Genomic DNA, 276245 nt, shown 5'->3' with positions numbered 1-276245 from the left:
AACGCAAAAGTTCGTACAAGGGTTGTGGAAATATACACATGTGATCTGTGCAGTAGTGAGTTGGCATGCGCAAAAGTAAAAGTGCACCCGGAGGGGTTGTGGTGGACAGAATTTACTGGATTGAAGCTTAAGGCACAGAAAATGTGTAGACTTTGTGTATTTCACATGTCGACGCTGTTTGTTTCAGTGCTCTATTATCTTAACATGAATTTTTTGAAATATATTTCATAATAAAGTGTTGTTATATTTTTGCTTTTTAAAAAATATAAAAGTTTATAAATCTTTGTTTATTATTTAACGAGTAATTATTTAATTTAAGTCAATAACAAACAATATTGAAAATGATTCATTTGTATTGCAGTGTATGAAATTAATTTGAGTGGTTGAACCATTGATACAAATATTATTTTACATTACTTAATTAATTTTGAATATCGAAAAATTTCTCATATATCATTGAAATAAATTTATTACAAAAACTGTTCATTTTATCAAGCAAAAATAATGAATGTAATTAATTAAATTAATAACTTAATTGCTAAAGTGCTTTCGATTATTAAATACATGATGATCGATTATAATGTCATTAAAATAATGAATATCGAAATGATGTGATTATAGTAACCATTAAAAAATTTGATAGACATCACGAGCGGCAATGTAATCTATTTACAAGGTTTGATTTACTTGTGATGCACAGTGGAATAATTGATAGATCTATGGTGAGTATAAATTACACTATTTTTTTAAATTCACAATGAATAAATTAAAACATGTTTATATACATGGTTGAATACAAAAATGTAATAACAAAAAGATATGTCACTGATCCCAATTAGATTGTAAAATTGATTAAATTTGCATTGGAAAGTAAACTTTAAAAGTACTTTTTAAAATGTATTATCAGATGATGAGTATATATTTTTTATGTTGTAATTATTAGTCATATACGATAAGATGCATATCAGATAATTTATACAAATGTAAATACATAGGTATAGAAGAATAAAATATGTGGACAAGTGAAACAGTGCAATACACCCTCAAGTAGGGAATAGCAAAATTCATGCGACAGCAATTTGTTAGAAGTCTAGGTATGTAAACGCAACACGGCGTAATCTAATTTAACCACAACAGAATTTGCACAATTGCGAAGCCCACGCGAGAAGCACGTATGTGTTTTACATTCTCATTTAGGCTGTTGTTCACAGTGGCTTCGTTCAGGAAACAAACTAAATTCTGGCCACTATAATTCGTATACGGCAATGTTCGAATGTTGGATATGTTTATGTCTACATATTTGTCAGGCATGAATGTTATACGCTGCTATACATTGAGTAGATGTAGTGTCCTAAAGATAACCTCTAGCTGGTCTTTTCCGTTCTTTTAGAAGTTGTTTGCCAGCTCGTGTATTTTATCACCAACCAACTTCTCGTGGTTTATTGAATAATTTTGAATTTTATACACTTATGCAAAATAGATTATAGCGCTTGCGCGCATGAATAAGTTGTTAAAGCACTGTGTGTAACTTATCAATTTGCGTAAATTCGAGTGATTTTTATCACCCACGTGGAAGAATAGTATGGTATATAGCTTATACAACGAAGCTCAATTTATCACGCTGCCGGGAGACATTCTCACAAAATTTACTAATTCTTCCCATTCCTATCACTCTAAAATACACACAGTGTGAGAGAGAAAATCCATATGCTCACTTCCGTACCATAAATATTGGATTACACTTAACCACGCCCTCTCTATTATACTGGAGAAAGTGTGCAACTATCTGGAATTAATATAAATAATATACGACCTGAAAACCCGAAGAGATAAATAATTAAAAAAGTTAGGGAACAATCTATGAATACATATATCACTATTAATTATTTTATATCCTTACCATTTTTCATCAACTGCAACATTTTATATTTCATCTTCGTTTTTTTTTTTTTTGGTTAAGTATACAGTACTCAATATATCTTGTGTAATGAAACCTTTTTTAAGATCCATTTTAAATTTATAATGACTTTTCTATTTTCATATCTAAAATCTATGTGTACATATGTAGACCACTGTTGCAGACGAACAAATTTGACGAGATAAAATTATTCAAGAAAAAAAAGCTAAAAAAAAAAATATCAAAAATCCTGATGGAACAAGAAGATATCATATTACTAATGCAAATATGATGCTTAAACTGATACTACGAAAGTACATGGCACATTGAAAATCGATACAAGTACAAGATAACGTTCAGAAAACTCGAAAACTCATGAGAATCATGACTTGGGGGCTTTACTTGGGAATTGTCTTTAGTTTGGCGTCTTACGCTTATTCTCAAATGACTTGGACGCCAATCTTTGTGAGCAGTGAGAGTAAGTATGATAACTTTTATATATATTTCCATTTAATACGACAAATAGTCATGTAGATATACTTGTAAGAAGACTTTTAAATTCAATGTTATATCTATACAATCCACAAAGTGTAATCTTAATGTAATCTTTTATTTAGGGGATTTTTTTTAGGGGAAAACGATTATAAAAGTTTCTTTCATCCTCGCAAATTCTTCGCTAAAGCTGGAATTCGCACAAATAAATGTGGGTAAAGCTCGGAACTCGTATCATCTCTCGAAAACCATTCGATTCACGCTGCTCGAATCGGAAAGTAATTCTTCTTTGGTTGAGCTATATATTTAGTAGTATCCTGATGCGCGCGTTCACTAGTCCTTAGGAGAGTTACTACAGGATAGGGATCGGAGATTCGCGTCGGCGCTCTCTAAAATAAGACACGAGGCTTTGTAATGAGAAATCAATTCTAAACGTGCACCGGGTGCACTGAGTAACTCAATTCCCAACCATCAAGTATATCTTTCAAGCAACTTTTCTCCTTCAATGCCTTGTATAGCAAACAAACCATTACTTAGACTCAATGGTATGTGTATGCTTGCTAACATATACCTACTTATATTTACATTATTACATAATTCATGATTCAACAGCTTTTTGGCTTTTATAATTACCTAACTGTTTTTTATACTTTATGTACAAACAATTATTATTCGGTTATATTTCAGAATTAATTTCAAATCAATGCTCAATACAATATCTATTTATCAGAATATTAAACTTGAAAAAAAATTAGTTATAACAATGGAAAAAACTTTGAATAATTCACAAATCGATATAGTTTGATTGACTTTTAATTTGATTGAATTCTTTTCATAAAGTCCAACTATTTACAGAATTTTTGTCATTAGTTTCAAGCGAGTACTCACTAAAAATGAACTAGTGAATATTCACTGTTTTACATTTACTTACTTACTTAAAAAAAAAAAAAATTAGCAAGTAATCAAACATGATTTAATTTTGATAGAATACTTCACGTATCCATCAAAGGTTAATTTTATTATTTCTCTGTTGTTTTTTTTCTATATTTTATGATGTAGACAAATGGTCTGATAATTAGTTTAGCTCCAGTTATTAAGTTCTTGATAATAAATAAATTGGATGAAATAAAAAAAGTTTAATAGTATCAAGAAAAAGAGACTAAAAAATTATGACTCTGATTGATTTCAATAAATAGAATTGGTAATATTAAAAAGGAAATTATACTTGTAATAATAATCTGTATAAAAAGGTAACAAAAGATCGCGTTTAATCATACCACTTCATTACAATATCAAACATAAAAAGTTTATAAATAATTATACTTCTTCATGCATATTTGAATGATTAAAAAATTTCTGAAGTTATTCAAAAGAATAAAGTAATTACATGACTATTTTTCTGTCTAATTAGTAGATAAAAACTCGTATATTACTGAAACGAAATTTATGTATTAAATTACAAAAAATTTATTTTTGTTATCACATTACATTCAACAGAAGTGCTAATTTTATATATGAACAGTATCGGTCTTTCGACGTATTGAATTACGACGTAGTAATTAGCTTAACCCCATTATCTGTTGACGCTGATATGCATATAATGAATACGGAAATTTCATTTACGAACGTTTATATATTCCAACATCTAACAGGTAGACACATATGAATAAGTATTTTGTCGAATTACCTTTTTTTTACTATGATGATTAATAATAATTAAAAAAAACGATATTTTAAAGAATAGAAAAAAAAATATAACGTACAAGTATTATTATATAAAAGAAATTTGGAAATAACAAGCACGAGTTAATTTTGTTACTTATCGTATAGCAATTATCGTGCAATTAAGTCTTTTCATGTAGAATATTTAACTGAATGCGTTTTTAGCGGAGAATATACGAAACGAATAAAAAGTAAGTAAGGAAGAGAACAAGCTTGGTAGTTTTCACAAAGTTCAAATCGTTTTCCAATATTATCTGCAACTCATGCTGATAATTGGAAATTTTCTCAATTAGAACATTCAATCAATTTATTTATCAGTTATTTTTGTGGAAATATTGTACTTGCAGAATTGCAAATCAAAAAATCCTGACTTTGAATTTTTTTCCATTACATGACTGCACTAATTATGATTTTTTAATTACACATCAAAGAAAGAATATTCAACATTATTATTATAACTTTTTTTCTATAAATATTGAAGTTAATCTTCAACAGTTTTGAATTGATTAGTATATTCATCATCAGCTCTTTCACTAATCCAAGCTTTCAATGATTGTAGTTATGATGTGATATATAATTTTTTCTGATCAATCAAATGTCGACAATTGACAATAATTGTCTTTTAATTAAAAGTTTTAGTTATTAAAGAACTGATAAAATATTAATCTTATTATTATGATGGTTATGATTAATATTATTATTATGATATGTCAAAAGCTATTATTGTTATTAATATAATAGAAAGCATTATAGCATTGGTTTGAATAGAAATCCCGTCATTTTCTTCATTGTCTGAACGACGTCGAGGATTTCCACTTAAGCCAATTATCTCGCCGCTACGGAAACTGTAGGAGATTTGAGAGAACGCGTTAATTTATGCGAATTGAAAATATGGCAATTAGAACGATGGAATGTCTATCTCCTTTGTAATCCAAATATTCGGTGAATTCTATCAGAATTATTGATTGATAGACAGACAACCAATTTCAATGATTCAACCACTAAATTTACTCCTTTTTAATATACCCATTCATCTGGCTTATAACTTTGAGTTGCATCTGGCTATAACTCACTGCAAAAAAAAAAAAAAAATTACCCAAACGTTTTCAATTCCATGTCAGTTTTAATCTCATAGCTTTTTTATAATTTTTTTTTTTCTACTAATCACTTATTTCAAATAAACCTTCTAATCCATCATTATTCATTATCAAAGCTTTTTGTTCTGTTGAAATGGTTGTGAACAAAACATTTGTTTCGGATTTAAAAGTAAAACTATATTGTGGTAAACATCATCTGTCAAATGTTCAATTCATTATGTATAATTTTATTGAAGTTGTACAACAATTAAATAATATAACAATGAATAACTGTGAAATAGAATTCAATAATGATAAAGTTTTATGAAAATGAGCACTGTCATAGACATCAACTACCTATACAGAGTTTACTTCTTGTAGTTTCAACTTCTAACCTGTCACTTTCCATTCTCTGCACTTCAGTTATTTCTAACCTTTAATTTCTTGAAATTTACAAAACGTGAAGTTGCGAAGTAGTAGACAAGAACTTTAGAAATATACTGGAAAATAATAACTCAGTGAATAATTTATTTTACATGTTGAAGAAAAATTCAATAACAATAATGATGTTGAGAAAATAACTAAAACAGAAATGAAATAATAATAACAATATAGTATAAGAAAAGTTTCAAAATAATAGTAAGAGATTAACATTAAAAGAGAGAATGACAAAGAGATTAATAGGAGTCAAAGTGTATACGAAGCCAATTAAAGTGTAAATGTATGGAGATGTTATCAGCATATCAAGTAGCACTGTTGCTAGAAAATCATATAGCATAAAATTAAAAATGCTACATCCATCAATAACATTTGTTGAATTATAATGTCAATGCATAAATTTAATCTGATAACCATTGTTGTTATATAGAGTATAGAAGTTATATTGGTAGTTTAGAAGTCTAAATTCTCCATTTGTTTTGAGTGATATGAAATTCATGACAAGACTTTACATAGTTAACTCAAATTGAATAAAAAACATTTTTGATTGTCTATTCGTTAACTAATCTATAATGCAACAGTTTTTTTTAATGAAAAACATTGTTGAAGATAATTGTCATTGGAATTTTAATAATATTTAATTGTTTAATAAACAAAAAAATTTATTTATTCAAAACGTATATTGTAACCAGAAAAAAACTACACAGCAGAATGATTTGAATCTTGAAAATCTGGTTGATATTTTAAAAATTATTGAACAATAAAAAAAACTTGAAAAAACACTGAACCATTTTTCCCACAGAAAGTCAAGTGGATTTTTGGACGCAGACTGAAACTGGCTGTGCTTGCAGCTTTAACTCATCCAGTAAAAATTGCGCGTGTTGTGTATTATCTGGTGGCTGTAGTTGTGGTATCGCTATGCCCAAAAGATGTGCTCAATGCGGTTTAGAAAAATATTGTACAAACAGTGAGTAAAAAATAGTTATTACACTTTTGATTTTATTATTGTTGAGATTAATATTAATTTATTTATATTTTTTTATTTCATTGTAGTGTGCAATATAACGTTAGATAGTAAAGAGCTTTTGAGAAAGTCAAATCGGGCTTTTGGTCAAATAAAATCCCCATCTGTAGAAGGACCGACTGAGTGTACTTATAGGTTTATCCCAGATGTAGGTCAAAGGGTTGAATTACAGATCTATCGTTTAATCTCCATTGGACGTCACAATGGAAAGTCGTAAGTCTTTATTTTACTTGAGTACATATATGTATACCTAAAAGCGATTACTAATCTTTTGTCATATGTTACTTTTAACTATTTACCTTAAACACATTAAATAGTATCATGATTAATCAAGTTTTATTATTCAATTTTTTTTCTTGATAAAAATTCTTTGTACAATTTTAGATTTTAATTTAGTTCTTTTTTTTTTGTAAATGAAATTTTCATATTATTTTTAGATGCGAAGGTGGTTGGCTTGAATTGGAAGGTGGTGCTCGAATTTGTGGCTCTAATGTGCGCTCCGACCCACCTGTCGTTCTTTTTTCAGACAAGTCACCAGCAACACTCTGGATGAAGTGAGTTATTGATATTTTTTTCCATCATTTTACTATCACAGACATAAATTTACTCGTTGGCATTTTTCACAATAACTGATATAAATTTTCATACCTCTATCAGTGCACATATTTTTCGATCAATTTAAGATATTAAATTGTCACAAATCAAGTTACTACAAAATTTAATTTGACATTTTTATTTTGTTTCTTTGTTTGTCGAATTGTTATTATTAAATAACGTTAAATTATATAATGATAAAAAAAAATCCAACTATACCAATTTATTTAAAAAAAAATTTTGATGTTATAATTTTTCTCTTTTTAAAAAAATTAAAATTACAATAAATTAACTAAATATTGATGGAAAAAATAACCAAATAGATGTCAAAAGAAGAAAAAAACAATTGAATAATACAAAGTATATTAATGTAGCAAGTTCAATGCACTTGTAGTGAACAGACCGATGTTTAAGCTCAAAAGCTGTTGAATCACAAGTGTCTCGACCGACAAAGCGGTGAGAGAGGAAGATCATTTATTGATTGTGCCGGGGGCACGTAACTGGGAAGTGAAACCCGGCAGGGTGCCAGACAGGAAGAAAGGGGGCTTATCGACACGCTACGCGATAGAAATGCCCGAGCCATGGAAAATGGAAAAGCTCTTTCAACCGACAAGAGCAAACATGAAAGGAATTTTCATCGCCGAAGAATCGCCGATGAATTGCCGATGCTGTTGCCAGAACCACTCACAGGAGCAGTCATGATAACTTGAACCTCTATAGTTTTTTGTAAAATCATTTTTTTTTTTTTTTTACTTTTTTCTTTATCGCCAGTCTTTCAATATTACTAGTATCTTAAATTTTTTATTTTTAACTTTAACTAATAGCAAATTGATTTTATTTATGTTTTAGAATAAATGAAAATACAACGAGATCTCAATTTTTAGCGTACTTTAGTTTTGCATCAAGAACAAGCACGTCGGTTGGATGGCCGATGAAGGGTGGGAAAGCAGTGAATAGTACAGGTGAGCCCATTGAAAATTTTCGCAATTTTCCATATTTTAAATTGAGTGGTTTACTCGTGAGAGGTTACTTTCCACTTAAAATTTAAATTAAAAACTAATTTTTTTATTCTGATAAAACGATGATGACAGGAAAAAAAATTTTTTTGAAGATTAAAATTCACTTTGAGTAAAAAAGAAAAACACATATCGAATAACATTTCAGTTACATTTTGGCTTTCTAATAGATTTCGATATACTTTTATTCTACTTTATATACCGTACAGAAAGCTAATTTTCTATACCAACGTACGAATTTCCTAGAACAAACAGAATGACGTAATTTCACCTTAGTTATGGGAAGAAAATTATGCAAGGTTAAGTGTAGGATAGAACTGGTCTAGCTAAGCTTAACTAAATAAGGGTAACGCAGAACACTCAGTTGTCTGAGACCATTTAACTGTCCTATACGGAACACTAACAATGTAAACACGAATAGTAATGCTTTTCGAAAATTGTCCCTCACCGTTTCCCATCATTCCTTGCCCTTTAACAATAAATAATCGGATTTAAATAAATTGAAATTCCCGATAACTCTATCTGAAACGCGACTCGAATCACTGATTTAGCATTGAATATTCATCAGTTGAACTTTCTTTTTTCAACCACATAACTTGAATATTACGAACGGCAAAAGTTAATAAAAAGTACAAAAATAAAAGCTATAATTTCAGTAACTCTATTCATAGACTTTCAATGATTATATTTGACAGCTAAATCTGTTATCCATTACAATCAAATTTTATTGATGATCATTTTTTTTTACAACACAAGAATATCGTTACAAATAACATTCATTTCTTTTACAGAATGTGATTGGATCTTCGACGATTGTTTAAATACAGATTGCATACTGGCAAGTCCTTCCTATCCAGGTCTTTATCCTCCAAACATCCACTGTCACTACCTCATCAAATCAGATGTCAATGTATCAATTGTTATAACTTTCAACTCTCTACTGTTAGCATATAAGTAAGTAAAACTCATTATTTAATATATATATATATATATATCAAAGAAATACCAATTATTAACTCATGAGTGGAGCAAGTTGTTCCTGCAAGAGTCGTTGATATTAAAAATGAAAGCTTTATGATATCTTTATGTATTGAGTAAAGGTAAATATCCATTGATAATTCGATTTAAATCTTTCAATAAATTTCTTTAAGTATTCGAATTTATATAAAAAATTTCTAGCAAATCTTACTGTATTGTGATCTCGATTGTACTTGGATACAGCTCGTTTTATAAGTTTTATTTCATCTATTAAATTATTATTTATTTTAAATAAATATTAGATATCCATTTTGAATTGTGATACTTTGAATGATGAAAATTTAGCAAAATATTATGTTACTCATATTGATTAATATTCATGATAAATTTTTGCTGAAATAACAAAAAAAATGATAAAAATTTCTGGCTACCAATTAAAGTAGATAGTTAAAAAAATTTTAATCTGTCAGTTCAATTTTTCATTACAGATAGATTTATATTAAGAATTAAAAACTCCTCATAATTTTTATTTCATAAAATTTTCAACTAAAGTGAGAAAAACTGTTTAATTTTGTAATTTAAAATATTTAAAACACAAAGTTATTAATAAAATTGTGAATTTTCAAGAGAAGTTGCAATTTTTTTCCACTAATTATTCTGCAACTAATTATCTATAAAATAAATCGGAAATTTTATTTTTTAAAAATTGTGGTTTAGTGAACATAAAATTTACTGTGAACGAAAATTCAAGTAAAAAGAACAAATTATCGTGATCAGTATCTCAATATTATAACTAGTTTGCTAAGTAATCATGTTCAATCAATCTCTGTAAAAGTCCCTTATTATTTTGAATAAGTTATGCAATCGTGATACATTTTTAAATTAAAAAAAAAATAATAATAAAGGTAATTTCTTACCAATCACTTAACATTAAAAAGTAAACAACTTCTCAGTAAATAGAACTAGAATGTAATATCTGTTAATGCAGAAACAATTATGTTGATTGAATCATCATCCTTTTGTATTAATAAAATAATAATTGTCTAAAAAAGTATAAAACTTTTAAGTTAAGTTGATAAAAGTGCTATTGTGGTTACGTGTGAAAATTTTTATTTTTTACTTTTATTTTTAATTGAATTCCGAAAATTTAATTAAAGAGTTGCAGTATAGTTATTAGATAATATGAATTAGTCGAGAAACACTTTGCTGACTACTACATACATATACCACAAATATATTTACTAAAGTACTTAATGGAAGTTAGACATGATTCATACATGTGTCTGATTATTCGTATACATCTACTACTGTGTCTACTAGTGTTATGTCATAAATATACATTTAGATATTATAATAATTATAATATGGCATTAGAACTTCGAACAAAAACCTTTTTAAATAACATAATTCTCTTCTCATCTCTACCCTACTTATAGAAAGTTGAATCAAACTAACCAAGCCAGTATTATATTGATTCTTCTTTCTTCAGACATTTCAATTCAATGACTCACTTCTGAAATATATGAAAAATGTGCTCACTTCATTGCTCGCATTTCATTTCAGGATGTTTTGATTTAAGATATGTCAAAAGAATGAAATAATTTCAATAATTTGGTAAAAATGAAATAAATAAAATATTTAAATTAAAATTTATAACTAAAGGAAAAAAAATTCATTAAAAGTTGTAATAAAAGAATGAGTTGTTGTAAAATTAAATAAACATCAAAGTAATTTGACTGATGAAAAATGTTAAAATAAAATATACTTGTTTTCGAAGCAAATTAGAAAAATTTATTATTTCATAATTGAAAGTAATAATAATAATTAATTGACTATTACGTACATATTCATAATTATTAAAATGTTTTTATTAAAATTCCATTCTACTGGAGAAAAAAAAATGTTCTCTTTATTGTAGTAGCAATTATTGATACTCATATTCTCTCAAGAATTTCTTTTAAATTTTTTCATAGATTTTTTTTCGTCTTAATTAACTCGAGAATTCTATTAAATGATCTTTCATTTATTAATTGAATAATACTTATTTACGTTCTATTCATCTTTCTGTTTATTGTACCTCAGTTCATTACTACAAAGTTATCTTTTAATTAATACTATACAGATCATTTCAAGTGGATTTTATTATCAAAAATGAGTTAATAAAAATATCCTATAACAAAACAGATTATGTTGATATAATAAATTGGAAAATTAAAAGGAAAAGTTTTATTACATTTTCATTTATTAAAATCTTAAGAGTCATTTATGAATATTTTCAAGCAATTCTATCTGTGTACATAGAAGAACAAATTTGTCTGAAACGATAACTCACGAAAGATAAATGACATTACATTCATTAGGTTGTCAATTGAGGCATATTGACAATGTAACACTAGTTTTTCTTTTTTTTTTAGTATGATTTAATATAGTTGTTTCTTTGTTAAATAAATAAATTTCAAACATAACATTTTAAATGAAACTTATAATGCAATTTCCATTAAATTGACCAAAAACAACTTGTTTTATTCCAAAATATGTTTATTGAAAATATAAAATTAATCTGTTTACTCATTTTCTGATTAATTGAAAAGCTGAAAAGTGAAAACAGCTTTTCAAACATTCATATGTGAATATATTGTATAGGATTTCATTTTAAATTTTAAATACAACATAAAGTATTACTGTTGATATGATTAATTAATGTTGTACATTTTTTAATATTTTAATATTAATTACATATTTTAATAACAATGTTGAATAATCTCTAGTTATCAGTAAAAGTAATGATCACGACTTCTAATGGTTTATTTTATTCAATATGAATTTTTTAGGATTTCAAAAATATTATTCTACAATAAACGAATTAAAAAATCATTGAAAAAAAACATACTGAATAAACAGAAAGCTGATGTTCATACAACAAAAAAAAAAATATTTTTTTATTCACTTCAATACTCTCATTGGTTACACAATACAATTTGTACTGAATAACATGCGTTCAGTAGCGTAGAAAAATATTTTCTATGTAACTTTCAATAAAAATTTCAAATAATGAAAAAAAACATTAAAAAGTATTGATCAAGTAATAATATAATTTTTTATACACTTAGCAAAGCTTTGAAAAAAAAAAAAAATATATATTCAAAAATAAAACTTTTATAAAATTTTTTGGAACAATGATAAATATTGCCCGAAGGAAGTTTTTTAGTTACATTTACTTGTTTATTTAACTAAAATTCAGCTATTGTATATTGTTTGTGCTATTAGAAAAGTTTATTTGATAAAAAATTTTTTCTTTTTATCTTATTTCAGAGACTTTAATCATTGCACTAATGATTACGTTGCTGTGTATGCGGGTTCTACTACTTCAAGTACAATGTTAAAGAAGCTTTGTAACAATGAAAAGATCACCGTAGTTCATTTTGGTTCAGAAGTTCTCATAGAATTTAAGTGAGTATTTTTTTATTTTATTTTATCTCAAATTTATCGGTGAATCAATAATTTCAGCGCAGCTGGATTTTGTACTTGATGTCAACATTCGGCTTTTAGTAGAATCTAAAATATATAAAATAGCTCCCACTAAATTTTCTCTTGTAAATTTACATACTTTTAATCCTATGAAAAATACCACTAAAACTCTATTTTATAATATTTTTTATTAACTATAAATAAAAAATAGTTAATAATTAATTAAAAATATAACAAATTTATATTTAAAATCATTAATAGAATATTTACAATTATAAAACCATATTTAAGTCGATTAAATATCAGTAAAAAAGGAATAGAAACTCAACGAAAAGTTCATTTTATATTATCTTACTGTTTCCAATATAAACTGGATCAATAATATAATATAAATGGAATGAAATTTTGATTAACATATTGATTCACAGGTCAGGTCCAGAAATACCTCCTTTTAATTACAATGGATTTTTTGCTCAAGTTACTCTCATCCAAATGACGACTGTGCCACCAACTACCACTTCTATTTCTAATACAAGTAATATGAATATAAAATATTTATTGTAAAATATTTTTTTCTATACGAATACTTTTAAAAATTTTTTATTTAATTTCATAATAAAAATATAATTTATTAAACAAATAATTATTTGCAGTTAAAACAGTTGAAGATACGTATGATAAATCCAATCATCACATCAAATATAATCGTAATTTCAACGAAATATATATAAGCAATACAACTTCAGGCTGCAATTTAGAGATCGATGGAACTATATTACGATCCGGCCACTATGATACTAGAGGAAAACACAAATTAACTAATTGCCGTTTTATTTTTCGAGGTCGCCCTTTTGACACTGTTCACATCCTTCTAACTGGTTACAATCTTAGGTATTATTATATCCAATACTAGGTCTATTAAAAAACTGTCTAGTCAAGCTGTTTAATTGATTTGAGGATATTTTTAAATTATAAAGTCTTGTAATAAACATTATTGACTATAAGAGACAATAAAAATATTTGACGATATTTTTAATCAAAAAGAAAATGAATAAAATTTTGATTTAACAAGCTCGTTTTATTCTGTTGACGTGTTTCAGTTCGCCAGACTGTAAATCAATGATTGAAATATGGGACGGAAATTTAGCTGACGGAAAGAATGAAAATACCATCAAATCTTCAAAGAGAATTTGTAGTCCGGCACAAAATATCAGACAACCACGACAATTTCAAAATTCTGAAAGGTAATTTAAGTTTTTCTTTTTCTAGTCTTTTAAGCTGTTAGTTGGTTAAGAAAATTTTAGTGTAAAATTTTTATAAAATATTAATCATGACAATTATTATCTAAAGAATCAATTATTTAGTTATCTACAAAAAAAAATACATTAATTTTTAATTTTTTTACAATATTAAGTATTCATAACTACTATATAAATAAATTTACGGTTAGTTATGAGCACACTACATCATAAAATATGTGTGAATCTGTTGCTCATAAGTTTTATGCCCATTAATATAATAAAAAATTGATGTGCAGTCTGAAATATAAATAATCTTATTTGCTTTGCCATGTTTTAATCAAATTATTTTTGTAACGAGAAAATATTAAGGTTTTTTAGACGGAAAAAATCAAAATTTTATGTAAAACAAAAAATATTAAAGCATTATTTTACACAGGTACACGGAATCAGAACATTATTCATCAACTGGTAAAGAAATGACGATTGTTTTTAAACGTCTTGATAATAAATCTGATGATGAACAGTTTATGGACTTTTCTTATTATTTTCATGACGGTAAGAGCAAAAATAATATTAAAAGAATAATTTAAGTTTTATTTAAAATGGATTTTTTTTGATAAGAAAGTTTATTAATTTTGTTTTCATTATTGTGATATTGCAGAAGGCGAAGGAGGTACATTACGACCCTCGAGTACTTGTGATGTTGAATATTACGGTTTAACTTCACCGAAGCAAGGAAAACTAACCAATCCTATTCTCAAATTTTTTCCTGTTTATGATTCTATAGGATGTAAACAACATTTTATTCCCGCTTCAAATCAATCATTAATTTTAATTGTAAGTAAATTAACGATTTATTATGCTTCATTTAATAGTATATTTGTATTTTATTTTATCTACGTTACATATTTATTTGTTAGATCATCAACAGTTAAAGATTTTTTATAATGTTGATAAAAACTTTTCTATTTAAAAAATTTTATGAAAAATTTCAAACTTCTATTGTTTTCGTAAATTAAGTGAAAAATTCTATCAACTTTTATTATAGAAAAGAAGAAAATTATCGACTAATTCCATTAAGAGTATCTAAAAGTATTTTTTCGTTTGAGTAACTTTTCAATCATCATTATGAGATTTTTTTAATAGCATTAAAAATTTTACTATTAATCATATTTTTATTCTGTCAATCAGTAATGAAAATTCTTCACATACTTTATTCAAGAAGTTAAAATTGAAATTGAAAGCATTATAAAAAAAATTATTTTTGTTATTTTTAATTAACAATAACATTTAATGATCAATATATATTATTATTGAACATTTGAATTTTTTTTTCATGAAAACATTATCATAAAATACTTATTACTGTGAAATAATAATGATAAGAAAATTAATTATTGAATCATTTTTATTATTTCATGAAAAGATCGATAATGCCTTCACGATTAACTCTAATAATCAGCAATGTGAAACATTGTGTGGTGACAGTGGTTGTCGTTGTGTCAGCGATAAACTTCTTAATGATATAAATCATCTGAAAATAATATCTGAACCTAATCATGTAATCATATGCTTATGCGGAAATTATCAGGTAGTTATAGTACTAATAATCTCTGTATACTCTCAATGCAAGACTTAGATAATATTTGAAATTGGTATATTGGTTTACACAGAACTGGCTACCGCTCAGAGTTCGAAGTTGGAGTCCACTTTACATTGAGTGGTTCCACTCATCAGGATCAAACCTGAACTTGACAGCGAATTATAAGTTTATAGAAGATACTTACTGTGGTGACCACTCAACTTCTCAACTTCAAGGGTTTGTGAGAGCAGGAGACTTGACAAATAACGCGATTACAAATCAGTATTATCAACAAAAATGTACTTGGTTATTGGAATCGAAGATTGACCGTCAATTGATTATTGAGATGGAGTCATTACAAGATAGTAAGACATTTTTTAATTTTATTATACTGTCATCAATTATATCTCTTGTTAAATAATAAATTATAACAGGACCGTGTACTGCATGGAATTTAACGATACATGAATATATAATAAGTGAAAATCCTATTGGACAAAGACTTTACACATTTTGCTCAAGAGATAGACGAAAAAATTTTACTCTTCCATGGAGAATGAATACAGCTATTATTCGGTACGTGATGATTCAATATTTTACGTAAAGCTCATTTTTAATTTTTCAGTTAAAGCAGCATATAATACTAAATTACTGAAATGATAATATTTTTATTGTATAGACTTCAAGCTTTAAGTAGAACGGCACCGCAATATATTATTAAATGGCAAAGTATTACAGTAGCAAGTAGCACACGAAAAAATGAACCATCACCTGCACCTGATTTCGTATTGAATTCTTCAGTTTCTCGGTTCAAATTTTATCATCAAACATTGATAACATCGAAAATTTGGACAAGTATACACATGATTTTTATAATGTCATTGTTTAATTAAATAATAGTAATATGATAATTAAATTATTATCACAAAATTACTAAGAAGATTAACCAGATCACTGAAAAATTCTTTTCAGAAAATTAGATACTCTATAAAATTGTAGATCAGGCAATAAAGAATTATGGAGAATCATATATAAATAAGTAAATACATACATAAATATATATTTGTAAATATTATAAATAGAAAAAAAAAGAATAGTATTTATAGAATTTGTACAAAAAAGCGAAATTTGAAAAGCCTAAAAAATAAATATATTAATTATAAATAGATAGTAATTCTAAATTAAATTTAGAGTCAACACTTAACAAAGATAAAAGGAATAAAATTCCTTACATGTAATAGGTAAAAAAGTCAACTGTGTGAGATTTCTTAATTACTGGTATTTTGATAAATAATTTTTAGATGTGAATTGCAGTTTTAAATAGAAATGAATTGTTTGACTACGAAAAAAAAAATTCTAATCTATACCTTCGACATAAATAATACTAACAGACATACAACTACGTCTATTACTAAAATACAGTATCAGTATAATAAAAAAAAAAATCTTTTAACAGAATAATATATATACATATACATAGTGATATGTTTAATTTACAATTTTAAATAAAATAGAGATGATAAAATATATATCTACATACGAGGCCGAAACTACTATAAAAATCGATAATAGAAAAAAATTATTATAAACAATCATTTTTCACTTTTTATATTCTCTTTTATATTTTAAATATGTGTAAAGCGTTAACATGATTCAATAACATAATAGTTGGATTATTAACCGAAATGTAACTTTTAAATTTTATTGTACGAACAATAGTTTTATATAGGCAATTTAACATATCAACATGTGTGTAATCTGAGAATGTAAAAGATGTTTGATTTAACTTGTTTACGTTTATTTCATAATGAGAAACATTTTCACTTTAATATTCTCACTTCAAAGGGAATAATTTAATGTTAAAATTCAAGTTAATACTCCTAAATTTCATACAAATATTAAATTACCAACTATTTACATTATTAATCGTATCATAAATCATACTTTATGAAGAAATCATCTCATTTTTAAGCCGTCCAAAGTAAGGAGCACAGTTCAATTAGTACGATTAATACGTGTGTGTCTCGACCTCGTCATAACAATATTGAAAGTCTACAGATTATTATAAAAAGTAATAAAATTTTGTTGTTGAATATCAACGAAGATTTTAAAATACTTTTAAAAATCATCAATGTATTCAATTAATTTTGCTCATTTATTTGCATCATAATTTTTATTGTAAAAAATCTGTGGAAAAAATATATTTATGTATTATTGGAGTCTCGATGAATTGGAAAAACTTTGTCAGTAAAATAAAAAGTATTGACAAAATTTTTTTATATGCTCAATAATAACATTTTAATTGAATCGAATCGTTTTTAATTATGACGAACTTAAAATTTTTTTATAAAATCCATTGAACACGAACCTTATTAATATTAAAAAACTGATATTTAGATACTATATAACGATGAACTATTATGTATAAGTTACTAGTCAAATAAGTTAAATTAACATAATACGTCCGAGTAAAAATTGATGAATTATATTATTTACAATGATAATTATCATTACTATTATTACTATACAAATTTTAACAGCAAGTAAATGATAAAAGTATGATTATGTTACACACACTTATGTATATATGTATTGATTTATACCAATCAACAGATTATAATAAATATTCCATTGTTTCAGATTTTGGTTGTTAATGAATTGATTACAGAAACAATATAATATAATAAACTTTTTTAATTTATTTATCAACAAAAAAAAATTACATTTTAAATACTTAATTCATTCAACCGTAAATTTAATAAAAAACAAAATAACTAAGTATAAAAATATACATGTATTATTGACTCAAGTACTAGACATTATTTTTAAAATTTATTAAAAAATGAAACATTTGGCACGAGATTCGCAATTTAGTATTGGTAAAATAAAAATCATTGTTAATAATCGCACTTATTACAGTTGAATCAACATAAATTGAACAAAAAAAATATTTTTTATGACTACAACCATGACACTTTTATATAACAAGATGGAATAGATTCTCACAGCCTTACTTACGACACACGTATTCTGAATAATTGCATTTTTCACTCCACGCTAGTGATGTTTTTAACACTACAGTTTCGTTATTGTGCACTACTACATTTTAAAATACATTTATGTGTGATACATTTATATTTATATAAACGATCAAATATAATAAATTTTGATTTTTTTTTATATAATTTATAAAACAAAACAATATTTTATTAAACTTTTCTAAAAAAAATCCAATTAAATTGGCATAACTATTTTATGATCTTTTTTTTTTCTTTTAATAACTATTCTGTATAAACAAAGTGCATATATTATTTTGATTGGCAAATAAGTATTATTATCTAACTTTCAAAAATTTTTGTATAATTGAGTTATCTATAATCTTTAAAAAATTATATATTATAAAAATAATATCTAAAATATTTTTGTTATTAATAAAGAAAATAACAATGTAAATAAATACTCTTCAGATCAATAAATTTTTTAAAAGTATTATTACGTAATGAATTGTTGAAAGGATAACGAAATTTTAAAGAAATGCAATATTCACTTTAGTTGAAATAAATTTCAAAAATATTCACATAAGTATAAGTTCAAAAACTCATTTGCCATAAAAATATTTCAAGTTATAAGTAATCAATATTTATAGTCTTTTTATATCATAAACGTGAATATAAATGTACATACAAGATAGTATTATTTCAACAATTCTATGGTATAAATATTGTAAAATTGAAAGACATCTATTATTTCTTAATGATATACCGGCGGTATCATTAATGAACAAAATAATAAATTCTATTATTAAAAAAAAATATATCGAAATACATTACCGGTTTTTATAAAAAATATCTTCATGACACATTTTAACATTGATAATATTTATACACGTAAGACTAATAACATGATACTTGAACGAAGTAAAACTTGACGACGAGAAGTTTATGATGGAGCATTATGGATATAAGCTGATGCAGAATTTAAGAGACCTAACCGCTGCTTTTGCTTGCGTTGCTCAGTCATCTAATATGAAAAAGTTTTATAAATAAATAAAGATATATATTTTTTTCAACCACTGCAGTTGGATATAATAAATAACTAATTTACAATCATGACCTAATAAATTTTTAATAGATACTTTACCTGGTCACGTAATTCAGTAAGTTGTTGAGACAAACATTTGACCAATTGCTGAGTAGATTCCAGTTGCGATTGCAAGCTACGAAGTTCCACCTGCTCACCTTCACCTTCATCTGCTGCTAGAGACTTCGCTCTTAATCTTGGAAACCAGTCAAGATTACGATCCTATAAAACACAAAATTTTTCTAGAATATATTCTCTAAATAAATCATGACATATAAAGTGGATGTCAAGTAAATATTGTTGCAAGTGTAGTATGACGTCTGTCTAGTTTTATTAATTTCAAAAAAATCATCATGGATTATTTCTTAATAAAAAAAAAAACTCTCTCAAAATAATTATTCCTTTATTTTAATACTTGTAATGTCCTTAATAGCTTCATAGCTACGTTAATTTTAATTTAACACTTTGCTCTATTTAAAATAATGAACCACGTAGAAAATTAAAATAAATAGTAAATAAATATCGCAATGCATTTAAATTACAATTAGGAAATTTAGAGTTTCTAAATATTTTAGTAGAAGCGATTAAGAATGTAATTAAGCGCTGGTGACGTCGGAGAATATTGATAAACCTTAGTGCGTAAGGTAATTACGAACTTATGTGTCATCAAACTATTATGGAACAAATAGTATGGCCCAAAAGTATTGGTCAAATCAGTACAATTAATGATGAGCCATAGGACCTTTTTTTTATAAAATTAATTGTAAAGTTTAATTAAGAAATACTATTCCAATCTTGTGATCGCGAGTTAAGTGCCTAATTTTTGGAATGCCTGATCTTTTGAATTCGTTGCTGTTAATGAATATTCAACTTGTAATTATGTCTTCTAAAGCAAGGTATTATTTAATATTTTACGATCAGACATAACCGAAGGATTATGAATTATTTTACATGTAAGCAATTGAATTTAAGGAAAAATTACTTATATGGAAATGTGAAAATTAACATTAAATACATACCTTAACCATAGCATATACATAAGATTCTGGTCCAGTGAATTCAGTAGGATCTTTGACCTTAACAAGAACAATAAAGTATAGATAATGCCACATATTATGTTCATGTTTAATATGTTCTTCGAATGAAACTGTTTTATTATCAAAAGCAGATCGATTTAATCCGCATATAAAACATGTATTCTTCAATATTAATTCCTTTTGTTGTTTCTCCGATCGCAAATCCGCAAATGTATCAATAATAACACCAAAAATGAGATTAAGTACAATAATAATAACAATGAAGAAGAATAGAAGATCATACACTACTCTAGCAACAAATAATGGTTCTGTACTTGATGGAGCTCGTAATACATCCCCAATTCCACCTCCATTTCTTAGTCCTTGATTCATTGTTGTAACAATACACATTACTAACGAATCACAAGCTCGTTCCTTCATTTCACCACCTGAATTTATTATTTCTGCAGTATTTTTATCATTCATTGTTTTAGCGTACTCTGATAATGTTTCAGTTTTTTGACATTCTTCAAATTCTTTAGATTCACAAGTTTCTGGGGCTTTTGTATCAGCTATTGAATAAACATCATCATCAACAGTAACAAGAAAGTCATCTTTGAAAAACATATAACCAATAATAGAAAACATGTAGACGAGAATCAAAGCGAGTACTGCAGTTAAGATGATAGATCTTCCATTTCGTGTTACAGATCTTATAACGTTTAGTAGTGTTTCTTCACGATAAACTACATCAAAAAGTAAAACAGAATAGAAAAATGGGTGCATACAAATTCCAAGTATACAGAAAATAAGATAAAAAGCATGATACCAAAGTTCAGCATCAGTGATTATTTGGTCAGGAGTTTTAGTTAATGTTCCTTGATTACCAATGATACTTATCATGTGAATTATTTTTAATATAAGAGTTGATATTCCGAGTAACCATAAAGTAGGTTCTGGGCCAATTGAAAAAATTAATCTGAGTATTGTTGAAGCGACTAAAGTTCTTATTCCGGATTCTCGTGGCAAAGTAATAACAATTGTTCCAGATATCAACATTACTGCCCATATTAAACTAGATAAATGTGGAATAATTAACTTAGGCACAGCATCGACAAATGGATAAAAAAATGCCACAATAAGATTAATAAGTACGGCACAGTTGAAAAGAATATTACTCCATAATGACATATAACTACTCATCCAGAAAAGCATTGGCTGACCACGAAGTTTCTTTTGCCACTTCATTTCATTAAACATATCTTCAGTTCTTTCAAAGAAATCTGATACTTTGGAGCCTTGATCATCTCGCTCGGCAGTATGAAGAACTTTAATTTTCGTATCCATGGTAATTAACTCACAAATTTCAGGAATAGGGAAGACTATTTGTTCCAAAGTTCGATCATGCCTTACAATTTCAATTTGTGCGGTGTGAGTTGCGTAATACTGAAGAGCTTTATTAATTTTCTCATCAGTATTATTAGATTCTGATGGCTTAAGCATTGCAGATAATTCTTTATTGTGTTGAGCCAGTTGATGACATAAAATATAAATATTATGACCTACTTCTTTTGGCGATACTCCATCATCACCATTGTTAGAAGTGTCATCATTATCGTTGTCATCGTCTAAAGAATCTTGATGGAATGCTCTGCATGCAACATCAACCAATTGTCTAGGATTCATGTTATATAAAATTCTCTCTGCATTTTCACTATCTCCTCGACTTTCCATTATAGCAAGTAATAATTTGCTTGCATTATTTTTTAGTTCTAAAATTAAATCCATGCGTGTTTTTCCTAATGGATTAATGTCATTAAGAATCAATGCTGTTATTATATCAAGTCCATTAGATTCATGAGTTGCTATACAATTTTGATTATCATGACAAGGACCTTGGCAATATTCAGTTAAAGTTTCGAGTGTTTGATTAATAAGTGCAACGTTATGCTCGTTAATATAAAGTCCAAGTAATCCAAGTCCACCAGTTGTAGAGCCACAAATACAATCCAAAAACATTAAAGTTTCTGATACAAGATTATAATTTGTTTTATTATTTTGATTGCGTAAAAAGTTTTGTAAATCTCGGTTGTGGTTTTCACAAAGCAATTGCAGAAATCGTAAAATTGGTTGCATTACTAAAACTTTGGCACTGAGAATACCTTCATCTCGTTCATTATTGACATTTATTCCAGTTCTGTGTCTCTCTAATTTTTCAGCTAACATATCTTCCAGCGCATATCCAAGAGCTACCGTATTAGATACATCTTCTCCAGAAGCTAAAGTACGTACATTTGCATAAGCTTGAGCTGTACTTACAGCTGCATTATTTAATTCCTCTCGTAATTCATCCGTAATAACAATTCCATTTGATTTACTAGACATTCTCTTCTTCGATATTTTCTCCAAGTCTCTATTCTGCTCTTTATCTTCATGAGCTTTTACGACAATGTCAGATGTATTAACAGTTACAGTCGATTTTATTTCTTGTTGAGAATCTTTCATTTTATCATGGAAAACTTTGAAAAATGATTGACTTAAATCTCCTCCCATTAGTTTATTAAATACACTTTTTTGAATAATAGGATTTCCTCCCTCTAAAAGAGCTATTCCTAATTCTACAGCTTCAACAAAAATACTTGGTGAATGAACACTTTTTATAACTAACTCAACAACAAGATCTGAAGCCCCTTCACGATCTAAATGACTTTGAACTTCATGTAAAGTACGACCAGCGCGACTTAAAATTTTTGCTCCTGGTCCATGAGTTACTGACGCTGAGCCTGGTGAATTTGATTCTACGTTGTCCATCTTTTGTAAAAATGTCTTGCCAAAGTATCGAATCAGTAAATTGTTTCTCAATGCATCGCCCTGTGAATAAATAATAAAATATTCTATATTTGTATGTGATAATATGAATATTAAATAAGATATTATTTCTAATAAAAATTAATAATTATTAAATTTGATTATAAGAGTTATAATAAAAATTTTAATATTCATTCTTATTAGATATAATAAAAAAATGCTTATTTGTTTTTTTTTGGTTTTATCTTCTGTTTGGACAAAAAAATAAACATAATGATAGGTTGATTAAATTACTATTACTTTTAGCAGGTATCATAAAACTTTCATAGGAAAATTCATACCATTTTTCTATTAAAATAATCAACCAAATGTTGTGCAGTAATTTTATAATTAAATTTGATGCTAAGCTTAAAATACATTGGACAACTATTGTAAAAAATTATAAATAAATCAAAATGGATAATAAGATAATAAATTATTCAATGATGAGTAAATAATCATACACACTTGTTATTATTTAGTTGTCCAATGCCTTTAAGGTAAATAAAAATGTATCATCAACTAGTGCGGATGAGAAAGCATGAGATATACATATAATCATGCATAATTATTCATTATAAAAATCGAACGTCTTAAACAATTGACGTAATAGTAATATAGTAGGTAAATTTACTCGACATATTTGGTTTAAAATTTATTTGGAATATTTATCTAAGCATTTTTTTACCCGTTGCTGTTGCGTCATTTGTTGTGAATGTAATTGTTGATTTGAATCAGTTTCTATTGGCAACTCGTTACCCTGCTTGACATCGGGCATTTGTTCAGGCTCATCTTCTAATTCCTTTGCAGCATGAAAACACTTTTACCTACAATTCTATTCTATCGTACTTACTTGGTCGTATTAATTTTCCTTTTTTTCTCATATTTTCATAAATTCATTTTTGTATATCGTGATTTTTTTTTCTATTCATATTTTTTTAATTACCATAAAATTAAAAACTCTTAACGTTAAACTAATATACAGTTATGACTGTTGCTCATGAAAATAGCAAGTTAAATAAAGTATTGAATAAATTTAGTGTTATTTTAAATGTTTCAGTATTTAATAATTCATTTTGAAAATATTATTTATCTAAACGGCTTTCTATAGCATCAATTATATTTATCAAGCCTAAGCGGCAAACCGTGCAAAATAAACATTTATAAAATATAATAAAATTCCGTACCTTTTCTCCATATTCAGGATCCATTGCCATCATTTCTCTAAGAGTTCGTAAAACTTTTACACACAATTTTTCTTCTTTCTCTTCTAATAATTTTTCAGTATGTTTTATTAATCTAAATGTAAAACAGGTAGAAATAGTTTTATAGTATTACCATTTTTCGAATACATAATTTAAAATAAATGAAAAAGTCAATGTTCATAAATAAATAAAAAAAATACCTTCTTATAAATCCACCACTTTCACATCTTTTCCGTGCCTCTGTACCCATGGGGAAAAGTAATTCTGGTCGATAAAGTATATCAACCAATAACGATAATTCAGATTGAACTAAAGGTTTCAATTGCTCTTCCAATAATAACACGATATCTTGAAGACCTTCGATGATACTGCGATCCAGTCGCATCAACTTTAAAAAATATTATCATTTATTAATTCACTATATCAATAGAATTGGGTTATTTCATTTTTACAACAATATAATTGATGAATTATTTTACCTGACTCTGACTACGTTCTACTTTTGGTTGCTTTACAGCTTGCAACCACTTAGTTGTTTGCCTGCTTAGCATAGCAGCTTTATTGAACATATTTGCTACTTGGCTTTCTAAATCAGTGGGAATTGCAATTCCACGACCTTTCGCTAAAAATGATATTAGTAATGATTAATATATATTTTTATATTATTAGTAAAATTTAATATTATTAAACTATTATATACGTACCAACTTCTGATAATGTTCTGATACAATTTTCTACATTAAACCTTTGCCCAGCATTTAACCATGTACATTGAGAAACTTTGAATGCTGCGTGTAATAATTGAACAAATATGGGCTGTCTAGTCTGTTATTAAATAAAAATTATCATTTAAATATATTTTTATGAATACATATACTATAAATTGTATAAATAATTTTAACTTGTTATAATTATTATGTTTAATATGTATATAATTTATAGTATACTTTTAAATAATACGATTATAATAAAGGAAATAATAGTTAAAATTTAGAGGTATAGTAATGTGTTTAAAGTAATATATCTTAGAAACATCAATGTAATAAAAAAAAAAAATGAAAAAAGGTATGCTCTAATTAATACAAAAAAAGTGTTGGTGTAAAAAATAAAATACTTTATTGAATAAAAAAAGCATGCTGTTATAGAAAATTGGACTCTTTATTTACTTACAGAGTCCGATGTATTAATGTCGTTATTCTGATCATTTTCCTTCAGATTCCAAAAGAGTCTTGCCTCGTGCAGATGTTTCTATTAGTAAATCAACCCAACACCATACAGACCCCACGAATTAAACCCGACCAGTCATCAGTGTTGAACAGATTTGAAAATACCCAATTGACACATGCCAAAACACATAAAAACATGCTGCAATCTTCACTATTATTAAGCACATATCAAATTATTTTTCATTATCCTACACTTGTTTATAACACATATTAATATAGTTTTTCCCATTGATATGTGCCTTGTTAGTAATTTAACAAATTGTTAAATTATTTAATATTTATCAATGAAAAGAATATATTTATTTTATTTATTATTTTTAATAAGTGAAAATTTCGTTTCAATTTCAGGTGATTATTATTATTATTATTATTATTTGACATGCAAAGCAAAAACAACAATGTGAATAATAAACAAAAAATATGAATTTTGTGTGAGTGTATGAAAAGTGAAAAAAGAATTTTTAATATAATTTAAAAGAAAAGGAACAATCAATCATTAATAATATCATATTTTGATGAATGCAAATTAAAAACTTAGTTAAATTTTATCATGAAAATAATAATTAATCACAAATTATCGAAATAAATTGAGTAGAAAAAAATGCGTAAATTAATGTAAATATAATAATACAAGTATGTGAAATTAGTTATAGTACCTGTACAGTAGTGCTTTGATCTGAAAAAGGACTACTAAAAAATGTCGTAATAATGTTCATCAGACAATTGGTCACGTAATTTTCGAATGCAGTATCTGCATGATATCTATCATGTGTTGAAGTTCCAATAAGTCCCATATCAACGATAAAAGATTTTTCGAATAAAGACCACATATGATTTGATGTATAAATTTCTTTCATTTCTACTTCTGTGTCTATATAACAATGATTGAGAAAATTAATATATGCCTCTTTTACCTAAACAAAAAACAAATTTTTCTTTCAATAATTGATAATAATACAAAAAATATACTTTTTCAAAGATGTATTATTATTTACTTCTGGAAGACAATCAGGATGCGAAACCATAGCAACTATATCGTCTAGTGGTAGAAGACTGTGACATTTAATTTCAGTATTGACATTCTTTCCCATCGTACAGCAAGCTAAAAGTTTTACTAATTCTACATGATATTTAAGAGGACTGCTCTCATCTATTCGGTATCTCTCAGATTTCATCATTTCAATAAAATAATTGAACGATGATCTATCGTTGTAAAATATCAATACATCTTCTCCAGCTTGAACAAGTTCCTGCATTACCATTTCTTGACATTTTCTAATGAATTGATTTTCAGCTTTTACAATAGTTTGAAGGAATTTCAAATATTGCACATGACGACCATGAGTTTCAATGCAGTGAACAAAATGTTGTATAACTTTTGGATTGACTTCATTACACAGTGTGGAATTATCTTGAAAAATGCTGCAAACTGTTTGGGCTTCTCGTATTCCTGGATTTAAAAATAAATCAAGATGTTTGTGAAGAAGTACTTGGTTTTGTTGATTACCCAGACAAAAGTTTTGAAGAAATTCATGAGCCAACCGCATCAATTCATTCATTCTTGTGTCTTCTTTACAATCAAATGGAACTTGAAGAAGATCTAAAACAATGGTATGTACTCCGACATTTCTCAAAAGTCTTTGCTCATGTTTGCGTGGTTTAACGACACCACCAGGAAAGGTTTGAATACAAAGTTTGTTCATTCTTATCAAAATTTGCTGAATTTTTCTATATTCTTCAGCTTGATCAGCATGAAGTGGAGGACCAACATCTAAATCAATAGCTGATCCTCTTTTATCTATTTCAGCAAGTTTTGGAGGCATTTTCCTCGATGTTGTACCCTCTTCTTCATCTTCTTTATTACTCTTTTTCTTCTTAGTAGTTCCATGATCTTCAATAGACTTTGATTTGTAAACCCATAATTCTGATTTTTCAACTGATTGTCGAAGAACATCTAAATCTGCTTTAATTTGTTTATAAGATTCTACATCACTATCAGAAACTAAAAGTTGAACTTGTTTAAATGCTTGTAAAACTTCTTGGCGTTGACTAAAGTGTCTAAATAATAAATGAAGTGATCCAGATACTAATGGAGGATAATCGTGCATAGCTAAATGAAGTAAAACTCTTAGGAATGTTCGACCGCCTTGGCCATCCAAATCTAAAGCTAAACACTCATCACTACTTCCAAATATTCCTTCTGCTTGTTGACCTATTGCCTCTAAATCAATTCCTTTCTGTTCGAGATTCATATCTCCAGAGGATTTTTCGTTTTCATCAAATTCTTTTTTGAAAATACTCAAAAGACATGAGATTCTATAGTCAAGTCTTACATCCAAGATAAATTGCAAAATTTCTATTATTTTTAATTTAGTATCCATAACTAATGGATATTCTTTTTTTGTTCCTGGATTAGGTCGTGGAGAAGATGTTCCGGATATCACTTGTCCAGCCGGACCAAGTGTTAAACTTGTCATGACTGCTCCCATATCTCCAATACATCTTAAAACTCCACCCTCGGCTGTTTAAATTAAAATCATAATCAATTAGATTTTACGAATTTGTTTCATAATTGTTTATAAATAAATTATTCTCATTCATAACTTCTATTATAATAGCCCACCTTCATTTTCAGTTTCCCTTATGTCAGCTAAATTTAATAAATTAACATGAAAATTAACGAATAGTGATTATAATAGAATGTTAACTTACAATCGATTTCAGATGTAGATGATATTTTTCCATCGATGAAATCTTTATCAGATACGCAATCAAGTATACCGAGCAATGTCTTTGTTAATCTTAATAAATCACTAAAACTGTAGAATCCGAAATAAATAAGATCACGTGCTAATTTAACAACCTAAACAATAGAAAAAAATGATATCAATGATTGAAAAAAATGCAGCAAATAAATAGAAAAAAGAAGCTTACTTCAAATGTAAGTTTATTCTGTTCATGGTCAGCAAAAGACCATACATTTGAAACGACATTACACAGATAATCTTCAACAAATAGAATTGTAGAACTAAATCGTGCTCGAACAGCTTCTTTATTTTCATCAGGCATTCTATTAGTATCATAATCATTTATACTTATTTTTGAAGAGATTTCAGACCAAAGACGAGCATATTTGACAGGTGTAACGGGTTCTTGAGGATCACGATCAACGTGAAGATGTAACATAAGCCGACAAAAAGAAGCTCGTAATTCGTTAGGTACTGTTTCATCTTCCATACATTTTAAAATTAAATCAATATCTAAGTGTGGTGATAAATTATTTAAAGCCAAATATTGTCGATTTAAACACATGTTACTAAATAAATTAAGTTGATGCCGGTAATAATCTAAAATGGCAATATTTTCAATATTGCCCATTTTAGCTTCTCTTGATAATTCACTTAATGACATTGTTCGTTTTCCATTATTCCATGACAAAACTATTTCATGATCTTCTAAAATTGTTATTTCTGTCATTTCACTATCATCTTGTCTTTCAACAATATTTTCTTCAACTTCCACGTGTGTTTTAATCATTTTCGTATCTATTAAAATATCTTTATTCTTTTCGCTGAGAACACTTTTACAAATCAATTCCTGTGTTACTGCAATAGCTTTTTTATTTGATATACATAAATCTGATAAATAATCCAAAAATCGTGACTCCCAATTTTTCATATTTTTTCTAACGAGTCCCACGAATGTTTCTATTTCTGCAGCAGTTATGTGTTTCTCTAAAAGTTTTCGATTATTGTGAAGAAGTGCAGTAATTGTATCTTCAGCTAAAATATCATATCCAATTTGTTTTTGCATAAAAGCAAAATATTTAGCAATATACTCTTGATTCTTTCGATAATCTTGTTGTGATAATCTTAAGATTCTATAACATAATCGAAAAATGTATTTATATGGTGCATGTCTTGGATCATTTAATTCTTCTATTCTCAAGAAAGGCCCTTCACCCTCATTAGACTCTAAAAATGGAGCTTGAAGTATTTTAAATAATTGCCCAAGAATGTATTGTTCCCTCAATAATTTTTGCCGATCTCTAACAGCATTAGTAACTATCAAATCAAGTGCTTCTGACTTATTCTGTTCATTTTCCATTCCCGCAATAAAATAAACAATATCTTGAAGTAAACTGGTGACAGCTCTTCTTTCATTGTGTGAAATTGTACCCTTTTCTAATTTAACACTTATTACTGCTAAAACTTTGCACGCATCATTAGCAAAATCAAGATCACGAACTTCCACTGGTGAAACAGATCTTAAAGCAAATGCTTCTTTATCTTCTTTATTAATGGCACATCCAACTTTTGACATTACTGGTTTTTCATCATCTTTATCAATAGGAACACTTGTTGAATGAACCCATGTATTTGTACAAATATGGTGTAGTCTTACAAATGAAGATTGAGGAACTAAACTATCAGCTCTCGTTAAAGTAGTCGGATCTAATTCAAACAGAGAACTTATTTCATTACTGTGTGGCACTGATACAAGCCGATAGACTGCTCCAGCAGTATCACGTTTAGATTTGTTTACTTCATGTGGTTCATCAACATCAATCTCTGCAGCTAAATATTGGCCCGTGGCAAGATGTTTGAATCGAAACAGAGAATTCCAATGACCTGCTCCACCTCGACAAGGATCATGCTGGACAACTTCAACTTCCCAAAGAGCTTTACTGCTAGTTGCAGCTGTTGCACTAGTTCTTCCAGTTGTTCTTAGAAAAACATGTTGTTTTTTTTTATATTCATCCATTGTTAAAAACTTTTCTTGTTCAGCATGAAAAAGTCTTACAACATCTCCACCTTTTAAAATTTCTTCTTGATTTTCTCTGTGCTCCATAAATAACGTTACTTTCCATGATGTTGATGCATTGACAACATTAACTTCTTTACATCCAGGATTATCATTCAATTCATAATTTGCAGCAACATGTAGTCCTTGCCTCCCTGAATTTACTGGCTCCAAAATGACCTTATCACCGACTACAACACTATCTCCATCACTTCTTAATTTGTAAAATGGCATTATATAAAACCATGATCCTTCATTACCATTTGCATCTAAATATACTCGCATTGCATTTTTTTCTAATAAAGCTGGTAACCTTTTATTTACTGTCAAATATTTGTTTGATTTAAGATGAAGTAACTGTAAATTTATTCAATATTTTAATTAATACTAAAGCTTTTAAGCAAAGTAAATTTTAAATTCTGTGTTTAAGTTCAAAGACTATCAAAGTTTTAATTAAAAATATAATAAATATATTTACTTGCACGACATTTCCGTAGGATACCACTGAACCTAATAATTTTTTATTCTCAGTATCATTTTGTTTCTTTTCAATCTCAGCTGCATGATGAAGTCTTTTTATTAAAACAGCATCCGTAGTAGAGCTGCCACTTTGTTTGGCTGCTTTCCAAAACTGCTTTTGAGCAGAATATCGGTTCATAGGACATATTTTGAACAGGCAATCTAATAACCAAAGTAAATGTTTTATTAATATTTGTAACAAGATTCAAATGCTAGATTTTTTTTATTCTAGAAGTTTATTAATACTGATAACGTAAGAAATAATTACCTCGAAACTTTTTTGGAGGATTTATTAAATCGCCTGCCTCCGGACAAACAACACATCGATCGTCAACCAACCTAGAATAAGAATATAATAAATATCAATTTTTTTGAATATCATTATTATTCAATATCATAATTCGATTTTTAAAAATATCCTTCCAAGGTTAAACAACAATAATAGAGTATGGAAAAAACACATACTGACAACGTAAAGAATAACTTTGTTTTAAATAATCAGTTTAGTACACTAATTGAACGTAAATTGTAGTAAATATTCTATAAAAAGATGTTCACTGTGAGTTATCCTTTTTTTCAATCGTTTAACTCACTCTAGCTTCTTATTAACTTTAACTATGTACCTAACCATGCACATACGTGTATTGCATCACTTGATTAATTCAATGTTCATTGAAACGTACATGCCCTACGAGCTACTTAATTTTTATTCCATAAACGACAGCGTTTAAAAATAAATAATAACACCCTAGTTTTCATTAATTGATTTTCTATAATTTCTATTCATGTGAACGATGTATTAATATGAAGCTGACACCTATGATATATAAATACATGCTTGAAAATTTAACATAGATTATTTTAATTTAGATTAAGATTGTCCTAAATAATCATATAATAAAATAAATTGGTATTTGTATATATAATTACCCAAGTGTGGATAAAAAACCAGAAACTGCGCCTTCTGCATAAAGGCTGACAATATCTCCAAGATGCAAAAAACTTGCCGATCCAACTATCTCTCCCATCGTCATTAGTATGTTATATTCTGATGTAAAGATTCATGAAATACTTGATTTTTTTTTATCTAATCATTGTTAATACCAAAACTGTAAGTAAAATATCTATAATTAATAATTATATTACCATTACTGATGATAATTTAACGTCATTAATACGTATCTAATTGATAACTTACTCATACAATATTCATACACTTTTTCTGTTCTAATAATTTGCTCACTAATAATTCTAAAAAATATTAAAAAATCGTTATATCGATGACCATGATCATTGTAGATGAAAAACTACTCAATATATCTATCTAATCACATGAAAAAAATTTATACAAATTTATAAGATATTTACTTATTAATTTCGTAAACTTGACATAAATACGTACTTTTGACTAAATAAATTTAACAAATGCTACTGTTACACTTAAAAACTTAGAAAAAAAAGATAAATGACGTCAAAATGTAGTACTTGCAGTGAAAAAATGTAAAATATACGAAATTAAGAATCACATTGATACTTTATTCCGCGAATACCAGTGAATGACTGCGAATTACTGAGCATGATGAGGTTACATAGATACAACGGTCGATAGTATGTGGTGAAATGTATATATAGTTAGTGTTCTGCTTTTAATTGACGTAACACTAGCGAGAAGACTTCTTCTCTCTCTTCTGATAATAACACACACACTTTTAGCTCGACACATATATGTATACATGGGGATCGGAAATATTTCAATAAGTAATTAAACGAATGACCACTTTATTTAATCGGTTAGACCCTGTTTCATTTTATCAATCTATTTTGTAATAGAAGATAAATAAATAAATTAAAGAAAATAAATTGTATGTACAAAAATCAATTACCGCTACTTATATTTTTGGCGCGCTTTTTAAATAGTTTTTATTAATATCGGAGTGGAAGGAAGATAATAAGAATGATAAGCAGAAAAAAAATATATAATAGTAATTGAAAGAAGATAATAATGCATTATGAATACTAATTTTTATGTTATGTACATTTTAATATAGATAATAATAAAATAATAATAAATACACAGAATTTTTTTGTATTTTTCTAATTTTATTGTACCAAAAAATTTCCAATAATTTTCTTTTTTCAATAGTCTATCGAGTTAACACGTTTATTTTAATATTTATTCATATATTCATTATTTATTTTTAAGTAATTGTTGTAAAAAATAATTTTAATATGCACATATATGTATTTCTCTAAGATGAGAATAATAATTATTTACTTTATCAACGGTAAAATAGTTATTTATTTCCGTATAATTTTTATTTTTTTTAATAAATATAATTGTACTCATTAGTCATAAAAATACAAACGAAATTTCTAACATAACAATAACTAAATAATAAATTCATATATTTATTTTTTTTTTCTTTTTCGTAAAGTAATAATTTTTCTTTTGAGATCTACTGTTTTTAAAACAGCTGAAAATTTAAATTTTTAATTTCAATGACAATTTTTTTCCAAGACAAGTTAGAATTTTCTGTTTTTTTTCTGTTTTTTTCTTTTAATTATTACGTGTTTGTTTTGATTGAATAACAATAAATTAAAAAATAGATTTGTCAAGATATTTTTGGTTTTTGTATTGACTTTAAAACTTGTACCAAAAAATAAGTAGTTTTGTTTTCTTTAATTCATTTATAATTGCCAAAAAAATTGTTTGATATTAATGAATAACACGTAACTGTAATAATTGTAAATATCGTTTAACGTAATACGACATTATTAAAAATATAATCACGAAATACTTACAAATCTATGAAAAGTCTACTTAACTCAATGTTCGATATATTTTGTGATAATTATTAATCATGCATATATAGTGGAAATTTTGTTAGCTTTATATAAAAAAAAATTTTTTTATTGATTTAATCATTTTTGAAGAATATTTATAACGCTTTTATATTTTGTATATTGTCTAAGCAATTACATCTAGTACTTTGACCTTAAGAAATTTGAAATACCACATACATTAATTTTACCAATCAAACACTATTATTCAATTAAAAGCGAAATAATATTATTAAAGTAATTTTATAAGAAAAATTGATCTTTAAAAAATAAAATGAATTATTGCCAATTGTTTATAAAATGTTGAACATTGTGTATTGAAATTATAAGATTATATATAATAATTCAGTTGATTGATAAATGAATCATGAGGCATTTACTGATCATCATAGTGATTATCAAGAATAATAGAGTGACAATGTTAATTTAATTAATCATTGCGAATTCTTAAATAGCACCAGACCACGAGATACAGTCGTAGACGTGAATGCAATTGGTATCTACTTTACATATTGTGTGCTCATTTAAATGACCAAATTACCCAGATTTCACAAGATATTGTATCGGAAGAATGATAAATGATCAATGTTTGGTTACAACTCCATATCTTGTGCCTCATCTTCACTGTAATCACTCATGGACGACTCACTTTCCGATGACACTGTATTGCCATTACCACCGTTTTCTTGATCTTTTAGGGCTTCTTCTGTTGCATATTTCCTTACATAATCTGTACATGATTCATTTTGTACGGATTATTAATTAAATTTTTGACAAATTAACCTTTTAATGTGTAAAATATACATATAAAAATTTCATTAAATCATAAATTTCTAAAGTAGAAACTTTATGAGAATTTAACAAAATTTTTTTCTTGTGCTATCGATCTACTTGATTGATAATTAAATACCTGCTACTTTTTTCTTATATTCTTCTGGCTTATGAAGATACATTGCTGCAGCATCTCCATTTAATGGATCAATTGGATTAGGATATGTTAATAATTGTGGTAAGAAAGACTCAAAAATATTAGATAAGTCTGAGAAAAAAGTAGATATTAGAAATTTAATAATACATAAATTATATAATTTAATAATTATTAAAATAATTGTACCGTAAAGAGCTGTCCATGCTTGATTTATCACATCAAGACATACAGTTCCCGATACTTCATCAATGTTTGGATGATAAACTTTGTTCATAAATCCAATTGATGGTGACTTAAATGGATAATGTTCAGGTAAATGAACTCGCACTTTCCAGATACCTCCTTCATAAGGAGCTAAATAAATAGAAAAGATAAGTACAATTAAATTAATAGAATAATTATTTTAATGATATTTTTAAAAATATTATAAATACTTACTTCCTCGAGGTCCATAAAATTTAACAGAGAATTCATTGAGTCCTCCCAAGATTGTTACTTCATGTTTACTTTCAATTCTTTATTAATATTCAATAACTTTTATTAAGGTAAATAGTTCTATAAATTTTTTTTAATTGTACAATTACATAATGACAGTATCATTCATTTTTATTTGTTGAAGAATCATTTGTTTTAATAATAGTAAAAATTAACTATAGTCATAGTGAAGGAAACAAAGAAAAAGAAATTGTAAATATTATTTAAAGGGAGACAAAGAGAGAGAAAGAGAGACAAAGAAAATGAAAGGACAAAAGGTATGTGGAAGAAAAAGATAGAGCAATCAGCTGGTTAGAAACAGCTGTTACCCGTCAGTGACGCATTGAGAAATAAAATGTTTTGTTTATTGAATAAAAATTACTTTTTTTTTAATACTCCTTGATATGAATAATTATATATGTACCCAAAGGCATGCATGGTTTTATCAGTTAAATTTTTAGAACATACATTGATTTAAAAAAGGATACAATTTAATAACATCAGTATCCATGCGTCGTTTGCCTGCACTTGGAGACGACATGTTTATTGTTGAATTAAGATGTATCGATGTATCGAAAAGTTGAATTATATCTTTGGATGACCAAAATCAATGTAGAGTAGAATAATGGAAATTTCTCACCTTCTTGAAGTCGACAGTTGTCAAAAAGTATTTTTTATTGATCACTATTTAATTATTCCTTACACGTACTTATTAAGGCTTTATAAATATACATAGGTATACCAAGTATTCTAGTGTATATTTTTAAATGGGCTGTCTTCTTAGTTTAAAGCATTAAATTAGCGTAATCCATGATCATTCGTTTTGATACGAAACGTGGTAAAGACGAATAAAAATACATTAACAAAAGTATGAGCCACGATCTTGAATTTAATTTAATTAACTGAATATCAATTAAAAGAAAAACATTAGCTGTTGAGATGATGGTAAAGCAGATACGTAAAGTGATATGAATATAACAAATAATAATAAGACGTATACATAAGTGCAAAAAAAAGACCTTCACCTATTCTTTATACTAATATGATGATTAAATTCTAGGAAAACGTTTTAGAATTCATTATTTAGGACTCATCACCAATCGTCCACATTCACTAGTATTTTTTTTATCTAATAAACAAGCCCCCCTTTGCACTCGTAGATTTAAGACTTCTATTATCTTCACCGTTAGATGCGTGTCATTCTTTCCCAGGCACTTAAGATACAATGTTTTTTTAATAACATTTCCATCAAACTTTCACAGTAATAAAATTAAGGTTGTATTAATTTGGTTATAATTTCAAGTCGTTTACACGTGACAAAACAAAAAAAAACACAACTCATCTGTCAATTTGACGTAGTTTTCCTCTCCTTTTTTCACTCTAATCTCATTGCTTTGTCCAATAACTTGCACTTATAATGTCACTGCTTATAATAGGTTTACATTCAGTAAAATTAAGTCAAATCGTGATATCCAATCATCGATTATTTATAGAAGAATTCAGAGTACTCAATTGGACGATTCTATTTTAATTTTGCTTTCATGGAAAGTTCGTCGTAATAAACCACGCATGCGTCAATTCACATGGATGTGCATGGATAGAGAAGTACATATTTATGTGTGTAGCTATTTTCATGCTATGTATAGCCACATAATAAATGTACATATGTATTTGTGTACGTCCATGGATGTGTTACGTATACATATCTTCCTTCTCAAATTTGACCGGAAATGATTTTCATCTCTCTATCGGAAATATATCAAACGCCCTCCAGGTGATGAGCGGTGATTTTCAAAAATTACATTATTGTTTTAAAAATTTACAAACGTATTTTATAAATAAATCAAAATTATATAATATTAACGTCATTATTTATTTAAAATATTACTGATATTTTTTCGAATATATTTATGATAATATTAGAATGATTTTTGTGATGTGTAACTATATTTGACTCATTTGCCCTTTTACCCTTGTCCAATTGCCTTTGTTCTGTTGCCGGGCCAACTTAACCTAAAATATTTTTTGTAGCTGTATGAGGCTACATACATTTTATAATGTTTTTTTTGTATATTCTGATTTAAATGAAAAAACATAAAAAATATTGTTAGTTAAATAAAAATTTTTGTATAATCGTAGCAATAGCGTTTAAATTAATTTATCGGATTTTGTAGTATCTATGAAAAAAAACGTGTGAGAAGAAATATTCATTCTGTAAAAGCACTAAGATAAGCTAGTCAACATGGCTTCGTTCACAAGGTAAATCAATATTATTTATTTGTACTTTTTTAAATACCAAATATAATTTATTCAATCTTTTGAGTTCATATTAGAAAACAATTAGCTAATAAATTATTTATTTTATACATGAAAATAAAGCATACACACATTTTCTGTTTCATTTTATAATTTACTGATGTTATCAGATAATGACGTGTCACTAATACAAAATTTAATAATATTTATTCTATGCATTTTAGGTCATTAATACAACTCTCATGTATTTTTATTGTTGTATACGCCGTTGATCGCAATAATTTTAAAACATGTGAACAATCAAGTTTTTGCAGGTAATAATTAAAATATTACATACAACAATTTTTTAATAATTAAATTTTTAAATGATGATAGTAGTTTTAAAATATCGTAAAAAATAATTTTTCAATCAAATTTTAGACGATGTCGAAAAATGGAAGCCGGTAATACACCTTATCAGCTTTTGTCGAATACGCAGTTACAGAATAATTCCATTTTATACGGAGAATTATTTAACAAGCAAACTGGAATATTTTACGTCTTGAAATTGTCAGCTTTAGAGGCTAATACATTTAGACTTTATATAAACGAAAAAAATCCATTGAAACCTCGTTACGAAGTTGATTATGCCTTACAAAATGCACCTCGACTTACGGAGCTAAATGTTGTTGAGAATACTACTGATCATATAACAGTTAAATCTTCTACAAACAAGGCAATATTATATTATAATCCATTTAAAGTTGATTTATATTCCAATGAAAAGCTTGTAATATCAACGAACGCCCGAGGTTTAATGCGATTTGAGCATTTACGAACCAAAACTCCCAAAAATCCTGATGGTGAAAATCCAGATATCGTTGAAATACCACCTGAATATCCTGGAGATGGTGCAGAAAATGATCCAGGTGCATGGGAAGAGAATTTTAAGAGTCATCAAGACTCCAAACCTCTTGGACCAGAAGCAGTAGCTATGGATTTCAGTTTTCCCGATGCTGAACACGCTTATGGAATTCCACAACATGCTGATCTTTTTGCTTTAAAATCAACTAAAAGTACTGATCCATATAGATTGTATAATTTAGATGTTTTCGAATACGAAGTTTCTAATCCTATGGCGCTGTATGGATCAGTCCCTGTTCTATATGCTCATAGCAAAGATCGTACATCTGGAGTTTTCTGGCATAATGCAGCTGAGACCTGGGTTGATATTCAATCAAGTGCAGATACGAATGTTTTTGACAGTATCGTCAATTTAGTACCTGGAAACACTAAAAAAGCCTCTGTAGACACTCATTTCATGTCTGAGTCTGGAGTAATAGATGTATTCTTTTTACTGGGACCAAATCCACTTGATGCATTCAGTCAATATACCAAATTAACTGGAACTGCACCTTTACCTCAAATGTTCAGTTTGGCATATCATCAATCACGTTGGAATTATAACGATCAAGAAGACGTTGCTCAAATAACTGAACAATTTGATGTTCATGATATTCCTATGGATGTTATGTGGTTAGACATTGAGTATACAGACAGTAAAAAATACTTTACCTGGGATCCAATTAAATTCCCTAAGCCTTTAGAGATGATTGAAAATCTTACTAATAAATCAAGGAAATTGGTTGTAATTATTGATCCACATATTAAACGTGATCCTGGTTATTATATTCACAATGATGCAACAAATAATGGATTTTACGTTAAACATGCTGATGGAAAAGATTATGAAGGTTGGTGTTGGCCAGGATCATCTTCCTATCTCGATTTTCTCAATCCAGCTGTAAGAGAATACTTCAAAAATCAGTATGATCTTGATAAATTTAAGGATACAACTAATAATGTTTACATCTGGAATGATATGAATGAGCCAAGTGTATTCAATGGTCCCGAAGTCACTATGCCAAAAGATCTCATTCATTATGGAGGATGGGAACATCGTGATATACATAATATTTATGGACTTTCATTTATTTCGGTTACATATGATGCTTTATATAAACGTTCTGGTGGTACTTTGAGACCTTTTGTATTGTCAAGATCACACTTTGCCGGAGCTCAACGATTTGCAGCAATTTGGACTGGAGATAATACTGGTGATTGGAAACATTTACGTATTAGCTACCCAATGTGTTTATCTTCAGCTGTAGCAGGAATATCATTTTGTGGAGCTGATGTTGGAGGTTTCTTTAAGAATCCAGATTCTGAACTTTTCACCAGATGGAATCAAGCAGGAGCTTGGTTACCATTCTTCCGTCAACATTCTCATATTGAAACTAAACGACGGGAACCTTGGACATTTAATAATGAAACTACTAAAATCGTACGAGATGCTATCAGAGTAAGATATTCATATCTTCCATTGTGGTATACCTTGTTTAGAGAGCATGAAATAACCGGTTATCCAGTTATAAGACCTCTTTGGGCACATTATCCAACAGAATCGAAACTTTATACAATAGATGATCATTTACTGGTTGGAAATTCCATTCTTGTTAGACCGGTATTTGAGCCTTCAGTTTCAGAGGTAACTATTTATTTCCCTGGAGAAGGCAAAGATTCATGGTATGATGTAGAAACTATGGAAGAATACAAAGATTTTGGAGAAGTACGTATTCCAGTAACTTTGTATAAAATTCCTGTTTTTCAACGCAGTGGTACTATTGTACCTCGTAAAATGAGACTTCGTCGTAGTACAGTTGCTATGAAAAATGATCCCTATACGTTAATTGTTATTACTAATAAGGAAGGAATAGCATCAGGAACTTTATATATTGATGATGAGTCTAGTTTCGAATATCGTCATGGAAAATATATTTATCTTCAATTAAGATTTAATGGACAAGTATTGTCATCTAAATATATTGATAAACTAGCTAACTTCCAAACAACAAGCTGGTTAGAACGAGTGGATATTGCTAATCCTCCTCAAGGAGTGAAACATGCTAATCTCATTTCTGAAAGTAAGTAGCACACAATAATGATCTTTTGAAATAAAATCAACAATTGACGTTTATAATTAATGATTTTTATAATTTTCAGGTTTGGGAAATGTAAGTCTAGAATTGAATTATAACTCAAATAATAATGTTTTAACTTTGCGTAAACCTGGTGTAAATATGGGTGAAGAATGGTCGATTGAATTGAAACAATGAAGTATGGTAAGTAAATTCAACCTTAGGATTTCAGACATAGATTGATTAAAAGAAAATTTTAAATTTAATTATTCATATTACTACAAATGATATTGTTTCTTATTATTACATTTTTTCAATGTATTGACTATTTTATGAAATGAAAATTTGGCAAATAGTTATAAATTTTTTTTGTATTACATAAAAATATAAAAATTAAGAATTCAAGAAAACTCATGATCAAATTTTATAGACTTGTGAATTAATAATAAATTTTAGGATTTGAAAACCTTTCTCAATCATACTGAAAGATTTAATGAGACATTTTTTATTGTTTAATTAACTAGTTATTAATTTAAAATAAAATTTTACAGCGTATCAATAAAATAAACATTTTTATGACCTCTACAATAGTTTTGTAAACGATAATTATTTGAATATTTTTACATTTATTGTAATTATTTTTAAGTTTAGTATAAAATTCATATATCAAAAATGTATAGACTGTTTATAATCGTTCACTAGGCGCTTGTTTATGTGCTAAATATAAAAATACTATTGATGATAAGGCAGAGACCAAAAATATAACATCAAACCAGCGATGATAAAAACTAAATTGAAGATCTCCCAACACTTGTGTGACAATTATTCGATATTCTGCTGGCATATTCATTCGCATTAAAAGTACTGATGAAACGAAATACATACCCTGAAATAATTTAAATACAATAGATATATCGATGTCATAATTTACATTCCATATATATTGATTAAATTTCCTTTTATAATTACCATTATTTGGGCAAGAATGAGCACAATAACATTTGAAGACTTACTACTAGAAATAGCGTAAAAGAACTGGAAAAGCAAGAAATAGTGTTTACGATTAAGAATATATATTGTCTTACAATAAATAATACCAAATAAAGATGTAAAGTCATTGAGAACAAGAACTAAATTTATATTTACCTTAGTTAATGTAAGTAATAAACCTCGTATTGATGTAACAACAATACAGCCGACTAAAAAAAATGATATATGTTGTGACCAGAAAGTCACATTAATATTAAAACCAATCCAATGAACTGCAATTTCTATTCCTCGTGTAACAGGATCTTTTTTACCAACACGATCAAACACAATATTTATGGTAGACTGTGCAAACCGATAAAAATATAAGTAATAATTGAAAATATAAATAAAAGTAATTATTTTAATTGATTTACTTACAATAAATATTTTCCATAAGCAATAAATTGAGAAGAAATAACCAAGAAAATTGAAATATTTCCCTTGCCAAGTTGCAGCCCATTCTAATCGTTCCCTGGCATTTTGAATATCATGAGCTTCTAGAAATAATTGACGAGATAATTCTTCCAGCCCTGCAACCTCTTGCTGAAGTTTCTTAACATCTTGAATAATATAAAATTAATTATAATCACTTATTGTTTTAATAAAAATAAAATTATTATTACATACTTTCTCGATGTTCTGTCATACTCGTCAAAGGCGATAACATTCCCCAAAGACGAGATCTCGTCTCTGCTTTGGACATTACATCACTTTTTTTGGCTAATGCTATTCTTTTTTTTTTAGCTACGATCATATCCATAGTTTGTAAGAGCCTTTTTTCAATTACTTGTACATCACTGCATGAAACCGGCCTCATGAAGCAAGCCATTGATGAATACGGATAATTAACAGCACCAAATCCAGATAAAAGAGCCATCACAGTTACTCCAATTACTCCTATTCTACTGACTCCTTGTTCTATTGAAAGAAGGCCTTTCTTTGGATTTAAAATTGGAAATGGATCTCCAATTTTCCAAAAAAGATATAAATAGAATAGATATACAAATAAAGTTAAAGGTGTTCTTAAATTCAGTCTTACTGTAACAATATAAATATTTTGATTATTTAAAAAGCTAATAAAGTTAAAGAGAAACGATTAGGTATTCTAATAATTATTTTATTATTGCTCATTGGAATGTTTTAATATAAATATCATATGTATACTCACCAAATCTTATATTTCTTATAATGAAAAGTGCTATGTAAAAGGGTATTAGTACAATGACCATAAAAAGTAACATATAAAGTCCAACATACCAATGAAAATACCTAGAACTAATACAAATTTTTTTAAGTATCATATAAAATTATAAATATATAAAACATATAATTGTTAAATAGTATTTATTAATACCTAGAATCAAGTATTCCTTTGATTTCAAAAATAATTAATTCAAACATAGTGCAGGACAACGAAAATGTTATTGAAAAAATTAATTGGACTAGCCGGTGATGAACTTCATAATCTCTGAATAATTTTTTAACAAAGAAAACCCATCCTCCGAAAAAAAATAAAATCTGTAACAAAAAGTTGAAAGTATTGATAATTATACCTGAATATTTAATAAAAGAAAAAAACATAATCAAATTGGAGTAGGATAATTAAAAAAAAAACTTCAAACCTGTGTTACAAGTACCACACACGTATCCTCTAAAAGTCCCATCTTTAATTTTCTTTTTTTTTACATGTTAATTGGAATTTTTGAACTTCAATTACAAATGTTAACCAATATTATTTCATTGTTATTATTGTACAAATTATTACATAGTGATAAGTTATATTGTGCAACGTGTAAATGATATACTGTTTAATCGTCCATAGTATACAAATACACAATATATTTCGTATAACCAATAAATACGTATATATGTTTACAAAGGTTTCTGTTCATCAACTGTCAATCGTGTAATTCAACTTTATCAACAAATTTTTATGACTCCACCATAAATAATTGAATACCTTGAACAAAAAATTATATCTTAAGTATGATTAAAATTATTATCAATTTATGTTTTATTAAAATTAAATTATTTCTAATAAATCTATTGCATGAAGACTTTAAGTTCGATTAGGTTAAGCATTGAATATTCAAAATATTTACGTTTGTGATTTGAACGTATAAATTATAAATTTTTATTAATGATGATTAATGAAATAATATTTTAATTTCAGATGAATTGAAATGTCTCTTTTTCCTGCATACGCAAAGGAATTAGTTGAGAAAGTTTCAGAAACTCCACAAGTAGAAAATGCAATTAACGATCAGCCAAGTACCAGTTGGCTTTCCAATTCTAGTTTTCCAGAATTTGTTCATCCACCCACCATAAATATCTCTTCAGATTCATCGGATTCTGATGAAATAGAGTTTATAACTAGAATAAATAAGGAAGACTCTGATGATATCATAGAAGTATCTAGCTCAATTGTAAATGAAACTGACAATAGGAAAGAACATTTTAAGAAACGCAAAAAGTTAAAAAAATCAAAAAAACATGAAAAGCATAAAATTACAAAAAACTATGAGTTAGTTGTTAAAGATGTATATTATGATGATACATTTAGAGATAAAGGAAACTTTAAAGTAGACACTTTATGTTCGAGAGTTAGACCTATATATAATTTAAAACAAACTGCTCTTGGTTTGATTGTAAATATGTACAATAAAAAAGAAATATTTAATCGATATTACGTTAAAATAACAGATAAGAAAAAATCGAAAAAGCTAAATACAATTATCCAAAAAACCAAAATTATTCATAATACAGATCATGATGAATTTAATCAAAAAATTTCAGAAGCAGCAGAAGAAAAAATAAAATCAAAAATTAAAGAATATAATGAAAAACTTGCTGAAGACCCACACGATATTGATCTTTGGTTGGAATATATTCATTTTAATGATCGTGATAATGACTTTGAAACATCTCACGACAAGAATACTGAAACAATAAAATATCAACGAAAATTAGCTATAGTAGAAAAAGCATTAGAAAAAAATGCACAATCTAACGAATTAATAAAAGAAAAATTAAAGTATATGAATAATCTACTACCAGCTGACCAGTATTCAAATGAAATTGAAGCAATGATTGAAAAGGATCCAGGAAATATTTTATTATGGCAAGAACTAATCAGTGCAACCAGGTCTTCCGTTGCTATGTGTACAGTACCAAAAGTGATAAATTTATATTCAAAATGCTTCGCTTCTCTTCATTTATGGTCCAGAACTGATCTCCAAGCTTATGACGATCGTTTACTGAATACTCTTTATCATAGTTTGATATTTTTACGACAAGCAGGACTCTGGGAACAAATGTGGGAAATAATACGTCTTAATTTAAATTTAAATCTCAGCATAAATAAAAATAATCATTACTTTAAAAATTCTATTGATGAAAAAAAACTAATTGATATGGAAGAAGTAATTTTAACATCGAAATTACCATTAAATCAATTATGGCTTCGTGTGGAATTGCTAAGAGAGAACTGTCATTGGATGAGTGTGACTCAAGAGGAGCTTGAACTTATTGGAGATTCACATAGATTTATTTCTCCAGAGGACGTGACAGACTTTATCCATCCTTTGTTAAGTAGAAAATCAAATTTCAAAATGGTTATTTATTTTCTAATGGCTTTAAAAATTCCATTGTTACCAACTCGCCATCAAACTTTACAAGATTTAGATATGAAGGCAATTAATTGGAGTTTTGATTCTCTTGAATTTTTAATTCCATTCATATATCCGTGTGCTGGTGAAATGGCTGGTTATGATAAAAGAATTGCACTTTCAATAGGATTACTTGAAGGAAGTATCACATCAGGACCTCAATACATTCGATATCATCCAGCACAGGAATCTTATATAGACTTTATTCGAAATGTTTTTAGTACTGTTGCAGAAAGTCTATCATCAGAGAATAGATCGAGTATATATATTTGGTGGTTACGATTTGAAAGAATGATTCTATCACTGATAAAAAATAGTACGGTTCGAATTGATAAAGGTTCTAAAAAACTGAAAGGAATTTTGAAAGATTTTTTACAGAAACAAGAAAATCGAAACAACTTATATTATTACCGAGAATATGCATTAATAAAACGAGAAATGAAAAATTTCGATAATTGTGTAAATATTTTAGAAACTGCTATTAAAACAAAAGGAAATATAGTGAAAAATGTTGTAGATAAAATGGAACAAGTTGCTCTTTTAAGTTTGTATAGAACTCTTTTAGAAGTTTTACTGGACACACAGTTTTGGACAGAATTAAATAGGACGCGAATATTAGAAATTTTCTCTCAAATGTCAGATGGAAAAGATCAAAATGAATGTATAATAAATACTGAAAAATATCTTTCTAAATTTTATAAAGAGTTATTAGAAAGTCCTGATCTATCACTCTTAGAGGAATCGTTAGAAACACTTTTCTTTCCTAATTTTTATTGTGACATAGTGGTATGTTATGTATATTTTATTTTTATCAACAGTCAAGACTTGGAAAAAATTTTTGAAATTTATGATAAATCTTTAACAAAACTTTCAAATTATCCACATGTTCAAGAGCAAGTGTATGAAAACCAAATAGCATTTTTACACTTTATTTATGAAAAATCATTGATAAATTTGAGTCTATTAAGAGAGTACTTAAATAAAGCTATGGAATGTTATCCCAATAATTTCTACATTCTCTCTGTTTTTGCAGGAATTGAGGTATAATGAATTTAGATTTATAATTATTGTAACAATAATACAATTTATTAATTTACGATTAAATTTCTTGCAGAGTGAATTACCACATTGGAGTATTTGTACTCGTCCTACAAATGATCGACTTTGGATGAATATTGCTCTATGTTTAGCAGGTCGAGCACGTCTACAAACATCAGTTTGTATAAATGATCCTATTGCTATGTCTGCTGCGACTAATAAATTGCTCCATTTTCACAAAAGACTTTCAAAGTATGTTTGAGTTATTTGTATTGATGACATTCATCATAAAATATATCTGTAATATTTCTAAAGAATGATTTTACAACAGAATGAAATACTTTTTTATTACAGTAACGATGAATTACGCTGTTGTCCAATCATCTGGAGATTATATATGTTGCTCCTTCGAGAAAAAAACTTATGTGAAAAAAAAGGGGAAGAAATTTATCATGAAAGTGTTGCCTACTGCCCATGGTCTAGATGTATTTATATTGATGCTGCTGAAATTGCTCCACAATTGTTAACACAAATTCAGGATATAATTCGTGAAAAAAATTTAAGAATGCACGTGACTCCAGAAGAACTTGACATTTTAAGAGGATAATTATGGAATATTATTAATTGTTGCATTGATATTATGAGTTCAAATAGGAATTATGATAAAAAAATTCAAGTAAATTATTTGAAATGTTGGAGTTATTACATATTCTTATTAATTTATGTATATACTCATATACACACATAATGTATATAGATATACACACAAACACATTCGATTTCAATCATTGACTAATGTAATGTACAACATAACCTCAAGTTCTAGCAACAGAACTTGACGTTTCTTGTCAAAAGAGTACTATTATTTATGTTTATGTTGATAATCTAATAGAATATAGTTATCTAATTTATAACAATGAATACAAAAGCAATTGTTATCCCTGGAGAAGCCCCAGAATCTGACGAAGAAACTCGAGAAATCCCAATTGTATGTAAATAAATTATTTATATTATTCGTAAAAATGTTTTTTATTAAATTCAAATATTTTCTTAGGGTTTTACATTTAAATATATGAAAAATAATGCGGGAAAAATAATTTCTGGAGAAGCAACCGAATCAGATGATGGTAAAAATATAAGTTTTTGTTAACTTAAAAGAATAATATCTTATTGATTAATTCCATAAATTAGATTACAACTATACAGAATAAATTAGATTATTTGATAAATTTTTTTTTGCATAGATGGTGCAAGCTGGAGTAGTGCAAGTGCAGCATTTGAAGTAACAACTTGTCCTCCTTACATGGATACAAGATTACCAAGTTCAAAAAGAAATGTTATTAAATATAATAGTCTACTTCATAAAAAACTATGTAAGTCTTGAAAAAAAACTGTCAACAAGTATTTTCATTTTTATATTTTTTTATTATATTACATTAATTATCTAGTGTATAAGTTAATTATAATAGCAATAAATTTCAATATGCAGATAATGTCAATTAAAATGCTTATGATAAGATATCTTCTACCATTACATCATAATTATATTATCTTTTTTTTTACAAAATATTAGATTCTCAAATATTAATTAATTTCATTTAGCCCTTAATTAGAATTCACATGAGTTGACAATAATGAATTTGATTTTTATTTATATAAATAATATAAAATAAATACAAAAAACTATTGAACTAATATATTTCCATATTCAATAAACAACAGTATCTTTTGTCTCTTCTTATAAATTAGCACATATAAAATTTCTATGCTTATACTAATTAAGGGCCAATAAAGAAATATAGTCAATAAAAATAATCAACAAGTAGATAATGACATTAAAAAGAACTTATTATTATAATTTTATTTAATAGATGAGTGCAATGAATCACTAAGAACCAATGTAATTAGTGTAGCTGAAGATACCATAACGAACGGTGTCCAAGAGCTTATGGGAATTAATAAGCAGTTGGTAAAAAGTGAACTCACTGTCCAAGAAGCTGCTTGTCAACTAAGAAATGCATCAGCTCGATGGAATGAAGCATCCAGTAGTCTTTTCCAACTTATAGATACTAATTTTCTTAATACCATTAGAACGTAAATGCTCAATGATATGTAAGATAACAAAACATCACAAGTATAACAATTCTTGATAATTTTATACTACTTCTAAAGTTATTATTATTACAAAGTTAACTAATTTTTAATTTTATGTTTACTATATATAATTAGCTGTCAGCCAGCGATGCGAGACATTAAATTTAATTAAATGTTAAACATTTCAGCAGTTATTATTGAGCATCAATTGGATTGGTATTTATTTCAATTAATTGGTGGCAGTACACTTTGCTAGATCTGTTTACTAACAACCCATAATTATGACTTAGTTACCGTTAAATGTATGAATCTTTTGTAAATTGATTTTATCTTACGCATCATAATAAATTTATGGATAATTTGTTATCGTATATATTCTAATTTTTGTGTAAGATAACATTTTCTTTTTTTATTAAGTGATCGTTGCATTTATTTTATTCTATTAATTCTAAATATAACATTTTATCACCAAATGGTTTGTTTTTAATATTTATATTTACATTCACACATCAGATTAATTTCTAACATATTATTGTTGTTCATTATATTAAAATTTATTAAATATTATAAAACATCGCAATAAATTAATGAAACGATTTTGCGGTAATTCTATTTGTACAATTTTCATAAAATTAAAAGTATATTATAGTAAATAAGTAATTGACAAAGAATCTAAATGATAATGATTTTATTAAGCAATTATATATGTAGGAAAGGGGCAGGGTATTAGCACACAGTCTTTATCAGAAGCTTCTAAATATTATTTAAGTTTTTTTTTTAAATATTTGTTCGATCACTTTCATTCATGGTTTGTCATACTTTTATTTATCAAATGCATATTTTTATTTGGTATCAAAGAACTGACATCACGGACGATTAATTATAATGGAATCATACATCACTATTTTATATGAATAATAATGACTTGATGATCTAATGGTGATATTTTCTACAAATTCAGTCTTAAATTATTTACTTGCTCTTGATTGAAATAAAATGGGTATTAATGTTAGTTGATTGATCATTCAAGTATAAAGCTTCACTGTGATGACAATGGTTGGCTATAATTTATGTAATATGAGTTTTTAAGGATACAAATTCACTCAATTCAACGATTGTGCACATGAATAATTTTTCATTAGGGATGTACGTATTTATTTTGTTTATGAAATGTTATTGAGTCTTTGTAATATCTACATTCATTAATTGTTCTTATATTTATTCAAGTAGCAATATTTTTATATAAAAAAATTCAATACTTTAACTCACTTTAAAATTGAAAAGTGATTTGTCCTTGTATCAAATTTTTATGTGAGTATAAAGATGAGAAATTTTACCTAAAAATATTGCTGTTACAATATTTCTATTCTAAATTAACCTACGTGACTATTACATAATTAATAATTACTTAATTATGACAATATACAGAGAAACATATCACTGACATTACTCATGAATACTTATTGAAACAATAAAAACGATTATTGATTTTAAATAATCGTTTTTAAATAGTATTTTTTTTACTGAGCATCGATTTACAATTCCGTGAGGTGCATCCTGTGACTCATGTAGTCATAGCAATCATTCAAATAATCCAGAAGAATTTCTGCTTTCTAGAAATGACCAAAATTTACTCTCTATCTACAATAATTTATATTTCATTAATCTGTATATTATTATCTATCCATAACACTCGACATATAATCGAACATCTAAATCACTATTACATTCGTGTCTTAAATTTCACAGTAATTCCTTGCGAATTCTGAATGATGTTTATAAGTATTTATGTTAAGACACACAGTCAATACTTTAACAATTTTTCAATTCATTAATTTAATTCAATAGGTTGGGCTTCAATTCCAAAAGAGAATCATGGTCTGTTGAAACTGTCGACCTTTATAAAAGATTCGACGTCTCACCCGATACATGTTGGCCAATGTGAGGGCGCCCACCCCCCACATGGCCTACGCCCTCTCCATCTCACCACTGCTTGCGTACATCTGGAGAAGTGCCATTGACTCTTGGGCTTGACGTTTTTCTGCCAAAAATCGGCCTGATGCTTGCTTTAATTGTTCTAAAAACAATCTATCAGGCACGATGTCAGCTAAACTATCTGGATCCATGTCACTAAGTAACTCCAGGTCGTTACCACCAAGTAGAGAAATATGAGAAGGATCTCCGTGGAGCGTTGACACAAGTGGTTCAATAGGACTTCGATAGCGTCGAGTACTCTCATCTGATGGGTGATCAGTATTGTCTATATTGTCAACCACTACGTACCGTGATGGAGTCTTCGCGCTACCAGGTGCAGCCCATTTTTCGTTACCTTGAAGTATCATTAAACTTGTGTTCTTTTCAAGTGTTGCAAAGTATTCTTCATCATCGACTTCGGTTCCTAAAAATCAAAAGGACATTCTCACTTAGTACTTTTCTAAGTAATGATGAATAAAATATACTAGGATATTTCTTAATTTACCATCTTGTTCTAAAACAATTGTTAAATCAGCATCAACAGGAAGGGATAGTCTATTTCTTGCTACATTGGTCAGTTCTTCTAAAGAAGAGGCAGTTATTCCTTTTCTTCGTTCTCGAGAGCAGTCAACGATCTTATAAGGATTTCCAGATACTGCGATGATGGCTGTATTCTCTGACATCTTGACTTTAAAAGTCAATATGATTTATTATACACAATCACACACTTTATTTAAAAATGCATTATTTTGTACTAAACTTAGCAGGGTTTAATTATTTATATAGGCACCAACGTATTTCATACGTTAAACAAAAACCACTAATTTGTGCTTTATTAATCTTTTAATTTTATACACTATATAAAAAGTCGTTGACTTATTATTGGTGTTATCTTATTAGTAATAATTTAGAATCACTTAGTATTTTTTTTTCGGCTATCAACGGATGTCAAACTATGAGGAATATTAATTTTGAAGAACAGGTCAAATGTGGGCAGTGTCTCGAGGATTGTAATTGAGCTTTTAAATTATTTTAATAACTATATATTTTTGTTGAATTAATGTTTAGTATCAACACCTTAGATGTTTTTCATTTTCACTTAATTAAATCTTCGAAAATGAAGGAAATAAAAAATGAACAACTTTCTTGACGTCAACACAGGACGATTTGTTTATCCAGTGAAGAATCAAAAATACTAGGACTTGGGTGTGAAAGTTGAGGCGATCGTACTGAAGCTACCAACCACCCACCCAACCGTGTGATAATCCAACTAGCACTGGGTCAATGGTGCAACCACCCTGCCTATTTATACTCCTCGCAGACTACCATTGTATATATAGTACCATGACAATCCCAATCCCCACTCTAGAATGGCAACCACCACGATGAAATCAATAACCTTGCCCCTCCTTCAACTACTTTTTTACCCTGACCGAAGCGCAATGTTTCTCTTGAAATACACATGCATTTTCGACCTAGGTGCATTCTCATGACATTGATAAATAATTCCAAACTTTTTTAAATTATTAGCTCATTAACCTTCACTACATCTCACCGTTTCAATTATTCAACATGATATTCTTTTGGGAATCTAAAATTTTCATAACGACCGAATAATGATCTTTTTTTTAGACATTAATTTGAGACTAAATGATACCACAAATTGAAGCTACAGCTCTGAGATTATTTATAGTACTTACTACAAAATGAGACACTAACTCCAGTTTAAAGTTAGCTCAGGCCTAGCTAAGACAAGTTATAATTTCGATCTGTAAAATCGAATGATTTTAACGAATTCGAACAAGTATAGTTGTAATAAAATAAGGATAATTTTTTGCCAAAATCGAAATGGCTCCAGCAAAAGTTACTGAAGAGCCTGATGATAGTCAGACATGGGAACTTGTAGAAAGATGTTTATTACCTGTCGCATTTTCTCATGCGATTTCAGTGATTCTAGCTGCTATTCTAAACACATTAGGAATTTCACAAACATCCAGTTTTGTATTATTTCTACTATTTCTATCATTGTCGGTGGGTTTCACTCTTTTCTACCATAATCTGAAGGTAAACTTTTTTAATTTTCTATTCAAACTCATTTGGAATTAATCATGAATATTCTTGAATTCAAATAATATAGATAATTTTAAAGTCAATCTGATTTAATTAATACTTCAGTTTTTAATTGAAATTAATATTAATTAAGCTATTTGGTAGATTACTGCAGCTGGTAAAGCTGTCCTTGTTACTGGATGTGACTCAAGAATTGGCTATGCTGTAGCAAGAAAATTTGATGAATTAGTAAGTTGTTGTCAAGTATTCAAACTACTATTTAATTTTTCATAAAATAATATAAAAATATGTGTTCAGGGTTTCACGGTTTTTGCTGGTTTTCAAGACAAGTTAGAGAACGAAGATAAAGTGGAAAAACTAAAAAAAGAAGCTTCAGGAAGGTTACATATTTTACAATTAGATATCACAAGTGAAAGAGATATTCACTCAACATTTTTGTATGTTAACGAAAATTTGCCGGATGGTGCACCAGGTTTTTTTTCATTTTCTTATCATTTATCATTATTATATTATTTTAAATATTTCATGTGTTAACATTTTTTTAGGTCTATGGGCATTAATTCATGCTAATGCTTGGGTTACTTTAGGTGAATGTGAATGGGTTCCTCTCTCAGTTTTAAGGAAAAGTGTTGATGTTAATTTTATTAGCATCGCACGAATGACTCAAGTAGGTAAAGAAATAAAAATAAAATTTTAATTAAAAGTAACATGTTTTTTTAATAATATTACTAGGTATTTCTACCATTAATACGACGCTGTAAGGGACGAATTATTTTGGTATCAAGTATTTTGGCTAGAATTCCAAGTCCTGTACGAGGCATTCAATGTGCTAATGTAGTAAGTTATTTTATCATTCAGTTAAATACTTAATCGTATTACATTGGGTATTATTTTATGCAGCTCATAAACTATTTATATTTTTAGGCGGCATTAGGAGCTTGGGGATCTTGCCTTAGATTGGAAATGCGTCGATGGGGAGTAGATGTTGTTATTGTTGAAACTGGTGAATATGTTTCTGGAAATGCATGGTTAAAAGACAATGTTGCTCTCTTAAATCAAGCACGAGATATGTGGATTCAATTAGATCCTCAAACACGAAAAGAGTATGGAGAGCAATTATTCCAAAAAGAAATGTTAGCATTGGAAAAATATACAAAAGGTCCTGAAGCTGATTTAACTCGAGTTCTTCGAGCATTAGTTGATGGAACAGTTAAGACATTTCCATTAAAAAGATACACACCTGTTACTCGAAAAGAGAGATTACAAGCATTTGTTAGTGATCATTTCCCAAAATCTGTTTATGATATCCTTTATGTAGATTAATTTCTTATCAAAACTATAACAAGAATCTAATTTAGTCTCTAAATAATTGATTATTTAAATTTATCTAAGTAATAAAATAAAATCAGATAAGAGTTATTATCTACAACAACAAAAATAGACAATTATTGAGTACTTTTTCGTAAAATGACATTTGTTACCTTGATAATTTATCATCCAAATAATAAAATCATTATTATTTAAAAATTTTTTTTGATAATTTTCACAAAATCTGTGATAACCTCAAAAAATGTTGGTATCTATGTATCTTCTATTTCAATGTGGTCTATTTTCGTGACAAGTTGACACTTTACGGTCTACTTTCGTTAAATGTTATTTGTGTTATCAAAGAAAATGTTTTCTAATAACAAAAAATACCAAGTTGATAGAAGCACAAATAGAATTTCAAGTTTTCACAACATAAAGTCTATCTAGTATGTCAGCAAACGATGATTTATGTAAAGTAGTATTTTTCTTTGTGTTGAAGAAGAACAATATTTTTCTGATTTAAATATTGGCGCGTTAGTGGCGCTTATATCGATCAAATTTCCGGTTGGATATGAACGGATTTTTCTTAACCAATCAAATGTCGACAACACTAAGAGAATTCACACCCGGTGGCAACTTCGACAGGGGCCACGTCGAGGCAGTGGGATTCGCTATTTCAGTTTTAAACGTGTCGTAGAAAATAAAAGAAGAGTAATATAAATCTTGCTTAGCTCTACAAAAATTCATTATCCACATTGCATATACATTAGTATTGTTTTAAATTTATGAGTTACAAGATTTATAACAATTTAATTATGCTAGCAAAGTTTTTTTTATTGTGTTTACTGGCTTTTGGAGTCCACGCCGGTGAAGAAGACGTTTTGGAGCTTACTGATGCAGATTTTACCATTGAATTAGATCGCCATGACAACACACTTGTTATGTTTTATGCACCTTGGTAAGTATATAACCAAAAACTTCTTCATAATTATTTCAAAATGTGTATTAAATGTTAATTAGTAATATTTATTACTCTATCAATGATAATTATTTTTCAATTTCTTTGTCAGGTGTGGTCACTGTAAACGACTTAAGCCAGAATATGCTGAAGCCGCTGGAACGTTGAAAGGCAATGTACCACCAATTACTTTGGCTAAAGTTGATTGTACTGAAGCTGGAAAAGATACTTGCTCAAAATATGGAGTAAGTGGATATCCAACATTGAAAATCTTCTCTAAGAGTGAAGTTGTTGCTGATTATAATGGACCACGTGAAGCTAAAGGAATTGTTAAATATATGAAGGTCAGTATTTTTAATTTTTTAATCATATTTGAAAAGAATAAAAAAATCAATAGATAAAGAGAAAATGTATATTACTGTCATAAAATCATTTCAATAATTTCTTTTGGATTATAGGCTCAAGTTGGACCTGCTTCCAAAGAACTCAAAACAGCAGAAGACTTAAAAACATTCCTCAGCGGTGATGAAGTCAGCATTGTTGGTTTCTTTGAAAAAGAAAAATCACCTCTTGCCGACTCATTCCATTCAGTTGCTAAGAAACTCCGTGAGAAAGCCAATTTTGCTCATACTACAGTGAAATCGATCTTAGAAAAGGAAAAGATGAAAAATAATATTGTTTTATACCGACCAAAACTTCTCCAAAATAAGTTTGAACCTCATATGCTTAAATATGAAGGTGGAGATTCTGTAAGTGATATTAACGAGTTTATTACGAAGAACTACTTTGGTTTATGTGGCATTCGCACACGTGATAACGCTATGTCATTTAACAACCCTCTCGTTGTTGCTTATTATGCAGTTGATTATGTTAAGAATCCTAAAGGCACTAATTACTGGCGTAACAGAGTTATGAAAGTAGCTAAAGATTTCCCAACTTTCAACTTTGCTATTTCAAATAAAGATGACTTCCAACATGAATTAAATGATTTTGGAGTAGAATTTAGCAAGAGTGAAAAACCTGTTGTTCTTGCTAAAGATGACAAAGGCCAGAAATTCATTCTTAAAGATGAATTCAGTGTTGAAAATCTAGAAAAATTCATGAAAGACTTGGAAGCTGGTAATTTAGAGCCATTTATTAAATCAGAACCAATTCCAGAAGATAACTCAGGTAATGTGAAGGTAGTCGTCGCTAAGAACTTTGATGAAGTTGTTACCAAAGCTGATTCTGATGTATTGATTGAGTTTTATGCACCATGGTGTGGACATTGTAAGAAACTTGCTCCAGTTTTTGATGAGTTGGGAGATAAAATGGCTAAAGAGGATGTTGTGATTGCTAAAATGGATGCTACTGCCAATGATGTACCACCACATTTCACAGTTCAAGGATTCCCTACTCTTTACTGGGTACCGAAAAATTCTAAAGATTCACCAGTTAAATATGAAGGTGGCCGTGAACTTGATGACTTTGTTAAGTACATCGCTCAACATTCGACTGATAAACTTAAAGGCTTCGATAGAAAAGGAAATGCTGTTAAAGCTCCTAGTGATGAGTTGTAAAAATTTTCTATTGTAAACTTTATTTTTACTATCTATTTTTCTCTGTGTAATGTTAGATGACATATTTTATATCTAATTGTATGTAAGCTTAATAATATTAAGCTTGATATACATTAAGCTGTGTTTCCATGTCAAATTAATGAAAATTTTTATGGTAAGGAAAAAAATAATTTAATGGTACAGTTTGTAATATTTTTAAGGAAATATTGTACCATGTATCCTTGTCAATGAAGTGATCTTATTCCATCTTATTTTTAAACTAAAATAGATGTAAAATATGAGTACATTAACATTCTGTTTATACAATAAGAAATTAATAAATTCAACATAATAATTTTTTTTAATTAATTTTGCTGTCGTTCTTTTATTTGAAATTTCTTCTCATTAATATGCACAATTTTATTATTTAAATTACGGAAATCGTATAAAACAATATGGCTCCACACGATTCTGAAGCCTCTAGAGGATTTTTTATGAACTAGTTATTGTTTACTATTTAATAAAAAAACTGACAGAAAAATTGAGCTGTTTATTATAAAGTTGATTGAATTAATAATAAGAATATTTATAATAAAATGCATATTTTTTAAAAAATATATTAAAAATTTATGCAATCATATAATTATGATTCAATATCTCAGATATATTAATAAAAATAATAGTTCTAACTACACATCAGGTTATGCGTAAGCGTCATAAGAATATACAATTTAAACGTTAATTTATAAATTATTTAAATAAAAAGTTTGTGCATAATTATTCAAAATGATAAGTGATTATGAGTTATTCAATCAATTGTGTACAAAATTTGGAGTATGTCCACCAATAGAAATCTCAAATGCCATGAAAATTGCCAGGTAAACAATGAACAAATTTCTACTCATAATATAAATTATTATAACATTGTATTATATAATTTTTTTTTGTTTGTAGTTCTACCGGAGAATTACGACTACCTTGTTTATCAATTGTTGTGCCAGTTTGTGAAGTTATTGGTCGAGTTCTTGCATCAAGCTGCAAAATAAAATTAGTCGATCTTAGTGATTGTATGCTTGTTTCTAAAGGCCTATCTAAAATTTTTGATGCTCTTCAACAAGGCACAAATATAACTTACCTGAATTTAAGAGGAAATAATATAACTGGTCCTATAGTATCTCAATTAGGATATATTTTTCACCATAATAATACTTTAAAATGTCTTTATTTAGAGTGGAACAATTTAGGGACAAATATTGAAGATTTTGAAAATTTTTGTAAAGGCCTTTGTGTAAATTATAATATTGAAGAATTAGATTTAAGATATAACCAAATTACTCCACGTTGTGCTGAATTTTTAAGTGATGTCTTGAAAAAAAATAAATCGATAAAAATACTTAATTTAGCATGGAATACCTTAGGTGTTCAAGGAGGACAATTATTGTTGAATGGTATGAAAGAAAATAATAGCATTATAAAAATGAGCTTACGTGGTAATTGTATACCTAACGAAGTTATCGAAACTATTGACAATTACACTTACAAAAATCGGAGCAGAAAAATTGTTTCTCAAATAAATATGATGAAAGACATAGAAGAAGCTAGTGAAGCAATATTTAAAGAAAACCATGAAAAATTGAGGAATAATAGTAATGTATTTGTTGAATCAGAAGTATCCAATGTAAATAAACGATCAAAAGAAAAACATCAAATGGAAAATCATATACGTCAATCTCCTAAATATGACAATACAAATTTAAATTCAACTTCCATTGTAGCTTTAAATATTTTCGAAAAGAAAAACGAAAAGAATGAATCAGCTAATTTCCATTCAAACACTGATATAGCTGTAGAAGAAGATAATTCAAAAGATTCAGATTTAAATAGGAAAATTTCTGCATTAAATAAAATTCTTCACGATCGTACATCATTTGTAGATCTTTTAACAGATGAAATTTCTGTCAAAAATACGGAAATTGATTCAGCAAAATCTTTAATAAATCAACTACATCAAAAAATGAATGAATTAAAGGATAAGCATGAAAATTATGTTTTAGAAAAAACAAAAGAGATTTCTAATTTAATAGAAACTCAAAAAATTAATGAAGAAAATTGGAAAAAAATGTATAAAGAACTAGAGGAAACTCACAAGACTGTTGTATTAAAAAATAAGGAATGGGAGACCAAAGTTAATCGATACGAACGTGAAATTCACGATAATTCAGTAGAAATTATTTCTTTGAGAGAAAAATTAATAAATGAATCACAATATTATAAAAATATTATTGCGCAAAGTCGTATAAAAATTCATAAAGTAAAAAAAGAATTTGAAGAAAAAGAAAATAAACATAAATTAGATCTGAATGTTTTAAAAAATACTTTAAAAGAGACAACACAAGCGTTAGAAGAATGTCAAGCACAATTACAAAAGACTCGTACAGAGTTACGTGACACATTAACCAATTTATCTGATGTTAAATCAAAATTAAATGATCTTGAGCAGATTAATATAAAGTATAATAAATTAGAAGATTGTTTGCAAAAATTAAAAAATGAAAAAACATTACTTGAAGACAAGTTTACTGATTCTCAAAGATCCATAGCTAGTTTAAAGAGACAAGTTAATGCTCTACAAGGTGAATTAATAGAACCACAAAGACGTTATGATTTATTGAAAGAAGAATTGAATGAAGAAAAAAATAAAACTGCAAGACTGAAACAAGAGTTGACTGAAGAACGATCAAGACTTAAAGAGCAAGATGTTCAAATACAAAAAATGAATCAACAAATTACCATATTGAATAGTCAAATCAATGAGATTCAATTAAGTCATGCTGATGATATTAGAGCCAGAGAAAGAGAACATAAACACTTAAAAGAAATTATAGCTAATAGAGAACAGGATTTAAATGATTTAAAGTGAGTATTCTTTACACTATGTTTTTCTTTCTTTAAAAATAATTGATACTAATTTTTAATTATCGTAATTATGATTATTTTAATCTAGAGCTAGAGAAGCACAACGAGCTGGTCAGTTATATGCAGCATTTAGCAAGTACCTGAATCCAATGGATGCAACATTAATTACATGACATTTTCCTTTTATAATTAAAATAATTCATGAACAATTTAGTAAATTTTTCATTATTAATTTATATTTTACACTTTTGTATTAAAATGATCTATTATTAATATTTATTTAGAAATATAAGATTATTCGTACTGAATGTTTATTTATTACTTTGCCGTATTACTAGTACTTTATTTTACCAGTATTTATTTATGAATTAACTGTTCTATCATTATTAAAAAGTTTTTAATAATGATTTTACCCAACTATTCTATTACTTGATTAAATTGTTCAGCAAGTGAAATCATCAAAATTCTTTCAAGTATATTGACCGTACATACTTTTATGTAAAATGATATACTGACAATTCATTTTTTTTCTGTTATCTGAATAAAAGAAATATTCAGTCAATGTATTTTAATTATAATGTATTGCAATTGTTCATTAATAGAATTGCAAAATTTGTAATGATTTAGGTAATTAGAAAATAAATTTAATCAATTTGATGATAATAAATAATTTTTTTTAATAATTTAACTTGTTTTTCTATACATCAAAGTTATGATATAAAATATAATAATTTTCTTATTTATTCTGTTACAACCACATATTAATTACTTAACACAAAGTAAGATATGAGTGTATTGGGAAAAAAAAATACAGATTCGTAGGATAAAGTTAATTAATCAATTAGTTTAATAATAATATTATTATTTCTACTCATAAGAATAATAATCAAATAATTAATAGTAATAGTGAAAATAATAACAGCAAAAGATAAATAATATCTACAAAATCATTTCACTTTTTTGGATTAATTTGTTCCAAAAAATTCGTTTACATAAATAATATTTGTCACAATTGACTATAATAAATTACGTAAAAAAAACCTTATCATTTTATTAAAATGGCAGTAATAAAAGCTTGGTATGGCTCAATTCTTAATAAGCCAATAGGGAAAAATGAATACTCTTAAAATATTTTTAAGAGTCATAGAATATGTATACTGAGCTGCTGCAATATTTTTTTTTGAGAAAAAATTATTATTATTTCACAATTTTTAATAATATTCATCACAAATTTTCTACGATAAAAAGTATACATACATACACACAATTCATTAAATAAACATTGCAAGATGTTTGCAACAAATTCATGTTACACATAACATCAATGTCATCACTTCTCTAATGTAGAGATACTTGATATCATAAATTATGATCTTGACGCTCATAACAATAAAATGTAAATCGAGGCATTAAGTATATCATACACTCATAGAAGACAAAAATATATATGTATATTCATATATATATATATATTTTAGAGATTTATTTTACTAATTGTTTCGTATACAATCCTCGTTGTCGTTGAAATTGAACATATAAGTGACCACGCCTTTACTCTCAAGCACATGATTACTTATCTTTCAACGGCATAACATTTTAATATCTGTAATACGACAGTGCACGATCTAGATATTCCAATCTCAGGCACGTGCTTGACTTATGTATGTAATAACTTCTTAGCTAATGTACATTTTGACTCATTCTTGTACAGCTGTCTTTTTATTTTATTTTAGAGTTATGACAAATCCATCAAGGCACAAAGTCTAAATTATTAATATTATTATTTTTAATATTATATATATATATATATATTAAATACTTGATTTATATAATTGACTAATTAAGACAAAAATTTACTTGATAAATTTAACATAGAAATACCACTTAAATCAAGTTGAATTTGTCTAACAATTAGTAAGTCATTTCAGGGTATGTATAAGGTACCCAAATAAATTTTATTATATTTTTTTTGAAGCGTCGATCAATAATTAAATACCATTGATAATTTTCATCATATTAGTTGTTATTTTTATTTTAAATTGAGGCTCGATTTTATGAATGTTTTTTTTTTCTTTTTCCAGTTCATTTACTATCTTAGATTGCAAATATTATGCTGTTTTGACTACAAAAAGTTAAATTCATTTATCAACATACACACAGATAAATAAATAAAACAAAATATCTTTAATTGAATATCATTACTAAGTCGAGGATTTTTAGCACATTTTATAATGATTTTTTTTCTGATTACTTATCCACATTTGTTTATCACTTTCATTTTAATAATTTTCTTTGGTCATAAAATCATGACTGTTATTTTTTAAATTACAATTGCAATGGAACAAAAAAAAAACTTTTTAAAATTTATTACACATTTGTTTAATGAAAATTTTTTATTTTTAAGATAATTGAGTTTATTATTTTTATTGACAACCCTAGACTTAAGATAGATGTTTTCACAAATGATTATCAATATAGAAATAAATAATTTTAAAACATTTGGAAGATGCAAATTATTTTTTTTTAATGATTATTTATTAATTTATCTACTTAATTTTATTTAGTTTTTTTATAAACTTTTTAAAATGAATAAGGATATTCAGCAAGATAATTTTTGATTGGTAAAGGAAGGTGGTCAGTGTTAAGTTTATTTTTATTAACAACAAGTCTAGCGAGATGTGATAAAGATCTAACTTGTTTAATAAGTGGCTTAGTTAAATAAATTTGACTGTAAAGTTGTCCACTGTAATCTACCCAAACTTCTCGTCTATTCTCTTCTATTCTCGAGTATTCGACATAATGTTCAAGCATTTTTATCGGACAATCAAATAAAGGCATGGCAAGAACAAGTCTTGGTTCAGCATCAAGTCGAAATTGTCCAAAAAAATAATGAACTCGAACAGAAGTAGGACCACGATTAGTTTGAACTGAGATTGCAAAGGTATATCGACTATCAGAACTGTCTCGCATTAACCATCGTCCAATAGGAACATTTTTAAGAAGATTTTCACTCTGTTGCCAGCTAAGTCCTTCGTGGTACCACCCACTAGTGTGTAATAGTCTCTTGATCTCTGCCAACTTAACCAAATCTTTATCTTGAGGATAGGTGTCAAATCCCCATGGGAATGGCATTAACCAAGAGACTGGAGTTGTTGGGGCGTCTTCTCTTCTCTCGTTTTCTCCAAGAACTGTCGGATTATTATCCATTTGCACTAAACCTCCACCGTTAAAATTATTTTTGCTCCTAACAGCTCCATTGACTCCTCCATCTGCAATATTTGGACTCGTCATGGCTGTAATATTTACGGTACATTGTCCAACGTTCGGTGGTAATTGAATGGTTGCATTCACTTGGATTTGGACGGCTCCTGGATCATCAGTGCTTGAAGATTTACGGGCTTCCACGCCATTTACAACGGATGTTGATGTTTGACATGGGTTAGTTGGTAAATTACCATGACAAGAATTTAATTTTGAACTGCAACAACATCCAGAAGAAAGTTTATGATGGTTAGAGTTCGCAGTTGAATTTTTATCTTGAGGAGCAGACGATAAATCATTAACTGGTGACTTGGTACTTGAATTACGTCGGATTCCAGGTAATTCTTGACAACCACTCGGTGGTAATATCAAATCTTCCAATTTATCTTCCGTAAATGAACTATCTTCAAAATATTTAATGTCAGATAAAGTGTCTACACATCCATTATCAGTAAAAATAACTTGACTTGGAGAATCTTCGGTAGACAGCCTTTTTTGTACTAAACAACCACCTCCTGATAACTTAGGCCTGATTTCAATTCTTGGACTTTGAAGGAAAGTTTCAGAATCTGTACTTTGAATTAAACAACCTCCTGATTGAATTTTAGGTGTTGTAATTGTCATAGTACTACCAGCAAGATCACAAGTCTTATTAATTTGACATTCTGGACTTGATCGTAAACCAGATAAATTGATGATATTTTTCTCTTGATTTTTCATTAACTGATCAGTACTAAAAATACCTGATGGTGCTTCTATTTTGTTTGTACCATTTTGACCATTTGATTGAATAATTGCAGGCCCATGAATAATTGTTGGAGCGTTGATAATGCATCCTCCACCACTATGGTAGCCACGGGGTACTAACAGACCACCACAGCTATAATAATTTCCACTACTATCTAGTGATTGCATAGTTGAATCTTCAATTTTTGAACTAGGATTACAACAACCATGTGCAGGAAATCGGAGTCGGCAGTTTGGACACATGACTGTCAGCATCTTGAATTATTGAAATTTGTCGACATAATCAGCAAGACTCCTGAAAACATTTAAATAAATTATTAATTTTTTGAAGCACATTTTAGCTACTTGTATTTATCAATTAAGATATCATTTAATTATAATAACTCTTTTAAAATATTGATGATATCATTTTGCTTAAGAAATAGTAACACTATATTAAATGGTGTGTTGAATATCTAGTACAGATCCCAGATAGAAAGAGGAGAATCAATGTAACTGAAGACATAAATATCCCTATATAATATGATAACATCTTCTATCCCAAGTTGGGACACTCGATAAAAAGTTTATCAATAATTTTAATTGTGAATTAGAGACACACTTTAATTTTTTCGTAGAAATGTTGACTTCATTCAATCATTTTTATCAATGATGATTTTTTTTATCAAAAAAAAAAAAGAAGAAAAAAAAGATCCTCTTAGCATTTCAACACAAATATTAAAACAGATTATATATGAAAAATATATCATGAAGATTACAATAACAAGAATTTAATCAATTAATAAAGTTATTCTTGTTAATCGAAGTTTTACGAAGAATAATGAAAATATAAGAATTAAACAAGAGATTGATAAAGTAATCAATCAGCGTGTGGAGAAGATGATTTACCAACACACTTTTATCGTAATACTTGAAGAATACCGACACAGAAATGAAAAAAAATAATGAAATAATATGAAAACATACACATCATGGGCAGCTACCGAAGGCGGAAACACTCGATTCTTCGAATTCGTCACGAAAGAGCAAGCTACGCTTGACAGTACATCATATCTAAACTTTGCCGGCAAGATTCTTAGAATGACCTATTGATGAGGCGCGACGAAGGACCGCTAAAGATCTTTTGCACGCAACCAAGCCGCTTCATTTTGTTTGCTCCGCTCTTTCCAAGTCTTTATGCTTTATTCGTAACTAACTCTAGATGCTACTGTCTATCTTCTGGGAATTCAATAATAATCATTTATACTTAATCTAACGCTGCTATAACAGAGAAGTCATCAAGTCGACACAACGTGCAATCAAAAACATATTTTCCCAACGGAAATGGAAATACATCTAATCAACGAGTTACACACTGTTGGTAACATAATCTCTATAAATTCTTGGAAAATAATCATCAGTTTCGTATTTATTCATTTGAGAAAAAATTAAGGTTAAGTATTTTTAATTATGCTTCAAATAAATATTTGCAATTCTATGTTATTATTTATTTTTTTAAAAAAATTCATAATGAGTATTATTATTATTATTATTATGATTGATTATAGTAATTGTTAGAATTTTTTTTTTATTTGTGATGTTATAAGGTTGTTATACGTTCAGGGCAATCAACTATGTCGACACGTGTGTCAAAGTATATACTGATAGTATTTGTGGAGTTACGCGAAAGCGAACTTCCGCGAAATTGAATCGCTTATTTGCTCGCCATACATCGTGAGTTCGCGACTTCAAGAGTCGTATGTCGCAATGCCAGAAGGCCAAGCCCCCATTTAGAAGTTTGTCGTGATCATAGTGGCTTGTACATATATGTAAGCACCACAATTACGCATAATTTAAATGTCCAAGAATCTATACTTTATCTTTAATCACAAAAAAACAATACTTATTATCATTAACTGATTTCTCATTTAAATCGTAAAATGTCTAAATAATAAAAATTTAATTTTATATAACAATGTCGAAATTTTAAATGGTCTGTTTCACTTTATTATATTATCATATGTTCGTTTGTTTGTTTATTAACAAAGGATTTAAACATTTATAATGAATTTTTAAAATCAAAGATTTGTTTTTTGAATATGTAATAAGAATAATTATGTAAAGGAATGCAGATAAAAATTCTTGCCCAATATTATTCAGTTTATAAAATTAATTAGTGGAAGTCATTTACAATAGTATTCGTAGAAATATATTTCTTGTTTTATTGGAATATTGAATAATATTTTTATTTTATTCAGTAAATGATGATGATGTTAAAGAAGAAAAATCTTACTATCTTGTACACATGTTTTTTTCAAAAGAACAAAAAAAAAGAAACATTAAAAAAAGTAATTAATTTTTTATCTTAATAATATAATGAAAATATTAAACATTAAGAAGAATTTTAGTTGCACTTAAACGGAAAATAAAAAAAAAATAAAATAAATAAATGTAAAAGATTTTGACATGATGTAATTTTATGATAATTTGTTTATGACATTCATAATCCTGTAATAGATTTTTTTTTCCATCATTCTATGAAAAAATATCCCATGAATATTAATATATTTATTTTCATTTTATCAATGCTCTAAATCCTCATAAATACTTCTCAGAGTAGAATCACGATTTTGGGGTCAAATTCTTATGAAAAAAAATATCATTCAAAAGCATAATATATAAAATATTTTCTCTTTTCCGGTTTTCTTATTTTTTACTTTTTCAATTAAGTCGAATTTCTAAGTATGACATGAACTCATTTCTATTCAACGTATATAACGGTGTTTAGTTGGATTTCATGTTACTTAAATAATATATATTTAAGTAATAACAATTTAAAAAAGTCAGAAACTAGAACTGTAAATATTAACAAGTCATAAAACTCGAATAAAAAAAAAAAGAGAGAAACAATTGATAATAAATGTAATAATTAATTTTTAAAATTCTATTTAATAAAACTTAATTTATTGTGTTAAAGAATATTGCTGATTTTATGAAGAATTTTTTAAATAATGACCACTTGAAAAAATGAATACTTAAACAATAAAAAAAATGTAAGATATATTTTTATTTATAATGAAATAAAATTACACATGCAATTTGGCATGTAATAGTGTAATAATATATAACGTATAAAAGTAGAAATGACTGCTGTGCAAAACGTCTTGAATTCTCAGAATAACCAGGCGAGTGATTATCGATAGGGAAATTGAATAACAAATTCTTGTAGCAATATACAATTGCAAGAAAATTGGAATAAAATTAGAGTGAATTTATAGATTTCAGGGACGTAATACTTAACACTCACTATTTAATCAATCTAGTTTTTTAGGAATAAAAGCTAAAAAAAAATTGATTAGCAGAACCAGGAAGTTTTGCCAAGAGATATTTAAGTACATAAGATAAATACGGAACATGTTTATGAAAGCACATTGTAATATTGAGTGATTGCTTGGAAATGGTGCATAAAAATGAAAGAAAAAAAAAATAAATAAAATCAGATGCCTGACGATGTTTTCCATGAAATGAGTTTTAAGTATATACCTGAATCCTATTTATCCTTCCTGAAGCTGAGTGTTTCTAAAGAAAATAGTCTTTTCTCGCGTTAACTCACATTACCATAACTAACCTTGGCCAATCTCGTAGTCTTGGACGTTTACAAGGCTTAAAACACCGTAAAAGCAGCCAAGGACTGTACTCGATATGCCGGATATGAGAGAATATTTACTGGCCAAGTTTAGTTCAGCCTTCAAGTGCATTATATGGAGAGAAGAGAGTAGAGTAGAGGGACTTAACTCTAGACTCAGTACACTGTGTGTTAAGTATGTAACGGATTGCAGAACACAAACATTGCTTGCATTAGCGTGGAATGCAGTAATCAAAGTATCTCCTGCGGTATTTTTACCTTTATTCTTACCACAAGAAAAGGAAAATTTTCAAGTACTGACCACGAAGCTATCACATTAGTTTGAATAAAGTATTCAAAAAAATATTTGATTATTCTCTAATGAATAACATATTGTTTTAAAATATTTCTAAATGATATTGGTCCATTATAAAACTTATTCTTTCAAGAGTATGTTGAATAGATGAAGATCATAAATACATATGATATTATCATGAGAAACTTTTTCTTTTATGATTGTCAATTCTGCATTCACAGAAAAGAAAGTTCTTTCAATTCTGTATATAATAGATATCTGGTATATTTTTCTTGACATTTCATCTAATAGATGCATTTTGCCAACATAAATAACAAACAATGAATTGCAGATTTATACAACTAAAGGTGAAATAAAAGCTGAAAGCTGAAAAAAGGCAGCTGCAGCTAGATTTTTGCCCCTGGCCAGCTGTTACTTTTGGTATGAAAACCGTTTTCAGAGTAACACCGAGTCCAAAGGGAGTAGAGAAAGAAGCACTAAAGAAGAGAAAAAGAAAAAAAAAAGGTAGAAAGAGCAAAATGTAAGAGAGAAGATATTTTTCTTGTTTCTTTGGTACATACATACTTCTCGTCTTGCAAAAGATTGAAAGTGCAGGTTTGTAAGGTTTATGGGTAAATCTACAGCACTCTCTTTCTCTTACCATTCTTCTGGAACTCTGAAAAAGGGCCGTCGGCTGCATCCGACTTCTTGGCAACAATTATCAGAGCAAACGTTGTGTAAAGGGACGATTGCACACGTATCCTTCTCTCTTTTTCATTTGTTTATTTCTGTATATTCTTTCTCTTTCTCTACTCTACTCCGAATCACGTTTTCTCCAAACCCAAGTACAACTTGACTTGATAGAAATAATCCTATCTCTCTTACACCAATGTCTTTTATTCGATGCAGGAATGCGGAGAGAGCCTCCACTCAACAACCACATCGACCTAAAGTATAAGAGAGAGTAAGTAAGACGATAGAAATATAGATGAAAGATAAAGACAACAATCGAAGAAAACATGGTGGGGGAATTCAAGAAATTTAACATCGTTGTTTCATTTTCCAGGAGAGAGAAAGTTCATTCTTGGGATCCTCATGATTTCAAATGCTCACCATTCTCATCTGTCAAGCCTTATTATTTTAATTATTATCTTTTTTTATCAGTGTATATCAATCAACATGGATTTATATTCTAATGAAAAATTTCACTATTTAAATTGAATCAAATTTGAAATTATAACTCATTAATTAAAACCACAAACTAAAAGAAATATATATATATTGTGCTTTGTATAACATTCAATAAACTGACTGTTCATAACCTCATCATAAATAATAAAAAATCATCTCTCATGTTTATATAGTTTATTTAATCAATATCACCATTATCATGATATGAGTTATAATTCAAAATAAAAGTAATTCTAGTGAAACATTTTCAACATTGTCTCTAAAAACTTTGATGACTTTAATCTTTTTTAAACTCCTCACCTAAGATTTTTTTGCAAACGTTGCAAATTATGATTATTAATCCTTTTATAATTGTCTCACAATTTATTCCACGACACAAATTGCACTGTATACTAGAATAATTATTACTCAATAAACTTCACTTAACTTTTTATCATACCTAATATATTGATATCATTTAGTTAAATAAATAATATAAAACACTTAGTTAACTGATTTTAAGTATTTTACACAGTAATAAGTGACTTTAAAGTTTATTTTTATTTCAACATAATCATCTTTAAATAAAGTTAAAATACTTTGGCGTGATAGTTAGTATAAAAGTCAATGAATAACTTAATACCACGACACAACTGTACTGAATGAATTTGTAATGTCTCATCTCAACAGACTAGACATTGACGGCTAGAGTGGAGGGAGTAACCAGGTGGAGGGAGAAATATATAAGTGGAAGGGGAACTGAGATAACAAGAGAGAGGGGGAAGTTGTAGAAATTACATCTATAGATATACTCATATGTGTACTTATACGTCATATCTCATACATATGAAAAAATTCAATGTATACGTGCAGTGTAACAATTATAGATGATTATTAAGAAATCGTAGGTGGAAAAGAGAAAAGAAAAAATAATAACATAGACATAAAGATGAATTTATAATTTCAATAATATTATTGCTTATCAAAGCATACTTATAATTGTAATGAGTCTATTTTTATTGATCAATCTATAAGTGATAATTATATTATCTATTTATCTAATGACTGATTATTGTGTAAAATATATTTTTAAATAGTATTATTCATATCATTTGAATGGAGCTGTGATGTTATAAAAAAAAATTCACACGATAGTGTTTTAATATATTATAAAATACCGTGGGTGATAAATATATGTACGCCTACTATAGAGAGAAAAATTTTCTATCAATAACAACATAATAGATGAAATATATAAAAAAGAAAAATGTTGAAAAGAATGCAATCAAGTTTTATTTCTCATGTGACTAACCTCCACATATCATTCTTATTTAGTTCTAAATATAGATTTACTCATGATTGGTATTTGTAAGAATCCTACAGATATGAGGAAAGAGATACTTTGATATATTATATAGATACATAGTACTATAGTAGGTTTTTACATCATGATTGTCATCACATGGAAAAATTCTCTGTTTACACGTGTCAAGTGTATCCATGTGTAATTTTATGAATGTAAGTTGAGTAATATATTAAGAAGACATGTTGAGAAATTTTCTAATAATTTTTGAAATACATATTTAAAAAAAAAAAAAAAAATTTCAATCACGTACTGTAGATAAGAGATATTTACTGAATAAAAAAAAATATATAAATATTTGTATGTTATTATAATTATTAGATAATTAAAATTTTAATATTATTAGTAATAAATTGATAATATTATTTATATTTATCATTGAATTATAATGTGACGATAATTTATTTCACAAGCTAGATAATTATGAACTACAAAAAAAAAAAAAATTTTTTTTTTCCATCTGGCAGTTCATATTCATTTCTAAGTAACTCATTATTTAGTACTCAAGGAAAATCACGTGACCTACATTTCCGTTAGTTGCCAAGGTTAACAAGCATTTCCGTGTCCACTGATAATTCAACGAGATATTGTGATTTTTAGTCTAATTGTTAAAGTTTCTTAGAAATAATTGCAAACTTTAATACTACTTAAGTGTTATTAAATGACTTGCAAACGAAATAAGAAATTAATATTGTTTATGATATTTCTAGAAAGTGCTTTCAATCATTTATATTTCCAATAATTTTTAATTCTTTCCATGAAAATTATTTCATTAAGAGTTAATGTGGATGCCATTTCATAACTATTTGCATGCATTCATTAATTTTTTTTCTCAGAAAGTCATTTTCATAAATTACATATTCAATTTCTTTCATTCTAACATACTACGAATATCATAAATTATTTCCTGTAGTTTATCAAAAAAAAAAAAAAAATGAAAAAAATGTTTAACTGTCAAAAGTAAAATGTACTCAATTGCTTTGGTAAAAGGTATGTTGCTCCATAACAGGGACAATAGAATGTTACCCAAACTTAGGTATTTATAAGAAAAATGAAATTAAAAAAAAATTGATTTAATTAAATTTCTATTGTTAAAAATAGATTATTATTAATAAATATGTTTAAATATAAATTAAAAATAAACTATTACGTAATAATGAATTAATTATATTTTTATAATAAAACTGAAACAATTTTTTAATTAAAGAAAAAATGAAAACAAATGTTGACTGTCTGTATATATTGAAGAAATAAAACACGTGGACTGTTGGACAGATGATCTTAATTAGCGAATAAAGATCCATCTACAGCAGAAGTTTTTGAAGATGCAACAAAAACTTGACACCTGTCGGTTCAGTTATCTTTTCAATATTATTCAATCAACATTGAACATCAATCAAAAAACATAACAATAACTTTTGAAATCTGATAAATAATATTTCAATTTTATTTTCACATTATTTACCTAAATAATCAACTTAAGTTTATTTCTCAAATAAAATTGAAATTTATTTAAAAAAAAAAATATTTATATACACAATAATTGTATTATTTATTTTTTATTTGAATGGTTAATTTAAAATGTCAATTCGTATGATGGTAAATGGTCAAAGTAATTTTTTATCATCATCAAAGAAAGACATAATTGAATGAAATAAACTAAATTAACAAGTTAAGTGAATGAAAATGTAACTATAACTAACTGAATAAGAAAAATTTCAGTATATTATTGTGAATACTAAATATCCAACGATACTGATAATATTGACTTAGTGCAAATACCTAAAAATTCCTCGATCTTTTAATATTATTAATCCAATAATTCTTTAATGAGAAATTCTCAGTGGGATATGGTTCCTGGAGAAGTAAATCGGATTACACCGTTGAGTGGGGGAGTTGATTCTCTCATGAATCAAAATAGAGACAGATGAGTTTTAAGCGCTCCAGGAGAGCTCTAAGGTTTATATGTAGTAATTGATGATGAAAAAGAGATGATGCGTTTTAGGGGGGGTAGCAACAGGGTGGGCGGCAACGTCTTCTAAGAATTGCATAGCCTTAGGTCGATCGATCGAATAAGAGCGGGATCGTCGTCCGAAAGGGTGCGCGCACAAGCGCATCGCAAATTCTTGGTGTAGGGCATCAAGCAACAATATATACATATATGATATATCCGTGTGCGCGCATCGCACGAGTGCACGAGTTCCAGGAACTACACCACGACAACTCCTCTTGGTCGGATTGTGGCGGCTGCATAGGCGTGGCAAAGCCTGCTCTTCTAAGGGCTACAATTCTACCAAGAGAGATCCAATCTTCACCAAGTCTATCTCACTGTCTTTTTTCCTTCTTTGTACATAAGACCCCTTAGAGACCCGCCTCCTCAGGTTTCCTCCATATGTTTCCCCTCATTTCTTGATCCTCTCTTTTCTCGAAAAAATTCTCGCGCCGTCTATTCGGACATCTAAACGAATACCTTACGGCTAGCCAACGATAACCCGGCCGTTTACATTGGCTACTACATTTTTTTAGACTGCCTGAAGACCCAAAAAGAATATCTCAAATCACATTAGAGTCACGAAAAAAAATTATTAAACTATTTCTTTAAACGAGTTTTATTTTATGTCTTTTTTACTACTGGCTTTTTAATTATATCTACTAGATTTTAGATATACCTGTACCTAAAAGTTAAATTTACTCTTTAAAAGTGAAATTAATTTTTTATTCATTTTGGAGTATAGATTATTATTTCCTTTTTCTTTTCTAATTTTGTTTTGATTTTATTTTTATGTCTACTGATGAACATTTATACTTTAACGGAAAAGAGAGAGAAGGAAAAGATTGAAGGCAGCTTTAAGAGTTTGTAAGCGCAGCTGATTCTTGGAAGGTTTCACATGCCCCGTAATCTTTCGCGAATAGACATTTCGTTTTATTCCTTACTATATACCTTAAAAATTTATTCTTTTTCTTTTTGCATTGTTTTCAATTTTCTTTGTTTCATTTTGTTAAACCATATTTTATATCGAGAAATATGATCTCTTATCCTTCTGACTGCATTTAATTTGATTGAAATTTTATCCTAATTTTTCTTGAGTCCTGAAGAAACTATTTTTAATATTTAATCATTTATTTTATTTCATTTTTCCAACATAAATTAAACATGATTTTAATTATATAAACAATAAATAATTTAATCAATAATAGTATCTAATTTATAAATGTAAGAAATTAAATAAATCTTATAAATAATTTTCAATTTTTAATTTATAAAATTTACCAAATTTCGTATTTAAATAATATATATATTTTTTATAGCAAAATTAGAAAAACCCTTAATTAAATTTATCAACACACACTAGTAGTTAAATCAACGACTACGTCATTTCTTATCTGAATAAAACCATTTGTTTGATCTTTATTATTTCAGTCGAAATGAAACTTGAAAAATAATTACATACTCTAAATAACAAAATTAATAATTGTTATCTTTTAATTGTATTTTATTCATTAATAAATAAAACATGGATTAAAATTGACAATTCTTCTTCCTATATACCAATAATGTACGACAGATGAGCAGAATATTTAAATTGTGTAGGTTTTGTGTGGTTCATTGACCTTTATACCTATATCCGCATACACATCTAAGTAAAGTCTATCTACAACATAGAAATGGTGTAGTGTGGGTGTCGTTCAGTTATTCTCTCTATCACTACACTACATCCCTTTTTCTTTTCTCGTATTATAGATGTATTTTTATCATCATATGAGTTCCATAGAATTTTATTAGCTCACATCTTGATAATAAATCATTTCATTTACTCCATTCATTTTTTTCTACATTATTTTTATACTTCTTATTGGAAAGCCAAGTTCGTTAGAAATTTACGTTATGTTATTTCATTCATCATATAGAATAAAAAAAAAAATTAAAAATTAAATAAATGAATGAATTATTTTATTAACCTTCTCCAAGAAGCTAAATTACAATTAACATTGTTGAGTTTAAATTGAATTTAATGAAGAAAAAAAAATCTGTTCTTGTGATATTTGGAAATTAAATTTTATAATGATAATTATAATGATAATGATGAAAAGAATCAATTAATTATGAAATATTAATCAGGAAAGAACATCAATCAAAAGTTTGATGAAACATTGACATACTTAGAAAAATGTTCTAGGCCATTGACTGTCTAATTATTTGTAATAAACCATACTTGCAATGACACGGAACGAAGAACGCAATGTGCTTGTTAAGTCACAAACATTTATCTAGATTTCATGGAAACCACAAGTATCGATTGATAGTCGTTTTTATTTTGAATATAAAGAACCAAGGTTAGATATCTTGTGAAAAATTCAAGAAGGTATGAACTACTTTTTTTGTTTTCTGTAACAGAGAATTGAAAGAAAGGCAAGCTTTTAAAAGTATCTGACAAGAATTTGTTTCTTTAGGCTAAATATTTATATACTGAATAGTTGTAATAGTTTGTTATAGGTTGATTGTGTAATCTACAATATAAAATTACTATTACATACATTAATTAGTTGTCAGAAGTCAGTTACGATTATATGATATCTTTCAATGAATGCAATTATCATTATTGTTATTGATTCTTCAAAGTGATTATATTTATAATTGGAGTTCTAAAAACCATCATCAATACCATCAATAAATTGATTACAAATACACTAACAGATTTATCAGAAAACTTTAGATAAAAATGATGATAATTGGATCTTAAATTCAAATATTCATATAAAAATGTATTTACCTCATAAATAGTTATCATATTCTTGAAATACTTTTATTATTTGACAATTAGTCATCTCATTTTTTGGCATTTTCACACTCACAAATACTTTGCATCCATTAGTTTCCATTTATCGATGGAAGAATACCATGTAAACCATAATTAAAAATGTGTACAAAATGGATACACTATCGTAATAATAACATTTGTAGATAAACGAAATAATAATATGTTAACTAATTACAACTTTTTTTATAAAAAAAAGGAGAGAAATTGATTGAAAACCGTGCATTTACTTCAACGCGACTGAGCTTCTCTACACACATGATGTTTCTATAAATAACCACTAGTGGCGCTGCTTCATAAGTTATTCGCGGGAATATTTTAAAAACTCTCACTCACAATTCTAAACAATAAAACAATAAAAATAAGTAATGAGTCATTTTTAATATAAAATAAATTAATCATTAAATTAATAAGTTTATCTGAGAAAAATATAATTGAAAAAATTTTTAAAAATAAATATTGAATAAAATGACTTCATATTTTTTTTTTTGGAGTAATTAGTATTCATTTACATATTATTAAACATCAGTTTACCAAGAACATCTCCGAGTTGATTAATAAATACCAATTGCTATGATTAAATAATATTTTGATATACAATTGGCAGAGTGCTGTTGTATTTGATATAGTATTGATTAATTTTTAAATAGCACACACATTGATCAAGTTCTTATCATGATTTTCATATGCCAGCTGTCGCTCACTATCGATCGAATAATCAACTCATACCTTTTACTGTTTATATACACGTCATACATCGTTTCATCGTTAATCATACCAACTATCAAATGTAAGAACCAACGAATAGTATAAATCGGATAGGAATGTCATGTAGGCCAACATGATACACAACCTCACTTGTGCAATCTTGATAAAATAAAATAAAATACATACAAGATAATGTCTACATGAACGATAGGATAATACGTAGGCACGAGTACTAAGAAACACAAACGGCTGTTGTTAGTTCGTTTCGGAAAAGTTTCAATAGCCAGTCACGCTATAAAATTAAATGGCTTACACGAATTCGAATTTACTCTTTACTCATTACTCCACCTACTCTCCATTTCAACGATTAATATAATAGATACCGTTAAAATAGTCTGCAATTAAATAATAAATTTATTAAACTACACTTTTAATTTACTAACAGATCTTTATGATTATTATTTATTCAAAATAAATCAATAACGTTATAATATAATGTGAATTACGTATTCTGTCATGCATGCATGTACTGTAAATTATTACTGTAAAAAATTAATATTGAAAAATTCATGGAGTTATTAAAAACAATTACCACCTTTTCCATGAGTACTATCATGAATATTTAAATATTATTATCAATTCAATTTTATAAGATCAAGTAATTTATTTTTTTTCAAAGAAATTTCCTTTTTTTTTGTTTTTTCAATAACTCAGATTTTTTAGCATTATATTTGCAAATAAATATATTGATTAGCTTATCATTTGATGCAAATAATGATTTCAGTGAAACAAAACTGATTAAAGTTTATTTTGCAGAATTAATGTAACAAGCTAGTATCAGCTATAAAATATATTAAATAATTTGGAATTATTTTATGTAAATAATGATTAAATAAAGAATCTTATTTACGTTTAAATGGAGTCATATGTTTAGAGTAAATATACTATTATTGGGTGATTATGTGGCAACTTATTAGTGCTCAACACTGTCTCCAGTTGAATACTCAACTTCATTATAAAATCCATACGCACTCCGGACACATTAAACATCATGTATGTGGTGTTCAATGTGTCCGGAAGACACATGGAAAAACCTTATAAGCTTTTTCAAAAGATATCCGGGGGTAAGAGTATGGAAGAGTTCGTGTGGCTTTTGCGTGATCACCTGTGTGTTAACGAGTGTACAACTTCCGTTCTTCTTTTCTTCTCCGAAACAATTTGTCTCAGTGACAGGCCATCTCATTATACCATTATATTTAATATATAAATAAATATAAATTTCATTGCTTGTTGCACAGGCTAAAAACATCAAAATATATTCGTTATATATTTAATTTAGATGAAGAAAAAAATGATTATATACGGAAGAGAAGAATTCATGTCTTGTCAACTAGAAATTACATAATTATATAAACATCAAGATTGTCATTATTGTGGGAAAAATGATGTAACAATTTTCTACTGAATTTACAAACAATAGAAGTTTTCATTAATCCACGTATTATATAGAATAATTATCAGATTTCCGTTCTATTTATAATTATTATGTTTTTCATTTCATTGCAATTTATTTTCATCAATTATTTTATTTTTTATTTTTTATATTTATTATTTAATCTTTTTTGTTATCCTGTTTTTAATCTCAGGTAATAAAATAGTATATAAAATGTGGATACTTGAGTGTCACATGATTACCTTAGAAAAATGACTAATGTCTATTATAAAATATGTAAAAAAATCAAAGTCATTATAACATTAATAATCAGTATTTGAAATCTAAGAAATTCGTTTTTTTTTTTTTAAGAAATTTATTCAACTCTACATATCTTCAGTCATATCATCACGCATTCTAAGAAGCTGGATAAACAAAAGAAAGGTAATTTAGCATGTGAATAGATAAAAAAATGCGTGGAGTTAGTCCATCAGAAACGTCTCGATAGAGTGAAGGAAAAATAAGAGAAGAAAAGGAGAAGAAACCACTTTTGAGAGGAGCATTGTAAGGCCCCTACCAACGCATCTGTCGAGACATACATTGAGAGATTTCTAGGAAGTTGAAAACCGGAGGGAAGACTTTATTCAAATCAGGCCCACATCTGCTCCACTGTGGAGAAGAAGGATAGTTATTTCTCGTACACTTTTATATAACTCTAACATACATGCAAACACTAAGACATCTTTATATGGCCTACGCATATTGGTAATAAATAACTGCTTAAATTAAACAACAAAAAGACTGTCAAATAAATCACACTCTAACGAGAAACAAGAGAAAAAAATGAATTGTGGCCAAAAATAAATATGATTAATATATAGGTGGAATTCTCGAAAATGCCGGAGGGCTCGACAGGTTAGAGCATACACAGAAAAGGATGTGATAAAATGTCTGATGGCAAACCAGACTAATTACTCAGAGCAAGTAATCAGCCCGTATACGTTGAGTGCATCAAAAACTAATTTCAACTAACCATCTGCCATTTTTTTCATTATTTCTTCTCTCCCCCTCCCTTGTACACTATTTCTTTTTTTCTTCATTTACACCGTGATGTTAACAGTGGTGGTACACAGCTGGCTACATTTAATTCGACATTTCTCTTAAATTAAACTCCCTTGAGCATCATATACCTGGAAAACTTCATTCCCAGAATTGGACATCTGCACCCGCTAGATTAAGACGTCCAGTATAGTATTTAATTTAGCTATTATTGTAGAGAACTCTTATAAAATTATTACATTTCATACGTGAAAAATAAGTTCATTATAAATCGCTTTATCTACATAGATAATTTCATTCAAATATTTGCCAATTTTTATTGACATTAATTTTTTTTTTCTTTATTACTTGAAATCACTGATAATAAATTATACTAGTACTTATAGATATACTGACATTTTTTATATATTAATTTTAAAAGAATTTTAGTTTTAATTTAAAAAAAAATGCTACTGATCAAATAAAATTCTATTTACTTTTAATGAACATTAAATAATTATAATTAATTTTATTTTCGAAAAAATTATAAAATGACTTGACTAAAATTTTATATTTATTACTCAAACAATCAGAAAGTTTCACATTATGTTTAAAGAAATATTTATTTTGAGATAATTATTTATGACAACTAAGTTATTTCCAAAAGCTGAACTTCCTAAAAAATCATTTTTAATAAGAAAAAATAAAACTTCTGTGTAATCTGTATTCAAACAAATAATTGGTAATACTGACTCATATCTGTTCATGTACACTCAACCAATTATTGTTTTTTCTCCAATATAATCATTATGTCTATTGATTATATTTATTTAGAAAACAAAAAATAATTGAACAAAAGATAATATAATGACAAGATCATTGTACATGAAGTGATGTAACCTTGTAAAATTATCAGATCAGTAGAAATACATGATCATTATCACTATATTATGTAGAGTTGAATAAATTCTAAGTAATGACTACTCGATAATAATCTCTAATTATAACAATCATTTAAAATAATCTAGAAATAATAATTACAAAGAAGTTTAACTTCATTACATCACATTTGCTATAATAGTTTTTGCGTGAATATATTTTTTTAAACTTTCCATTAATACGTGATAATATTACTCCATTAATATTCTACCTGATGATTTTATTATGTTGTGTATTCGGAAGATGATATTTATTTAGAAAATTATTGTACCTGTAATCATGATGAAATTAGGATTCTGAATGTCTCCAATTCAAGAAGAAACTTAATCGGTAAGAATAAAACGTGCTCCTGCAATCGCGAGAACTTGAGAGACCGATGTGATCGTTTACAAGGAAATTGTAGGCGGTCTTCGGCTTTTCTGCGATTCCAATTGATGGCACATCCTGTTTTATGACCATTGTACGAAAACCACAAAATAAAGTCAACCATATTATCTATCTATACTCACCAAATATATAATTAATTCTTCATTTCCTGTTCTACATATGAGTGGTTGTATCATGATACCTGAAAAATATGAAATTTAAATGAGAATTTTTATTTTTAATTCATACTTGAAATGGTGATTAAAAAAAAAAATAAAATAAAGCATTCATTTAAAATAGAATAAATAAATAAAAGTAAAAATAGAAAAGCTGGATGATGTTGATAACTCAATACTCATTATCTCTCATAATATAAGAGATGAATAAAATTAGATAATTGATATGATGTAAGAATCGTAAATAAATTACATCTGCATCTAATGTAATGGACTTACTCACATCTGCAATGTAATTCCGTATTGCTGTCATCTAAAATGTTAAAGAGCAAAGAAAAGAGAGTACCATGAATTTCTAAGAACATCATCCATAAATAGCTACGTGAAGATTCAGCGGGTGTGTTACCTGGAATCAGGGGTCTTAGGTTCCCTAGACGAGTCGATTGAGTCATGCAAGCAAGTGGGAATAAGAGATGATGAGAGAAGTAGAAAGGGATCGCACAGACAAAAAGGGATTGGCGATCTCTCGATGACGATCTAACATCAACGTGCGCGTGTTGGAATTTAAGACATGCTCATGCTTGTATCGGTAGGTCATCCGGATTCAAATAAAAGTCTATACCAAATTCGTCGAAGTACATTGGTCGAATTACCACCTCCAAGATGAAGGTATATATGGACGAATTATCATATAGATGAAAATTGAATCGTATTTCTGATAATACAATATCACACATATAAATACATTGAATAATGACAATACCTTTTTTATTTTCTTCTTCTGAATCCTGATATCTCTTTTCAACAAGATATAGTTCACTAAAACTTGTTAAAGTTGCTATCAGTAACGACTTTCTGGAACCCAACACAAAGTGGTCTGACAGTGTATACAACGTGGTATATATCCATGACTCAGTGCCTCGTTTTTCCTGTTTACGGTGCCCGAAGAACGGGTTGTTGTTGAATACCGATATCGTCCATTCCGACGAAACGTTTCACGAAACAACCACGCCTTCTTTGACCGGATTTCGCCATCAGTGCGTCTCATTCCTGTTCTTTATTATTTACCAGATTATACCCATATTGTCCATAAACAAATGTGCCTGTAAATATAATAATATACATTAATAACAAAATTATGAATGTCATAACGTGCCTAGAATATTATTCAAATACTCCAATCTCTGATTGCTGTAAATATATTCGCATTTCAAAACTTGACAAGTCGTGTATTGATCATATGTACGGAAGTTGTGGTTAGGTTAATTTGATTCTTTCTTCTTTTTACTTCCTTTGAATTTTGTTTGCTCTTGGTAGCAATTATATTGATTCCTAGTAAAACTTAAGAAAGATTGGGAGAATGCTTTCAAAAACCCGTCATTTTTATAATTCAATATCGATTAGAAAAATAAAATTACAAAAATTGCGATTGTCAGTTATAATAGAGATTTTAAAAATCATCAAATCTCTTTTTACTTAATTTATCATTTTGGAGTAAAATAATAAAGATAATTAAATCTTGTATTTTTTTTTCTCAACTTCCTCGAACTGTTGCAATTACTTTTTTGTTCACTGCAGGAGATTTTAATTAGACGAAGGACCACCAACTGAAATACGCAGTTTGTTATTGAATTCAGTAATGTTGGTATTATATTTTCTAGGAACGCGTGATTCTTACCGACGTCAAATTCGATTACGTTCCATCAATTGATTGACTAATCAATTTATATATGTAACAATGTAAAAATAATTATTTCCTCTGTACGTCATTTAATATTTTTTAATTAATTTAATTATGAATGATCTGTTGAATCATCATTGAGATAGAATAACAATAAATATGACGTCAATATGATATGATTGTTTTTATATTATTATAATGTTTACATTATAAATAACTGCAATATTTTAATTTTATCAAATTTCTATTTTAATATTTCCATGTATTTGATTGCGTCCACGACCGCGTTTTTGGCGCGTGATTTTGCTTGAGCTACTTGGCAATTTAATTTTGACATAATGAAATAATTCATGTCTGCATTTAATTAATATCCAACAACACTTCAGCAACTTGTATCTATAAAATTTGAATCATTTTATCATCATTTTTTTTCTATGTCAATTAATTATTTAAAAAAGTTTGTTTCATGTTAAGGTGTATAAATCATATATTTATAATATGTTGGAGATTATTATATATTCAATGTCTTTGCGTGGTCGTTTAATTTTTCAGTAGAAACCTTCACAGGGTCACAAGGTTAGTATTTCAATTTCAACATCACTACTACTATACGTGATATACAAATACAAAATAATATAATTTAGATTATAAATACCACTTTATGTCGGGAATAATATCGCGTGAGCATATTTATAAGCAAAATGTAGTAAAAAAAAAAATCTTAGCAAAGAGTGAGGGAACAAAAAATTAGAAGGACAGAGTGAAAATATTTAAGAGAGATTGCACAGTCATCAGCCTCATAGACGTGATTTTCTACGAATTGTTGACAGTGAGGACTCTGACTATTTCGAAGCGATCTCTGTAACTTCTAAGAAGTGCTTACCGACACGCAGGTTAATTCAGTCTCAGAAGACAACAGTCTCTGAGTATAAATGCTTCTGTATGAGAGCGCGTGGCGTCATTTCTTTCCTTATCTATGACTTTCGTAGATACATACATACGTAAACAACCAATACAATTAAATCCTTGCGTAAAAGATCATTAATCTGGAGTGCATAAACGATGCAATAAATATATATCATTGTGAGATCTATTTAATTATCTTCTGAAATAACAATTAAATTTACTCCAATCATATTTATTTATAAATCAATTAAAATACATATATAAATGGATTTTTTTATTTTTTGTTATTAGAAGTCTCTTAAAATTTTTATTTTCAGTCAGTGATGAAAAACAACTCCACATTTTTCCACATCACTGTCCATCAATTAAAAATATTTTTACTTTTTCTTGGAGTTCGAAAGAGGGAGCTGGGGTGGAGTAGTACACTGGAAATGATAAATATTTATTCTATTAATAATAAATGTTGATATCCATCAATCAAACTTCATGACAAGTAATATTTCACGGAAGTTTCTACTATATAATAAATGTTAATATAAGAAATGATATTGCCAGTAATATGAAATGCATATAGTTTTTCATTATCGACGAATCTTTCAATCAAAGTTTGTATGTATATATAATTCTAGGGATTTAACCCTCGATTGCCCTCTAGCACGATGAGCAACTCTAATCGATATAAAACTTTTCCACGAGTCCCATTGTCAACATATCAGTTGTACTATCCATATTCCTCGAACTCAGATGACGTAAATAATTCAATAACATATTCTATAGAAAATAGCATCGATTGCCCCTGGGGACTGGAAAAGATAATCTGTTTCTTTGATCTTCACTTCATCGAAGCTGAATGTGATAAAATAAAAATGAAATATCTTTGTTTTATCTTAGCTGTATGTTATTATCTATTATACTCCTAGAACTAGTTGATCAATGAGCTATCTATAATGTAGGTTAACGAGTTCACAAGAGTGTCCTTCATGTGTGTGTGTTTTAAAGTGATTTTATGAAGAAAAAGAATCGACTAAAAAAAACGAACGCGTGACATTGATGGATCTTTTTAGATTCATTTAAAATCTTTCAGTAAGGATCTTCTGAGAATTTGTGTCAAGTTATTTTTAATTTGTCTACTTACTTTATTACATTGAAAATAATTGTGATAATCATTTATTACGCAAACTTTTACTACTACATACACATTTAAAGACGCAAATTACCTTGTGATCAATTATTAGAAAATAAAATTTAGTAAATGCTTGGATTAAATGAATTATAGTAGACAACACTTTCTCAGAATTAATAAAGTACCTATATAATACGGATAGACTTTGATAAAACTTGCCAGAATGCCATTGTTGATCGAGTTTATAACGAGAGGCGCCAGTTTATTTTTAAAACTAAAGAATCTCAATAAAGTGTTTAATAAAAATAGATAATTATTGTTTTATTACATATTTTTTATTCTAGCTTTTATTTGGTATTAAATGAAGATTATTGAGAGGTTAATTTACCGAAAATGTGTAAAAATCAAATGATTAAATTAATCATCATCATCAAAATATTCACAACGTCAATTGGTCTGATAAATAGAGCTTTGACGTCGTGACGAATTTTCACTTCGACCTACGTAAAATATTTAAAAATACATTAAGTATACTCTTTTCCAAGAAATGTATTTTTTTTATCTTTATGGTTCTTTGTGTTTTTTATTATCTCATGCTAGATGCTTTTCAGGTTATAAGTTTAGTGCAGCATTTTTTGGAAGTATTTAAAAATAAGTGTTAAACTATTTTTGCGTATTGGAGCTTAAATTGATTATTGATTATTTCATTTAAATGTCTACTGATAAGAATTTGTTGAATCACTCTTTGTCAGTACGTATAGTTATGTAATTTTATGTGTAATAAATAAATTAGTATAAATGAATAAGATAATTGAATAAAGACTCTGTTAACATGAGTTTGTAGAAAAAGGTCATAATTAAGGAGACATAAAAAAAGGTAAAAAATGACATACCATTAATAACTTTCTAATTATGATTTTAAGATGAATTGTCGTAAGGATTTATTGTGTATTTTTGTATGTCAGAGTGAAGTTAAAGACAAAATTTACTTTGACTTTCTATGAATTTTGCAGGAATCTCGTAGTATAGTAATAAAGAACACAGCTTCGGTTTGTGTGCATGGAAACCCTTCGTCAACTAAAAAGAACAGATGAGATTTACACGGCAAGCTATGCCCATCCCTTTTGAGTTTGCCTTGAGTCTTCGGGGAATTGAATTCATATCCCGGTATGGGACAGACCGCATTTCAAAGAATTATTACGAGATAGCCGTATATATTTTACTCAAGCTTATGTTCACCGTAAATTTATTTTTAAATCATTTAAAATATATATTTATCTTAATTATAATCAATACATAAAAATTAACAATAATTAATCATTAAAATTAAATCATAACACCGAAATAAAACAATTTTTATTTCAAAAATTAGATTTACGATCATTTTAATTCACTAGAATTATTATATTAATTAATTATTGTTAATTAGATGTCTTTAAATGAAGCAATTTATTTTATTAAGAAGATTTTTTGTTTACCGACATGCGATTAAATATTTTTATTAATGATGGTAAAGTAGTATTCTTTACCACATAGGACATATCTGCGTATGATAAATGCAGAAATTGTTTATATCAACTGTTAAATAAAAAAACAAATTTTTTAAAAACAAAAAAAGGGGTAAACCGAATAATACTATTTTCCATGAAGATATTTGAAAAAAAAATTTAAATAGTGTTAATTTGAAAAATGATTTATAGTTCTGGCATAATTTTTACCTAATAATCACAAAAGATGATTAATATTGATATAAATCTATATTTTTTTATAAATAATTAAAACATTTGAAAACAAAATGATAATAACATATTACATAGATTTCATGAGATACGTTTTGATAAAATCATCCTTTACCGAATTTTAATGCTATGAATTAATCATCATTACAACACGAATAAATATGTACAAAGAAATCTGATCCACAAGATGAATATCATTTTTTTTTTTCATTCATTCATTACATACATGAAGTAAACGATCTTTTTGTACAATATTCACTGGTTTCCTGAACTAATCTAAAGTAATTTTCTATTCTATATATAATTAAAACAGAATAAAAACAATACTGGTGTAGGTGAATAAATTATTTTTTATTAATAAATATGTTCAAAATGTCTATTGTCTTGTAATTAAGATAATTCCGAAATCAAACATACTGAACAAATGTGTAGTATCTGAATGTTATTATAACTTTGTTAATTACTTTGCTATTGCTTTATAAAACAGAGCGTGCAATATAGTATATTTATGACTGAGTAGAATTTAAATGTATCCACTTAATGTAAAACCGCAACGAGTAGTGTAATCTTACTATACTACTCAACATATTCTCATAAAAATAATACGCCTTGTACCTACTTTGTTTGCGGTTAAAAGTTTTACATTATCGAAGATTATTATAGAAATATATTATCAATAATGAAAAAATTTCAAACCCCAAATGGAAGATACTTATGAATAATGATTATGTGAATTAGTTTTTTTTTTATTTTCAAATTTATTTGACACTTATCTTTTAAGAGCCGAGTATATAAAAAGTCATTTAATGAGTGTTAAATTGTTTCAGATACTTCTTATACGCGTTGATGATCATGAAATTCGTCACACGTGAATTCCATCTGTGGATAGATTATTGGGAGACGCCCAGAGGGTGCTAACTATAAATAAGAAACAAGCTATTAATCAATATTATAACGCCTTCTTCTGGTACTTTTTATGTTGTTACTTTTTTTCATTACAAGACTAGCAATGTCCTTGATTATAACCAACAGAAAAATGGGACGGAGTTTTAGGTATGTAAGTAATATACTCTAGTGTTATTTCTTGTGTATAGATTCTCATTTACGTTGTAAGGGTTAATTAGCTCGATTTCTTTTACGTTAAATGCCTCTCCTCATCATCCTTGTGAATGATCAGATGATGACTTGGCTTTTATTTATTCTACATGCGAATTATTATTTGTAGATACTTTTAATAACTTATTAATTATTAGTGCAGAAAATAAGATGAGTTGAGTTAAATCTTTCACTAATAAAATCATTAAGATCGTAACAAATGATTATTTTTATATTAAAGATACACGAGAAAAAAAAAATGTGTATTGTGTTATGGCAAATAAATTGAAGATTTGATTTAGCAACAGTTTTTATTCTTATGGTGGCCATAAAACAATTTGCAAATTAAACCAGTTTTGAGTTTATAACTAAAATAAAAAAAAAATGTATTTTATGAGAAATGTTTCTTTAGAATAAATATTAGTAATTTTATTTACAAAAAATTAAGATCATTGATCTTAATTAATTAATCATTAAACAGTTTATTGATTAAATTCAAATAGCAATAACTTCAGCTAAGTAAATTTATTTTCAACTTGTGAAAGAGTTTTCATTATTGACAGACTGAATATTGTTCTTAAATTGCTATTCTTTTTTGAGTTCAAGGTTTTTCTGAATTTTTTTTTTTCATTTCTTTACTCACGATTTTTTAAAGCAGATTCTTTGAGTTTGCAAATATTAGCTGATCAAATATTGTTGTGTAATATTGTAACGAGAGTCTTGAACCATTGAAGGACATTGAAACACTATTTTTATAGTTACTCAACAGATCTAGTGTATAGTTTCCTTTTTGAGCATTGATTGTGATGAAATAATTGGATGTTCATCTTTTTTATTCCTTCATGACCCCATTAAATATCGATATTTATAACGTGTGACTGGTATTCCCTTTTTTTTTATCATTTCATTATTCATGTTCATGTTCATTTAATAATTTGAAATAATGATAATTATTTACACTGGTTTTATAACCAAAATTTGCAGTTCAATAGATATTAATAATTAATCTCTGCAATGGGCATGAAGATTAAAATGATCAGACAAGTGAAATGATCAATTTTTCAATCAGTCATGCTTCAAAAGTAAAAGCAGGTCGATGACAAGCAGTTGTATATAACAATATCGGTATTCAGGTATTGATTATTGAATTTTAGTTAGCGGTAATGCTTAGATACACATTGAAAGCTCGCATTGTCATTGCTCACTGATTGATCATCAACTCTTAAGATTATCAAACACATATCTCTACATGTTTGTTTTTTTTTTGTTTCAGATACACTAATAATTAACTAAGAGAAATTTTTTTTTCTCTCTCTCTACTTATCTAAGAATTTGTAATTAGAATTTGATCAACTAGAGATAATGAAATCATCTTTCCCACGTTGATAACCGTCTACTACAAATTAGATTGCTCGAAATGTAATGGCTTTACAGTTACATTGTCCAAGTCTTGGAGATTTTGAGATTGCAAATGAGCACACGTGATATGTTTTTCAATACTTTTACTAGAACGTTTTTTTTCTTCTATTTAAATAAAGAAAACAAATAAATTTACTGAAAATGAGTTCAATTCGATTCAACGTCACTAGTTAATTATTAACTAGAAAACGGAATATTTATTGAAGAATAGGTAGATAAATATACCTAATTGGATAGAAGAAAGTACATTTTGATGAAGTGTAACTATTATTATAATAGCTGAGCTATCATGGGTTCTAAAATACTTGACCTTTTGATGTTTGACTATCACAATATGGAAAACGTTGGTGATCTCTAATTGTCAATACCTAGATTTATCTTTATAAATATAAAAGAATTTTCATTAATAATAGTTAGGAAACCACTTCTTGATACAAGTAATGAACATTATTGTCAGTAGGAACATAATAAAAAAAAATATTTTAAGAAAAATTTTTTAAATAACTTTAAGCAAAAAGTAAATAATAATTGTATTTTCAATTTCTACAAAAAAGTAATAAATTTTTATTGACGATATAATTAGCATTATTAAAAATGAATAATTATAAATGGTAATGTAAACAAAAGAAAAAGTAAATGAATGAATAGTATAACAATTGGAATAATTATTCCACACATGTTGCACTTTTACAGTTAATTCAACAGTATATTGATCATAGTGATAAGGCATAAAAATATGAAGAAAAAAAAATGTATTTTTTATTGATTCTAATGAATTTATAGTTAATGTTATCTCCATGAGGACATTAAAACAATTTAAAAGATTTCTAATCGATACAAAGTACATTATTGATACTATTTGTGCTGACAAGTCAAGTTGGACTGAGAAACGTTAATTGCCTAGTGTTCTATTAAAGGAAATCTGGAAGTCAGTAACGGGTTTTTGGGTAAAGAGCGAAAGGCAATGAGAAAAAAATAGTATTTATATTTATGTTACTCTTTAAAAGCTTCAAGTCTATAATAACTGTCACTTAACGTGCGTACCGCCGAGACCATACCTAACGTTATTTTTCTAGATAATTATACATTAGAACATCATATCAGAGTGGAAATTAGGAAGTAATCATAACTTTTGGATTTCCTTTTAGAATAAATTGAATGTAATGTTCGTGGTATAAACTCATTGACGAGAGCAAAATGGTTCGATCAACTAGGTTAGAAAAATTTTATTCGAATCATTAAATAAATTAAAAATTTTACTAATTAACATTATTACATTATTAATTAATAAAGTAAAAACTTGTTTTTAAAATTATCTCACTCTTTATTCATGAGAAACTACAGCAGTTAATAGAGATATCAAGAAAATGCTTTTTTTTCTAAAATATTTTAAATTCTTATTCTTCTAAAATATCTCTCTTAAAAATATCTTTTTTTTAATCAATTTTGATTATGTATAATTAACATCAAACAATGCTAATTCTTTTTTTTTTAATGTCTCAGTAAAATATTTTATTTATTAATTCTAAGAATAATCAACACACTGTTAAACCTTTTTTTTTTGGTACAAAAAATTTAATTTAATTAGAAGAGTGTTTTAAAATATAAATTTGCCAAAGTTTAACTAACTGTTTATTTGTACCGCATGCATTAAATTACAACATAGAGTTAATTTATTTGACCCATACTATGTTAATGATTTTTAATTGAAATTCATGACACGTACTCGTCTAACATGACAATTCTTCGTTGACGAGAGAACAAGATGGTTTCACAGGTGAAACTATGGAATTTGTGAATATCATTAAATACCAACTTCATCATGACATTTTCACCTGATATAAATCCAATTGCTAATTGACCACAGGAGAAATTTCTCAATGGCAAAGAAAAGAAAATCGATAAAAAGTAACCAGTGAAGGTGATACCATCAAGATTCAATTGAACGTTCTTTTAGTTCTGAAGAACCAAGATTCCGCGCCACACTGTAACACGGTAGTGGGGAACTTACCATAAGTACGAGACATCCTTAAGAAAAGCCTTCATTCTGATAGCAACTTGTGATCTATCTGATAGTTTTTTTTTTTGTATCTCATGGAGTTGACGAACCAAAGTCAAATATTACAGTACAATTGTTTAGTGATTTTTCAAATATTTCACAACTCATTAGGACTTTTTCCAGTGATTCAACCAATTGAATAAATGAAGAAATAAAAGTGAAGTGCTATCCTAAAACAATAATTTTAACAATAAATTTAATAATATTTTGCCAAGTAAAAAGTTGAATAAAGTCAATTAATAAATAAATGAGTGATAATAAAATAATAATAATAATTACCATAAAATAGAGAAGAGGAAGGAAGGAAGGAAGGAAGAACAATAGATGAATTAAAATAATAGCGAAATTTTGTAATAAAACCTTGGAACAAAATTCCTGTCCTTGTACTACTTAAGAAGAAGCCATCAAGAACAACAAACGGACTACAGGAAGGTGCGTGGTTCTAGAAACTATCTAGTAATGATAGGATACTCGCTGATGCCGGTTTTTCATATGTAGATGTAGTATAATGATCCGGGATTCACGTAAATATCGCGACTGATCACTCCAGACGTATGTAGACGTTCGATCAACTTCTTACCGTTCATTGACATTAATTTAATCATATAAGCAATAATATTTCCTACTCAATTAGTCAAGCATATTTTTGTTTTATCTACTACATCTAAGCTAAATTAATTTAATAATTATGTCTAATTAATGTACATTTAAAAAATACGATTACTATTCACACGTGCTGTTCATAAAACCACAACAAGTTTTTTTAACCTTTTTACAGTCCAGTTTAAATTGTCAATAAACTGGTTTACTTTATTATTTTTTACCGTGATACAAAATATGAATAATGTCGAATTTATGAAGATTTTTATTTCTATAAAATTTTATTTTTAAATTTTTATTCAGAAATTTTATTCTTATTTAATTATGGAAATAAAAAAAAAATAAAAAATTTCTATTAAAGTTTGATGATAGATAAAAAAGTAAATGATTTGAAATAAATAATGCCAATAATAATGATAAATATAAATGAACAAATGAGCAACAAGAAAAGCTCTGATGTTTGAAATACTTGACCATGAAGGATACATCTTTAAGTGACAGAGTAACTTAAACACGACACTGATGATGAGGTGACGGTCATTAAAGAGTAAGTCTGTCAATGAAATGATTAAATGAAACAGTAAAACACACATTCAATGTGAATAACTTAGTACACTTGAGTTATCAAACATATTGAATAAAAAAGCAAAAATAAATAAAACCCCCAGAGAAATTCCAAAGATAGTTATAATAGAAAATAGATTTGCTGAGAATTCCTCATTCTTAAGTAATTATTATTCTAAAAGAAATGCAAGCATGACAGAAAATACTAAATGACGGCAATGGAGCCCTCAACCACTTGTTAATAATCACAAGAACCGTAGCATAGAGCGATTTAGCCTTCTCATTCATTACATCTCACCTGAACCTGATCTTTTATAGCTACTAGTCTGTGAAGAATCATGAGGCGTTGGAACTATCGTGTGTTTCATACACTCCAGAATACAGCTTCGAAATACAGTAACCAAGTTGATAGGAAATCGGCTTTATATTGCTGAGGTCCAACTCGATTATTTATTGGTTAATTTAAATGTACCAGGAGTTACGAGAATCCATCTTGCTTAACTGGTGGAATGCCAAGTGAAGTTAACAAACGACTATTGATACCATTTCCTCAACGTGTGATCCATGATCTGAACTCTTCCTTTAACACGCATATCTTGCTTACATTTCACTCCACATAACAATCTAGGAATTCACTTATTTTTAATACCTGAAATTAAAGATTTTTCAATAAGAAATCATTTATCAACAATTTCACATAATATTATACTTACTTGAAATAATTTGAATAAAATTTTTTTTATAAAGCAACCTCTCATATTAAAACAGATTTTTTTTATAATGTAAAATAAATTTGAACACATACTTACTTGATTATATGAATATTCACATAATTCATAAAAGTTTTTTTGATGACTTTAAAAACTTCCGCCCATTTTTTTGTTCTCGAATAAATTTGCATTTAACTCCCGCGTAATTAAAAGCTCATTGAGGCCATTTCTTATCCTTTCAATTTGATGTTCTTTCTACTGATAATATTATAAATTTTATTCGAAAGTACATAAACCGAAAGTATGCAATTCGTTCCTGTCAGATCAAAGTTGTAGAATATTGAGATTATGACTGGAATTTCCACCTGTACAACTTTACAAACGAGATGCCAGCTGAATGGTGGAGCAAATAAAAAAAAAAGAAAGAAGCGAGAAATGAAATAAAAAAATGATTTGATCGCATATTCTATATTGATGATTATCTTGCTAGAAAGCATGTCAATTTTTTTATTATTCCTTTCTTCGCACTTCGTTCCTATATAGATCATACCACGCAATACTTTTTACACCAGTTTTATCCTCATTCTTGACGCAGTCATTACACAACAATACCTAAAGATATCCAGATAGATACCGTAAAGAATCCGAGAAATTGAGATGAAGCCAATTTCCTCTCATCCTTCATTTTTTTTTTCACCATAGTATCATTAATTCAGAATTAAAAAAATGAATTAAAAATAATTCGACAATTTTAAGTTCATAATCCATCTTCAGAGTTCTATATCAACATGATATTTGATTAATGAACTTATCATCAATCAATAATCAATAAAAATTTATATATTTATTTATTGATTAAATTTAATTGTAGGTTAAATATTTAAATCTACTCATATGATACTAATTATTATTACTATGAGTAAATTGATAAAAAAAAAATTGTGGGTCCATTATTTTATGAATAATGAAAATTTAGTAGCTTATAGAAGTGATAAAAATCGACTTTATAAAAGCATTGTCGATATGTATATTATAAATAAAAAATGTATGAGATAAACACTATTCTATTATAATATCCAAGTTCTATGCGAGTGTATGCATTCTTGAAGACTAATGAAGGCGCTACTGCCTCGCTTCGTTGCATAACCTGAGAAAAATTTTGAATCTTTATACGGTCTAAAAGATCTTGTCCTTTGATTCGATAATATTTCCGCAATTATAATTAATTGTATTATTACGTAATTATAAAATTATTCATCAGCTAACGTCACTTCCCGTTTCAAAATAATCATTGTAATTTATAAGTATTGAAAATGTTTTAGGTGATAAAGTTTTTTTTAGTAAATCACTTGAGAGATAATTTTTTAAATTTATCTCAAAGGAATGTTAAATATGCTGGAAGAAAGATAATAGTTGCATACAATACTTTACTTTAAAATCGTTAATTAATCGATGTATTTATCGCGATGTGGCGCGTGGATTATCAACAAACACAGCCAATTAATAGCATAAAGATCGTGTTGCGTCTTAGGATTGTGAGGTGCGAAGATGAGAGAATCTCTCTTCTATCATGATACATACAATCAGCTACCTAGCAACTTCCCGCGCAATATGCTGCATTATTTTCGCACGCCTCTACTTTAACAACGGCTTTAGATGGTTAGAATTTCACTTCCTTATAATGTCGTATACAAATAGAAGTCTTGCACTGAGTAAATGCACTAGGGTTTAAATAATTCCCTTGAAATTTATCGAAAAGAATCAGTAACGAATAATAGAGAATGAAAGTTGTTAGACACACTCATCAATAACAAATGAAACACAATTGATTTGTTTCATATTTTTGCCAGCACTCTTAGAAAGCTTCCTATCAAAAAAAAAATCACAACTTACAAATCTAGAAGAAGAATTGTACAATTTGGAATTACACTTACCGGTTAGAATAAATATCCCTTTTGCTTGATCCATGAATATCACCAATTCATGCAGATCGTTTACGAATTAAAAGATTTAAATTAAAATAAAAACTGTAAAATTTAGTTTTCCATTATAATCAGCCTTTTCGTGGGAAGAACGTAATGGAATCTGATCGGAGAACATTAACACTATTGTTTTGAAAGATAATTACTATAAAATTCCTGGTTATGCTTGAACAATTGTTTAGTTAATCGAACACTATTATATTATGCTTATTCATTAATGGTTTCTTGTTTCAACCCGATTAATGTTTGTTTATTCATGATTCAATATTATAACCTTACACCACTAATTTTAAGTACAGTTGTATTATATTCTTTCTTTATTTCATGAGAATGTATTTTATTAATTAACTTATATTTATTTAATCATGACATTCATAAATTATCTATTTTACTTTCAATCAACAGATTTATTGTCTACTTTACTTTCGATGAATGGAATGAATTATTCATGTTCAACAACCGGCATTCACTGTCAGCCATCTTGTCGTTGTTCTCTGTAGTTAAAACAGATTACTAGAAGTCTTTTATCATCAATTAACGATTGTAGTGATTCATTTTATCAACAGTCGTACACAAAGAGTGATGTAAGTATTGAAAGAAATTTATCATCTTATTTATGTGTAATTGAAAAAAGTCATCCTTGCTAAACGAACAATTAAAAAATTCGCTAAAGTAGTTTTAACATTTATTTTTTCCACTGCAATCAGATAATTATTTTGATTTTCCCATATATATGGAAATAATACTGAAAATATGAACTGATAAAAATAAAAGCATTCTTTTTTTTAATTTAATATTATTTGGACTTGTTCGAAGACGAAAGTTCATATTAAATAAAATTGTGAATAGAATCGTTGATAAATGTATTGTGAATTCATAAATTTTTTACATAGACTTCTTGTGGTAGATGGAGAAAAATTGAATGATCAAATATATCCGCTCCAATGCATATTGTGAAAATTGCAACTCAATTGACACAAGATTTATTATCATAAATCTAAACTTTCTTTTTTTACATGACAATTCAATTTTATTTTCATAAGTTCTATCAAATAACGTTGGATTATCTGACGATCTTTTCTTACCTTAATGATATCAATAAAAATTTATGATATAATATATGATTGAATTGAATCAAAGTACAGTATCAAGAAGCATGTATTCAATGTAATAGTTGAACATTCTCAATCCATCCGAACTATTTTAATGAAGATCCTCTAAATTAATAAATAGAGGATAATCTAACGTTAATGTACTGATAATTAAAGGTGAATTAGATGCAATAATCAGTACTGCTGAAGAGTAAATTTTGAAGGTTAAAATACAAATTGGAGTAAACCTCAAAGTGTCATATTTCTGAAAAAATTTCAAATTCAGAAATTAGAATACAAAACCCTGAACAGTAATCAAATCATAAACAAGTAAAACTTGTTACCATCGTGCTGACTATTTTCAAAGTTCAAAGACAGGATATCGACAAGAACTTACTTGTGAAATAATTATAAAGCTCCAGAGAGGACTTCTAATGGCTGTGAGCTCACCTCTAAAGACCCATGTTTTTAGCAAACAAAAAATTACATTAATTAATATCACAGGAATAAATTCTGTTCAAAAGAAATAATTACAAAAACTGACGTGGTTATCAATGTTGCTGTTCTTGTCCTATTAACGTATTATTAAACAATTACTTCAAACAGGAAAAAATTTTACTCAAGCTGGTATTTTATGTCAGTTGAATGAGCTTTTTAAAGGTTTAAAATAATGTATTCACCATTTATCATGAAAGGACATTTATCGTTGAAAAAGAATGACAATAAGTATGTGATTTTATAGAAAATGACTGTAAAATAAAATATTAGTAACTACTCAATCAGTAGTCTGAAATGCTTTCTCATGGTAGATGGAAATAAAAAAATAAGATGCACCATGAAATCGGCTCGACAAGAACATTAGTCATATGTATAAGAAAACATAGTAAATAAAATCTCTTCACAACACACGGATATAGAATGTCATTCCTATTTAGTAATCCTAGTCAACAAGAACTGGTTGAAAGATAAAAAACTAGAATCTCATTATTGGATTAAAATGAATAAAAGGTAAAATGACGATTAAATAAAAATGAAACGCACTTATTTGAAGCGTTAACAGTAATCGTGTCAATAATAATAATGATCGATCAATTTCTTGAAAACGATCCATCAATAATGCTAGTTATTAAGCTACATGAGGCTCTTTATCTTTACGTTTAACATCTTTTCTTATTTTAGTCAGCAATTTTTATCACCGGTGTAATATGTAAGGATCATTAAGTCTATTCATTCATATATTTTCACGTCCTTCACAATTATTTTTTTATTACAAAATATATTATTTATACTTTATTAGTTTATGTTTTGCTTAAAATACTTCAAAGTACTCATTTGACCATTTTTTTTTATGTTTCAGAATTCCCAATATGAATTTACTGGTTTTAATCCCACTCTTTCTTGTATCCATCAAAGCTGCTCCATACTCCGACAATTCAGTAATTGCCAGATACTCACCAGACAGCTTTTCTAATGATATTAATCATGTAGAAGAGTCTGAAAAAGTAGATAACACCAAAGATGATAAGAATCAAGAGAATACAACATCAAAATCCTCAGACATGCAGATTCAAAATACATCTAAAGTGAACAAAAATCGATGGCATAAAAGTTTCTCTTGGAATAAATCTTATATTCCTTCAACTAACAAATATCCTTCAGTATCACGTAATGAAAATTACATGAATTTTATAGGAGAAAAACGTCCAGGAAATCGCAAAAATCATCAAGATAGCAAAATTTTTTATGTTCGTTTACCACCAGCACCATACTTTTATGTACCAGGTCTGGGTTATATTTCTAATCCTCCCAAGTTTTCAACATCGAGTTTGAAACCTTATCAACCTCATTCACACCATACAAATTCTATCATTAGATTACCAATTGATTTTGTAAGTAATGGCAAACCTACTTCAGTATACCAATGGAATAAAAATAAAAATCATAAACCGGCCAAGAAGCCAATCAATTCAATAAGTAAACTAAAAAAAGGACCGTATATATTCAATGGGAAACCCACCAGTCTTTACTTACTTAGTCCTAATGGACAAACAAGTCTACATCAGCCTATCAAATATGCTGATATTCAAGAAAATAATATCTATTGATAGACCTATTTTAAGTCAACATCAAATATCTAAGTGAAAAAATTAATTATTATTCAAGACTAAGTGATGATATTTTTTTATTTTGATTATCAGTTTTCTTCAGGAATGACTTTTTTATACATATTAATCTAAACAAGTTACTTTTTAAAAACCTTAGTGAAATTATCGCTGAAAGTTTAATGAATATGCGTGACCATGACCGTGTGGTGGTCTTTTTCAGTGAAAATATATGGTGTGATTCCTGACGACCTTGAGATGTAAAACACACACACACATATGCAAGTCATGTATTTTCATATTCAGGTGCTTTATTTTATTGATAACGCGATATAATATTATTATATAGTCTATTTATATAGTGCCTTATATTCTATGCTCACTATCATTATTATAATAAGTAATGATGATGATGATGATGATGATGAATTTATTTTTCTAATTATATATAAGTTATAGTGATTGACTAGAGAAATGTCAAAAAGTCAATTATTGTGAGAAATAACTTAGAGAATACTTTTTTTACAATTTTTCATGTAATGATAATAATAAAGTAATTAATAATTATTGAAGAACCAAATAAGAACAATGAGAATTTATATAGGAATTTCATTTGACCGCTATTATCAATAATTAAATGTAAATATTGAATGAAATTCTAATGTAAGTTCTAAAGAAATACTTAAAGGTAAATTATTTGCAAGAATACTTGAGTATTAAATGACAATGGGTGCTTGGATTGACTGAGCTTACATTGAGTAAGAATAATCCAAGTGAATGAAGTTTGATAAAGAACACACATCAAGTCGGTGATTCTAATTATAATGTTGAAAACATGCAATAACAGTCATTATCGTAATTCATTCAACACCTTAATGATGAGTAATTATATAATAAACACTGCTCTGTCTACGAGTGCAATTAATAATATTGAAGATGATATTTTATTTAATCATTTTACCTTGTTTATCAATTAAAAATTCTTTTTCTAATTTGAAATAATCACTAATTAATATTTATTTTATATTTAAAATGTATAATTTCTGTATATATTTACTTGTATAATTAATTAATTAGCAATTACTTTCATTTGTCATTTTGGATTATTTATTAAAAGTATATTATAAAATGAAGCATCCGAATTTTAATTAAAATTTTTCAGTACTCTAGTTATTTATATTTAGCAACTTTTTCACTGTTAGGCCAGTTTTTATCATGAATTTTTGAAGAATTTAAAGAAAGTTGACTTGTCAAAAAATTTGAAAGATTATTAATCAAATATATCTATAGATTGTTAATATAACTTTATCACGCAATCAAATAATTAGAGAGCAGAGATCAATGTGTGTATGCACACACCATGCATTATCAAGAATAAAATAAGTTATGTAAGAATTATAAATAACTTTATTCATGATACATTTACAAAGTAAAAATTTTTTATATTATGCGTTATATATAAAGGTAAAAAATGTATGTTTTAATCACATTATATTATTTAAAAAAAATAATATAAATCTTGTTTAAAAAGTACAGTCTAGTATCTTTTAGCTTACATATTGACTTTAATGGATAAAAGTCATAAAATAATAAGATACTGATATAATTGTATTTAATTACTTCACTGATATAATATTAGATTATACGGTAAGAAAATAAAATCTTAATGTCCATTTCACTATTGAGATACTTGAATTAATATTTCTTATTTAATTTACATAATAAGAAAAATTGTGATCATCAGTTATAATGAACTGATTGATAGATAATTCAATAAGTTATGTAAAAAATGATAAATATAGCAACTATATAAATAAAATTGCATATTGAAGTTTATGGAAGATTTTAATTTTTATCTCACTAATTATAGGTTGAGCTTCATGATTTAACTATTAAATTGCACGTATTAGCAAACGCGTTTTAGTAAAAATTTCATGAAATAATAATTGTTGATTATGTTTACTGCAATTTTTATATAAAAAAGAGTGTAAGTCTCTTTCCTCTCAGTCCTAGTAAAAGTACATAATTGTCAAAAACATTTCTGTTTTTTTTTTATCTTAAATAACTTTGTCAGTTATACATTTTTGAATTTATCTTGTTCAAACCAACATCTCAATTATTACGGAAGAAGAGGATGATAGTAAGCAGGCTTACGACTCTTTTCCATAACATAAAAAGCCTTTGGCTTCCCGTTCCCATGGAAGTTCTTATGGATGTTATTTGATCCGGTCTTAGTATTAATAGGTGCATAGTAGGACATTGCTGCTTTTTTCTTGTGTTTTTTGGCTTTTTCCATGTTATTATTATTATTACGATTCAAATCAGTAAATAACGTCCAACTTGGCATATGATTATTTGGACGAGATTCTATTTTATAAAGTGGTGAATCTAATCGATACATCTTTCGAGAATCATTCACTTTCTTCAAATTATCTGGAATAAAATTGATTCTTCGAAAATCCTCACGACTTTCTGGATAATTTAGTAACTTATCATTATTTCTAACATGTTTGAATGCATTAGATTTATCATCGTGAGCATAAACATTATTAGTATTTAATAAATGCTTGATATTATTGTTCTTATCATTGTTATATTTATTTTTGAGAATATTTTTTGATGGATAAAAATGATGAATTTGCTGTTTATCAATCATTTTTGGATCATTATTAAACTCTTTTCTCATTTGTTCTAATCTTAATTGTGCATGTAGGCGTTTCTTTTCTGTAATTTTTTTCATTACCGGAAGGTTCCAGTGATAAATCTTTGCCGGTTTACCATTACTTTGAAAACCAACAGACGGCGACTGATGTACCACACTATTAGACGCTACAACTCCTCTATCTCCAACACTACTGCCTTCATTCCTTGTTGAGATTTTATCATCTTTACTCATCGACTTGTGCGGTTTCGTGACGGTGTAATAAGGTTGACTCGCTGGTAACTTCACCACGTACACGTGGCTGTCACGATGACCATGACGTCTACTATAGGGTTGATGGATTCGAGATTGAAGACTTGAGAGTCTTGGAGGTTCTGGCCCAGCAACACGCTTCTTGTGATGACCTTCTGGAATTTCTATAGGTGTTAATCCCAAGCGATTAAATATTGCAGCATTGCTGGTGTGAACTGTCTCGAAGGAATCATCAGGTGTACTATCAACGTAATACACAACCAATAGTGTGATGAATGAATACAGTCTGAAACAGAAGAGAAAAATGTTGGTGGAGTAATTGTATTTATGACAAATAAACTATTTATTTTCAGGTTAAATGGTAAATAAATTTAAACGCTCATACCAATACTTATTTCGCGGTTGCAAATGCTTCGTCACGCAATATCCATAAATTAATATGTCGAGTAAGTTTATACCTTAGTCGTGTTCTTATGAAAAAATAAAATAGCAAAACTACAACCTCTGTTTTCAAATCATTTAAAATTTATTTTACAACAATCAATAAATTGTGATTTTTTTTTGTTACACATCTCCAACGAAGGTAATGTTCTGGTATTTTTTCTTTTTTTTTTTAATAAAATGTGTGCAAACAATAATACAATATTTTCCAAAGTTAATAGAAAGTATTATTGACCAGTCACGAAAAGTAATTGATAATTTAGTTATTCAATTGCAACTGAAGTAAAAATGAAGTTACACGCAAGAGCATCAAGATTGAACTCGATGAACTTGAAGCAGAAAATATATTCAAAGTGCGAGAACATCTGAAATCAACAAAATCACTGAAGAAATAATCGTGTCTCGAGCTGCAGTCAGACACTGAACAGATAACTGAGTCAGAGAGCCGGTCGTTTATTCTCGGAGTTTGTTCACCTTCTTCACAAACGATATTCCGACTGTAGAAACATGCGCCACATGAGCATGATTGTGAATTGCTGGAGGCGTAGAACTTAGTGCGAAGAATAATAAAAATTCACGCAAAATAAGTGGCTTTGTTGAATACTTGTTCATTTTTTATCATGACAAAATTATTAGAAAATTGCAAAAAACTTGAAGAATTATATGGTTCATGTAATCACGATTGTAATGACTGGTATATGATGTTTGAACATCATACACCAGTTCAGTTGATTATTTGTAGAATTCGTGGGATCTTGAGGTCGAATTCGCCAAGAAAGGTGACATTCTCATCAGATAGATGACCATTCCAATAAGAAAAAACTTGAGAATGTGGTTTTAGAACACTAAAGGAAAGATGTACAAGTCTTATTTCTTTATCATTTTTTTCTTTACCATCAATGAACACGAGTATGAAATTAAAGACATCCTAGAATGTTTTAATGTAGATTGAATAACCCAGCTACTTTCACCAGCAATCGATTTTATAGCCTATCCTTTTTTTCATCCCCTCTTATATTAGTTGAATTTACTGTAGGAAAAGAATTGTTCGTCTGTCGATCAATTCTCTAACCGTACCAAATAAAACCACATCAATTCACCAAAAATGTACATTTTTTTTTTTTAGACATCGTTTATTGTGATTTTATAATAAAGATAGATAAAGAATGGAATATAAAAAAAATGTAATAAGTAATTTTAACGAAACCTGATTATAATTATACTTTCATAATAAAGACCATTTATTGCTTTTATTCTTTTTACAATTATTCGTCATCATTTGTCATTTCAAATAATTGTATCGTACTTGTCGTTTAACAGTTAAGCTTGGACATGAACAGTCATAAAGCTGACAGGTTAAATCTATGAACATTTTTTTTACCACTTTATATTTTTATCAAGCATTTAATTTTACCAGGCTCTATTACAAATTACTTTTATATTTTTGTATGATTATAAAAAAAATTCAAATCAAAAGACTTTTTTTGACATTTAGTGTTATTAAAGTACTAAGCTCAAAGTATATTTCTAAATAAAACTTTATTCAATTAATTAAATTGCATGAGTGAAAAAAAAAGTATTGACCTATTAATTGAAGGTGTCTTAAATCGTGATATTTTTCACAAATAAAATTTATTGATGTCTTTAATAACATAAAGAAAAGTGTATAAAAAATAGTTGAGAAAGATGCATGGATGTAAGGGAAATGTCGGGAATAAACGACACAAACGTTTGACAGATAAAAAAATAAAGAAGAAGCATGCACGTTGCCGGCATCGTACGTGAGTGGAATCCTATAAGAGCTTTTAGTTGCACAAGGAATCACAACTGCGAACGGAATCTCTGGCAGTGGCGTAAATTTATCGTTGTTGGTATCGTTGACGTTTTCAAGTTCAATGTTTATTCGTTTGCACAAACATATACGGCCAACAATTGGTCTTGTCTAAGCGCATGTATCTAAAGCTAACTAAAAGGCCAAGAAAGGTCTACTCTGAATTGCGTGTTTCCACCATGGTCACGTAGATGTTTTATTGATTTTCTGATTTTAAAATTCTGAAAACAATTTTTTCTTTTTTTCTATATACCCATAAATACATTTATTCAATTGATAGAGCAAAGATCAAAACTATTTCATCAATTTGATAGAATTAACGTAATTTAATTATTTTTCTTATTACTCCAATTATGATGGATACATTAATAGTAATGAATAGGGCAAAAATAATATTACTTATGTACATGCAAGTAAATTAATTTATCATTTAATGTACAAGTGATAAAATTAAATGAATGAGGATTGAATTGACTTGTGAGTTGTCTTTATTGAATGAATAAAAAATTGAAGTAAAAAAGAGGCAAGGTTTTCTAAGAAATAAAATCTATCGTACTAACGAATTAAATTGACATCTTGCATCTTGTGTTTCTCTTTCTCACGTTCGATTGACAAAAATAAAAGGATGAAGCGTGGAAAGTGGCGACCGTGTTAATCCTAATAGGAAGAGAATGTCTCCTGAACGTATTATAGTAGAATTGTAAGTAGCTCTTGTTGTCATTCTTAAACGTGTTTGCACGCTTCCCCAGTTACTTCTAAAGAAAAATTAATGCCGATCGCACACCGATCGTCTAATTGGCTCGTGTTATAGGCTTTTATACTTTACTTAAGAGGAATCGTGCTATGGTATACCGTATACATCAAGTGTTTCTATAATCATTCAGTAGGTTTTCAATAAATTGCACCTGTTTCAATTTTTACTATACAACATCAATACCTTATTTAGTATTATCTACACTCAATGATGCATTCAGATACCTAACATATCTAAACAATATAAATCTTTCATATGATAACAACTAATGTGATGATGATGATGATGCTCTGTTCGCCTACACACTGATATATAATCCATCGGAATTAATAATCAATGATACTTTTGTTGGTAAACTTATTTTTTACTAATAAAATTCCTTAAGCAGATGTAAGTAGATAAATTTATAAGTACATGAAATAAGTTGGTAGTAAACTTGGAATTTAACAAAAGCCTGACTTTTATAAGAAGATCAAGAAGGATATTTTATACAGTAGAAATAAAATGGAATAACTAACAAAAAATAATATGATGTATAAAGAGGAGGATTAGAAGCAAGTTAGTTCTAAAGATCCGCTTTGTAATTTTTTATTTGCTTCTCTCAAATTTCTCTAAAGATTCTTTTTATATCCATCCGCTTGATATATCGTGCATTTCAATATTGGCGACCACGCGTGCCTTTTCAAACTGTTATGTGGTGTGTATTCAAGCCCTTGACCTTGAGCTCCAAATGTAAATGGATACAAAACATGATCCTTTCTTTATTGTCTCATCGAATAAATTAAATATAATTACATACTGAATACGTTTTTTTTATCAAGTATCTGACATAAGTGAAAATAAAAAAAAATCCATGATAAAGTAGTTGAAGGCAAGCTCCAAAATTGCTTTATACTCATAGAATATTGTTTCTTTGAAGTACATGTAGCTCTTTGACAAAGATGAATATTGGCTAAAAATTGATGGAAAAATACTTCTTTGAATAATATTATTTTTATTTTGATCTTTCAAGCTTTCTATATTCTTGTTCTTTATTATTAGATGTAAATTTTGATCGATATACGTATCATTTACCATATCATCGATTACATTTGGTCATGCATCACACGTCAATTTGCGATATCACAGGTAATATCGATCATTTTTGCATATCGACAATTCGTCACAGTTATTTTTTTTTTATACCTTAGACATTTATATTCCATCCACAATCTTGATGCTTGCATGTTAAGTTAATAATTTATTACTTGTAGTATCAATTGAATATTATGATTATCAAGACTAGACAAAAGTAATTGGAATTTTATTATACTGATGATATAACAGTTTAAGTTGAATAATCAACACCGCACTATAAATGTTCATTCAAGTGAAACGTCGAGAATCTTTGCTGGAGATAAGTGCATGGTCGTCACACTTGCTTTTCCTTTTCAAGGCAAGAACTAGAAGTTTTTTTGGCTTAAAATTGAATTGAATTGATTGGAATTGTATTGGAATTTTGTGTTATATCGACTCCTAGGCGTGTTCAAGGAGGGTTCGAACGAGCAAATTACCGTTGTATGTACTCTAGACCATTCTCAACCAATACATGACATCGTGAACGATCATGCAGCATACGGTTAGAACAAATCATTGACCGAACGCATCCTAGATTCTCGATTCTTCACGTCTGACCCATGTTGATCCTTTATGCATAACGGTGCATTCATGACCGTTTCCCGCGCTTGGAACTTTGCCGATTATGTCACTACAATCATGAGAATAACCTCATTATCTGTGACTACTAGTAATGTTATTGATTTTTATTATATGTACATAAAACAAAGTTAATATTTTATTCGACAAGCTTCCAACAAAATGTTTAAATTCCTTCGTTTCAAGTAAAAAACATAAGTCGATAAATATTTAGTTAAATTATGCTTCATCATCAACAAAGAAAAACTTATGAGAACGAAAGAATTTGTTTCTTTTTTTTCACAGGTTTACTTTGTTAAATCATCAGAATAAATTGAAGTAATGAACTGAACTACTTAGATACTTGAAACTTTCACTTTTAATTAACTTAAAATATAGAAAGATGATGTAATAAATATTATGTTCTCACTTGCTTGCTCTTAAAAGAATTCTTAACCTTGATAATGATTTTATGATACATCGTGAAATTAATCATATTTCATCCCTTTTAGAAAATTAAAATCCGTAAAAATGTTATTCCTTTCAATATGTCCCTTATAATCCATAAAAAGAAAAATGCTCTTTTATAATGAATAAGAGACAAACACACTTGATCTCAGTCATTGGAGTGTAAAAAAAGCATCTCAACTAATCGCCTGATCATGACAGAGTCTAGCCCTTTTAGTTATGGTTGCTTGTGATTAACGCAACACACAATGCGTGTATTATAGTCTAGATATGTAGAGACCATGGGGTTTCTTAACGCACCACAACTACATCATCAGTCTTCATGTATAATAAGGATAGGGAGCTGAGAAATATACATTAGCGTGGGCGACCCTTTAGTTTTGAAGTGCATAAAATCTACTATTTTATTTAAATCTGAGTTGCTAATTTTCATTTATCATAAATATCTCTTCATTTTACATATTTGTTATTCTATTTATAGCTATGTGGATTTAATATTATTGTATTAAAGGTCTATAATTCATTTTGGAGTTTCATTTTATCAAGAATTTAATTTAATGTGGATTTAACCATACTACATGCTGCGAATATGCATTCCAGAGGTAAGACAATATCCTTAAACTGAAATACGCAAGATGATAAGAATCTTAAGCATTTCTTACTCACATTATTCAAAATTGTGCTTTTGTTCTGTATGTGGATATCAAATCTACAAGAGAAATATTTTTAATTTAGATGATAATAAAGTAACATTATAATAAATGGATGTGTAAAAATGTATTTAATTATCCTTCTATTTCACGAGAATTGAGAATATTAAGACAAAAACTTGAATAATAAAATGAGAAAAGTAACATCCCATGTTTTCTAATGGTGATATTTAGATAGATGACAAACGAGAAATTTTTGCTAGTATTCATGAAAACTTTCTCATACATTACACTACTTTTTTCACCATCATTAATTAGAAAAGAAAAAGGAATCTATCGATTTCCCTAGAGACAATTTCAATCTATTTTTAGTATAATATTTTCTCAAGTAAATATCAATTTAAGTGATTATTTAAAAAAATACTGTTAACTAAATCACCTTAGTGAGGTGTATTAATTTTAATTCTTCATTTACGTATTGATGCATTATTCATCATATTTTTTTCCTGAACTGAATTAACCAACCTACATTTTTAATCGACCATATAAAAAATTAAACTGTTCATTATGCATATTATTTATCCCAGTTGTGAAGATACCATAAATAACGTTATGAATTTTTACTAATATTTCTACATTATTTTTTCCGAGTATTTTGGTATAACAATTCCTTGGAAATAATATTCTTGGAAAATGAAAAACAAAAGAAATCACAATAAACAGATATTAAAAAGATATATCTAAATACAATCAAGCGTAAGTAAGTACAAACGACAGGTTATTGTGAGTACTTGGGTCAATATTGACAATTTTAAGGGACGGAAATTTATTTTGTTGTTTTAAGAAGCAATATGATGCTTTTTTATCCATGGTATATTTCATATCTGAAACGATATTGCACGTGAATAAGAAAAAAAAATAATAAAATCCTAAACGTTTGAAGTTGAACGTATATATTTGTTTTTTACCGCAGTGTATTGATTATATTTCGGAGCAAAATAAGAAGAAAAACTTGCTATGTTAGATTTCTAGTTAAGATGTGAACATCAACGACAGATCTTTCATCTTTTCAGCGAATTTTGTAAACTCAAATGAATCCTGTACAGAATAAATAAGCACTTAGATAAAAGCCATTTAATTAAACATATTTAACTATTCAATAAATTAAGCAATTATTTATTTAAACAAACAAGTATAATTATTTTATGATTTAAGAAACATAATATTAATTGGAGTCATCAGCACTCCAAAAAATTTCACTGATCAATATGTATTAGTGATGGAGACTTACCTTAAATACATCATAACTTATGAACGACGATCCTTGTTAGAGTAAAACAAATATGTCAGATTGAATTGAAAATAAATAAAAAGTGGTATTTTAATTTGGCAGATTAGAAACCATGACCTTGCGAGAAATATGATATACGTCTACTTTAGTCAACTGCGCGTCAAAGACTGATGCCGGTACACCAAGACGATTTAAAGTACTCATGTCTGGATCGTACCGAACCTTCCCGAACATAACCGAAGTACCATTTTAAATGTGATTATTTGAGAATCAAGCAATGTGTACTTTAATATTTACCACCTTTATATGGAAACTAAAATAAAAATTTTCAACTTCAATCTTAGTTTGCTATCAATATAAATTTAATCAACTTGATCAATGTACGATATGTATATTCATATAATTACATTATTTGATAGCACGTGCTGTAATAAACTAACGGAAAATCATTCTGGTTCTCATGGGTCCTGAAAAAAAGACTAACAGGATACATATACTTCTACAAACATCAAATACATCACCAACATGACCCGCCTCATTCACGTACTTGATTTTTTATGATGTTTATATTACAAGAAAATCTTTTATTAACCTTTTTTTTTCACTTTCCTAAATGACCTTTCTATGAATATTTTATGATGATGATTTTTATAAAAATATTTCATGTTAGGTAATATTATTTTTAGATACAAGAGTTTTGAGAAATGTGATTTTAGCATGAATTATGAACTTGGTGAGGAAAAAAAAAAGAATAAGAGGAAGTACATTGAAAATTATTTAGTATATAATTTATATTTCCCTTTTAGGAAAATTTCTAGGTGTTTTTATATATTTCCCAACTTGCCTATTTGGTTCTATATTTCCTTTTTTATTTTTTCTTAAGGATTCATATCGTCCCTTTTTACTCTTTTCAATTCAAATCTAAATCACAAACTGTTCCTTCATTCCTGGGTAATGTATGATAAGAAATACTTTTAATTACTAATTGTCTGTATCTTTGAATCAAAAGGAAAAGTATCTCCAAGAATTTCGTATTCAAGTAAATTTCACTTACAGAGGTATGTATATTATTAAATGTCAGGAACAGATGACTGGGATAAGTAATTGGTAAAATAAAATTTCGTTTTTTTCTTCAAATTATATTGTACTCTATAAATTAATTATAAAAAAGATAAGATATTATTAAAATAACATATTGTATACTTTACTTTTTTTTTAATGAGAATGATTTTCTTTTCTACCACCTTGTAATTAAATAGCTTTTGATTAATTACTTTATTAACGTTTAATCTAAATTTACTACAAATTTCTACTTTTTTTCCTAATTCATATAAAAAATATTCTTTGTAATTTCCCATCTGTCATCTTATTGACTTTCTGAAAAGTCAGAAATCTCTTGGAATTTTTGCATCTAATGAAAAATAGATTTTTCTTCAAATTAATGTATGAGACATATGGGACGACTGAAGTGATAAGACAGTCTTACGGTTACGCATAGGCTTTGGAGCAATGAACTTTAGTAGTTGGTGTGAGTAGTAGCAATGAAGGTGTAGAAGCAACTCGATAGAAGAAAATGCAATGTTCTTCTGTCTACTTACACTTAAGACTCTCGCTTTTGCTTCTCAAGTGCATATTTTACAACGAATATACTGTTAACATTTTTTATTTTCCATCGAATGTTTACTCTTGGTTATTTTAAGTGCTAATTTGCCAAGTATTTAAATCTTCTCCCATATGCATTCAATAGATGTCATTAGTAAAACAATCTTACATAAATTTCTCTATCGCTATTTGTTTATTTTTACAATTTTTAAATAATTTATTTCATTATAAATGAACATAGTAAATAAACATGTATAAGTTGTTGTAAAAATTAATTAATCAATGTTTCAGTTGATTACTAAATTTACAGTTGATAGAAATAATAATATCATCAATATATCAATGTTGTAATAACATACATGAATTAATGTAATATAATAAAATGGAAAGTAATAAAAAATTATCAAACCATTCAGGACGATACATTTGGAATGTAGACAGTCCAAAAAATGCAGCAGTACACTTTGGAAATTTTCATCAACACCAGGATGATCCGGGAAACATCAAATCGTCGTTGACATCAACGAATAAATTGCAATTTACTACATCCGTTGTACCAAGGTCTAAATTTACCAGACACATGATTCGTAAGTAAGACACGAATTGATTTGACATATTAATGTAGATCGAAAAAAGTATTACCTGAAAAACAAATTCTTTCATTACTATTAGATTAGAGAAATTAAATGGAAGTATTTACTATACAAGTCAACTATTAAGTTTTCTTGATGAAGTTGTTGAACCTCCAGAATTTTCCGTAAGTTAATAGAAGCATACTTTTACGAGATACTTTAAATATTTGATGATAGTAATTAATAAATTTATATATGTTCAATAGATAGATTTACCTTCTACTGATGATCGTGTACTGGAAGATGATCTAAAAGCATCATATCCTCTTTGGTACAAAAATCCTGAGAAGATGTAGAAGATGTACATGTGTATGACTGTCTTTACGTTCCTGAACAGTCACCCAAGTATCTTATTTAGTAGTGTTTTCCCCAGAGGATCTTCCCTCTGGAAATGTCTACAATATTATTCATGATGCTATCTTCTGAATTATTATTCATGAAAGTGTCAACATTTTTGTTTTTCACATCTGAAGGTATCTTGTCAGTGTCAAAGAAAATGCACTTAAGGGTAAATTGATTACTGGTCAGGATGAAGAATTAATTTTTCATTCAAATTCAGAAAAATGACTGATGATACTGCAAGTGAAATTAAAAATTCTGAAACTCTTGAAAGATCAGAAAAAATCTCTAGTGGAGATGAAAGCCTAACAGAAACTGCACAATCATCAAACGAAGACCAGTACATTCTTAATAGGTTTTATGAGTATTCTCAGGGCTTGTTCAAGGATGTGCTCAGTGTGAAACAGAATTAAATTAATAAATAATTTAAACTCACAAATTATGACAATACTGTACTATCACATTAGTAATTATAATAAATGAGACTGTATAGTGGAATAATATAAATTAAATAGTTAAAAAATGATATATTATTTCATTTACTTTCTTGTTTAATATAGAATCTTTTTAGGTGTATAAATTAATTTTTGTTTTTACAACACTATTTATTTCATATCAGTAATTTTTTTATTTCAATTTTTAAAATAAAAGAAATACACCTTCAATCCTTAATGTATAAATATTCATATAAATATATTTCTTCATTTCCTGCTTTTTTATTTTATTGAAATTTTTAAACTCCAAAAAAAAAAAAAAAAAGAATTGAAAAAAATTTTACCCCATAAAAATACATTAAAATTATTAAAATTTGTCAAACATTTTATGAAATATAAAAAAAAGAATTTTTGATCATACCAAATCTTGATTATCAAGTAAAACTATGTATTTCATACAATCATTCAATATTAAATTTTTACGACAATAAAGTCTATGTCTTTTTTTTAAAAAAAACAAATTGTCATTTTAGAATACAATGAATTATTATATTCATCCATAAATTAAAACTTCATCGGCAATGGACCTGGATGTATCATTCTGCATAACTTTGATTTCTTAAATTCAAATTATTTTTATTGCAATACACTTCTAATAAGCACGATATGATTTTTGTAAGCACTATGTACAGAACAGCATTTAACAATAATCCAAAAAAAAATTTCATTATTAATCTAAGTGGATATTGTTGCTGTTTTAATAAAGTTTAAATATAAGAAAAATTAAAAAAGAGAAATCATGAATGTTAATTAATTGCACCATCGAATTGATTCTATTAAAAAATATCCATTCAAATGAAGATTTATCCAAGTCAGTTAATTTAAAAAATTCATCCAATTTTTCGATGGTATTTATATATCTTTCATGAAATTAATTTACCAAGAGTTTGAAATATACATTTAGACGCATTTTATGACTAGTTTGCGTCTGAAACAGGCTGACGAGGCCTTCCCTAGGTTTTCTTCCATGAATAATACATTTCCAGTGGTCTATTAACTCGCCAATACTTATCATTTACTTGGCGTAGCGTTTGTGAACCACTTAATACTACAAGCTGACCAGGTGAAGGTGCTATATAAATGCAGAAGTTTAACAATCTGTCTGATTCCGACAATTCAGTGTCAAGGTCTAGCGTCAACCGCATTGCCAAATACTTGCTAAGATGATCAACTAAATAAAAAAATTTTTCATTATGACTCCTTATCTATTATATTATTATAATATTTACACGAATAATTCAAATGAGTATAATTATTATCACATAATAGATATTTGACTGTACTATGTAATCAAAACTTTTACATCATTTTGAAATGACGAAAATAAATTTTAATCATTATTTATGTCCAGAATAAATGAAAGAATATTAACTTACCAGTGGCATTCGCTGTGGTTTTGATATATCGGATACTATTTTCTTTTAGAGCTTTGATGAGAGAATTATCACCAGCCATTTCAGTGGGATGAGGTTTAAATACTAATTCTATTTCATTAAGCATTAAAGGCTCACTTGGCCCTTCACCTTCAGTATCTACCATCGAATCACCTCCTCCAGTTTCAGCTTCTGCACTAGAAGAATCATTTTCAGAATTTTGTAAACTTTTTTGTCGTTTTGGAGGTTTTTGAATTTGATTAGCTGGATTCGGTGATGGTGTTGTTGAATTCCTTGATGTTGTCCCTAAAAAATTATCATTCCAATCTGTAATTTATTTTAATAAAAAGAAAATTTCATTGTTCAATATTACCGGAAACTGCTGGACTATTTGCTGGCTGTGATATATTATTACAATTCATTGAATTCGAATTTGTCCCACCCGTATTATTATTAATATTATTATTGTTATTATTATTAATATTATTATTTAACGCAGTAGCACCCTGAGAGGAATCACTTTGATTAGCGACATTACCACTAGAATTTGGCGTAGCTGGTGCACTAGCATTCGACGTGTTGTTATAAGCTGTTGCGTTATTACTGTTTTCCGATTCATTAGCATTTTTTCTGGATCTTTGTGGCCTGTTTTGACTTTGTAGTTTAATACCTTCCGTTATTGAATTAACAAGTGCAGCTTGGGAATGTGATTTATTTAATTTGGCAAGAACTCTTTCTTGATGAGCTTCATACTCATCACGACTTGGATAAATCTTTGATATTAAAAGATCAAAATTTGGGTCAGGCCTCAGTGATCTCTTTGACACCAATTTTTTTCGACATGTAGGACATTCCTATACGAAAATATACATATTAAAAATTGGATTTTAAGTTAATATATAAATAAACAATAATGATAAAATTGATTTATATTTTTATAAATAAATAAACTTTACCTTATTACCACTACGAAGTGCTGTAATGATACAATCAGAACAAAAACGATGTAGACACTCTTTTGTTGTCATTGTTTTTTTTAACATATCCAAACAAATTGGACACATGAGTTCACTGTGTAAACTACGTGGACTAACAGCTATCTCTGTATTATCCGTAATTGCATCTTGTGATATTCTATTGAGTTCGTATAACGATAATTCCCAATTTTTATTTAATCCAACCTGCTCGGTTGACGCCATTTTGGCCTGAAATTCACTGGAAGATACGAATAACGACAAACAATCCGCTTAGATACGGTATAAGTCGTCAACTGGCGTCAGCTGAAAGTTGGGCAACTTCACTACACTAATCTCTCAATATACATGTGATCAATTTACTTTAGTGTAGGTTAGTGAACAACAGAGAAGAAGAGTGTAACGCCATCTTGTGTATTGATAAAAAAGTTATTTACTTTATCTATCAAGAACAACTGTTTTATCGATAAAAATAAAATCGAAAACTTTAAATTGTACACAAAATTAAAAAAATGATTTACCTAAATTTCATTTTAATTAATTCATAAAATATATACTAATATCTATTCTATTAAACATTATTTATTTCATTTGAATCATTTAACTAGAATATTATAGAATTATCTTCACAAACCTGACGTAATAAAAAAATATTATTGCACAGTTATTTTACTTAAATTATTAAAGTAAGTAATGTAATTAAGTGTTATGTTATAACCTCAGTACTTTAAAACCAGTTAAATACTATTATTTAAAAGTTATGGAAACTATACGATAATTTATTTACACTTTTACAGTTAACAATCATAACTACATACCAATAGTCATGATGTCTACTTAATTAATCACGCTTTGTACATATAGTTCAAATCAATATGTCAGTTTTAATGGGCGGAACTTGAATGAAATTTTTGCATGTTAGAAATTATAGATGCAGTTGCATATACTAACAGTGTACATCCGCAAAAAGATATCATTCGTAGAAATAATATAACGGTAAAGTTCAAGATATTAGATAGGTGCGGTAACTACGACCGTTTAACAAGTAAAAAAGTATCACTACTAGTTTTCTACGGTTTTTCGTTTTTTCATGTCTTCTATCTTCTAGAGCAAACTGCAAGGTGCAGTCTCGTAGTTAGATATGTTACTTTCGCGCCTAGAGAAACTGGAACAACCATCCAGAAGACTAGTATGGCTAGCTTTTCTAGCAACCCTAACTGTAACACGATATCAGACTTGGTCCCGTAATTATCACCTGTATCTATTAATCTCTAAAGTGTATCATTAATAACAAATTAAGATTTCTAATAATTTTATCATTTATGTTGGAATAAGACATTTTATGAAACATCTAAATAACAGCTTAAAATTAATTGCCTATAATTTAAATGAATAAATAGTTTAATAATTGATTGTGTAAAATTGTAAATTTAAACCAATAACATTATTACTATTATCAACAAACACTAAGTCATTATTATTTATCAATCATGTTTCCATTTAATATTGTAAAATATGACTGATAAAAAAGATTTAATCATAAATATGTTTACAAGATATTGTGAGTTATTTAAGTGTTTCTCGATTGGAATTCAGTGGTAGTTAATATTATTCTATTCAACAGTAACAATATGTGTCAACTTAGCATTTTTATGGATGTTAAAGCATTGCATAAAGTGACGACATAAAATTCTTGAGTATTATATTACTATTACTCAACTTGGCAAGCGAAGGATCTTAAATTTAACGAGTAGAGGGGATAGTTACAAGACAAGTGAGGGAAACTTTCCTTCCTCAAAGCGAGAGTAAAAGTCGCATGACAATACTTTTTCGGTAATTACCTTAATTACGCCACTTACGTCTGAGTTGTTGTTACGTACTACACTCTGATTAATATCCCACGTAAGACAACAAAAATTGTAGAAGATTTTCTTTCCCACAAGAGTTAGAAGATAAGCAGTTGTGTTTATTCCTGACTTGTTGGCTGACCCCTCCGCATCATCTCTCCCTGTAATTCCAGCCAGTCACACCCATGTGCATGGAAAGATGAAAGCCAATGGCCGCTGAGGTCAAGCGTACTGGAACTTGCTTCTCCGGCATCTGTATACGATGCATATCATGTATATACATGCCAGAAGACAGTTACAATGATGGTTTCCATATTACATCTTTTTCACAACCTCAATGATCCCGGTACATTCCATGATCATTCAAGTGTTAATGTAAAATTATGTTTACAAACTTGAAAAAACTGATTAGATGGTTGCACAAGTTAATAAATTTGTACATACCTGTTGTAAAACAAATCAAGATCAATATTAAACAAAAAAAAGATTTGTAACGGTGATATTTATCCTTGAAGCGTGGTGACAAAAATGAAAGCATCAACGATTGTTGCAATTTACCGCTTGTTTACAGAGGTTAGTTGTATGGTACGTCGCGTGGCATTTGACGCGACCTAAACAAAACATTCAGTACATATCGTAGGTCACGACTCGACCCACAGTAGAATCTCTTGATCCAGTCTCAACTGTTGCCCATCACTTTATATTAGCAATAATAATAAGGCTCCTGTGTGTAGATAGAAAGACTCCTGGTGCTCGAGCGATGCACACGTGCAACCATCTCAGTTATCGAGCACACTCAAGACTCGAAACCCAGCACCTTCACTCCTCCAGACGATCTCGTGTCGTGTATATCGTCTTACAGTCTACTTCGGACTCATCATCAGTGGCCTCAGGTTATATTCACGTTATCGCAAGTAGAACATTTTAAAATCAACATTGATAATGGTGTTGATGAATTCATTTCTATAACTTGAACACAAATAAAGTGACAACTGGATTAGTGTGAGTAATTTTGTGGTTAGTATTGTCGAGTGCTTCGTTCCATGAAGTCCGACATTGCGAGAAAATTACGAGCGTCCTGTGCAGTATACCCGAAACAAATAAATAGCAGTGAGTTTCCTGAATCGTGATAACTTTACCTACAATTACAACTATTTTTATCCGTGTTTCTGTGGCTTGGTGACTTTTTGATTTTTATTTTCTCTTTTTTAAGTTGCTAAAAACACACTATTATTAATTAGCACTAGTAAGAAACCTACTTGGTTAAAAATTACATGCATTCGGGTTGATTAACGGACGCTTTTAGATTCCAGTGGGTCAAGTTCACGGTTGATCTTTGTGGCGAGAGGTACACAGAATGAGATGAAAGGTGGACAACAACAGTCAACCCCGTGTAGTGCAAGTCAGTCGCCAAGTCATTGAGAACTTGTTTGACCAAGTCTCCTTCAGACACCTCGAAGATAGTGTTAAATTTTCACGCAATGTTAGTGTGATTTGCAAATTATTATAAATCAAGTTTGCTTTTTATGTGTTGCAAGTGTTTATTTATGGCAATATTTATTAGTTTTATTATATTCTCTTTTGAAAGTTTTATTATGATGAAAAGTTAAAAAAGAAAATTGTGACTAATTGATTTAATAGTTGTTCAAAGTCAATGTACTGTACTAGTGATTAAATATTATATTTGTTGTAGATAAATATATTGTGACATGATAAAGCAAATTGTATTAAAATGTAAAAAAATAGTGCATTCATTGCGGAACTGCACATCCATCAAAGAATAATCATGAATTGTGAACTCGTGTAGTGGAACATTTCATTTGTTATTAAAAAGATTTCACGACTCAAAGTCGACCCAGTAAATCAAGAATGCCTGGCTTACTACAAGAAATTCACTGAACCATTTATAAAAAAGATTGCAGTACCTTTTATATTTTTACACTTAATACGGATTGTTCAGTATAGGTGTTTACTTAAAATGGGTAATTCAAGATCTCAGCCCTGTCAACCACGTAAACCCATGTTTTTTTTCTATCTTATCAATCGTACATGGAACGGAGTACGTAGAGATAAAGAAAACAGAAGATCAAAGGAAGCCGATCATGATACAGAATCATCAAGATGCAGCGGATGTAAAGGATGCGATTACCAACAGGACAGTTTAATCTTCGATAGGTAATGTAGAACTCATTCTTACCAATTCTAAATCATAACTCAAAGAAATTCTTCTTTATCGACAATAAATAAATTAGCTTGTTCAACTTCCGTCTACAATACTTGTTACTCTACAAAATTTGTTTAAAATTATTATTACTTTTTTTAAAATATTATTTTCCTTATAATCAATTTTAATTTCATAAAGATATAAATTTACATTAATTCCTTTTTATATTTAAATTATATTATATTATATTACATAATTTATATTTACTTTGAATGAAAAATCTAAAAATAATGACTTTTTATTTCTTAAACAAATAAAAGAGAAAATTTTTTTAAAAAAGTAATAATATACTTGAATAAATAAAATATACCTGAATAAAAGGGAACATTGTCACGCACATTTATGACAATGTGGCGCGTGCGTATGAATATCTGTTACTTCTCCCTTCCACTAAACGCATGACGCATCCTTCTACAGGGCACAGGTACGCAGGTGGCTTACATTGGAACTCAGTAATCCCGCAACTATCTCAGGTAGCGGTTATCCCTTCAATGTTTTCTTAATTGTGTTTAATCGAGGTTCTAACATAACTATAATCAGTTATTACAGTTCTAATTGTGAGTGTTTAGATCATTGTGATACATGAAATGATTTTGGAGATATTTTAACATTTGACCACTAACTGCATATTCTTAGGTATTTATAACAATTAAATATTATTTAAAAGATTTAATATTACAATTAAAAACTCAATAACTATAAAGCAAGTATTAAATTGAATTAGTAAGATTATTGAAATTAAAAAAAAAAAATGGATGAATAAAAATAAGTTTTATTTTATTAAATTGGTACATAAAAATTTTGATTAATTTTGCATATATTTGTTATCATCATGTAAATTAAATTTAAAATTGCCATATATATTTATGGAATAGGACATTAATATAAATTAAATCATAAAAAAAACCATCGAAGGTATTGAAGATATAAAAGTATAAATAAATCAGGAGCATTCCCAAGTTTCTATAACAAATTAATAAATAAATTAGGAGTGATAGTGTGAGAACAGTCGTAAAAGTAATTGAAGAAAATAATAAAAATCAGCATACATATATATATATTGATATGATAAAAATAAAAGATGGAAGAAACTGGTACAAATGAGATAAAAGTGTAAGGAGGTTATACATATGTATATATATGTATATATTTTTTCGGGGTAAATGTATCTAATGTATGTACATACACTTTACATTAGATTTAATTCCCTTATGTGCATTATTTACTAAGCGACTATGACATTGGACAAGACTACAAACTAAAACGGTTATCGCCAAGAGTCATCGTTACTTTCGTGTAATTACGTCAATTATAGAAATACCTCTTTAATGCAAAAATTGTATGCCCCGTCGAGGTTTACTTACTACGTATGGAGATATGATTACTCGGGCCGGGTAGTAAATTGCATTCCACTCATTGCTTTACAAGCCAACATCACCTTATTGTTCTTTATGTCCCGTCGAGATTTTTCATTTATGAATCGCTCATGTGAAACGAAACAACATCAAGTAATTAACAATCATTAATCAAAAACTCATTTGACTATTGAAATTTCTTGTTCTTTCCTTTTGTGCTATCAATCAGAGTAATGATCTGTAATTTCTTGAGATAAATCATCCAGCTGAGTCGATCAAACTATCGACGTTTTGCATGAACGATCAATGATACAGCCACGTCCGTACTCTACACATAAAAACAACCATTGAATATAAAAAAAAAAACTTGAAATTATTGTCTCGAGGGTCCAAAGAAGACAAGAACATTGTATAGCATCTTTGCAGTCAAGATGTAGATTCAGAGCGTGACACGAAGAGACGCTATAGAGATGATAATAAGTTTCTTCAGCACGCAGAGATGTTTTCATCACGCGACACTTTTTATGTATCCTAGTGTTTTATATAGTTTCAATAAAGTACCCTCATCATTTTGATCTTTTTATCTCTCATTTTATGGGACAAGTCTTCTTTAATTAAATAATTACAACAACTGTCCACTTTGTCCTACATTTTTATCTCTATTTGAATTTACAACGTTAATCGTTCCTCTTTTCATTATACAAAAGATAGTCATTTCAGTGTATTTCATTATTTTTAGACTTTTAAGTTAAATTATTGTCACCCTAATTACTTTTCTTAAACTTTTAATGAACTCTAAAACCTTACTTTTACTTTAGAATTGATTTAAAATAAAAATACTTTTTTAAATTAATTCCATTTAAATTTTTAAATAAAATATCTACTCTAGAGTCATCTATTAAGGTAATTTCTCTACAATTAACTGAGTAAAAGAGCTGAAAAATAAATAAGAATTTTAAAATCACCTAAAAGTAATTTAATACCATCATTTTCGCTACATCACTTTCATTTTATTGGCATGATCAATAACGATCAATATCCCGTAAAGCGGAAGGATCAACTATCCCGGACGTAGCAGCACCAATGCCCCATTATATTCCATACTACATATAACTACCGACAAGATAATGCAACATGTACATATATATATATATAAATGTACACTCGTGTTTGATGCTTGATCGGTTTTACAGTGTTATTAGACTGATACGATACCCAATCACGTATTAGCAATGGATCAATCATGCAAGCTTTGCAATAACATGGCTTGGTGTTGTATTGTGTCTATCTCTGGGATTTGAATAGCGTGGGTGTAAACGTGCGTAATGACTGCCTCTGGTACACATTGAGGGTGTGTACGAGCTGCCTGACTTCTCAATGCAATGTGAGTTCTGCGACCGACATTGGCATTCCAAATCCGTTATATTGTACTATTTCAACTCCTATGGGCTGTATAATTTATTCATTTTGTGGTAAAAGTATCCCAGTAACTGTAGAATTATGGCTTTAAGAAAATATCCATATACAGATTAGATACTTGACTGTTGGAATTAAGTGAAAATTTCTTCTCTTGCTCATTCATTTAAACCATATCATTTAATAGCTTTAACTCATTTATTATTAATCATTAGATTATTTATTTAATTAGTAATGATTTAAAAGTGGAACATCTTTAGCTTTAATCAACTCCAAAAAAATTTCAAATAATAGATCATAAAAGATGCATTTTAATGAGACTATTCTTGCTAGAAGTCATTGATAATTATTGATCAATAATGAAATATGATGATGAATATCCCTTTATTGGGAAATGAATTATTATTTGATTTGTTTAATTTTTTATTTATTAATAGTTAATACAATCACTGCTAAATAATGTATATTCTATCAATGACTTCAGTGACTGTTAGCTGATTCTCAGTACCAATAGGTGCTGATGAAATTTAAAAGAGTACTGATAAAGTCACCACGAGTTAATGTTAATATTATAACTAGAAACAATGAATATATTCATTGATTAATTATTAGAGAGTAAGTTCCAGAAATTATCTTAATGATTGCAAGATTTTTTTCATCAGTATTAGAGTAAAATCCTACTCCTAAAAAATTACAATGAAATAATTTTCAAAACATCAATAATAAATCATTTTCATGTCATTTTTTTACAGCTCATTTCCTAAGATATGAGCAAGTTGTGAAACCTCAATTATACCATTATTAACAATGATACTTATTGTTTTTTTCTTATTCAAACTTTAATATCTGTTTGCTTGATCAACATTTCCCGTAGCACGACAATTGTATATACCTATCTATGTATCTTTAAGTAAGTTTAAAATTCGCAGAGTTTCGTTTCTGTGCCATCAACTTTGAATTTACATTCTCATTTGCAATTAGATTGTGGTGATTTTTTTTTTCTGTTCATTGTTATTAAATTGTTGCGTAGAAAAGTATTGCATCAATCAATTTGTTTTTTTTTTCTTGTCTGCTAAATTTGATTTATAGTCTAGTTTGTTCATGTGTATTACTACTAAAAGACAACTGTCATACTTTTACATTCAATCTTTAAGTAGAATCTAGGCTGTGAGTTTCAAAAACAATATGAGAAATTATTCTATTTATATTCATTTAATAAATGTCTCTCTTTAAATGAAGAAAGATTGAATAGAAATAATTCATTTAGATTTTAGTGTCTATTTTTACAATAAAAAGTTGCATTACAAAGATATTTTATAATTGAAATAATATTTTATTTGTTCTTATTCTTGGTAATTTGATCATCTTTAAAAAAAAAACAGTACAAGTTCAATGATGATAATATTAAATTATTTTTATGTTGAAGTTTCAATAGAATGTATAATTATGGTAGTTGTTGAGAATGGAATTTTTTGTCTCAATATATACCAGCCAGAGAGAAGTCATTTTAAAACTATTCAAAAAAAAGCAATATACTCTTGATGATATATTTTCTCTTACACTTATGCATTAAGCTTTATATCTACATCTCTTACTTACATTAGTACACTATCTCTATCATTTAAAGGGATGACTACCTTGTGACTTCCTGCATAAGTTGCTCGTATTACGTGCGATCAACACACGCGTGCAGAAAAGATACAGTTAGGTACTTGGTACAAAGATGAGTCTTCAAGATGAAGAGAAGACTTGGTTTACAACTAGCGATTTATAACGGAATATGATTGCACACAATCAACATCTGTCCAAGGTTATTAATTCATGAATTTTGTATGTCACTATCATGATTAAGACTATTTCATGCTCAACAATACTATCAATCAATCTATCAAGTGTTGATCAAAATGTCAATCATTTTTTTCAAAAATATTCATTCAAATTAAAAAGATTATTTTTTTTATTAGAAAAAAAAAAATTAGCAGACAATAGAAGTAACTGGTATGCTAAAGTTGATCATGTTGAGAAATACTTATTCATGTTTTTATTGAGAAAAAAATAATCACTATGCCTTTGTTTAATGAGAAAATTTAACGATAAATGATAAAATAGTAGTATTATAAACATAGTAATTAGCACCCGATCAACAGTGTAGATATATGGTTTGCTATTTTGTAATACACCGTGAGATTCGTTAAGACACGCGATCTTGTAATTGACTAGCGGATCTTTACATATCCATCATCATATTTCATTCATTATTGATCCTATTCTAATGCTAATCAATAATTTCCAACAAGAATAGGGTAATTTAACATACATTGTAAATAAATTATTCAAAAATCTGTAGGTTTTTTTTGTGAATAAAATGAAATTTGAATGATTCCTTTACACGGAAGCATGGTGTTATTATGAAATTTGATGAATAAAATTCACGGTGAATATAATTTGACAGGGAAAAAAGAGAATGATGTAGACACGAGAGTGAAAGAATATAAGTTGAAAAATGAGTGAGTAGAAAGAGAATTAATCAAGAGTGCAGTAAGACAATCACGAATGAAAATACATCCGTGTGCAATTATTACAACTGATACCGTCGCTTATATTTATATACTATCTTTCTGCGTGTGAACAAAGTAATATTAATTATAATATAAATTTGATGATAATTACGGAAGTTTCAACTGTATTAATGTATACATATGCGCATATTGCATTTAATTATTGTATCATTCATATTCCTACGTAACGGGATACAACAAACATCTAAGATAATTGCTACTTACTGTCTGATAAATAAAATTCTATAGAATTTAAAGAAAAATCACCAGGATATGAAGTGGATTAACCATTGAAGAAATTCACGTGTCAAAGAATATGTGAGAGTCATGAATAATTCTCTTAATTTCATTGAAATATCCTTTTTTTTCTCTTCATTTTGATATGAATGTTATATAGTGGAAAAAAAAAAATAATACTCTGAAAATGACTTTGAACTTTGATGAAAAAATAATGTGCTGTCCAGTAACTGGTTCTGAAGGTTCTCAACAGTAAAAATTGCCCACCGCAAAAATGATTTAAATTCTTCTGCTGATCTTCTGAATGTTGTTTCATTTATTTTCTCATTTATTATAAATTTATCAAGAGTGGAAAAAATTTTTTGGATAAAAAGTATCATCATGATGTTGTTGGGTAAACTGAAGACAAGTCAAGAGGTATGGTAAAAATTACTTTGAAATGCAACAAAATCAAATCAACTTGTAACACCATTTTTATTCTTTTTTAGACCAATTTTTATCAAGTCTTCAGCATAAAAATCTGGTAATTTTGTCTTCAGGGCAATTTCAGAACCAGTTACTACAACAGCATGGTATAATTTTTCATAAAAATATTTCTCCAATGTATTTAATCACATTTTGGATTTGTTTAATACTCCAACATTATTATAAACATGGATCATTTCTAATAAGTTATCTCAAAAAAGAATAAAATAATTAAATCAAGATAAAAATATTATCAAAAAAGAAAAAAAGCCAATTGAAACTAATTTAATATATCAAACTTTCCTTACTAATAATAACAATTTGAACGAAGAAAAGCTACCCAAGGTATACTTATAGGCATTTAATATAGCCATAAAGAATGTAATAGAGCAAGTTTGATAGTTTTCATTCATGAACTACATTCTTTAAGTATAATGAGGTTATCAAGGATATTATTACTCATCAGATTTTCACTACGAGTACTTGAGTAATTTTTATAATTTACTCATGACTCTATTTAAGGTATGATATTCAAATAATCTGTATCGTTGGTTGGTAGAGTCATGTAGAAAGCAATAAAATCGAGTATCAAGTAAATCCGATCTCACATTTATTATCCTCTTGTTGATCGTTTTCTTCTTTATTTTCTTGTTATTCTCTCCATGTTTTCTCTCTCTCTTTCTTTCTCGACATGCTCCATTCGTCCTTAAAGTTTTTCTTTGATCCCTTACAACTCTTGGTAAGCTTCTATTCCCCAAGAATTGCTGACCATAATCAATATATTACTGATACTTCTTAGTAGATCCTGGTTAGCCCAAACCAGTAGGTATAGATATTTCTCCAGCTGTGAGTACTATATCCTGATAGACTGCACGATCTTTCAGGCGCCACTGTAGCTTCTGCTGTGGTTGCTATTGATGCCCTCCTCTACAGCTACTTCATGCCATGTGATAATAATCTGATTAGCAGAAGCGTGAAACATTATAAATACGCAACTTATCTTCCATTCTTTATTCTGATCCGTATTATACTCTTCCTTTTACGCGCTCGTGGCCAAGAGGAAGTTGAACCGTTTCCATCACATTAATTCTAAGAAATCCTGGTGTTTTCCTTTAAGGGCTTATACTAGCTGGATTATTTTATCCTTTATTTGTCTGTTATTTTTATCATTTATTTCCTATCCACTTGGAGAAATTATTCATCAACATTTTCCCATAATATTTATCATGGTTTCTTTTAAGTAAATAAATAACTCCAATAAAGTCCAGGTAAGTCACTAGGAAGTGATGCTTTCCAAACCGGACTTATTAGTGAATTCTAGTTCAATCATTGTTAACCATATATGATATATTTTGTTCAAACAATTTTAATGATAAATTTAATAATAATGATAAAAAAAAAACACGAAATTGTTGAGTATATTTTAATTGTTTAAAGCAAGTTGTGTTAGAATAATTGAAAGTATAATGATTTTTGATGAAATAAATGTACTTTTTGCCGCATCAAAAAACCAGTATTGACTCTTGAAACAACTTACCATTGAATACTTAGTAAAAATATGCATAGAAATTCCAAGTTATAACTGATCTTTCATTTTTTCATGTAGTTGAGTTCTTCTAAATCAGCATCAAATGATTATATATCTTTGTTATCAGTCAACAGATCTTCTCCTTATGGTATTTTTTTTCCCTTGAATCGCTTGTACTGGTTAAGTCTCCAATTCCGATGGTTTGTTGCTGATTGGCACAGAGAATTGCTATAGGTATATCCCTTACGCATCTCGCATTAACTATTCACGTGCGGAACGCGGCTTCACCCAGCTATACAGAAGACGATTGCTGCTGTCTGTATAAGTACGTGATCTCCCTCGCGAGACTACGTCTTATACAGACAGTGGTGCAGTGTCAGGCTGATGTAGAATGCAAGTGTGTGCGCGTGACTAACATCGCGGGTCAATGCCTCGCCTGTCCTCACGCCATACGACCGTTGTGTCCACTATTTCTACTATACACCGACGACCAGACGCAACATGAATCTCATCCAAGTTCCGATTTCTTCGTGTCTCAACATCACGCGTCCTAAGAATCGTTCCGTGTGGCCTCAACATGTTAGAATAACCCGTTCACTCACTGTTGTTTCTATCTTCTTCCCTGCGAAATAAAAACTATAAATGAAGGGTAATCGACTTCTCGATGTTGTATACCAACGATTTACCGTTTTAAAATCCTACTGTATGTGAGTATGTATCTGTGAATTCAATTCTATGAGTGGTGGAAACACTAAAAAAGTCATACGTCAATGTACACACAAGACATCCCTTCTTCCGGTTTTCACCAACCGGATTTTCTTTCACAACTTACATCTGTATCGCCCTCTTTAATGATATCCAACTATTAATTGATTAACACGAAAATAATCTATTACTATCTTGCTTCCTTTCATTTTATTTACTTTTAATTAATTTATTTTATTTTCTTATTTGCAGTGAATCAGAGATGGCACCAAATGCAGAAGAAGAAATGCTTGCTGTGAAACCTTGGGGATTACAACAAGAAAAAGTAAGTGATAAAATTATTAGGATGTTGCTCAAGTACTTACAGACACACATAACAATCAAATTCATCTTTTATTCATACTCTTATCTCTTATATTTAAATGTAATTTAAAAATTTTATTTCTACTATTTATTTATTTATTATAAAAAAAAAAGATTATTACTTATATTAATTAACTATTCTATATTATTGTTAACTAATTTACTTTTAAATAGTGTCATTAAATTTATGAAAGTGTACTTGATGAGGACAAATGTCAACCAAAGTAATTCATTCAGACATTTTTAATGTTGGTAATTATATTTAAAAATACGGCAAAAAATGAAGAAAAAAAAACGACACTTGATCCGCCCAGGAAGTTTGTGTGCAAATATATCTCTGATGACACTTCGTGCGAATTAAAAGTAGTCTCTTACAGTTAAATAAATCAAATACACATGCATTCAAGATTATCAGTTAAGAAATTCTCACGGTTTTAAAATCTTCATTATTACCTGACTCATGTAGGTGTATATCAATTTCTTCAAAATGATTAAATTAAAAATTCTTTGAAAATAATTTAATGAATACCTAAAATAACTATGCTATTATTACTAATAATTATCAAGAGAAATATGTTTAAACATGATAATAAAATATTAAAAATATCATTGCAACTTCATTACTGCTCATAACCAATGTCTGCTTCCTTTTGAAGCTTCCAGGTGCCCACAGGAAGTATTCGATTAGCATATCTTGGCTCGACTCTTGAAGTCAACACCACATGACTATCGTAGCATGGGTAGTATAGGCGTGTACGTACAACACGTCGACAGTTTGTGCACGTTTATTTTTTTCTTCACTCTTTCTCTTTATTACTTTTATCATCATTATGTTACTTTGGATGATATTTCTTTTTTTTTAACTATTTATTATATGAAATTTAAAAATCAATCATCAGACATGACAAATGTCTTTTAATTACATTTAATTTTATTGAAAAACAAAAAAACAAATGATCAAACATGATAATTAATTAGATTCTATTGTTAGCAAACATAGAGAAATAGTGTTGTATCTTATAGAACAGGTAAAAAAGTAGCAAAGAAGAAGCAATGTTCCGACGAGACCAAGAATGATTCTTGCTGCACGAATACTGCATCTCCACTAGCTAGACCAACGAGGATAAATGTCGAGATGTTAGCTTGAATAGCCAAGTCGATTAATGTGACTAATTCCATGTCGGCTTAACCACGAATAAATCTAAAGGAAGCTTAGTAAAGAATATTAATAAGAGTTAGCTTGGATATCAGAGTAAAATTCGCAGTTATAGTTGGAGGGTAAACTCTGTTGCTTAATGGTAAAATAATTTTCACTTTACTCAACATCAAATTGCACCTTTCATTTGTTATTTTATTTATCCTCTTCTTTAATAAATACACACATTTAGCTTCAGGCTTTAGTATAAGAATAATAAATTTCACAATAATATATCTTACTTTTTTTCAAGGAAAAATTATCAACATAAAGTCAACATATTTTTTTTCACAATGCAGTTTACAAACTAATAAAAATAAAATTCTTTTGTCAATATTTTTCCATCAATTTATGAGTCTCTGAATAAGCTTAGCATGCAGGATATCTTTTACACATAAAACTTGTATGCTTTGATGTAGTATTATTCAGCCACCATCACCAACACCATCTCTGCGAAAAGAATATTTTTTTTTTTGCAGATTCAACAGAGAGTTGTTGCTCAACCACAAGTTTTTGTGCTTTATGTATATTCACACTTTTTCTTCATACATGTACTATCAACTTCCGGCGATAAATTCGTCGAGTTAATCATCTTCCTGTATTTTCACATCAGTAATATATCTTAATATTATCATTATATATTGTTTTTGTCTTTAATCAATTTTTCTTATTTAATGTGAAAATTGAATAAAAACTACCTCACAATTAGACACACCATAGTCTCGTTAATTCTTCTCTTCCGTATTTTATATATTATATGGTGTTGTTTATTACGTTTAAATGACTATTATAGTAATTTAATCAAGATTGTGCAAAGTGTAGGTTCTTAGAAGAATTCTATAATCCTGAATATTATTTTTGTTGAATAATAGTGGAATATTTATTGAAAATTCATCTAATTCATCTCAAGTTTTAAAAATGTATAATTTTATACATTTTTGTTTTTTTATTTGGAATTTTATATTAAGGTGAATAACCGTAGCGTTGGATGATGTTTTATATTCTCTGTATATTCATCAGGATGCAGACTCATCGCCAAGCAATCACCGTCTCTCCCCAGGACTTTGTATAATACCGCGTTATAGTGAGATCGTGAAAATTACAGTAACTTGACGAAGGTTTATGAAATATTCATGTTGAGATAGAGTGGTCGTCGTCATGTGGATAAACACAGTTGTCTTTTGCTACAATTAACATCTTAACTTGAACCTTTACACAACTTTTTTTTCACCCAAAATTTTATCATTCTTATTTTTAGCTTTAATGATTAAAATATTATTCATTATTTTTTTGTTGTAATAATTTAATTATTGATTTAATGTTTAATTGATTTTTTCAGGAACGTCTCCGTCCACCAACCTACAATGCTGAAGACTATGCTATGGCTTTACGAAGATGGGGAAGACGTCCACTAACAAATAATCATGATTCTCAAGGGACATTACCCTCAACAACTAGTTCAAGTTCCGGTTATGTATCCGGAAGTGGAGAAATGACTTTGAGACAATTTACATCTGTTAGTGAATTGCTTAACAAATTACGAGCAGATCTTAGGCTTGCTTTTCCTAGGTAAATAATCAAATAATTCATTTATCAACTTTCTTTTAAAGTTGTATCAAGAAAGAAATCATTTATAATAATAAGTATTTTTAAAATGAATAGTCATAGTGTATAAGTGGTTGACATTTATATTTTTTTTAGTATGAATTGTTCTGATGAAGTAAGTTTGTAGAAAATTTCACCAACAAGAATTACCTTTTTATTCAAGACTTATCCAGACCTCTGTAAAAGGTCTTCATTCAGTTGAACAAAAATGTTTAACATGTATTGTGCAAGGATAAATTATGGAGCTATATTTCAAGTTTGTATTTTTTCAACTGCAACATTCACATCTTGAAACAAATCCACCAATTCATCAAAGGCTTTACACTTAAAAAACAAAAAATTACCATCAAGGATGACTTATACTCGGTAACATATTTGGAAAATAAAAGTGGTTGATTCAAAGAGATCCAATAATCTCGAAAGAAATCACTTTCAATACTTATCTGAAAAAAATGAATGATTAAATGTATATTATAAAGTCATTTACATGTTTGTTGGAGTATAAAAAATTTTTATCTTTCATTGACACATGGAGGGTTGTTGAATAAAAATGACCAAAAGTTATACGATTGCTCAAGCTACTTGAATATATAAGACATAGATATTGCCAGTATTCATGCATCGCAGGAGGAAAGAATACACTAACGTCGACCGCATAACAAACGATGCAGTATAACGCAACCGAGCAAGGAACCGCCTCATTTATTCTCCAGGCAAGGAAGAGAATACCTTCTCTTCTTTCCCCTTCATGATTTTCATAACATGCATGACTTCTTTTATTTTTTTTCCATCTTCCATCTATGAATTTCATATTTATATTCTCACTTAAATATTTTTATTATTATATTTTAATTTAAAAATACCGCAACGTAGCGTGTCTCCTTGCTATTATCCCCATAACGATTCAAGTATTTGCAACCCGATTACTAAAACAGAATAATGTATCTACCTTTATTTTTATAACATCATTGAATCAATGTATTTTATGTATAATTTTGCCCATTATTGGATTAGTAATTCAGTAAAATTAGATAGCTACGAAATATATGGTTTATTAATTTGTTTCAATTGGAATAAAAGTTGAAAGGAATTCTCTGATTCATCATTCTCTATATGAATGATTAAATCCATAACGAGTTACATAACTTGTTTCTGTTCTTCTATATATGGAAATGCAGAGGCTTGAGAAATCAATCAGATAAACGAGAAGACTCGGAGGTTTGATAACCTCATGAGTGCAGTGAACCAATGTTTCCGGATACCAAAACGTTTGATAGATAAAACGAAAGGCTTTCCAACATTCTCAGAAGATAAGAAAAAAATTTACACCTTTCAATTATACTTTTCTATGAATATTCTATTAAAATGAATGCTATTGATATACTAAAAAAAACATATGTTCATAACATTTGTTACTTTTTTTTTGAATAAATTATCATATTAATTTTAATGCTTCATAATAATTTTCTATCATAAAAATATTTTGTAATTCAGAGAAGTTATTTATTACATGTCTGTTATGTTATGTATATTACATAGATTTATATTTTATATCTGATTCACAGATTTAAATCATGAAAAATATCAAAATCATAATATGTATGAGGCTTTCAAATTTTTTTGCATAAAACCTGACACACATATATAATTTGTAAATTTATATACGTATGGTCGTAACAAATCGCTAATATTTTTGGAGATAATTGGAGCCCTATACTGCCCTTGATGTTCGAACGTTACAAAAATTATACCTTTCCAAATAGGCCTATTTTGTGGCATAAAAGTGTATGTAATATTTTGAAATGTTTTTGTAAAAATTTTAAGTGTTTCATAAATTACACTAGTATAATAAGATTTATATATTTTATATTTTTTACACCATTAAATTTAATGAATATTCATAACCACTTATCAATGTGAATCTTAAAAATAGCAAATCAAAAATATGAACATCACAAGTAAAAAAAAATGTAAGATCTTTGATGATTCAGGAAAAAATAAAAAAAGTAATTAAAAATGTATAGAAGTTATGTAGGTATTGAATGAAAAAGCATTATGGTGAAGTTTATTAAAATTAAATTGTACATAGAGAATTCTAACGATTTAAAGAGATTAACAACAGAAATATCTACTACTTATCGGACAGGAAGCTGCGAGAAAAGGTGACATCTCCCAGTGCCGTTAGTTGGCTCTTAACAACGCAATTAAACGACGTGTAATACCGCACTAAAGGAAAAGGATAAACAGTTATAGAACCTGTCGTAGGATGAATAATGACAAAAAAAAATACTCATACCATATAGAAATTATTTGCATTCATATTAGTAGCATGTTTTTTGATTCTAATGAAAATAATAATTCTTCTTTAATCTAATTATTAATGATCTTATTGAATTTTTTCAGTTTTGTCCAAGAATTCGCTTCAGCACCTGCAGATGGAATAACATTACTATTGGAGACACTACGAGGAGTACAACTGGTGCAAAGTACACCGCCATCAGGACAAACTGGACCTCGTATTGGAACAAGAAGAGCAGCACTTGATGAGCTCGGTTGTGTTGAGTGTTTGGCTGCATGCGTTGAAAGGTGTGCTGATGCTCCACGACTTTTGTCACAAGCACAACCAGGACTTCTCGCACTTGCAGTCTGTCTGACTAGTAGCTTGAACCGGTCTCGGGTTCTGGCTCTTCAGGTATAATACACACTTGATCCTCTTCCTGTCGACCAATGTAATACAACGTCAATCTTAGCATACCGTTATTTATTTGCACAATAGAAAAAAAAATTATTTACAATTTCGGATCATGAAACTGTCAATAATCAAAGCTAACTGATATTATTTAATTTTTGTTTAAATTGATGATAAAAATGATTAAATCAAGAATTATTATTCAGAAGAATGTGAATGTAATTTTCAAAAAATAATGAAACAAAAAACAAATCCTAAATTGTGAAACACTTAAAAAAGTTTTTTATGACTTTAGGCAGGAAACCGTTAGGTTGTAGTACTTGATAAAATTTAAGGGACCAGTTCTGGTTTTTCACCGTATCATCTTCACTTCCTTTCTCGTGGCCCGCTTTTAACAAGTATTTATTGGTCGCCCAGTTATTTCTACGATTACGGTTCTTCAGTAATTCTCCATAAATATCTTTAATAGTATTTTTAATCGACCAGCTGTTAATTTTAATGTCAAGTATTTCTGGAATTGCTCGAATTATGCAAAATTTTTTGCATCGTATTGGTATAAATAATTAATTATAAAGATTTGCAATTTAAATACAAATCATTAAATAATTAGCTTTTTGTAGCTTTTGACGAAGGTATGTCAGACACCCGGAGGTCATGCGGCTGTTTCTGAAGCTGTTTCAACATTAAGATTACGATATGGAGAAGGTGGAAGATTTCGATTTCTCGCTGGAGCTCTTCTTGCTCCAAGAGCAGCTATTGCCTTAAGAGTTGCTGGAATTTCATTTCTCAATGCTTTCTTAAAATCTGCACCAAAAACTCAAACGAGGCTTTACATACAAGTACTTGAATTAGATTTTTTAAATAATTTAAATATTTAATAAAGATGAATACTTTTTTAATACTAATATTTTTTAGGCTGAAGCTTGTGAAGCTGGACTTGAGCCTCGAGTTTTGCAAGACTGGCTAACTGAAGATGAGGGTAGAAATGATGACACTTTGATGGATTTATTAAAAAAAGAAATTCAAAAGTGGTCAGCCAACTGTGTCGATGTAGACATTTTACAAAAGCGTCTAGCTCAAGCTGAAGAGACATGTGTGATGCTTGGAAATAAAATAATGGTATTAGAAGATCAACTGGAGAAATTAAGACTAGAGAAAAGGATGAATTATAATATCACAGAAAAAAAATTTAAATCATTAACAGACGTTCAAGAGACACAACGATTATCTTCTAATGGAGAGGATGAAGGAATTAGTTCATCTGAGAGATCCAGCAGTCCTGAAGATTTACATCAAAATAGACAGATTGAAGGTAAAGCAGTCGACAACGATCAAGAGACAACGATTGATGATGTCATTGAAGAACTTAGAATAATCGTTAAAGATGCGGAGGAAGAGGATAGAAAAAGTAAAGAGAGCTTTAAAGATAGATCTGCTATTAAATTACCTCTTAGTCAAGAATCAAGTATTCAAAGTCAAGAGAAAGCTAAATTAAAATTAGATTCTCTACCAAATATCTCGGACACGAAAAAAAATCCCGTTAACCGTTTACAACGAGATGATCAAAATTTTAGTATTAATGAAGATGAAACAAGATTGCCAAATGTCGTGTCGAAGACATCTACAGATGGAGGTAGTTTAAAAATTATCGTTCAAGGTCCAGATGTTGAAGAAGCTATCGTGCCAGCAATTATACATCCACAACCACCAAGAAAATTTCCTCCTTGTTTGTCAACTATTATTGCAACTAGAACGGATGAATTTCTGCAACATCCTGTTTATAATTCTCATGATGATGAAGACGCAGAGGAAGAGACATTAGGTGATGGAAGCGATTCTTTGTTAAGTGCCTCTAGATTAAAATATAATAATAAAGATAAAGAATCGTGTATCGATTTGGAAGGTCAACTTTATTTAGGCAAAAATGGAGTAACATCAAGAGATTTATTAAATAATGATCACGAAGTAGAAAAGAAAGATAAAAAAATTTGTAAGGATTATGATAAAAGTGGTAGTAAGAACTTTGATTCAGGACCTTGTAAATATTTCGAAGCTTATCGTCAATTTGAACCAGTTGGAAAACCAAATGAGCGTAATCGGTATAAAAATGAAGTTGAAAAAAAAAAATTCCTTCGAAGATCTATTAGTCAAGATCATATAAATCCTCAGGATGCTAATGTAAATGTTAGGAAATCCAACAATACTAGTAGTAACAAGGTCGAGAGTCGTATAAGAAAATTTGAAAGTATGAATTCTTTTGAGAATGCAAGCTTACATGATTTATCACGAAATAGTAGTCAATGTAGTCGACGGAAGGTTTGCGATAATGAGAATTTGAAAAAAATTCGAAGATCTGAGTCATGTCATCATGTATCGTATGTTAAGAAAGAAAATTATCATGAAGGAGGTAGTGACAGTGGACTTCATTACTTTACAGATTATAATCTGGAGCCTGTAGTCACAAGAAAATCACAACCTGAAGCCTTAGAGCCTATGACTCAGCTAACTAAATCTTTAGATAGGATTGACGAAGGCCTTGACTCATTAGTAAATATCGTTATCGGAGGATCAAAATCACACTGGTCACAACATACTCGACTTTTAAAAGAAAAAACTGTAAAAACTTCTAGATTAGATGATAAAGTTACAAATAAAATTCGATCTGAACAACAAAATTCACCGACAAAACATCCAGTCAGAGTACTAGAAAATAAAAATACTTCGAGGAATTCGTTTGATAATTATTTAAAGTTTAATGGATCTTGCAATGGACCATACAACTCATCAATTATAAGAAACGATGAGCTATATCATATAGACAGACCTCACCGCAGTCATCAGAATGAATTAAATACCTTTGGTAAAATTTCCAATTTTAAATCTGACAATAATTTGTCGATGATTTCATCTCTTCACCATGAAAAGTCACCAAGCAAGTTTTTAATTAATGATGCTGGTATTTTTCTTTCTTCCGGAAAACCTCACGATGCCTTTGGTTTAGGAAAAAATCGTTTTAATGCTGGAAAATATTCTGGAAATCCAACATCAACAGATAAAATAGGATTACGAAGAAATTCAGTGTCATCTACAGCAATAAAACGTGGTAAAGTGACAGATATACTTTCGGGTTTATATTAATATAAAATAAATGAAATTTTAAAAACAAGAATGTGCAATAAATACAAGTATTATTTTTAATAATTCAATATTGGTGCAGGAAAATTAGTTAATCTTTTTGTTTATATTATTTCAGTTATATAATAATGAGTAGATACTGATTAAATAATGTAAATATATAGTAGCTACTTAAATTTGTATGACGAATTTATTAAATATACTTTTTAAAATTACCGGAATTTAAATGAAATTTTTATACAAGTATTGAAAACTTTTTTAATTATTAAAAATTCTTTTTAAACATTAAATAATAAAACCTAATAAATATATCTTTTGTAAATTAAACTACATTTTTAATAATATTTTACATCCAATTATACAATATCACTGTGAAAGTTATATACAAAAATGTACAATATTGTTTATAAATATTTATCATCTAACTTGATGTTTTAAACTATTTACTGGAGACTTGTCCCTTATCAGTCATTACACTGAGCTTCATTACTTAGAATAGTAAATTATTAAAAAAAATTTAACGCTAGCAAAATTATATTATTTTTGTTACTGGCATATTATTGGTAATTAGTCACTGAAATGTGTTGGTTAAAATACGAAAAATCGTATTTACCATGCACATGATTTATTTATTTACATATTTACAGTAATTATTACTAACTTTTATTTACAATTATTTTCATATTCATTAAATTTATCTGAAAAGTACGTAAAAGAGATATGAAAATAATAAACCTAACACTTGAGTGAAAGGATAATTGTTGTTAGAGTCAGATGATTTAGATGAAACGAATAAACCATACCTATACCCTAAACTTTGTCGTAAATGAGCACGGAGTACGGGATTATATGCTGGAGTTGGTCCACATTGACGTAGAGGAGCTTCCCAAAGACTATCATCACGTGGTCCAAGTAAAAGAGTGTACTGACCACTCCAATTAACACCCAATCTAGCTCTCAATCCAAGAGTAGATGGTGCTTCGAGTGCATGCTTAACACAATTACGCGGCCATATATTTAAAGGTCGAACTCTTAATCCTCGTCCATCATCTATAATTTGAGCACCGCAACGAGCAGCTATTGAGAGATCTCCAGCAATTAAAAGGCTTTCAGCAACATGTAGGTCTAGTTCAGTAGAACCGGCTGGTATTATTGAAATTGATGGCTTCTTCGTAGTGTCCTCATGGCGTTGATTACCTCTTAACATTAATGTAAAGGATTCCGCAATTGATGGTTGAGCGTTTTGAAGTAAATGTCGATAAGAATCACCAGCGTGTAAACTTCTCCTCGCTTTTCCATCAAGATCTAGGTCTATTGTAGTGCTTTCTACAGGTTTTACTGTTGTAGTAGAATCGTCTTGTTTCTTTGATTTTTCTGTATTTATTATGATTTCCGGTTGGAAATTTCCTTTTGTTCCTTTGATATCCAATAATCTTTTTGCTGTGGCTTTTATCCAGTCCATATCCCATTTTTTATCCATAGAATCTCCGTTAAGGTTTCTTTTAGCACGTAAAAAATCTCGAGCTCCTATTAATGCTTCAATTTTACTTTCATCACTACTTGTAATAGATATCAAGTCACTTGAACCTTTTAAAGGACTATCAAATGTTGTGGGAACGTCATTTATCGGCATCCTGTGTCGCTTTTGTCTTCCAGCTCGCTGGATATAACTTCCTGCAGCTGTTACGGCGTAAAGAAAATTCATACATTTAGAGTCCGAATAATAATCCCATCGGCCAGTCCATAAAATATCTCCGGAATAGAATTGTAACTGACGTTTAATCCACAAACCACCCTCACAACTTTCACAACTTGATGAAATCCACGAACCACCTAACAACGCTGGAAGCGCTGCTACCTCATGAAGAAGTGGTGGACTACTCTCTGTTCCTCGAGATATTGCACCACATACCAAACATCCGTGTGTCTAGTAAAATAAAACATTTCAAATTATATATTTTTACTATAATACTAAAATAAGAAATTTATATTGAAATTTTTTTTTTTCAATAAAGATGAAATAATTATAAAAAATATTTACCGTATCACTACGAAGAAGAGTGTTAGCTTGTAACGATGTGGATCTATGAGTCTTTTTTGAATAAACATTAGGCGGTAAACTACCAAGCATCAATTCAACTCGTGGTTGACCATTAGATCCAAATCCAAAAAAAGTTGAAGTCATAGGTTTCTTCTGTATTCTTACAAGTTTTAATTCATTGAAATTAATTCCCAGAGGTTCAAGACAGTCTAAGCCACGATGTTTTCTTGAAGATAAATGTCGTTGAAAAGAATTGTATGTTGGCACTTCCCACAGAAAATTGGAAGATCGTTGAGACGGTTGTTCGTAGACTACATGAGGAGCATATGGCCTCCATTTCGGTTGAGGGGTACAAGTTACATTTACTCGATGACCAAATTTGTGAGCTACCTGTAAGTATTCGTTTATTCTAATATTATTTTTATGAAATATAAATTAATTTTAAATCAAAATTTTATCGAATAAATAATTATTAAGAAATTAAAAAAAAAAATGTATTTAAATAATAAAAAGATATTTTTATTGACCTGTCTAGTGAGTGGAGTAATGTGAACACGATCCAGTTGATATCTTGCTTCCGTCGCACCAGGAGCTAATCCGGATGGTGACAAAAGCTTAATCACACCTCTTGCACTGACGGTATGTGTTGCTACACTACATGATTCTTCAGCATAGTGATGCCTTAGTAAGAGGAAGGTACCATTCTTGAAAAATGTATACTTCCTGATTACATATTCTGGACCAGCTCGGACTTCGCATCTGTTCAAAGAGAAAATAACTAAAATCAATTTTTGTTCTTGTTGACAGATTATCATCCTAAGAAAACACTCGAAAGTCTTTTAAAATTGGTTCAGCTTAATAAATAGAAACAACAAAGAAGATTAATAATTAAAAAAACAGTATATGTAAACATTATTATTAGGGAGGAATTAACAATATTGAATCAGCTGACTGCTCCAAATTTTTTTTAAGTTTCCAATATTCAACGAATTCCTCTCATCTTTTTGGTGAGAATATTCGAAAATAAAGAGTCAAACAATACAAAAACTTTAAGATACCGAAGCAAAAGTGAAAGTGAGTATAGAGAACTCGTAAATAATGACACTGTTTGGGTTTGGCTGCGTTTTGGAGTTGGGAAAACGATGGTAAAAAAAAATCACATCCTTCGTTCTATGTAAAATGAGAAAAAGTGACATTGAAAAGACGAAAAACCATCCATCTTCTATATATTCATATATATGACTAATGTTAAAAATTTTGAATGCATTTATTGATTGACAATACATGCAGTTTTTCATCGATTTTCTAAATTCAATTATTATGAATCTATCCATCAATCAATATATCACCATTATATGTAATAAAAATCGTCAGTGAGAATTAATATTTTTTATAATGACATCTTATATTCAGAAAAAAAGCAGTAAATCAATTCTACACAATCTTTGAAAAAAAAATTACGATCAAGAATAAAAAATCATTCGTCTCGGCATTTTTTTTGTTAAATACTCTTACTATTGCCTAATGATTTTATCCAGTTGCAGGCCATTAAGAATGATGAGAGCCTAAAAAGATTCTTAGAATTCACACGCCATATGTTTATAATGAAAGAAAGTGGCAACTAGTGTCAAGTTAAAAAAAAAATAAAAAGCATTCCACATATAGAAGATGAAAAAGTAAGGAGACATACTCTTGAGATAGCCAAGTGGCCTGAAGTCTGTCTGGCGTCTCGTCAACAATTGTTGCTCGATCTTCAATGACTATTTCCTTGATAGCCGTTTCACAGCGTTCACCACTCTGATCAAACCATCCACTGCTCCAAGCTCCATAGCCTTGACCGAATCCTGCGGAAATAAACCATAAAACACTCAGTAAATGATATTTCTTATGTCTAAAGTAATAAAGTTGCAGATTTGGGATCAAAAAGTTTGGTCTTATTTCCTCTGTCTGATTTATGCCACATGTGTAGATATACTAGTAAGAATTGAGGGTAAGAAAGACCCATCTAAGACAAAATCCGACTCAATTAATTTTAGTCTCATCCAGTTCGGGTCCCATGTAAATATTTTTATTGCGGCATTTCGTGTACCATCATTCATTGAGGGAGCAGATAGAAGTTCTCTTTTATTTCTCTTTCCTTTTCTATTTAGAGGGTGTCTTATGGTAAAGGGTACGCGCTAGTCCCAAAAAACAAAGCGTCGTTGTGCTACACGTTTATTTGAGTTGGTGTGAATGCTCAACGATAAATTTGTGTCATATTCGTCCAGATTTCCCATGTAGGTCGTAGGGTACACAACCACGGGATACCTTATTTCTTTCTGCTCTCTTCATTGGCTTCTTGTGATGCCCCAGAGAGCAGAGAGTAAAGAAATGTTGAAGCAGGTAGGTCTCTTGCAAGTGGAAGGGGCCACCCGCTGGTATAACCAAAGATTTAAGATCTGACAGATCCAAAAAGATAAATATTCTTCTATATTGGATTATCAATACACTCTTTCCCCCTAGATTTACTCTCAATGCTACTACCTGAAATTTTCAGCCTCCCAAATGAAGAAAATGCGAGTCTGAAAGGACCAGGTGACAATCTTTAACCAGGTAAAAAGCTTTTTATTTGGATTTTTGACCCATAAGTAAATTTCAGGAAATGCCTATGACATTTTCATCGTCTGATATTTTAATTCTTATTCGCAAACTTCTTGGTAATGATAATAATAATAACACCTCTTTCACCGTCTTGACTTGCTATTTATTCCATCAAGCCGTAAGTAAAGACGAAGAAAAAAAAAGAGAAGACGTGAGTTGTAGATCAATGAATGAAGAATTTCATTATTTATATTGTCCAAGAGTCGTGATGCGAATCAATTAAAAGATTATTGCAGAAAAGTTTACTCTTGAATTCATTGTCATCCTGTTAAAACTTGTTGATTGTCACCTTCTGTTAATTCTTTTTACATGTATGATTATTATTCAATACTAATATTAAAAATCCAACATATCAACAAAAGCATTAAATACATTAATTATCTGTATTTTGATTGAGGGTGAGAATACAAATAAGGGAGACAAACAGACGAAAAAATTCATGGTCGTTTCGGTACATAGTTCAATCTAGGATTATCTAAAGCTAGTGAAAGTAAATAAGGAGACATGAAAAAAAATCTCTTATTAAAGGACCGTGTGAACTATTGTCAGGAAGGTATAGACTTTAGCTCCAAAAAATCAACTGTAACGAAAAAAACATGTGCTTCGACTCGTATGTCGTTTTTTTTTTCCTATTGAAACTAAAATGTTTGACATCTTTATAAAATTGAGCGTAACGAAAAATAGAGGAAAATTGACTTGAAGAATTTTTTAAAAATAATTTATTCCCATGACGACGCTAGTCTTAAACTGAGAATAGAGTATCCTGTTTTTATAAGAATTTTTGATAATCAACCCCCTCATTTTGCTATTGTTTCGATTGGTATGCTAACTGAAGAAAAAGAATCTCTTGAAGACGTGAAGTTATGTCAGTCAATGCTTGAAATTTAATGGGAAAAGCATTTTTTTTTATTTTACTAAGTCATCATCTTGTCAACTTATTTTTGATGAAGAGGTTACTAAGCATAAATCTATCAACGTCTGAATTGTTTAAATTATTTTATATGAGAAAAATTATGATTTTCCATATAGAATGACAATCTATAATTTTTTTCAAGTGACACTAATAGCAATCAACCATCAAAAAGATTCATAAGTTAATTGTTTAGTAATAAAATAATTAAAACATTAGAAATTCAAGTAAATAACATAAATAAAGAATCAAAAATTATCAGTATTTATGTTATAGAAACTTATAAAATAATTTTAATAAATGAGTCAATATTTATGGAATAATAAAAAAATATTTGTTTCCCCCAATTAAAACAATATTCAAAATTCCATAATTGTGAATCTACTTAATTAAAAAAAAAACAATAATAAAGTGACTACTAAACTCACCAAAAACTAATGTTAAAATGTTAAAAAATATGATCCAAGTTATCATGATGAATAATTATAAATTATTTCCAGTCGAATGATAATTATTAATACACTTTTTAATCACTCTTTGAACTAATCACTAATGCATAATAAATATTAAACACTGTGTACATTGATGGATCCTCGTGTACACATGCACTGTAAAAAATGAACTCATAGAGCATGAAAGGTCCAAAACCTTCTGAGGAACTGTTGGCTATGAGAGACCAACCCCATAGCTTTATAGTTTAGTCCCCTCTCCTAACGATGTGTAGAGCTCCTGATGGCAACCTCTACGCTAGAAGCTGACAGAGAGATTTCGGAGTAACGATTGAACTTAAAAATTCTCTTTGGTAGGCATCAGAGAAACCCGCTGTGAGGGACCAAGGCTTCACCATGTTGCAGTTATCTTTTACTAACAAATTTATTCGGCCTTGTATACTTTAAAAATCTCATGAGACAACCTTCAAAATGATAAAATGACTATTTTACTTAGCTGTTAGTTCATTCCTTAAAAATGATTCTTTAAAGATAGATAAGAATGTTGTCAGAAATTTTCGACTTTTCATAAGCATGAAAGAATCATTTAAGGGTTTACTATGTATTATTAGAAGAGAATAAACATAGATATTTACCTTTAAGATAATTATTATTTCTAATTAAAGAAAGTCTTTGTTGATTTTAGACTAAACTAATAATTCGAAGTAGAGCATTATTTCGTATTACAATTACATGACTCAGGTTTTTTTTTAAATTTTAACTACTAAACTTAAAAATAATACTGAACCATGAAGAAATGTTTCTAAAATATATAATGAGACACCATTGACAGAGACAATCCACCTGGAACAAAATTTATTTTTATCAATTTCGAAATCATAAAAAACATTGTATAAATTGACACATATTAGATTATAATAATATTAAATCAACCAGTGTACTTTACTCATACACTAGAACAACGTAAATAAGTAGTATGATATCATTTTCAAAAGTATAAACCTACAAAATATTTTTTCTATTATTTAAAAAATTTAACTTGTTGATGGTTATTCTTATAGGTTCTTAATATGATAATGTAATTGTCTTCTGAATAAATATTTTCCTTCCGAAGGATATTGATTGAGACATATTCGTAAAAAAACATTTAATTTAATATTTACTTTTCAAACAATCTCCTGTGGTTCTTTTAAATGAACTTTGAAGTCTAAATTTTTCTTTCTACTCTGATGTATTCATCAAAAAGTTTTCCAAATAAGCAAAGAGTCTTCTTGAATTAACCACATACATAATAGAATAGAATCTCCCGACAATTGCATCCGGAAGATGCGAGAGGTATAGAGAAATCAAATGTGTTCGTATTTTATCCTTAGGCCTTTTGTCACGAAATCTCTTGTCGGTTAGTGATTGTCCAAAAGCTTTGTCAGTTTGACTCCTCATGAAAGATTTGTGATGCGTGGATGAGGTTAAATTGAGAAATCTCACTTGGGTGGGCATCGAGTGAAAACTTGAAGAAATTGAATAGAAAAAAACATCTGCACTCCCTACTGAATTTAACGGTCGTTTAGCAAAAATTGATTTAGATTGGTAGACGCCCCAGTGTCATCGTAATGGAATCATTGTCATGACTTTCTTTGATATCTATGTCTAACTTACATTGTGTAAGGTACACATCATAATTTCTCTAAAAACCACATGCTTTATTTTTACGTATTGCATATTACCTATCTTGTGATTTATGTACATACCTCTTTATAGCTATTTCTATATATCATAGACGTATTGAAAAAAGATAACCCTAATTTTCAAGCAAGAATTTAATAATTATTCCCCGAAAAATATAAATTCTATAAACCGAAATGTCTAAGCTTTAAAATAATTGCATCCTGTGCTAAACGGAAGTTGGAAGTTGGAAGCTGATAGTCTAAACTCATGCAACAGGAAACGATCAGTTTCCGATAAATATGAGTTCCATAAACAAACTAAAATTCTTTCATTTGAATTTCGCGCCATAATTAAATCTGCCATATCATGAAAGCAATCCAGTCGGTATGTAGATCCAGAAGTGATTTACACAACGTGCTCATTGACGGCATGTTATTTGAAACAATTTGATTGTTTTTATATTTTTTTTAAAGTCATAATGGCTAAATTATGTTCATATTATACATTGTGTCCTTTGATTGATCAACAAAGTTTATTGGGAGTCGAAAAAGATCAAAATCCAGGATGTGCTATTGTTACTTTAGGACGAAATATAGTGATAAGATATAAGGTTAGTTAATATAAATAATACATTTATTATAATAAAATGTATAATTTATCGTTAAAATACTTGTGAATAGTTTATTTTTAAATAATTCTTTATTTTTTAGCTTCAAGATTTAAAACAAGTAAACAGTTGGTCAACGAAAACACGCCTAACCTCTCAAGTTGTTTATGACAGAGAAACTGAACGATATGTAGCAATATTTAATGAAAAATATATTCGAACTTGGAGCGATGAAGAAGTAGATTTAGATAAAGTAAAAGGACATAAATTTCACTCTGCATTTAATTCCATAATACTTTTAAATAATCATTCTCCAGTATTAGTACGACAGGATGGGTCGACAGCATCTTTAAAATGGGCATTAGCTAATCGAAAAACGTGGCTTGATTCTAAAGTTCTTCAAAATGATGAAAAAATACAAGATTGTAAATTAATTCAAGTCAACAATAGAACTTATTTATGTGCTTTAACGAAAATTGGAGCTATGTATAATTATGTTATTGTTAATCTTCACGAGGAAACATTTGTGGAAAATCTAGATCATATTTCACGAATAGAATTAAAAAGAACATCAGAACAACTCGTTGGACATGTTGTCTTATGTGAAAAAAATAACGCGTATCTTCTAACTTTATGTAAGTATAGATTTCAATTGTTATAAAAAATTTACATTATTCTATTAAGTCTAAATTCTATCTTAAAATTATTGACATTATAGGGTCTCACGGTCGATTGTACAGTTATCCTTTAATAAGCTCATGTTCAGATCCTCCACCTGGAATACTTGTTAGTGTACTTTCTTCTATTAGTACCAATCATCCAGTTATTATGACAGCCTTAAATGAAACAACAGTTGCTATGTATGGTGCTGATGCTAACGAGGAAGGTGCCATTCTAATGATTTATAATATACAGTTCAAAATTGCTCAGGCCACACAAAAGCTCAAACTATATACGAAGGATGCCAAGCTATGGCAAATTGACGATAAATTACTTCTAGCAGCAAATAGGCATTTAGCTGTTGTTCCATATCGGTTAGCATATCAAAGAATAGAAGCAATGCTTGGATCATTGAAATCAAATCGAGAAGAAATAGCAAAAAATGAAGACAATGACGTTGTAGAGATACAAGAATCTGTTGTAGCAAATTGGCAAGATTTTTCTCTACCGAATAGATTGTCTTTTACCAATATACCTCCTAAAATAGCAAAACAAATAAATGCTTTGGTTCATGAAGGAGAAAGTGATGCTGCTATTTATCAAGCTGTGATTCCTCAGCTTATTGAATCGAAAAATATTTCATCTATTTTATGGTGTATTAAAAATTTGAAAGATCTTCCTGAGAAGATGTTAGTTGATCTTTTAATATTTGGACTTAAAAGTTTGGATGATACATTTGTACCAGTACAAAATGGAACAGATAATTCACATAAAGTTGCTAAATATACAACTAAAAATCAATTTTTGGATCAAATATTCTGTTTAAGTTTTACTGATTTTTCTGTATTAACTCATTTGAAATCTGCATTGACTTTTAATGATGTTTTGTGGTTAATTAAATATTTGTCAGATAAACTTCAATCAACTGAAATTAGTAAATGTGACACTGAACCAAGTGATAAACAATTATATGAATGGATCGGTCTTTTATTCGATTCCCACTATCAATATTATCTTTTATCAAAAGATCCAGAAGTCTATGTTCTTCTTGATAAATTAAAAAACATTTTAGACGATCATGTAAGTAAAATTTATGTTATAAAAAACATTTTTCTATGAAAATCTGAATTTTTTATAAATAATTTTTTATTATTTTTAGTTTCAAACGTTGAAAGACATCGAGGATTTAAGACCAATGATTCAAAGGTTTATGAGTGGAAAACCACTGAAACCTACACGGACGAACTGCACTAAATTTTATTCAATAGAAGAAGTTAAATTATATTGATAAGAAAACAAAATTATTAATAAAGATATGTAAAAATTTTTTTACTGATTAATTTAACTATTTAACTCTTTATTTTATATATACACAATTACATAATAAGTAATCGGATGTAAAGTTCATCACATCACATAAATGATGTTTCAGTTTTTTTTGTTTATATTCAGAAATTATAAATAATTATCTTGATACTAGCAACGGTGGAATGTTAGATTCTACGATCTAACTCAATTGATCCACATGTGGAACTGTTGAAAGATTACCGAACGCTGCCATTGAAGGTTTACCGCTAAGTTTTCCTGCTACCTATTAAGCAATAAATTGTAATTAATTTTTATTCAATTTGATTTGATTTTTTCCAATATATTTTTCCATTCAATACACTTACTTTCTTAACATCTGCAGCAGAAATATTATCAACTTCAGCAGCAAGAGCAGCGAGAGACACTGGATGACCTTTGTAAATAGTCTGTTCAATAAGATTTTCTAATTGACCCATCTGCGTGTCAGCAGAATCCAAAATCATGGTTTTTAGTTGTACTTTTCCTCTGTTAATATCAGCATCTGTCAAGTTTGGCGACGCCATCCATTTATAAGCAGCTTTCGTTACCTAATATATTAAAATTTTATAATTACGAATTGTTCTCATTTTATGACAAAAAAATTCATTATATAAATACATACCGCTCCTGCAATACTAGATGGAGCTTCTATCATGACTCCAAAAAGTCCAGAATCAGTATAGCTAGCATTGAAAGCCGCAACTGCAAATGGATTACCATCTGCAGCAGAACCAACAGCTTTTTGAAGAGGAGTTACACTATTTCCCCATTTAACTTGAGGCCCGATTCCAGCTGCTAATTGTAAAACAGCAAATGCCAGGGCTTCCTTGTCTTTGTCAAATCCAGCACTCTCAACAGCAATTGCCACACTAGCAAGAGGTGAATCACGTTCTTTACGAATTTCACCACCCCAATATTTAGATGGAGAAGAAGTTGGATTTCCTGATGGAAGTTGTAATGAACTTGCAAAGGAATTTAGAACATTCAAAGGTACTCCTGTACCAACTACTGCACACCTTGATCCCGTAAACCAAGTGTTAACATGATGTTGGAGCTGTAAAGAGAACATTTTTAACATAAAACTTTTTTTTTTCATCTTATTTTAATACTTACCGCTTCAGTGGAAAATTTTCCAATTTGTCGTTTAGGTATGATTAAAGAATAACCTAACCCTGTGCGATAAGCAGCTTTATGTAAATATTCAATAAGTCTAGTTTGATTAGAAGCTAATCCACGATCATAACGAATTCGTGGCTCCATATCAGAAATCTCCCATGGTTTGAATACTTGACGTGTTGCTGTATCTTCTAAGAACATAAATGCCTTTTCCCTAATTTTCAGAATAAATATTGAATGTACTTCTTATTGTATTTTATAATTTTAAGTAATATTATAAATATAAAACACTTACAGATTATTCCGAGTTACTTGGAGAGTATAAGCAATCGATTCTCGATCTGCTGCTGCAAATAAATTTCCACCAAGCTGTTGAATATTTCGTATGATACCAAAAGTTGATGATCGAGATGTGGTCAATCCAGCTGCTAATCGTATAAGATGAGTAATACCCTGAGTTTCGTATGTCTCATTTCGAGAACCAGCTCTATATAAAAATTGTATTTTAATTAAATTGAAATCATTAATTGACACTAACTCTTTTTTTAATACAAAGTAGAATCTTACTTAAAAACTATTGACACTTGAGCGATTGGACTATTGTTGTCAAGTGCAGCACAGGTAATTTTATTGGCTAAGACTTGATGATCTGATGATGGAGATGACACTTGAGCAGCTTTTGCAGCAGCCGCATAATTTCGTACCTAAAATTTTATATTATGAAGTGAATAAATAAAATTTCGTTAAGGTTACAGTGAGGTTTTACATAACAGTCGACAAGAAATAAATATGGACACCTAATTTGAATTAATCTATACGATTCTGTTAACACCAGTATCATGAATGAATTAAAGTACAACTAGAAAAAAATGCTTTGCTTACTGATGGATTACGCAAAATTGGAACTCGTACTGCCGAACAAGCCATTTTTCTGATTTTCCAAAAAACTTTTCACGACAGACCCTTTTCTCAAGGATCGTCCGGCGTTAGAGACATTACCGAAAGATGGCTACTACTACGTTTTCGATGCGCCTCTACAGGCTAAGTTATGTCACATGAACATATAGCATACCATATATGTATATGTGTAATAGTAACAATACCAACATTGTAAAATAAAAAAAAATCTGCTCATCAAGTCTCCTCTCTGCTCATAAGAAGAAACATTTCAGCGTGACTTCACAAATAAATTTATTTAATTATTATTCTTCTAACATAATGTTTGTCAACAATTTTTATATTATTCACTAGTTAATTTGCGTAAGTTATTATATAACTTTTAATTGTTTACGAATACTTTGTATTATTGTTATACTAATCACTCACTCTTCTGATGTACGAAAAAACCATTAGATCAAATGAAATAATTTACACAACAAAAATAATATCGTGATTAAAGATAATGGAACATATTTGTTCTTAGCAATTATGAATTAAATGTAATTATTAGTAATGATGTTGATTGATAATCATGTAAAAAATTGTACAAAAGTTGTAAAATAATGTCAACACTAGTTTCTATTGCTTCGATCATTTCAAAGAATCATCAATACAACTGCTTAAAATTGGTTTTTATTTCCAAGATAAAGTACAGTTCTGATAATAATAATAATAATGAAAATGTTATGAAAAGGCCAATGGTCATGGAGCAGGATATTAATTCTGCCACAAACACAGATGATGATCTAGAAGAACCAACAACTTGTTGTATGTCAGGATGTGCAAACTGTGTTTGGATCCAATATGCTGAAAAATTGAGTGAAAAATTAAAAAATAGTAATGATGATGTACAAAAAATTATTATGAGTAAAATTGATGATCCAAATATGAGAGCGTTCCTATCCATGGAATTGAGATGTCGTAATCTTGTTAAATGATAGAGATATTGTACATTTATATGAATGTAATTACGTAGCATTGACAGTAAAATATATATATGTGGATATTAGTGAATTATATGATTTTTATTTTAAACAATTTTTAGCGATTTTATTAAAAAAATCTCCACTTTTATACCGAGTATTTATTTTGGAGTATTGGAGTAGGGATCATCTGCATCTGCGTTGGCGCAAAAAATTTGGCGCCAAAATAATAGTTTTGTTCTGTCACATACTGGTTTGTGACTTTAATTTATTTCATTAAAAATGTATTCGAAACTATGATTTATTTAAAAATCAATGATCATAAAAATTTATTTTCGAGTTAAATTTAATCATTGCCAGTGATGAGAATTATTGTAGCTTTGGAAAAAAATTTTATTCACTGTATATAAAAAATTTAGAGGTTACAAGTGAAAATTAAATTTATTTTGTTAATGAAAAATTGAATAAATATTGGTAAAATATAAGAAGACATTGAAAAATACGTCGAAAGAGATCACTATGGCAGAATTCGGAGAACGAATAATTGTTTTAATCGATATGGATTGTTTTTACTGTCAAGTTGAAGCTAAGCTGGCTCCTGAATTAAAAGGAAAACCACTAGCTGTCATTCAATATAGTTCATTCAATCCAGGAAGGTAAAAGATATTTTCGATATTCAAATAATTATTCACACTTGCGAAATAATATTTTTTACATAATTTAATATTTATTTATAGTATAATTGCTGTCAACTATGAAGCTAGAGACTTCGGTGTAACTCGACATATGAAAGGAAATGAAGCCAAAGAAAAATGTCCAAATATTCAATTGGTAACTGTACCTCCTCTTAGAGATAAACCTGATACAGGAAGGTATGTAATAACATCCAACCAATTTTTCAATGCACTTTTATTATTGAATCACTAGCAAAATTTGTTATAGGTACCGAGTGGCTGGAAAGGAAGTTATTGATGTATTAAAAAAACATTGTTCAACTATCGAAAGAGCAAGTGTTGATGAAGCCTTTTTAGATATTACAGATTTAGTAGACAAAAAAATGTCAGAAATGTTAACACCATCAATTGATTTAGCGGATAAATTATCTAATACTTACGTTATAGGATATTGCGATAGTGACACAAAAAATGATGAAAAACGAAAGGAAGGAATTCAAAGATGGCTCGAAGATATATTTGATGATCTTGGAGATATTCAAGCGAGAAGATTAGCAATTGGTGGACTAATTGTTGAATTTTTAAGAGCTGAAATTTATTCTCAATGTGAATACCGATGTTCAGCTGGTATATCCTACAATAAAATACTTGCGAAACTTGCTTGTGGTTTGCATAAACCAAATAAGCAAACTATTCTACCTGGCTCAGCTGTTCCAGGTCTTTATTCTTCTCTACCTGTTAGAAAAGTAAGAAATCTTGGCGGAAAATTTGGTAAGATTGTTATGGAGTCACTTGAATGCAATGTAATGGCAGATCTTTTGCGTTATTCAATGCAAGATTTTCTTAAAAAATTTGATGAAAAAACAAGCAATTGGCTGTTTAATATCGCAAGAGGTATTGATAACGAACCAGTAACACCAAGACTCATTTGTAAATCAATTGGAGCGAGTAAAAATTTTTTTGGAAAGCATGCTCTTACAAATGTAGAAACATTAAAGCACTGGATCAATGAATTATCTATAGAAATTGTTGATAGACTAGAACAGGATTTAGAAGAAAACGAAAGACGAGCCACAAGCCTAACTATAAGCGTTCATTATCATCAAGATCGAAAAATGATTTCCCAATCTAAAGCTTGTGCATTAACTTCTTATAATTCCGAAAAAATTTCTAACTTATGTTTTAATGTTATTACAAGAGCAACCAAGCAACCCATTGCATTTATAGGCATGTCTGCTGGAAAATTTATTCCTATTAAAGGAAGCATGGGTTTTAAAAATTTTTTCAAGGCTGGTCCTAGACTCCAATCAAATGATGACAATGAAAAAACTCAATCAATTGCTAATCAAGATAATAATGATGAAAAAGACAATCAACAAAAGTGCAAAACAAATACATTAAATAATTTTTTCAAAACACCTAATAAATTATCAACAGAAACTTCGAACAAGTCTGAAAGAGATACGTCATTTGTACGTAAAAAAACAGAAGATAAGAGTCAAATTGATACTGATATTCAAGTGAAATCTAGTTTGTTAAGTACTCCAGATATAGACAAGGCATTGAATAAAGACAATTTTAAAAGTTCATTCTTTATGAATTTTTTAAAAAATACTCAACCTTCTACGTCTGATAATAATCTTTCAAGAGATCAAAGTGAAGAAAATGCAAGTAATAAAACAGAAAATAGTATAACAAATAAAGATCCGAATGGAACACTGGAGTTGCATGACTCTCCTGATGTTTTTGATGACTTAGATTGCACAACAGTATCTGAAGATCGAGAGAAACATCAAACAGACCAATCTAATGAAACAAATAACGCCAAAACCGAGAAGGATAATAACAACGTTTTAGTGCAACTAAAAGAAATTTTTCCTGATCTTGATAATATTGATCAATCTGTAATAAAATTATTGCCTATCGAATTACAGAGAGAAGCGAATGCTTATTTAAAAGCAAACAAGAAAGAAGTAGCTAATAATCAACTAAAACTTAAGAGTCCGAAGCAATCAAAAATTAACGGAAAAAACTCGACTGCTAAATCAAATATGAAGTCTAAAATTTCTGGAAAAAATGTAGAAAAAAATAATTCTATGTATAATTTTATTGTAAAAAGTAATCCAAATGTAAATAATCCTGAAATGAAACAGTGTACAGAATGCCATCAAATGATTCGACAAGAAAAGTATGGAGAACATTTAGATTATCATGTTGCAAAAAACTTGCAGAAAGTCATTAATCAACTACCAAGTGAAGAAAATAGCAATTTAAGTAACTTGGATAGCCCTTCAACGAAGAGAAAAATTAATAATGAAAGCAATCAACAAACCAATAAAAAAGCTCGAAGTATAGAATCGTTTTTTACATAGTTAATTAACAAATTTTTATATAATTATTGAATAATGATAGTTATAATGTATTTTTGAATTAATTATTTTTAATAAAAAAGATTTTCTGATCATTTGAATAATTTTCCTTTATTTCATAATAATAAATTAAATAAATTGTTGTAAACAAATTATGCTACAGTACAATACGGTACAGTAAATGTGACAAAAAAATATCATGATAGTTGTTCATTTGTTAATCACATATAGGTTTTTACTATAATTGATTAATAGTACGAATTGATTAATATCATTTGATGATAATAACTAATCATGTAAAAAATATGAAAACAATCCATAATTTATCATTGATTTAATAATGAGATCTATGTCCTCCTCGGTTATAACCCGAACCACCTTGTGCCCATCCACCCTGAACTCTACCACCTCGTCCACGATGATATCCACCACTATTACCACCTCCTCGGCCACCTCTATGATAATCACCTCTGTTATCATCTTGGTAATATGATCCACCTTGTGAATTATCTTGCCAATCTCGATTTTGTCCAAAATTTGTATTAATATCTTTATGGTATCCTCCTCCGCCTCCTCCTCGACCACCACCACCTCTACCGCCTCTTCCACCTCCTCGGGGAGCATCTGGGACTCTATCTTTTTGCCAAGAAGGCATCTCTGGTGGTGGAGGAGCTTGTTCATGAGCGCGACCTCCTCTATCTGGTACATCTCCAATAATTACTTTTGTTACATTACTTTTAGTATTTTTTCTCACAGAAGCACTGCTAGTTTTTTCAATAATTGCTACATCATCTCGTGCTGCTAATAATTGAGCAATCGTGACTGCTGGTTCAGCAATCATTTGATCTCGATTTTTGCGGAAACATTCGTTAAGCTGATCTTCTTTCAATTTAATTCTTTCGGACCACTAAAAGACAATTCATTTATATGTAAAATCAAATCAACTATTTAATTATTTTTAAAATTAAACAGACGAATTATTAAAATATAAAAATATTACCAAAAATGATTGTACAGTAACATCAAGTCGTTTGAGTAACATCTCCCTTCGAATTTTATATTCCTCTCTCATATCATTTTGAAGTTGATCTAATTTATCCCATTGAGACTTGGATAATTCTCCAAAAATTAATGGCTTTCCAAGAAGATCAGCTGGAGCTGATGATACTATGGTTTTTAATTTTTCTTGGAGTTTTTTAAAAAGTTGCTCTGCTGTTATGTTCTCTGGTGGTTTGCCGAGTTGCAATGCCGTTAATATTTCTCTTAAACATCTGGCAGTGTCACTTTCATGCTGCATAAACAATAACTCATTATAAGTCGAAAAAAATTATCATATTTGAAGCATTCTATTAAGAACAAGTATTAATTCTTTTACTCACAATGGTTAATTGAAGTTTTGCTGTATCTGGTTTTTTTACTTTCGTAATCTTACAGGCCATTAATTCAGTAATGAGATAATCTAGCAATAAATATCTTTCATGCTTGGTAGCCAGTCTTTGATTAACATTTCCAGAAACAAGTTGGCTGTTTAAACATCCTAATTCTTTTAAAAATGAACTTAATTCCAGCAAGAAAGTACTAGAATCTTCTGGACATGTTGTAGGATGAACATGCTCTTCTGTACTCCCAAAAAGAATCAATTGTTCGGCTAACCAAGATACGAGACTAGTAAATTCTGTTGATTTTGGACCTTTTTCCAAAGCTTGAGATAATTTTTGAGCATCCAGTAATGCTCCATCATACCTAAATTATAAAGAAATTATTTTAAAATTATAAATTCATTTAATATTTTGAATAATTAATATTTTACCCGATATCTTGAAGGCTCTCAATTAATTCTTGTTCTATATCATCCATTTTAATTATTTTTTTTATTTAATATATCTATATAATTATTGATTAACAAGAAATGTTACGAGATAGCACATTTTTTAAAAAAATTTTTTCGTAAAAATGAGTTCCTCTACGAGTGAATCTGAACTGAACGACAATGAATACGAAACAGGTTTTTGAGGTTAGCCGGTTCAGAGGGAGTTGTAATCGATTAAAGGAATTTTTTTTTAAACATAAATCGCTGGTTAGAAATTGAGCTTTAAATAAGTATCATGAAATAGAAAAAAGTGGAAAAGTCAGGTAGAAATTGAGTGTTGACGAGTTTGACAAGTGCGGAGTCGCCCTTAGACATTTGTGTGACTGATATGTAGCTACACCTGTACAACAAGCTGTAGTTTTATTAAACAAATGTATTATTATTTCTTTATTTATATAAACAAAATGGTCAATACTTAATTTCTTGCTTAATCGTTTAGTCGGGTGCTCATTAAACGGATTAAACGGAAATATATCGAAGGACGAAAATAGAATGAAATTTGATTTTTTAATATTCCATTCGTGTTAACAGTAATCATTAATTAAGATTATTGGAATGTCAAAAAAGTGTAGCAGGTATGGAAGTTACCAAGATACATGAGAAGCATGAGGAGCTGCTTGATAACGTTGAGTCTTCACTGAAGAATTCTTCTTTATATGACAATGGCATTGAAACATTGGAGAAGGTCCAAAATACGTCAACAATGCTTGCCAAGTGTCATTCGACCCAGACGGAAGAAAAAGAGCTTAAAATTGAAGACGTAAATAACGAAGAATCAAGAATCGAACGAGATTCTCTTGAGAAAGAAACGAAAGAAACAGGTTTAGTGAAAGCTACTGTGAAAAATCAAACTTCTTTAGCTTTTACTATCGACTTTGGTGATAATAAAGAAGTGGAATCTACTAGATTCCAAAATTTATTTCAAAAAATTAATGCCAGGCACAAACGAAATTTATCGACGTCTAAAGTAAGCGATATAAATTTTTATGCTATTCTGTTACATAAAATAAATATTTTATTTCATCTTTCTAACGTATTCAATATTGTTTTATAATGATTTACAGATAGAGATTAAACCTAAAAAACCTGTTGCTGATCTTTCGCCAAATTTCGTACAAAAACCGAAACCACTAAGTTTTCATTCAGAAGGATATTTTAGTAGTGAAGACGATACAAAGAGAAAGGCTGAGGCATTGTCACAAAAGTTGAAAGAATTAGGTAATGATTCATACATTTTTCAATAATCTCGTTAGTTAGTAATAGTTGAAACGGTCAAATATTTTTACAATTGACAATTTTTATTCACTTTATTGCTCAATATAAATATTGAATTATATAAAATTACTGATATTTTACAAAGTTCATATATGCAAAAAGTTTAAACAGTCGTATGGTCAACAGATGAGTCAGCATGAAGTCATTTTCAGTGTCTAACTGCTCGGCAGGTTTGTGAGCAATGTTCATTAATATTCTGCAGGTATATCATACTTCTTGTGATTCACATTCTTAGATGTAATATTCACTGAGAATTTTCAATGACTTCCCCGTGAAATTTTTGGTCAAGATATCAATTATAGCATATGATTACATCATATCATGAATAAATTGATAGAAAAATAACTATCTGAATTTGCGTCTAATTAATTCATGTAATCTATTTCAGGATTAAGGTCTACAAAAGGTGCTACGAAGAAGGCTGATGTAATTTCTAAATCGTTAACAGAAAATTCAAACGGTGAGAAGCGAAGGTCATATCATGAAGAATTATCCAAATAATTTTATTCATGAAATGACTTATTCAGCAACCATGAATGATCTTGATAAAGTTCAAAATAATTTAGAAGAAGAACGAAATCATGTGCAATATTCTCCCGAGAAAAAATATACAAAAAATATCGAATACATAGAAATTAATCATGATTATGAAGAAGAAGTAAAAAAATCTCATTCGAACACTACGGAAAAACTTTCCAACACCAGTTATTTATCTGATCATGGTGAATCTAATGAACTCGTTAGTGATAAAGGTAAAACAGTCAAGTAGTCACATAATGAGTGTAAGTGGTACAGGAGAATTAAACACAGATTTAGATAGAAATTTGGATATTTTCAATGTAAGCGGTATTGATGGAGCTTCAGACGAAACTGTAAGTGAAGCAGGAACTTATACGATTCACAAAGATTACACTGATGAAGAAAAAGCTCGAATGGATATAGATAAAACATTTAGTGTCGGTGTATTGACAGAAGAAGAAAGTAATGAAGGATACGTTCATCATTTTAAAATGCGAAGCTCCAAAGATACAAATACTTGGATTTCGGAATGGGCTACTCAAGTAGCCGAGCACAATTCACTTCCGCCCATAATTGGAGGTACAAAAGGACGTACACCACCAATGAGTCCGTCTAAGATTCCTTCCCCAATGTATTCGCCACGATATCAAAAGACTTCTGAATCAAGAAGAAGTCGGTATGAACAAAGTGATAGCAGTTTAGATGCTGACATTCAACAGATGAGAGATAGAATAGGAAATACAATTCATCCAAATACTCTTATTGATTCGGGTGGAGAATCCGATGAAGACACAAGTAATAGTTATACTACTCCACCCCACAGTTCTCAACGTACACCAACGCACAGTGCTTTAGTACGCCGTGGTAGTTTGTCTGAATCTTTATTTAAACGAGCAAACTATAATGACAGTCGACGGAGTATGAGAAAGTATCCAGATACCAAGAAGAAAGAAGAAATACTCGATGTGCCAAAGAGTCCGTCCCACGTCTTAGCAAGACTTCATCTTCAACGTGGTAATTCTTTAGATCGCAAGTCTGATACTGCCGAATCTAATTCTTCAAGGAGAAGCAGCTTGAAAAATTATTCTGAGGAAAATTTTAAACATACTAACAGTCCAATTTTAAATCGACTTAAGCCATCCACTCCAAAACTTACCAATAGTCCAATTCTGGGGCACAAAACTTTGAAAAATAAAATATTAAATTCTCCAAGTTTTGAGAAACCTAAACAATTGATACAATCAAATTCATCAGCTAAAAATATTGGATATTTCACTTGCGTGGAAAATAGTCCATACATGTTAAGGAAATCTCGTAGTACATCAAATTATCAAGAAAATACTTCTACTGGTCAAGAGTTTTCAGTGCTTAATAGTAATCCAGTGGTTCCAAAAAATATTTGTATTCAACGATCTTCCAGCAATACAAGTATAAGAAATGTTAAAACTAAGTCATTATTATCTCGTCGAAGTAGTTTTAATGATCATGGTGATAAAATTCCCAAAGCTAAACAGATTGTTTCTGATAGTAGTAGTGAAACTGGTGATCAAAATTCACAAGTTCCAGTCATTTCTTCAGGAATTAAATTAAATCGAGCTTTTAGTATACGTAGAGCTAGGGTAGTTTGTGATTCTGATACTACACCTAATACAACACCTGAAGAAAGACGACGAAAAGCCCAAATGGAGATTAAATCTGCTCCATCTTCAGCGCGACAGCCTAATCATTATCGTGGAAGAACCAGTAGTGTTGGAGCTAACAATAGAGAAAGTCTTAAAAAATCTGAAACGCGACCAAGAGTTCCTTCTTTGTCAAGAAATGAAGGTGGAAGATATAGTATGAGAGGCCCAAAGACCTCGAGTACATCAATGCCAAGGCCTAATGTGAATAAAAATGATAAGGAAATGAGTAAAGAAAGTAAAAACACAGGAAGAAGTAACTCAACCTTGACATCTAAAGAAATAGAATTTCAAAACTGGAAACGAAGGAAGAACTATGATCCCATGAAGGCAGCAGCTGAGGGGAAAAAAAAATTGGATGGTTTACGAAAACATCATACAGTTGAAGATGGTTCTAATAATCGAGATAACTCTGTTTTACGTTCAGCAAGTTTTCATGGAACTCACGGAACACTTTCTCTAACAGATGATTGGTCTGACAATGATTTAAATTATGGAGAAGAGAAAGAAGTTATTCAAATTCCTCCTCCATGTAGTCCTCTTGGTAGTGATAGTGATCTAGATACTTCTTCTTATCTCCAGACAACCCAAAATGTTATGTCCGCTATGTCAGCAAGGATTACAGTTTATCAACCCGTTTCAGTAGATTCTGGAGGAGAAAGTGATGATGATACAAGTCATAGTTTAAGGCAATCGAACAAAATGATACATGAAGTAAGCGACACTGAAAGTAGTGATGATCATCAGCCAATACAATCATCAGTCGGTTCTAGATTTAATAAAGCTTTCGAATTAAAAAAAGGACGAGACCATCGAGAGATCAAAAGTGCTCCAGCTACCAGTAGAATATCAACGACACACTCTAGATCCAAATCTGAAACTTCTGGTGTTGCTCGTACCGATTCTGGAAGATTTAGTATGCGAATGTCTAAAGGATCATCTAATTCAACAAAGAACAAACCGAAAGATGTGAAAAAACAAGCTCAATCAGCTATGAAAGAGCAAGAGATGTTAAATTGGAAAAGAAGAAAGAGTTATGATCCTATGAAGGCAGCTTTGGAAGGAAAAAGGAAGGCTGGATTGATGAAGAAAAATCTCAGTTCTGAATCTTCTAGGTATATTGAATAAATAATTATATCTTTATTTATTTAAATAATTATTTACAAATTTATTTGTAAATATTTGATAGTAATTGTTTGACTGTTGTTAGGGTTCTTAGCGATCAGTAATAGAGATAGACTCCATCGAAGCAAAATGTTGGTATGAATTGCTTTTAAAAGAAAAAGCACGCACAGATTTTGTATATAAATAATAACGAGTGAATTTATAATTTATCCGCTTTGTATTGTAAAAGTTTTATTGCAACAGAATATCGTATATTGCTTAGCACTATTTTTTGAGTGTTGTTTTTATAATTCATTACCTTATATATTATATTCGATGACGAAAGAAGGCTTTACGCAATACTTTCTATTCTCATATTCTTTCATTCAAGTAAAATCAAATCAAGTTATTGTTAATTGTTATTAATAAACACGGCCTTTGTAAATTTAAAATGTGTGCAATGGGTTATGTTTTCTGGAACTAATGATGAAAGAGAAAGTTGCTTTAATTAAACTACTTCCTAACAAAAATAAATATTCATCAATTCTTTTCTAATTTCAATTTCAAGAGAAAATGTTCTTTTTTTCTAGAATATTATATTTATGAGAAGTAAAAATTTGTTTTTTTTTTTTTTTATTTTCCATGTCAATATGAATATAGAAATAAATGATAATAAAGCAACTTTCTTAGAGTAACATTAGTTTCTATTATTAATGATTGAAAAAAAATTTTTCAGTGTTTTACGATCTCAAAGCTTTCATGGCCCAGTGAACTTTGGAATCAGCGAATGGAGTGACGAAGATATCTCAGCTTCAGCAGATGAAGCTCCAGTTTATTGATTGATTTCACCAAAAAACAATATTTTAATTTACGTATACTTTATATAAAAGTAGCTAGAAATGAACAATGAACGCGCAGATATAATACCATGACTCAAGAATGATGACTATAAGAATAAAAGTTTATTCATTGACTAAATGCAAAAAAATAAATTATACTCTTTTCTGCCTAAATTGATGTCAAATTTAATATTAAGAATTAGCAAGTTTGCTTTATTTCTAGAAAATTTAGGCATTTTTTATTTTGCTTTTATTTCCGAAATATTTATACTAGATATTATGATTGTTATAATCATGAGAAGTTTTATGAATTCTATCTTCAATTAAAATCTGTTTTTTTAATTATGGAATCAATAATGAATATTATTTATGAATTAAAGTTACTGCAAGTTAACTAGTTATTTGATAAATTGAGAAAATAAATTTATAAATTAGTTAACATGGCTCATGCAGGCAATGAAATATGAATTTATAGTTAGACATTTTGAAAATTGTACAGAAAGAAAATTTTATCATTAGTTTGATAAATTAAGTTAAATTATGATATTTTCATATGTTTAAATATAAGTGCTCGACAAATTTATTGCATTTATAATAATTATTGTGAAATAAATTTTTTTGAAGTTTGTTTAATTGATAAATGTGTCTATGATATATTGTTTTACTAAATTTATTGTGATCTGTTATAAAATAATAGATATTTTTTCGAATAATGATTATGAACAGTGGAAAATGTAATGTTTTTATAATATTATTTCAAGCTTGATTGTTAAATATTTAAACCTTCTTAACTTTAAAATTTTTTATTATATTTTATTGATATTATCAACCATTTAATTACATTTTTAGATTATGGTTTACATTTACAATAGGAAATAACTTTTTTGTATTGTTATTAATTTATATTTATCAAGTTACAAAGAAAAAATTCATTCAATAACTGTCTTAAAGTGTTTATTTACTAACCAGACATTCATTAAAAAAAGGTATATATTTTACACTTACGAATATTATCTCTTGACAATATACATATTTTCGGTGATCAATTATATTAATAGAAAAATCGATGAGGTTCATTGATCATAAAAGAATTGAAGTCTATGGACAATATAACAAAAAATTTTACGAAATATAATAAGTATAGTTCAACCGAAATTCTACTGTAGTAATATGAATTAATTATTAATATTAATTACAATTAAATGACAAAAATGATGTACTCTCAGAATCCGTTCATTGCAGAATACCAAATGGTATACTTTTGTGATTAATGTTTTCTGCGTTTATCTCGATCATCACGACGTTGGTCTCGATCATCTTTACGCTTTGAAGTGGATGATGAAGACGTTGTAGCTGCTGTAGATGTGGATCCACTTGCACGTTTAGCTTGCTTCAAGAACTGATCCAGACCAAATGGATCCTCTTCTTCTTTTTCAAATTGGACAGGACCTGATCTTGTTGTAGATCTATCAGTACCGCTAAACTCTTTATCAGGAACAAATCTATTGGTTTTAACAAGCTTATCTAAATCATCTCCATATGTATCTTTATCAATATTTTTATTTGGCCGATAAATATGGGATCCAATGGAATTGGAATCGCGCCATGGTTTGTCGTAGACATTATATTCGTCATCATGACCATAGCCGCTATCCATTCCTTTAGTTGTGTTAAACAGTCTCTGATCAAATTGAGCATCTCCACTGTTGGAAATATTTTTCGCTGGTAATCCGAGAGCAATTTGTTCACTAATATCACGCTCTCGTTCTCTCTGTAATCTTGATCTCTTATCCGGAGCAGCTCGTGCTAAATTTCGATCCCGAGCACGATCTTTGTGTCGTTCCTGTCTCAGCTGATCTCTTTCTCGGGATTCTTCAGTCTTATCCAAAACTGCAGCAGATTTGAGTCCTGCTCGTTCTTCGCGAGCCTTCTGAGCAAGTTGACGTAAATGATCTTCTTTTTTCTCTTTTTCTTTTTGAGCTAATTTCTTTTCCAATTGCGCTCTCATTTCAACAGCTTCTCTAGCCTTTCTGTCAGCAATATACAAAGCCTCTGCTAATTTAGCGAAATTTTCATTAATATGTACTTGTTGCAGACCACGGCCATCAGCTGCAAGTCGTTTATCCAAAGGAATAGTATAACCTTTAGAATTTTTCCAGTTACTAATGCAAGGAGGTATTTTCCATTCCTTTTGTTCTTTCACAGTGACTTTACGAGTTGGTGAATGCATAACCGGAGCAGGCGGTGACGGCGGTCCACGAGGAATTTTTTTATTAATTTTGAATTTGGGAGGTTCAATAGGGTCTACCTGTGCTTCCACCATTCTGATGACTCTTTGTTTAGCTCCAGAATTAAATGACTGACCTTGTTGAGACGGAGTATATCGAATGTACTGAGCTGGTGCTTGTTTTTCAGCACACCTCACAGGCATAGCTGCTGCTATTTTAGATTCTGTGATTTTTTCTAGCGCTTTTTTAGTTCTTTCTGTAATTTCGTCTATTTCTTCTTCACTAGGGCGCATCAAACTGGGGTCATTCTCAGATGATATCTCTGACGGCAAGAGATCACTTAATTTACTATAGACAATTTTATCTTTGGAGTGTCCCTGACGTGCAATAAGATCATATTTGATTTTTCCTTGAGCATCTAATTGAACAGCTAACGCGTTGCTGGTTTCTTTTCCTTTCCATCCCATTTGTAGTGGGTATTGAGCCACATGGATTTCGGGGAACGCGCCTCCATCCCCGAAATCCTAAAAAAAAATAATAAAGAAATATCAAAAACCATTCCATGTGAATCTATTTTATATTATTAAAAAATAGAGTAATAATACGAAACATACTTCCGAACTTCGTGGTACCCATCCTTTTCGCTGTCCATAAGGCGGAGCAGTCACGACTGCTTTGACTAACGCTGATACAGGCCTTTGTTTCAATTTTTGTTCTCGGGCTTCATCATCTCTATCCCAAACAACTTGGCTTGGTGCAGGCAATAAACTAAAATAAATAAATATTTGTTATCAATAAATAGAAGGCTTAGCATCATTTGTGTAACCTCAAAACATAAATTACTCTTCAAAACTAAGTATAATATAGGAGTACTATAAATTTTTGTTTTTTTTTTAAATATCATATGATATAAAATTATATAAAAAAAGATTTATACAGGAAATATTTATTATTTAATGACAAAAAGAATAATTATACGAACCTACTAATCGACATCTTGTTGTGATGTAAATGTCTTGTCTTGTACTGTTTGGTATATTTAGTGCTCATAAACTATACATATATGAGCGCAGCGTCAACTTCAATTCAATAAAAGAATTAAAATTTTTATTATCCAAATGTCAATCGGTATTTAGAAATGTCAGTAAGATTTTATTTTTTTTGTGGGTGGATTATTTTTAATATTTCTGAAATTAAAACATTTTTAGACTAGAAAAAAAAATAATCTTTTATCAATTTTGTACATTATAAACTAAGAAATAAAAGTCCAAGTTGAATTTTGTATCAGAGGAAAAAATTAAAAACAATTTTATGTATGGACTTATGAAAATATAAGAATTTATTACAATGTACAGATAAATTTTATTAAATTAACTTTACATCTAAGATAAAGAATACATATATATTTTTAGTTCAATCATTAGAGAAACCAAAAACTTTTAAACTTCCAGCATCTCGCTTTCTGTCATAACTGTCTTTATCATCACAAGCATAAGCAATGAGATATTGTTTTGGATGCCAAGCTACAGTAAATGTAGCAGCTTCAACTGGTATATCAGCAATTTTTTCTCCCGTTTCAACCTCACCGATGTCAATAACTAAGTCTTCTGAAGCAGCCGCAAGTAATTGGCCATCATGAGAAAAAGATATTGTTCTAACAGGCCATTCCAGTCTTGAAAATGTTCTTAAGCAACAAAGTTCATCAGCATCCCATAAAGAAACTAAAGCATCTGCTGATCCAATAGCAAAATATCGACCAGTTGGATCAAATTCTATGCATATGCATGTCCCAGGGTGAGCTTTAATTACATGAAGTAATTCCAAGTCAGGGTAACTTAATATGTGTACGCAGCCTTGTCCGTTTGTTAAATAAAATGTATCAGAGTCTTTATTCCAAGATATTTCGTTGACTTCAAAATTAAATTGTTCTTCAGCACGAATTTTCATTACTCGAGCATCGATAAATGTGACTAAATCTTCTTTATTTCCAACAGCTATTGTGTTTCCGTCTGGAGACCAAGATATATTAATATTTTCTCCTCTTGTGTTAATAGTTGCTGTACATTTTTGAGATCTTATGTCCCATATCCTCACAGTCTTATCACCACTAGCTGTTGATAGTAAATCAGGATTTGATGCATGCCAGCAAAGCTGATCTACACTTCCTCCATGGCCTCTAAATGTGGTTTCTGGCTTCTATAAATTATTATTATTAATTAATAACCATCAAAAATAGTAAAGTAAAATTATTTAAGATATTATTTATTCACTTGAACTTACCAAACGGTCAGAACTAAGTAAAAAAATGCAAACACATTTGTCAAACGACCCAGAAGCTAAATATTTTCCATCGCAACTCCAACCAACACTGTGGACTTTAGCTGAGTGTGTTTGTTGTTCTTTTATTTTATTATGAGATTTAAAGAAATTAATCAGCTCATCAACACGTGAATTATATCCTGTCATTATGTTATTAATGTTTGAAACACTTTACGACGAAAAAAAAATTGTAATCGTTTAATTATTATCAAAAGACCGGGTATTCATGAGACTCAATTTGAAGGTTATGGTCAGATAAACAGAAAATTTATTATGACTTTTCGCGCGAATATTGAACAAAATAATTTAAGGCCTATACACAAAAAATAGAATAATTCCTGAATTAAAATGTATAGAAATTAAATATTTCTTGTTTATAAATAAATTATTAAATAATTATTAATTTAAAAAAATTATATCCCATTTGATATTATACATTCATTTTTATGTAATAATTAATGACTATTTTATTGCGGTGTGTTTATGATGATTAATTCCCACTCCAAACTTATAGGTCTATGATTTTTATTACCAGCTTCGTTAGATACACGATGGTAAATAAACGTGTAAATGTGTATATAAATAATTTAAAAATTAAACAAAAAATACAACAGAATGGAAGATGATGATAAAATTGTTGAAGGATTCCAAGGAGTTTATTTATTATACTGTGAAAATGTTAGATTTAAAGGAAGGACTTATATTGGTTATACAGTAGATCCAGTCAGAAGAATCAAAAGACACAATGCTGGAAAGGATTTTGGTGGTGCAAAAAGAACTGATAATAAAGGACCTTGGTATTCAATACATTTCACCTCATTAATAATTTACTGATTATTATTGTAATATTTAATAACTTATGTATTTTTTTATAGGAATATGGTTATTATTATTCATGGATTTCCAAACCCAAGAATGGCTTTAAGAGTGAGAATTTAATTTTCTTATTTTGCTAAATAACAACACATAATTTAATCAGTTTTTTTCTACTTTAGTTTGAATGGGCTTGGCAAAATCCTGATTTAAGTCGACACAGTCGACATATCCCAAAGAAACAATCTCGTGAATCTATGTTTGATTATTGTTTGAACGTAGTTTCAGAAATGCTTCAAGTTCCACCCTGGAACCGACTACCTTTAAGTATTCGTTGGCTTGATGAAAAGTTTTATGATAAATATTCAACGAAACTAAACAACTTACCAGCTCATATGCCAATAAGTTGTGGAAAAATTGAAGCTAAAAAGATTGGCTGGGTTCAGAAACAAATAAACAAAAATGACAAAAAGAAAAAAAATAATGATGACTTTCTTTCAAATCTTAGCCAACGAATCCGACAAGAGTGTGATATTTGTTTAGAATATATTAATGATGATGATAAAGTAACTTGCGTTAAGGAGAATTGTAAATTAGTTGCTCATATTATTTGTTTATCTAAAAAATTTCGGAGTGATGATAAAATCCTACCTATCAATGGAATTTGCCCTGTTTGTAAGGAATTAATTTTATGGGGTGATATAGTTAAGAAAAAAATAGGTTGTTACATCAATAATTGAACATAATTAATTAATTTATTTATATTGATCATGAGTTAAAATTTTTTATAATCAATTTTGTAAAATATGAGCCAGATTGAATGTAAATCAGTCACTAAATTATACATTTTGGAGTTTTTCGTTATATTTGTAGAATATTTAACATTAAAATTTTTTTATGTTATAAAATCCGTTTATTAATTAATTTTTAGTAATAAATATTAGATATATAATAAATATTCAGATATTACTACATAATACATATTTTTCACATCGTCTAACAGCTTATAACATTATTATTATTGTTTATAAATTCAAAAAAATATCTTGCTACAGTTGAACTGGACAAAGAGGTACAGTACCGGACATAAATGCTGTGTGATTTTCTATAAGACGGTATAGGGAAATCAGATGTATAACCTTTGAAAAATTAAACAGCATTTATGTCCGGTACTGTACTATGAAACTCAGACGTGACCCTGACCAGCCCTATCCGACTCCCTATCTTCCCCATGCTACCTGCCGAGACAGATGGGTCAACCTGCGGGTTTAATTGCGCACTAGATGAATTTTAATTTCGAAAAACATAGGCGTGATTTATTAGATACTTTTTTTTTAATAAATGAAAATAATATCATTCTTTCACCCTATTTTTTCACCTTTAAAAATTAATAATATCTTTATTTATCAGCATTAAAAGATAAAAATTGATAGGGTCATAAAATAATGTCTAATTTATAATTTACAATAATTAAAAGCATTTAAAATAACTTATTTTCTTGGTGGGCAATTATGAAAGCGTCAACTGCAGAGCAAAAGGTACCTCAGACATGGTTTTTCCACCTGTAAAAATTAATAACATCTTTATTTAATTTCTGCTTTTCACATTTTCTAAAAGTGTCAATTACTGAGATATTTTACAATACAGGATTAACTAAGAATAGACCCCTATGCCAACCTACTACAATTGTTAACCTTGGTGCAAATAGTAATTTGTGACCTTTCTTAATGAGTTCGATCTTATTATAAACATAAATAAGTGGGTTAGAAAGATGAGTACATTCATGTTCATTTATTACAATTTTAGTTTTAATATCGGCAAACTTTTCTTCAAATATAATAACTGCAGAAGATTGTAAATTTTACAATAAAATCCCGGGATTTTAAGGGATTATAAGGGAAAATTACTGGTCAAACAATGGTATATATTGCACAAAATATTATCATAAAAGCCATTCACTGAAAATTTTCCGAAACTGTTGAAGAATGTACCCGTATGGTCAGCAAACAAAGAAGCGGTGGCATTACCGGACGTATAAATGTTTATGATAAGATAGAACTCATTAAGAAGGGTCACAAATTACTATTTGCACCAAGGTTAACAATTGTAGTAGGTTGGCATAGGGGTCTATTCTTAGTTAATCCTGTATTGTAAAATATCTCAGTAATTGACACTTTTAGAAAATGTGAGAAGAAGAAACTAGGTAAAATATTTCCATAATTTAAGTTATATTTATTTCCGAGTACCACGTTTAAAGTGAGATATCACCTTAACTGATGAATGACTTGATAATTGAAAAATTCCCGAAGATATTCTATGGTGACTTTTTTTATTAGAAAAATGACATGAAAATAATATTTAAATTCAATTATATAAATCAGATTACAATAATATGAAATGAAAGTAATATAAAAATGATATCCTTTGTATTCTTATGAGAAACAAAATTACAAATTACAATTGCCCACCGACAAAATGAGTTATTTGAAATGTTTTTTATTATTGTAAATTATAAATTAAACGTTTTCCTATAACCCTGTCAATTTTCATCCTTTAATGTTGATGAATAAAAATATACCAATAATAAACATAAAAAAATAGGTCTGGGCACACTTTGTTTGTGCTAACACGACGAACTTCCCATTATTAATTTTTTATAACAAATTTAAATAGTCATAATCAATGATTGTTAGAAACATTCAAGTCTATGTGATATAAACATTATTTAATCAATAAATAAAATTTTTAATTGTTTATAACAAATTCATTCGTAATTGTTAAGAGTCATAATTGGTTGTGAACAATAATGTCTAGTCAATATCGACTTTATTTTCAAATGAAATTGTTATTGTTTGGCTTAAAAGTATTTTAAATAGCTAATTTTTTCATTTTTTTATTAGTTATTTTGTTATAAAAAAAAACGGCTCGATCGAATTCGTTCAAATTTCTTTCAAGTCTTCTTTATAATAATATATTTTAAATTAATTTTGGTTGAAGTTGATATCTTGATCCGTTTTTAAGATATCGAAAACGAAAAAAATGCTGACGTCCGTACATACATACATACATACATACATCATTTTAAAAATATGTCAGTATGCTTGAAAATATCTTGAAACGTGGAGATTTAATGAAAATTCAAATTTCACCAATCGACCCAATTACAATAACTTCCTAATGGGAATTTATTATTAATAAAATAAAGTATTATTTTCTTGACAGTGTAGTTTGACTGCCGGCAACATGTGATGCGACCAATACGTACAAACTGCGCATGTGCGTGGAGAAGCATGGTGGGGGCGCTCGAGGTTACGTCTGAGCTCCATAGTACCTCTCTACTCAGTTCGACTATAGATTTCAATTTGTTCGGTCAGTGACATATAGAGATCGCACACGTCAGTGATATATATATATATCGTATACGACAAATAATTTTTGAACGTCTCACGTAGTGTTTCCGGCTTCTGTCTTTTTCCTGTAGCATTTGTGTGAAACGGTACATATTTTTCTACATGTGTTTGACTTTTATCTTATATTAATGTTAGTTAGACCTGTTTATTGATAAACAATTGATAAAATTGAATATTTGTTATCTATATTAGCAATTATTTATAAGTTTAGAGTTAAATTTTCAATCCACGTTGACATGTGATAATACTCATGTAATCATAACCTCAAAAATCATTGATTCAATTTTCCTTTGATCTGATAAATTATTATCTACAATTATTTTTTATAATTTTATTTATTAGCAATGACTCTTAACTTTATTACTGTATAGGTTAGAAAAATTAATTTTCAAATTTTTTTCCAGTTAAAGTTCAAAATGCAGCTGTTCATCCGCGGTGACGAAACTCACGTCGTAGAATGCGAAAGCACTGAAACAATTGGTCAACTCAAGGTAAGAATAATAATCAAAAAATAGATATTTTTTAATTCATTCGTCAATTCAATGCATTAAATGATAATCTGATAACTTTGTTTATCGTTATCAGAACGAGCAATAATGCTATAAAAAATTTAGATGTTAGAAAAAATGAAAGCTGATGCTTTTGTTTGATCATTCTTCTAAGACATCTTTTCAACTTCTACAAACTATGATAATAAAAGTATCAAAAAAAATTATTATAATTCCTCAATTTTTTTTTTAGGAACGACTTGCTGATATTGCAGACCTTGAAGATGACAGTTTCAATCTTTACTGTGCCACTTTAACATTGAATGATGATACCATTATTGGAGATTTACCGTCAAACTTTCTTGAATTAACGGTCCCTCTTCGTGGAGGTAAAGTTCACGGATCTTTGGCTCGTGCCGGAAAAGTTAAGGGACAAACTCCAAAGGTAAAAATTTTATCTAACAATAAATAAATAATCTAAATAAATACTATTAATTTTTAGCGTTATTATGATCTAATCTACATTAAATTTATTTATTAAGAGTAGAAAAAAAATAACGCTAAATTAAAGATAAACAAACTAAAGTGAAGTCTCGTTACATAAGTGTACTTGACTTTTCATCAGTTTGTGACAAATTATGAATAATTCAACATACGTTACTCGCATTTATCTCATGATTCAGTTGTTTAACTATATAATTTATTCTTTTTCAGGTTGAGAAACAAGAAAAAAGTAAGAAAAAAACTGGTCGTGCAAAAAGACGTATCCAATACAACCGAAGATTTGTGACTGTAGTACCAATTTATGGCAGACGCCGTGGACCAAATGCCAACCCCAACACATAAATGAGTGAACATTTATAAATAAACAATAAATTCGTCGCAAAAACTGGATTTTATTGAAATGAAATTTGATTTTGCATTTAAAAAATAAAAATTTACACATCATTATTTTGAATTTTATTGATGTAACAATTACTTAACATTAATAAAATATCTAAAAAATATATATTTTTTCTTAATTATTTCTATAAAAAATATCGTGTTATAAACATTAATAACATTTAAGCTTTTCTTTTTTCAAATTTTAACCATACTCCACCTTCGGGTAGTAAATTAAGACTATATTTATGAAAAACTATTTTTTCACGTGATCTATCACATGGTTTAATAACAAATTTTCGTAAAAGTCTCACGAAGAGTATTTTAATTTCCATTAAAGCAAATCGTTCTCCAATACATTTTCTTGGACCAATTCCAAACGGTGTATAAGTGTATGGATTTATTTTTTCTTTATTCTCGGGACTAAATCTTTCAGGATCAAATTTATCAGGTTCTGGGAAATATTTTGGATCTCTATGCATTGCAAAAGTTGGAACCCAAAAAATAGTTCCTGGGTTAACTCTAAGTCTATCAGTTTTTTCATCAGCATTTTTCATTGGTGATGGAATATCAAATGCCTTCGAACAAACTCGATCCAAAACCACAACTGGAGGATAAAGTCTTAGTGTTTCGGACAAAACCATATCCATATAAGTCATATCATTTAATGATTCATATGTTATTTCCGAATTAGAAACAAATAAATCATCAACTTCTTGGCGAAGACGATCTTGAACATCTTGATGATAAGCTAGTTGATGAGCTACGTAGCCCATAACAGTTGAAGAGGTTTCAAATCCAGCAAGAAAAAAGATAAACGCTTGAGCCATAATATCAGTAATCGTTATTTCAAATCCTGCTGATTCTCTAGCTTGCATCAACAAGTGTATCATATCAGGTCTAATGATTTCATTTTGATCTCTATATTTAACAGTATTTTTAATTAAGTTAACAAAAAAATCATTTGTTTTTTTAGTCAAAAAAGTGTAACCCAATGCACGCATTAATCTGGGAAATAATATACCACACATGAATTTCAAAATCCTTCGAGTTCCTGTCAAATTAGTAGCATCTTTTCCTCGTAAATAAAATTCATTTTCTCGATCTTTCATTGAATTAACTTGAATTCCAAATGCAGAAGTAGCTATTACGTCATTTGTATATCTTGTAAATGCGTCTTTTATGTCAAGAGTCTCACACAAGTCTGGGTTATCATAAAGATACTCAACAAATTCTTCAGATGTTTGTGAGATTAATTTAAATAAAAATTTCATCTTAGCTGCGGTAAATGAAGGAGTTAAAGCACTTCTAACTTGACGCCATCGTTCTCCACGTAAAGAAAAAACATTTTTACCAAAAATTGGATCAAATTCTTCTTCGATAAATGATTTATGATCAGGTACAAAGTCAAAATTCTTAATATAAATCTCTTTAATTATTTCAGGATCTTTTAAATGAATAACTGGCATATTATACATCATCAATCCAAAGTATCGAGCTTCAGGATGATATTTATAAATTTTCATACAGTAATCAGCTATTGGAGTCGACCGATAAATTATAAGTCCAAATTCATTGCCAATAATTGGAATTGGTCGAATATTAGGAACTTTTCTTCTTGGCCAATAGGTCATTTGATAGATAATGTAAATAAGTAACAAACTGATTAAAGTCATCAGTAAAATTGTAAAAATATCCATTTTACAGATTATTTACTGAAGAAATATCAACTTTTAAATAAAAAATAGCACACTTGGAATCCACTACTACACTGTTGGAGAATGATAAATTACTGATACTAAATACGTTGTTTGCGTGCTGAAGTGTTTCCTAGTGATGAATAAACCGCTCATAGCAGCAGCACCAATCAACCAATTTATTTATAAATGATAAAGTAGGAGTAGCAAAATGGCGGTGGAAAATGATGATTACAGTACTTTCAATTTATTTAAAAAATCAGAATTGTCTTCTTCTGATAACGTTGATAAAAATATTGAAAAAATAGAAAAATATTTTTTTGACATTACCCTTGATAAATCAGAAGATTCGAATAAAAATGAAGCGACAAATAATGAACAGTTATATGATCAATTGATAGAGCTGAAAAAATATGAAGAACTAGCAAGATTGAAGAATAATTGGCTTCATAATTACTTAGCTAATTATTTTAAGAAAAAACACTTGATGCATGTTTTTACAGAGACAGATGAATATGAGGAAGATAAGATGGATGATTATATTCAAAAATTAATGAAGTTTGAAAGAATAAATAAGAAACTTAAATGCTTAGATGAAGAATGGAGAATAAATTTGGAAGAAATAAAAGCAAAGATTATTGAAAGACGATCAAAAGTTGCAGTTGATGTAGAAGATATGATAAAACGTGAAAAAGAAGCTGGATTGAATACTTGGATTAATGGGAAATTGATTTCGCCTAAAAAAGTTCAGAGTTTAATTACAAAACAGCTTGATGAGATGCAACGATTATCTGAACAGCGTTTTAAATATGTAAGTTAATTTAATATTTAAATAAAAATAAAATAAACTAGTTCAATTATTTTTCAGATGAATTTGCGAAATAAATTAGTATTATTAACAGATCAATTAAATTCAATGACACATTGCAATCCTAATCTTACAAAAGAAGATTATGAAAGATTAGAAGCTGAAAATTTTTATTATCAAGAAGAATTATCAAACAAGGAGAATAAACGTAAACAATTATTGTCAAAAATAGCAAGTATTAGAAATGAAATTAAATTAACTAACTTGGAAATTAAAAATATAAATAAAGAAATGGACTTGTGTCATATAAAACGTCTTAATTTAAACCAAATGATAAATAATTATCAGAGAGAAAGAAGAGTTATCAAAAATAAATTATTATTAAATGATCAAATATTGACAGTTCTTAAAAAAAATTATAAAGATGCACAATCAGGAGTTTTAGAAACTGAAATGATGGATTTAAAAAAAGAACATGAAGAAGGAATAAAAATTATAGCTCAACAGTTGAGAGAATTAAAACATTTACGTGCATCAACAAGTGCTCTAAAAACAGATTTTATTCTACATGGAAAGAATATTGAATTAAATTTACGACCGGTTAAATAAAAACAAGTGATTTTGTGTGTAGAATTTTTAGATGTTTTTAATAACGACAAACAAATTGAAATATTTCTAAAAATCAATTTACATGTCTGTGAATTTTGATTACTACTAATAATATAAGTAATCATGGTATTATTGATAATAGTTTTAGGTATTACTTTTAATGTCATTTTTTTGATTTATTATAAATATCGTTCTTATTTAGAACTATATGTCGAGATTATAGCTTAAAATTTGACTACCATTGTTAATGATAAATGGAATTATTTATTATCGAATTATGTATTTTATTGTTAGTATAAAAATGTTTTTTATGATAATCATAAATTATATAATTAATTTTATCATTCTAATTAATCGTTGTACAAGAATTTATGTGATACATATTTTTTAGATCAATGTCTTTAGTTAGTCTATGTACAAAAAATATATTGATATCGAAAAAATATGACAGTCGATTGTTTTATCAAAAAGCTAAAACTGCATAAAAATTTGATTTTTTGAAGTTTAATAATTAATAAAAAATTCATATAAATTCGATGAAAAATTTGATTTTTTAATATTAAAGAAGTTACTATTTGTTATCTTCAATTTCCTAAATCTTCTGCTCCAATTAAAATAATTTTTCAATAATTCAGGCAGTGATGTTTTATCACTAATTCAGCAGTTTAATTATGATAATTATCTATGAACAAACCATAAATAAATAAAGCAGGTACCCTAACAATGTCTCAAGTAGATTATTTTTATCCTAAAAAAAGTTTGTTTAATTATTAATAGTTATAACTATAAAAATATTTTTATAAAATATAGACACTCAAGATAACCAGTCTCGAGTCTCAAATTTATTTTTAAAAATTATTTATTTTCTGCATTAAATGGTTAATTCATTTTATCTTTGTTCCGTTTATGTTTAAAATTTTTTTTAAAAAAACTTCGTTAAAGTTTTAAAAATTGTCACAATAATTTGACTTATCAATTATAGATTTTTTTTTGTAAATAAAATAGTTGCCAGATTAATTTAATTCTCATCATTATCATGCGTAAATCAATAATTGACTTATTGATTCAATTATTACTAATTATAACATGCAACATTTTTTCTTATTCTTCTTATAATTTGGTTTTAAAGGTGGTCGTTCAGAAAGTTGAAACTTTCGTACGATTCTTACAAGCTCATGAAAAGCTTGATCGACGTTCATTCGTAATTTGGCACTACATTCTATGTAAGGAGTTTTCAAAACTCCTGCCAGATTTTGTGCTTCTTCTACAGACACCTGAATAAAAAAGAAAAAGAAAATTAATTAAATTCATGAAATAATTATTCTTTTTTGAAATCGGAGTAAAATTATTTGGCAATCGATCAGAATAAAATTACAGCTGAAATCTGTGATAAATAATTCATAATCATTATTATGCAATAACATACAATTAAATGATAATATTAGTTTAAAAAAAAATTTTAATATTTATCTTGATGTAATAATGACTCAAATGAATTTATTATCTTGCATACTAGTGAGAATTTATCAAATGATTATTCATGCAATGGAAACTATTTTTGATGTAAATAAGTATGCTAAAATTAATCAATAAATATTATATACCGATCGTTGATGATCTAAATCTGCCTTATTTCCAACCATCAGCATTGGAAATTCATCACGATCTTTTACCCTCAAAATTTGTTTGTGAAATTTGGCAATTTCATCGAATGAAGAATGATCGGTTACTGAGAAGACCAATAAAAAGCCTTCACCACTTCTCATGTATTGTTCACGCATTGCACTGAATTCTTCTTGTCCAGCAGTATCCAAAACTGTAGAATAATTTTTTTTAATTAGTCTATGTAAGATAATATACAAATAGATTTTTTTCATGGATTATCTTATCTACTCACTGTCAAGTTTCGCTGGCACATCATCAATAACACACTGTTTCGTGTATGAGTCTTCAATAGTAGGATCATAGTCAGTCACAAAGTAGCTCTGGAAAAAAAATTTAATTAATTTTTCAGTTGAATGTTTTTTTCATACATTAAATTGAATACAAAAATAAATTCATTCATTCTATCTAATCTAGAAGACCTAACACCTTTAAATTTATAAAAAGAAAATTCGTGATCTTTGAATAGATGCAGGGGCTTAAAGTTAAACTTAACTATCTTGAGATTAGTGTATTTATTTACACAATGATAAAAAATAAATAGAGGAATATTTCAGTATTTAAAATGGAGGTAATCATGACAAGATACATACAATATTTAAATTTAAAATCTTAAAATAATAATTTTTATAAATTATTAATGAGTTTGCAAAAACTATCTTATTACATTGACAATTTTTTTTTCCAAATGTAATTTAAAACAATAGATAATTTTACAGAGGTGTTAATAATGAAAGAATTTAATTGATTTCAAGTACTTTCAAATGAAAATAACTTGAGAAGAATAAAATTATGTACAAATTTCTGTAGGATGACACACCCACGTCTTAGAATATGAGCAAAGACATTGAGCTAAGACATATACAACTATGTTGCAATAAGTACACTAAGATGGGAATATATGATAAAAATTGAAGATAAATAAATCCATAACACAAACAATTTTTCAGTGATTGTTCTTATTATTATTAATGGAAATATTTTATGAAAGATACGCTGTCAGAAAATCGAATAGAAATACATGTGACTCAGCTGCTGTAGACAACAAAAATAGAAAGCTTGTTTGTATAAGTAATTTTAATGGCTATTCATGACTATAGTTTCAAATTTATGAATGGTTTTGGCTACTGAACTACTCCAAATAATTAAATTGAAAAAAAATTAAATATCCAATAAAAGCTAAAAACAAATTTGTTAATAGTCCACTTAAAGAAGCAGTTGGTTTTGGATTAACGTTAAGTTTAATGGCTAAGCTATTTTAAACTATGTATTAAACAGAAAAGCGGTATGATTTTTTTTACTGGGACTTTTGCCAAGAATTACATCAGATGTCCGTGAAAATCTAGCAAATAAGTAATATAAATATATGTTAGATTTTTTTTTCCTCGATGCATTAAAAATGTTTATAGATACGACTAAGCCTACTATTTACAAAAATATCAGCTAGTTTCTTTGACAAGATTAAAATTTGCAAAATATGTATACAAATTATGTATTAACTAGTAAACAAAGAACTGTCAAATATCCAAATCAAAATAAAAATGAAGTAATTTTCGTTAAAAATAACCACTTGTTGATTGAAAAAAAACTACACGTGAAAAAATATTTCGAATGAAAGAAAATACCTAAAATGCTAGTCAGGAACCAAGTAATGAGTTGGTGAAAGATATAAGCCGATAGTTTTGAAAAACCTACGCAAAACATTACGCCATTCAATACACCTACTGTTTCTGTATCAATAGTTTTGAACAATATTCTTTTCTTGCCCTTTAATATCTTTATTGTATAAGCCTTATTGTGGTTCCAATTAAATACTTAGTTAATCAAATAATTAGTTATATTGCTACTAATTAATCATATGGTTCGATAACTGTTTTAAGTCGACGCCTTGGAATAAGAAATACCTTAAATGAGTTAAATGGAAGAAATTAAGAAATTCTTTTCCTTTTTATATTAGTTATATTAGTTAATTGATAATTACTTACTTGAATAAATTGGATAGTAATGGCTGATTTACCAACACCACCGCCACCAACAACGACTAATTTGTATGTTTGTGCATAACTCTGTCTTTCACCGGTTCTAGACATTGTTTATTATTTAATTTTGTTGACTTATTGTTATTAAAAAAAGTATTCTTTTTGTTAATCCAAGTATTCCTTCAACTATCGGAGCAATAGTTGAATATCACTTGTTACTTGTTGAACACTTTAAGTTATTTTATTGTTCCTTATAATTAAATCGAATCAAACATTAGCGTAACACTTGTTGATATTTTAATTGTTGATCATTTTTATGACATGATTATGTACATACATATATACATATATTGTCGTTTCAATATACATGAACACTTCGAGTGACAAAAACCAACTGACGAGAACTAAAGAGGCAAATGTAGAATGGAAAGTACTCAAGGTTATGAACTGATATTAGCAGGGTAGGCATTCAACGTTTATGAAAAGTAAACTTTTCCACTTTAATAATAACAATAAAGATATGCTAAGTACGTATTATCTGTAAAATGCCATAATTAACTGCTCATTAGAAAAACGTACCTCACACTAAACACATCAAAAAAAAAATTGAAAATGGTTAGAATTGACCAAAGAAGTAATTCCTGATCACCAGTGGAAAATATGTAGTTAATGGTGTAAAAAAGTGTAGTGGGGAATTACTTATGTAGTTAGCTGGAACTAGTTCCCGTTGACGATTTTTTTCAACAGATTAACTGTCATTGAGATCAGGAGAAATTATTTCTAGGTACAGCACTGATGTGTGTATTTATTTCTCTCGTAATGCACTGCGCAGCCGTTAATTTGAGTTGTAAGGAAATTGGAGTCCGGCAGTTTTGGTTATGAATTTTTGTTATTATTTCTTGTAATTATAGCACGTTGACTATGTTAACACAAATTTTTCGTACTATTTTCCGAAGTAAATTAATTTTTTAATTATATTTACAAAGTTCTATTCATTAGATTAACAGTTTAAAGTATATTACAAATTATCTGATCACTATTCATTGTACCTAACCTACTCTAAAAGATTATTGTTTTTCATTTCAGATGGGTATTCCTATGGAAGTAAAATAAGTTGCAATTTAACTGGCAAAGTATTCCAACAATTAAGAACTGTCACACCGCAATGTCATTCTCAAAATTTGATTACTCCAAATCGGAGTTTCATGTCAAAGCCAATTTTATCATGTTCAATTTTAACACAAATTACAAATAAACCATGGTTTGAAAATTTTTATTCTTCCAATGTTCGCGTTATTGCAAAAAAAGTTGATTATAATTATTTTTAACATTATAGTGCGTTGTCGACACCTTTAACAAGCATTAATACAAATTTGAATAATGTTCAAAATCCACCAGTACGAACACTAGTAAAATTTACAAGACATAATGGAAAAAGAGTATCTAATCCTGATGTTTTGGAGCGTTTTTACAGACTAAATTGGTGCGTATAAATTTTTTAATTCATTTTTAAAACTTCATGTGTCTTGATAATGTTTATAATAATGGCTTAGGGGAATATGGATAAGAACTAGAGCAGGACGGCATAAGAGATTATGGAAAAAGCGAGCATCAAGAATTGTAAGGTCTCGTCAACATGTATTTTGCAACTCTACTCAATCATATACTTTAGATAAAATGGTAACAAAAAAATGGAGAAAACCTACATATTTTGTTGATGATCCGTACAACCCTTATCATCAACGCGAAGAATTTTGGGTCACTCGAACTAAGCCCTTACCTTGAAAATTTTTTAAAAAATCATTTAGATAACTAAATGTGTATAGATTGGTTATGCTCTACAATTAAAAGAATACTTAATAAAAATTTGAGGTAATAAAGAGCATTTAACATTACTTTAATAAAAAATGGTTTATTTCTTTTATAATTTCTTCAAATTTTCTACATATTTTATGATAGGTACATTTTCATAACAAGTATTTAGATTATTATACTCTCTATAAAAAAATAAAAATATTGACTGATCGTGTGTGATGAAAAAATATACTTAATAATAATAATCAAGAAAAATACTTTCATATTTACATGTAAAAATGTCATCTAGAAATAAGTTGAATTCGGTAATACCTGTAAACCATAATAACAAAAAATATTTTTGAATTCAAAAACTAAAAGCTTCATATATATTAGCTCCAAAATTTCTTAACTTTTCATCTTCTATCAATGTTTTAATCCATGTACTGTGAAGATCATCATTATTAAAATTATCAACTTGTCGATTAAGCATAGGAATTATTTTAGCCATAGGAATTTTTATGTTATTAAGTTCTGTAAAAATGTGTCCATTTGTACTTTCTGGTGTTAAAGGGTCATTCTTAATATCTACATTAATAAAGTTGTTTGATAGCCGATCTAATATTAAAACAAATCCACTTCGAACGCTGGACTGCATCAAAGATTGAACTTCATTACTTTCTAATAAATCTAAAGTTGAGTTGATTAGTTTCTCCAAAGCTGGATTCATCGTTTCTTGAACTGATGGTGGAAGTACATATTTAGCTAAATTTTTAACTGGATCCCTTTCTTTATCTACTGATATAACAGATGTAATTTTCCAATATTTATCTTCCAAATCTTTGATACCTAGTTTCTCTATCAGAGGTATAGCACCAATAACTTCTTCAACTTTTTCTTTTACAAGTCCAATTAAGTGTCCAATTCCATCTTCTACAAAATAACTACATAATGTCAAATATTGTTCTTGAACTATACTATCGATACTATATGTTTCAGTGATTTCTTGAGATTGTTTAAACATATGAGCACTTGTCAAACTTAATTGAATTCGTAGTATAATAGCAAGTATTGTATTTGCATAAATTATTACTACTGTTCGACAGAAGGAATATAACTTTAATTTATTCCAACTGACTATTTTATCACATTTACCATCTTTGAGATCTTGAATTACAGATGAACTATCTAGAGTTTCTAATACAGAAACTTTAACACATTTTGACAGTTTAGTAATTGTATTGTGACATGATTTTTCTATGCTTTCAAAGTGTTGTCGTCTTTTAGATCTTACGAGCATTTGTTGAACCTCTTGTTTTCGCCATTGTTCCAATTTATGTTGGCCGTATTTAATTAATAATACAAAACCACTTATTACAACTCCACTGACTAAATATTTTTGATAATTACGATTGAACAGTTTTCTAATATAATAACTCATAATAAATGTTGACTTTTCTGAATCATTGATAGAATTCTCTCAATTCTAAGTGATAATTCTTCTCGATAAAAAGTTTTTTATGTAATGACTATTTGATTTTGCAATGCAATCACAGCGAATAAGATGTTTAAGATTTAGTAATTATTATAAGTTTTAGGTTATTCACATTGAGGTTCAATATTTTTCTCTTGATGTGGAAATGTTGAGAAACAACATGTAGAATGCACACAGTCGATAACAGAAGTAGCTAGAGAATTTTCAGTTACATAACATATATAAAGAGATGCTATTCAATGCAACAGATAATATTTACCTCGCAATTTTGAAAGTAGAAATATAACATTAATCTGGTTAAAATTATTTTAATTATTAAATCATAGAAATTTTATCTGAATTATTTTTAGTAATGTTAATTTTGTTTCAAATTTGAATGAATAAAATAAAAATGATCTTTTAAAGAAAAATTAAAATACTCATGACCAGAAAATATTTATGAATGGTCACAAAACAATACAAAGTTTTCCAGCTATAAACTGATGATGACATCAGATAGAGGACTGTTAAGTAAAGTCCTTTGATAGTTGAACAATAATTTCAGAAAGACTCGACTTACTGTCTTCAATACTGTATTGTCCAAATTCAATGATATGACCTACTGCATAAAACCAATATCATGTCATATTTTGATGAAATAAATTAAATAAAACGGATATTTTTATCAAAAATAAATAAAATAAAATATAAACAATTGGTCAATCCTAAATTTATCTAGAATTGCAAATCACAAAATGTTGTTGTAGTATCTATTATATTACTCAATTATAAATTCATGTTTTAATCACAAATCAAATTAATCAATCACAATGTACCAATTCAATAACAGAAAATTCAATTACTGATAAATTTTTTGAGATAATATTTACTTAGTACATTAAATAAATTTTTTCTTTATATCAATACATCTGAGTGTATCACGGTGGATAAGTTAAATTTGTGTAATGATTTTTTGGCAGAAAATAATAATTCTTAGAAGATGTATTTTTGTAATTTCATTTAGCAGCAATAATAGATAATAGCACACATTTCAAATCAATGTAGTGACACAGTTAATGGCAAAATGAGATAAGTATTGTTTCCTGTATCATTTGCGATAATGAAATTATTGAAAATAAACTAGGATAACTGTACTTTAATACATTTTATCGAGTCTGCCATGTTACTTTCCGTATCCGGGTTTCAATGCGCGTACGCAGACGAAAGCTTTACAGTAATAACAGCCACCTGTCGATTAGACGGTTCCCACAAATAGTCAGTACTAGTGTATCAAGTAAACTCCAACTAGGGTATAGAAATGTAGTAGTAATATTATTTTAAAAAATATGAATCGTTGGTTGTACGGTTCCATTATTTTATTTAAATCTTAAATAGTATTGTACCTAAAAAAAAATATCATAGTAAATGATACAATATATGAATAAATAATAAATTACAGTTTTAGTACATCAAGTATTAGTAAAGATTTTTCGCTTTTTGAAAAGTATCTTGAAGAAATTATCCAATTACACCAAAAATACGGTGCCAAATATATCGTAAGTAATTTTATTGTTTAATAATTTTTATTTTTAAAATTTTATTCTCCTTTACTGTAATTTATTTCTTAATTAAAATTCAAATATTTGGCAAATCTATTATCAAAAAATACGCAGTAGAATATAAAAGTTTAACTAAATAAATTTTTATAAATAAAATTAAGATCACGTTGTTGAATTTTATAGTATTAAAAGTAACAGTGATAAAATAAATTTTTATTTCAAAGTAATTTTGGAATATAATATAAAAATATAATTGTTAATTAATATCAATTGTTGGGGGAGAAAAATAATTACTTTATTAAAAATAATTGATTATGATGAAAAAAATTTTTATTGTCATGGCTTAAAATAATAATGACATTATTGAATTCTAATACTGAGTCCAATGAATTCTTTCTAAAGTGGCAACAGCTGGTTTGGCGCGGGTCGTGATTAGATATACACAGGATATACACTTATATAGTGTAGTGAGATAAGATTAATAACGTAGTTTGTTTCATTTTTTATTCATCATTTTTTATAAGTTAATTAAATTTTTAGCATACACATTTTTTCATAGTTTGTTAATGCAAATTAAATTCATTTTTTTTCCCACCATTTACCATAATACCTCATAAATTTTTTAAAACAGCTAAAAGCTTTTAATAGCTTCAAATAACCTATGGTTTTTTTTTCAATAGCTATTTCAGTATGAATTTAACCTTTTTTTTTAAAGGAAAAAAAATTATTGAATCCTTTTCTCGATACATTTTTAATATTACTTGACATTGATCAACATTTGAAATATTTAAACCATTTTAAAATTTTCCGAATAAAAATTAATTAAAATATATAATATAGAATACTTTGGAGCTTTTAATATTTGAATGTAGCAAAAGTTGCGAATAAATGAAAAAATAAATTACATTTAAGAGAATTTCACTTAGTCTATCACAGTCTATAAATACAGTTATGTATCAATAGAAGATGCTTTGTAACTATGCTTCTACTCTTTCGCATATACCAGATGTATAGTTCTTCGATACGTCGATAATTATTTGCTTTCTTTGATAATAAACACCACCTACGTGGTTTACATCAAGTAATAATGTTCAGATACCTATGTGAGCACATTCTTCTATTATTTTCCATTTTTAAGTACATAATACAAATGGTTGATGTGAAAGAAGAGATTTTTATCTCAAGTTGATGTATACTCAAAAGTTATGCCGGAAAAAATTCATGAAAATCGGAGATGGAAAAGCACAGTATAGCACATAGCACGCATCCGAGTTCTAGGTTGCGTGCAAGGTCGACCTTGGAGCAGCCATGACGCACAGGACTCGGGTGGGTAGTGTTATGAGGCCAGGGTCAGCTTATTGCTCTACTCTACCCTGCTTTTGCTGTGTGAGTGAAGATCAGACAGACGTATAACAACAATAGAGCTCGATTGGGTCACCCGGGCGAATGTCCATGCGTAATCTGATGTTCCCATGTACTTTTTATGTTTCAAGATACTTATTACTGCCATTTCACCTATTTTTTGGGGGTCTTTTTTTTTCATCAAAACATATCTTTCATGTTAAACATTTTTTATAGTCTAAATATTGTTCATACAATTGTATTGATGATCTGTCAAATATTTGATTTATTGATGTACCTTTTAAGGAATTTAATATCATTAAATAAACCCTAAAATGTTTCTGTAATTTGATGTCAGTACCTAATCTTTCTTATCATCTATCTCATGTGATTTAATTGATCATTTATCTAAGGGGTCTGTGGTGTAAAAAAATTCTGAAAATGGATTTTTTCATTGTCATGTAAGTGGTTGAATGAAATATTTTCAAATACTTTTTATGAGATTCAAAAGAAACTATTAGTGTTTATTGGAAAAAATGACTTTCTAGTGATAACAATTTATCTAAAAAGTATCATCTAAATTAAAGACCTTTTTTTCATTAAAAAAATATTATTGATGACAAGTGAAAGAATTTAACTGGTGATAAGTGGAATTGAACTTTATAAATGATTTCATTCATATTCTAAAATTCAATCAATTTTGATTATTGCAATATTATTGAGTAGATTTAAATATACAGATTTTTAATTCATTGATATGTGAATATTATATATTTAACTATTAGCAGAAATCAAGATTTTCTAAGAGATGAGTTTTATTAAAGAAGCGTCTGACCAAACTCGATTAATACTACTTATAAAGATTTTAAATGGATTGGAGATGAAATTAGAAAATTAAAAGTAGAATTGAATTAAATTGAATCTCTTTAATATATAAAATATCTAATTGTAAGTAAATTAGTATCAGAATTTAATTTAAACTATTGAGAAAATAAATATTTGTATATCATTTATTAATTTAATTAAGAATAAAAACTAATGTAAAATTATTTTGTTGTTTTTTCAGATTAACAACAATGAAACACAAAGTATAATCAGTAATCAAGCACTTTATAATCAAAATTATCACTGTAGTTTTAGAAATATTAGATAAATAATTATGCATTTAATAACCAAAAAGGATAAATAATTTAATCATAAGAATAACGTGTAAAAATGGATACACCTTTTTATTCTGAACATAAAAGAAGTCTTAGTGCTAGATGGGTATGCCCAAATGATCGTCAATTGGCACTTCGTGCAAAGTAAGTGCTTGATAAATATCGTTGTAAATATTTTAAAGCTTGAAATAAATATTTATTATCTAATTAAATAGAAAATAATTCATTTTTATTCACAATAATATTTCAATTTACTTAATCAGTCTGATTTACTTGTAATTTGCATAGATTGAAAACTGGTTGGTCTGTTAAAAGTGGATCTCTTGATTACCTTTATGGTGATTATTCTCCCTATGCACAAAATGATAAAGCTTCATCCAATACATCAAGTACAAGTAATAAAAAAACATCTTCATTAACAGCAGAAGAACAAGAAACAATCATTGCGGTATGATTAAAATTTTTTGAACGAATTAATAAATTAAATGAGAATGAATTTCATTTGAAAATTCTGTCAGGTTATTCAACGGGCAGAAGCTTTAGATCAACTAGAACAAGAAAGAATTGGAAAACTAGTTGAAAGGTTGGAGAATATCAAACGTAACGTAACTCTAGTCCATACAACAAGACTAAATAATAAAAGCTGTGGAAGTCGATGTATTAGAGGTAATAAATGTGTTTGCTGTTGTGCTTTATGTGGTGAAAAATTTTCAATCCTTGGACCTGGTCCAAACATCTGCAAAGACTGTCGTAAATATGTTTGTGAAAAATGTTGTGTTGAAACATTGACTATGTCATTACCAAGGAATAAAAAAGGATATCAACAAAACTACAAAAATTCATCAATACCTAATCTATCAAGCACAGAATATTTAGACCATGTAGATTCATCAAGAGCACTAACTAAAGTCTTCCTATGTCGAATCTGTACAGAAACTCGAGAAATGTGGAAAAAAAGTGGAGCTTGGTTTTTCAAAAGCTTACCAAAATATATATTACCTGAAAAGAAGGTTTACATTTGTTTCTTTTTATAATTTAATACTTTAACAAAATTGATTCCAGTTTATCTGAAACCATCTATTTTATTTGTTTTTTAGAAACCAAAAGGCATTAATAAATATAAAGATCGTACTGTTACAAGTAGTATTGGTTCAATAGAACCACCTGAACCTGATTCATCATCAGAGGATGATCTGGGAGCTAAATCAATTCAAACTTTTTCATTCCCTTCCAATACATCATTAGATCCAACTGATCTTGTCTTTCCACAAAAACGTAATATTAATAATCAACCAGGAACAGAAACACTAGATACTGATAATAAACAAACGGTTGAAAGGAATTTTTCAAATCTTAATCAAAACGATACATATCAACAATCTGTACATTTTAATTATCTATCACATAATCAACTACTTGTTCCAAGTACTTCCTCATCATCAACATCACTATCATCACCACAATCTTTAACATCTCCTTCATCAACATCTAAATCAGCCAATAGGCTTAAAGAACAAAAAGATAAAATAATCTCAGGTAGTCAAACCTCAGTATTTTATACACATCTGTCAACGGATAGTGCTGAATCTATTGATGGAGAATCTGCAACATGTTCTCAAGATAAAATATCTAAAAAAGATTGTAACCAAAGAACTCCTTCAAATGAGGAGATATCTAATGAAGTATTTAAATATCAATCTAATGGAATTAGAAGACACAGGTAAGCTATAATAACTATTTGATCAGGATACCGTACGCGTTTTGTAATATACTTTAGTGATTCTACGCTGCAGTATCAACAGCGACAGTGCTATCAACGACAGGCACAACGATACAAATTTAAAATTGGAACAAGAAAAAAGTCAAATTCCTTTCTACAAGCAAATAGAAAATATCGCAGGTAGATAATACTGATCATTATCAATTTAATTATCATTATTTCCTTCTCACAAGGCATCATTTAATTGATTTGATTATGTTCAAGAGATGAAAAAATCTGAAAATTACTTTTTTTCTTATTAATTGATTATCAAATAACTAAAACTATCGAATGCCTTGTTGGAAAGGTTAATCTTTTTATAAATCTATGTATCCTCGTAGTTGCATTATTTTATTTTACTTTTTTTATTTCATCTATTTTAGTATTCTCATAATGTAATCTAATTATAATGAATAATATTGATTTATTCTTTCATATCCTTTACAATGCTCTCGGACTTGAAGCATAATTCATAAAATAATAAAAAAATTAAAAATAGTGAATTAATAATATTGTTCACAATAATTATTCCATTGTAAATAACAGCATTATGATAGCTTAAAAACAAATTGTAAATCCAATTCTAAAATCAACGTGACTTGATAAATTGATACCCCATTTCTAACTAATACCATCTATCAAATGATTGGAGGTGTTTTATCCATTTATTATTATTATTTTTCTGTAGAGACTAGTTATTTGAATGATTTGTATCATAACTGACAAATATTTGTGAAATGAAAGCATTTAATTTGTTTATTTATGATTAATCAGTCAATACTCTTATAAAACAAAATACTAGATGTTGATAATTAACTCTAGAAAATATCAACATTATACACAAAAGCTACTTCAAATAATGAGTAACGATTACTCTCAAATAACAAAAATGATTATTAAAGTCAATTAACTTACTCTATTACTGATAAAACTAATAAACACGTATTTAACAGAAATTGTTCTCATTTATCTGTATGTCGTTCAATAAATAGTGGATAGCCTCATACGTGAATAAACGAGTGAATAAATATTAAATTGTTTCTAATCAGTTGGCTGATCAAATTAAAAAGTAGATATTAACTCACTAAATTTGGAATCAATTCAAAAATCACCAGTATAATGGGACCAAAATTTTAATTAATTTAAAATGAAATAAAATTAGTTAATTAAAGTTGAAGCTGTTTTAATATGTTAGACTTCAATGAAAGATTCTTATTTTCTTCTTTGACAGAAAAAAAAAATGAAAGGATAAAATTCCTCCAACTTCTCTTCATTAATTATATTTTCTGATATAACGACACTTTAATAAGTTTACTAAAATATTTATTAACCAGCAAATACCTTTAATTCCTCTCAAGTATTAAAATAATTAGTTATTGAAGAAATCAGTGAAGTTTAAACTTATCCATTCCTAGAGAGTAAGTCAACATAGTCCTATTTTAATTTTTTATCCGTTATGGTTTATAATTTATTGCTGTTGTAGTAGATTAATAATAATATAATAATTATTATGAAAATGAAAAGTTCGAATATGCAAAAATACCTTTTAAAATAGTCATGCACGAGGAGAGGACGTATGGAAAACTTGAAATAACACTTCGATACGAACCAGCATCACAGAGTTTGCAATGCAAAGTAGAAAGAGCAAGGAACTTACGACCAATGGATATTCACGGATTGACAGACTCATTTTGCAAGTTAAATATACTTCCTGTGGATTCCAATAATACAACTGTCAGAAACTTCCGAACTAAAACAGTCCACAAAACCCGAGATCCAGAATTCAACGAACTACTTTACTTCTACGGGATTACAGAGAATGATGTCAGGGAATTTTACTTTTATTATTTTTTATAAAATACACTTTTAAGAATAAAAAAGAATATATATATATAAATAAAATTTAATTTAATAATATTGAAAGTGTTTCATTATGATAATTTATGTTTGTTATAAATTTTCAGATCAGAAGCGAAAAAGCCTTACACGTACTAGTTCTTCAGGACGATATAGCGGGTCGAGACTTTCTCGGCGAAGCCAGATTTCCATTGCGAGATTTACCGCTTTGTCAGACGAAATATTACAACGTCTTGCTAAAAGATCAATACCAGGTATTACTTTGATATTACTTTAAAAATTTTTATTTTATCTTGTACTATAAAGAACATTTTTTATATAATTTTCTATTTGTAAATGCCTGGAAGGAAATTCCAGATTTTTTTTTCAATATAAATAAAAAAAGAAAAATTTAAAAAAGAAATTCTAGAAAAGAATTTAATTTAATTTTCAATTGAACAATAACATCGTTTAACTTTTTAAAAAATGTAATAGAATTCTCTTCTCTGGTTTCCATATTAGAAATTCAATCTATTAAACTCATGAATTTCGAGTCACAGCACGTAAAAAAAATTTTTTAGTTCGTTTGAAAAACTTTTATTTCTTTGAAATAGGATGTGAATGACTGTAATAAAACTTTTCAAAACTAAATAATCCAGAGTTCACTTAAAAAAATTTTTTATATAGATCTCGAAAGAACAGGAGAAAATAACATGGGGCGAGGACATCAGTAACGGCCGTGGTCTTATTTATTTATCATTAAATTATAACACAGATCGATGTGTTTTACTAGTCAATATACAAAAAGCAACAAATTTATTGTCAATGGATAGTAACGGATTTTCTGATCCGTTTGTTAAATTAACTTTAATGCAAGATTCAATTCAATCAATGGATGATAGTTCTAAACATAGTCATGTAAAACATCCTGGAAGTACAGGAAAAAAACAATCAAAACTTAAAAAATGGATACCTTTAAATACATCAAAAAGCTCAAAAAATTCTTATATAACTCATTCGACTAAAGTTAAATGGAGTACACTTAATCCAGAATGGAATGAAGAATTTGCTTTTGAAATTCCTTTATCAGAACTTACTGCCCTTGCCTTGATCATCACAGTTTGGGATAAAGATTTAGGAAAGAAGAATGATTTTCTAGGTATGTATAATATCAGAACAAATAAAATCAACTCCTAATAATTTAATGACCTACTAATCTGAATATATCAATCAGCTATGAGCTTGATTAGCTGTTGAGATATTTTTTTATCAAACTTATATCATAAAAAAATTACTGATTTAATTTAAAATTCAAGATTCTATGATAACAGCGTATTCTTTTAGGGAGCCTTATTTTAGGTTGTAGTAGCAAAGGTGCTAGACTTCAACATTGGATAAATATGATCAAATATACCGATCACTATCATCATGCTAGTCACGAATTAACTGGAAACGTTGTATTTCATGATTAATAATTCTATTTCTATAATAACTTGATACGCACATCTTGAAAGAAACGCTCGTCATGAATATCATGAAATATAGGACAAGTTGACAATATCAATTAAAACATAATTCTACACAATGCTTTAATATTTCTTTTATTCCTTATAAAAGTTTATTGTAAATCAATATTCGAGCTATGTTCATCGAAATGTACTTGTTTTAAACAAGAAGAGTAAGTCAATAAACTACATTAAAATGCTATAATACACAAAGAAAATAATCATAAATTAAATAATAAATGATAAAATATTATGCCATTTATTATATATCAAATTAAATTTTTAAATAACTCCGAACTTTATTAATCATCGTCGGATGAAGAGCCTTCTTCAGCTTCATTTAACCACGTTATAAATGGTTTTAAACATTCACGAAGTCTCGTATTATAAATTTCATCATCATCTTCAGGTTTCCGATTGTACCACTTGAGTATATTTTCTTCACTAAGAAAGTCTTTTTGATAAAAGAGATGTAATAAATGTTTAGAAAAATTGAGAAGTTGTTGAGAAGAATCCGAGACATCTTCAATTGCTTTTAAACATTCTTCTTGGGCATCATTTGATTTAATATAATTCAATAAAATGGGATTAAAATAATTGATCATTTTTACAAGAACTTTTTGATAAGCAGCATCATCAATCGTTAATTTACTATCATTTAAATATTGTAATGGTAATAATAAGATTGATTTAACAACATTATATGTAACTTCACGAATTCCAACATTATATGCATATCGTGAAGAATTAATTTCTAAAATAAGATTTTCACAGTTTAATTTATCTTGAAAACCACGTAAAAGACTGTCAATAACTTCACTCAAAAACATATGAGTGTCATCAGGTATTGGAGATTCGTTTCTCGAATTCCCTTCACTATCTGAATAGAAACTTGTACTTTCAACACTACTGTCATAATCTTGATCATTATTAACATTTATCTTCGAATATAAAATTTTATCAGATAAGTATGGTGCATCATTAACTATATTTTTTACTACAAGTTGTTTTTGTTGTAGCTCAACGATATTTGATGAATAAGTGGATTCAGCTGGAACCTTCACATCTGACATGATAATACTATTTTCCATTTTAACAGAAGAATTGATCACACTATTAGGATAGAGTACACTATTTTTAATTACACAGTTATTGTTAATAACTACGTTATCCAAAATATATGAATTTTCTAATACAACATCATCACCAATAGTACAATCACTACCAATTACAGAGCGATCGACTATGGTATTTTTTCCAAGTACAGTGTTGCTTCCAAGTATTGCATCTTTTTGTAAAATACATCCCTTAGCTAGAGTGGCTTTTTGATGCTTATAAACACTTCGAGAAGTAAAAGTAAAGCCATTAAGTGGACAAAGTATGTCAGGAGTAAGAGGATAAGTTTGACGTTCTAGTATGTCTCGATTCAAAGTATGATAAGCTGACCAAGAAGTTATTGGTAATGCGTACTCGTCATTATTTAAAGATTGCCAGTAGATTCGAGAATTCAGGAATTCTTCATTCATTAAAACACCTTTAATAAAATCCTCTATTGTCTAAAAAATAAAATAGTATTTTATTTAGCCAGGTAATATTTAATATTTTTTTTGTTTTTATAAATAATACATACCTGATAATCAAAATTATCTGTAAAAAGTGGCAGTAAAGAAGAAGAACACATGTAGACGTGTGAATCAATGAAACTGTTATTGATACTAGTCTGCTCATGATTAAGAAACCATTCGATGTCAAATTTAATTTTTTTTTCTTCTCTAACAGATTTACTATAGTATAAGATTTTATCAGTTATTTTATCGGCCACAAAAAGGCATTTTTCATCACTCAAAATCGAATTTTTCGCTGATCCAACGTTTCTTAAAGCAAGAGTCATAATGGAACCTTTATCCTTTTCTCTTTTCAATTTATGTTTATTCATAAGATTAACTAAATTTGCATTAATAAATGCATCTCCACGTACTAAAATAAAATCTCCTCGTATACAACCTTTTGCATCAATATCTCGTAATGCGTCTCCAAGAGATCTACATCCATCCGAAAAAATAAGTCCTATTGGTATTTTTTCATTTTTCATTGTTGAAATATAATCCGTAATCATTGGAATATGACTACTACAGTGTAAAAATATTTCTTGGACACCAGAATAAATTAATGCTTGTAAAATATAATCAAAAAGAGGTATATTAGCCACTGGAGTTAAGATGCTTGGATAAACATATTGCGTTGGATGTAAATTTGTATTAAAGTCATTTGTTATAATGACTGCTTGCAGCAAATCTTGCTTCTCTAATTTTGAGTCTTTCATATTTGCTCGAATTTTAGACATTTTTAAGAGAAACTTTTATTGAATATGTTTTAAAAAACTATTTCATCACTTAAAAATAACTGCACTTTGGCTTGCGTTCCAAAAGTAAGGTTAGAAACACTTAAACTGTCTGATGCAACAAACGTACTCTACTCCGACAGACTCGTTATACATCTGTATACATATAGATGGAGTGTTTTTATTCATTGATTATTAATGCGCATGCTTCTGTTGAATGTTTTTTTTTATAAATGCACAGAAAAAATACAAAAAACTTATACCTGAATTGTCTAGCAGTAATTGAATACATTTTGTTATATTAAATAATAAAAAAAGGCTAAATTCGAGACAAAAATTACTTATAGCTAGTTTCAAAATTCAATTAATTCTACCTATAGTAGTTTATTAGAAATAGTATGTTTTTAAAATTACGAGTTGAATACAATACTCTTTTTTTGACTATTGTCTCTTATAAAAAAAAACATAATCAAGTTATCATTTTTTTTTATAATCTTGCCACTTTCGATGATCAAGCGTTTGAAAATCATCAACATCAGCTATTTGTTCCAAATAATGAGCAAGTTTTAATAATTCGGTGTCTTTATCACGATTTAAATGCGCTTCTCTGAATGCTTTTATTTTTAATCCAGAACCAGGATTCATAATAAAATTTTTACGTATATCATCAAACATAATGGTATTTCTAGGAGAATATGCCGGAAATTTTCCCCAAATTACTCCAAGAGGTTTCACATCAATGAGACCACGTTCTTTACTGTATACTGAAATCATTGCTTGACAATCTAAATGAAATGCTATTTTATAATTTGGATTATCAGTTACTCCTAATAACTTCATTTTTTCGTTTATCCATTTCATACTTGTAGCTGACCATATCACAATATCATAATGTTTGTAAGCCCTTGTAAGAAATTCATGAAGATAAGGACGCATTAATTCAATACCACTAGATGCCACGGATCTATGATCAAAAAGAGTATAATCAATATCAAGAACTAATAATTTCTTGTTTTCTCTTGGAGGATTTAAAACCTCTACTTTGTAAGTCTCTATCCGCTTCTTTATTTTATCTAAATGAACTTCCATATTTTCTAACTCTACTTCTTCTTCCTGTTCAGTATCTAAGTCATTAATCACTTCTTTCATATTTTCAGGTGCTTTACTTGCTTCAGCAATATCTTCTTCCCTTGAACCCATCATCATGATTTTAAATCCTGGTTTCATATTTAATTTTTCTATTGTCTGCTCATCATCTGTAATATTTTATATTATTTTTGTATTTTATTAAAATGAAAAAACAAAAAAAAAGTTTTAATCTTTCCCTACTAATTTACCTTTGCATTTCAAATTTAATAGCTTTTGTCTATCAGGTCTAACCCCAGTTTCTTCATAAATTCTTGCTTTTAGTATTTGAAGTGTATCACTGTTTTGTAAATCATTGATCACATATTCTGTTCCATTCCATTTTACAGTTATTTTTTTTGAAGTTTCCATTTCGTAAACAATTTTAATATTAGTACACTGTTATCTTTAAACTTGCAAAATACAACTGTTGTTTTCCAATTAAAATTGCTCAGGGTGCCAGCCACTTTTAAGCTACGTCACTCATGTCGTATGTGACTAAATTCACGCAACTGTTTTAATATAATTTATAAATTGCATTTAATATATTTAACAATAGATTATTAATTGAATAATATAATAGGTAACCTATCTTTTTTATTTTTTATTATTGCATTATTGATAAACAATGATAATTGTTAGTCTCAGAATCAATACAACACAGCATTTTGTTGTTTTCAAAGTTACCACGCAATTATAATTCATCAATACCAACTGTCAATAAAAAAAAACAATACATGTTACATATAAAAGTATTGGATGTTTTTAATTATTTTGTATGTTAAAGTTGGTCACTTGACATAAAATTACTTCAAATCGCATAGCCCATTGTGTACTTCAGTCATTCCTAAAGATGGCAAATGTACGAGTACTTGGAAAGTTTGCTAATAACCTGTTAAGTAAGAAAATGTACCTTAACATTAACAATGATAAAATAAGTTTATCAAAAAATAATGAATCTAAAAAAAAAATATATGCATGATGTACTTGATAAATAATATGTTAATTATTTTGCTTGACAGCACAGCAACTATTAAAAAGAGTGCCTCTTGGAGTCATTACTCAACAGCCAGTGCGAAATAAATATGTAATTATTACTCCAAAAGATAACAGCCATTGGCCTGATGCGATACCCGATGAAGATCATGCGGTGTATATAAGAGAAATGATGAATGGAATGATGACTACGTTATCAGCTTTCTTCAAGGAGCCTTTTACTATCAATTATCCATTTGAAAAAGGACCTCTGAGTCCAAGATTTCGAGGAGAACATGCTCTCAGAAGGTATAAAAATTTCAATAGCTTTATATTTTATATATAAAACATACTAAAAACAATCAAAAAATTCAACAGATACCCCTCAGGAGAAGAAAGATGTATTGCTTGTAAACTTTGTGAAGCAATCTGCCCAGCTCAAGCAATCACCATTGAAGCTGAAGAAAGAGCTGATGGATCAAGAAGAACAACTAGATATGATATTGATATGACTAAATGTATTTACTGTGGTTTTTGTCAAGAAGCTTGTCCTGTTGACGCAATCGTTGAGGTAATTTTTTTATATACTCAACAATAACTAAAATATCTTGGAGTACATTGGCAATGAAAAGATACTTATTGTTTCTTTATAGGGTCCAAACTTCGAATTCTCAACCGAAACACACGAAGAACTATTATATAATAAAGAAAAACTTTTAAATAATGGAGATCGATGGGAATCTGAGATTGCTAGTAACATTTACGCAGATCATTTGTATCGTTAGAAACGTACTGATGATTAGTGTATTGTTTAGTTATTGTTCAAAAACTACTAAATTTAAGTATGAATCTGTATACATTTAAATTATTATATAAAACAATTAGGTTGTACATAGAACCGTTTTTACAGTTATTCTCCTTCAATGTTTTCTCTGATTCGAAAATTTATAATAAAAAATACTTGTTAAGATCACCGAAAAATTATTGCATAAATGTATGCAATAAAATAATCGTCAAAAATGTTTCGAAATCGACTTTATTCATCCGACTAATTATAACATAAAACTAAATAACAATAAGTTGAGAAGTAAATAAAAACTTCTAGAACTAGCCGGATAATATTAAGTCCGTTAAAAAAGAAATTAATTATGATGTAGGAAGTTCGAAGTTTTTAAAATGGATCAACAAATTATTTCAGTATCAAAATTTGGTGTATTTCATAATGATTTACATACAAATTTTTCATCAATATTTGAAAGAACTTTGACAATATGCATTCATTATTATTATTATTATTATGTTGATTATAATGTTTATATGTTAAAGTTTATAAACATTTTGCCAAAATCTATCGTTGTTTTTGTTTTGATACTTGACAAACAATAGACTACATTTTTTTTTTCTTAAATGTTTCATTGTTTACTTTAATTCCCATACATGTATTAATTCCTATTATAAAGTTACTAAAAGCCAATGAAATGCAATTATAAAAAATGGCATTTTGTATACTTTATAAATAACACATTTTTCTCTAATGTTTTATTTATAAATGCTTTATGAAAAATTGTTCTTCAAATTTTTATTTGAGAGAAAAAACGTCATTCACTCGTTTTTATTGTATAATAAAAGAACAATTAATTATATGTAGTTCTATTGGTTTATAAATCACAAAATGAAAGCTTACGAGTTTATATTTTAACTTGTTAACAAAAATCAATCATAAAAATTCAATCTTATTTTGTTAACTGTACAATACATCATGTAAAATACATTCGTACATATTGTATAATATTCCGTTAGAAACTGTATTTTTTACCATAAACAAAAAAACGTTTGGTAACAATCTAACGAAAAGTAGATTTTATTGATTACCGTTATTATTGTTTTATATTTACAATTGTTTTATTCGATTAAACATTCAAACTAATACAATCGGTAAGCCTTGCGTTATTATGAAAATCTGAAAATGCTGTGCAATATCATAAGTTGTAAGCAGTGTTATTAAGACCAATGTGGTTTGTTGTATAAGATAATTTTTTAAAAATCATGACAATTAATTATTTTATCCAAACAGTTGTTCGATATAAAATAATTGGATCTAAATTATAAAATTTGACGGCTGATTTTTTTTTGTTTTAATTTGATATTACACACTACACATTTTGAATATTTTGGCCCCGTATGTTATTGACGCAATAGTTACTAAACGGAAAAACAATTGTATTACTTATAGCCAATTAAAAACATATTTTATTGAGTGATGATTTTTCAAACATTCAGTTGAATTCGTCTTTTTTGAGCAATTATTATATTGAGTAATTCTAAAAGCAGCATGATTGAGGAAAATTTCCCTTTTATCATTTTTAAAAAATTAACTTAGCTAAGGAATAAACCTTATGGAGTGTCTTTTTGAAAGTTTTGTATATATTTCATCACTGCTATTATGTTTAAATAATTACATTAGATTTGACAACTCATCAAAATTTAAACAATTTGATAACAATAGCAGTGATGTTAAAATGATAAAAAAACTAATTATTTCAATAATCCTTAACTAAATGACTTCTCTTTTTTTTTGTATCTATCTGATGTAAATATTATTTTCATAATTAAAATGAATATCAATTGATTATACATATTTACATTCATGTAATTTTAACTAAAATCAATTATGTTCTTTACTCCTTGGTACATAAAATAACACATCAAGTGCAACTTATACAAGCTCAATCGTGCTATTTTTTCAAGACTCAAGGCGTTAATAAAATACTTTTACTTATACAATCTTCCTAATCAAGTGATGCTTTTATACGTCTTCGATGATGATTACGGGCAAGAGCATGGACTATCGTTACGAGGAAATAGCATACCATAAGGCATACAAATTTGTCAAATAACCATGATATTGTTGTAGTACTTCCCTAAAATAATAATTTTTATTTATAATAATAATTTTATATTTTTTTTCATTCAAAAATATTTATAAATTTATTACTGACCACATTCTTATTGTGAAGTTTGTTCTTTTGTTCAATGAGATATTTTTTCAATGGTCCTTGGAATTGTCCTCCAATATAAGGAATACCAGCTAAAAATCCAATAGCTTTATCTAAAAGTTCTTCATTAAAAGCAATAATAACTGCCAACTGTTGTATATGCATTTTTATTATTGCTTTGCCGATAAGTGTTGCACCAAAAAATGTCCAAAACGGAATACGATAGTGACCACATGTGAGACCAGCAAGATCAAATAGTGGATTTGGTATCTAGAACACGGCATCATCAGGGGAAAATTCTAATATCAAAACATTAAAATCAACTTACAGATGCACAAGCTAAAATGCCAAGGAATCCAGCTTTTTGTACAAAATGTTTCATAGCTAATTTAAGTCTCATCACAAGTGGAACATTTTCCCCAGTTTCAAGAGCTTCTAATGCTTCCAACTCTTTCAAGTCTTCCTGATCATATTCATGACTTTTATCAGTCTGTCGACTATTCCTAGCTGCCCTAGCCATGAAATATGGTGGCAATTCTCCAAGAGCTGTACCTGCACCCCAAAGCATTGCTTCCACACGTACTTTCCTCATTATATTTAGAATACTTGCTGTCCATGTTGGGTCAACCGTAACTGGACAAATGATTGAATCTGGATATGGTGGCTCGGGAAAATTTAAACCACCACATTCATATGCAGCTATTGTTACAGCTGCAATATGTGGACCTAAATAAAGAACAAAGGTATGCAGACCGGTACCCAAACCTACACTCGATAGCACTCCAAGTCCAACCCAATAAAACCACCATAAAACAACACTTTCCCAACTTTTTAATATCTGAAAAAGAAATAATTAATCTTAATGATATCAATTAAAGTTATTAAGTATTTATTAGCGATGATTATAATAAAAATAAAGAAATATTTTCATCTATCAAAGATTTATGAATCGATTGAATATATACAAATAATAATGACGATTAAATAGTTAAATTAATAAAACTCACTTCTTGATGAGGACCAGATGTAAATCTTAAAACAATAAATAATCCAATTAACAGAACAATACTCCACACTATTTTTTTATATCTAAATATTCGTTGAATAAGGTCAGTAATATTGATAAATAGTTCACGTAAGAAATAATTCACAGTTATAATTGGATGATGCCATAAGGTTAAACTATCTGGATCGATGGAATCATTTTCTTTGTTAGGTTTAGATCGACTACTACTTCTTATGGAAGATTCTTCAACTATCAATCGTTGAGTACCATTTGAATTACTTGAATCTTTAACTCGTCGTGATGCTGCTTGTTTTGACTCCATTGTACTTTCCAATCTAGCTATCTGAAGAATATAAATAACACTTGAAATATTTATCAATCATAAACAAATCAATTAAAGATTAATTTTAAAGTGAAAAATGATAAAATATAAATTTTAACTTCATCAACATCTATATCTATCACTAAATGATTCTCCAGTACACTGGATAAAGTAGACTTATTCGAAGTTTTTGCTAAGTGATCAACACAATAATGCATATTGGAAAAAATATTTAATATTCACTATTAATTAATGAAATAAGCACTAGATATCACATGAATATCATCGTTGGCATCATTATCATGACGTGTATATGGCGAGATTACACTATATTACTTGAGTCAAGGGTCAAACATGTTTACTCCCCTCTTATTCATTATGCTATTAGAAGTTCAGACTATCATGATAATATATCTATGTAAATAAAAACACTATGGTCTGTCGATCAATTCACATCAATTAGAATAGTCTTATTTAGTTATTACTCGTGTTTGTATTTAACTTGAAAATTATCTACAAAAACAATATACTTTATTTTCATAAATATAAACGTTTGTTTTATTTAAAAATTTACTCCAAAGATAGTTTAGTTTTAAACAATCTCATATTTAGCTTGAGTTTGCATTTTTGAATAGAAATATCAGTGCTTTTTCATTCCAATGTTATTTTAATTACAGTAATTACTCTATCTTTACCATTGAATTATAACAATTGTTTAATTCAAAGTAAATAAACATAGCTAATAATTACTTCTGTATTATTTTCGTTTATTTTTGAACATTTTGAACTAGAAAATATTGAGATGATGATTACAAACAGTTCAATTATCTCGATTTTTTGTTATTTTATTAAAAATATGCCAACAAGCTGATTTATAATTAAAACAAAAGAAAAACGATTGTGAGTGATAAAATACAAATAGTCTAGACAAAGATAAATACAGAGATATGTAATTATTTTTATCATAGATCTGATAATTTTACTCAAAAGGAGTTTCAATGAAACACATAACATAATAGGAGAAGAGGCCAAGTGATACACTACTTGTTAATATACTATTTATACTTGGAAATCAGGTTAAAAGATAGATTGAAAAAAAGAAAAAATATAATAGCACAGTTGATATTTAATACTAACAAACTTTTACAAAAGGATATATTATTTACTGATTAAATTCAAATCAATTTCAAAAGTTGCTTATTTATAATTACAAGTGAAATTTACATGAATTTATTTCATTAATAAAAAAAAATATTTGTAGAATTGTTTTCAATCAAATATTTGAAAGTACTAGATAATCCATTTAAGTTATAACGTATTGTTTGATTTCAAACTCCAAAAATTCTTCTATTAAATAAATTTATAATGAAATTATTGAATTCAATTTAAATAGTTATATTTATTAATTAATAAGTAATTCATTCTAATTTAACTGCTTTTTAAATAGTTTCTTTGTAATTTGTAAAAATATATATTTTGATTATTGTTTTAATTTATTTCTAACAAATCATGATTTATCTGTGAAATTAAATTATGTATTCAAACAAAGCAAAAAATAAATAAATAAATAAATCGCATGATACTTTAATAACTGAGAATCACTGATACACGAACCTCGTTATCCATTCATGTATCAGTCAACCTAGCAGCATAATGTAGGTTATTAAATTATAACCAGATCCATGTACCAACACACATCAATATTATAAACTAAATAAAAATTGTTTAATTTAGTCAATAAACTTTGAATTGACAATTATTATTTATTGAAAAAGAAGTTCTTAATATAGAAATAAAATTTTTAAACTTATATATGGATTTATGCTATACAAAGAACTTGGATAAATTTAGCAAGATGGAAAATTCAAGTTCATTAACCGATCAAAGGAGATAGCTCAAATGAACGAGATTTCTTTACATTAAAATACCGTTAGTTTTTGCAAAGTAGGATTTTTTTTAATAAACTGATTATCTATAAAAAAAATATTCAACCTGATTTTACTACGACTTTCAAGTAAATAAATGTATAAAAGTCATGAATATCTATTTGAATTTCTATCAAAATAAAAAATATTCCAGTACTTGAATTTCAATCGTATTTACTTGAAAAATCAATGACCTGGAATATTTTTTAGTTTAAAAATTCATAGTTTGATTGCATGTTTGTGCATGAAAAAAAATAATTAAATTTTCAACAACCACAATGAGAATGATGTTGTGCTAATCTCCACGTCATATAAGATTTGAACACTTTCACCTGTATGCCACGTGAAGTTAAGAATTATGATGATGATAAAATGGGGGGAGAAATCGTGTATTCATCATTTTTTAGCTATAGGATGAATTGTTCTAGTTTATACAGCCAATCTTGGATAACTTTGATAGCAGAAAATCTATAAAGTATTTTTCCTTCAGCATTGATAATAGTTAAAATATTTTATTCATTTCAAATGTTAAGTACTAAACAAAATTAATTACTCCTACCATATATCTTGGCATCGTACTTGAATGTGTGTCCAAGTATAAGCGGTACGGTTCATCTTATGAACCTAGATTGTCCTAAAAATGTTTTAGGCCAAGTTCAAACCTAAGTTTAATTCATAAACCAGCTAAAAAAAGCTATCCAATGTATCAAAGTTACCCAGATAATCTGTACTCAGAAGTCATGACAACTATTAGTATTAATGAGTTACAATGTTCAATAATCAGAAGCAATTAAAAAATATTTATTATTTATTTGTCTGTTAAAGCAGGTAATGAACCGTTAATAAGGTGATAACTGAAAACATATAACCTCAAAAATGAGTGGGCAATACATGATACAGCGGAGTATGTACATGCATTTAAGACATTTAATTGTACCATGTTAGCTTTATTTCCGGAAATGGGCAACCCTCGTTCCTTTAGTAAACTCTTAAGTTGTTCTCGTGTCATGTATCCAAGTTCACGAGAAGTTAATTCATTTTCCAATGTACCCACATGAGTCTTGTTATTTACTCTTCTTTTCACCATTATGATAGTTTATATGAATTATCAATCACAATTGTACTGTTTTTGAATGAATATATTATAGTTTTATGATTAATTTTTTTTTATTGTTGTTTGCAATCAAAATCAACGTTTATTTTTTATTTTTTGATTGTGTATATTGGTTTGTAACTTTCTTGTTTCTATAAAAAATGTTACTTTCTATTAATATCTTAATGATGTGTTATTATATTAATTAATAAAAAAATAAAAATCGTTATTCTTTAATTGCAATTATTCCATACACGTCCAATTAAAGTGATTTATTTTTCATGAAATCAAGAAGGCCTTCAGCAGTTAGAATTAATTGTTAATTGCAGTGTAAAAAAATATGGTGAAGTATAGAAAACGGTGGACGTGTATGGGTTGATGTGTGTAAGAATAAAATTTAAATAAAAAGTATATGTAAGGAACAAATAATACAGATAAGACAAGCTAGTTATCAGGAAAAACATAAATATGATTTTTGAAAAATAATGAATGATGAATAATGTAATTTGTTTGAAATATCTTACAGGTATTACGTACATCAAATTTGAAATGTGATTGATGACGTAAAACTATAAAATAATTATATCATTAAGTCAAAAAAAAACTATTGCTAATTAAGTATGATTATAGGTTATTGAAAAACAAATTTTGTATTATTTAAAATTTCTTACTTTTTTGATCACGATAATCAGTCTATGGATTAATAAAGTTAACTATTGAGCTCATGTCAACTGCATGATAATAAGTCCGAACGAAAAATCACCACGTCAGTTTAGTATGTCTCAATTTAATTAATTTGAGGGATTTTACTGACGTTGATAATTTAAATGTAGTTGTACACTAACGTGAGCCATATGGCTTAACTTTTGACACTGTAGAAATATTTATTCAACTCACAACCATGAAAAAAATATATTTATATAGTTGTTCAACTGATGGTGTTGAGGAAAACAATACCCAGTAAATGGGAAATTATGAAAATGTTTTAGTTTTCAACTTGATCACTTGCGGCAGCACTATTGCTGATGAGTAGAAAATTATTTTTTATTATTGGACATTGTTATGCAAAAAAAAAATAAACATATACAAATTTACTCATGTAATATCCTACAAAATTTTATTCAAACATTTATATTATGAATTAATTACATTTATTGTTTATAATAATTTTTGCATGTGCATAAAAGGTTAGTTTTCAAGTACTAACATGGCGGATGTCGTCTACAGCGATAACATTAATGAAAATAAGCACTGAATATAATATTGTCAATTAATTTTCCAAAAGGAATCGTTGTATTTTTAGCTATTTTGAAAAACATGTGTCCCAGAGAAACGTTGTTTGTTTACACCGGTTTCAAATAAATATCAAATAAAAATACCTTTGGTGTTAATCACATACGGATTGAAGTTAATCCTTGATTGTGAACAAAAAAAAAGTTTGTTATTCGTCGTTAATTATTTTTCGATTAAGTTACAGAGAATAAAGTAAATTAATGGAATAGAAATATTTCTTTCCAAAATTCAATCTAAAACAACTCCAATAATATGTTGTGATGTTAGGTATACCAAATAAGATATTTTGTACTCTAAAAAAATGTTCAATTGCGAAACGTAATTTTTGCGTGTGGTCTAAAAATTCCAAGTGAATAGTAAAAGCAAGTAATAATATTAAATGCGTTAGTAAAGGTCTCATAACAACAATAATAATAATAATTACACCAGGATGTATAGTATGTTAATAATATTTATGCAGCTGTGTATTATGTACTCTATGTAAGAATGTTAGTTTTTTTTAATGATAAGCAATGATATGGTTTCAATAAGTACAATTGCATAGTGATGATTCATAATTACTTAAGTAGCACTTGAAATATTTTATATTAATATATTTTACCTTCCCTAATTTTCATTTTGAATTGAATTATTTTTCTAAATACAATATTCAAAGTGAAAGAAACATTTCTCTGCTTTTCTGTGAAAATAAACGTGATATTATGAGTATAAGTTAAAATAAACAATTGCCAGTTAACAGTTATGGAAATGGAAAAGTCTGTGATAGAAGGATATTTGCTTTGTCCTCCTCAAGGCATACTTGGTCATCTTAAGGTATATATTTTTATTTACTATTCAAAAAACTTAATTTTTTTGGTAGAATAACTTAATTTTTTATTACTCACAGAGAACATGGCAAAAGAAATACTGCCAATTGTTTAAATCAAGCAAATATGGTGTAAAAAGATTAGAAATTTGGGATAATAAGGATGATATTATTAGCCAACAAACTTCACCAAAAATTATCACATTAGAAGAGTGTATTAAAATAAGTCCATATAATCAACCTAAAGTATTTACAGTAAGTGTCATCAAACTTATATATTTTTATTGTTATTCTATAATGAAGTTTATTAATAAATATTTTTTTTTTTAAATCAAGATTTTTACAAAAGCAAACACCTGTTATTTTGGCTGTCTTACTGAAGCTGAAACTCATGAATGGATAAGTATTCTTCAGCAAGTTGCTTTTAATGATGATTCTTCGAATCAAATAATTGAAGAAGAAAATGAATTATACTGTACTACTGGTGATGATATTTTTTCTGTTCAACTTGTTGAAACTGCCGCATCGAAACGATGCCGATTACATGCAAAAAATTATATTTTGATTATTTCTGACATTCATATGAAACTCATGGATGGTGATACAGTTTTGTTTACTTGGCCATTTAGATATATTAGAAAATATGGATACAGAGATGGAACGTTTACATTTGAAGCAGGCCGTAATTGTGAATCTGGTGAAGGATTATTTAAACTAGAGCACAACAATCAACAAGAAATATTTAAATGTATCTCATCCAAAATGAAATCAATGAAAAAACTCTTAAAAAAGCATGAAGACTGTGGACAAAGATCTGTTACAGGTGGGCTAGAACTTAGTACTATGCAATACCATGATGTTTTATCAATGGAAGCTGGCTCAAGATCACCACTTTCAGTTACTCAAAATTTACATTTACCAAATTTTATCGATGATTTGACCAATTCAATACCAAATTCCTCAAAACCTTCTATTTTATCTACAAATTCATCAGCATTCAGTATGGAATCTGTATCACTTATTCACCCTCCACCACCAATAATTAAACCAAGACCAGTTAAACCACCAAGAAAACACTTTTTAAATGAGACAAGCAGAAAAATGTTTGATTTAGAACAATCAGAAGCTATGAGTGATGAGAAAAGATATGAAATAGTTAATTATGGTTCATCTCCAGAATTGAGTTATAAAAATAATATAAGTGACAGTGAAAAACATCCTTATGATTTGATAGAAATACGTAGTGATGCATGGAAAACTTATGGAATTGATACAGTACATGATGATGAGAACTATAGGATAGATGGTAGTAATAGTAATTCAAAAAAATATAGGGAAAAAAATAAAATTGAAAACAGTGCTAATGGTTATTTTGAAAGTACTGTTGATGAGATTATTCATAGTTACAGTGATAGTGATACAAATGATGATGTTAATGATAGCAATCATCATCTCCTTAAAGGAAATCAAGATAAAATTCATACTAATCACATCGATAATGACAAAGATGATCAAAATAACAATAAAAACGAAGATGATGAAGAACGAAATAATGGAAACATTTGTGGAAATTTTAAATCATTTTGTCATATTGAAAGTACATCTCCTACATCAATTGTTTATAATAATTTGTTTACATCAAATGAATCTACTACTAATTATGACCAGCTTGAACATATTGGGCCGTCACATAAAGTTAGTATTTGTAATAATCCTGGATATAAAGTACCAAATGTAATTCCCAGTAGTGGCGCCGAAAGTATTTCTTCAACGAGCAATCCAGCAATGACTCTCGCAAAAGAATCTTATACTGCTTGGAATGATTATGATTTTGTAGAAAATGGTCTTGCTACTGAAGTCAATGATGCTCCAATTTATGGAGTTATTAGGAAGAAAAATACTACCTCAGAACCAAAATACGAAGTGTTTAATAATACTGAATACGCAATTGTATCAAAACCGAAACGAGTATAAAGAAGAATATTTTTATTATTGACGATACTATTATAGTATGTTGCAGTTATTAAATTTATAGTATCAATAATATATATATGTATATGTATATATATATATTAACCCAAATAGTAGATCATGAATCAAGAGTGAATATTTTAAAATACTTATCGGTAAGCTTCCAAGATTATTTTTACTTTTTATAAGACCGTTAGATTAAAATGCATAAAATTTATTTTTAATTAATGGATTTAATTGAAGTTTTACAGATATGATAATAAAGAAATAAAGTACTAATTTAATTGACAATACCGGTGATCAAAGAAACCAATGTGCCACAAAAAGTTCATCAACTTTAAAAATATATTTTTGCTCAAAGTGCCTTAATTTCATTTTGTATATTATCTATAGACTAGATGTGTAAAAGATTAAATTTATATTTGTACACCAGTTGAATTGTGAAGAGTATTATGCGAAAAAATTGTCATATTTTTTAAAATTATTTATTTTTATAGGAATTTTATTTCAATTTACAATTAATTGTTTACAGTTTTTAACATAATATAAGAATCAATATATACAAATTGTAAATTTTTCGTTTTTAATATACTCTTATTTTTACTCCAAAAATTTTTATAAAATAAATTAACTATTCATATTGAGAAACAAAGAAGTTTTTATTTTAATAATAAATATTAATAGCACGAGAATGTCGATAACGCTTAATTGGTAGTCGATTTTTTGGCGTAGTTGAAGGAGAAATGTTACTATTTATAATTGTGTTAATTTGTGATACATACGGTGTGATACTTTGAACTGGTCCGAATTGTGTACACGAAAATTTCGTAAATCCTACTAGGTTACCATTTCTATCCATCACAGGTGAGCCACGCTGAATATGATAATCCTTAAACAAATTAATACTCATTAATTAAGTAAATAGTTCATTGATTTTTAACGAATTACTTACTCTAGTTTCAATTTGTCGTCCTTCAGCATGCATGAATGATCCTTTGGCTTCAACACAAATTTCATCTGATTGAAGTCCTGGACAATTTTTAAAATCAGTAACTGACAGAATACCATTGGAAAATTGATTGTAGGTTTTAAAGTTTGGACATTCGCTGTTTGGTAAACCAGATGCTATGATGACTGCATTTTGAGCTACGTTTTGAGAGGATAAATTGGCAACTTTCATTGACAAACTTGGCTCCAGAGCAGGAGAGATCTGTATACATAAATTTAATATAAACAAATAAATCACAGAAAATGAAGCAAATCGTCATATACTTACTTTTAAAAGTGCTACATCATTATTAATGAATTCAATCACTTCTGCTTCTGGATGGAATTTATTACATCTGGGTTGATCTCCACTTTCCACAGTTCCAGCTCCGAGAAATATTTTTTTATTTTTCTCATCAGCCAAGCAATTTCGGTCCATCAAAACATACTCTGGGTTTATGAATACAGCAGTGCAACCTTGGCCAGAGCTTCTAGGATAATGAGCCATATATGTAGATAACTGTTGAACTGGAGATTTATCTTTCTGAGAATAAAAGCTACAAACTTCACGTTGTTCATCAGCTGCTTGGTATATTGGTGCTTCAGCTCCTTTTATTTGAGTATTAAATTGTGAAATAACATGGTCAAATAGTTTTCCAGGATTTTCGAATTGTTCGTGTAAGTTTGGAACATTTTGAAATCTTCTTCTGTATTGAGCCCAAGCTTTACCTCCCATAACATCTACAGCCGGTTCATTATTTTTTATTCCTGATTAACATAAACGAAAAATTCAGTAATTATTAATAATAATTTTATAAAATCATTTTTATAATGTATTAACACTTACTTGCTGCTAATAGCGGTGCAACTAAAACTGCTACAAAAATGAGGTAAAAATGGGGAGCCATGATAAAGTAAAATAGACACTGTTGAGAGTCAATATTATTATTAATAAAAAAAAAGTTATTGTTTGTCAACTATTTATACCATTTAAAGAAATATATATATATACTTGTTCTTAATTGCGTATAATAATGATTCCATTGATAGAAAACACTGAAAAACTCATTATTATTTCATGGATCATAAAAATAATTGATAGAAACATTATTGATGTCAATATTTGTTATTTTTTTTTTGAAATAAAAAATATTCTTTTAAACATCAATTACTAAGTGATCTATTTTATAATATGATTATAATTGCTTTTTTTACAGGTATTTAATGAATTTATAATTAGTATGATATGTGATGCAAACAAAGAGTTATTTAATTATGATAAAATAATATTCGTAATGCATGATATTAATTTCTTAAAATAGAACAGATTTTTAAATTGTTGAATATTTATAAAAGGATTACATTCATTTAAATTTGTCGATAATCAATGATAACTGCCTTATTGTTTTTACTAATAATTGATAATTTAATTAAATGATGTTAAATACTTGTTCAGATTGACGTGGGAGGGCGGCTGTTGATGTTTCTGTTTGTTGAACAAAATAAGTTCTGTGTTATTAGTGAAAGAAAACAATGATCAGTATGATGTTAAAAAACAGTGTATATCTGTGAAATAATGAAGCCAAGAAGAAATTAAATAACAATCATTGATAAATGTTGGAGCATTAAAACCAATCGAAAACGAATATTCAATTGATATTGTTTTAATTTGAAATCATATATTTTTAAAATAATGACGTTTTTTACGTTTTTGTAAATTTATCTTGTATCTTTAAATTGCAGAAAATTATAAAAAAAGAAAAAACAGGAAAGCCATTAAATTTTTCGTTTATGGAAATCCTGACATTGAATTCATGGCAGACCAGTATCAAACTGTCATTTACGCTGACTAACAAAGGATATTAACATTTCCTATATCTATTATTAACTGAATAAATAAAACGAGCAGCCTAAAATTCAGTCATATAAAAAACTGACGTGATTTCGAAAATTCTGGATAATGAAAACAACTGTTACAGCTCCCAGCAAGTGTTAATCTTATTTTAGAATTCACATTTGACCTCTTTTTCAATTGAAACCGAACAACTTTGATGTGTTTAGTGTTTAAAATTCGTTGTTCACGATGTCTAACAAGTAAGTTGAAGATATTATGTATTCATTAATCATAAAAAATTTCATTTACATATTTATATTAACATAATAATATATATTACGTTTAATAAATTTAATTACTTTTAAAAACTTCTTAATTAGAGCTATTTTTATTTTTAAAAGGACCACTTAATTTATTCAGGTACATAGTATTTAACTTTGAACTTTCATTTTAGTTACAGTGACAAAACTCAAGACAAGAGTAGTGAAAAGGAAAAAGAAAACTCTGTCTCCTCAATGGAATGGGAGTCACCTTCATCAAGTCAAGCTATTCCGAAAAACAATCGTAGAGAAACGTAATTTAAAAACATTCAGTTTCATTATAGTAATACCGTCAGTAATTAAACATAATTAATTAATTCACTATATCCATTCGTTTTCAGTGAATGGTCACCCAACTTTCTAACAGCAGCTTCTCCACCCAAGTTTGTATCTCTAGATGAGATTATAAATGCTGCGAATGGAATAAAAAATATGGCATTGGCCCATGAAATCGCTCTAGACAATAACTTCAAGCTTGAAAAGTTAGATGATGATGATGAGAGCAACAGTATTCAAAAGAAAGTTAAGAAAATAGTTCATGAAGCATTTTGGAATCTTCTTAAAGAGCAGTTAGAAGAAAATCCTCCGAATTTCAGCCAAAGTTTGGTGCTTTTACGAGAAATCAAAGAAGTAAATGAGTTTTTTTTTCTTAATAATACATTTCATTGTTTACTATATATTGTTTATTACTATTTCAGAGTTTAGAGGAATTAGTACTCCCGCATCATACACAAATTCGTGATAATCTACGAGAAGTGCTAGACATCGATTTAATTAGCCAACAGGCAGAGAAAGGAGTTCTAGATTTTCATCGATACTCTACTTATGTATTAAATATAATGAGTAAAGTATGTGCACCGGTGCGAGACGAAAGAATACGTCAGCTATCAGAATGTACTGATGTTCTTGAAACTTTCAAAGGAATCATGGAAACTTTACAATTAATGAAATTGGATTTAGCTAATTTTACAATTAAAATGATGCGACCAAATATAGTAGCATCAAGCATAGAATACGAGAAAAAAAAATTTGCTGAATTTTTAAAAGTACAAGCTGATGGTTTACAATATACCAGACAATGGTTATTAAAATATTTGAACGAAAAAAAAATATCTGATGCGTCAAACGCAGATGGAATCAAGCAAGTGACTCATTATCTCTTAGCAGAGGCTTACCTTGATTTATTAAATTGGAATGCAAGTCCAGAAGCAGAAGTAATTGTTTTATTATTTTGGAGTAATGAATCATAAAAATTTTTTTTTTTTACTAAAATTATAATTTTTAATTTTTTAGACCCTGATGCTAGATCAAGGAAGACTTATAGAATTAAGAAACAAAGTCAATCGATTAACAATCATAGGATCAATCATTTTAATTTGTAACAGTACAATTGGAATGACAGCCCAAGCAGCAGAGAAATTGAAAAAAAATATTAAAAAACATCTTGATGTTATTTTAGATTCTGTACACTCGAATAAGTTAATATTATTTTTTTTGTTATCAAGCCTTGATATATTAAATAAATATTTTATTTGTTTATATTTATCTTACAGAGATTTAACAGAAACAATGCCGAATATTGTTGTTCAAGTAAAACAGGATGTTAACTCAATCCTAACTGAAATGAATGGTAAAGAATTGGATAAAGAGGTTGAGAGTATTCTGGACAGACAAATACAGGAATTAATTAACGAAGATCATCGGATTCGATCACTCGTCAGTGAGTAATTTATCTGTATTGGAAAATTAAATTTTTTGTAAATTCGGAAAAAAACGATATAATTATATTTATTTATGTAGATCTGAGAATTCGACAATTTCTCGAAAAAACAATTTTATCAAAGAATGCAGCGCCATTGCAAGTTCCCCTGGGTCTGTCATCGCTTCAAGAAGAATTAATAGCTATTGCTGCACAATTTTGCATTATCGTTGCACACAATCGAAGTGTTTTTTCAGAATATTATCATGATATCTTAGCAACGGAGATTGCTAGACAAAAATCATTATCAGGTTCAGTAAAAAATGAGAATAATGGTACTGTAGATGCCTAACACATTTATTATTATAGAATATAAAAAATTAATCAATCTTATTTTTACATTAAAAAATATATATTTGTTAATTAACATACACATAATTTTTTGCTTACTTTATAAAAGATGAATTATAAAAATTCTGTGTATACATGATAATCAATTATTATACAATTTAAATTTTGTAATACTTGTTTAGTTTATTATGAATAACATTTATTCTATATCACGTTGAGATAGTTGAAGACTTAGTATTTTTATTTGATTTTTTTGCATATTCATCAAATTGATCAATATGTTGTTTCTTTAAAAAAGTTTTGAAACCTAAAAATAAGTGTTCAACACCGGTATTTTTTAAAAAAATTATCTCTAAAGTTTTAATTAATTGATCGAAATCTCCTTTCTTTTTATAAGCATCAATCATTTGTGCAAAAATTTTGAAATTTTCTTTTGATAATGATTTTTTGACTGCTTTCAAATAAGTTTCTCCTATTTTCTTTTTGTCTTGATTACTGTCATTAATAGAACTTTTCGTTGGCTCATCATTAGCAGAAGAGCTACTTATATTAACATTAGTAGAATCTGAAATATTGTCAACAAAATCATTTAAATCTTCAGGACTATATTTTATATTAATTGGTTGAATTTTTAATTTTCGTTTTTTTAATGCAGGTTCATCAGAACTTTGCTTAGTTACTTGATGTGATCTAGTTTCAATTGTTTTACTCCAATTTCCTTGCACTTTGGTAGTCACAAAATTTATTGTTGATTTACTAGAACCTGCAACATTAGCAGATTGACTTGAATTTATTTTATCAGGATCACTAGATGTATTATTTGATTGTTTATAGGAGTTTATGTCAAAATTCTCTTGGAAATCGGATTCTGTTTTTAATTTTTTCAAAGATTGAGTCTCTAAAACTCTTACGTCTCCTTTAAATCCTTGATCAGATTCACCATAATTAATGGAAGGCAATCGTTGATCAGTAGGTACGGCCAAATGTGGAAAATTAACAGCGATATTTTTGAAAAAATCACGAAGTTCTTTTGTAACATTTCCAAAATTGGAAAAATTTTTTATATAGGGTCGAAGCCATGCAGATAATTGACTTTTAAATGCAGCATTGTTAAAGCGGCAATCACATAAAATTATAGCTCCATAATCATTTACATGTCGGATGATGCGACCAATAGCTTGATTCACAGCACGAGATGCCTCCAATTGATACCATTGATTTCCCGCAAGAGCAGTTTTATCTTTTAGTCGTATTTCATCAAGATATTTTTGCTTCAACATTACTCTAGGATCCATCATCGGTGGATAAGGCAATCCAATTATCAGTACAGCTCGACCATTAGCATTAGCAAAATCTAAGCCTTCGCTGACTTTTCCACGACAAACTGCCAAAAAAATAGCACCTCGAGATTGTGGATCTCGTATTTTTTCATAAAATTCATTAATTACATTGTTAAAGCCATCTTTGGTCTGGGGCTCAACAAAGATAGTCTTTTTTTGAGCGATTGTTGACCATAGTCCTGAATTTTGCCAATCATCTCGACACTTTTTCATAATTGGATAGGAAGGAAAGAAAACGAGAAGACCATCGGGAATCATACAGCTGAAATTATAAACCGTTCGACCTAAGCTTGCGATATATTTTGGATCACTTCGAGTATTATATGAACAGTTGAGTTGATGACCATCGGGACCTTGATTTAAAATACCAACACAAATCTGTGAGCTTTTGACAATATGTGGATTTTCTAGCTGTACATCAATAGGAATTCCAAGCTCAGATATAAATGGCTTCAATGGTGACAGCGTTCCACTTGTTAAAATAATTGAATGCACTCCAAGATCAATTAATTGACGCATTCCGAAACCAGGACTGAAGCACCAATAATTGATTATTTTTCCATCAGACTTTTTGGTAACTTTTTTTGTATTCCATCCATCAGATCTACTATTTTTCGACGTATTTTCTAAACTAATATAAACTTTATAACAATCTTTTACTTCATTGTAAAGTTTGACAGTATTAGATTTTGTGCTAAATACAGTTCGCAAAAAATCACTGAACTTCTGTAAAGCTCGACCCGTACGTGCAAAGGGTGATGTAGATGATGTCGAAAGCCATAAAACGATTTTATCTAGTTTATCAGCAACTAACACCTCTTTTCCTCGTGTCAACTATCATTAAAATAAAAAAAGACAATACATTACAAATCATTCGTATTAAAATAAAATGAATTACATTACCTCTGCTTTCTGTAATAACTCAAATATATAATTCCCAGGAAATGTATCTCCTTCGGGTTTACTTAAAGTAATTTCATCAATTGCTTTTTCCAATGATAAAAACATACTTTTTAATATACATAAATCTTCTGCAGTAAAATCTTTTTGAGCTTCTCCGTTGAATCCGTCTTCAAAATTAAAATCGCCATCTTCACCTTTTGTAGATTCGTCAGCGATACGCTTCATTACTGCTGTTATTTCGTCAATGCACAGTGCAATATCAGTGCTGCTGAGATCAAGAGAAGCTGCATCTTCACATGTTTTTTCAACATTATGAGCTTCGTCGAGTAAAATAACATGATTTTGTAAATCTATTCCTTGAGATCTTCTTGTTTTTGGATCTAAGAGATAATTGTAAGGCATAAAAGTGATATCTGCACTTTGTTTTAATTCTTTAGCCATAAAATAAGGACAACATTTCATTTTATTTCCAGCCTTCACAAGGTCTTCAATATCACAAATTTTATCTTTAAATACAGGATCATCTTTTCTTGAATAAATAAGTAAACAAATTAATTTAAAAATTAAATGAGCATAATTTAAATATTGATGAGAAAAAAATAAATAGATGAAAAATATACCTTAGTTCAACATTATTGTGATACAAACAAGTCCTTGATCGCACTTTAAGTTGACAAAGGTGTATTTTATCAGCAGAATTTTGCTCTTTAGATACTTCTGGATGAATACAAAGTTGATCTCTAGATCCAATGACTGCCACTTTAAGATGTTTGTATGCAGTCCGTTTTAATTCTTGCATTACTTGTGACAACTGTGAATGGGTTCGAGATGCATAAATAATTTTAGGCATTGCCCAATTGAATAAAGCACTATTTGCTCCAGCATCTGAAGGAGTACCGGCTGCATTTGCCAAGTCATTTTTTAATCTTTCAAAAAATTTTCCTCCAAATTCTGATGATTCTATTGCTCCTGAAAGAGCTTGTGCTTGTACCTGAGCTTTTCTTGTCATCAACCAACTTAAGGATGAACATAAAAGACAAAGAGTTTTTCCAGTTCCTATTACATTAAATTTATTATAACCTCAAAAATCTCAAAACTTATAAAAAAAATTAAATAATAAACAATGTCATTGAAAGTTAATAAAATATAAATAATTATTGATTACCTGTTGGTGATTCAAGTACTCCATGCTTCCTATTTTGTAAACATTCAAGTACTTTAGACATAAATACCTTTTGCACCTCATAAGGTTCAAAAGGAAAATTGACCATAACTCCATTTATATTTATGTCAGGCATTGTTAATAAAGGTAATTAATTAATCAATCAATCATCTCTTATTAAATTTAAACATTAATTTCTCAATCCATACGATATAAATATAAATGATTAGCAAAATAATTAAACAAAAGTCTGAATAACAATTGTTCAGAAGTTTTGGCGCCAAAATAAAGTCAACAATTGCTCAACAGCGCCACCAGATAATTCAAATAGAGAAGAAAAGCTACTCAATTTCCAAAAATTGTCAACTCCTAGAAAAATGATTTAACATAACTGAATTTAAATTATAACTAATATATTTTAATCTTCTGTATTCATTCAATAAATATTTTTTTAATCTTGATAATTTACATAAGTTGGCATTATTCCATAGTGTTACCAACTCGATAAAAATGTACTGTTACTACTTGGGAGGCCACAATACATAGAAAAAAATCTAGCCGTACACTGTTTTCTTTCAATGTACATGCACGTATAAAAAAAAATACAAATCTGTCATAAAATAATTCTCCAGTACATGAACGTTTTTTATCTTATACATTAAATTTGATACATTATTGAGGTTATCATTTGCTCATTATCATTAACAGAATGATTACATTTTGAACCCAAAGTTTTATAAAAATTTGCAAAATTTAATATCATTTATAGTGAAATACCTCAGTAGAAAGCATCGAAAGTTTTTAACGATTACTCAATAAAATAAATTAAACAATTCATAATGCGGTTAATAATTGGTGATAATGTTGATTATGTTGCCGAATGGTCTGCAAAATATGTGATGAAAAGAATCCACGATTTTCAGCCAAATGAAGATAAATATTTCGTCCTTGGCCTGCCTACAGGTAAAAAGTTATCTTATATATAATGAATGATTATGATGAAATATTTTAAATATGTATATTTTTTATAGGCGGTACACCGTTGGGAATGTACAAAAAGCTGATAGAATATTATAAAGCTGGAAAAATATCATTTAAATATGTCAAGACTTTTAACATGGACGAATATGTTGATTTGCCCCGAGATCATCCAGAATCTTATCATTATTACATGTACAATAACTTTTTTAAACACATCGATATTGACCCAAAAAATGTTCACATTCTTGATGGCAATGCAACTGACTTAGTATATGAATGTGATGAATTTGAAAGAAAAATAAAAGAAGCCGGAGGTGTTGAATTGTTCATTGGAGGTAAAATATTCTAATGATTTATTATACATTAGTCATAATTATATTTCATAATTATTACATTTAAGGAATTGGACCAGATGGCCATATTGCATTTAACGAACCTGGTTCGTCTTTATGTTCTCGAACAAGAGTAAAAACTCTTGCTCAAGATACTCTAGAAGCTAATGCTCGATTTTTTGGAAATGACATCAATAAAGTTCCAAAACAAGCTTTAACTGTTGGCGTGGGAACTGTAATGGATGCTAAGGAAGTTATGATTTTAATTACTGGATCTCATAAAGCATTTGCACTCTATAAAGCTGTGGAAGAAGGGATTAATCACATGTGGACTGTTTCTGCATTTCAACAACATCCTCGAACATTATTCATTTGTGATGAGGATGCCACTCTAGAATTGCGTGTGAAAACTGTCAAATATTTTAAGGTATAAAATTAAAATATAACAAACTTTCTAAGTTAATTAATTAATTATTTTTCCCATCGATTGATATCAGTTGTTATTTACTAATAGATAATTCTTTTTGACGATAGGCATTGAGCGAAGTACATCGGAAACTCATTGAAGAAGATAGTTCCTTTCCTCGTCAACTCGTCAAATAATATTTCAAATATTAATTATACATATATCACGGAGGAGATGAATTTTGATGCAATTGTCACGTTGTAAAGTTTATATAAAATAATTTTAACTGCCATTTGTATACAATATACAAAATAATGCGAGAGTATAACAAATATATTTTCGTACTATTAAATATACAGCGTATTAGTGTTATTATTAACACATTACTATTACCTTAAATTGAGAAGATCTTATTTTATTATTAATTGGTATTGGTATTATTTTATATTGAACACTTTTTAAAAATGGATTCAATGATTAAAAAACAAGAACGAAAAAATATTATCAAAAACTAATCTAAAAGTGAGAACCAAAAATAAATAAGAAGAGAAAAAGCTTTCTTTAATCACTCAAACTCAGTCTGTACACTCTTATCATTACATGGAGGTCTGTGATGTAGAGAGCCGTATTTGTTAGCCATATTTACAACTTCACGAAGAACACTATTTTCCGTTTTGAGCTTTGAATAATTTTCTTTAAACTTAAGTTCGTTTTCTTCGTCTAAAGAAGCAGCTACCCTCATTACTGTTGCCATTTCATGAATTTTTTCTGCTTGACTTGTAATTATCTAGAAAAAAAAATCAATTGAAAATAAGTGAACAACTAAAAGTGATTTAAAAGCTGCAGTGAAGACTTACATTAGCATGCTTAGCATTATGAAGCGAAGAAAAATCAGTTTTACTACTTTTAATGAGCGTAGCAGTTTGTTGACGATATTTAGACATTATTAACTCTAAAGCACTTTGATGCTCTTCAAGAGCATTTCTCAATTCTTTGTTTTCAGCTTGAAGTTCTCGTAAGTACTTAGTCTCTTGTTGAATACCAGCAATTAGTTGCTCTCGAGGTTTTTGTTTTGCTTCAGCATTCAAAACTTCTACTTCTTCCTGGTATTGCTTCATATTATCAATTTGGCTACAGACCGATTGAATTTCAGTGATTAGGTTATCTGCTGTATTTTCATGATCAGATATTCGACCAACAAGCTTTTTAGCATCACAAATTATTTGTTGAAATGTTAAAGACATCTTAACACTTTTATCATTTACACTTTGTCATTTATTATTTAATTATTATTTTAATACTATAATTCAATGATTTAGATGAATATTGTAGTTTAGATGATTGGCTTTATTATTTTAGATCGATATTCATCCGTTCATTAACTAAATGTCATTTTGTGAGTATTTGTTATTAACTATTTAAAATAATTTGCTCTTATTTAAGTAGTAATCACATTGTACTTTATATGTACTGACATATGCTATAACGGAATACGTATGTGTATAGGAAGTAGGAAGAATAAACACACATATATGGTCTCGAAATCACAGATGGCATTCTATGTGCATTCTAGCGTGTTGTATTAATTTATTTTGGAGTAAAATAAAACAATGTAAAAAATTGGAGTAAAACTTGACCTATTGGAGTAAATATCACAATGAAAATATTATACTTATCTTTCTTTTATATTTAAAATTTATAATAAATCATAAAATTTATCGTCTTTATATTAAAAATGTATTTATTTACGTTTATTAATTCAAAGCTACGCACAAAAGTGACTTAAATAGATTTTTATGTCATAAATTTTTCTCATTTTAGCACAGTGCGAGGTTTTATATAGATTCAAATGGTTCAAAATAAGTCAGAAAATTGAATAATAATAAATAAAATTCAATGAATATACATTTACAAATTTATTAAACTCTTGAAGTAGTATATTCTGAAGGGAATGCGAATGTGTGCGATCCAAGTGCATTCACAGTTGGCAATAAACCAGCATTAGGAATAATGTTCCATGACAATGTTAAAGTCACATTTTTGTTTCCTCTATAAAAAAAATTTTTTATATAGAATAATAATTAACACAGTAGAGTCGAGACATGATTGATAATATTAATAAAACTTCATTCATTTATGATTATCTTTCATAATCTTATGAACAACGATTAATTAAATAATTACCTAAGACCATTGCCATCATCCCAGAAGTAATATTTTGTGTTCATGTTTTTAAAATCAAGAACTGCATTTTCACCTCTTAGAACTATTTTATCCCATAATACAACCTGTAATAGGATAAATATGACATTATGATTGTGCTAGTTCAGTAATTCAACAATTTGCTTCATTGTGAATACTGGAGAAGTGTGAATAATATACCTGATTTATTTTATTAGCTTCCGTCTCATACTCAGCAGTAAGATAGAGAAACAGCTGTTTAACATTCCAGTTGAACAACGGAGTGAGATTTATAGTAATATCATATGATTAAGGGCTTTAATAGTATTATAAATTATGAACAACTATATGAATTATTTAAAATGTAATAATAAAGATATAATAATTATAAAAAGGATATCAGTTTGAAGATCAAATGTTAGGAATCCTAGGTCATTTCTTTCCCTAGATGCACTGTAATCTGGTACATTTTTCCTGAAAAATAAAAAAAACATAAATAAAATGAATAATAATTTTAAATAGTAATTATCGTTATGCATAGAAGCTAGTGTTTAATAAATTTAAAGTAACTTGATTCAATAAAATAAATGAGTTATACAAACTGCCATCCCGTTCTATGAGAAATGTAGGATACGTGAGCAGGTTATTTTTTTAACATAGAAAATTGATACTTACACAACAACTTTAACCGTATTCAGTGTAGCATTTGCCCGGTAATCGAAAAAAACAGTGGAAAGAAAGCAAAAGAATGTTAGGAAACCGGCAACACTAACTGTGTACGCTACGATTGCGTTAACTCTTGTGAAAACCGAATGCATTTTATTATTTTATCACTATCTTGTTTATATTCAATTATTTAAATATTAATAATAACGTATAGATTTATCACAAATAATATATTCTACACTTAAAATCGCTTTTTTCATTGCTCGTCAACTTTTGGTAAAGAAAATCTTCAACGTCATCAAATCACAAACGTGGTTGAAATTTGTTCATCCATTCTTGTTATTATTCCATTGGATTAGTATCTTTCTTGAAAAGTCACCTTAATGTTTTGGTTTTTTTGTATTGGTAAGACCTGCCAGTTACTTTTCTTTCTTTTATTAATTTGACATTCACATAGAAATTTTAGAGGCATAGATTTTATTATTAATTCATTTCGACTTTCTGCATTAATGAGTTTTATTTTTCTCAATTGTTAATTTTAAGACTGGGCTCAAGTCACGGAGCTGACTGATTCCTCTTATCTAAATACATTGGATCGTATGTTTCTAATTTCCCCGCGAATTTATGTTTTTATTTAAAAATTTCTGTCCCAAATTAAAGCTCATTTTATGCTGCAGTACAAAAAGTACAAATTTTGATTATCCAATTGATTTTTTTAACAAAAAAATTAAAAAGAAAATTAAATAATTATGAATTAATTTGCCGCGCTTTTAACGCCAAGATGGCCGCTACGAGGTTTATAAAAAGAAATCATGAATTATTCATTTTTTATTCAATTTGTGCTCATCAAAGTTAGTTTCTGCAATTTTTGCATTATTTTTCTGCCTAAAAAAACATAGCCCAGCTTTAATTTACAACAAAAAAAATTTTAATAATTTGTTTTTGATATGTTTCATGAAAACGAATCTTAATTTCACTCAAAACTAACCTTTATCTTTTAAATCTACCGCATTTTTGTTTAGAAAATAAAGGTTAAGTTGAAAGAATAAACCAGCGTGAAGCATTAAACATGTTTTATGGGACATAAAACACATTATAACATGAACACATGATTAATTTATTGGATTTTGCATTATTGTTTTCAAACTTATAATTGATTATGGCATCTTTATATAAGTAATAAATATTTGATGTTGATCCATTATGAATTACAACTTCTTCAATCTTTACATCAATAATAAATGACTATTTTTTTACAGGACTATTTATCCGGTGAAATATTTTAGAGATTACTTAGTAAGTATTGTTACTTACATAAAAAATATTTTATAAATACATAAATAAATGTATAAGTTCATAATTAGACATAGTTAATCATTTCATTTTCATTAGTCACAAGAAATCCGACCAGACGGTAGAGAATTTTTGAATTTTCGGCCTATAAGTGTAAATGTTTCATCAATAACTCAAGCTGATGCTTCTGCAATATTCAAAATAGGAAACACTACGATCGTTTGTGGTATTAAAGCTGTAAATATCAGTTGAATGCAAAAAATAGGTCGAATCTTTTCTGTAATATTTTTTTTATAATTAGGAACTAGCAGAACCTAAGGCTGATGCTCCTGATTGTGGGTTTATCATTCCAAATGTTGAACTGTCACCATTATGTTCATCAAAATTTCGACCTGGTCCTCCCAGTGATCAGGCTCAAGTTGCCTCAAAAATGATAGATGACATTCTGATTGACTCTGAAATAATTAATCTTAAAGATTTATGCATTTGCAAGAACAAATTAGTTTGGGTACTTTATTGTGATCTTGAATGCATAGATTGTGATGGATCAATTATTGACGCTTGCGTAGGCGCTTTGATAGCAGCTTTATCAACTCGTGAGTTTTTTTAAAATGTATAACTTATTTATTAAATATTAACTTAATTTAATGTTAATATTTCAGTTACTTTACCGGAAGTAAATCATAACCCTGATGCTAAAACCACGTTTGTTCATCCGACAAAGCGAAGACCAATCGCTATCAGGACATTTTTGGCATCTTGTACCTTTTCTATTTTTGAAAAGTAAATTGAATTTTGCACAAAAAAATTATTGACTTCCAAGTATCATATATGTATTTACTATATAATATGGATATTTTTTAGTGATTTATTACTAGCTGATCCAACAGATGAAGAAGAAACACAAGCTTTAGCAAGGTTGACAATAGTAATGGATTCAGAAGAGATATTTTGCGTTCATAAGCCTGGTAATTATATAGAATAGTTATGTATAATTGAAACAATATTATATAATATTTTTTTTATGAAGGTGGAGTACCGATATCCATAGATCTGCTTCAAAAAAGTATAGCAATTGCAAAAAAAAGAACAAAAAAAGTTACAACTCTTATAAAAACAGCAATAAATGATATAAGTAGTTAAGTCTGAAAAATATTTAATATTTCAATAAAAAAATTTTTTACAAAGATCTTGTTGATTAAATACTTATACCTAATGTTAAACTAGATGTGTTTTTTTCATTATTCGTAAAAATTCTTCTTGCGATATTTCTCCATCTCCGTCTATGTCAGCTTCATCAATCATCTCTTGTAACTCTTCTTCTGTTAAATTTTCTCCTAGTTCATTTGCAACACGTTTTAAATTTTTTAATGTAATCTTTCCTGTATTATCATCATCAAATAAACGAAACGCTTTCAAAATTTCATCCATACTATCTTTTGCACTTATTTTCGTAGACATGACACTTAGGAATTCATCAAAAGTTATTTCGCCTGTGTTATCAGGATCTATTTCAGTAATTATTTTTTTCAATTCCTCCTTTTTCGGTTCAACTCCAAGAGCTTTAAAAGCTACTTTTAGCTCTTTTGTAGATATTTTACCAGTTCCTTCAGGATCAAATAGATCAAAGGCTTCTCGTATATCATTTTGCTGCTCTTCAGTCAATTCTACTTTGTGAGAATTTTTTCTTTTTGTGCCAGTTTGTTTTTTTGAAGTGCTAGCCTTTAAAAAATAATTAAAAATAGTATATTTATAGTTTCGAAATGATTACTTGGATTTTTATTATTTACTATTCTTACCATGTGTTTAAATGATTCTCAAATGATTGAAGTATTAATGTATATTCGAGTATTTACACTATTAAATTAACAATACCACAAAATCATTGATTATATTCTTAAACAAACAAATAATTGAGAAATTCAATCGTGTAATTACGATTGACAATAGATATGCATTTGTTTGTTTACTCCTATAATGCGTCCGTTTCTAGGCCAGTTCAAGTGGTTTGATCAATGCGTCAGATAGCTTATAATAATAATACATATTTTTGTATAAAGAAGTTGTATATACGCTTACGAATATAACCTCGAATACTTTAAAAATTACGAAATAGTTTTTTCGTTGATTTAAATATTAATGAATTTTCCTTTTTTTTTAAATTGACAACACTTTTAATTTTAAAGAAAAATGTTAAAAAATCGTAAACCAATAAAATCTTGTAAACTATTTTTAATCCAGCCTCGTAAATAATAAAATAAATTGATTTTTAAATTTTTTCTTTGTTCTCATATTTTATTATTATATTTTTCCATAATTAAAGATTATGAAATAGCAAATCGTATGAGAAAATTCAACGTTATCTAAAAACTGCAAAATTAAATGAATTTTAAATAAAGCATTTGAATTCGTTTACACACTACCATTTATCTGATCGATAAGAAAGAATTCTATGTAATAAATTAAAAAAATTATAGAGAACTCATTGTTCATTATAAACAATAATAGTTTTTTCGATGTTTTTTTTAAAACTGATTAATTTGTGAATCTTTATACAAAGTATCAATATTTTTTATTGAATTGCTTGAAGGATTGTTAAAATAAAAAAAAACATTTTTTGAAAAAATTGAAATTTTATTTCTAAAAAAATTCGACCGAAATCATGTTTTTTTGTTTATTCATTACAAGTAATTATAAAACATCATTGTATTCTGTTATTTGTTACTATATTTTCTTTTTTTATAAAAAAGCAACTATTGTAGAAAGAATATATGTCAAAAAATTAATGGAAAAATGTTTACTTTTTTTTTTTTTAATTTTTGTTGACTTATTAAAAAAGCTTAGAGTATGGAGGAAATAAAGACAGCTACAACACCCAGAGATCTAGAAGAGGTTTAGAATGTTGACTTTACGATTGATCTGCAAGAGGAGACACAAAAGAATGTTGATGATTAGCAGATTTCATCTTATTTCGGATCATTTTATTTCTTTTATGCTCTACTTTCTTAATAATATATAAAATAACGGAAAGCTTTAATATTGAATGTTTTTTATATTTGGCTATCTTTTGAATGTGAAAGACTTATGGATACTCAAAATTATTTTTAAACGAAAAAAGCTACGGATCAGAGAAGAAAAAATCGATTGCGAAATTACTGCTGTTTACATTCAGGATGATTCTTCTGAGCTTTCGCACCTGATCTCGTGTTTTTATCTGGACGTTCTTCGTCGTCCTCCTCTTCTTCATCACAATCATCATCATCTTCATCCTCATCTTCGTCACACTCTTCTTCTTCGTAGTCATCCCCTTCATCTTCAAGACATTCTCCTAAAATCGAATAGAGAACAGTTGTTATTGTATTAAATAATTTTATATTGATTGAAAATATGTTTCATGATGATTTTACCTGTATAATAGAGAACCGCACGTGGAACAATGCGTTCTCTTATGTAATGACCGATTTCAAAATCACTAGTCAACAAAGACTTCATATCTTCATCTAAATCTACAGCTTCACTATCGTCTGGAACTAATGATAGAAAAAGTTGAAAGAATTATTCTTTGAAGACAAGTTTAATCAATAATTAATTAATTCGATTATATCGTACCAACAGGAGGTGAGAAAAAGTTGAAAAATGAATCATTTTGAATAGTTTTTGTAACAGTACGGACATGGCCATGTGATTTGTGCTTCTGACTTTTTTTTATCGTCTTGACAGTGACGTTTTTGCCTTTTTTCCAATCAATGACGCATCCTTTACTCTTACAGATTTCAGGACCTTCGAAACTGAATGGATCATTCTTATCTGGTGCGCATTTCATAATATATTCTTTAGTTAAAACAGAATTACAAAAATATTCATTCGGTTCAAAATGGAATTCAAGAACGAAACCCTGGAAAATATAAATAAGTTAGTAAAATTATTTTAAAAATAAGAACTAGTGTATTAATGTCATTAATTACCATTGGATCAGATTCTAAAAGTATCACTTTAATATCATAAAGATGTTTTAAAATAGGTTCGTCATGCTCTTGAACCATTTCATCTAACATTCCAACGTTCTTGAATAAACTTAGCCAAAACTCGGGAATTCCTTTGACATCTTCTTTTTCGCTTCTATCAAAAGAATTAGAATGAATTGTTATAAAAACTGAACTGGAAACTACTAAGTAAAATTAACATCTTTTTAAATTCTAATTAACGTACTCATTTTTTTTTTCATCGACATTTTCGATCTTCAATTTGTCTTTGACATCATTAGGAAGATTTTCATCCTCCTCATCTGTTTCCCAGACACATTCCTCATCAGTAGGTTCATAAACACCTGAAATAATGTTGCTTCTTTTTTCATAAAGCTCTGAAAACATTTTATTATATTTGCATTCAAGAGCATGAACTTCTTCATAAAATTTCGCTTCAATATTAAAAAATGACAGCTGGAGCTGCTTTAGAGCTTTAATCCGTCGTTTTATACATTCTGGAAAATTCTAGATAAAAAGAAAAAATTAATTAATCATTAATCACAGAATAAATTACTGAATTAATTTACCTGTGTTTTTTCACCGGCTTGAATCCGAGCCTGAATCCTTGACATTATATCCGGTCGATTGATAAGGCTATTGGTTTTACGATCATCATCATCTTCAACGGACTCCATATCACTAGGTACAGCCTTTTCAGGATCTGTCATGGCACGAACTATCAGACGTCGAGAAATAGCGAAATCAAGCAAAAAAAAAATTAAAAATAGCCATTCAACATAAACAACAAACAGTTAATCATCGTTTGAATTCACAATGAATTAATCTAGAGGTTATTGTCAATTATCAAGAAGCCGTTACAAAGGCAAATCATTTGGTGATGAAAATTGAGGCGGTTTTTGATTGATCGTTGCCATTAGTGATTAAAATGATATCCATTCTTCATGAATCATTTAAATTTGTTATAACAATGACTTCTTTCACGTTAAAAAAGGCAAAAAAATAACGAAATAATGGGAGAAAAAATTACGACTTAAAAAAGGTATATTAAGCACATGGAGACCTTCAAGATCTAAGTTGAAATTAATCAAAGCAAGAAAAATTTTTTTATGATTGTTCAAAGGATTCTTCTAATGTGAGAATTATTTATTAGAGAAATAAATGGGAATTTCATCATAATGGATTAATTATTAAATACATTTAATTGGCTTTATACTTACTTGGTTGATTGCTAAAAGCCGGAATATGGATGAAATGAAGTGTTGCGCGTTAAAAGAGTTGTGTGTGAGGTGGTTTCCAAGTGGTGTAACTTCCTGTTTCCAATTGTCTTGATGCATATGGAGGATTCCATTCTATGTTCTAGTTTTAGTTCATGATTGAAAATTTAAACTGTTATTTGTAGAGATGTAATTGAAGAATATTTCGAAATATTTAAAAATATATTTAATTGTATGAAATATGCCATTTTAAATATTTTTATGCATATAAAAGATATACATCTATCGATTCTTGTAAGCGTGCATAACAATAATTAACTTAAATTGTAACTATTTTTTACTTTAAATAATCAATAAAGTCATAACAATAATAGGCTTGTCGTACTTTGTAGTAATAAATGTTTAAACAAATTCTGAGTAATTTCATTTTCATAATAAATTATAAAGTCTTGTAATTTTTAATTATTCAATTAAAGTATCATCAACTCTTATATTTTACGTTATTTAAAAATAATAAGTCAATTAATAAATAGAAATTGATATTTCATATTTTTTATTCTATTTTTATTGAATTATAAAAAAATTTTTAATCAGTCACTACAAATAGTTACAAAGAATTCCATAAGGTGCGCTGGATTAGTATCTAACCTAACAACCAATTGTATGGCAAATGGTGTATCTTCGAGCCAATATCTGGTCAGTGCTCGAAAGAACACGCTTGTGTAATAACGCGTAGAGTAAATTTGAACATTCCACGTGATTGTGTGGGTATGTTTTGTTATGTCGGTGTATGTAATATGTATAATCGATATTGTGAAACTTGAATATTAACTATACCCAAAAAGTAATGGCCAAAAATACGAATTTAATAAAATTTATAACGATAACTGAATGAAATAAGTGATTTTTATGACATTATCATAAAGCAATAATATTATGGTTGACAAAAGAATATACTGTTACTTGTTTTTATTAACATTTTTGGAATCAGCACTACAAATAAGACCGTCCTTTCACGGTCACAACAATGGTAAATTGTCTCTTATTCCTCTTGATCATCATCACATTTATTTACATCAACTAAAATTGATATATGTTTATTTATTGCTATTAAATTATTTATAAAGATAAATAGAACTAGTTTATGGGGTTTTTACTATGAATCCTTGTCATAAATTTGAATGAACTCCGTGCAAAAACATTCGCTATGTCATGTAAAATTTTCCAAACCTATAATTTTTAGTGCTGAAGGTCATCAAAGCAAACCTTGACTGAGAGCACCTGAAATAATTGTATATTTTGCACATTAGCTCAAATCTCATTTACACGTCTTATCAACTGATCTTTCTTCAAATTATTTTTATGTTATTACAGGTTTTGTTCAAGATGACAATGAAGTCCACTATATCTTGGACAACATCCCCATTTCAATGCACAAAGTAAGAAATAATTTTAAAATTACTTATAATAAATTAAATTATAATATTTTTTAGAGATAAAAATTTTTTTTAAATTATTTTATATTAAAATTTATATCTCTTATTCATATTTCGAAATATTGTTTTTTGTTTAAACTATTTTCTCTGCATTTTCTATTACAAAAATATTATATTATGATTGAATTACCAACTATATAAATTCAGAGTTTCAAGGTTATGAACAATATTTGTATAATATCATCACACTTATAAATGATTTATTCTTTTCTTTCTTATAAAGCACGTATTTATTATTCATAATTAATTGAGTTTATTGATCTATAAAAAGATTAAATACCAATAATATTTCTTATTCATGAATTTTTTTTGTAAAAAATATTCAAGTTTTTATATAGAATTAATATTATTTCGAGTTTCAATAAAATTTCAACGAATATAATTCCAAGATACAAGTAAAATCATTAACTTGAAAAATCTAATTATTTGTTTTTTTTATAGGATTTTGCTAATGCACTGCATGGGCCAGGGTAAGCATCTAAAGATGAAATCAATGGTGAGTTTAAAAATAGGAAAGGTTACTAGTAGTTCTTGGGGTATTTACTGGTTTTTTTAAGGCTTTCATTTATCTTTTTTGACTTGATACTAACATTGTATTATTCTTTTTTGTGCCTTTCCTATTTTAGAACTCATTTAACTGTAGTATTAACCCACTAATTAATTATATTGCAATTAATTTATTGCTTGTAATTATCCAACAAAAGGGATACTTCGATCGATGATAAAAATATACAGGACTCGATACCGTACATCAAGTTCGAGCCGGATATTTTAGATTTTAAAGATCGGTGAGTGTTTTATTTAATTAAGCTTTTGAATTAACGTTGAAACTTAATTTTAATAATTTTTGGAATATTTTAGACAACTTGGAGTGCCGCATCAAGAAACAGTATTCTTGATAAATAAAGATCACAATCGAACGATTCATTTGACATCAATATCTGGAAGTACACAGCATTTTCACTCATCTTTTTTTCAAGATAAAGTGATTCCGCCTTTAGGAAATACAACATTCAACGTTGTGTTTCTTGGTAGAGAGGAAGGTGAAGTAGACAGTCATCTGCATATTCGAACATCTGATGGAACATTGAGATATAAAGTTAGAGGATTGAGTACAAGAAGTCCATATCGGCTGCGTCCTGTAGTCGGCGTGAAACTGCCATTAAATGCATCATTTATGCCATTTATTCACATGCATAATCCTCATCCTGAACCGATCCAGGTGATCGAAGTTTATAGCAGTGGCAGTGAATTCCAGTTAGAATTGCCATCAGGCGAAGCCGAAGGTCCTCGAGAATTATGGGAAATTCCTCCCTATCAAACAAAGCCAATAATTCGGCTACATTTTAACGCATTTACTGAGAAAAATCATACTGCTTATGTAAGATTCAAAATAAATAATAGCGTTGAAGTGATGATTGTGGCAGTAGAAGTGGAAGTAGGAAGTGGAGCTGGTCTTCATTGGGGCGGAAATTCAGCTTGGATTAATTTAGGTATTGGAGGTTCACTTCAACCACCAATTCATTATCCCATAGTGTTGAAAAATTCTGCCAAAAAACCAGTTAAAGTGTTGAATGTTATCAGTACACCAGTTTCGAAAGCACTAACCATTGATTTCGAACCAACAATCATCCCAGGTGATACGGATACACCAGTAACTATTGGCACATTAATTTATGATTGGAAGGCTGGTTTAGAAATGAATCATTTGAAAGGTAAACTTTTGATTAAAGGTGTTGGACCAGGAGGGTCAACACAAAAACTCTCAATTCCTTGGAATGCAGAAGTTCTTCAAGGCGGTCTCGAAGTAAATACTACAACAACACATTACTTTTCACCATTTAAAAATCAGCCACGAAATTTTACTGTGGTTAATAGATTCAATCTTCCGCTTGCTATAACTAATGTCTCATTAGCTGAGGACGCAAGATCATTTTTTAGCATTAAAAATTTCGTTCCACGAGTTTTAAAACCCGGACAAAAAGCTAATATATTTGTTTTAGTTACAAATAATCGGAAAAATAGTAATAACAATCTTATTAGTAGTAAACTAGAGTCGTCGATATTTATTTATTCTAATGTCTCGACGACCAAAGTGCCTTTACTGAGCTATGATGGTAAAGTTAGAAAAATAATACCTGGAGAACGTGAAAGTGATCGTGGTACTATGAATTTTGGTACTGTTGGAAGTGGAACAGAAATTGAAGCAATTTTTGCTTTAGAAAATAAAAATCCCATCAGTATAGAGCTTCATGGTTGGGGTGTTAATATGCCTGGTGCTGTTTTAGAATTAATGGGATGTCAAAGTGGTCCCACGGATCTCTTCAATAAAGGAGTGAAAAACATAACAGTTTGTAGCCATACTGGAAGTCAGAGTATAAAACCAGGATTTCTGGCAGTATTTAAAATAAAAGTTAAAACTCCGATTGTAGAAGAAGATACTATTGTTGGGGATGTTTTTGTAAGAACAATTTATGAACGATTAACAGTTCCAGTTTACATGCAAGTGGCTCATGGAAAAATTTCTATTAAAAAATTCACTTTCACTGATTGTTTTCCTGGTTCTGTTTGCATGCAGCAACTCAAAATTCATTCGACATTCGTACGATCAATGAAGATAACATTAATTGAACCAATTCATCGAGATATGCGAGTCAAATATATCCCACCGAGTGAAGAGTCATTACCGGTGATTAACAAAGGAGATAATAATGTAGGAACAATTGTGATTGATCCTTCAGTAGCGTGTAAACAGCACTGTTATTTAGGTCTTTCTTTAAATTCAACAGCCGGTAATCAGTGGTTAAATACCATGAGTTTGCCTTCTCACACAAGAGATTCAGATTTAAATTTATTAAGTTCTCGCTATACCAAGTACTTGAATTCTACTGGCTCTGGTGGCATGTGGGACAACATTACCATGAGATTAGATACAACTGAAGTCCGGGGACATCAATTTCATATTAATATAAAACCTTATTGGCCATCACTTGTATTGAATATGAATGAAAAACATAAAAATAAGAGTACTTTTACTTTTTCACTTACTCAAGTTGGTAATACGTCTTTTAAAATGATTAAAATCCATAATCCAAGTACTAAACCTTTAATAATTCAACTGATTATGGATTGGGCATATCCTCAAGGTACGAGACTTTATCATTTACTTCCTAGTAAATTTAAATCTGCTTGTTATGACTGTCCATCAACAATTGACGGAGAATTTAAGCTTCTTGATGATGGAGAAGAACGTAAGGCATTTGAGAGAAATTGGGACGTGACTGTTGCACCAGATTCTTTACCTCTGTTCCTCAATCCAGGAGAATCTCGAACAGTTAAATTGTCTTATACACCTACTCAACCTGCTCCATCGTCTGGATTGCTTTTTATTCGGAATAATTTGACAATTTTACAAGTAGTAAGATTATCAGGACGTGGAGCACACGCACAGTTTAAATTTGGTAATCGAAAATCTGGATCTAATACACCTTTGCTTTTTGAACTGGCAGAAAAACATCTAAAAGATTGTGAAAGAGAGCGATCTCGTAAAAATCCTATTCCTAATCTCACAGTCAAACGATCCTTTACTGCAAGAAATACTGGAGAATTACCAATTGATGTTTATGGTTTTTATATTAATGATTTACATTGTGAAGGATATGGTTTTAAGGTTTTAAATTGTGGCTCATTTAAATTAAACCCTAATGCTACGAAAAAAATTGAAATTGCATTCACACCAGACTTCACTCTATCGAGGATTGAGAGAAAACTTTTAATACTAACTAGTCTTGGTACAAATTCTGCTGATTCTGACATTCAACAAAATGGAATGGTACAATTATCACTTTTAACAACATTACCACCTCATACTCTAGAAACTTGTGCTAGTGTTTTAATGCGTCCATCATGGGAACGCCCGGTTCAATGGGCGGCTATAAGTTTTTCATGTATCTTCTTAATGTGTATTTTAGCAGCATCATTTTTAGAAGCTGATAAAATTTTTCGTGCTGCTCTTCTAGCAATGTCAAAGACGAGTGGTGTACAACCACCACTTGATTTACGGCATTTGGCAACACAACAGACAGTTGCTTCAAGTCGAGAAAAGCTTGTTGATGAAAAAACAAACTGTAAGAAAAGAGATGAGCCAGATTGGAATTTGATGAATGTAAAAAGAAGTAAAGAAAAAGAAACTAAAGGTTTTATTAAGATTCCTGATTGGTCTGCTGAAGAAGAACGTAAATTTAAAATGGACATGGAGTCTAAGGAAATTATGAAATCGGATGAAGTATTGGACACAGATAATTCAACGTTAGTGTGTAGAAAAAAGAAAAGGCAAGTAGATTTGAATGATAATACTGAAGTAGATCAAGAAAAGAAAGTTTCATTATCAAGTAAATCAAGTCCAAAAGTCAATTTTAAAGTTAAGAGAGATGAACATGAGCATATTTTATTGAATAATGAAGTGAGAGAAAAGAAAAAAATTCAGCACAATATTAGTAGTAATTTTATTAATAATAGCACCAATAATAATAATAGTAATAATAACAATAATAATAGCAATAGTAATAATATCATTAATAGTAATAATAGTTCGTACAAGAAGTATGAAGCAAATGCTAGTCAGAAGGTTGCCCACTACTCAGAAGAGGATACGTCTTCGACAACAACAGAAAGTTCTACCCATGAAGAATCGGCTTTTAAAGATCAGACATTTCATAAGCCTGAAAAAGTATCAAAAAAACAAGGAGGAAAGAAAAATAAACAAGTTCAAAATTCAAATATTATTGACTTTAGAGATAGTTATGAAGGAGATTGTGATGATGATGACTATGAAAAAGAACGACAAGACAATCCAAATCGTTGGAAGATGAATACTAGTAAATCGGTGACTAAAAATCACTGTCAATCAATAAAAAATAGTAATAATGAAAATAATATTAATTATAAACCAACAAAAACGAAGAACCTACCGAAGAAAGAGAAAACATTGCAAAAACGACGAAGCTCAGAGAAAAATTTAAAAGTTAATACGAATCTTGAAAAAAAACCAGAAAGAAGTGTAGCTCAAGTACCTCCATCACTTCCTCCACCACCACCACCACCTAAATGGGGAGAAAATCGTGCTAAATTTAGTGACGTTGTTGCTAGGAATCCTGACAGTATATCTCCACCATATTTATCAACTGGAAAATTTACTTTGATGAAACGTAATGAAACTATCAAGCCTAATGCTTCTGGACATCCAAAAGTGGATCTGAATAAAGGAACAAATGAAAATAGAAAACCAAGTAATGATTATTCCGAATCGACATCTAAATTCAACATTGATAATAACTTGAATGGTATTTTAGATGATCGTAAGTTTTATTACAATAATGAATCGATTTTAAGCAGTCATAATCATCAACAGCATCAGAATCATCATAGATCATCTAATAGTTATTTTATTAACTCATTAGAGCAGGCTTATGAACCTGAGTTGATCCCTTATGATGATTTACCAGAAACAGATGAACCTTTGATGGAATTAGAGAGTCTAGAAGAGGATACACGATCACCATTATGGACTGATAGAAGTCCCATGATGAATCTCTTAGCTGATACAAGTTCTTATTCTGAACTTGAGACTCTAAATCACGTAGACAAGTTAACGAATAATCTTACAGATTCACTTAAAGACAATTGGCTCACGGTAGAGACCAATTGGGAACCTTTGTATTCTAGAGGTGCTGTTGGTGAAGAAAGGAGTGGTGTTTGGGGAATTAATACTGGAGGTGTTTGGGCTGCTGCTCCTTGGGGTACACCTACACCTCCTACGCTTCAAGTACCATTACTTCAGCAGTCGGAGCAGGACGTACAGGTAAAGATTATATAATTCTCTAGTAAAAATGTGTGATTTACTATGAGATTAGAATGTTTTTATGCTTGTAGGAGCATTCCGGGTTTGATCCTTTCAGATCTCTGAGTACAATATGGACGCCGTCAACAAGTTGGGACACAAAACGTGAAAAATAACTGTTTTTTGTACTTTCCATGAAAAAAATGTATAAACCAAGCATGATTGTGATAAATGATTTCATTAGATGAGATAATTATTGAGACGGTTGTGATAATTATTGAAAAAAATACGTAAATTATTTTACAATGAAAGAAAAAAAAAGTAAAAAGCTTTTTTGAGTGATTTCGATAGCTTTTCGATTTATAATCGCACAGAATTATTATTTTTAACATCGTTTATTTTGATTAATTGTTGATTTTACATTCTTTAAATTTTTGTTGTGAAAAATCCTTGATTAAAATTCATTTATTCATTCGAGTTTAATAAAAAAAAATTCAAATTTTGAAATGATTTATTTACAAGAGAAACCAAAATATAATGGAGTTTATGATAACTGAGTGAACTGTACCTACTTATTAAGACTGCTCATTGTTGTGTTTAAATAAAAACAAGTCCTCTCAGTCTTCAAATTAGCTTTATTTTTAATTATATTTTCCAAAATTCTAAAATAAGCTATTTATATTTATGTAAGAAATAACTTTTTTTTTTTTTATAAAACAGATTTCAGTTGATGCTTAGGTGCTCTTTTTACGGCAGAAATATGTGGCTTTGCATTTTGAATCCTTCTCAGCATCATCTAAAAAATTTTGTTATATTATTTTTACAAATAACTCGTCTTAATAAACTTTAAATGTTTTTAACAGTGTAATTATATATTATGAAACGATTAAAATGTTTTTGTTGCAGTTAATAAATTAATATCATTATATAATTCGTTTCTGTCTCTCGTCTTTATTTTCATTGTTCTATACTGATCGTTATTTTTAACTATCGTGAACTTATAATGATAAAAATATGATAAAATTTTTAAACTTTAAAAAAATAACTCATTATTTTTCTCTACTTTCATAGAAAAATATTACTACAATATTAAAAGTAATAACAATTACCATATTTTCTTCCTCAATCTTTCTTTGAAGTCTCTTCCGATTGATCGCTGAACTACTTGGTCTATTTGGCACGGTTTGTATCTGTACACTTTTAGAGGGTGTAGATTTAGCCATTATTTTTCTCAATAAATATTGATTTTCTCTTTCAATTTTCATCATTTCATTATTTGTAAAACTCATATTTTTTCTAGTATTTACACTTGTTCCACTTGATGATACTGAAAGTGAAGATGATAAATAATTTTTTTTCCTTGTTCCTTTCAAATTCTTTTCCATATCACTCTCTTCAGAATTATTAGATGATTTTGAAGCTGAAGAATATGAATATGAATTTCGACTTATCACGGAGGATCTTGTGGTAACATTGGTAATATCTGATTCATTAAAGGATGCATCAGAACAAAGTGAGTCATCACTATATGAATAATTTTCTTCATCGCTTGAGTTTTCAACACAATTATTAGCATTTTTGGCGGGATCATTATTAATTTCTTGTATTGTGAGATCTACTTGATCGTTAGTACGATCATTCATACTGATAAAAAGCTTCAAAAAGAATAACTAAACAAAAAGATAACATAAATGTTCAAAACACATGCAGTTATAAATAAATATTGATTAATGTATGTTTGGATGCTATGGCAACGTTTGCTATTTACTGCATTATCACAATGAACATGAAACATTTTAATATTGCCCTCCTTTCTAAAAGATACATATTGATTTATTCATGTGTGGTAATGGTTGAACTAACACAAAATATTTGAAATTAATATTTATTATACATATATATTATACAAATTATAAGAATATTTATAAATTTTATTAAAGTAAAAAATATAAATTTAATAATTTATTTGTTTGATTCACACCATGTAAATGCATTTGCGAACATTTTTAACCATGGAGAGAATTGGTTTTCCCAGTTGGGAGGAATGTAAGGCCATTGCCACATGTCTGTGCATCTTTCTGGATGTGGCATCATTGCTAGATGACGTCCATCGACTGAACATATTCCAGCAATACCGTCTACAAAATTTTATTAAACAAATTAGACATTTCGAATTTTTTAAATACCTGTAATTAGACTCATGTTTATAAAACTTACCGACACTTCCATTTGGATTCATAGGATAAATTTCTGTAGGAATTCCATCATCATCAGTGTACTTAATTGCCAAGCAATTATTTTGTTTTAAATCTTTGAGAACTTGATCATTTTTAAAAGTAAATCTGCCTTCTCCATGTGCAATCCACACTCCTAAAATGCTTCCTTCCATTTCTTTAAGCATTATTGCTGGAGATTTTTCAATTTTTACTGTACTCCAACGACATTCGAATCTCTCAGATTTATTATGATCTAACACAATATCAGTATTCTTTTGTTTGCTTCCAATCCAACCAAGTAGACTCATTAACTGACATCCATTACATACACCAAGACTAAAGGTGTCTGGTTTTTCAACAAAAGCATCAAGTTGTTTGCGAAGAAGTGGATGGAAAAGTAAACTAGCTGCCCAGCCTTTAGCAGAACCTAAGACATCAGCATAACTAAATCCTCCAGGGAAAATAACTCCTCGGAAATGATCCAAAGTCACAACTTGTTTCAAAAGATCCTGCATTGTTACGTCCCAAACTTCAAAACCAACTTTTGCCAGAGATGCAGCCATTTCTCGATCTCCATTAATTCCTTCTTCTCTGATAACAGCGACTCGAGTTTGGCTGCGCAAATATGCTTGCTCGACAATCGGAGCTACAATATCAGGATTAAAATTCAATTTATAACATGGAATCTTTCTATTTTCCAACATATTAAATTCTTCCATTGCACATTGAATATTAGTTTGACGTTTTTCCAATTCATAACTAGTTTCTTCCCACATTTTCATCATCTTCAAAAGCTGTGATTTGAAAAGTTGATCACCTCTGACTTTAATCATAATTTCAGAAGACATTCCTAACCCTTCAGATGATCCTACATGAAATGCTGGCACTTTGTCGTTTTCAAACATTTTTAAAACGTGATCCAAATCATCCGTATTTACTTCTAAAACCCATCCAACTTCTTCAGCGAAAAGAATATTAATAGGATCACATGACTTATGTTTTACATCAATCTGTAAACCACATAATCCAGCAAAAGCCATTTCCAAAAGACAAACAATCAGTCCACCATCACTCACATCATGTCCAGCAAGAATTAAGCCTGAATATATCAGTCTTTGGGTTACGTTAAAAGCTCTTATTATGCATTCCGCATTTTCAACATCAGGAACACTATCTCCAAGTTGATTAAACACTTGTGCAAGAGCAGTTCCACCAATTCGACTTTTTCCTTGCGATAAATCAACAAATACTAGTGCTCCTTTTTTACCTTGACTGGGATACTTAAGATCTGGAGTCACAACGTGTTTGATATTTGGACACGGCGCATAACAAGAAACGACTAATGTTCCAGGTGATTTAACTATGTCATTTTTTACTCTAGCAGCCATACTGAGAGAATCTTTACCACCATCTATTGCAATTCCAAGCTTGTTCATAAGTATACACATTTCTCGGCATGCATCATATAATTTAGCACCTTCTCCAGGTAGTTTAGCTGCCCACATCCAATTTCCACTGCATTTTATGTCTTTAATATCACTAATTTTAGCAAAAACCATATTAGAAATTGCCTCAATTACTGTCATTCGTGCTCCAGCAGCTACATTAACCATGCCTTTTATCGGCTGTTCTCCAATTGACGTAGCAATTCCTTCCAATGAGAAATGAGATATAGCAGTCACAGCTACATCAGCTAAAGGAGTATGAAGGGGCCCAACACATTGTTGTTGAGCAATTAATCCAGTTACACATCTATCAACTTTATTTGTTAAATAGCGTTTGCTTGCAACCGATGGCAATCTTAACACTCGCTCCAGTGCTTTACCGATATCTAAGTTAGCTGGCAATTTAACTGGTTCAAGAACTATAGTTTCTCTATTCATTCTAAACACTTTTTGAGGCATTTTTCCGAGTACTAACTCTAAATCTAAATCCACAGGATGTCTAATATTAGTATTTTGATTATTTTGAAGATATTTAGAAGCATCACAATCAGCTTCTTCAGATAAAACAATTTTTCCTGATCCAGTTACTTTACCAACAAAATTAATTGGACATTTTTCACGATTTGCTATAGACTTAAGGATATCAATATCCTGTTCTTTACATAAAATGGCATCATTTTCTTGATATTCTGCTCCCCAGAGTTCCATCGTGCTTATGCTAGGATCACCAAGTTCAAACTTTTTAGTAAAAATAACAGCTCCAGCTGGTTCTACGAGTTCTTTTAGTACATTACCATTGCCTCCAGCACCTTGGTCATGTATGCTAAGTATTGGATTCACGGATCCCATTTCTGTACAAGCTCTTATTAATCGGTTTAATTTCTGCTCCATTTCTGGATCACCTCTCTGAACTGCTCCAAAATCAAGTTCTGATTTATTGTCGCCTTGGACAACAACTGAAGAAGCTGCACCACCTCCTACACCGATTCTGTAAACAGGGCCACCAATTTTAATCACCTCCATCCCCTTTTCTGGTACTAATTTATTCGTCATATCAGCATCTACCATTCCCACTCCTCCACTGAACATAATTGGTTTAATCCATTCTGTTCGTGTTTCTTTGTAAGTCATTCCAAACGTTCTAGCGAAACCACCAATAACTGGTTCTCCAAATTTATTACCATAATCTGATGCTCCATTACTTGCTTCAATAATTATTTCTAAAGGAGAAGCAAAATTAGATGGATATGAACTATTTTTATCTTCCCAAGGTAAATCATAGCCTGGAATCAGAAGATTTCCTACAGAATATCCAGCAGTTCCAGCAATATAATAACCTCCACGTCCACAACCTTGAATATCTCGAATTCTTCCTCCTGTTCCAGTTGTTGCTCCACTAAAAGGTGCTACTCCAGTCGGAAAGTTGTGTGTTTCAGCAGTAAAAATCAAATGTCGTTCGATGTCATCGAATTTAAAATTACTAGCTTGATGGGTTTGGCTTGGAATTATAGTCCGTGCTCGAAAACCTTTAATAGCACTACTATTATCACTAAACTTGATTACATTATTACCGTTTGTCCAGCTTTGAGTATCTTGGATCATGCTAAACAGGGTTTCTCGTTGTTCTTCACCGTCAATGATCATTTTTCCACGAAAAAACCAATGACGACTATGTTCACTATTAGACTGAGCTAAATCAAAACATTCCACACTAGTTGGGTTTCTTTTTAAAACATTCTTAAACAAATTAGTATAATAATCTAGATCCCAATCATCAAATGCAAGTCCTAATGTTGCACTTACTTGCTCTAGAGCTTGTCGTCCATGTTTTAATATATCAACTTCGTACCAATTTTCTGGTTTAAAACCATGATCAAATGTTTCCAGAGGTTTTAAGTAGCGGCACTCTGTCATTTTATCGTGCAAAGCATTAACTATTTGCTCTTCCAGAACACCTTTTATTGAATTTTGACATTTTACAAGGTATCGTGTGGCTGCTTCGACTCGAGATATTTTGTCCAATTTCGTGAATTTAAATATTGACACAGCGTTACTAGAAAATGCTGTTGAAAAATTTAATCTTGGTCCTATTTCGATTATTAAATCATGCTTTGATGGGTTCAAATTGCTTGAAACTTGAAAGTCTGAAGATTTGAATGGTGAATTGAGTACAAACTTAATTATATCCAATTCTTTATCTGTTAGTGGTGATGAGCTTTCGATATAATAGCATAACTCTGATTCCAGGTCGCTGATTAATGGTGAAATTTGGGAGATTGCTTCTAGCTTTGATGATAGCTTTCCTGTTAGTAAGCCCGGAGATTTAAAAAATCTGTAGATGACCATGTTGATAACTAAAATGATGAATTAATCAATGTATATCTGAAAATTTAATACATTATAATTAACATTAGAATAAAAATTGTTCTAATTATTAAAGAAATATTTATAATTAATTTTTGCAAAAATATTACTTGAAGAAAATATTCTTAAAAAATTTGAAAAATTAATTTCTCCAGTTCACAAACACTTCAATATCAACTTTCAAGTGCAATGAATTCTTTTCATGTTTGTTAAGATTTGTTCATCATCAATTTATGATATAATGATGATGAAAGAATGTAATAATCACATATCTTGATTGCTTAATTGTAAAACAAGTTAAAGTATGATGAAAAGTATTTTGATGTTCAGTTCAAAAGTTCAAAGATTAGCTACGTCATAAATAACTTACACAGGTCTACAAATATAGAATTGATCTTGATCAATTAGCTTGGAATTTTCCATGCGTAAATTTATGGTGTCAGAATTTTTTTCATGTAAATAGTATGTGTATAAAAATGACAAACATTTAAATAACAAAAAAATAAGTACTTGGTAGCTGCAACTGTTTGATTAAAATTAATTCATTATCAGCACTTAAATATTAATTATCATTTTAAATATTGCCCTGTGTTGTTATTTTAATTGTTAAAAATTCTCCTATAGCTATTATTGATATAAATAAAGAATTATAAATATTTTATACAATCTAAATATGTACAGCTTCATTTATTGCTTGGGCAGACACGTGTTGTCAAAAAACACGTGTACTGAAAATATTTTCGTTTACTTGAAATGAGCATAACGTAAGTAGGAAGTTACCAGTAGTGTCACACTTACCTCAAATTTTAACAAAAAAAATCAATCTACAAATTTACTAATTTCTAGTGTCTAACAAACACGAGAGACTAATTAAAATATCTTATAAATATCCTGATTGTTACATTAAAACCAAGCATTTGTAAATAATATATATACATCTGAGAGGATGATTTTGCTATCATCGGCTCTTTCCGGCAACTTGGTGATTGGCTTTCATGTTTAAACCATCCCAAAAAAAGACCAATAAAAACGTTTCTCTTTCTTTTATACATACATCGTAGAATGTAATAGGAAACTATGAGAAATAGGTAAACAAGATCAAAACAATCCGGTATTTATTAAAACTAAAAAAGTATGTATTAACATTTATTTTAAGAATTAATAACTTACAAATTACTTCATTTATTCTTGATTTTTAATTTTTTTCAATCATCAATACTTGTCCTTATCATTTACTTTGTAAATAGACATTTATATATCAAATTTTGTAGAACATAACCTCATACTCGTTTTTATTTTATAGGAACAAAATCGTAAAATAAAGACCATGCTTGATTGTGATAATAGATTCTTTCAATAATAACAATCAATAATTGAAGTTAGACATTGTTATTTAAAGAGAAATAATTATTTTTTAATTTACAACCATGTGGAGCACTCGATCTCTTCTACATCTAAAACAGTGTTTAAGATTGACTAGGACATTTTTAACTGAATCTTACAGCTGTACAGAAGCATGGAATCAACGTTTACAATCTCCTATCTTGAGTAAAATAAAACCACGTGATTTTTTCATTGAAATTGACTCAAGATTACAGACAACAGGAAAACTTGGAGCAATTGATGTTGATATCTATGCGAATACAGTCAATCATATTGATTCGGTGGATGAAACAATTAATGTTCTTCATCGTTTTCGAATGACTGCTAATACTTCAGATACTTTTGACTCTACTCATCACGCAATCATACGATATTTACTAGATTGCAATGATACAGAAACTCTTTTACATATTCTAGATGATCGTTTAAACTATGGTATTTTTCCAGATCACTTGTGCTATAATCTTATGATGGATAAGTTTATTAAAGCTCAAGATTATGTATCAGCAGCTAAAGTAGCAACATTTTTGATGCTTCAAGAAGATAATGATCATCCAATTTGTAATGCTTTGGCTGTTTATAGTTGTTATAAATTTTTAGAAAATCCTGATGCTTGGGTACTACCTCCACCAGAACCTGAAATTCCTGATGATGAAAAGACTAAAATTCGAGTGTTTTATTTAAGAAACCCTTTCTTTGATGATCATTTTGATCTCAGAGAGCCTAAACATTTAGTTGGAAAAACTCTAGTATTTTTTGGCAAATATTACAAAGATACTCCTCTAGGTCGTACTTGTATGCTTCGTGGTTTTATTTTACATGAAAAATACGATGAAGCTGTAAAATTAATTGATCATTGGATTCAAAATTCTACCAAGGAAGTTATTTTCAAAGATACTTTACCGTTGATTAATAAAGAATTAGATGCAATTCCTGAAGAAAAAATCAACGATAATGTTAAAGTTCTCCAAGAAAAAATAAAAGAGCTGGAAAAATGTAGTTTAAAAGATGGAAGTATTATGGAAGAAATAGAGATGAAAATCAAAGAAGCAGTAGAAACTCGTACAGCAAAAGATATTGAACATCAGCTGTCTGTAAGTAAATAATTAATATTTTTAGATTATTTATTATGATTGTATGCTTTTTTTAACCTGTTGTTTTAGATTTACAAACAATGGGATGAGAAACGAATGGCAGTATTAACTGCTCAATTGAAAGAACTAGATAAAGAGAAAAGGCTCGCACAAATAAAAGAAATAAAAGAAGATTTAGCAAAACGTGAAAGACTTCTAACATTCTATGAAAATGAGGAAAAACTGGAACTTCAAATTGAGAAGAAATTGAAGTGGGAAGAGGAAGTTTATGGTCCCCCAGTTGAACAAGCAACGATATTAGATGAGGATTATATTCCTCCTGATGTTACATCAAAGCCTGCGATACAAAATAAATAATTGAATATAATTAAGTCATTTACTTTTAAATGAATAAATTATTATCCGTTGTTTTTTAAAAAACATGAACATCTTTTCGTAAATTTCACATTTTGTCATAGATAATATGACTTATAATGAAATGTAATTTTTTATAAATCAAATTTATATATAATTATCTTTTTATTAGATATAAAAAATGATAATTTACGAAAATTCAGCGTTATATGATGACTGGATTTAGAGTATTTTTAGTTCACAATAAAAAGTGAAATCGAGTAAAACTTATAAAAATATGTAATTACAATATTTTATTTACAGTTTTTAATATTTATACCTTGACATGATTTTATGTGATTGCATTTATTCTATATAACAAGTTTAAAAAAAGTTTTAAATTAGCATCATTGGCTATGTTTATTATTTGTGATGTATTATTTTGATCCTCTCTTATTTTGAGATAAATATTTTTATGAGATATTTTAAATATTTCGGCAACTTCTAATAACAATATGAGCCGTTAATAATTTTTTAGTGACTAATCATAATTTTTTATTGGCTAGTTGTGCTGTTAATGATGCAGTCTCTTGTCTCATTTGTTCTAAATCTGCAGTAATTCTTTCTAAATTCGCTTCAATGTTCTTCGCAGATTCTGCATCAATCTATAAATTAAAACAAAAAATTTAGTAAATATTTTAATAAATAGTAAATATTAATAATTGTAAAGCTCACTTGTTCTTCTAAATCACGAATCTCTCGCATAGTTGCTCCTGTTTCTTCTACTAATTTGACAAGCTCACTACAATCAGAATGTAATGTTGCCAATAATTTGTACGCTTTTCGAGAAGCTTCATTATTTTTAGCATCTCTGAAAATCATTTCATCAACAACGGTGAACGATCTTTCTAATTTTCCAGTCAAAACATTTATTTCTTTTTGTATTTCTCGAGTATCTCCCAAAACTTTATTTATTTCATCCTTTTGTTTACGTACATTATTAATTATCTCTAATATTCTTTGAGTATAAGCAGATCTATTAACATCTTTGGGAAGTTTTGCTACTTCAGACATTAATTGGTAATATTGCTGGTCTTTTTGTTGACATTCTTCTAGTAATTCTTTTTCTTTTTCTCTTAACTGACGTAATTCGTCTAATTTTTTTTGACTTGTACTCTGAAAACGAATTTTTACTTGAGTAATATTAATAAATTACTCGGAGAACAAATATATTTGTTTTTTATACTTACAGTTTTGGCAAAATATTTTTCTCTTTCATCTCTATACTGTTTTATTAAGGGAACACGATGTTTTTCCCATTGAGTTGCTAAATTAATAAGTTTATTTTTTTCAGCTTCAACTGCTTCCTCTAACTTTTCTACACTATTATCTGGGTCTTTCATTAATTCATATATTTTAGCATCAATATTTCTTTCAGTTTCTAACTCTTGCATTTTCTTCTGTTCTTCTTGTTGTTGAGCCATTTTTTCTGTCAACTCTACTGATAATTGTTTTATCTCACTTTGTAAGACTTCAATTTGACTGCGTAAATTCTCGCAATCTGTTTTCATTTGTTCAATTTTTACATTCTCCATTTCTTCTTTATTCTCTTCAGACGTTTCTACAGCTAATTTTGATATATCAGATGATAATTTTGATACTTCTTCCTCATTTGTATTTTTTTCTTCACTTTTGGAGGGTTCTGGAGTACTTTCAAGTCTTTCATTTAATAAGAACCTACTCATCAGTCTTGTTTCATTAAAACTAATTGTTTGTTTATTATTATCTTCTGATTTTTTAAAATCATTCAGGAATTTTATTCGTTCTGACAGATCTAGCGGTTTGGAATGTAAAAGTCTAGCTTGATGAGAAATAATTGAAGGCAAAAGTGTCTCTGGATTTGTCAGCTGATCGCATATTGATGGTTGGTATCTTGTTTGATATTCATTTAAGGTTTCTAAAAATATAAAAATAAATCATAAAACTCTTAAGTAATTTTTTTAGATCCTGTAGACATAAAAAAATATATCAACAAAGATGATTAAAATTTAAACAACTTTTTTTTATCAATTTTATTCAATTATTTTGAATTTACCGTCTTTAGTATCTATTAAAGTTTCTTCAAGCTTCACAGAGGTATAAGGCATCTTTGTGTATCCTCCACTCGATGACTTATGACAATAATGAGGCAACCAAGGTTTGCTTAATTGCACTGCAAGAATACCAGCAATTGATCTTTCCAATTCCTCAAGTTTACTTAATGTTTCATGTACTTCTTTATCACTTTCTTTTGGTAATTTTTCTAATAAAAACATGAAAACTCTTCTTAAGTCTGCTTCTGAGCTATAAAGGAAAGTTTGGATCCCAATATCTCCACGATATCCAAGCTCCTGATGGTAAAACATGAGGTTTAATGAAGAAAACGTTGTACTGTTCCTGGAAATATGTGTAATTTTGTTTGTTTCTTACTGAACAAATTTGAGCAAGATTTGAAGCCATTCGAAATTTAGCTGCCATATTCTCGGGAAACGATCTTGATAATTCTAGGCCTGGGCGAATTATTTCTAAACATCTTACAGTAGCTTCTACCACCAATTCTGTACTGAATCCGCCCATATTTGTGATATTATCATCGATGTCACTAGAATTTAAAAACATGTGATGAACTATACAGAGATGAAGAGAAATGGATGGTGAATTATTAAAAAAAAATCAACTAATTTCACCTAATCAGATTAATAATTTTTATATTAAAATAAAACAATTTTTATTATAAATATTCATATTGTTGATATAAATATTACTCACCAACCAATTTGTTTCAATGTATGAATAATAATATTATCAACTTCCTCCATTTTAAAGAGAAGATTTTATTTAAATAACTTTTCTTGATTAATAAAAAAATTTTTTGACAAAAAATAATTCATTCGATGTATTTTTTGATCAATTTTATTTACAGGCATGGGAAAATTTTTATATTTTTTCACGCGTGTGTATGTATTTGATACTAAGAAGTAAAGACTTGATGTGATTAAAAAAATTCACAGAAGTTTTTGCAAAATTAAAGCAAACAAGTGACTCCTATTAAAAATTGCAGGCTTATGAAGGTAATATAATTTTTGGGCTATGGCTGTGCCATCCATGATTGTCAATAAATAGGATTCCGCATTAACTAACTGAGACGAAAGAACAGTGGCGCGATATGATAGAAAATAAAAAATAATTTAATTGTCTTGATGTTATGTTCTTAATTTTATAAATAATTTAATATTATTTTCTCTCATTTATGACTAAATTTATCAGAGGATTGATAGGGATAATTTTATAAGGAGTAAATTATTTTAACGGAAACAATAAATAATTTCAAACATGAAAGGTAACATTTATTGCGAATAAACATTTTACATTGAAAGGACACTTGGAATAGAATGCAATTAGCAGCCGTTAGCAGGTTTGTTTCTGTTTGTTAAAATATACATACATAAAATCGACTTGTATTTAAAATAAAAAAGAAAAATTTTCACTTGGTAATAAAGTAGCCACATAAATCCAAACAAACGGCATCTAATTCGCAATATTACAGTCAATATGATTGGAAACACCCTTTTTTCACATATATAATAACTATAATAATAACATTAATAGTCGTACAATCAGATATTTTAGTCTCTTGAGAGAGCACTTTTTTTCATATTTATAAGTAGCTTTAAAAAATTGATAGTTTATTCTTTACATACTGAATCACACTACATGGATAATTCATTGCATTATTTGAAAATTCCTTCAATATTTTTGATATTTAGGAATTGTAGAAAATGTATCAATTGACAATAATAAGTGTGATAAAGTATTACATGGTATACCATTGTAATTTTTTCAAGTTCACATACTGTATATTTCAATGTAAAAATTCAAAATTGTTAATAAAAAATAAACATTAATTATTTATCAGTTTTTCTTGGCTCTCTCTTCACTTTATGACCTTTCAAATAATTATAAAATTGAATATTACAATTAAAAAGTATCAAGAAATAAGAGAAAACCATGAAATTCTGAATTCATTTGACAATTTATGAAGATTTTTTCTATTTTCTGTTTTCAAATAAAAAAAATTTTTGTTGGACTAAAATGATAATGTGGACAGTCTATATGAAACTACTTTCAAGCGTTCTGTTATTCATTTGAGCAAAATCTAACACTTCTTTCATCTCAATAATAATACAATTAAATAATATAATATTTGCATTACAAATTATCATCTATTGAACAAAATGCAATTTTTTTGCAATAATATAAATTAAATAAGTCATGTTATATTTATAATTACAGATTAAAGCATTAAGCGAACCAGCCTTAATCATCTATCACTCTTATTATAATCTCTTTTCGTGCGTACTGTAAGAAGCACGGTAGGTACATTAATTTTTGTTTAATAATTTTTATCTTTATAATTATTGACAATTATTATTAATTCTACATTATTAGGTACGGTTTTTGCGATAATCGTTGTATGATAGGATATTTTCCCTACTCGCTTCTTGAATTAATAAAAGGGCTTTCGTAAACTACAAGTCACACATTAATTGTTCATTATCTAGTCATTTTTTAGTTAGTACTTCAAAAAGCAGAATTGTTTTACATAGTAGGGATTTTGGTCACACGCATACAGAGTATATAAAGGTATTTTTTACCACAGCCCATTTAACGATACACATTATTGATTACGTACATTTATTAATGTCCAATAAAACAATTATATGATTATTTTGCATAAAACAGTTTTTTTCAGTGATTAGATTCTATTTTTTTTCGAGAGAGAGAGAGAGAAAGGAAAAAAAGTTAATAATTAGGATACATAAATCGATTGAGTTTGAGATTTGTATATGTAAGAAAAGTCTAGAACATGATTTATAAAATTTGTTTGTTTTTAGAATCAATTTTCTTATTATGTAAAATTGTTAATGTTAGAAAATGGTTTATAGTTTGTGTAAAATGCTCCAGAATGTGATTTGAAAGTTTTTTTCTTTATATCTTACAATTGAGTTAATGAAGAATTAATGTTTTTATTTTTGATAGTTATCATAAATATAGATAGAATATAAATATTTTTATAACTATCTGAATTTAATTTTTTAAAGAAGATCTTTCTTTATTCTGTAAAGTATTAAAAAATTTCCATTTTTTTCGAAGTATTGAAGTAGAAAATCTTATAAAACGTATTTTATATATTAATAAAAAATTATAGTATTTTTTATTTAGAAAACTTGTAATCTTTCAAATATTTCTGGAACTTTCTACGAACTTTTTTTTTGTTCATTTCACAAAAAACTTTTACAGGAAAATAATATTGTTCTAGACAATTTTAGGAACACATTGAAGATGATATGATATATAAACAATCTTCATCTTCTCTCACTAAAAAGATATCTTTACATATTCAATACAAAATTAGAAATTCAAAAAAAAAAAAATAATGCAGTCTACATATTAATATTATAAGTTCACACCTAGATTGTCTACTTTCATAAAAAACAGGCTTGTTTGTTTATTTAATACGAGCAGTAAAAATTGTTTTATAGTAAATTTCAATGAGGATTTTTTAGTTTATAATAAATTAACATAACTAAAAAAATACGTTGGAAAAATTATCGATTAATTTAATCAAATCGATACCAACACTAAGAATCAAATCAAAAATTTTTAAACATTTGATAATAATTTTAAAAGAACTTTATATACAATTAATTAACGTATTCACATTAGTAGTTTTCCGTTATGAATTTAGAAAAATTTTTTAGCTAAAATTTAATCAGTCTAAGTATATTACTGTCATTCCTGTATAAAATGTATTTGATAAAATGCAAAGCGTCATACTTTTGTTACTTTTCATTAAACAGAATTATTGGCATCTTAAACAACAATAGATTTAGAATTAAAAATCCTCCTTGGGGTTTTCAATCTTAGTTTATATTAAATATCAATAATTAACCTTTGTAGTTATTCCGTTAATTAATTAATAATAATGATTCAATTCTCGCTGCAATTTGTCCAATTTTTACATAAAAAAGTTAAATTTTTATTATAATTATCAACAATTATTTGATTATTGGTCTGAAAATTTGAAAAATCATAAATCGTGCATTTGTTTAATGATTAATTAATTATCAAATCATCTATTAACATGAATTATTGATCATTCATCACTGATTAATCGACATAAAGTATTTAAAAGTAACAAAATTATCAATTATTTATCAATATAAGTCATTTTTTATATGGTTCTTTTTTAACGACTTACACGTGCTTCTTACCTCAGACTACGATATATTAAAAACCCAGTCTACATTAATCTAAAACTTTTCTGAATATTTTTCTATTTCATATGTTTTGTTTATTTCTCATTATTTCTTTATATGATAGTCACTGAATATTTATTATTGGTATTTAGTTTTTTCATTGTTACTAATAATATTATTGTTATATTCAACGGTAATATAGCTATTCATAAATACCAGACTTTGAAATTTCACATTGAGCCATCTATAAAGTTGCAACTACGTGGAAGCTTAAAAAAGTCATCAAGAATAAGAAAACAAGTACATTTTTCAATAATTTTTGTTACCTAATCGTTCAAATTTTTTGTGATTTCTACTTTTATAAATATTCTTGATACGAAAATCACACACACGAAAAAGACAACGATCATAATGTCACAAATTAATCATCTTTACTAATTTCTTTTTAAATCGCAATAAGAATAATTCAAAATAGTTTTTAATTGAAATTTCTCGATCGATATGTACATTACGAGTTTACAAACATTAGTTACTACATAACTGACAATTATCAAGAGTAAATTTCAGTTTTGCAATATTTTTTTGATAAGTCGAAATATAAAAAACTTAATTCTAACCATTCTAGCTCATCTATTGTTTATTAGATAAATAAATCAAGATTATATATAGAAGACGATGAAACTATCAATGCATTATTTAAAGTTGATTCAAAGTCCACTAGAAAAATGTAAAAAAGCATCTTTAATATCTACAGGACTTGATTTTATATAGGAAGTCATTTGTGAATCTCTAGAACTTTATAAAATTTGTAGAAAAGCATGAAAAAGGCCTAGAATTTTAAAGAATAAATTAAGCTGATGGTTAGACCATATTATTCTGGTTAGAAATTTGTTTTAATCTATTTTTTTTTTTAATTTCCAATATTATTGAAAATTTAGTTAAAATTTAGTAAAAGCTTCATTTATGAGTTTTTCTTTTAAATATTAGATATCAGTACTATTTTTCATTGTTTAGCGCCATTGGATTATTATTAAAATAAGAAAGAATAAATTGCACCCTCAACACGATACAAGATTTATTATTTCTTTAACAACCACTAGATTAAATAGTTTCAGCTATCATCAGATATGCAGCTTAGTTGAAATTATTTGTTCTTTATTTAATTAATATTCGCATTGACATTATTGGTTCGTTTACTTTATTATATACTTTTTTGTCAGATGTATTTGTTTTCGTTGATGAACTAATTAATCATTAAAGTTCTGTCACTTTATCGCTTGTAATAATTTTTTTTTTCATTTTCTTTCCTCTTGTTTCGTGATTATTATAGTGGGACAGTAAAATCTATTACATTTCATATATGATATACACATAAATATCACATGCAATTTAATAGTAGGATTGTCGGACACGTATCAACACTTTTCCCTCACTAAAATTAAGTTTCTAATATATAAATAATTGTATTCAAAATCTAACATTTCTTCCTTTCTCTCATGATTAAATAATAGCAATAATTATTAATTGTCGTTATGATTTGTTATAACATTTTGTTTTTTGTTAAATTATTAACTTCTAAAACTGTACGCGAGTATTTTTTACTAGCATGTCTATAGACTAACTCGTGCACGTTATTCATTTACTGATTTGTACACAAATTCTCGAAAACTGCACTAGAATAGCTATTAAAAGCATTGTTATGAAAATCTAGCGACATTTTCAGAAGAAAAATTGTTGATTAATAGTTAAGTACAGTAACAATTTCTAATTATCGAATTCGACAAGTTGTCAATTTGATTATCAACCATGAATTCAATTTAAAATTAGACTCAATAGCTATTGTTATTTTTTGTTCCATTTGACATTCGATGATTTATTTAGGCTCCTATTCAGTAGTTGGCATTGGAAATTATCACAGTTGTAGTGAATATTTTTTCAAGTATCGTGTATGTGCCCGAAAAACATTAAAATAAAGCAGAGAGAGAATGCTACTCTGAATTTTTAATTGATAAATAATGGTATGTTGAATAAATAAATAGTTATTATTTGTAATGACTCTAAGCTAGAAATTACATTGAAAAATATTATAAAGCAAGAACGTAGCGTGTCTTGGGAGATTTTTCGAATCTTTTAATTCAACATACGAAATTCGTTATGAAAGCCCGTAGTATATTTAACGCTATTAAATATATGAGTCTATTCAATGTACTCAAAACAGCAACAAAACTCGGATAAGAGAGAGAAAAACACAACGGTGACATTATGACACTATTATTCTTGAGAATTATCCAGATCTACACACATCAAGACATAGACTGCGATGGACGTAAGAAGGGCCTTTTGGTCGCAAACATCTCATGTGTTTTAGAATATTTTCAATTATCTGAAAATCCATTATAAAATCTACCAGGACAACACTTCTCTCTCCTCCCTCTTATCAATGTCAGAGGCTTACGAAAAAAATGGGTATATGCGGGATGGACAGCCCGTTTTTAATTGCTCCGAAATACTAACATTAACATTTAATAGTTATTACTTTATGAAAATTGGATGGATAGGTACGTTTCCTCCTCCATTTAATTGCTTCCTCTCTTTTTTTCCTCCCCATCAATTTATCACCGCTTCTCCCAGCATTCATCAATACGATTTCTGTCTGAAAATCTAATTATCTAAGTTTTGATGACACTCACACGCACGCAAGTGGTAATGAGGAAGGCCACACTCAACTATTCTAAACAAATAAAACTTAATAGTGCCTAAAATTCTTCAGTCAATGTGATTGCACTCATAATAATAACGCAACATATATTCATATTCTCTCCACCTTGACTAAGTAGCAGCTTTTCTCTAGGAAGATCACAAGACAAGTACGAAAACACACCGGCTTGGTATATTTAATAATATTTTTTGTCTTCTTTTACTAAAGAAGCTCTCAGCTATCAATAACTTTTCATTCTAAATCTCTATTAATCAATTTCAGACAACAGTTTACTTTCGATAAATTTTTCCAGATTTCTGGTAAGTGGTTATTTTTTTTTTAATAAAAGACATTTTCCTCCAATTATGTACCTATTTATTATTGATTGGAAGATTACTTTGTGCATCTTCGCGAGTCGGATGCTTGCTTATAGCACCAACTAATACTCGTTTTGAGGTATTATAGACTAAAAAGAGAAACAATTAATTTTTAAAGATTCTTTAAGTGAACTAGTATTTTTTACTTTACGTTAAAAGTATTTTTAAGCTTGAACATTACTGTTCCCAGAGTGGACGCAACGGTGAGTAGATTGAGCTGACATTTGTTTGTCGATTAATCATTGGTGCGCAGATTAAAAAGGAATTTTGCTAAGTACTATTATTATTAATATTACTTGCTAGTATTGATGTCGATGTTGTTGAACAGTTACCTAAGTTATTTTCGGTGTTGTCAGCAACGTTTGATGATTCTATGTCTTCTTCTTTGTCGACTAGAAGTAACGCAACATCTTTTGAAGTGTCAATTATTTTTTTCTCAAAATCTTTGTCATGAAGTAGCGTCGCTTGCATGGCATTAAACATAGCTGTCCTTGCGAGACGTGAGGCTTTTGTCAGTTCGCGAATACTGTTTGCCAGCACCAGAATATCTTGAAAAAATTATTATTATTTATTTTATTATTCTCATCAATAAATTATGAGAAAGATAAAAATTTTTCGAATTTATAAAACTTTTCTAAAGTGACTTGAATAATTTTAAAATAAAAAAATTACATTATTCAATAAATGGCTAGAAAATAGTTCGGACTTTAATAAAAATTTAATCATTTCTGAGCTACATAACTTTTTGATTGACATTCATACAAAATGTATCTCAGAAATCGAAAAAAAATTCTGTTTACATAATTTTATATGTTATTTTCTCAAAGTTAAATGAATATTTTCCAACAATTTTACCTATTTTTAAATAATTTTTATTAAATTATACCTTTGTCATCATGAATAGAAGTGCAATGAGGGTTTTCTTTTTGTCGTTTCGAAGCATGAGTAATTTCCTTTTTTCTACACTCCTGCACAAATTTAATAGATTCCAACCAAATTTCCATTGCTTTGTGAACTCTCTCACTCATATTGACTCCTCTGAGATGTTCCATCTTCAAAAGGATATACAAAAAGTTATTTCATATGTTACAATCAAATAAATTAGTGATATTACATAAAAAAAACAATAAAAGTCAATTTTACCTTAGCAATAAGAGTTATTACACGAGCATGCTCTCTCAAATGATCAATAATAAGCCTATCAGCACGCGAGGGATTCCCTTGAAGCCTCGGGATAGGAATATTATTAGCACTGGTGACACGTTTACCGGGAAAATGAGCTGCTAAACCTGCTTCACATTTTTTTCTTTCTTTTTCTAGTTGTTTAAATTGGTCAAAAGTCTGCTCCAGCCTCAAATGTAATACCGAAGAAGGTCCAGCACGTCTTGAAGATTTTACATTAACACGAGGCCCAAAAGCTCCAGTTAAAACAGAAACGGAATGCAAAGAAGAAAGTGGAACTGCTGAAAAAACATTTCCAGCTGCTCCAGTGCCAATTCCTCGCATTAATCTTGCGTTTAAAAGTACATCTGGAGCAAGCGGGATCCTATGGAGTTGCTGTTGCTGTTTCAACATAATTTGATTGAAGACATTAGAATCCATGGAAGCTCGTGCTATCTGATGAGCAAGATGATTATTGGAAGTAAAGTTAATATCAGGAGTGCGTTCATAGGTATCTATTGGATAGCTACATCCAGAGTTGAGCCTCTTAACACCATTAGTATAGTAAGGAGGAGGTGAAGAAACGTGAGTTTGTGATAGACTCTTGAGATTCTCGCTGTTACTGGCAGTGAATCGTTGATAGTTAGGGTCAATTTGATAATTAAATTTCATTTGGTCCATTGTAGAAGAATTTTGACTATTTTTAGAGTTGTATCTTAAAGATTCTTTAGTTTTGAGCTGGGGACTTAGCATTTTCATTAAATTTTCATCAATTTTTTGATTGAGCATATAAGAGTTTGGATCATTCGTTTCTATCTTTACTCCAGCATACTCGTTCAGCCCAGGATTACGATTTAAAAGTAATGATTTATAATTCTGATCAAATTGCTTTGATTCTACCCTGAATCCACGGCCTGAAACCAAGTTTTGTTGAGGCATTTGTAGATTAACAGCATTTAATATAGAATTCTGATGAATTTCTTCGTAGTTTCGTTGATAATTATTAACAAAGTTTTGTTGAAGTGTAGAATCTGCTGGAGAATAATGCTGATGTGAAGAATTAGATAGAAATCCAGAATCACCACTGAAATCAGTCATAGCAGAGCCTGGACGATGATAACTGGTACAATTAATAGCATTGTAAGTATCGTGTGTATTCATTAATGGCGCCATGTGTGCGGAAGTCGCTAGATTTGTGCTCATATCAGTTTGTAGAATCTCCGGCTCGTGCAGTGGCGGCATAATTGTATTAAAGTTAAGATCAAAATTATTTGGAGTCGGAAGTCGTGAATAATTCTCAAAAATATCATCGTTGTAATCAGAATTTAAAGTCTCGTTCCAATTATTAGTAGGCTGTGGTAAATCGCAATTAAAGCGTGGCATATCGTTGACTGGATTATAATTAATGGAGTAATCGTTAGAATTAATCACTTTTTTCATTGAATCAATTGTTTTATGATTTGGATAATCATTTCGTCGATCATTCCTAATCGCATAATCGTTCAGACATAAATCTTCTAAACCATTGTAAACGTCAATTAAATCACGTTTGTATTGGCTGTCGATTTCTTGTCCAAATAAATTCGGTTTTTGATAATTCGGTAATGTTTGATTAAATGATTCATTAGCATTGTTATTTACATAATTTGCATGATAATTGCCGTTAGATTTTATATGATAATTATCTATTTCTCTTTGAGAGTAAACAGAATTACCATTGTAATGATTGATGTAACATGCTTGCTCGTTGATAATTGGCTCGTCATCTAAAATTTTTGATACTAAATCGTTTACCATTGAATTATTCAAATCTTGAGTCTCTTCATCATCAAGAGGCATCTAAATTAGTGGAAAAAAAGTTAAATGATGTCTTATAGAAAATGTATATTTAATTATTAGAACTGACCTTATGATTTGTATTTCTATTCATTAAATCGTAACTCCATGGATTGTACTCATTGCATCTGTTATCCGCTAAATTTCCTGGTGAGTCGTACATATTGATACCACTTTCAAGCTGCAAAGAAATATATTGGTCAACCGAAAAAAGCAATAAAATTAAAATAGAGTTTTACAATGTTTACGTGAGTGATAATTTACTAGTTTGAAATTAACAACTATTAAATTCACTGTCAATAAATGACAGATAGAGTTTCTAGGCAAAAATTATATTGATGAATGCTGGGAGAAGCGGTGATAAATTGATGGGGAGGAAAAAAAGAGAGGAAGCAATTAAATGGAGGAGGAAACGTACCTATCCATCCAATTTTCATAAAGTAATAACTATTAAATGTTAATGTTAGTATTTCGGAGCAATTAAAAACGGGCTGTCCATCCCGCATATACCCATTTTTTTCGTAAGCCTCTGACATTGATAAGAGGAAGGAGAGAGAAGTGTTGTCCTGGTAGATTTTATAATGGATTTTCAGATAATTGAAAATATTCTAAAACACATGAGATGTTTGCGACCAAAAGGCCCTTCTTACGTCCATCGCAGTCTATGTCTTGATGTGTGTAGATCTGGATAATTCTCAAGAATAATAGTGTCATAATGTCACCGTTGTGTTTTTCTCTCTCTTATCCGAGTTTTGTTGCTGTTTTGAGTACATTGAATAGACTCATATATTTAATAGCGTTAAATATACTACGGGCTTTCATAACGAATTTCGTATGTTGAATTAAAAGATTCGAAAAATCTCTCAAGACACGCTACGTTCTTGCTTTATAATATTTTTCAATGTAATTTCTAGCTTAGACTCATTACAAATAATAACTATTTATTTATTCAACATACCATTATTTATCAATTAAATATGTATAGTGAAATTTTTTAATTGATTTAAGTAGAATATTTTGTATTAACATTCAAATAACTAATTTTATATTGCTAAATTTTGAGTTTAATCGATACTTTACAGCATGAGTTTAAATAATCTGATTTATTGATGCCATCTCAGTGAATTCTAATATATCATTATCTTCATGTTACACCTGTCACGATTGTATTCAATATACAATACATATTCTTCGAATCAATTTTTTATTTATTTTTAATCTTTCATTCTTTGAGCTTCTACAATGTATATTTAATGTTGTAAAATAAAGTCTCCGGAAAGATTGTAATCATAAAATAAAGTGATACTCAAATAATGTCATTTACAAAAAGGTCAAAGATTCCACCTATTTACTGTTGCTAAATAATAAAATGGAAGCAAAATTTTCTTGTCAAATTGTATGATGTAGTGTTAAACTAGTAATACTCGGAAAAGAGATACATGTATGTGCAATATTGATGTTAATGGGAAAGGTGAATATATAAACAAAAAAGTGTTAAAATTTAAATATATATATGAACAATATGGGGATATAGTTAAACGATTAGATATCATTTAAGCATTGGAGTACCTTAATGATTTCACTAGCATTGTTCCCGAGAATGGAGGTAAAATTTTGCACTTTAGAGAGAGCCATTTATCAGAAATAAACTTCAATGTTGGCCATTACCGTTTCACTAGCGACTCTTGTTCGCGACTCATGCGCTAAAGTCAGCCACCCTCTCCTCCCATACACCACCCACCGTCAACTGCGGTCATGGTCACGCCATCTCCATTACCGATTGCGTTATTTTTACAAAATTATTACCGCGCTTTTTAAGATGTTTTGCCATTATTTGCATTACTGATTTTATGAATAATAATTTTTTTTTTTATCTTAATGTTTGTTGTACTTCATTCCTTTTTTTTTATTTATATTAATGAATTTTTTGCCAATTTATTCAATTAAAAATATTCAATTATATTATTAGGCATTCATTTAAAATAATTGAATTTTTCTAACTGCTGATTTGAATATTCTAGAATGAAACAATATTTTTAAACATTCTTAAGGGAGATTGTAGGCATTTGTTTTTTAAAACACATTCTTGTTATAGAGAAAAAACAAAAGAATTCTGTTTTTATTAAATAAACAAAAGAATATTATCAGTCATTTTAGAATTTTTCATATAAATCTAGTTAATAACTCAGGATTAAATGAATTACTAGATAATTTAAAGAACTCCAATTTAAATGATAAATTTTTCTGACGAGAAAATAAAAAGTTTGTTTCCTTTAGTTATGTCTTACTATTCGTTAAATTTCCGCGAAAAAATAATAGATAAGTTTTTTAATGATATATGAAGTCTATAAAATTCTTAGTATTCCTGCTACTTTGTAACGGATTAAGATTCCTAGAATAATGAACATTTGTCTCATCTATTTTGACAATAGCTAGACGAAATTTTAATTGCAATGTTGTTTATATTAATAAATTTACAAAAACAAATATCTCTTACAATGATATTTTTATGAACAAATAAAAATTATCGATAAATAACATAAAAAACTTACAAAACTATTATTTTTAGAGATACAGACGCTTCTTCATATCCTTCTTCTATGTAATTCTTAATTTCTGACAAGTTATTTTTTCCTTTCGTAACTCAATAATATAATTCAATTCGGCATAAAAATTAATTAATTTTATTTAATTTTATTGACAGATTATTTAAAACTGAAAAGCTTATAAAGAAAAATTAACTATGTTACACCATGTTAACTTGTCAGAGTATCATGAAGAACTGGAGAAACCGGCGAAATATTTTTTTGAATAGACGCCAAAAACTGCCCTCTACAACTATTTGGCGCTAAATGTATATAAATTTAAATTTCGATATAATGATTGATCATCTTCAAAGCCAAAAAAACATAATTAATGGTCGTTTAATCAATAATACTTTATTCAATAGAATGTGATCATTAGTTATTTGTATAATATATATGTACATATTTACATTAACGAATATGGCAAATTACCAACGAATAACAAATTGATTGCGTTAAGAATATATCATTATTAAATTAATATTATCACAAGCTCAAAAGTAGCTGTTTTATTATGCAGTTTTTTTTTTGCATAATTGCAGGAAAATTGCAAATATGCAATTTATAGCATAATTATAAACTGTCCAATGATTTAGAAGTAAAATTAAGTAATTCAATATTTAAATATACGTGCATGAATCAAAATGCAGTGAAGAATAAAATAGTAAATAAGCGCTTGAACTCAACGCTCGAATTGCCAATTCATTTACTTCTGACACTGTTTGATCGTCATATTTGTACCATCTGTAAGATAATTAGTCTAATTAGTTTTACTCAATTATTCATCACATTTATCTAAGTTAAAGCATTTAGAAAATTCAAAAATCAATAGAGAATATTTTCAATAGTTTTTCTTACTTGTTTAAAGTTGAGTTTTTGCAGAAAGCAGTATAATGTCCACTAATCATATTTCCAGTATGTGAAGAAAGAGCGTAAAGATTATAATTGCAGTATGAAGCATCATTAAGAGTATTGTTAATACAGGAATCATCAGCAAGAAATGATTCTAAGTTGAAATTTGTTATAGGAAAAATCACTGGGGTATCTTTTTTTGCTAAAGCACCGTCTGTGTCAGCAAATCGATTCAAATGGATTATCAAAATTGGTGCAAGCTTTACAAAATCGAATTTCTTTTCGGCATCTCGAGGTTTCTTGCAATTAGGACAAGCCCAGCCAGAAATCACTTGTCGGCTTAGAAAATGTTGGATACATTCCTAAGTAAAAAATGTAAAAGAAATGATTTAATTCAAAAAATGACTATTTTTTAATTAATAAAAAGTAATTAATATAAATTGTTTTGTAACGTATTCTATATCTATAAAAAACCAAGTATGTATATTATTTATAAAACAACGTTTAGATACTTTACTTACATTTAAAGTACACCGACTGGATCCGGGCAAAGATATAGATAAGCTGTTAAAGGTTTCGTATGTAATACTGCGACTACCACAAACTTTACAGCTTATTGTGGATTTTAACTGTCCAATAAAAAGCTTTGAAATGATTGAAGTTTGGCCCTCTAAAGCTTTCCACCATTCTTTTTCAGCTGGGCTTAATAAATTTTCTATCTGTATTTTATTGTCTTTCTGTAACGACACAACATCTAATATTAACATCAATTCAAATAAAAAAGTATTATTTTCAAGCGTATAATTGTTTTTGGAAAACGAAATATATTCAAGATTATTTACTTTTCTTAGGTCATTGTGCATCCATTCAAGGAAGAATGTTAGGAATTCGTGAGAATCTTGCTGATCTGTAGTATCGAATTGGTATTTAAAACTACCAATAGTATCCTGAAGAAAAAATATTTATGTTAATTATATAAAATAATAATATACCTATGTATCGTAGAAAATGTTAAATAATAATGATATGATAGAGAATATGTAAATAGATAGATAATAATTTTAACAAACCTTGAAATCTCGAGGAGCTATACTTCGATATTGACCTCTCCAAAGCGCTTTAATCACATGAGCAAATTCCTCAGCAACTCTTCCATCGGTCTCACTATTTCTATTGGTATTTAAATCATCTTTGTACGCATTGTCGATAAAATATTTTGATAAAAATGGTGTGTTACTTAGGCACTGAATAATTGAATTCATATAACACGAGTTTCCTAAATTTTTTAATCCAGTTATCCCAGGATGCTAAAAAATTCAATAATATTAGAATAAATATTAAACAATTTCTGTTATCAATTAATTCACTTGTTAATAAATTAAATTCGATAAAAAAGTTAGAAATCAGACACCTTTTTAAAATAAATAATTATATGAAATGGCACTAGTTTTTTATACAAATAAACCATGTCGATAATTCACAAAACTTTAACTATTATTTAATACAGTCCATGATATATCCTCAACAAATGAAACTTTAGTATCAATAATAACGACAGCGGAATTCTTTTTTCATCCGTATTAGACATTGTTCGCTATTGCACTAAGAACGAAACGCAGAAAGTTGGAGAAGGTAATGTACAAAATACAATAATAATAATAATATGAAAAGAGGAAGTAGTCACTATTGGATTGAATGAGATTGAGAAGCCTCACAATCTTATGTTTTCTATGTACACGTGTTTCAAATATATCTCATATGTTCTGTTTAGATTAATCTCTTAAATGAATGTACATTTTAATCTTGGGTCATGCACCTGTGTCTTAAAAGCATTCTTTAACTCTTGTATAACGTTATAATAATAATTATATTTCATTCCTAATTTAATTCTTGCTATCAAATGTTAGTTAAAACATTCATTTTTTTATCAGAAAAAATATTTTAAGAGTCTTAATGCCAATATCTATTGACTTTTATGATCTTCAGATCTCTAAGATAGACCTGATATTTTTTGTTCCATATTTATCTTTGTTAAAGAAATATTTTATATATATTTAACTTTCAACTTTTAGCTGATTATATAAACTAAATTGATATTAATGCTATTTCAATATATCTGATTTTAAAATAAAACTTCATTTTGTATATTTTTTTTATCAATGTCCTTTACAGTTATTTTGCTAGTGTTATTCCACTAACGGATAATAGAAAAGATAAAATTATAATAACTTACAGGATTGCTGCTGTCGACGACATTAAAAAATTTAATCTGGACCATATTAAGTAGGATTGAAACTATTTATAATTTGTATGCAATTGAAAAAAAAAGGATGAAAGATGATTAAAGTAAATCCAGTCTTGAAGATTTTAGTCTTAGAATAATTTTAATCAGTTACGTTTTAAAATGTCTCAAGACGTCAGATCATTTTTTTCTTTCGTCCTCTTTTTTTAATTTTTTTATTCTTCTTCTTTATTTTATCCGTTTTATTAATTTTATTACTAATTTTTTCTTTATGAAGATAAATTAATTTACTTTTAGCACTCTTCTTAATGTGCAAAATTCTTATTGTTTAATTAATGAAGATTACGTGAAATTTCCCGACAAACTGCCAATTCAGGCACGTGATAATAAAATTATCTCAAATTGAAATGAACACATTACACATAACACGTCATCAGATTAATTTATCATTTATCAAGATTCATTTCGTTTTTATTTGTTTTAAAAATTTTTGATAACAATTTATAAGTCATTTGTCTCGATTTTTATGTTAGCTTTGAATAATGTTATTTTTTACTTAAATTTACGGTCATTTTTTCAGCTAAATATAATTTTTCTTCCTATTCATTATTTTCAAATCTATCAAGTTTCGTATGAAGAATTATTTTGAACTTCAATTTGATCGATTTTTTAGTGCAATGTCATTTGACATATGCACAATCATAATTTAACTAAACGTGACTAAAGTCTAATACTTTAAACGAATTAGCTCTTAACGTCATTTGGACTTGATAGATTAGCTAGTTGAATGCTTTCATACTACTTTTTTAATGCATTTTTTTCTGTATATGAAAAAAACCTATCAGTAGACGTAGAGTTACAGAAAATTAATATGATGATAGAGATCTGACTTTTTTATCGATTATTAAATAACAATTTCTACATTACTATAGCAGTTATTCTGATAGAACACGTTTTTTTGTTAAAATTAATTAAACAATATTTAAATTAATATATTTATCAGTTTTTTAACATGTTAAATCCTACTTTAATTAAGAAAAAAATTCATAGCCGATTGAACTGATGATGACTAGCTAACAGACATGAATGATAATGAACAAAGCATCGTTTAGTAAATGAATAAATTATTCTTACCACATCCCGATAAACTGGATCCATTCTTTTAACATGATCTCTCCATGATGTTATTGAATAATTATTATTATTTACGTTGTTTATTTCTTGTTTTTTATATAAATCTGTCGGCTTAGATGATCTATCGACTACTGGCTTTTTTTTATCATCGATCTACAATTGTAAATTTGATGAAAAATTGGGCAAATGGTTGATGAATCAATTAAATGATTCCGAAAATCTGAGTTTAAAAAAATTAATTTACCTTTGCTAAATTAGGACTAGAGAGGGATCTCTTAAGGTCAGAATTCATTGAAAAGCCTTCTGATTTTAATGGTTCTTTAAAAATTAAATTATTGTTAAATTTTTGAGAACAAAGAGCATTTCTTTTGGCTGCTTCTTCAAGTTTTTTTTGTCTGAAAATTTTTATTTCATTATTTTATGATAATTAACAGCAAAATATTTACTTACTTTACTGCCTTGCGTTCTACTCTGATATTAGTTATGTGATTTTCTATATTCAAGTATTTCAACCATAAATTATCAATTTCTGGAGTGTTCAATACTCCAAGTTTTTTAATTTCTGTAATCTTCTGTTTAACTGCATCTTTATCCATTAGCTAAAAAGAGTTAACAAAGATTTTAATTAGAAGTAAGTGTTTAGAGTTTTATTTGTTTATTCGATAATTGGCATTATAAAAAAAAATTTACTGTTTTTTGAAGAGTTTCTTGGACAGCGTTTTTTTTGCTTTCTATTGTATCATAATCTTCTACTAGTCTTAAATCCTGATCATCAGCCATATCAAAATCTAATAACTGTTTCTCAAACTTCTCTTGATCCTCATCAGTTTCAATTAGTTTCTGTAATAATTCAATGAAAACTTGTTCTTGAGATTTTATTGTTGGTTTATTACTTCGATCAATGACAGGCTTTTGAATAATTTTAGGAACACTCTTAGGAGAATTTTTAATAGAATCTGGTTTCAAATTTATGCTATTTATTTCTTGTGATATCTGCTCCATAATTCCAACCCCATTTTTCTGATTAACGACTTCGTCAAATTTAAAAATTAATTTATCATCACCCGGAATCCATTCTGGGTATGAAATTTCTTCTAAAATTTCAATCATTGAGTCCTCCTCACTTTTTGTTGATGGAAGAGTAACATTAGGATTTGTTACATAAGTAGGATAAACATTGATCCATTCTTTAAATCCTCCTTCAAGGATAAGAGGTTTTGGTTTTACTATTCCAGGATCCCATTTATCTAAGATGTCCTTTAATATTGTTAATTTATTGGAACTATCTAGAGATTTATGATTTGTTGACCAATCTAGAAGAATAATACGATCTACATGTGCAGTACTACGTTTTGTAAAAAGTGAACAAGCTTCACTGTCACGTGATAAGTAAGACTCAAATTTTCTTGCTATAAGTCTGAAAATTTAATAAAAAGAGTCAAAAATGATTTCCTTTGATTTTACATTTAATAAGCTACTGAAACCTTACCCTGTTTTAATTTCACTGGCTGGTAAATTAATGCACGCAGGCGCTTTAATTCTGGAATGTTCATAGTCTTTTGCAGATCTAATATCAATAATTAAAGTTCTCTTATTTTGAACATGTGTAAATAATTGTGTGCACAATATAAAACCATCTAATTCATCATTAGGTTTATTAAGAGGATCATCTGTTGGTGTTTCTGGCAAATTTAGTGCCATATCTAGAAAAGCTTCATCGTCGGCTTGATTATTTTTTACTCTATTATTATTTTTAACTGCTACAATTTTATCTATTGTACTTTCCACTTTGTTTTTTTCAATTTCGTTGTTTATATGCTCAATAACTTTTTGTAAAATAGCTTTGGCTTCTTCTATCTATAAATATATCGAAAAAAAGAGTAACAAATGAATATTTTTTTCTTTACTTGAAATTGCAAGTAGCATGAATAGAAGATTAATAATATTACCTTACTATTGGGGATCGACTTATTAAAAAAACTAGAGTCAATTTTATATTCGTTACATTTTTTAAGCCACTCAACTATCTTCAAGTATTTTGTGAAATTGATATATGCGAAATCATATTTATGTTGTTTGTAATTGCTCACACCTGCTTCATGTAATTTAGGAAGCCTTTCGACGACCTTTCGAGGCTTTTTATTCACTGTATCGAAAACTGACTTTTGATTTAAATAATCAAAGTCTGTTATTGTTTCTTTTGGATAATTAACCATTTTTTTTGTTGTTACAACTTTTTCAATCAATATGCATAAATATTTATTTCGTACAATTTTTCATTACAATTTCATCAGTCATCATTTGTCTACAAGTTATCAATATGTCTATTTGTTAGATTACTTTGATTATTTAAAAATAATTCATTACTTTTCTGTAAAAAGAAAATTCGTTATTATTGATTTAACTAATTATAATGTTAACTTTTTTGCAATAAATCGATCTTTTGATTATTCCTAACGTATATTAATATTGTTCATTGACAATGATTGAATAGATAAGTTTACAAATTTCATCGATAAATGTACCAACTTACATGTACAAAGTCGATTAAAAAATATTTCTTTTATTTATTATAACAAAAGAAGTACGTAAACTGAATAAAATATGTTGTTCAATACTTTTTCAGTAAAAGCGATATAATACACAGCTGTCTGAAGTGAGTACTGCATTGGAACAAGAATATATTAGCTGCGCCCCCTATCTCTTATCGATAATAATAAATATGACACCTTTCAGATTTACATCCTTCTCAATGTGAAAACATTTCATGGTGTTGGTGCATCATTTGGAGCACACGTGTGTTTATCAATAACCTTAAAACTATTTATTAATTATCAATAAATAATACATTAACAATTATTTATTTAACAAAATAAATAAATAAGAAAAATGGTGGTCTTTACTTGTAATAATTGTGGAGACTCATTGCAGAAACCAAAAGTAGCCAAACATTTTCAGTTTCAATGTCGAAATCCAATCGCTTTAACTTGTGTGGATTGTTTAAAAGATTTTTTGTAAGTATTTCAGACATTTTTTTTGTAAATATTTGATAAAAATAATTAGTTTTCATTTTGAAAGAATATTATTACATATTATTCATGTTTAAATAGGAATGACGAATATATCGCCCATACAAAATGTATCACTGAAGCAGAACGATATGGAGGAAAGAATTTTGTACCTAAACCATCGGCAAATAAAGGAGAGAAAAAGCAGCAAGAATGGATCAATATTGTAAATAGTGTTCTTACTTCATCACAAATTTTAACAAATGAAGAAAGAAGTTTCTTACAAAGTATTGCTAAATATCAGAATATTCCACGGAAAAAAGCTAAATATTTAAACTTCATCAAAAATGCTTTAGGATATAGAGTTAATTATAACATTGTTGAAAGTTGTTGGGAAAAAATGGAAAGTGCTTATAAAGAAATTACTGATAGTTACAAAAAAAATAACAATAACAATCAAAATAATAGCAATTCTGTCAACGCCGATAATGACAACCATAGTAAAAATAATAATTGTAGTAATAATGTTAGCAGAGAAACTGAAGAAAAAAAGAAAAATAGTAAGAGTAAAGAAGTAATTGAAGTAGAAAAAGAAGACGATGAAGAGATGAAGAAAAAATCCTCTAAAAAGAAGAAACGAAAAAATTTAGAACAAGAAGAAATAAACACTAATAAGAATAGTAATGAAGTAGATGAAATTGAGAAGAAACCAAAAAATAAGAAGAAAAAGTTAAATAATTCTGAAGCAATTTCAGAGAATGGTAATTTTAAAGAAAATCATTTAAGCAATGGAGTACAAATTGAAAATGTCGAAGAAAATAAAGATAATGGAGAATCGAGTGAAAAAAGTCACAAGTTTGATTGGAAATCGGAAATATTAGAAATTTTCGAATCAAAACAAGAAATTTCATTGAAGAAATTAAAGAAAAAAGTGCTCCAAAAGTATTTAAGTGTATATCCAGATGTTTCCTATGACAAAATTGAATCTAGGTTTAATAAAAAACTTAACAAAATATCTCAATTAGTTATAAGTGATGATAGAGTTAAACTTACATCGTAATAAGTATTTTTCAGAAAATGTATATATTGTTACATTAAAAATGAATTTTTTACAATTAATGTATTTAATTTAGTTTTGAAAGAAATTTACGAAGAAATATTTTAATTTTTAACCCCTAATTTCTCTTTTGTAATTAATTTTAAATAAAAAATTTCAAATATAAATTTCCCTGTTCATTTGTGGTTTATTTAAAAAGTTAACTTCCTATTATATCAAATGTAGATAAAATGAATCCTAACATACACATAAGATGGTGATAGTAATCATTTCTATATATATATATGGGTTTTTTCTCTATTAATTGTATGTAAAACATAAATACTATCTATAGGATCGTCAACAAATTGAAAAAAATCATATTAAAAAGTATATAAAAAAAATAATACATATAATTTTGACAAGGGTGATTAAGTAATTAAATTATTAGTTTACTTGCTCTAATTGCTTATCGTCTACATATTCTAATAAAAAGTGATTGTACTTTGTAAAGAATAACAACTACACACATTCTTGAATATCTTTTTAAAATGACTCCATTTTCTTAATAATTAATGAGTTAAAGCATAAATAGTAAGTGTAGGTCTTATCAGTGGTATGACTAGAAAATCGAGTTATGGAGTCAATTATTTTTACATAAATCTACATAAAACTAATTGTACTGAAGTTTCAGTTTTGTCATGAGACTCAATTGGACGATAAAAAAAGGTGATAACGTTTCTGACAATTTTTCTAAATCTTCAAAATGCTCCAGGCTGTGCGTTTGTTGACAGAATTAGCAAGACCTGTAGATTATCGTCGAGAAAGTGAGCCAACAATGGATCGACAAACTTCACTCGGAGAAAATACAATAATGTTCCGTGAAATTTACAAAAATGGCTGGCTACGTAAAACAGCTAAGTCTGAAAAAGAAGCTAGCCGATTTTGGGTAGCTTTTTGTGTTCATAATGATACTGAGCCACATTTAGAAGGCTTTACTGATCAAAAACAATCAACTACACACTCACCAGTGTGGGCGCATTCTTTGCGAAATATTCAACATCTTTCACCCACGCTATGCGCTACTTCTCGTCATGATTATGAGTTTTGTATTAATTTTAATGACGATCGAGTTCTTAGACTTGCAGCTCCGTCTTATCAAACTATGCTTGAGTGGGTGCAAGTTATTACGCGCAAATTGACAGACATGAAAATTCTAAGTCCTAAAGAAAATGTTTATTCTAAAGGGCCTGAAAGGATTGCTACCAGAGATCCTACTAGTCCACTTCCTCCTCCACCTTTGCCTTCTGGGTAATTATACAATATAAATTTATATTTTAAAACAAATTCAAAGTTGTCAGTGTTAAGTAAACATTCTTTATTCCTTCATTTCTAGGTCATCACGGCCTATTCAACAAACTCCGTCGAGTTCCGAAGTAAGTATTACTGAATCACCTTCAGAAAGAGATCAAAATAGTCGAAATTCTCCAACTATATTCACTTTTGAGGAAATAACACGTGAAGAAAGAAGACCTAGACCCAATCATTTACAAAATATTCGAGCTAGATCTCATCCTACTAGTGCATCTAATTCCACTGGAACATCTATTCCAACTACAAGTAATGATAGCGGTGATTTAAGTTACGATAATATATTTATGGCATCATCGGCACCATTAATTCCATCAGTTAATCCGTCAAACTGTCCACCGGTTGTTGAACAAAATCAAAATCAATCGGAAAGAGGATCTAGTCAGCCAGTTGTTGAGCCTTCTTTTGAACAATATGCAGCTTTAATAGAATGTAGAAGTTCTGACACACCTGAACTAAGTCATCAAAGTCGACCAAGTCAATCAATAACTCCAAGATCAAGTCAAAGTGGTCAAAACCACTCATCTGGAGTTTCTAGTACAACAAACGTTATTAATACTCCAAAATTATTAACATTAAGAGAGAAACAGGTAGCTCAATTAAAAAGAGAAATGAATCACAGAGCTGGAGTGAGATTGCAGCTTGGAAGGAGAGATTGTAAAGACGGAATTGCTTTTGTTGACTCATTCGGATCAATTTGGTGAGAATTACTCTATAACATTAATGTCAAGAACTTTTTTTTTTTTAATTCAAGCTATGAATTTTCATAAAACTAATTCATTCTTTATAATAACTTTAGGGTAGCTGGATGGAAATATAAAGAGCATCCTTTACTTTACAATGTCCTTCATGTTGGAGATATGGTTTTAAGTGTAGCTGGAGTTAAACCAGTTAATGCAGCAGCTATTCGTGATATTCTCAAAGGCATCACCACGCCAAGAGTAATTGAATTATTGTACTTTTTCTTTTAACATCAAATGAACGTCTTATAATTCAGAAAAAATTTTAATAGACTGAAATTATAAAGTCGTTCAATAATAAGAAAAAATTTTTTTATTGCATTATCTAATAGAATAGCTATCTTTAAAGCTTATTACTTTGATAATAAATGTTTAGACAACCATGATATGAATGTTAAAAATATTTGATGCCCTTGAATTTCTACTTCCTTAGTTGTAGTGATTTAATAATAAAGGTTTATTATTTATTTCTACAGATTGAAGTTATCGTACGACGTTTACCTTACGCCAAAGCAATGATTTTGACAAAACGTACAGAAAGTGAAGATTTTGGATTAGAAGTCAATGGCAATGAATTATCAGGTGTTTATGGTGCTGCTTTAAATGCAGGATTACCTCCTTTAGCAGAAGCAATGGATCCAACAGCGCCGATTGGTTCATCGACCACGTGGACTCTGACAGAAATGAATGGAAGGCCTTTAAATATGTTTGACAGCTGTGCGAGTGAACGACTTCGCGCCATCGGTCGCGATATATCAATAGTTGTCCAACCAACAGACTTAATAGCTTCATTGCGCAACAAATTACGAGCAATGCGTAATTATAAGAATTTTATTCTTCAGTGATATTAATTACACAATTTTCTTTCTTTTTTTCGTGTAGAAATTTAAAAAAAATATTCATTTTATTTTATTTGGAACTTTTCTCCAACTTTAGTAATGCGAAATCATTTCATAAAATAAAAATAAGATTCTTCAGTGTTTTATATTAATATGGTCACTAATATTTAGGAGTAGATGATAATGTATAAAAAAAGCGTATCCTGTGATAATTTATACGAACTTACATTGACATATTTGTAAACATATTTGTCCAAGTTCTTTTTATTAATTTTTTATTATATTAATATAAATTGATTAATAATCCTTCACTTATGTAAGAATTAATCACTCTTTAACTTTAACTATTTGCAATATTTGAAATTATTATTGTAATCGTAGTCATTTAAACCGTGAAAATCATGGTTTTTCAGTAGCAATAATTATTTCTTCAATTAAAACTACATTGTAGTTACAAGTGCATCTGAATACATATTTATTTTTATTTTTTCTATTAGTACAATGATATGAAAAATATAATTTTCTTGATTAACAAACTATTGTTTGAACAGGTTGAATACATTGATAGATATACATCTCTTCGAAGATGAAAGAATTATTTTCAGTTTTTATTTATAGTTTTTTCTTTATTAAATAAAGACATCATTTTTCAAGTAAAAAAATTGATATTTGTTTTTGTTAATCCTACAATGTTAACTGTTTATCGATTAGTTTTTTGTTGTCTTTTTGTTCGATCAAAAACTGAAGTTTTCGAAAAAAAAGTAAAGACTTTTGATTTACTACACATTTTTCAAATATGATTTAAAATAATGTCTTGGTAATATGAATAGAAAACAATTTATGAAGAATTATTATTTTATTTAAGGTACAAAAAAAAGCTTATTGATTTATTTTATTACAAATAATAGTAAATAACAAGTAACAGAAAACTAACTACAAATCCTTACCAATCAAGAGAAGTTAGAGACTTATGTGTTGGACTGTTAGTCGAATAGAATTGCGAATACCATCGTCGGAATGTAGCGATGCGTCGCTCTTCTTTCACTAGAATCGGATTTTTGAGGTATATTTTATGGTCCCAAACTAGTACATCACGTTCAAACATATTTTCCATACCGTAAAAGACTATTTTCGTGAGTGGACTGTTAAAAAATGGCGAGTAGACTAAATGAGTGACACGTTGAAGAAGTGGTTCTACTGGTGTTACTGTTTGAAGAATACAAATTGGACCGAATGATGTTTTTATGTTCATTAACACGTAGCCAGGACCAATTTGAACTCCATTAACTTCCAAACGAAGAAAAGAAAATTTATTGAACAATTTGATGTTGTGAATAAGATGAAAAGTTGCTAGATGTTTTTGATTTTTGACTGGTATTTTTCGTCGATCTTCAATTTCAATTTTTTCCGTATTTCCTAATGAATTTTCAATTGATTTCAGGTTCATTTTTGTCGTATTTCCATTTTGAATACCAGAGTTTATTTTAACTTTATCATTTTCTGAATATTTGTGATCTTGATCGACGTCAATTGATTCAGGAGGACACCAACCACTTCCAGTCCAAGAATGATGGAGTATTGAAGGAGATAAATTTTCACAGAACATTGCAGGAACATGAACTGCATCCAGATGTGTCCAATCAGATCCATTTTCAGGTATTTCCTGACGATTTATAAATCCAATTATTCAAAAAGAAAAAAGTAGTGTTACTTATCAATTAATAATGGTTAACATAATTATGGTATTATCAATGCTCCGTACCTATTCAATTAAAACGGAACATTTGTGGAAGTATATGGTGCTTGTAAAGTTATAGACGTAGAAAATCATCAGATTATCTCAACCATAAGAAGAATGAAAAATATTTTTGGAGTTTGTAATTTTTCTGGGTCTTACTTGTATATGACAATTGACGAAATATTCATTTTGCCCTTGATAGATCCATTTGCCGTTATCAATTTCAGGAATTGCTTCGATTTCCCAATATGGATCCATTGATTCTGCATGATACCATATAAATATTTCTTTATTAACTTCTCGACATATCCAGTTCTTTGTTTTGATTCCTGATAATGCTGTAATAGAAATGAATATGTTTCAAATGAATTACTTTTCAACAATACAAAAAAATTTTAATAAAATTAATTTATATAAACTCGTAAAAGAAGATAAAATTTTTCCAAGTGATTTTAATATTTAATCTAAATACATATACAATTTAAACTTACCTCGAGAAGAGTAAGGAATACTTTGGCATTGACCGTCGCCATTAAATGTCCAACTGTGAAAAGGACATTCAAGACAGTCACCTTTTACCTTGCCTCCAATACCAAGATTCGCTCCAAGATGTGGACAGTAAGCATTAATAATATTTACTATTCCACTTTCTGTCCTATAAAATGTAAAAGAGTGCAAGATTTATACAACCAGCTAAAATAATTCATGAACTTGATCTTAATAAACAATTGATCCTACCTAAAGACTGCAAAATGTTCTCCAAGTGCTGAGATGTATTTGACCTGACCTTTTCCTAGCTCGCAACTATGAAGAAGAGCAAACCAACCATTCGGGTAAACTGGAGGTAAATCCTTTGTTCTCTGGGTTAGATTAGATTTATTTCTTAGATTATTTGTGGCTTTAAATGTCTGAAACAAAGTAAAAAAATTAATAGAAGTCTGGAGTCTTCTTAATGAATTACTTCATTATTTTAATGTTTATGCATTGAGATAATTATCGAGTACAAATTATCTCATTTTTATCTTCAGAATTAGTATTAGCAAGAGACAATTTTTTGTTAATATTATTCATTTAGATATAACAACCTGTAAGTTAACAAGAGATTTAGGTTGTAAAAGTTGAATAATTAATGGATAATATTATTTAAAGGTAGAATGTGTTGAATACATTTCCTGCTTTATTTTTTTCTTGCCAAAAAAAATATAAAGGATTCCAATAGCACCTGTTTTGGCGACATAATTATAGTATTCACTTCTGATTATCATACTTATAACTTTTTATGACGGTCAAGGTCTACCAAATTTAATATTTCATGTCAAGGAACTCAAATAAAATGAAAAATATTACGGAAATTTAAAGATAAACAGGAATTTTTGTCAACATTCAAAAGAAATAAAAGCTCATAAAAAAAACAAATCATATAATTAGTAAAATAAAAAATATTAAAAGAATAAATAGATTCTATGTGGTACGTTCTAATATTTTATAAAATTTCCAGTGTCAGCAAACAAAAATAAATTGACACTTGTTAAATTTATCCAGATTAGTAAGCAAAAAATATATTTATAAAAATAAAAATAAAAAATAGAGTGTTATTTGGACTTACTTTGATGGCATGGATTTTCCAAAAATATAAATAATAAGATATCAAACCCAAAACTAATATGATCCACTCAATCATTTTAAAATTTTGATGAGAAAACAATGGAAAGAATCCAAAGTATTCGACCGACAGTGAGAAGATTTTTTGACTAACTGAAACAAGTTTAGCCTGTGGATTTACTTATATAATAGCGTGTGGCTTGACTCTTATACAATTTAAGGGAGGGAGGTTGTAAAAAGATGTAAAAAGAATCAGCACGAGGCCCATAGTGAGGGTTTTACGCATCCATTATACATTGTTCGAACAGAAATCCATACATTATTAATTTTACTTATCTTTCATCGTCGTTTTACTTATCTTCTATCTCTAATTTCTATTCAATCCAACTTATCCGGACCCCGTAAACATTTTTGCCATGGAAGGAAGATGACTGATGTAATATGAAAAGAAATTTTGAGATTGTTTTTTTTCCACAAGTGGCAAAAAAAATTGAAATTGACACCATGGAGTTGTTCAGTGTCTAGAAATGACAGGGGTACACTACTGTGGATAGTTTATGCTATCTTCAGGATATATAAACTGTCGGTGTGAAACCGGTACTGGTAACATCATCAGATCTTGTTTATGAGGTTATCTTTTATGTCAAATTGATCATCAAGTATTTATTGTGTTAGATTGGTTTTAGTAAGAGAAAGTTTTAGTGAGAAACATTTTCGGAATTAAAAAATTAATTCGGATCTAGACTCAGTGGCTGTTTTTTTGATCCTGGAGACTTGTTGGGCTGGAAAATGGATCGAATTCAAATCTTCAATAGCTAATTCTATTTTTAAAGAAACGGCGAACAAGAGAGTTTTCCAATAGCATTGTTTCAGTGGAGAAGAGAAGAGAATAGTGTATTGTTTTAATTGGAAAGTCATTGATTTCGACTTGAAAAACATAGGCAAACAAAATTGAAACGAGCTAAAAATAAAAAAAAATGTTTTATTTTCATCATCACCGTATGAATGAATAGATGAATATATCAAAAATTCATGTTTCCATCATTTTTGTGATCTCTTCAAACGTTAATCCTTTCAAGAGAATTTAATTAAATGTTCATTATCCTTTGGACAGATTTTTACAAGCATCAGTAGAACATCGCAATCAATTAAGCCACATAGTTGAATTGATGAAAATTGATTGATCATGACGGTCTTGAATTGATTGTGAAATTTCCGCCATTAGATCAGTGGTTCATAATTATCCACTCTACTCAGCAAGTTAATCGCAAGTCAATCAATACCTGTTGAGGTAATGGAACAAATAAAATATCAAGAAAAAATGAGGTAAACTATTTTTAAAAATAAAAATTTCTTTTTTTTTTCATTGAAAACTTTAGTTGAGTTAAAAATTTTTATTTATGCAAAAGTTTTTAAATAGCTTGATAGACAGCTATTAAGTTCGTTTACTTATCTGATCATTATCAGGAAATCTGGGTACTTTCGTTGATTTTTGAATGCGTTTTTTCTCCTATCATACAGATAAGGGAGACAGATAAATATTAAGTATGCAGTCAGCATAGACAGGTTGAATTTTTTATTTTTAGAAAATGTAAAAAAATACGAGGGAAAATACTGTGAGGAGTCTTTAGTGATGAAGATGAATGAAAGGTGTCTTTCTGTCAGAGTGGTTGGAAAATAAATTTATAAAAATGTTAATTAGTCGATAATTGAAGTAACTGATATTACAAATAATATCCTTATATTTATCATGTTTAGATATTTCATTTTTATTCATTAGATAATCATATCTAACTCATTCCAATTTTTTAAATTCACTATTTTTTAGTTGAAGAAATAAAACATGAAACTGTACAAGTTACTTCATAGGTATAATTAAGTACAAGTCTTTAGTGACTTCAATGATAAATTGACTGTCACGAAAATTGAGCAAAAATCTCACTAATTACCCTTCTTAGCATGATGACTATGTTAAAAGCATTGTAAGAAAGATGCATTAAAATCTGTATATGTCCCAACTAACGCTTGGCTTCCTTGAGTGGCTTACCTGCTGATAGTATCTAAATCCTGGATTATAATTTTGAACCTAATATTAATTGACAATTCTCTGATGGCTTTTCTTCTTCTTCCTCTTCACTGTCACACATAGAATTTATTTTTTAATACACTTTTTAACAGCATGAAAAATTTGAATAGATTGATTGTCAATGTTGACAATGATTGAAAAGGTTCGGTATCACTGATGCATTGTGAAGAAATTGTTTTTGCTGCAACTTGAAAATAATCAAATTAAATGAAAATAAATGATAACAAAAATGAAAATAACTTGTTTTTATTAGGTAAAGATGCAATGATGCAATACTAGTCTACTAACATACATAAAAATAAACTTGATCTTGACTTTATATACTCCAAGGTATTTTCATCGATTCAGTATTCAAGCACATGTGCAGTGTGCAAAGTCATGTAAAAAGTAAAAAAAAAATACAAGATGAAGGTAGTAAAAGAGAAGGAACACGACAAGTTATCGAACATACATACTTCTCCCTCAATTTCGCAGTAATTTGATGTCAGCAAAAGAATGAAGAGTTAACTTGATACCTCACCTTCATCTTTCTCTAATCCATATATCAGAAACATGCTACTCGGCAGCATTAACATTCTCGTCAGCAATTTCATTTTGATACCTACACTTGTTTTTAACATTGTATCTCTTTAAAATGAGTCTTTGTAGTTTCCCATTTCAGAGTCTCTGAAAAGCAAAAAAAAGTCAAATTATTATTAAATCAAATACTTGTGACGATTTGATTTTTCGTTATTTGTTCTATCCTATTAGTTTTTACTTTATTTATTTTTTTTCTTGTTTATTATTTTACTTTTAATTAAGAATAACATATAGAACTGTTTATTCATGTTTTTCAATATTTTTAATTAATAAAGATATATAGAAAAATTTGAATATTTGTTTAGTCCGAATCTTCTAAAAATAGAAGTTATTAATTTTTTTTTTTTTGGTAAATAGAAGTTTCATTTAAATTTACATTTTATCCTACGAATGAATCAATAATGATTTTTTTTATCCAGAAATGTTGGTGAAAATATTTGTTCAATATTTTTACATCATGTATTCTATTTTTTCTTTTTTTTATATAAAATGGTAAATTAATTGAAGGTATATATTTTGAGTACTGAATTTTTATTGAAGTTGTATCAATATTTTGTAAAACAAGAGATAGATATTGAATTAAATTTTTCAAACAATATATTATTTCTTTATTTATTTTAATGAAAGTAATAGAAATAATTTAAGAGTTTTTGTTTTTAATTCTGAATAAATTTTATTTTTAATTAAAATTCTACTTAACACACTTTTGCAATAGTATTAATATTAAAAATTCGATTTCGCGCTATAAATAATTTTTTTTCTGCAGAGCAAAATGGAAATAAAAAAAAAACAAAACTATTTAAAAATAGAAACAGCAGTATTAAATGATTAATGAATATAAGCTAAAAAAAAAAGTGGCTTCTATGAAAAATCACGGAGAAAGGCGAAAGTATACTCAAGAAGGAAAAAGAGTAATGGAAGTTCGATAATAAACAAAAAAATAAAGAAAGATGACTGGAGGACTGACAAATAAGAAAGAAAAATAAATTATGGTGGTTCGATTACATGCAGCTGCAGCTTCACTAAAATCACATACTGGACCCTTGTCTTTGCACGAAATAAATTTTAGTTTATTTTCGCGGCCACTGCATCCATCAAATGCACCTTCATTACATCTTCTCAATTTTTTCCTTCATTATTTCTTTTAAATTTTTATTTTATAACAGTGACATAAAATATTTATGTATTCACCACACGTTTCTGCACTTTGAGATTCACGAATTCATGTTTTATTTTCAACTAAAGTTTTAGTGTGTCGATAGCTAAGTTTGACGATAAATACTTTGTGAATCATTCATCAACAGGTCGAAATAAGTGATGAATTGTTTTCAAACTCTGTATGTGTATGGCAAAGTTTCAGAGTATAATTTAAAGTTACTGTGTTAAAATATTGATTTTGAATCAATAAAGTCAATATTATATTTTTTCTTTCTTTTTTTTTTATATTCAAATAAATATTTACGTCGATTATTGTCACTAAAATCTATAAACAATGAGTTGGAAAATTTCTTTCACTCAAATCTCAATATCTTTTTTTTTAATATCAATAAAGACGTGTTTATATTTTATGAGTTCTCACAGCTTTACGAATATACTCCTGTCATTTTTATTCGCATCGTTTCGAGCTTTAATTATTATGCGTACCATAGAATAGATCCCACCACTCTTCTCTTCATTTTATACGAATTTTATTGCAACATTTTAACACGAACATTTCCAAGAGAAAAATGTCAATTGCTTTAAAAATACACGTAGAAAAATAAAAAGAGTAAATAAATAAAAAATAAATATATCTAATATAGATCAAATGATATACTCTTTTATTATTTATTCTCCAAAATTTTAGTCCACCACAATTTGTTACTTTCATAAAAAAGCAATGTTTTTTTTAAGGTAGTCGAAACAAACAGCTTTCATAATAAAAATAGATAGGTGTTTAATAACAATTTCTGATAAAAAAAAAAAATTCCAGCATCATCTTTCGACTTGGCAGAGATGAAGTAGCCAGCGAGACACGAAATTACCTACAATAATTACCTTCCCCGAAAAGGGGGAAGATGCCCTGATTGGGCCTAAAAATAAACCTCGTCAGTCTTCTTCAGCCCATTTAACCCTGACGATGTCTACCTGGACTGGATCCAGTGTTGAATAATAAATCACGCCCTTTAAGTATCACTTGGAATCGTATCATTATTTATTTTTTTATCACTATAGCATCGGTAAATTTGCCCAAATTCATATCACTCAGATGTTCAAAGCTGTCTGCTTTTAAAAGAAGATTTTCCATCAGATCTAACTATTGATGCTGACTGATAGTTTTCAGCCTTCAACATTAGTTATTACTTGACATTAAAAAAATAATAATATCTCCTCAATTAGTCTATGAAATTTAATGATATTAGTAAGTGATTTGTAAAATATGTCGGTTTAAAGTACATATATTACAAAATAACGATGTTAGGGAAATAATGTTTGTTCATGATTTCTGTGAATTTGATAATCAAAGTAACTGATAGATAAAGTGTTTTTATCAATGTGATCAATATTTATAATGGGTATAAAGTTATGGCATTTCATATCAACTCGAAAACAAAATGCCAATTTTATTGTTCTTTAATGATCTATTGATCAAAAGTTTCTTTTTTTTCTTTTATATCAGATAATTATTACTGATAATGATTATAGTAAATTGCATTCATTAATACTAAATTAATTTACATTTTAATATTTTTTATCAAAAAATACAAATCTTTGATGAACTTGACATTTAATATAATATACTAATTGATGATGAAGAAATAAAAAAAATTTCCATTGATTTATTTCGTTAATGATTACAATGCCTTTTATTTAATTAATCTCAAAGTAACATTGTACTTGACGAAGAAATTATTAGCATCATATGAAGATAAGATCCTAAGTGACCGTAAAAACTGGTTAGAAAATTTTTTTAAGGCAATATGTACTGGTAGAAATAAATCACAGATTGTGATAAGATTACCGATTGATTGGCTGTAAAAGAGGAAGGAACGGTGGAAGACCGGCTTCCGGGGCTATAAGAGCCTCGACCCAACTAAAGATCGTCCATTCAGTAGCGTGGTAGCATCAATTACGTTCAGGACGTTGAAGAAACTTTATCCAATTTTTAAATAAGTACGCATCGTTTGTGTCCGTCCTTAATATTTTTTAGAACATTTTTTCCTTTTTTTTTTCCCTTACTCCTGTATGTTTCCTTCCAAGCCGTGCAGAGGCGCCGTCAGCTACCATTGCCTATTACTACAACAACTACTACATTTGCTGCTAACTACTACTAATACTTGCCCTGCTGGTCCCCCATTCTATTTCTTCCTCACTCCTATCCCGTTCTGGCCACTTGAAACGCCTTAGAACCGGGACAGCGGTCCGTCGAGATTCATTTTCCATCGCTTCTTCCTATTTGACGAGTTTCCTGTTTTCATTACACTACTTACCACTTCCAACATTATTCCATTGTTTTTTTAAAAATAAAAATAAAATAATCATTAGTGGCGTTTATTTGCTAAATAAGTCCTTCGCAATGATAATGATCGGTTTGTGGTGTGTGCTCTTGACCTGCGTTATAATATTTGCCGTGATCCTCCTAAGAACGAAAGAACGTAAAGAAACGGAACTAGACAAACCTGAAGTGAAAAAAAAAGTCTTAACCGGACCAAAATGTTGGCCGATCTTTGGAGGTCTTCATCATCTACAGGGTCCAGCAGGGCCATATGATGCATTTACAAGACTTGCAGACAAATATGGTGATATTTATAAAATAAAACTTGGTGCAGTTAACTGTGTTGTTGTGAGTAGTTATAATTATGTTAAAGAAGTATTGATAACAAAAGGACATGAATTTGGTGGACGACCGGATTTTCTACGATTTCATGAGCTTTTTGGAGGCGATAGAAATAATTGTGAGTAATTTATTTATAACTTTTAAAAAAATCAAAATAAAAAATGAATAACTTTTTAATGTTGATAAAAGTCATTATAAAATAAGTTGAAATGTTCAATACTTGATGAACAAAAGTTTAAGCTTTGGAGCTTTTTCAAAGAAAAAGTTCAAGTTTAGAAAAATCTTTATAAACTTTTTAAAAAATCAAGAGACCTTGTTCTGATTCTTTTAAGCAGAAATTTTTTTTTTATAACGAATAAAAAAATTTTTAGAATAAAAAAGATTAATAGAATATAGTTTGGAATAATTGCAGTAAAAGTAGTTGATTTATACAGAACAAAGTCAACATGATTCAGTACTGTGCTAGATAATAACAATAAATCTGAATATGATTGATTCTTATAAGCACAGTACTGATTACTATTTAATATGGCAACTGTAAAAGTTCTGTACAGTAACCAGTAAAATTCTCACAAGAATTATTCATGTTTAAGTTCATTTTTATAACAATAATTTTTAAATTGAGAGATTATTATGTACCATAGTCCTCAATCATATTTTCTCTTTTCCATGAAATTCCTCAAGTTATTGTAAGACAAAAAATTTATGAATAATCAATTTGAGTGATAAATTATTTATATAGACATCTTTAATCTTTTCTAGCTCTAGCATTGTGTGATTGGTCAGATCTCCAACGAACACGACGATCAATTGCTCGAGTTTTCTGTTCTCCCCGCGGTGGAAGTCTTCAGCAGGAAATATTATCAAAAATAGCAATAGAAGAATCTCGTGAGCTGTTATCAATGTTGGAAAGTGAAGAATCAAAAGAAATAACTGATGGTAAGAAATCACTGAAACCATTGTTATTAGCAACTCTTGCTAATATGTTCACACGATACATGTGTTCAACGAGATTTACATATCATGATGAAGATTTTCGTCGAATTGTCCGTTCATTTGACGAAATTTTTTGGGACATCAATCACGGTTATGCAGTTGATTTCTTACCATGGCTCACTCCGTTTTATAGCTCTACAATGGAAAAATTGAGAAATTGGTCAATTGAGATCCGCAGTTTTATTTTAAGCCGAATCATCGAGGATCACTTGAAAAATTTAGACTCAGAATCAAACGAACCCCGGGATTTCACAGATGCATTGCTGCTCCAATTACAATCGTCCAGCGAATCAAATGTTTCTTGGGAGCATATCATGTTTGAACTAGAAGATTTCCTTGGTGGTCATTCAGCAATTGGTAACTTGGTGATGCTGATTTTAGCACACTTAGCTATTAGACCTGAAGTCCAAAAGAAAGTTCAAGAAGAATGTGATTTATTCCTGCATCAGTCAGACAAATCAACAGACTTTATAACTCTAAATAATAGAGCTGAAATGCCTTATACTGATGCAGTCATTTGGGAAACATTAAGAATATCAAGTTCTCCTATTGTTCCTCATGTTGCGACAGTTGATACAGATATTGATGGTTATCCCATTAAAAAAAATACTGTCATTTTTATCAATAATTTCAATTTAAATTTGGGAGCATCATATTGGGGTGAAGATGCCCATGAATTTAAACCGGAAAGATTTATTTCCGTGGTTGATGGTTCAGCAAAAATAATAAAGCCACAGCATTTTGTACCATTCTCAACAGGGAAACGTACATGCATTGGTCAAAGACTAGTGCAAGGCTTTGCATTTGTTGTCATCACCGGACTGTTATCGAAATTTAATGTAAGACCAGTTAATAATAATTTTGATGGATTGAAAAAACAATTGAATCCTGGATGTATTGCTGTACCGCCGGATTCTTTCAATTTTGAGCTGAAGCCTAGAGAAATATTAAATCTAAACAAATAATTTGATTGTAAATAATTAAGTAATTTAATTCTAACTTCGAAAAAAATGATCTCATCGGCAATTTATTGTTAACAAAAAAAAAATATTTCTCGTACTGATAACGAGTTTTGTTAGGGTAAATCGACTAATGGATAAAAAAAGAAACTTTTGAATTGAAAATTTCAAGTTTTATGTATATTTTTTAATTAAAATGATGAAAAGAATTTTTTTATTTTTAATAAAGTCACTGATATTATCTATTGGTCTGTTTACTTTAGTTTTACAGTGAAAAATGTTTTAATTTTCTATTTATATGCAACTTGGTTGCAAAGTATATTGAATTATTTATTCAAGAAATGAAAAGTTTTAAAGTGAGTTGTAATTATTTTTGAAATTTAAATGATAATGAGTAAGAATAATACTTTGTGATACATCTATTTCAAAAATATGAAATTATAAATAATTGAATGTTGATGAATGAAACAAGAATACATTTTAAATTGATCTCAAATTAATGATTGTCGATAATTTCAATAATGTAGAATATTAATTGATGAAGGTGTTATATACATCAATAATATTTTACAAGTTTGTTGTTTGCATTTAATTATTATCCATACTTTTATTTAATATTAAGAAAAATGATTATTTTTTAAGAAT

At 28.4% G+C, this 276245-nt stretch overlaps 58 protein-coding genes across 96 annotated transcripts; 28 read left to right on the top strand and 30 right to left on the bottom strand.

Annotated features, from left to right (window-relative positions):
- Window positions 1-467: 467 nt before the first annotated feature.
- LOC118065839 (uncharacterized) lies at window positions 468-16975 on the top strand. 2 transcript variants are annotated; one of them, XM_035081368.1, is made up of 17 exons: window positions 468-722; window positions 2082-2375; window positions 6428-6592; window positions 6679-6862; window positions 7087-7203; window positions 8093-8205; window positions 9051-9213; window positions 12550-12687; window positions 13134-13240; window positions 13359-13596; window positions 13806-13949; window positions 14383-14501; window positions 14608-14783; window positions 15373-15537; window positions 15620-15893; window positions 15963-16104; window positions 16208-16975. In XM_035081368.1, exons 2-17 carry the CDS (start codon window positions 2273-2275, stop codon window positions 16419-16421), a joined length of 2562 nt encoding a protein of 853 aa, XP_034937259.1. In that variant the 5' UTR covers window positions 468-722; window positions 2082-2272; the 3' UTR covers window positions 16422-16975. The 2 variants fall into 2 exon arrangements, with proteins under 2 accessions (XP_034937259.1, XP_034937260.1); XM_035081369.1 differs by lacking the exon at window positions 468-722 and having other exon boundaries at window positions 2074-2375.
- Window positions 16976-19016: 2041 nt separating this feature from the next.
- Itpr (Inositol 1,4,5,-trisphosphate receptor) lies at window positions 19017-32952 on the bottom strand. 9 transcript variants are annotated; one of them, XM_035081262.1, is made up of 19 exons: window positions 32627-32952; window positions 32423-32475; window positions 32155-32348; window positions 31493-31563; window positions 31184-31386; window positions 28837-31062; window positions 28615-28765; window positions 28526-28552; window positions 26898-28423; window positions 26559-26816; window positions 25847-25924; window positions 25381-25501; window positions 25156-25298; window positions 24877-25064; window positions 24659-24770; window positions 24160-24273; window positions 20628-23495; window positions 19669-19830; window positions 19017-19548 (listed from the first exon to the last, which is right to left on the bottom strand). In XM_035081262.1, exons 3-19 carry the CDS (start codon window positions 32256-32258, stop codon window positions 19468-19470), a joined length of 8433 nt encoding a protein of 2810 aa, XP_034937153.1. In that variant the 5' UTR covers window positions 32259-32348; window positions 32423-32475; window positions 32627-32952; the 3' UTR covers window positions 19017-19467. The 9 variants fall into 9 exon arrangements, with proteins under 9 accessions (XP_034937153.1, XP_034937152.1, XP_034937157.1 ...); XM_035081261.1 differs by having other exon boundaries at window positions 19018-19548; window positions 32155-32333; XM_035081266.1 differs by lacking the exon at window positions 24160-24273 and having other exon boundaries at window positions 19018-19548; window positions 32155-32333.
- An 832-nt stretch (window positions 32953-33784) lies between these two features.
- On the bottom strand, window positions 33785-37001 carry UbcE2H (ubiquitin conjugating enzyme E2H). The gene is made up of 5 exons (XM_035081277.1): window positions 35956-37001; window positions 35432-35508; window positions 35180-35347; window positions 34976-35104; window positions 33785-34795 (listed from the first exon to the last, which is right to left on the bottom strand). Exons 1-5 carry the CDS (start codon window positions 36006-36008, stop codon window positions 34659-34661), a joined length of 564 nt encoding a protein of 187 aa, XP_034937168.1. The 5' UTR covers window positions 36009-37001; the 3' UTR covers window positions 33785-34658.
- Window positions 37002-37171: 170 nt separating this feature from the next.
- On the top strand, window positions 37172-43034 carry GCS2alpha (glucosidase 2 subunit alpha). 2 transcript variants are annotated; one of them, XM_035081272.1, is made up of 5 exons: window positions 37172-37241; window positions 37642-37726; window positions 37948-38037; window positions 38144-40686; window positions 40766-41810. In XM_035081272.1, exons 2-5 carry the CDS (start codon window positions 37710-37712, stop codon window positions 40876-40878), a joined length of 2763 nt encoding a protein of 920 aa, XP_034937163.1. In that variant the 5' UTR covers window positions 37172-37241; window positions 37642-37709; the 3' UTR covers window positions 40879-41810. The 2 variants fall into 2 exon arrangements, with proteins under 2 accessions (XP_034937163.1, XP_034937164.1); XM_035081273.1 differs by lacking the exon at window positions 37172-37241 and adding an exon at window positions 42454-43034 and having other exon boundaries at window positions 37307-37726; window positions 40766-40884.
- Window positions 41333-43534, bottom strand: GPHR (golgi pH regulator). Its single transcript, XM_035081274.1, has 8 exons — window positions 43332-43534; window positions 43064-43227; window positions 42878-42984; window positions 42337-42747; window positions 42088-42269; window positions 41827-42012; window positions 41650-41715; window positions 41333-41566 (listed from the first exon to the last, which is right to left on the bottom strand). Exons 1-8 carry the CDS (start codon window positions 43371-43373, stop codon window positions 41366-41368), a joined length of 1359 nt encoding a protein of 452 aa, XP_034937165.1. The 5' UTR covers window positions 43374-43534; the 3' UTR covers window positions 41333-41365.
- A 15-nt stretch (window positions 43535-43549) lies between these two features.
- Window positions 43550-47052, top strand: LOC118065774 (nuclear exosome regulator NRDE2). Its single transcript, XM_035081271.1, has 4 exons — window positions 43550-43693; window positions 43883-46418; window positions 46492-46667; window positions 46770-47052. Exons 2-4 carry the CDS (start codon window positions 43893-43895, stop codon window positions 47020-47022), a joined length of 2955 nt encoding a protein of 984 aa, XP_034937162.1. The 5' UTR covers window positions 43550-43693; window positions 43883-43892; the 3' UTR covers window positions 47023-47052.
- Window positions 47053-47261: 209 nt separating this feature from the next.
- On the top strand, window positions 47262-48885 carry Blos3 (Biogenesis of lysosome-related organelles complex 1, subunit 3). Its single transcript, XM_035081278.1, has 4 exons — window positions 47262-47403; window positions 47470-47542; window positions 47660-47788; window positions 48287-48885. The coding sequence occupies exons 1-4, from the start codon at window positions 47332-47334 to the stop codon at window positions 48511-48513; spliced, it is 501 nt and encodes a 166-aa protein (XP_034937169.1). The 5' UTR covers window positions 47262-47331; the 3' UTR covers window positions 48514-48885.
- A 300-nt stretch (window positions 48886-49185) lies between these two features.
- On the bottom strand, window positions 49186-54330 carry LOC118065779 (DNA fragmentation factor subunit alpha-like). The gene is made up of 3 exons (XM_035081276.1): window positions 54035-54330; window positions 50989-51171; window positions 49186-50907 (listed from the first exon to the last, which is right to left on the bottom strand). The coding sequence occupies exons 1-3, from the start codon at window positions 54048-54050 to the stop codon at window positions 50477-50479; spliced, it is 630 nt and encodes a 209-aa protein (XP_034937167.1). The 5' UTR covers window positions 54051-54330; the 3' UTR covers window positions 49186-50476.
- LOC118065777 (D-beta-hydroxybutyrate dehydrogenase, mitochondrial) lies at window positions 52125-53906 on the top strand. Its single transcript, XM_035081275.1, has 6 exons — window positions 52125-52547; window positions 52698-52781; window positions 52851-53025; window positions 53099-53220; window positions 53286-53390; window positions 53478-53906. The coding sequence occupies exons 1-6, from the start codon at window positions 52332-52334 to the stop codon at window positions 53874-53876; spliced, it is 1101 nt and encodes a 366-aa protein (XP_034937166.1). The 5' UTR covers window positions 52125-52331; the 3' UTR covers window positions 53877-53906.
- A 155-nt stretch (window positions 54331-54485) lies between the features above and the next one.
- Window positions 54486-56726, top strand: ERp60 (disulfide-isomerase A3). Its single transcript, XM_035081329.1, has 3 exons — window positions 54486-54819; window positions 54932-55163; window positions 55278-56726. Exons 1-3 carry the CDS (start codon window positions 54647-54649, stop codon window positions 56376-56378), a joined length of 1506 nt encoding a protein of 501 aa, XP_034937220.1. The 5' UTR covers window positions 54486-54646; the 3' UTR covers window positions 56379-56726.
- Window positions 56727-56834: 108 nt separating this feature from the next.
- On the top strand, window positions 56835-59532 carry LOC118065808 (leucine-rich repeat-containing protein 45-like). Its single transcript, XM_035081328.1, has 3 exons — window positions 56835-57235; window positions 57312-59273; window positions 59362-59532. Exons 1-3 carry the CDS (start codon window positions 57144-57146, stop codon window positions 59444-59446), a joined length of 2139 nt encoding a protein of 712 aa, XP_034937219.1. The 5' UTR covers window positions 56835-57143; the 3' UTR covers window positions 59447-59532.
- A 682-nt stretch (window positions 59533-60214) lies between these two features.
- Window positions 60215-93340, bottom strand: LOC118065782 (uncharacterized). Of its 10 annotated transcripts, XM_035081284.1 has the most exons (6): window positions 80868-81515; window positions 80751-80796; window positions 79953-80292; window positions 79157-79215; window positions 78919-79091; window positions 60215-63576 (listed from the first exon to the last, which is right to left on the bottom strand). In XM_035081284.1, exon 6 carries the CDS (start codon window positions 63534-63536, stop codon window positions 61854-61856), a length of 1683 nt encoding a protein of 560 aa, XP_034937175.1. In that variant the 5' UTR covers window positions 63537-63576; window positions 78919-79091; window positions 79157-79215; window positions 79953-80292; window positions 80751-80796; window positions 80868-81515; the 3' UTR covers window positions 60215-61853. The 10 variants fall into 10 exon arrangements, 8 of the variants coding, with proteins under 8 accessions (XP_034937175.1, XP_034937176.1, XP_034937171.1 ...); XM_035081285.1 differs by lacking the exons at window positions 80751-80796; window positions 80868-81515 and adding an exon at window positions 93020-93340; XM_035081280.1 differs by having other exon boundaries at window positions 80366-81515.
- On the top strand, window positions 89217-97174 carry LOC118065784 (uncharacterized). Of its 2 annotated transcripts, XM_035081290.1 has the most exons (3): window positions 89217-89643; window positions 93473-93651; window positions 95516-97174. In XM_035081290.1, exon 3 carries the CDS (start codon window positions 95526-95528, stop codon window positions 96261-96263), a length of 738 nt encoding a protein of 245 aa, XP_034937181.1. In that variant the 5' UTR covers window positions 89217-89643; window positions 93473-93651; window positions 95516-95525; the 3' UTR covers window positions 96264-97174. The 2 variants fall into 2 exon arrangements, with proteins under 2 accessions (XP_034937181.1, XP_034937179.1); XM_035081288.1 differs by lacking the exons at window positions 89217-89643; window positions 93473-93651 and adding an exon at window positions 95085-95166.
- A 714-nt stretch (window positions 97175-97888) lies between these two features.
- Window positions 97889-106437, bottom strand: LOC118065797 (uncharacterized). Its single transcript, XM_035081311.1, has 2 exons — window positions 106284-106437; window positions 97889-99460 (listed from the first exon to the last, which is right to left on the bottom strand). The coding sequence occupies exons 1-2, from the start codon at window positions 106295-106297 to the stop codon at window positions 98380-98382; spliced, it is 1095 nt and encodes a 364-aa protein (XP_034937202.1). The 5' UTR covers window positions 106298-106437; the 3' UTR covers window positions 97889-98379.
- A 1712-nt stretch (window positions 106438-108149) lies between these two features.
- LOC118065819 (uncharacterized) lies at window positions 108150-109303 on the top strand. 2 transcript variants are annotated; one of them, XR_004690194.1, is made up of 3 exons: window positions 108150-108472; window positions 108558-108642; window positions 108724-109303. XR_004690194.1 is itself a non-coding variant. In XM_035081339.1 (3 exons), the coding sequence occupies exons 1-3, from the start codon at window positions 108268-108270 to the stop codon at window positions 108811-108813; spliced, it is 384 nt and encodes a 127-aa protein (XP_034937230.1). In that variant the 5' UTR covers window positions 108150-108267; the 3' UTR covers window positions 108814-109303. The 2 variants fall into 2 exon arrangements, 1 of the variants encoding a protein (XP_034937230.1); XM_035081339.1 differs by having other exon boundaries at window positions 108150-108476.
- A 336-nt stretch (window positions 109304-109639) lies between these two features.
- On the bottom strand, window positions 109640-111922 carry Sce (E3 ubiquitin-protein ligase Sce). Of its 2 annotated transcripts, none has more exons than XM_035081306.1 (4): window positions 111680-111922; window positions 111097-111577; window positions 110727-111029; window positions 109640-110521 (listed from the first exon to the last, which is right to left on the bottom strand). In XM_035081306.1, the coding sequence occupies exons 1-4, from the start codon at window positions 111920-111922 to the stop codon at window positions 110304-110306; spliced, it is 1245 nt and encodes a 414-aa protein (XP_034937197.1). In that variant the 3' UTR covers window positions 109640-110303. The 2 variants fall into 2 exon arrangements, with proteins under 2 accessions (XP_034937197.1, XP_034937198.1); XM_035081307.1 differs by having other exon boundaries at window positions 111262-111577.
- A 2254-nt stretch (window positions 111923-114176) lies between these two features.
- On the top strand, window positions 114177-133230 carry mwh (multiple wing hairs). Of its 3 annotated transcripts, none has more exons than XM_035081304.1 (7): window positions 114177-114654; window positions 114851-115719; window positions 124285-124357; window positions 126930-127159; window positions 129599-129887; window positions 130505-130723; window positions 130800-133230. In XM_035081304.1, the coding sequence occupies exons 2-7, from the start codon at window positions 115523-115525 to the stop codon at window positions 133020-133022; spliced, it is 3231 nt and encodes a 1076-aa protein (XP_034937195.1). In that variant the 5' UTR covers window positions 114177-114654; window positions 114851-115522; the 3' UTR covers window positions 133023-133230. The 3 variants fall into 3 exon arrangements, with proteins under 3 accessions (XP_034937195.1, XP_034937194.1, XP_034937196.1); XM_035081303.1 differs by having other exon boundaries at window positions 114177-115027; window positions 115291-115719; XM_035081305.1 differs by lacking the exons at window positions 114177-114654; window positions 114851-115719 and adding an exon at window positions 116211-116404.
- A 254-nt stretch (window positions 133231-133484) lies between these two features.
- Window positions 133485-139084, bottom strand: LOC118065807 (uncharacterized). The gene is made up of 5 exons (XM_035081327.1): window positions 139039-139084; window positions 136751-136904; window positions 135588-135819; window positions 135061-135450; window positions 133485-134946 (listed from the first exon to the last, which is right to left on the bottom strand). Exons 1-5 carry the CDS (start codon window positions 139082-139084, stop codon window positions 133714-133716), a joined length of 2055 nt encoding a protein of 684 aa, XP_034937218.1. The 3' UTR covers window positions 133485-133713.
- Window positions 139085-141124: 2040 nt separating this feature from the next.
- Window positions 141125-143618, top strand: LOC118065765 (nucleolar protein 11). The gene is made up of 4 exons (XM_035081252.1): window positions 141125-141334; window positions 141435-141966; window positions 142050-143071; window positions 143151-143618. The coding sequence occupies exons 1-4, from the start codon at window positions 141203-141205 to the stop codon at window positions 143277-143279; spliced, it is 1815 nt and encodes a 604-aa protein (XP_034937143.1). The 5' UTR covers window positions 141125-141202; the 3' UTR covers window positions 143280-143618.
- On the bottom strand, window positions 143328-145486 carry UQCR-C2 (Ubiquinol-cytochrome c reductase core protein 2). The gene is made up of 7 exons (XM_035081253.1): window positions 145337-145486; window positions 145022-145158; window positions 144750-144941; window positions 144452-144668; window positions 143961-144392; window positions 143665-143886; window positions 143328-143582 (listed from the first exon to the last, which is right to left on the bottom strand). Exons 1-7 carry the CDS (start codon window positions 145379-145381, stop codon window positions 143499-143501), a joined length of 1329 nt encoding a protein of 442 aa, XP_034937144.1. The 5' UTR covers window positions 145382-145486; the 3' UTR covers window positions 143328-143498.
- An 848-nt stretch (window positions 145487-146334) lies between these two features.
- DNApol-eta (DNA polymerase eta) lies at window positions 146335-149377 on the top strand. The gene is made up of 3 exons (XM_035081251.1): window positions 146335-146972; window positions 147054-147188; window positions 147259-149377. The coding sequence occupies exons 1-3, from the start codon at window positions 146836-146838 to the stop codon at window positions 149360-149362; spliced, it is 2376 nt and encodes a 791-aa protein (XP_034937142.1). The 5' UTR covers window positions 146335-146835; the 3' UTR covers window positions 149363-149377.
- A 74-nt stretch (window positions 149378-149451) lies between these two features.
- Window positions 149452-151365, bottom strand: LOC118065762 (protein FAM98A). Its single transcript, XM_035081250.1, has 4 exons — window positions 151170-151365; window positions 150739-151102; window positions 150360-150650; window positions 149452-150266 (listed from the first exon to the last, which is right to left on the bottom strand). The coding sequence occupies exons 1-4, from the start codon at window positions 151214-151216 to the stop codon at window positions 149694-149696; spliced, it is 1275 nt and encodes a 424-aa protein (XP_034937141.1). The 5' UTR covers window positions 151217-151365; the 3' UTR covers window positions 149452-149693.
- Window positions 151366-151478: 113 nt separating this feature from the next.
- On the top strand, window positions 151479-157116 carry LOC118065818 (uncharacterized). The gene is given in 6 exon segments (XM_035081338.1): window positions 151479-152196; window positions 152294-152447; window positions 152893-152996; window positions 152998-153258; window positions 153260-155817; window positions 156543-157116. Coding segments are annotated over 6 exon segments (3570 nt in total). The 5' UTR covers window positions 151479-151806; the 3' UTR covers window positions 156646-157116.
- Window positions 157117-157620: 504 nt separating this feature from the next.
- Bx42 (Puff-specific protein Bx42) lies at window positions 157621-159889 on the bottom strand. The gene is made up of 3 exons (XM_035081345.1): window positions 159856-159889; window positions 159488-159641; window positions 157621-159397 (listed from the first exon to the last, which is right to left on the bottom strand). Exons 1-3 carry the CDS (start codon window positions 159867-159869, stop codon window positions 157913-157915), a joined length of 1653 nt encoding a protein of 550 aa, XP_034937236.1. The 5' UTR covers window positions 159870-159889; the 3' UTR covers window positions 157621-157912.
- Window positions 159890-160215: 326 nt separating this feature from the next.
- On the bottom strand, window positions 160216-161492 carry tex (THO complex 3 homolog tex). The gene is made up of 2 exons (XM_035081317.1): window positions 161154-161492; window positions 160216-161069 (listed from the first exon to the last, which is right to left on the bottom strand). The coding sequence occupies exons 1-2, from the start codon at window positions 161337-161339 to the stop codon at window positions 160287-160289; spliced, it is 969 nt and encodes a 322-aa protein (XP_034937208.1). The 5' UTR covers window positions 161340-161492; the 3' UTR covers window positions 160216-160286.
- A 189-nt stretch (window positions 161493-161681) lies between these two features.
- On the top strand, window positions 161682-162852 carry slx1 (Nuclease slx1). The gene is made up of 3 exons (XM_035081333.1): window positions 161682-161989; window positions 162068-162119; window positions 162188-162852. The coding sequence occupies exons 1-3, from the start codon at window positions 161808-161810 to the stop codon at window positions 162743-162745; spliced, it is 792 nt and encodes a 263-aa protein (XP_034937224.1). The 5' UTR covers window positions 161682-161807; the 3' UTR covers window positions 162746-162852.
- Window positions 162853-165343: 2491 nt separating this feature from the next.
- On the top strand, window positions 165344-166854 carry RpS30 (ribosomal protein S30). The gene is made up of 4 exons (XM_035081365.1): window positions 165344-165501; window positions 165820-165906; window positions 166157-166348; window positions 166618-166854. Exons 2-4 carry the CDS (start codon window positions 165832-165834, stop codon window positions 166747-166749), a joined length of 399 nt encoding a protein of 132 aa, XP_034937256.1. The 5' UTR covers window positions 165344-165501; window positions 165820-165831; the 3' UTR covers window positions 166750-166854.
- Window positions 166855-166898: 44 nt separating this feature from the next.
- On the bottom strand, window positions 166899-168553 carry LOC118065830 (cytochrome P450 9e2-like). The gene has a single exon (XM_035081358.1). It carries the CDS (start codon window positions 168483-168485, stop codon window positions 166968-166970), a length of 1518 nt encoding a protein of 505 aa, XP_034937249.1. The 5' UTR covers window positions 168486-168553; the 3' UTR covers window positions 166899-166967.
- A 113-nt stretch (window positions 168554-168666) lies between these two features.
- LOC118065831 (uncharacterized) lies at window positions 168667-170110 on the top strand. Its single transcript, XM_035081359.1, has 2 exons — window positions 168667-169293; window positions 169351-170110. Exons 1-2 carry the CDS (start codon window positions 168694-168696, stop codon window positions 169897-169899), a joined length of 1149 nt encoding a protein of 382 aa, XP_034937250.1. The 5' UTR covers window positions 168667-168693; the 3' UTR covers window positions 169900-170110.
- Ras64B (ras-like protein 2) lies at window positions 169997-174157 on the bottom strand. The gene is made up of 4 exons (XM_035081362.1): window positions 173547-174157; window positions 171797-171884; window positions 171504-171715; window positions 169997-171173 (listed from the first exon to the last, which is right to left on the bottom strand). The coding sequence occupies exons 1-4, from the start codon at window positions 173649-173651 to the stop codon at window positions 170979-170981; spliced, it is 600 nt and encodes a 199-aa protein (XP_034937253.1). The 5' UTR covers window positions 173652-174157; the 3' UTR covers window positions 169997-170978.
- Window positions 174158-174193: 36 nt separating this feature from the next.
- Window positions 174194-175435, top strand: mRpL35 (mitochondrial ribosomal protein L35). The gene is made up of 4 exons (XM_035081363.1): window positions 174194-174495; window positions 174627-174801; window positions 174877-175023; window positions 175094-175435. Exons 1-4 carry the CDS (start codon window positions 174462-174464, stop codon window positions 175323-175325), a joined length of 588 nt encoding a protein of 195 aa, XP_034937254.1. The 5' UTR covers window positions 174194-174461; the 3' UTR covers window positions 175326-175435.
- A 53-nt stretch (window positions 175436-175488) lies between these two features.
- Window positions 175489-177420, bottom strand: Pex3 (peroxin 3). Its single transcript, XM_035081360.1, has 2 exons — window positions 177089-177420; window positions 175489-177022 (listed from the first exon to the last, which is right to left on the bottom strand). Exon 2 carries the CDS (start codon window positions 176773-176775, stop codon window positions 175702-175704), a length of 1074 nt encoding a protein of 357 aa, XP_034937251.1. The 5' UTR covers window positions 176776-177022; window positions 177089-177420; the 3' UTR covers window positions 175489-175701.
- Window positions 177421-178004: 584 nt separating this feature from the next.
- On the top strand, window positions 178005-185970 carry Rph (Rabphilin). 3 transcript variants are annotated; one of them, XM_035081355.1, is made up of 11 exons: window positions 178005-178364; window positions 180497-180656; window positions 180775-181012; window positions 181157-181316; window positions 181387-181878; window positions 181966-182588; window positions 182662-182768; window positions 184183-184451; window positions 184592-184738; window positions 185151-185622; window positions 185808-185970. In XM_035081355.1, the coding sequence occupies exons 3-11, from the start codon at window positions 180924-180926 to the stop codon at window positions 185933-185935; spliced, it is 2487 nt and encodes an 828-aa protein (XP_034937246.1). In that variant the 5' UTR covers window positions 178005-178364; window positions 180497-180656; window positions 180775-180923; the 3' UTR covers window positions 185936-185970. The 3 variants fall into 3 exon arrangements, with proteins under 3 accessions (XP_034937246.1, XP_034937245.1, XP_034937244.1); XM_035081354.1 differs by having other exon boundaries at window positions 180494-180656; XM_035081353.1 differs by lacking the exon at window positions 180497-180656.
- Window positions 185971-186238: 268 nt separating this feature from the next.
- eIF2Bepsilon (eukaryotic translation initiation factor 2B subunit epsilon) lies at window positions 186239-188469 on the bottom strand. The gene is made up of 2 exons (XM_035081357.1): window positions 187599-188469; window positions 186239-187524 (listed from the first exon to the last, which is right to left on the bottom strand). The coding sequence occupies exons 1-2, from the start codon at window positions 188310-188312 to the stop codon at window positions 186271-186273; spliced, it is 1968 nt and encodes a 655-aa protein (XP_034937248.1). The 5' UTR covers window positions 188313-188469; the 3' UTR covers window positions 186239-186270.
- A 179-nt stretch (window positions 188470-188648) lies between these two features.
- Ublcp1 (Ubiquitin-like domain-containing C-terminal domain phosphatase 1) lies at window positions 188649-189936 on the bottom strand. Its single transcript, XM_035081361.1, has 2 exons — window positions 189647-189936; window positions 188649-189565 (listed from the first exon to the last, which is right to left on the bottom strand). The coding sequence occupies exons 1-2, from the start codon at window positions 189804-189806 to the stop codon at window positions 188787-188789; spliced, it is 939 nt and encodes a 312-aa protein (XP_034937252.1). The 5' UTR covers window positions 189807-189936; the 3' UTR covers window positions 188649-188786.
- Window positions 189937-190260: 324 nt separating this feature from the next.
- Window positions 190261-191307, top strand: ND-23 (NADH dehydrogenase (ubiquinone) 23 kDa subunit). Its single transcript, XM_035081324.1, has 4 exons — window positions 190261-190333; window positions 190457-190718; window positions 190788-190980; window positions 191063-191307. Exons 1-4 carry the CDS (start codon window positions 190288-190290, stop codon window positions 191192-191194), a joined length of 633 nt encoding a protein of 210 aa, XP_034937215.1. The 5' UTR covers window positions 190261-190287; the 3' UTR covers window positions 191195-191307.
- Window positions 191308-192254: 947 nt separating this feature from the next.
- Window positions 192255-198679, bottom strand: Tango5 (Transport and Golgi organization 5). 5 transcript variants are annotated; one of them, XM_035081318.1, is made up of 6 exons: window positions 198423-198679; window positions 197596-197903; window positions 194413-194754; window positions 193734-194243; window positions 193409-193675; window positions 192255-193330 (listed from the first exon to the last, which is right to left on the bottom strand). In XM_035081318.1, exons 2-6 carry the CDS (start codon window positions 197743-197745, stop codon window positions 193199-193201), a joined length of 1401 nt encoding a protein of 466 aa, XP_034937209.1. In that variant the 5' UTR covers window positions 197746-197903; window positions 198423-198679; the 3' UTR covers window positions 192255-193198. The 5 variants fall into 5 exon arrangements, with proteins under 5 accessions (XP_034937209.1, XP_034937212.1, XP_034937214.1 ...); XM_035081321.1 differs by lacking the exon at window positions 197596-197903 and having other exon boundaries at window positions 198423-198667; XM_035081323.1 differs by lacking the exons at window positions 197596-197903; window positions 198423-198679 and adding an exon at window positions 194977-195263.
- A 264-nt stretch (window positions 198680-198943) lies between these two features.
- Dok (docking protein homolog) lies at window positions 198944-202322 on the top strand. Its single transcript, XM_035081346.1, has 4 exons — window positions 198944-199857; window positions 199931-200104; window positions 200186-201975; window positions 202064-202322. The coding sequence occupies exons 1-3, from the start codon at window positions 199786-199788 to the stop codon at window positions 201821-201823; spliced, it is 1884 nt and encodes a 627-aa protein (XP_034937237.1). The 5' UTR covers window positions 198944-199785; the 3' UTR covers window positions 201824-201975; window positions 202064-202322.
- Window positions 202323-202340: 18 nt separating this feature from the next.
- LOC118065826 (uncharacterized) lies at window positions 202341-203927 on the bottom strand. Of its 2 annotated transcripts, XM_035081348.1 has the most exons (5): window positions 203820-203927; window positions 203655-203733; window positions 203097-203575; window positions 202773-203030; window positions 202341-202709 (listed from the first exon to the last, which is right to left on the bottom strand). In XM_035081348.1, the coding sequence occupies exons 2-5, from the start codon at window positions 203713-203715 to the stop codon at window positions 202485-202487; spliced, it is 1023 nt and encodes a 340-aa protein (XP_034937239.1). In that variant the 5' UTR covers window positions 203716-203733; window positions 203820-203927; the 3' UTR covers window positions 202341-202484. The 2 variants fall into 2 exon arrangements, with proteins under 2 accessions (XP_034937239.1, XP_034937240.1); XM_035081349.1 differs by lacking the exon at window positions 203820-203927 and having other exon boundaries at window positions 203655-203741.
- A 376-nt stretch (window positions 203928-204303) lies between these two features.
- Window positions 204304-207090, top strand: LOC118065847 (T-complex protein 11-like protein 1). Of its 2 annotated transcripts, XM_035081385.1 has the most exons (8): window positions 204304-204423; window positions 204666-204901; window positions 205096-205215; window positions 205303-205591; window positions 205660-206175; window positions 206255-206439; window positions 206515-206681; window positions 206762-207090. In XM_035081385.1, exons 2-8 carry the CDS (start codon window positions 204891-204893, stop codon window positions 207010-207012), a joined length of 1539 nt encoding a protein of 512 aa, XP_034937276.1. In that variant the 5' UTR covers window positions 204304-204423; window positions 204666-204890; the 3' UTR covers window positions 207013-207090. The 2 variants fall into 2 exon arrangements, with proteins under 2 accessions (XP_034937276.1, XP_034937275.1); XM_035081384.1 differs by lacking the exon at window positions 204304-204423 and having other exon boundaries at window positions 204650-204901.
- Window positions 207091-207195: 105 nt separating this feature from the next.
- Window positions 207196-210678, bottom strand: Rtel1 (Regulator of telomere elongation helicase 1). The gene is made up of 4 exons (XM_035081386.1): window positions 210420-210678; window positions 209875-210310; window positions 209255-209783; window positions 207196-209185 (listed from the first exon to the last, which is right to left on the bottom strand). Exons 1-4 carry the CDS (start codon window positions 210550-210552, stop codon window positions 207221-207223), a joined length of 3063 nt encoding a protein of 1020 aa, XP_034937277.1. The 5' UTR covers window positions 210553-210678; the 3' UTR covers window positions 207196-207220.
- A 263-nt stretch (window positions 210679-210941) lies between these two features.
- On the top strand, window positions 210942-212487 carry Oscillin (glucosamine-6-phosphate isomerase Oscillin). The gene is made up of 4 exons (XM_035081335.1): window positions 210942-211379; window positions 211448-211732; window positions 211798-212156; window positions 212264-212487. Exons 1-4 carry the CDS (start codon window positions 211256-211258, stop codon window positions 212330-212332), a joined length of 837 nt encoding a protein of 278 aa, XP_034937226.1. The 5' UTR covers window positions 210942-211255; the 3' UTR covers window positions 212333-212487.
- A 188-nt stretch (window positions 212488-212675) lies between these two features.
- LOC118065816 (Fibroblast growth factor receptor 1 oncogene partner 2) lies at window positions 212676-213641 on the bottom strand. The gene is made up of 2 exons (XM_035081336.1): window positions 212993-213641; window positions 212676-212922 (listed from the first exon to the last, which is right to left on the bottom strand). The coding sequence occupies exons 1-2, from the start codon at window positions 213377-213379 to the stop codon at window positions 212701-212703; spliced, it is 609 nt and encodes a 202-aa protein (XP_034937227.1). The 5' UTR covers window positions 213380-213641; the 3' UTR covers window positions 212676-212700.
- A 366-nt stretch (window positions 213642-214007) lies between these two features.
- Spase22-23 (Signal peptidase complex subunit Spase22-23) lies at window positions 214008-215344 on the bottom strand. Its single transcript, XM_035081337.1, has 5 exons — window positions 214992-215344; window positions 214717-214790; window positions 214518-214606; window positions 214320-214423; window positions 214008-214184 (listed from the first exon to the last, which is right to left on the bottom strand). The coding sequence occupies exons 1-5, from the start codon at window positions 215132-215134 to the stop codon at window positions 214055-214057; spliced, it is 540 nt and encodes a 179-aa protein (XP_034937228.1). The 5' UTR covers window positions 215135-215344; the 3' UTR covers window positions 214008-214054.
- Window positions 215345-215934: 590 nt separating this feature from the next.
- LOC118065799 (exosome complex component RRP43-like) lies at window positions 215935-217451 on the top strand. Its single transcript, XM_035081315.1, has 7 exons — window positions 215935-216158; window positions 216242-216278; window positions 216375-216512; window positions 216577-216871; window positions 216938-217058; window positions 217140-217243; window positions 217306-217451. Exons 1-7 carry the CDS (start codon window positions 216142-216144, stop codon window positions 217416-217418), a joined length of 825 nt encoding a protein of 274 aa, XP_034937206.1. The 5' UTR covers window positions 215935-216141; the 3' UTR covers window positions 217419-217451.
- On the bottom strand, window positions 217415-218460 carry LOC118065800 (caltractin). Its single transcript, XM_035081316.1, has 2 exons — window positions 218075-218460; window positions 217415-217997 (listed from the first exon to the last, which is right to left on the bottom strand). Exons 1-2 carry the CDS (start codon window positions 218075-218077, stop codon window positions 217494-217496), a joined length of 507 nt encoding a protein of 168 aa, XP_034937207.1. The 5' UTR covers window positions 218078-218460; the 3' UTR covers window positions 217415-217493.
- A 453-nt stretch (window positions 218461-218913) lies between these two features.
- Nap1 (Nucleosome assembly protein 1) lies at window positions 218914-221586 on the bottom strand. Of its 3 annotated transcripts, XM_035081313.1 has the most exons (8): window positions 221479-221574; window positions 220828-220976; window positions 220485-220765; window positions 220241-220394; window positions 219885-220170; window positions 219683-219805; window positions 219472-219603; window positions 219077-219194 (listed from the first exon to the last, which is right to left on the bottom strand). In XM_035081313.1, exons 2-8 carry the CDS (start codon window positions 220966-220968, stop codon window positions 219184-219186), a joined length of 1128 nt encoding a protein of 375 aa, XP_034937204.1. In that variant the 5' UTR covers window positions 220969-220976; window positions 221479-221574; the 3' UTR covers window positions 219077-219183. The 3 variants fall into 3 exon arrangements, with proteins under 3 accessions (XP_034937205.1, XP_034937203.1, XP_034937204.1); XM_035081314.1 differs by having other exon boundaries at window positions 218914-219603; window positions 220828-220961; window positions 221479-221586; XM_035081312.1 differs by having other exon boundaries at window positions 218914-219603.
- Window positions 221587-222160: 574 nt separating this feature from the next.
- Tmem131 (Transmembrane protein 131) lies at window positions 222161-229439 on the top strand. The gene is made up of 6 exons (XM_035081255.1): window positions 222161-222505; window positions 222850-222914; window positions 223413-223441; window positions 223676-223759; window positions 223833-228831; window positions 228903-229439. Exons 1-6 carry the CDS (start codon window positions 222412-222414, stop codon window positions 228984-228986), a joined length of 5355 nt encoding a protein of 1784 aa, XP_034937146.1. The 5' UTR covers window positions 222161-222411; the 3' UTR covers window positions 228987-229439.
- Window positions 229440-229465: 26 nt separating this feature from the next.
- On the bottom strand, window positions 229466-230524 carry LOC118065768 (cilia- and flagella-associated protein 97-like). The gene is made up of 2 exons (XM_035081256.1): window positions 229920-230524; window positions 229466-229606 (listed from the first exon to the last, which is right to left on the bottom strand). The coding sequence occupies exons 1-2, from the start codon at window positions 230451-230453 to the stop codon at window positions 229520-229522; spliced, it is 621 nt and encodes a 206-aa protein (XP_034937147.1). The 5' UTR covers window positions 230454-230524; the 3' UTR covers window positions 229466-229519.
- Window positions 230525-230679: 155 nt separating this feature from the next.
- On the bottom strand, window positions 230680-235794 carry Pfas (phosphoribosylformylglycinamidine synthase). Of its 2 annotated transcripts, none has more exons than XM_035081257.1 (3): window positions 235634-235794; window positions 231028-234853; window positions 230680-230948 (listed from the first exon to the last, which is right to left on the bottom strand). In XM_035081257.1, exons 2-3 carry the CDS (start codon window positions 234815-234817, stop codon window positions 230773-230775), a joined length of 3966 nt encoding a protein of 1321 aa, XP_034937148.1. In that variant the 5' UTR covers window positions 234818-234853; window positions 235634-235794; the 3' UTR covers window positions 230680-230772. The 2 variants fall into 2 exon arrangements, with proteins under 2 accessions (XP_034937148.1, XP_034937149.1); XM_035081258.1 differs by lacking the exon at window positions 235634-235794 and adding an exon at window positions 234946-235084.
- LOC118065771 (uncharacterized) lies at window positions 235673-237732 on the top strand. The gene is made up of 3 exons (XM_035081260.1): window positions 235673-235967; window positions 236139-237312; window positions 237382-237732. The coding sequence occupies exons 2-3, from the start codon at window positions 236263-236265 to the stop codon at window positions 237667-237669; spliced, it is 1338 nt and encodes a 445-aa protein (XP_034937151.1). The 5' UTR covers window positions 235673-235967; window positions 236139-236262; the 3' UTR covers window positions 237670-237732.
- Window positions 237733-237980: 248 nt separating this feature from the next.
- Window positions 237981-240720, bottom strand: LOC118065770 (coiled-coil domain-containing protein 22 homolog). Its single transcript, XM_035081259.1, has 6 exons — window positions 240454-240720; window positions 240115-240286; window positions 239741-240035; window positions 238896-239602; window positions 238381-238821; window positions 237981-238310 (listed from the first exon to the last, which is right to left on the bottom strand). Exons 1-6 carry the CDS (start codon window positions 240501-240503, stop codon window positions 238191-238193), a joined length of 1785 nt encoding a protein of 594 aa, XP_034937150.1. The 5' UTR covers window positions 240504-240720; the 3' UTR covers window positions 237981-238190.
- A 2353-nt stretch (window positions 240721-243073) lies between these two features.
- LOC118065822 (GATA zinc finger domain-containing protein 14-like) lies at window positions 243074-251706 on the bottom strand. The gene is made up of 5 exons (XM_035081342.1): window positions 251586-251706; window positions 250087-250197; window positions 248163-250019; window positions 247906-248071; window positions 243074-247567 (listed from the first exon to the last, which is right to left on the bottom strand). Exons 1-5 carry the CDS (start codon window positions 251649-251651, stop codon window positions 247290-247292), a joined length of 2478 nt encoding a protein of 825 aa, XP_034937233.1. The 5' UTR covers window positions 251652-251706; the 3' UTR covers window positions 243074-247289.
- Window positions 251707-252740: 1034 nt separating this feature from the next.
- On the bottom strand, window positions 252741-259490 carry LOC118065821 (Ubiquitin specific protease 8). Its single transcript, XM_035081341.1, has 12 exons — window positions 259363-259490; window positions 258779-259200; window positions 258319-258686; window positions 257520-258246; window positions 257280-257428; window positions 257074-257224; window positions 256830-256982; window positions 254524-254760; window positions 254296-254400; window positions 253975-254190; window positions 253460-253815; window positions 252741-253345 (listed from the first exon to the last, which is right to left on the bottom strand). The coding sequence occupies exons 2-12, from the start codon at window positions 259043-259045 to the stop codon at window positions 253222-253224; spliced, it is 2853 nt and encodes a 950-aa protein (XP_034937232.1). The 5' UTR covers window positions 259046-259200; window positions 259363-259490; the 3' UTR covers window positions 252741-253221.
- Window positions 259491-259586: 96 nt separating this feature from the next.
- Window positions 259587-260897, top strand: LOC118065806 (uncharacterized protein C16C10.8). The gene is made up of 2 exons (XM_035081326.1): window positions 259587-259843; window positions 259940-260897. The coding sequence occupies exons 1-2, from the start codon at window positions 259719-259721 to the stop codon at window positions 260895-260897; spliced, it is 1083 nt and encodes a 360-aa protein (XP_034937217.1). The 5' UTR covers window positions 259587-259718.
- A 334-nt stretch (window positions 260898-261231) lies between these two features.
- On the top strand, window positions 261232-264226 carry LOC118065846 (uncharacterized). 4 transcript variants are annotated; one of them, XM_035081383.1, is made up of 5 exons: window positions 261232-262184; window positions 262270-262309; window positions 262382-262944; window positions 263044-263185; window positions 263461-264226. In XM_035081383.1, the coding sequence occupies exons 1-5, from the start codon at window positions 261640-261642 to the stop codon at window positions 263827-263829; spliced, it is 1659 nt and encodes a 552-aa protein (XP_034937274.1). In that variant the 5' UTR covers window positions 261232-261639; the 3' UTR covers window positions 263830-264226. The 4 variants fall into 4 exon arrangements, with proteins under 4 accessions (XP_034937274.1, XP_034937273.1, XP_034937272.1 ...); XM_035081382.1 differs by having other exon boundaries at window positions 261232-261467; window positions 261568-262184; window positions 262270-262944; window positions 263461-264221; XM_035081381.1 differs by having other exon boundaries at window positions 261232-261467; window positions 261562-262184; window positions 262270-262944; window positions 263461-264221.
- Window positions 264227-264689: 463 nt separating this feature from the next.
- LOC118065812 (cholesterol 7-desaturase-like) lies at window positions 264690-267302 on the bottom strand. Its single transcript, XM_035081331.1, has 5 exons — window positions 267168-267302; window positions 266300-266469; window positions 266053-266216; window positions 265721-265899; window positions 264690-265486 (listed from the first exon to the last, which is right to left on the bottom strand). Exons 1-5 carry the CDS (start codon window positions 267240-267242, stop codon window positions 264767-264769), a joined length of 1308 nt encoding a protein of 435 aa, XP_034937222.1. The 5' UTR covers window positions 267243-267302; the 3' UTR covers window positions 264690-264766.
- Window positions 267303-273147: 5845 nt separating this feature from the next.
- On the top strand, window positions 273148-275799 carry LOC118065796 (cytochrome P450 307a1-like). The gene is made up of 2 exons (XM_035081310.1): window positions 273148-273763; window positions 274408-275799. Exons 1-2 carry the CDS (start codon window positions 273385-273387, stop codon window positions 275604-275606), a joined length of 1578 nt encoding a protein of 525 aa, XP_034937201.1. The 5' UTR covers window positions 273148-273384; the 3' UTR covers window positions 275607-275799.
- Window positions 275800-276245: the final 446 nt, after the last annotated feature.

This window comes from Chelonus insularis, unplaced genomic scaffold (assembly GCF_013357705.1).
Source record: "Chelonus insularis isolate UGA/USDA-ARS -01 unplaced genomic scaffold, ASM1335770v1 contig_323_pilon, whole genome shotgun sequence".
Classification (NCBI taxonomy): domain Eukaryota; kingdom Metazoa; phylum Arthropoda; class Insecta; order Hymenoptera; family Braconidae; genus Chelonus; species Chelonus insularis.
The sequence above is the reverse complement of the archived record's forward strand: the minus strand, read 5'-3'. Positions and strand labels throughout refer to the sequence as shown.

Coding starts and splice junctions, on each gene's coding strand:
- LOC118065839 (XM_035081368.1), top strand. CDS start 2,273: ATGAGAATCATGACTTGGGGGCTTTACTTGGGAATTGTCTTTAGTTTG. Junction 2,376..6,427: donor AATCTTTGTGAGCAGTGAGA/GTAAGTATGATA, acceptor TTTTTCCCACAG/AAAGTCAAGTGGATTTTTGG. Junction 6,863..7,086: donor GGACGTCACAATGGAAAGTC/GTAAGTCTTTAT, acceptor TATTATTTTTAG/ATGCGAAGGTGGTTGGCTTG.
- Itpr (XM_035081262.1), bottom strand. CDS start 32,258: ATGACGATGGGAGAGATAGTTGGATCGGCAAGTTTTTTGCATCTTGGA. Junction 28,424..28,525: donor AAGGGAAACTGAAAATGAAG/GTGGGCTATTAT, acceptor TAATTTAAACAG/CCGAGGGTGGAGTTTTAAGA. Junction 25,502..25,846: donor ACATTAATACATCGGACTCT/GTAAGTAAATAA, acceptor ATTTAATAACAG/ACTAGACAGCCCATATTTGT.
- UbcE2H (XM_035081277.1), bottom strand. CDS start 36,008: ATGTCGTCTCCAAGTGCAGGCAAACGACGCATGGATACTGATGTTATT. Junction 35,348..35,431: donor ATTTTATGGACCTCGAGGAA/GTAAGTATTTAT, acceptor CTATTTATTTAG/CTCCTTATGAAGGAGGTATC. Junction 34,796..34,975: donor ATATAAGAAAAAAGTAGCAG/GTATTTAATTAT, acceptor AATCATGTACAG/ATTATGTAAGGAAATATGCA.
- GCS2alpha (XM_035081273.1), top strand. Junction 38,038..38,143: donor GAACAATCAAGTTTTTGCAG/GTAATAATTAAA, acceptor ATCAAATTTTAG/ACGATGTCGAAAAATGGAAG. Junction 40,687..40,765: donor TGCTAATCTCATTTCTGAAA/GTAAGTAGCACA, acceptor TATAATTTTCAG/GTTTGGGAAATGTAAGTCTA.
- GPHR (XM_035081274.1), bottom strand. CDS start 43,373: ATGGGACTTTTAGAGGATACGTGTGTGGTACTTGTAACACAG. Junction 42,748..42,877: donor TATAAGAAATATAAGATTTG/GTGAGTATACAT, acceptor ATATTGTTACAG/TAAGACTGAATTTAAGAACA. Junction 42,013..42,087: donor GCTTATGGAAAATATTTATT/GTAAGTAAATCA, acceptor CGGTTTGCACAG/TCTACCATAAATATTGTGTT.
- LOC118065774 (XM_035081271.1), top strand. CDS start 43,893: ATGTCTCTTTTTCCTGCATACGCAAAGGAATTAGTTGAGAAAGTTTCA. Junction 46,419..46,491: donor CTGTTTTTGCAGGAATTGAG/GTATAATGAATT, acceptor AATTTCTTGCAG/AGTGAATTACCACATTGGAG. Junction 46,668..46,769: donor TTTCACAAAAGACTTTCAAA/GTATGTTTGAGT, acceptor TTTTTATTACAG/TAACGATGAATTACGCTGTT.
- Blos3 (XM_035081278.1), top strand. CDS start 47,332: ATGAATACAAAAGCAATTGTTATCCCTGGAGAAGCCCCAGAATCTGAC. Junction 47,543..47,659: donor AGCAACCGAATCAGATGATG/GTAAAAATATAA, acceptor TTTTTTGCATAG/ATGGTGCAAGCTGGAGTAGT. Junction 47,789..48,286: donor TCTACTTCATAAAAAACTAT/GTAAGTCTTGAA, acceptor TTTATTTAATAG/ATGAGTGCAATGAATCACTA.
- LOC118065777 (XM_035081275.1), top strand. CDS start 52,332: ATGGCTCCAGCAAAAGTTACTGAAGAGCCTGATGATAGTCAGACATGG. Junction 52,548..52,697: donor TTTTCTACCATAATCTGAAG/GTAAACTTTTTT, acceptor GCTATTTGGTAG/ATTACTGCAGCTGGTAAAGC. Junction 53,221..53,285: donor GCATCGCACGAATGACTCAA/GTAGGTAAAGAA, acceptor TAATATTACTAG/GTATTTCTACCATTAATACG.
- LOC118065779 (XM_035081276.1), bottom strand. Junction 50,908..50,988: donor AATTGTTTTAGAACAAGATG/GTAAATTAAGAA, acceptor TTTGATTTTTAG/GAACCGAAGTCGATGATGAA.
- ERp60 (XM_035081329.1), top strand. CDS start 54,647: ATGAGTTACAAGATTTATAACAATTTAATTATGCTAGCAAAGTTTTTT. Junction 54,820..54,931: donor GTTATGTTTTATGCACCTTG/GTAAGTATATAA, acceptor TTTCTTTGTCAG/GTGTGGTCACTGTAAACGAC. Junction 55,164..55,277: donor GAATTGTTAAATATATGAAG/GTCAGTATTTTT, acceptor TTTGGATTATAG/GCTCAAGTTGGACCTGCTTC.
- LOC118065808 (XM_035081328.1), top strand. CDS start 57,144: ATGATAAGTGATTATGAGTTATTCAATCAATTGTGTACAAAATTTGGA. Junction 57,236..57,311: donor AATGCCATGAAAATTGCCAG/GTAAACAATGAA, acceptor TTTTGTTTGTAG/TTCTACCGGAGAATTACGAC. Junction 59,274..59,361: donor CAGGATTTAAATGATTTAAA/GTGAGTATTCTT, acceptor ATTTTAATCTAG/AGCTAGAGAAGCACAACGAG.
- LOC118065782 (XM_035081285.1), bottom strand. CDS start 63,536: ATGCTGACAGTCATGTGTCCAAACTGCCGACTCCGATTTCCTGCACAT.
- LOC118065819 (XM_035081339.1), top strand. CDS start 108,268: ATGGAAAGTAATAAAAAATTATCAAACCATTCAGGACGATACATTTGG. Junction 108,477..108,557: donor ACCAGACACATGATTCGTAA/GTAAGACACGAA, acceptor CATTACTATTAG/ATTAGAGAAATTAAATGGAA. Junction 108,643..108,723: donor TTGAACCTCCAGAATTTTCC/GTAAGTTAATAG, acceptor TATGTTCAATAG/ATAGATTTACCTTCTACTGA.
- Sce (XM_035081306.1), bottom strand. CDS start 111,922: ATGGCGTCAACCGAGCAGGTTGGATTAAATAAAAATTGGGAATTATCG. Junction 111,578..111,679: donor CACTTCGTAGTGGTAATAAG/GTAAAGTTTATT, acceptor ATTTTCGTATAG/GAATGTCCTACATGTCGAAA. Junction 111,030..111,096: donor AAATAGTCCAGCAGTTTCCG/GTAATATTGAAC, acceptor ATAATTTTTTAG/GGACAACATCAAGGAATTCA.
- mwh (XM_035081304.1), top strand. CDS start 115,523: ATGGGTAATTCAAGATCTCAGCCCTGTCAACCACGTAAACCCATGTTT. Junction 129,888..130,504: donor CTCGGGTTCTGGCTCTTCAG/GTATAATACACA, acceptor AGCTTTTTGTAG/CTTTTGACGAAGGTATGTCA. Junction 130,724..130,799: donor AAACGAGGCTTTACATACAA/GTACTTGAATTA, acceptor AATATTTTTTAG/GCTGAAGCTTGTGAAGCTGG.
- LOC118065807 (XM_035081327.1), bottom strand. CDS start 139,084: ATGATAACTTGGATCATATTTTTTAACATTTTAACATTAGTTTTTG. Junction 136,905..139,038: donor CATTTTAACATTAGTTTTTG/GTGAGTTTAGTA, acceptor TTATTTCCGCAG/GATTCGGTCAAGGCTATGGA. Junction 135,820..136,750: donor GCCACTTGGCTATCTCAAGA/GTATGTCTCCTT, acceptor CTCTTTGAACAG/ATGCGAAGTCCGAGCTGGTC.
- LOC118065765 (XM_035081252.1), top strand. CDS start 141,203: ATGGCTAAATTATGTTCATATTATACATTGTGTCCTTTGATTGATCAA. Junction 141,335..141,434: donor ATATAGTGATAAGATATAAG/GTTAGTTAATAT, acceptor TTTATTTTTTAG/CTTCAAGATTTAAAACAAGT. Junction 141,967..142,049: donor CGCGTATCTTCTAACTTTAT/GTAAGTATAGAT, acceptor TTGACATTATAG/GGTCTCACGGTCGATTGTAC.
- UQCR-C2 (XM_035081253.1), bottom strand. CDS start 145,381: ATGGCTTGTTCGGCAGTACGAGTTCCAATTTTGCGTAATCCATCA. Junction 145,159..145,336: donor CAATTTTGCGTAATCCATCA/GTAAGCAAAGCA, acceptor ATAAAATTTTAG/GTACGAAATTATGCGGCTGC. Junction 144,393..144,451: donor GAAAATTTTCCACTGAAGCG/GTAAGTATTAAA, acceptor TTCTCTTTACAG/CTCCAACATCATGTTAACAC.
- DNApol-eta (XM_035081251.1), top strand. CDS start 146,836: ATGGCAGAATTCGGAGAACGAATAATTGTTTTAATCGATATGGATTGT. Junction 146,973..147,053: donor AGTTCATTCAATCCAGGAAG/GTAAAAGATATT, acceptor ATTTATTTATAG/TATAATTGCTGTCAACTATG. Junction 147,189..147,258: donor GATAAACCTGATACAGGAAG/GTATGTAATAAC, acceptor AATTTGTTATAG/GTACCGAGTGGCTGGAAAGG.
- LOC118065762 (XM_035081250.1), bottom strand. CDS start 151,216: ATGGATGATATAGAACAAGAATTAATTGAGAGCCTTCAAGATATCGG. Junction 151,103..151,169: donor GAGAGCCTTCAAGATATCGG/GTAAAATATTAA, acceptor TTTATAATTTAG/GTATGATGGAGCATTACTGG. Junction 150,651..150,738: donor CAAAACTTCAATTAACCATT/GTGAGTAAAAGA, acceptor TTGTTTATGCAG/CATGAAAGTGACACTGCCAG.
- Bx42 (XM_035081345.1), bottom strand. Junction 159,398..159,487: donor GGGTACCACGAAGTTCGGAA/GTATGTTTCGTA, acceptor ATTTTTTTTTAG/GATTTCGGGGATGGAGGCGC.
- tex (XM_035081317.1), bottom strand. CDS start 161,339: ATGACAGGATATAATTCACGTGTTGATGAGCTGATTAATTTCTTTAAA. Junction 161,070..161,153: donor TACTTAGTTCTGACCGTTTG/GTAAGTTCAAGT, acceptor AATAATTTATAG/AAGCCAGAAACCACATTTAG.
- slx1 (XM_035081333.1), top strand. CDS start 161,808: ATGGAAGATGATGATAAAATTGTTGAAGGATTCCAAGGAGTTTATTTA. Junction 161,990..162,067: donor ACTGATAATAAAGGACCTTG/GTATTCAATACA, acceptor ATTTTTTTATAG/GAATATGGTTATTATTATTC. Junction 162,120..162,187: donor ACCCAAGAATGGCTTTAAGA/GTGAGAATTTAA, acceptor TTTCTACTTTAG/TTTGAATGGGCTTGGCAAAA.
- RpS30 (XM_035081365.1), top strand. CDS start 165,832: ATGCAGCTGTTCATCCGCGGTGACGAAACTCACGTCGTAGAATGCGAA. Junction 165,907..166,156: donor AAACAATTGGTCAACTCAAG/GTAAGAATAATA, acceptor TTTTTTTTTTAG/GAACGACTTGCTGATATTGC. Junction 166,349..166,617: donor TTAAGGGACAAACTCCAAAG/GTAAAAATTTTA, acceptor ATTCTTTTTCAG/GTTGAGAAACAAGAAAAAAG.
- LOC118065830 (XM_035081358.1), bottom strand. CDS start 168,485: ATGGATATTTTTACAATTTTACTGATGACTTTAATCAGTTTGTTACTT.
- LOC118065831 (XM_035081359.1), top strand. CDS start 168,694: ATGGCGGTGGAAAATGATGATTACAGTACTTTCAATTTATTTAAAAAA. Junction 169,294..169,350: donor CTGAACAGCGTTTTAAATAT/GTAAGTTAATTT, acceptor ATTATTTTTCAG/ATGAATTTGCGAAATAAATT.
- Ras64B (XM_035081362.1), bottom strand. CDS start 173,651: ATGTCTAGAACCGGTGAAAGACAGAGTTATGCACAAACATACAAATTA. Junction 171,885..173,546: donor TTACTATCCAATTTATTCAA/GTAAGTAATTAT, acceptor TTTTTTTTCCAG/AGCTACTTTGTGACTGACTA. Junction 171,716..171,796: donor TGTGCCAGCGAAACTTGACA/GTGAGTAGATAA, acceptor ATTATTCTACAG/TTTTGGATACTGCTGGACAA.
- mRpL35 (XM_035081363.1), top strand. CDS start 174,462: ATGTTAACACAAATTTTTCGTACTATTTTCCGAA. Junction 174,802..174,876: donor CAAATTACAAATAAACCATG/GTTTGAAAATTT, acceptor TTAACATTATAG/TGCGTTGTCGACACCTTTAA. Junction 175,024..175,093: donor CGTTTTTACAGACTAAATTG/GTGCGTATAAAT, acceptor ATAATGGCTTAG/GGGAATATGGATAAGAACTA.
- Pex3 (XM_035081360.1), bottom strand. CDS start 176,775: ATGAGTTATTATATTAGAAAACTGTTCAATCGTAATTATCAAAAATAT.
- Rph (XM_035081353.1), top strand. CDS start 180,924: ATGGATACACCTTTTTATTCTGAACATAAAAGAAGTCTTAGTGCTAGA. Junction 182,589..182,661: donor AATGGAATTAGAAGACACAG/GTAAGCTATAAT, acceptor TCTACGCTGCAG/TATCAACAGCGACAGTGCTA. Junction 184,739..185,150: donor TGCTAAAAGATCAATACCAG/GTATTACTTTGA, acceptor TTTTTTATATAG/ATCTCGAAAGAACAGGAGAA.
- eIF2Bepsilon (XM_035081357.1), bottom strand. CDS start 188,312: ATGTCTAAAATTCGAGCAAATATGAAAGACTCAAAATTAGAGAAGCAA. Junction 187,525..187,598: donor CAGATAATTTTGATTATCAG/GTATGTATTATT, acceptor TTTATTTTTTAG/ACAATAGAGGATTTTATTAA.
- Ublcp1 (XM_035081361.1), bottom strand. CDS start 189,806: ATGGAAACTTCAAAAAAAATAACTGTAAAATGGAATGGAACAGAATAT. Junction 189,566..189,646: donor ATTAAATTTGAAATGCAAAG/GTAAATTAGTAG, acceptor AAAATATTACAG/ATGATGAGCAGACAATAGAA.
- ND-23 (XM_035081324.1), top strand. CDS start 190,288: ATGGCAAATGTACGAGTACTTGGAAAGTTTGCTAATAACCTGTTAA. Junction 190,334..190,456: donor GTTTGCTAATAACCTGTTAA/GTAAGAAAATGT, acceptor TTTGCTTGACAG/CACAGCAACTATTAAAAAGA. Junction 190,981..191,062: donor CTGTTGACGCAATCGTTGAG/GTAATTTTTTTA, acceptor GTTTCTTTATAG/GGTCCAAACTTCGAATTCTC.
- Tango5 (XM_035081318.1), bottom strand. CDS start 197,745: ATGGTGAAAAGAAGAGTAAATAACAAGACTCATGTGGGTACATTGGAA. Junction 194,244..194,412: donor CATCTGGTCCTCATCAAGAA/GTGAGTTTTATT, acceptor TTTCTTTTTCAG/ATATTAAAAAGTTGGGAAAG. Junction 193,331..193,408: donor AACTTCACAATAAGAATGTG/GTCAGTAATAAA, acceptor TTATTATTTTAG/GGAAGTACTACAACAATATC.
- Dok (XM_035081346.1), top strand. CDS start 199,786: ATGGAAATGGAAAAGTCTGTGATAGAAGGATATTTGCTTTGTCCTCCT. Junction 199,858..199,930: donor GCATACTTGGTCATCTTAAG/GTATATATTTTT, acceptor TATTACTCACAG/AGAACATGGCAAAAGAAATA. Junction 200,105..200,185: donor ATCAACCTAAAGTATTTACA/GTAAGTGTCATC, acceptor TTTTAAATCAAG/ATTTTTACAAAAGCAAACAC.
- LOC118065826 (XM_035081348.1), bottom strand. CDS start 203,715: ATGGCTCCCCATTTTTACCTCATTTTTGTAGCAGTTTTAGTTGCACCG. Junction 203,576..203,654: donor TGCACCGCTATTAGCAGCAA/GTAAGTGTTAAT, acceptor TATGTTAATCAG/GAATAAAAAATAATGAACCG. Junction 202,710..202,772: donor GACGACAAATTGAAACTAGA/GTAAGTAATTCG, acceptor AATTTGTTTAAG/GATTATCATATTCAGCGTGG.
- LOC118065847 (XM_035081385.1), top strand. Junction 206,440..206,514: donor GATTCTGTACACTCGAATAA/GTTAATATTATT, acceptor TTTATCTTACAG/AGATTTAACAGAAACAATGC. Junction 206,682..206,761: donor TCGGATTCGATCACTCGTCA/GTGAGTAATTTA, acceptor TTATTTATGTAG/ATCTGAGAATTCGACAATTT.
- Rtel1 (XM_035081386.1), bottom strand. CDS start 210,552: ATGCCTGACATAAATATAAATGGAGTTATGGTCAATTTTCCTTTTGAA. Junction 210,311..210,419: donor AGTACTTGAATCACCAACAG/GTAATCAATAAT, acceptor TTAATGTAATAG/GAACTGGAAAAACTCTTTGT. Junction 209,186..209,254: donor AGTTATTACAGAAAGCAGAG/GTAATGTAATTC, acceptor TTTTAATGATAG/TTGACACGAGGAAAAGAGGT.
- Oscillin (XM_035081335.1), top strand. CDS start 211,256: ATGCGGTTAATAATTGGTGATAATGTTGATTATGTTGCCGAATGGTCT. Junction 211,380..211,447: donor CGTCCTTGGCCTGCCTACAG/GTAAAAAGTTAT, acceptor TATTTTTTATAG/GCGGTACACCGTTGGGAATG. Junction 211,733..211,797: donor TGTTGAATTGTTCATTGGAG/GTAAAATATTCT, acceptor ATTACATTTAAG/GAATTGGACCAGATGGCCAT.
- LOC118065816 (XM_035081336.1), bottom strand. CDS start 213,379: ATGTCTTTAACATTTCAACAAATAATTTGTGATGCTAAAAAGCTTGTT. Junction 212,923..212,992: donor ATAATGCTAAGCATGCTAAT/GTAAGTCTTCAC, acceptor TTTTTTTTCTAG/ATAATTACAAGTCAAGCAGA.
- Spase22-23 (XM_035081337.1), bottom strand. CDS start 215,134: ATGCATTCGGTTTTCACAAGAGTTAACGCAATCGTAGCGTACACAGTT. Junction 214,791..214,991: donor AATACGGTTAAAGTTGTTGT/GTAAGTATCAAT, acceptor TTTATTTTTCAG/GAAAAATGTACCAGATTACA. Junction 214,424..214,517: donor AAGCTAATAAAATAAATCAG/GTATATTATTCA, acceptor ATCCTATTACAG/GTTGTATTATGGGATAAAAT.
- LOC118065799 (XM_035081315.1), top strand. Junction 216,513..216,576: donor TCGTTTGTGGTATTAAAGCT/GTAAATATCAGT, acceptor TTTTATAATTAG/GAACTAGCAGAACCTAAGGC. Junction 217,059..217,139: donor ACCTTTTCTATTTTTGAAAA/GTAAATTGAATT, acceptor GATATTTTTTAG/TGATTTATTACTAGCTGATC.
- Nap1 (XM_035081312.1), bottom strand. CDS start 220,968: ATGACAGATCCTGAAAAGGCTGTACCTAGTGATATGGAGTCCGTTGAA. Junction 220,395..220,484: donor GTCGATGAAAAAAAAAATGA/GTACGTTAATTA, acceptor TTCTTTTGATAG/AAGCGAAAAAGAAGATGTCA. Junction 219,806..219,884: donor CTTTTTCTCACCTCCTGTTG/GTACGATATAAT, acceptor TTCTATCATTAG/TTCCAGACGATAGTGAAGCT.
- Tmem131 (XM_035081255.1), top strand. CDS start 222,412: ATGGTTGACAAAAGAATATACTGTTACTTGTTTTTATTAACATTTTTG. Junction 222,506..222,849: donor CTTTCACGGTCACAACAATG/GTAAATTGTCTC, acceptor ATGTTATTACAG/GTTTTGTTCAAGATGACAAT. Junction 222,915..223,412: donor TCCCCATTTCAATGCACAAA/GTAAGAAATAAT, acceptor TTTTTTTTATAG/GATTTTGCTAATGCACTGCA.
- LOC118065768 (XM_035081256.1), bottom strand. CDS start 230,453: ATGAATGATCGTACTAACGATCAAGTAGATCTCACAATACAAGAAATT. Junction 229,607..229,919: donor AGATTGAGGAAGAAAATATG/GTAATTGTTATT, acceptor AAAATTTTTTAG/ATGATGCTGAGAAGGATTCA.
- Pfas (XM_035081257.1), bottom strand. CDS start 234,817: ATGGTCATCTACAGATTTTTTAAATCTCCGGGCTTACTAACAGGAAAG. Junction 230,949..231,027: donor GAATCCAAATGGAAGTGTCG/GTAAGTTTTATA, acceptor AAAATTTTGTAG/ACGGTATTGCTGGAATATGT.
- LOC118065771 (XM_035081260.1), top strand. CDS start 236,263: ATGTGGAGCACTCGATCTCTTCTACATCTAAAACAGTGTTTAAGATTG. Junction 237,313..237,381: donor ATATTGAACATCAGCTGTCT/GTAAGTAAATAA, acceptor CTGTTGTTTTAG/ATTTACAAACAATGGGATGA.
- LOC118065770 (XM_035081259.1), bottom strand. CDS start 240,503: ATGGAGGAAGTTGATAATATTATTATTCATACATTGAAACAAATTGGT. Junction 240,036..240,114: donor ATCTTGCTCAAATTTGTTCA/GTAAGAAACAAA, acceptor TTTTACCATCAG/GAGCTTGGATATCGTGGAGA. Junction 238,822..238,895: donor AAAAATATTTTGCCAAAACT/GTAAGTATAAAA, acceptor ATTCGTTTTCAG/AGTACAAGTCAAAAAAAATT.
- LOC118065822 (XM_035081342.1), bottom strand. CDS start 251,651: ATGGCTCTCTCTAAAGTGCAAAATTTTACCTCCATTCTCGGGAACAAT. Junction 250,198..251,585: donor ATGCTAGTGAAATCATTAAG/GTACTCCAATGC, acceptor ATTTCTTTGCAG/CTTGAAAGTGGTATCAATAT. Junction 248,072..248,162: donor TAATAACTCTTATTGCTAAG/GTAAAATTGACT, acceptor ATCCTTTTGAAG/ATGGAACATCTCAGAGGAGT.
- LOC118065821 (XM_035081341.1), bottom strand. CDS start 259,045: ATGGTTAATTATCCAAAAGAAACAATAACAGACTTTGATTATTTAAAT. Junction 257,429..257,519: donor AAGAAACTCTTCAAAAAACA/GTAAATTTTTTT, acceptor AACTCTTTTTAG/CTAATGGATAAAGATGCAGT. Junction 254,761..256,829: donor ATCCAGTTTATCGGGATGTG/GTAAGAATAATT, acceptor TGAATTTTTTAG/CATCCTGGGATAACTGGATT.
- LOC118065806 (XM_035081326.1), top strand. CDS start 259,719: ATGGTGGTCTTTACTTGTAATAATTGTGGAGACTCATTGCAGAAACCA. Junction 259,844..259,939: donor GATTGTTTAAAAGATTTTTT/GTAAGTATTTCA, acceptor ATGTTTAAATAG/GAATGACGAATATATCGCCC.
- LOC118065846 (XM_035081382.1), top strand. CDS start 261,640: ATGCTCCAGGCTGTGCGTTTGTTGACAGAATTAGCAAGACCTGTAGAT. Junction 262,945..263,043: donor GACTCATTCGGATCAATTTG/GTGAGAATTACT, acceptor TAATAACTTTAG/GGTAGCTGGATGGAAATATA. Junction 263,186..263,460: donor AAGGCATCACCACGCCAAGA/GTAATTGAATTA, acceptor TTATTTCTACAG/ATTGAAGTTATCGTACGACG.
- LOC118065812 (XM_035081331.1), bottom strand. CDS start 267,242: ATGATTGAGTGGATCATATTAGTTTTGGGTTTGATATCTTATTATTTA. Junction 265,900..266,052: donor TATTCCTTACTCTTCTCGAG/GTAAGTTTAAAT, acceptor TTTCTATTACAG/CATTATCAGGAATCAAAACA. Junction 265,487..265,720: donor TCGTCAATTGTCATATACAA/GTAAGACCCAGA, acceptor ATAAATCGTCAG/GAAATACCTGAAAATGGATC.
- LOC118065796 (XM_035081310.1), top strand. CDS start 273,385: ATGATAATGATCGGTTTGTGGTGTGTGCTCTTGACCTGCGTTATAATA. Junction 273,764..274,407: donor TGGAGGCGATAGAAATAATT/GTGAGTAATTTA, acceptor AATCTTTTCTAG/CTCTAGCATTGTGTGATTGG.